This window comes from Embiotoca jacksoni, unplaced genomic scaffold (assembly GCF_022577435.1).
Source record: "Embiotoca jacksoni isolate LCO1_2020_lvr unplaced genomic scaffold, fEmbJac1.0.p SCAF_7, whole genome shotgun sequence".
Classification (NCBI taxonomy): domain Eukaryota; kingdom Metazoa; phylum Chordata; class Actinopteri; family Embiotocidae; genus Embiotoca; species Embiotoca jacksoni.
Window position 1 is genome coordinate 16,649,686 of NW_027185425.1, and position 278,511 is coordinate 16,928,196.

The 278,511-nt window shown below is 40.8% G+C and overlaps 6 protein-coding genes across 8 annotated transcripts; 2 read left to right on the forward strand and 4 right to left on the reverse strand.

The window, feature by feature from the left end:
- Window positions 1-22,373: 22,373 nt before the first annotated feature.
- On the reverse strand, window positions 22,374-97,761 carry ctdp1 (CTD (carboxy-terminal domain, RNA polymerase II, polypeptide A) phosphatase, subunit 1). The gene is given in 14 exon segments (XM_069176421.1): window positions 22,374-25,435; window positions 59,889-60,100; window positions 77,538-77,657; window positions 77,659-77,692; window positions 80,183-80,413; window positions 80,537-80,678; window positions 84,120-85,163; window positions 89,277-89,443; window positions 89,916-90,006; window positions 90,974-91,124; window positions 92,483-92,611; window positions 93,826-93,919; window positions 94,727-94,810; window positions 97,279-97,761. Coding segments are annotated over 14 exon segments (2,970 nt in total). The 5' UTR covers window positions 97,563-97,761; the 3' UTR covers window positions 22,374-25,248.
- A 1,324-nt stretch (window positions 97,762-99,085) lies between these two features.
- adck5 (aarF domain containing kinase 5) lies at window positions 99,086-109,419 on the forward strand. Of its 3 annotated transcripts, none has more exons than XM_069175797.1 (15): window positions 99,086-99,354; window positions 99,870-99,961; window positions 100,050-100,199; window positions 101,230-101,305; window positions 102,191-102,391; window positions 102,478-102,618; window positions 104,914-105,027; window positions 105,122-105,253; window positions 105,365-105,448; window positions 105,527-105,608; window positions 106,802-106,880; window positions 106,955-107,046; window positions 107,138-107,390; window positions 107,803-107,919; window positions 108,019-109,419. In XM_069175797.1, exons 1-15 carry the CDS (start codon window positions 99,340-99,342, stop codon window positions 108,119-108,121), a joined length of 1,731 nt encoding a protein of 576 aa, XP_069031898.1. In that variant the 5' UTR covers window positions 99,086-99,339; the 3' UTR covers window positions 108,122-109,419. The 3 variants fall into 3 exon arrangements, 2 of the variants coding, with proteins under 2 accessions (XP_069031898.1, XP_069031897.1); XM_069175796.1 differs by having other exon boundaries at window positions 99,086-99,215; XR_011179622.1 differs by lacking the exon at window positions 108,019-109,419 and having other exon boundaries at window positions 99,086-99,215; window positions 106,955-107,627; window positions 107,803-107,853.
- Window positions 109,420-109,474: 55 nt separating this feature from the next.
- On the reverse strand, window positions 109,475-127,572 carry cpsf1 (cleavage and polyadenylation specific factor 1). Its single transcript, XM_069175795.1, has 38 exons — window positions 127,432-127,572; window positions 127,103-127,247; window positions 126,979-127,006; window positions 126,759-126,892; window positions 126,581-126,661; window positions 126,334-126,485; window positions 126,068-126,214; window positions 125,805-125,944; window positions 125,580-125,690; window positions 124,733-124,826; window positions 124,562-124,649; window positions 124,089-124,238; window positions 122,903-122,954; window positions 122,743-122,816; window positions 122,563-122,637; window positions 122,394-122,474; window positions 122,007-122,102; window positions 121,724-121,906; window positions 120,982-121,123; window positions 119,978-120,156; window positions 119,697-119,836; window positions 119,421-119,601; window positions 118,377-118,583; window positions 118,168-118,257; window positions 117,948-118,088; window positions 117,694-117,846; window positions 115,991-116,107; window positions 115,558-115,648; window positions 115,174-115,258; window positions 113,320-113,461; window positions 113,039-113,191; window positions 111,793-111,969; window positions 111,452-111,518; window positions 111,313-111,360; window positions 111,065-111,220; window positions 110,017-110,146; window positions 109,757-109,895; window positions 109,475-109,680 (listed from the first exon to the last, which is right to left on the reverse strand). The coding sequence occupies exons 2-38, from the start codon at window positions 127,244-127,246 to the stop codon at window positions 109,633-109,635; spliced, it is 4,416 nt and encodes a 1,471-aa protein (XP_069031896.1). The 5' UTR covers window position 127,247; window positions 127,432-127,572; the 3' UTR covers window positions 109,475-109,632.
- A 921-nt stretch (window positions 127,573-128,493) lies between these two features.
- On the reverse strand, window positions 128,494-143,200 carry parp10 (poly(ADP-ribose) polymerase family member 10). Its single transcript, XM_069176375.1, has 11 exons — window positions 143,106-143,200; window positions 141,344-141,519; window positions 140,787-141,029; window positions 139,135-139,365; window positions 138,041-139,047; window positions 135,874-136,086; window positions 134,027-134,153; window positions 132,939-133,949; window positions 131,470-131,603; window positions 131,199-131,373; window positions 128,494-130,422 (listed from the first exon to the last, which is right to left on the reverse strand). Exons 2-11 carry the CDS (start codon window positions 141,516-141,518, stop codon window positions 130,124-130,126), a joined length of 3,615 nt encoding a protein of 1,204 aa, XP_069032476.1. The 5' UTR covers window position 141,519; window positions 143,106-143,200; the 3' UTR covers window positions 128,494-130,123.
- Window positions 143,201-146,311: 3,111 nt separating this feature from the next.
- Window positions 146,312-222,333, reverse strand: LOC138214678 (CMP-N-acetylneuraminate-beta-galactosamide-alpha-2,3-sialyltransferase 1-like). The gene is made up of 7 exons (XM_069176447.1): window positions 221,969-222,333; window positions 179,343-180,010; window positions 174,566-174,759; window positions 157,230-157,409; window positions 153,877-153,922; window positions 151,894-152,013; window positions 146,312-151,656 (listed from the first exon to the last, which is right to left on the reverse strand). Exons 2-7 carry the CDS (start codon window positions 179,631-179,633, stop codon window positions 151,483-151,485), a joined length of 1,005 nt encoding a protein of 334 aa, XP_069032548.1. The 5' UTR covers window positions 179,634-180,010; window positions 221,969-222,333; the 3' UTR covers window positions 146,312-151,482.
- Window positions 222,334-262,964: 40,631 nt separating this feature from the next.
- On the forward strand, window positions 262,965-271,511 carry LOC138215021 (CMP-N-acetylneuraminate-beta-galactosamide-alpha-2,3-sialyltransferase 1-like). Its single transcript, XM_069176949.1, has 7 exons — window positions 262,965-263,037; window positions 265,579-265,841; window positions 265,976-266,172; window positions 266,273-266,452; window positions 268,639-268,684; window positions 268,763-268,882; window positions 270,031-271,511. The coding sequence occupies exons 1-7, from the start codon at window positions 262,992-262,994 to the stop codon at window positions 270,196-270,198; spliced, it is 1,020 nt and encodes a 339-aa protein (XP_069033050.1). The 5' UTR covers window positions 262,965-262,991; the 3' UTR covers window positions 270,199-271,511.
- Window positions 271,512-278,511: the final 7,000 nt, after the last annotated feature.

Consider the following 278,511-nt stretch of genomic DNA (forward strand, 5'->3'; position numbering starts at 1 on the left):
GCAACTCGTTCTACCATCTGAGTCACTGTTTTAATAAGATAAGATAAGATTTGATTGATGCCCAAGCGAGGAAATTTGGATTTTACGGCAGCAGGTGACACTAATTAGAGGTATAAATACAATAAAATACTAAATATATAAATAGTAATTTGATAAGCAGTTAAAAAATGAACAAAGACGGGAAGTGGGATTTGGAGTCTGTGGTTGAAGGTGCGTCAGCTCATCATCATAGAGGATGGGACGGGTTGCCCAGGAAGGTCTTGTTTCTGTCGCTCGTTCTCGAAATCCAGCCAAGTATCACTGAAAAGCATGTACTACAAATGCCAATCCACTAGAGGGCAGCGTGTCTGTGTGACGCTTGACGCTTGTGTGATGCCTTGGCATGAGAAGAAGGTGCCTCCTGAAGAAGTAGAAAGGGAGTGAAGTCCTTGAGTGACAGCTGGAGGGGTGGCAGTTGGTGTTAGTCGAGGACTTTCATGTTAAAAGCTATCGTTTGCGTCTAGGAGAAGGTGATGTGTATTTCTTTAAACATTGTTTCGTATGTCACCCTAGCCACATGATTTTTTTTTTTTTCAAACCCTAATCGAGGGTTTTCACGTGGTTGTGGTGTCCTAAACCACAAGCGGGTATGTTGACACGCTGACCTCTGGTGGACTGGTGGGTGTATTACATGCCTTGGCATGATACCAGGTTGCAATTAAGATAATTCAGTCTAGTACAAAGTTGGTTCCTCACCAACTTCTTGAGTCTGTTAGACTCCCCGGCCTTGATGCCGCCTTTCCACCGCTCCACAACAAAGAACAATGTACTGGCTACCACAGACCGGTTGAACCTCTGCACTGTTCTGCTGCACGTCAAAAAACCTCAGCCTCCCAAGAAAGAACTGTCTACTCTGTTCCTTCTCACAGACGGGCTTGGTGTTGTCTGTCCAGTCCAGTTTATTGTTTATATGCTCTCCCGGGAACATGTACAAATCCTTCATCTCCATTTCCTTCCTCTGGACGGTAGTAAAGGTTAGTAGCTCCTTGGTGAGCTGGAGGTGACTCTCCCAACCCCATCTGATGAAGCTCCCAATCACCACTCCGTACTCCTCCTCTTCATCCTCACTGATGCAGCCCACGGTCACGGACTCATCAACGAGTCATCAGAGTGCTGCGCTCCCATTCATTTTGGGAGGCAAGTCCAGAAGAGAATTACCCATGATGCGATGCATTGCAACCCTATGCAACAGTGTGTATCCCTGTTGGGTTTAATCCACCTGTCGAGCAAAGCCAAAGTAAAAATCCGCACTTGCAGGGTTTGTATTTTTTCACAGGCTGCGTAGCGAACTGATACGTCTCTGTTAACTTCTGAACTCCACCAAACTCAGTCTGCCATCCATCTGAGCTCAGCTTTACTCCCATCCATGCTGTCGGGGTCATAGTTTGTATGCTCGGACACAATGATTCATGGAGTTGTTAGAAGTAGTCAAGTAAAGCACATACAGGACTGCATGTGGTGTGCGAGTCCGGTACTGGAAACAGGATAACTGCATTTCCCATTCGTTTACATCGATCATCCTTCAGACGTTTTGACGTTAAAGCGAGCCGTTGTGACTTTTGCTGAGCAGCAGTTACGGGTTGATGCTATTATAAAGCGTAACAGTGGAGTGAGTAAGGAAAGGTCATAAAGTCTACCAACACACTGGTGTCTGTTGTACGGTGGTATTTATCTGAAGTTTGCTGACGCTGCTCTAGGTAGCATTAGCACCGATTAGCTCCCAGTCAGAGGCTGCGGCAGCAAAACTCCTGAGTGTACTGAATCACACTAAGGTGCATTTCAATAGGAAGAGATCATCTGGAAGTATGGAACCAGGCTTATTAATATAAAGATGTCATGAGTTACTTCAACTATGGGAGATAAGGCAGGACCTCCGGAGTGTAGACGCTGGTGGTGATGGTGCAGCAGAAAAAGCGATTGGCCGATGGGACTTCGGTTGAGGTTCCTTAGACGACCAGATGATTGAGGCGGTTATAAGAAAGAGAGGAGGTTGCACATTAGGAGGTCTGAGAGGCAGAATGACCAAATTACGATTGGCCAATAAAAGCAGACGTAGGTTCTGGGTCTGAAAAGTGAGGCCAGTACAGAGGTGCCTTAAACTGCAATACCACCGACGGCCACTAGAGGTTGCCTCCAAAACAGCTGTGGTTCCATAGAATCCCATTTAACTTCTCTCATGAAATACAAAGTCAATCAATTTTTTCCATGAGTCATAACAGTGTCATTCGCGGACGTAGTGTCCTGGGCGATCAAGTCAGATCCACCACTCGCTCCTGCTCAGCTCATCCAAACACATCACAAATCAATGAAAACAGAACAGCCGGTTGCTGCTTGATGGTAACAGATTGTCCTTATTGAACTTATGCATAAGCTTCATTTAATTGCTCATGACTTCATCTTTTCATTTGCAAGAGGACAAATGTAACATTTCTTCTTTCAAAGATTGCTCTGACTAGCTTTGAAGATGACAGTCAACAAGCACCCATCACTAATTACGGGCACCCCTTACAAAAGAATGCAAAGTGTTGAACTGGTTTCATCTTTTGGCAGCTACCTTTATGTAACCCTGAGTGGAAAAGGTTCTTGTTCTAACTAAAAACCAGTGAAATGACTGGGGGAAAAAAGACAATCAAGATTTGATGGTAACAGATCCTTCTAATTTGAGCAAAGTAAATTGGACTTTTGAGTGGAGTGGGTAAACTCACACAGTCAGCTAAAAAAAGAATCCCCCTAATTTCCCCTCTATAAGTTATGAACCGTGCGAGTCCTTTCCTCTCTCTGTGCCTCTAACTTTAGCTGGTGTGTTTCATGAGTTAACTCCAGCTCCCATCTAGGAAAGACATCCTCCCGGGCGGATTTTGTCTGCCGGCAGACATTATTAATGTGCCACCCGCTCCTTTGCACTCATCTCTTTCTCTCAGCAGTCAGACTTTTTTCCTGTCCTAGTGCATGGAGTTATTATTCAAGGTGTTCTCAGTTCACATCACTTGATGAAATGGAATTGGAAGTTTGTTGTTGTGTAAAATCATATTTAATTTAAATGTTCTGAGTCAGGGAACTATTCTTGGTTTTCATCCATCACATGAAAAGCTCATGTACCCATGGAGGATTAAGAAAAAACAAAACAAAGAACAAATAAAAAAAACAGCACAGTGAGTTTCAAGCCTGAGCCATAAGTAACTATGAGTAACACAGCTATTAACCGCTCTCCACAAGCATCTGACATTGATGAATTACCATGCTCCAAATATGCTGCATCAGCCATGTGGGTACATAATAAACTTTGACTTCATCATCTCATCTTCCCCTCCTCTCCCTCCCTCCCTACCTCCATCCCTCCCTCTGCGGGAGGATGAAGTGACTGGGCCGTGAGTAATAAGCTGCTAAACCTGCGATTATGGTCACAACATGTTTCCAGCCTCGTGTCCTCCCAGGCTTCGAACGGTACCGGAGGAAGACACGGAAAGAGGAAAGAAAACACAGGGCCGAGAAGTGTTTACAGTCAGGTAGTGACGATTGTTCCCGCTAATGCGCACAGAGAGCTTTTCCTCGGTCTTTAAGGATCATTAGACGTGTTTTTATTTCAGGTTGTACTCATTAGACGGCCTCTGTGTCAGTGGTTCCCAACATTTTCTGTCAGACGTTCTCCCACAGCACTCTCAGGTGAACCAGCCCCACCTGTGATCTTCCAAATGTGATCACACATTTTTTAATTTAGTTACCTAAAAGCGGATTTTGTTACAATATTATCATATAACAAGCAGGATGGTAGAAGCTGCACATCTCAGGCATTTATCCATTGCTATCAGTTAGCTATATTTCCCCCATTTATCTCTTAATTGAGCTCAGTTTCACCAATTGGTCCATTGCTTTAATCAAACTATTTCCAATATAACTTTAAGCTTTTTCAGATATTCATCCGTTACCTTGAGAGAAATAATTTTTACTGTTAGCTCTCTATTTCAACTGTTTATCTGTTACTGTTTACTATAGATCAGACCGGCACATCTGGGCACTTTGGGGGAAAACAAGCCACACTCACCATAGACTTTAATGTAAAATAGTGGTACAAAACCAAACTTTTAGAAAACCACCAGAGTTATATGAGTTTGTAAATGACCCAAAAACACCATGTCAAGTAAATAAATGTCCACTTTTCTTGCCATAAAACATGTTATATAAATCAAAACATTTAATTTGATCCCTCTTCAGTCCCCTCAGGCCGGCATAAAGAGGTCAGGTGTCCTCCACAGACATCTTATTTTACCTTAATGGGTCTCCAAAAGTTGCTATCAATTAAGTATGTGGGATTGTTTTCTCCCAGAAAGAGTTGTGGTGATGAGAGCCGACTCTGGATGACGCAATGCCGGTCTGATCTATATGAAGTCCATAAGCTAAGCTAACGGAACTGTGTATTTGTGCTTTAGCGTAGCTCTGTCCCCGGCTGATACGTTTTCACTGTACTGCCCAGTATAACAGGGCATTTGGGCCGTCCAGTAGAGGACCCCACGTCGGTGTCTCGTTTCACCTCATCTAGGCGTAAAAAGTACATGTATGGCCGGGCTTGATAGAGGAAGTCATGTGACATAGGTCATGTGATGCAGGTCATGTGACAGAATATAAAGATGGAAAAATTCTAAGTAGAGAGGCAGGTTGGAGGTGGCTGGATGTAAAAAAAAACAAAACAGGACTTTCACCCAGGAAGGTTTGAGGCTGTGAAAGAGTGTCATGGGTTTATAATAAGTAACACAAGTCAGTTCCTTACATACCATAAGGGTTTTAACATACGTTAAGTAACTTATGTAATTACTTATCTTAACCTTAATCTTTTCCTATCTTTCACCAAGTAGTTTCGGTGTCGAGCCTTAGGTGAGTATTTTTTTCTTGAACCTAACGACATGGTTTTTGCCTCCTAAGTCGAAGACACCTTCCTGTTCCCACCTTGGCGAAGCAAAACCTGACAGATATTCTTTAAATACAATTGCTTTTCAAGCCACTGTACTATTGCTACATATCGTCCCCTATATGTACTTGAGTTTGGTCAACACTGGCCTACATGACCCGACATGCTCATAATGAAAACTTCAGAAAGTTTTGTTTTCTCATTTTACACTCTTTCCTCAAATGGGATTTTCTAAGGTGGAGTTTGTTTGTTGATATTTATGATCTCCTCATGGGATCGATTGAAGACATCTTTGCCTGTAAAGCTTTTCATTCAGCCCTGCCGGGGATATTGATCCATTTCTTCTGTACGACATGTGCTTTTTCAAGAACACAGCAGCTCTACCTGAGAGAACACGTGCAGTCTCCTCCCACCATGTAAATTTTGGATCAGCTAATATCAGGTTTGGCCTCATGATGATGATCTGCTGTGGTAATGAGATGCTCACCTTATGCACCATCTCGTCCTGATCCGAGGTCGGCAGAGTGGGCTTCAATATTAATGACACAAGCTGCTGGTGTGTACCTCCTCATCAGTCCGCTGCAGCTCAGCTCACAGGTTTGTTGATATGAGGCAGAACAGAGACCTCCTGGTGCAAGAAAAAGTAATGAGCTCATATTTGAAATATGGGGTCAATGATTATAAACCTGCATTGAATCATGATTTATTAATACTTTTTGTCTGTGCCAAATCTTTCAACCAAGTTTTAGGATCAATTCAAAACTTTTAGGTTAAAAAAAAGTTTGGTGATTCGCATTATCTTTTTTTTTTTTTTTTTTTTTTTACTGTCCGCAAATCCCTCGAAAAGACCAAAAAAAAAACCATCAGTGAAGACTACTAACATGTATTATCTGTCTATCCAAAGCCTGATTTATCTTATTCCTCTGTGTCATAAAATTCAAGTGAGACCATCTTTAGTTGTAAGATCAACTTGCAGTTGCAGTGATGTAGAAATGGGGTGAGTGAGTACACAGTGACATGGCCGTAAGGGGGCGGGTACTGTTGCAGCAGCACACACTTAGTCATTGAAAAATTCGATTTTCAGCCGGAGATTAATTCATGCTTTAAATGTGCAATGCAACCTATTTTAAACTAAAATCAGATTTTATTATTCTGTGCAAATTGTGACTAAACCACAATAACACTTTTGAGAAATACACATATTCACTTTCTTGAGTGTTGGATGAGAAGATCAAAACCCCTTTGTGTATATTTAAAAAAAATGTAAGAAAGAAGATGGTTTGTTTGGGTCAGTAAAGCTGAGTGTAATAACTTCTCACCATATGGTGACTGCAGGAAGTCAAGACAAAATCTGGCACCACTCTGTGTAAACCACAACTTGTTACCCATCAGGTCAGATTAAATAGAGATAAAAAAGAAAAGAAAAAAAGAAGATATAACATGGAAGTTATCTGTAGGTGATATCTGGTAAGAAAATATTGTTATCTTTGGTTAGACCCAGGCTAGCTGAGTACCATACGCCAAGTCTTTGTGCTAAGCTAACTGGCTGCTAACCTGCTTTTACAGATAAAAGAGCGGTATCTTTCCGACTTTTATCAAATGAGCAAACAAGTGTTTTGTCCAAAATGTGGAGCTATTGCTTTAAACTTAATTTCAGTTCACCTTTATTGGTGTGACCTGCCCTTAGTTGCAGTTTCAATGTCAGTCCAGTGTGGCACAGGTAAACAATATCACATTTAATTTCCTTGTTACTTTTGAGAAAGTTACTTTTGAAATGTGATGTTACAGATCACTGGTTACCCTGATTGTGGGAAACTCAACACTGATTACTGTTTTATTAAAAATCCTTCAATATAACTAGAATGAAGATGAAAAGGTTTTGATTTTAAAGCATAACCACCAAAACAAATCACAAGTATGTAGATCACAACTGACTGCAGTGAAGGAAAAATGTTCCCAGAGGCTCAAACCAAGTCTACATTCTGGTCGACTTCAGGTCTTTTAAATGACCTCTTTTTCTTATCCGATGACATGGCTGACCACTTTGATGTGGTCATGCACAAAGATAAAAGCTCAGAACATGAGCGCACACTGCCAAATAAATGGACAAGACATTTCTGTGTGGAGAAAAGATGAAAAACAAAAGTATTAATATCATAATCTACATTAAAGCTTTTTACTAAGAAGAATTGTCAGATGTAATCTCTTTGTAATCACCAACATTTTGAATAGTAACTTATTGCAGTTACATGTATTTTTCAACTTTTTTCTGTTCCTCTGTTACATGTAACTAGTTCATCTCCAACACTATTTACTGTTTGTGTTCCTTTGCAGTGTTGCCACATGAAAGGAGAAGCAGATTCATTGTGCTTATTTTCACTAAGTCACACAACAATGAACTCATTCAGACGGTACAATGCAGCAGAGCAAGAGACACGGAGATCCAAACACAAATAGACACGCAGCTATGATTTGTCAAACAGAATAGAACAGTCGTTGCTTTACATTTCCTTTTTGAGGACCGCGATGAGACATGTAATCACTGGGGCAACAGCTAATGGTGATCTTAGCAGAAATAAAGATGGTAAATAATTGCTTATACATTTAAGTGTGTGTATTTGTGGTGACGAAACAAATGCCACCTCTGAGTGGAATTTATTTCCACAGCAGCTTTAATGCAGCCTGCATTTCACTTTACGTGACAAACTCCCCGTTCTGCAGGAGCTTGAAAGGTCTGGCTCTCCCACACACAGTAATAATTATGAGCTATAATGAGCCATAATGGTCACATCCATTGAGATAAAGGGCACTTTAGAGTTGAATAAATTACTCTCAATGCATTTTATTGTGAGCACTTTCTCCCCTTTCATAGACTTTTCCTTAAATGTCACTCGGCTTTGTGCAAAAGGTAGATTCAGGAAGTATCAATCAAAGCCAGACCCTGTGGCTACAAAGCAGCACAGAGGGGAATGTGCTGGATCTTTTTCGGTGGCCATGTTGATATGGTCTAATTTATCCATATGCAACATTTAAAGCCGCAATAATAAATGTCTTTATTTTAACAACACTATTTTTAATGTGAAAAGTGAGCTTAAATCAAGTGAGTAACAATTGGACTCACATTCATCAGGTGGACAGAACTACCTCTTCAAAAAACATTATAATGTTGCTCCGTAAAGGTTGGATGAGCTTATAATTGCTTGCTTGCACATTTGCCATTTCCACCTAAAGGTGCCAGTTAATTAAATGCAAATTTAAAGATTCACTGATAAAAAAAACAAATTCCTAGTGATAAATGATTAAATAACCATATGTAACGTGAAGGGAGTTTTTATTATTGACAAAATCACAAATAGTGTTCAAATTCACCTCCACCAGCTGTATGAAGGGTTTTAGCCTCTTTTAGCTCATTGTTTTGGCTTTTGAGCACTGCGTCTTGTTGTGATTCAGTCAGCCTTGTTTGTTGTTTCCAGCAGCAGCACTCAGCTGATTTCAGCAAAAAAACCGCAGAAACCTACTGTACGCTACGAGTACCAACCTGAAAACATGTAACATTTGTGAGTATCCGCTGAGTTCTGGCTACAAGGTGCGATCAAAAGTTCAGAAACTGTTACTGTTGCATACTAATGGAGAATAGCACAGTGATTCCCACAAAGCAGCGGAAACAATAACTTTCATTAGTATTACAAGTTGCATCACTCGATCAACATCAGTACATGTGTTTGTGACCAATGTATGCACGTTTGCGATTTTACAATGGACCTAGCACTTCGAAAATGTTCTCGTACGCCACAACACAATTGTTGCTCCCCGCCACCTCTACACACCAGCTCTTGCTCTTGTCTTATTCTTCCCGTTCCCCATAAATTTGATGCAAAATTTGACACAGAGCGCACATACATTTTTGTGTAGTCTTGGCCTTCTTCGGTCTTGGACAGTGACATATTGCTCCTCAAAACACAAATTCCCCTCAAAACACCTCGCCCAGCTCATTGCTTCATTGCGTAGGCTTTCTGAAGCTTTTCAAGGGTTTCCGTTTCTGACTTCCCGAGTTTCACGTAAGATTTGATGTGCACACTTTGCTCAAGTTTCAGGTCCATGGCAAACTAGCCAGCGCTCACGTACCAGTGGTCAGTCTGAACATTTCCCTCAAGAATTGGAAAAGGTCAAAACAGACAAGGAGAGTGGATACTAGATGTACTGTATATTCATCAAAATCACTAACTGCTTGCTAACACATTTCCCAGCTTTAAAAGATGATAAAATGTAAAGTATGTTTTATTTTGAGTTTTCTGTCTCTAAATAGCCAAAAGCATGGAATGATACTGCTTTAATCCCTTGCTTTGAAAAAATGAAAACATTAAGTGTTGTCTCATTTTAAGTCCATGAAAATCTTTTGGAAAGCCCCTGAAACATCAGACAGCCAAAACTTCTGTAAAAGCAGAAGTCAGTTTTTTTTCAGACTGAATGTGATTGTAAATTCCAGGACTATTTGCTAAAATAAATACTTTTAACAGCTTGTAACTCTCCAGTCTCAAATGTCCAGTGATTTAATATTATTTAGGCTGACAGTGTGCACCGAGAAGGAGAAACGTAAAACACGTGGACTTCTGTGTAGCCCTTTGTGTGCGGAGGGAAACATGGGTTTGAAGGGGACTGAAGTTTGCAGTAACCTCGGAGAAGTATGTGGAGCTGCAGTCGAGATGAGGGTGTTAGAGACAGTGAATAATGTAGCACGTCCTAGTGAGCCTTCTTCGTGGTATCACATCCCATCAGAGAACAGGTCTTTCTCTCTCTTTATTGGTTCCATGAGGTTGACAAGAGCTCTGCTGCTGCTGCTGTGCAATATTAAAGAGAGGGGAGAGAAACAGAGGAAGGAAATTCCCACACCAACTGGCCTGCCAGGACACTGAGATCACATCTTCCTCACACGGAAAAGTCAAATCTTTACAAAGAGTAAAGTGAAGTAGAAGATTAAACGATATCTCCTTCCACCACAGACAGAGCGGCAGCAATGAAATGTCTCGAGGCCATATTGTGCACATGTGCGTTAATATGCACATGATTCAATTTACAGATTTAATTTGAGCATGTTTTGATTTAATTTGGAGAAAAACAGGGAGAAGAATATGTCAGAGTCCACCAGGAGACAAAAGTACATCTCTTTCCACACAGTTCACATCAGCTGTTCTACCAGCACCCTTTCCACTCGCAATAGTCCCACAAGTCAAGAGATGAAACAGGAACTGCTTGCAGACTCCGACATCCCATGTCAAACAATGCTCAAAGAGGAGCCCTGCCAGCATCAGAGAGCAGCCTCAGCAGCAGCCGGATCTCCGGATGAACATCTGACTGCTGCTTTGTTTTACAGACACGCTGGCTCACTTCCCTGACAGCAAAAAGACTAATAAAAGAGAGAGGAAGAAAGATATATAATGTTAAAACATCTGTCTTGTATTTGGGCTTCTGAAACGTATTCGTTTTGAGACAAAACTGCGCTGGCAGCAAGAGAAGGTACTACACCTTCTCTTGCTGTTAGCGCAGTTCTGTTTGTTCCAATAATTTTCTGGGAATGAGCACATGAATCTTGAAAGGAAATAGTGCAGATTGCTTCACTTTTAAGAGGAAAATGTCAGCTCCAGCAAGCTGAATCTCTTTGAAAACAGGTCGAATGATTCACCATATTAACAGATTACCTTTACTTTCCTGAGGAAACAACGATTTTGGGACTAATTGACTTCAGCAGAGATGATGGCAGAATAATGAAATGATGAAACCAGAAATGAAAAATGAAAAGCACTGAGCAGAAAAAAAAAAACTTTTATAACCACATAAGCCGCATGTCTCTACAAATGGCTACCTCCATTTGTCATTACCACTGATAAATATTTAATGCAAACGTTTTTGTATGTATATTTTTCATTCCCAGAGGATGAACCTGAAGGATTTTGGTAATCCTCTGACCGGCACCGAGACCGGTAGGTCAAAGGTTTCAATTATCCAATTAAATATCTACAATGATTGGATGGATTGGCCCAAAATTTGGTACAAAGATTTATGGTTCTCAGATGATGTTTCCTAATAACTTCAGTGATTCTTTCACTTTTCCTTTAGCGCCACCGTTGGGTCAAAATGTCAGTTTGTCAAATACTTTATTATCAAACACTTGCAAATCTAATCTTTTAAAGTTTGTGTTTAGTGCTAGTTAGCAAATGCTAGCACAAACACAAAACTAGGATGGCAACCATGGTTGGCATGTTAGTATGTTGACATTAGCATTTAGCTCAAAGCACCACTGTGTATAGATCTCACTTGGCAGAGCCGCTGGTGTGACTTTAGAATTCAATGAATAGCTTTATGTGTGAAACGATGAACATCAGATAAAAGATTAATAAAAACAGTTGAACAAATTATCCATGTTGTCTCTATTTATTCTATGACTCTACTTGGTGTTTTTTCAGAACATGCTTAGGGAAATCACTACATAGAAGAATGACGAGTGATTTCATAATTTCTCGTTAAAGTTCTGGAAATCCCAAAGTCACCTGTTTTATTTCCTCCGAGGCTGTCAGCGCATCTGTGTCCAAGGCCCTTGATCATCGGCACAGCTTCGCTGCCACACACAATCAGCACCCAGCCAGAGAGGCGTGTGGAGCGGATTCATGGGATGGCACTGCCTGCCACATTCGTTACTCCTGTCACCAGCTGCAGCGCACATTTCATAAATGGAGTGGGTTGTGGGTGTCAGAGGACGTCTGTCTTGTCGCACAGCGATATTTGGATTTGCCTCCGCAGACAACACCCCCCCCCCCCCCTTCCCCTCCCACACACACACACACACACACACACACACCTCCCCACTCCATCTGTCTCCACATTATATCCTTGACTGGCCATTGGTCCGGCATGACATTAAAAGAGGGTCAGAGCTGCACGAATATAGTACTGTGATTTACAAACCCAGACATTGTTGAAGCAAACCAATGTAACTTCCATCCTCTACAGTTTGTGAGGAAATTGCTGATGTTATAATGTTTCTCCCCAAAACATCAGTGATTTCATGCAAATGTATCAACTGGGTTCACCACTTTGGTGAGACAAAATGTGACGCTGACACGGGATCCTGTCGTGGACTCAAGGGTTTACAAACTTTGGCGTGATACCATGCTTACAGCTGTATGTGGACATTCATGGTGTCTAGTGGTTGAATCCTACTGACTTTGATGTACCTTAGTACAGCTGCACAGAACCACAAGCCAGACTGTACAATTTTAGTCCTGTTATTCAACAGATTTCTGATGCTGTGTGGACTGACCTTGAGCCTGCAGTGCTTTCAAGAAGATACCGAGCAATAACCGAAACAGAAAATAAATCATGTGCACAAACAGCCGAAATTCCTCTTCTCATTGTGTCCTCTTTTGTTCCTACTTCACTTGTGGAATCTTAAAAAGCTATAACCCGGATGTACAGATAAAGGACGCATACCTGCAAAGCAGCTTTTTCTATCCAGGTAATTGACAGCAAATTACGCAATGAACCTCTGGTAAACCAGGCATTTTATTACGAGTGCATTTGAGGGTCATAAAATGTTATTTTACAGCAATACCAATAACCTCTGCAGACATTAAGGCAATCAGGGTTGAGCACTGAGCTTGACATGAATTGCTGGAGTAATAATAACCTGGTAAAGTCCCGCTTCTACTGCAGCACAGACACTTCTTGATTAATTAACCTTGGTCTGCATGCCGTTCTATCTGTGGCTGAGACGTGAGAGGGCACACTGAGGCTCCATATGAAGCCCGAGGCCACCCACGTTATGAGGACTGTAAATCACAGCGGCACAGCTACAGTATGTGAAATCTGTGATTTTTGTTTTTGGTGAAGAGGAGCGAGGAAGAATCGTTCCGGTGGCGGCGGTGTACCTCCTGTTGTTCTTGGTGACAATACGATGAATAAAATATAAAGTTCCCTGTCTATCACAAACGGTGCCGATGATATAATTCCCCTTGTTAATCAGGTTGGCGTCCCAGCTGCTGTGTGTGAAATCATCATTAGCGATATATATTTTAACTCCAATTTGATTATCTCATTAAATATAAGCCATATAATCAAATCCTAATGATGGTTATATCATCAAGGCGGGATGTGGTGAACTCACAAACTGGAAGAATGAACTCCTGATAGAAACAAGAGCAAAGAAGAAGCTGCTGCCTTCAATGTTAAACTGCTGGATTTAGAAGGATTATGAATGTGTCTTTTTAACTTTGGGCGATGGGAACAGGAAAGTAAATCAACATCATGGGTGTGGACATGATTGGAAAACATGTGACTCGTGATATTGTTGATCTCCCAGAAAGAGATCCTGCATCTAAAGGTCATCTGAAGGCAGCTCATGAAAGGCTGTGAAAAAGGTGTGAGTCATGGATGTCGGGCTGATCCTCGCATCCTCCCGACGGAGAGGTAGCAGAAAAAACAATTGACTCGTCATAAAACTGTCAAGTGAACCACGTCGGTGAACGCAGCCACATTTCGCCGCCACAAATTACACGCTTGACATTAATAAAGCCATCCTGCTATGAACAGAAAGCTGTCTTTGAATAGTTGATAGGAAGCATTGTTTTTTTGTTTTTTTTCCCCATCTTTCCCTCCTACGTCCTGCTCCTTCAAATCTGTTTATTTGGTTATTAGGCATTGTGTTCGTCTCCATCTGTTGTAGAAGATGTCATCTTTTGAGAAATCTCGATGCAGAAACCTTCGAATTTAGACACTGAAACTAAGATGAATGAAGAAGAGCTTTGTCTCAGCAGTTTTCAGTGCAGTTCCACACACTTACTCGTGCACTGATGTCCCTGTTTGGCCTCATGGAGATAAAACAAAAAGGAAATCCTTTGAAAAAAGTAGATTTGCATTGTAAAAAGATGGAATAATCCAATCAATTATAAGCATCCTTCATGTGTTATGTGAAAAAAACAATTTCATGGCTCATTACTGGACAAATTAACATGCTAAAATGGATATTTTTGCACTGTAAGAAGCTCAGTGGAGCTTCTTTGCAAAGTTGTGGTGGTGACTTAAAAAACCCTGAAATACAGACAGTGGATAATGGCACACAAAGCCTTAAAGAAGTCTGTCGGTATAATGTACAGTTATAGTGTATAGAAGCCCTCTGATGTTTTCAGAAAAGAAGCTGGATGAAGCAACTACAGTACATGTCAATGGACAAAAATACCCGCGGTATTATTTCTGGAGGAACGGAAATTAGCTAAGGTGTGGGATTTTGATTAATATTCTCAGTCACTAATGACTCAGGACTCAGGGAGCCATTGGCTGATAAAAGCTTCATAACTCTTTGAGGGACTCTATCTGGATGAGAAATGTTCAGTCATAAAAATTTTACTCTTTAAAATTTAAGATTTCTTTACATAAAACAAATTAAAGCAAAGACACTCATCTGTGGGTGTTAATTCACTAAAGATCACTTGTAAGAAATCTCAGTGAGTATTGGCTTTGCTGAAGGTAAAGTAGTATTTTGCCAGCTGTCACTGATGTTCACCAAAGTCCAACACAAAATAACTGAGTTGTGTTGTTCTCTATCATTGGTGGTCTTAAATTTGATCAACACTAAAGTAACATCTTAAAGAAATTAGCTGAGTTTCTCTTATGCCAAGTGTTTAAAGAAAAGATCAATACCACTCCCAGAGCTTGAGCTGGGAGTTAAATCAGCTGGGTTCTGTCTGAAGATTAATAATAATACTAATAATAATAATATATTGTATCTTTTACAATGACAATAAACTGCCTTAGGCCCTTATGTCCTTTATAATTATAATAATAATAATAATAATAATGATAAAGCAGAAGATCAACTTGATGCTATTTAACACTTTGTATGGTGTTTGTTTGATCCGCACTAGTTAGTGACTTTGTGACATTTACACTGAGCCTGCATAGCTTCTCCAATTTTATGTTAACTGTAAGCTTAAATTTGAGCTTTCTGCTTATGTCTTATGCTTTAGAGTTATAAATTGATGTACTGAGAAACAGACTCGCTCACTTTTTTGCTAAGTTTGATGAGAAAATAAATGCTATTTGAATGCTAAATGTGAGGAGTAGGTCAGCTTATTTTAGCATAAAGATGAGCAATTTAGCAAGCTTGCAAGAAAAAAATTCTTCTAGGACTTCTAAAGCCAACTCATATATACATGTTTGGAAAAAAGATATGTTAACATTTAAATGTATAAATATAAAATATTTAATGTAAAGCTAAAACAAAAGATATGATGTTGCAATTAGTTTTTAATCTTAAATCTCTTTCCTTCGGTTAGCATCACGCATGATTAGTGAGAGTTGGCACATCATGTTGACCGGACCCAGTTTTTACCATCTCTACATTTATTAGCACATTTAGACATTGTATTAAAACAGCGTCCCTCAATTTACTTCTGGAACCTATTAAAAAACTAATTGTATTAGTAACTTATAATGACCTGTTTTAAAAGTGGGTTACTGTCAGTCACTACTGTGTCTTCAAGGTACTCTGAAAAGGAACATATCCCTTCATTCTCAACATGTCCTCAAGCGGTCAAATCACACGTCTGACTTGATTTATCACGTTTCATTATGCAGCTTGGAGCCCATGCTGTTATCTATCATGATACCTACACCAGGGATGATTGATTATCATGCTTGTGGAACTTTTTCCAGTAAACCATTCCAAAGATTCTGAAGGATTTCATGGCTGGAAACATGTGCATCATACGGGGTAGGCTATATACTACAGTAATAATGATAATGGAGTGACTTAGTGACTCACAGGCATAAAAGTGTCTGTTGTTATGCATTTTATCTGTTCTTATGCATCTCATTTCTTTTCTACATTTCTAAATGTTCCTTTATATCTGTTTTTATGTGACACACTGCATGTCATTTTATTGCTGTAAAGCACTGAGCTGCATTTCTTGTATGAAAGGTGCTTTACAAATAATAATAATAATAATAATTTATTATTCTAAAAGGAAAGATGAATTTTACTATGGTGTTGGAAATTTAAACTAAAATGAATGATGCTCAACAACCAACTGTATGTGTAATTATTTAACATATCGTAGCAATAGCTGGACGCTGGATTCTGTAATGGCTCACTAAAATCAGAATAATCAATCCTTCTCATTCACTCATTAATGGAGGATTTTATCGATTTACAACCCCCCCACCCACGCCTCCCACTAGTGCCCTACATACTCTACTCCAACAGCTGCTGCATGTCTGCACTCTGCTAATCACAGGTGGGAAAGGTTGAGACAACCTTTGATCTGAGCCCTGTTATTTCTCCTCACCCTGTTTTGCCTTTGGAGATGCACTCGCGTAACTCAAGATGCAGAAATACACAATGAATGCTCGACAGTCTGATGATAGGAAAATAGAGCATTATTCATATTTTCAAACAGACCTATTTACAGTATATGGAAAAACTGCCCATGTCTGTAGTTGCATATTCATCCACTCATTTATTGTATGTGCTAAGGCTGAACTTAAAAATGTTATGTTCATAACAACAAAATGCAAACAGGTCTAAACATTCAGTGAAGCTTGTGCTCCACCTGAAATGATGACATGAAGTAAACATATAAATGCCATATTGCCATCATGTTGTTTACATTGTTTAACAGAATTTGAGGTTTGAATGCTGCTCTTTTGATTATGTTATTTTGTTGCAACTTCACCTGCATTAGTTTTATGTCACTTGACTGGAGAAGTAGCGCCATCAGCTGTTTGTGTCAATATGACCAACTCACTAATATTCCTGTAACAAGATATAGATGCACATCAATTAAAGATTTTCTGCTAACTTAAATTATGCTCTATGTTTGGGTTGAAACTTGTGAAAGATGTAATTGTACTACTGAACTAAAGAAGCCTCGAATTTACCTAAACCAAAGACTGTATATAAAGATGGGCGTAGTGTGTGGATCTGAAAAATGAAGGGTGAATGGAGTGCAATAAAGTGCAATACTACTGAGGGCCACTAGGGACTGCTTGCAGAAAAACTCCGGCTCCAATAGACTCCCACCCAGACACCCAAAGGGGCTTCAGACGCACTCCTATTGGCTATAGAAACAGACAGGTTCAACGGTCTCGCTGAAAAGAATTTGGTTTTATTTGTTGGAAGAGGAGGAAGGAGAAATGAAAAATATACAGTATGAATGTGTAATGTTTTAGAGAAAATGCAATAGAATAAAGACCAGTGTCATTATAGTATTCCATCTCTTTATGAATTCTACCTTTTTCTTGCCTCATCGCACATATAGCTCATGAAGTTCCTACTGTTTTTCAATTCAAATGTTGCATGATGGAGGATTTTTCAGTTTTCAACCACCTAACTGTAACACCCTTACTTTTCTTTTCCAGCAATTGTTTTACCTCTGTATCACTGCCTTTGTGTGGATACTTGTAAATACATCAGCATATTGTAATTTTATTTTCTTCATACTATATTAAGTGTTATATGGGTTAGTTTTCTTTTGTTCCTGCTGAAGCCTCAGCCCTCAGGACCGTGAACAGAACATTCAGAGGAAAACTGCAGTCCAGCGAACACATTGTAGCTGACACCTCTGCTAAGGTGGGACCCGGCTGAAGGTCAATGGCAAACAGACCCGGAGGGTTCCTTCCTATTTCTGTTGTCAAAGAAAGAAAACATTCAACAGCACTGTAGCTCTCCTTCGAGCTCCTCACGGATCGATACCATCTCTGAAGCTATCAACCCCGAGCACAGCAACTCCCCGAGATGCTGACATCCGACCTCAAGTGTCAGTCAGACGGCTTTGTAGTTTATCAATCACATTAGAGATGTGACACCAAACGGGAAGAAAATCCGCCTCAGCAGAAGTGAGATCTGAGGTGTGTTTCCGTGGGATGGTACAAAAGACAGCAGCTGTCACTCAACAGCAAAGAGAGCGTTTTTACGGTAGGACGTCTGGAGGAGAGAGTGACTAAGGAGGGCAACATCTGCCGCCACATCTGCATGAACAGCAGGAGGCAGAGTGACCAGATTTCAACAAGCCAAATGTGGGGCAGAGAGAGTGTTTGTGTGGGACGATGTGAGACATGTTACCAATGCTGAGAGGAAGTCTGAAGTTTTGATAAATCAATCCAACTCATAAGATAAACACATAATAGACTTTGAAGGCGACGGGTTAGGCTGTTAGCACATGGAGAACTAAACGAATGTATTTCATTTGAATGCAACTTCCTAAACTCCGACACTAAGTAAACACAGTAAGCATAAAAAGAAGCTGAAGTTTCACAGTAAATGGTGATGCCAGTTTACGACCACAGTCTGCTGACCTGAAGGATTAGAAGAGCTGCACACTTATGGTAAACACGAGTTATTTCAGATACTGTTTCCTCATCTGAACCCTCTTTGGGTTTTCAGTGGGAATGTGTCCACAGTTTGGCACATCTCTTTCTGAGCCACACGACGTGACTTTGAGACATTACTCACCCTTTTCTAAGTCGTGTCCTAGTCACTACAATTCCTTTTCTTTTCTGGTAGTTTCCATCATATCCTACAGTTTAGCTTGTGGCTTTGTGATGACTCGCAATTTTCCCAAAAATGATGACAGGTTAACCTGCACTTGACACAGTTTGACTGACATCAAACACAACAACCTTCACTGCTTTCTTCACAGCCTTCAGACAAAAGCCAGATATTAGAAAAGCTTCTGTCCTGCAGTGTTTACGAGAAACTAACTAGAACCAAACAAAATGTGGGACATCGTCTCAACATTTGTGACATGGGATTAAGCTTGGACATAATGGACACTTATAACCATAGACTGCATATAAAAGTGGACGTAGTGTCCGGGTATAAAAAATGAGGCCGATGCGCATGTGTCTTAAACTGCAATAGCACAGCGATGCTTGAGGTTTGCTCCATACACTCCCATTTAACTAGTTTAATAAAAATTAAATAAAATGTCTCCACGAGTAATCTCAGTTTTGCTACCTAAAGTAACTCCTTTTTATTCGTTTTCTGGCGGTCCATCTGAAAATAATCCCGTCATTAATTATAAAATAAGGTTCAAAAAGACGTGTTTTTGGTAGCGTGTCTGTTTGATTGACAGGCCTGTGTTGCTGTCAGGTTACGGTTATCAGTGCGCGGGACGTAGTATCACCGGGTGTCCAATCAGATCAAGTCAGATCCATCGCTCCCCCGCCCCTCCGCCCTCCCCCCTCCCAGCTCATCCAAATATGGTCACTCGCTCGGGACCAGCAAGATGGCGCCGACCAAATTCCAAACTCAAGGCTTCATAACAGCCGTTCACAAACCAACGGGTGACGTCAGAGTGTAACTGTCACAACTGTTGCTAATAATCAGTGTAGACTTCTTCTCACCTGACACATTAACCTTGAGACGCTGTATGACGGCAGAACAGTTGTTTATGGTGCTGCTGGACATCTTGCGAACTCTGGTTACCTGCACTTGGAAAAGACACACAGGAGGCAGCGCGTGATGAGTGAGAAAAACACAACATATAGGAGGGTCAAACATTATTTCATGTTCAGTGGTGAAATTGTTGGAACTAAAAGGTCAAAATTCTTCAAATTAAAGGAAAGTGAAATAAGTTCTGAAGTCAATGTGACAGTCAACAGTTATAGATCACTACAGGTTACTTTTCTGACTTCACTTACATGTAAAGCAGCAGTGGTGGTCATCCCAGAGTTCTGTCCTGCAGAGCAAATCCACAAGCGTTCATGGTCAGCTTTCCTATGTTGAGCTTATTCTTTCAACATTGAACTGTGGCTTGGTACCAGTTCATCAACTTTTAGAATTGTATTTCTGTTTAGTCTTTATGCCTTTTTCATTTCAAATACTTCAATGAAAAACTAGCGATGTTGTGCAGCTTTATGCAGTACAATTACAATTTCAGCTGGGGTAAAACACACATCTCTTTATGACAAGGACACTTCGTCTTTACCATTGCCTGAGTAAGTGCCCAATCATTTTTGAAACCTTCATTTTTTGGGCATGTTGTTTTTAAATAGCTTTATCTCAATCTCTACAATATTAATATGAATGTCCCGAATTACAGCCGAGACCTGGCACTTTAAGCAATATCCATTATTTTATTTTGAATTGAAATAGCAGAAGAGCACAACCATAGGACTACATTTCATTCCTTTTTCATTCAGTATTTATTTACTGTTGCTATAGTACTCGTCAGCCTCGGGATTGGCCCCTAAAAGGTCGGTTCTGGTTGACTTGTGTCCTCTACTCCTTTGTGGCCAGTGACGCTGTTGATCCTGCGTCTGTTGAAATGATTTCTGGCTCTTTGTTGTGCCAAATGCACTTTAGTAGTCAGGAAGATGTCACCTGTGTTGGGTGTGAAAATGATCCCTGTGTGCCCAGTGTGGTGTTGTTCCTGCACCAGACCACTTTGTGTAGTGTCTGGGAGTCTTTGGCGAAGGCTGGCTCATAACTGGTATCTCAGTCTTCAGTTACCATGCTTTATTCATTCTGTATTATGGTCTGGATCCCAGTTCCTGTGCATCATTTTCATCACTTGTTCTCTGCACAGGCCTCCTTGTTTTAAAGTGGTCATCTCCGTGTTGGCTTGTGTCGGGTCTGCTTCTTCTTCTCTGGGCTCTGAACCAGAAAACAATGTTCAGCAATTTATATCCGTGATGTTTTTGTTCAGGAACACTTTTTGGGGCCTGCGTCTCTACGATGGAGAGCAATAATGACTTCCCTGCCCAACGCGTTCATCACAGCTGTCCAGATTGTTGTTCTGAATTGTCCCATTGTCGCCTTTTGCCACGGATCCATCATTGAGTCAGAGATTCGTCGGTAGCAGGAAAACAGTTGGTACCTGCAATGTATCAACTGCAAGGATCCCAGAGTAATCCTTGTTGGGGATTGAAACAGCGTTTCTATGTAGATTTTGACCACATCTCTCAGCCTTTAGCAACAGGTGTGACATCACCCGTTCAAAATCTTTTTCAAATATGGATAATTGAGTTAAGATTATTTTGCAGAGAACTGTAAAGCTCAACTGCGAGTCTTTTAAAAGGTTCCCCAATAACTATTAAATAAGATATCGTGCTCTCTCTGTATTAAGGTGCTTTTTAATCTCAGTGTGAGACCTAGTTATTCTAGTACAGATATAGTTTACCAGCTTTTTGACATATTTATGGTTTATGATTTATTAGGTACTAATCATGTCAACCAATCATAAAGACGTAGTGGGTTATGATTTAGTGCCTGAACTCCTGCTGTAATAATGACATTACTTTTCGTACTTGCAGATGCGTCACTCACAGTGGTGCATTTTACCATCATTTGATTATTCTACTGTTGAAGTTTGAGTTTTGTAGTTTATTTTGTTTTCAGCCGTTGTGTACAAGCCGCAGTTGCTGCATCCTCCAATGGCACCCATACAAATGTTTATTTAGCTATAAAACTGTGTTCAATGCATCATCATTTTGTGTGTGTGGGTTGTTAACTTCAGACTGAAACAAAGGCAACACTTGTCATATCTTAAGCCTCAATTGATTCTACAAAAGGTTGTGAAGTTGTAAATCAGTTTTGCTTTTGGCTTCACCTTCCTGTCTACAGCAGGTTCCAGGACCATCTGGTCGACACTGAAGCTGTAAAACAGACCTAATTTCCATCCAAATGTGGCCAACAAACCACTAATGATGACTGTGGCACCACCAGGAAAATATCAGCCTTCGCCACAGGATGAAAGGACCCCTCCATTTATTGCTGTTTGCTCTGGCTTTTTAAGGCAGCCGATCATCAGACGTTCCGGGAAAGAAACGCAATCGAGTGCTTTTTAATAGACTTTATGACCGCAATTTATCCCGCCGTGTCCTGTGTAATCAACATCTCACCTGAAGCCCCATTACTCTGACAGAACGACAAGACGGGAGAGTCATATCCCTGATGTCTTTTGTTTTTTCCGAGCAGAGCCCCCGGGGCATCGCCGTGCCGCTGCCAATTTACACCAAATCGGATGGAAAGACATCCGAGACTGAGATGTTGAGGTTTTAATGATTCTTCCCTCTTTATTTTCCTCCTGAATCTACAATTGCGAACTGATGACTCGTGCTGTCTGGACATTCCCGTAATGAGGCTGCTATGTTATTACTTTTCTGCGTAATATTAAGGAAAAACACAAGAGGTTCTTGAAAGTTTGCGACACATGTATCAACCCGAGCGGCGACGATGGAACGGGCCCTAATGGGTCGGAGTGTTTTAATGACGCTGAGCGGCATGTGTGGTACTTATGATGCCCATGTTTAAACCCAGCAAAGAGGAAGCTGCTAAAGGCTAATGGGCTTTTATCTGGCGTAGGATTGAGTGATCTTGTTCGGAGAATTGAAGACATTTCATCTTTAGAAAAAAATAAACCCCACTCCACTTCCGCTTTTACTTAGAAACATCTTTATTTAATCAAAGTATCTTTTCTCTGTGGGTCAAGTAGGAAATAGACTTTACAAATACTTTACATGTCAGTTGTTGGATTTAAATTTGTGATAAAACCACCACTAACACAAACAGACTAGCTGTAACTGTAAAAGGAAAATATTGTTCATGGGTTGGTTTTTTTTTGTGGGTTTAGCAGGTGAATGGAAGTTAATGGTAAAACATTGACTGGACAGAGATCCAAACAGACATCCTGCCTCAGGACAGTGATTATTAAAATGATTAAATTGTACAGCTGAAATGCAGAAGAAGGAAGATCATCACTGTTAAGAAGTTGAGAGGGTGAGAACAAAAAGCAGACTCGTGGGTTTGACTTGGTGAATGTGAGCCACCTCAGTGCAACACATGCTAACTTCGTCCGGCTCCCAAACTTTTTACAATGAAACCCTATAAATACAGGATTATTTACCAACCGGGCTGGTTTAAACCACCAAAGGGACATGATGCTGGTGAGTGCTGCTTTTACGGCTCTCTGCCAGGGGGCTTAGGTTTCAGTCTATCACTTCCTGTGGATAGACAAGTAACAAACGTCACTGGAAACACCGACTTTGAAACAGCAAGCATCGCATTCTTACATCGGACAAACTTCTTGCCAAAAAGCAAGTTTAAAAAGACGTGATCTCATGCTGCCATTATATATGTTTTTGTTTATCAGGGTTCGAAGACATTTCTGCCTCCTTTCCTATCAAAATGAACTGGTTTCTACCGAACAAAAATAATAGTCCCTAAAAAATCTGTTGACAGTCAAATTTTAATTATTCAACTAAACAACAACTGAGGACATTTCAGGGGAGATGAGTCAGCTGAATATTTTGAATGCACTTTTATGGCAGCTGAAAAAGCGCAACACGCTGCACCTGAAGAAAACATGAGCAAATAAACACAACATCAACAATCAGAAAACCTTTTTCAACACTTCGACAAATAGTGTTGCACACAGAAATGTGCTACAAATACAGACAACACAATCAAACAGAAAAACAGAGAGAGCCGTATACAAACAGCAGAACTAAGTTCTTAAGGAGGAGAAGACTGATATTGGTATAAAGCCAATAACAGCAGAACCAGAACGTTCAAACTGAAATGAGCTTCGTTATCTTTATTTCTAACATCACTGACGGGTTTTCAGGCTCTAAAGGAAATTTTGGTTCCTCCATTCGTTTGTGTCGTCTGTAATCGCAGAACATTTCTTGATGGCGTGCATGTGACCTTAAAATACTGACAAGCTTTCCTTTCCGTGTGTTTGATCTGTTCACGTCTCCTTAAAGGAACAGTACAAGGTTTTGGGAAAGACTCTGCCAGCGGCCGGCTAGCTTAGCTTAGCACAAAGACTGCAAACAGGGGGAAACGGTTAGCCTGGCTTTGCTTAAGAGTAGTAAATCCTTCTCACTATGTTACATCTTGTCATCCATAGAAAAAACAGTTATGGAAAATTACTGCCCCCAAACAAGAAACGGTAAGAAGAAACAAATAATCCCCTGAAAAAAAAAAAAAAAGGTTTTGTATGGTTTAAACAAACGATTATAACCTGGCAATTTATGGACTTTAGATGTGACAATAATAATTTCTATTCTCAAAATGCTCCAAAATTTTTCTAGATTTTCCAAGTTAATGCCTTGAAATGTTGTAGTCTGACTATGATGACCAGATGTTCAGTTTCCCACCGTATGACAAAGAAAAGCATAAAATTCCCACATTTGAGAGGCCAGAAAAAGCAAATTTTTTGCTTTTATCACATTTATAATTACTAAAATTAATATTTAATTATCAAAATAGTTGCAGATTAGCTGCCGACTGGCTGTTTCCTCTTTTGCCGCAATGCTTGTGCTCTGAGCAAGAAAGAATATTTTCCAAAATGACGGACTATTCCTTGAAGCTCCAGTGCTGAGCTGTCGGCCACGATACGCACAAAATCACGAGTCAAAAATCTCAGCAGGTAGACAGATAAAAATGAAAATGATCTGCAAGGCGAGAAACCACTGAAGTAGCCAGTAAAAACAAATTTGAGAAAAAACTAAAAAAAAAGATTTCTTGATGAACGGAGTGACATTTCACTTAAAGAAAGCAGGTCTAGCGAGCGATTCGCTCCTGTGTACACGACTAGTGAAAGTCTGTTCTTTCTAGCTGTGAGATCACTAATCGAAGTGGCTGACGACAGAGAAGTGAGCTGTACGAAAACAACATTAAGTCGGGTTCGGTTTACGGAGTCAGTGCACCGACGGCCCCTATATCAAAACAGCGAACCTCATCACTACGTTATCAAATGCACAAACACGATATGGAAGTGACTTTGAGGAAACACATTCAAACGTCTAGATCCGCTGGTGGTATGTGACCCTAAAACACTGACCAGGAGGCCAAAAGAAAACAAAAACTGGAAGTCAAGAGTAAAATGTTTAGCTGCACGCCTCTGCAATCCTTGTCCAAACTCTTTGGCATGTACAATCAGCAAAATTTACACTTTTATTATTTCAATCATCGTTTTCTCATCAATATAAAAATTGAAATAGAAAAACAACCAAAAAAAAAAGTATCAAATTTCACGTCTCCTACAGTTTGTTATCTTACAATAAAATGTTTTCCATCAAAGGGTGTGTGCCAAAAAGGCTATATATCAATACTACAAAAAAAAAACCTAAGCCTTTATTTACACAGCCATTTCTGTACAGGACATTCAGTTTTTATTACAACACACATTCATGGCTCATACATCCTAATTACACAATGATTTCAAAGCAGAAAAATAGGTTTTAGGTACCACTCGTGGGGCCGACTGGGGTTGGGTTTTTGTTGTCTCTTTCTCCTTCAGTTTTCCTGCTCACATAAAGTCATTGAGCTCCAACTCCAAGGCGGCGGCCATCTCGTCCGCCTCCGAGCTGCTGCCTTCCTCTTCCTCGTTGGAGTCTTTGGAAGATTCGTCAGTGGACTCGACGCCTTCCCGCTTGTCCCCCACGCCGTCGCCGTCGTCCTCCTCCTTGGCGTCATCGTGCTTCCGTTTGTGGCCTCTAGATGCACAACAGAAAAGATGGTTTAGAAAGAGAGCTGTTAACTGTTAAGTCCTCCGCTTCGAGGCTGCTGCCGAGAACAGGATTTTTGTACATCTCTACTATCCTGGAACAACGTAGCATGATGAAACCTTTTCACAATTTGGTGCTTTGCTTATTGTACTTTTGAAACATTTTGGATGAAGTAGCTGATAAGAAGATAGTTTACTAGCAAGCTAACCAAACAGCTTTTTTTTTTTTGTCTCGCCGGAAAATTCCTGTGAGTCACACAGTTCATTACGATCGCTAATTGGTTGGACTTTCTGCGTTTCCTTCTCACTGGACTCTATGCAGCCCCCTAATGGTCAAGATGGGGAATTATTATTTAACAGAAATCATTTTGAAGGTCGGGCAAAAATAGTTGCGAAAAAAAAAGTTCTCCACAACCTTTTGGAGGCTTTGTAGGTCTCAGAGATGAGCATCTGTAATGAAATTGAAATTTGGTGAATAATGAAATGAAGTTTAAATGTAAAGTTTTAGGACACTTGTGCTGCTTGCCCGGATATATGTGGAGTGTTTCCCAAACAAACGTATGGACATGGTGCGTTCAGTGTTAGTCGGGATGGAGATAATCAGGAGAATAAAACCAAGGCTGAAAAATAGCAAAATTGTCCTTTTAAGACGTGCGCGAACGTTTCCAACACCTGCTTGGATGACTCCAACTCCACTGGCTGTGATTGCATTCAATTCTCACACTAAGAAGACCAATTCGATGTTCTGGATATCAGTGTTTCAAAACAACTTACCAAAACCCCTCTCTAAATTTATAGAAGGCAAAAAAAAACAAAAAAAAAACAAACACCTAGTTACACAAGCTGTTGGGGAGTTTGTAGAAGTGTCTTCACACACACCTTTTCAGACTGATCTTGTACATCGCACATACGTATGTAGCAACACTGAGCTCTCAGCATGTAGTCAGCAAATTGGAGGTTTTGTGTTGCCGGAATGTAAAAGGAATATAAGTGTGCACGGTTTACTTCCGCTAAGAAAAGAAATCACATAAAAAGAAAAGAAATAATTTGCTGTACTGCGTGTTCAGCACAGCATGTTCCCTTGAGAGCCACAGTGCACTTAACAGGAGCTCGTTCTCCGTACATGTCACATGAGCTGAAGACACTCACAACCAAGTGAGAGGAGCTGCTGGGAGATGGAAAGGCGCTCCAACGTTAAAGAACAAAACGGTGATGTGGGGACGGGAGATTCACGACAATCAGCAAACCAGGGATCCGAAGATGGAGGATACGGAGATAGACAGAGGGAGAGGCTCAAACACTGTTAGCAAGAGAAAAAGAGAAAGGCGTGCGACGGGGAGCTTTTGGGTTCGGAGTTAAAAAAAAAAAAAAAATCTCATAAAATTTAAGTGTAAATGAGCCCAACAATGCTTCAGAGGATTGAAACCACGGTGGGGACGGTCCCATTATCATCAAAGTGATAAAGCTGTGCTTCCATTAACCACCTGAAGACAGAATAGTAGAACCTCGTAATAAAAAAGAGATCAAACTCGCTAAACAAGACTTGGATTGTAAAGTTTACAGCATGCAGGGCGGCTATTAGAGATCCGATCGCGCCGGTGGTGCTATGACATAAACCCAACATCATACTTTGAGGAATAGGAACATATTTTTCATTAACCCCCCCCCCCCCCCCCCCCCCCCAAAAAAAAAAACCCTCCTAAAAAGTTCTACATTTGTTTTCTGTGTGTGTGTGTGTGTGTGTGTGTGTGTGTGTGTGTGTGTGTGTGTTGAGACGAGCATGTGCTGACCTCAAATGAAAGTTGTAAGCATGTGTTTATGAGACAGGCAGTCGTGTGCACAGTGTGCTCGGCGGTCAAGTGGTTTAGTCGCAAGTACGTCGTTGCTAGTTGCTACTCGGTAAATACAACTCCATTAAAAGGCAGCAATATTTATCTTGGATTAGCAGAGATAAAAAATAAGTTATTTCTTCTTTGTTGCAGCTGAAACGCGCGTCAAAAAAAGAAGAAGAAATGTGGGTAATGTGCGTCAACTCTTTTGTCAGTTTTACAAAGTCCTGTTGACCCGGCGAAAGAGAAAGTTTCTGGCACTTGTATTTTTTCTAACTTTAAAAAGACGCAAGTCAGCAGCTTCTTATGATACAACAAACCCACATTCAGCATGCTAAGCTCGGCTGAACGTTTTCAAACTGAGACGAGCTTAACATGCAGACATGCGAGTGGGCTCAATCTCTTCATGTCACTCTCTGAATCAACGCAAACCACTCAAAAAACAAACAAAACAAAACGCCGCCTCAATAAAATACAGGCTAAAAATGTGCACAAATAAAGAATCAACTCCGAAACCGAGTGATTCAAGAAAATAAGCAAGAATCTGAGGAAGTGTTCGCTTTGTGTTACAGATGCATTTCTGTCAGCACTTAGTTTTACATTTACAACAAGGAATGGATGGAATTAATGAATGTCGTCCGTTGCTGTAAACAAGCCACTCAAGTGGATTCGGAGGAAACGTGTAAAACAAAAGAAAGAAAAAAAAATGAAGGAAAGCACTGAGTGGCTAAAGAATTCTTTGATACGCATGTAAACATGCCATCCCTCTTTCCACTCCTCTCCAGCTTCTCCATGACACCCTCAGCAGAGTGGCTTATTAGCATGATGCTAATGAGGTGTACGGGAGGGGTGGGGGGGGGGGGGGGGGGGGGGGGGGGGGGGGGGGGGGGGGGGGGGGGTTTGCGCGGTTATTGAGGAGGTCTGACACCGGCTCTGCCAAGAGGGGTCCGTCTCATTAGACCGCGCTGCTGTCAGACACCTCGCCAACATCCCACAACAGCGGGGCTCTCTGGCTGTGTGTTCATTAAAGGTCAGATGTCGGCTAATATCAGACGAGTGGCTCGGTGACATGACAGCGAGAGTGAACCCCTGCAGACCGCGTGGTGGGTGTGTGTGTGTGTGTGTGTGTGTGTGTGTGTGTGTGAGGGAAAGGGTTGTGTTTGTGTTACTACAGACCGCTGTATCTGAGTTTAATTTTCAGAGTCCCAGCGGTCAGAGGGTAACGTGAGGCTGAGCTGCAGCGAAATGAGCGATTCATTATTATTCATTTTGGCTACAATTCCCACAGTATCACCGTCAGTGTCACTGTTCCTGCTACCTGAGCTGGTTGTTGACACTCTATGAGTCACTACGGTTGAGTGTGTGCGAGTGTGCAGATAAATAAACACACACACACACACACACACACAAGAGAGTTTTCCACACAGATACCCCACCATCCTTCTCCCATTTCCAAACATTAACAGCAGAGACAGCAGGGGGGAGGGAGGGGGGGCGCGTTCCCCCCACTGCTTTCTGTTTTGCATCATTACATCCAATCTAAGTCCTCAGCTATTAATCCAAGTACCCACACCCACCTCCATTTCATCATTTGTATTCAAATCATTTGTGTGCACATGATCTAGTTCTGTGTTGTTCTAATTGGCTTCATGGTCCTGGAGTACAGTGCCATCTCATCCTGTACCTCACTAGCTGTATATGACTCTTGACTCCTGATGGACTTCTTTCATTCAAATTTCCTAATTTCTTGATCTCTTATTGGTCAGAAAATGTGAAGATGTAGCTGTTAAGGCCAATCTGCCATCACAGCTTCAGGACGTGGCTAACAATGAACTTTAAAGTGTTAGGGAGGAACTTCTGACTCTTATTATGTCAGTGACAGAAGTTCAACCATTACACAGAAATATTGGCTTGTCCAGTAGTTGTAAAATGTCGACAGCTAAAATTAACAGAGTGAAAGCCCTGAGAGAGCACTTTAAATCAAGCTGCTGTCGATGACACGAGGAGCACAACGGGGCCGACCTGTTGGGTAGAAATCCTCATGTGGAGTTGTTGTTATTTATGTAACTACAAAGAGGATAATTTGAGTGAAAACTGAAACCAAATCAAATGACTTGTTTTTGGGCAATCTCATTTTAAACTCTTCCCAGACGGGTTTTGGAGATTAAAATTTGGGCAAGAAACTACATTTTTTTTTTTTCAGTTTTGATGGTTTAGGAGGTAAAACGGTGCCAGGTAGTACAGGCACACGTGTTCAGGCCATTACTCAGATGTTTTTCTGTCTATGTACTATGGGAGCATGATTGCATTAAGGGAGTCAGGAGGCCATCCAACCTGCTGGTGAACAAACATCCTGCAGCTACACCCGCCCCAACACCTCATTAGAGACACTCAAGTGATACAAAATGATGATATAAGTCAGAAATAACGCTCCTGCCCCAGGAGGAAATACATTTTTACGAGGCCTTTTACGTGCTTCAATCCAGACAGCGCGAAATGGCACTCAGTGGAGCGTTTTAAAAGGACTTCCCGGGAAAGCCTTCACAGAAATGGGCACAGTAACTATCCCTGCTGATAAAGAAGTGAGCTTTTATTCAAGTGCAGGGCTGTGAACTCTACCCAAGGTATCCCAATTCGGCTGGTGAGGAAAGTCGCAGAGAAAAATGACTTCAAACACTTCTGACAGCTCCTTTTGCAACGAGAAGGAAAGAGCAGCGAGGGGAGAGAGAGAGAGCAAGAAGGCAAATGGATAAAATAAAGTGTGGGCACAGCAGACAGAGACGGGAGGTGATGAACTAAATAATGAACTAAACTTTAAGGCCTCACCAAATCTACTTGGCTTGAGTCTTTGGTAAAACTTCCCAGGAGAGCTCACTCAAACAAAGACCCGAACAACGGACCCCGACTGAGATTAATGTCGTATCCTTCCACAGTCTTTAATCGTTTTCCATCCATACACAGCAGGTCATTTAAAACAGCTACAGCCTATATTCAACCAACTTAAAATCAGTCAATGTAGTGGATCTTTATTGTGAGTTGTGAGTTTGAAGCCTACCGAGGGCAGAAGGGACACTACTCTGCAATGCTGGTATCATACTGCTCCATTTCTCCCTATAATCCCATATCATATACTGCGGATGCGTCAACTACAGATGCTTATATAGATACACGCCCGTCCCTCATGCATTCACTAGTTCCATATGCACAGAGCTGTTTTCATACAGACGTTTTCTTCTGGGTTTATGAGGGATTTGTCAGTTTCGATCAGACGTGTTGCGAGGAAATGAGAAACACAGCAGGACAGTGCGGCGTGGAAGAAAGCTTCGAGGCAGGATGGTCATCTTGGAGAAATTGAATATGTTTGGAGAAAGCTGCCAATCGACAAAGCGGATCCCCTTTCAGCATTAATCTCCTCATATCTAGTGGCAGAAAAACCTAAATAAATTTACAGTGCATGGAGTAGCAACTTTACCAGGTAGTCGGTTAGCTTTTTCCAAGTCTTACAAAACTTCTCTGAGCACTAAAACTGTTATGGTCACTGTAATTGATCCTTTTTTTGAAAGTGTGTGCTTCACAGTTGTGAAGATATCCTTTCCCCAACATGATTCTAGACAAAATCCACAGTCCTTCTTCTGCTGTAAAAATGCATTGTGAATGACAGCTGAAGCTCTTATGAGAATTCATCTGTCTGAGTTACACAATCGTACAAATTACAGTCTTTTTTAGTACATAATTCTCTCTTTGTTTTCTTTGTTTGTCTGCTGTCGCTCCGCAAACAAGCTCAATCTGTTGAAGTACAAAAGACAACTTTTGTACTTCAAAGACTAACTTTGAAAGATATCCAATAATTTATCAAATTCAAACTGCAGCTCGGGATTTTGGCCTTTATTATAATTATTACATGAGAGGTGCAATCAGAAGGGATCTGTTGGAGAATATGGACAAGAGGAACAATTACAGCACATAATGTACATATGGGAATGTTAGTATCTTGAGAGTCAGAATAAAGAATTAGAAAAATAATCCTTTTCATGGTGTTGATTTTAAAGGTACTAACAGAAAACTGATAAATTCATGGACTATAAGCAAGGCCAATATTCAGCCCCTTTTAGTTTTGTTTTGGTCTCCACCACCTTGTGGAAAAATGTGGGAAAGAGCTGCCAGCTGTGTTTGGAACAGTCTGAAAACTCGGCTCGTATTAGCATTTGTTCAGCCACTCTGAAGGGCGGACGAATCAGAAACTAGTGTCGCTGGTTAACTGAATTTGTCCCGCCCCTCCTTCACTGTGATTGGACGACTGGTGATGAGCGCAGCGTTAGTAGATTTTTTTAACTCTCGCTGACTTAAAAAAAAAAAAAAAAAAAAAAAAAAAAAAAACGTCGCACGATGAGCGTTCAGCACAGAATAAACGTTCAGTCCGTCGTCAAGCTCCTGCCATTCATTAAAACTATTTAAAAAAATATGCTGTACTCAGGAAAAAATGCTTTGGTGGACACGGTAGGTAGAAGCAGAGGTGGCAGGGTGTCGGCCGGTTTAGGTGCGCGCTGATTGGTTAAATCGAACCGGAGGTGTACGCCTAGTAGGATGTAACAACCGCAAACGATTCCCGATGGAGGGTCGCCAGACCCATATAATCACGGGGTAAAAATGGCTCATGGCTCGTGTGGCTCATAAAGGAATAATAGGGAAGGTACCATGGCCTTTTCACACAGCTTTTACCTTCCAGGCTTGTATTGGATTTAATTAGTGGTACTTTAATGGCTATCAATGGCTTTCTGTTTTACAGCACTGTGTGTGATTTGTACTGTGGCTGTCAAGCACTGCTGATACACTGGTCCCCAAACTAAAATTATTCATTGTATGTCCCTAGACTTTCGTTTTTTGTCTGCATTGTGGCCTAAACATAATTACTGATAAGAGTAAATTGGTCAATAGTACTAATAGTGGAAAAAATAGTAGCAATTGTGACATTAATAGTCAACGACTTTTCACATAAAATACCGGGAAATTATCATTATATTCTTTCAAAAAATTTCACGAGACAGTACACATATGTGACATCCCTCACTGTCAGTAATGTCTCAGAGCAACGAGTGTCACAAAGGTGTGACGCAGCGTGTCAACTGTGTAATTAACTGTCAGTGTCATTTATATCACCCCTGTCACCAATGTCTGCATCAAACCACCCCCTCTCTGACTCGGCTACAGGCAGCCGAATCAGATTGAAGCCCCCAGGCCTTCTTTCATATGAGTTACTTCTTTTCTCTGTCTACTTCTTGGCAACACCGGCTTTGACAAGGCTGCAAGGACCTTTTCACAGGAGCTCGACACACATTTGGACTCTGCTGCCTGACTTTGTTACTGGACGACAGGCTGGGGCATTAGTTTTAGACACATTCCTATAAAGCAGAGGCTGCAGGTTCAATTCTCTTGGGAGGCAATGCGCCAGAAAAATTACCCATAAAAACCCAAACTGTCCTTGAGAAAAGACCGAAAACTCTTTGTACCAGTTCCAACGGTGCTTAATTCATTTATAAACTCGGAGTGTCCCGGCTCATTAAATATTTGAGATGAATTTCTGCTTTGGGGATTTCCGTCTCTATACTCTACCAGAGCTATGCAAACATCACTGCTAGATCTCATATCTAACAAATATTAAAGCCTACTCAAGTGAGCTGACAATGACAGGTGAGAGCGAGGCTGAGGAATGACATTCAAAATAGCAGAGTGAAAAATGTAATGCATCTATCCAAAGCTCAGACGGATTTATAGAACTTTGCATAAGTGCTCTGGATGGCAAATAAACCTCTGACCCCGGCAGGGGAAATGACACAGAATAATCAATGGATACGAGCAAAACCAGCACGCTTCACTTGAGTCATGTGCAAAGTTAATAGTTAACCATTTTAAAGGGGAGGTGTCACGAGTCCAGTCGGCAAAATAACAGGAAGTGTGTCAGGTAGAAGAAAGATGGACATGTTAGGAGTTTGTGAACAAATTGAGAAAATAAAAATTAGTAATGTGTTCACAAACTTTTAAGCACCACTGTACTGCTTTAATGTTTAGCCTTTTGCTAATATATTTGTCTCCAAGCTTGATATTTTTTCAGGTTTTGGAAAGCTTCTCCAGAGGCAAAAGAAAATCAGAAATTGGTCGTGTGCCACTTTAAAAGAAAAGTATGACATTTTAAGATAAGCTGTTTTAAGCTGTTGTAGCAGTTTCAAAATATAAGTGAGTGGCTAGCTTGGCTTGCCCACATAAAATTCACCTAATGTCCTCTAATGAAAAAGTAATATATTTTCTCTATCTGTACAAAAACTGCAGTGAAAAGATGAAAAAAAAAAAAAAAAAAAAAAAAAAAAAAAATAGACTTAATGACCTGACGGAGGTAACTGGTGTCACGTTTGGATATATCCAGAGGCGCTTTTACCCCCTTTGTCTAGTCATTATTCTTTGCTGAGCTCACTGTTTTCTGGCTCCGGCTTCCCATATCGAGTGGGACAAACCTAATTATTGAACACTTGGGAATGATAGGACATCAGCTTATTTCTCAAAATGTCAAACTCTTCTTTTGAGATTGCTTGTAATCCCTCGATAGCGGACATTTGTTAAAAGGGGGGCTGATCAGGTAGGATCATTGATTATACTATACAACATCATAATCTTCTATTGCAGCTCATTCCCTAGTTGACATCAAAAAGAAAATCTGCCAAATGACAATGCAATGAAGTGTCTCTCTGACAAGTACAAGGAGCCTGACTCACTCTTTCTGTACATACTGTCTCTTTTGAGTTCATCCAGTGGCTTCCAGGTAATTATGTTGATTTATAGCTTTAATACCAAGATCTGCTCCACTCTGTCTGAAGCCAGATACCTCCTGAAGAATAAACCCCTGATGGATGTTGTTTGATTGGACATGAAACAGAATTTTAAGCCTCTCATCTTAGAGTTGAAATGAGAAAGGCTGTGAAGTAGAAAGAATAAAAGCACAGGTCCTGAGTGAGGTTTAGACTAATTAAAAAGAGGTATATTCTGTGCCAAGTACAAAGGTGGTGTTCAGAAGGAAATTACGGTTGGATTGCAATTATTGCAATTTGCACGTTAACATGAAGATTTCGAAATAAAGCTGCATTACAGCTTTAAAATCAGGACTACTTTTGATACTCCCACCTTCCCACCGTTGACGCGCTCCTCATCTCTCCAGGCAGTGGGTGGAGAGCACTGAGCAGATTCTGAGCTCAAAGCATTTCCTCCCTTGCGGACTAATTGCCCCAGAGTGAAGAGGTGACTCGTAATGAGGTGCTGCTCTTTTAACACCTCCATTGTTGGCAGCTGTCATAATTCGTAACACTGAGCCTTATGTGGAGACCATAATCTGATTCTTCAATCAGCTGTGATTACACCCGGGAAGTGTGTTGAGCATTGACTTTCATAATAACACTTTGATTGTTGTTAAATTGGGTTATTTTGTCTGGTCTTCACTTATAGAGCAAGTTTAAGACAAGATGTAATTAGCTTTTGGCATAAACAAAGGGTTAAAAGAATGAAACATTTTAGCTTAATTTGACTAATTACATTTTCTTCTTGTTTTGGAAAAGGCAAAGTAACGCTCATAACAACATTACCAGTGTCAAAAAAACAAAGCCTCCTCATTTGTTTAAATGAGACCACAGTGTGAACAGACTCATCAGGCAAAAAGAGCTGAAGATGAGTCAGGTTTTGCAGCAGTGTAATGCTTCATCATCTGACAATCCTCTGAACATTATGACTAAACCTTCAACAGAGAAATTGCTGAGATAGAGGATATAATAGTTTGCCACCAACATTATAAAAAAAACTTGGAGTATATCTGCAAAGTCTCCATGTCGTGGTTTATCTGAGCCTGGGGCGACTCATCAGCCAGTCAGAAACCTTTTGAGGTGAAAGGTGAAACGTCTTTCAGAACCTATTGCAAGATACGAATTCGGAGATCGTCTTTGGCTTTTTCTTGACTTTGAGAAAGAATAAATTGTGCTCCTGCCGTTACTCTCACTACTGCTCTTTCCATGGACCAACAGCTGAAGCTACATTCTTGGTTTAGTGTCAATCATAACCTAAAGTACAAGCATGTGAAAGAAACTGCATACACACACCTACACAGTCACAAAAATAACTTCAATACTTCATCATAAAGTAGCGCTTTATGTTCACCATAAAGCTGTATTAACCTGTTAAAATCTAACACTACAAATATATGTGAAGCAGTGGATAAAGTAAGAGAATGAAGATATATAGTCTATGTGAGGTCCTCAGAAGTATAGCAAAAACGCATTCTCCTCGCACAGAAACACACACTGTGCAAACTATCTCTGTGAGGAAAAACAGCTTATGCATGTGTGCATGGCCGATGACAAGCAATGGCTATTAACGGGCCAGCCTTCCCCCGAGATGCATCTCTGTGCTTCGTAGTGAGATCAATCCGAAGCAGGAGCATAAAGAGAAAAACTGCGTGCATCATCAGCCCGCAGGAACAAACTGGGTCACATCACTTGCAGTTTTGGTTTTCCTACTTTCTCCTTCCTCCTCTTTTTCATATTTGTGAAAAGCCTGACTAAGCACTCCTATTCCTCACAGTCTGCCGCCCCCTCTTGCACCGCTGAACTGAATTGTGTTTATAAGGGGGCATGGGGATCACAGTGCCGTTTCTCCCTGCTGCTCTGAAAAGAGAAGCTCACTGCTGGATTCAAGGGGCAGCCGAGCGAGGCGGACCACTGTCGACTTCTTTTAAACCTGTGTTTCAGTCGTAATCCTCCTTTCTTGCATCTGTCAAAGCAGTGTTAGGACTCAGGTGTCAGGATTCATTGGCAGACGAAAGGGAAGTGGGCCTGATTGATGGACTGATCTACTCTATGAGGCAAACTTGGCCTTCAACACTCTTTTGTTTACTCTCATACCTGAAAGGATTTTATGTTTGATGCTTCATGACACTGACAATATGTCGGGAGTCCAAGCGCTGCACTCAGTTAGAAAAATGCAAGGACATGGTGACAGGCAGATCTCACAGTGACCAGCTAGACAGCTTATATTAGAAGCTGAAAGCCAGATAGCCTCCTGGCTCATGGCTGAACTGTGTATTGAAGCACTGGTACGGTCGGCTATGTTAATGGCCTGCCACTAATGGTTATATGTGACGAACATCTTTGGTAGCTGCCAGGATAATACTATGGCAGGAAACAGCTGAGCAGCAGAAAGAAGTGGCACATGCGAAAAGGCTAAAGGTTGCTGAGCCCAAGCGATATATGGACCGTCTAATTCAATTGGTATCAGCATAATGCAGTGAAAGGGGCAATGTAGGAATAGTCAAAATTAATAAATTGATTAATCTCAAACAGAAAGAAAAGATGCCTGATACCAAATGTAGCTATCAGCCAAATATCCACTATCAGTTGGGCTCGGCCCAGGAATTAACATCATTGAAAATTGTACAGAATGACTTCACACCAATTCTCCTAACCTGGAGTGCACCTTTCGTAATGCTATGATATTCCAGGAAATGTATAATCATTGCTCTATTAATTTAATTTGATGGTTGGATATCTGGAATGTCGGATATTTTGGTCGTCATGTTGCAATTTGAGCTGACTTTGCATGATTTAACATGAAGATACATCAGTTCAGTGTACAAGACCAGGGGGTTGGGTTTTCTCTGTTGGCAACACAGCCATGTGTGTACAAGTTCAGCGCTCACACACGACGTCCGCGATTGATAAAAGATGCAGTCTGACTTAAAGGAGCAGTGTGTCGGCTTTAGTGGCGTCTACTGAGTTTGCGAACTGCAACCAACTGAACTGAACACCCCTCAGCTCGGACTCACCCTCCCCGTTTAAACATGTAGGAGAATCTACGGTGGTGATGGAACTCACAACGGGACCTCTCTAGATCCAGTGTGTTTGGTTTGTCCCTTCTGGGCTACCGTAAAAACATGGCGGAACCACGTGGTGCGCTCCTTGGAGGACCTGCTTCCTATGGAGATATGAAGGGCTCATTCGAAGGTAATACGAGTTTCAGGTTATTATACACTCGTGAAAACATATGAATAGTATATTGTGTGTATTATTACATTATGTGAATATTATATATGTGTGTATTTGTGAGTGACAAGCACCGCCTTCATGCAAACACTCAGCAGAACAGAGAGGGGCGAAGCAGACAGCTAAAAATCCTCACTCACAGCCGGGTTTCGAGTGGCATCCTCTGTCTGCAGCCCTGTGTTGCATTACTGGATGTAATTATTGAAATTCCATTATCAGAACAATCATTTAATTGTTTTACCTATCAGTCATTAATATTTGGTATGAATCCTCTAATAGGGGCAGGAAGGCTGAGCTGTATTGGCAAAGCACATGTGGGCAAAGGCTGCTGCAGCACAGAGTTACAGGTTTCACCTATTCTCGACCAAACATTCCTACACAACGCAGTTTTCAGGAAACACTGAGCACTCCACAAACACTCCACAACTAATCTGACAGCCGACATTATAGCAACTCCAACAGACTCTCACTCACCTTTCCAGCAGCAGTTTGTCTGAATACAAACTACGGACAACACAGCAGAAAAATAAATGGAAAGGCTTTGCTCACTGGAATAAAAGTGCGGCTGCCAAACAGTGTTTGTACCTGACAAATCACATAATCACTGCGCCTGGTTTAACAGAAGCAGCTCTGACTGCGTGTCAAAAAAAAGAAGAGTTGATGCAGTTAGATATGAAATCAGGAGCAGAGGAGAAACAGTTTTAAGAGACAAGCAGGATTCAATTAGGCTGTTTGTTTCACTCTGACTCTGAATGTCAGACACCTGCAGAAGCTCCAGCTGTGATGGTAGACGCTTAATTAATCTGCAGCGAGCATCGACGTGCCCCGCAGCAGAGGACACATATTAAAGCTTTGCCTTTACAGAGACAGAGAGAGAGAAAAAAAGAGCACATCTGGTACGACAACAAAGCACCGTCTATCTATTGGTTGATAAAAACAGCCTCGATTAATGCAAAATAATCTGAGCACGTAGTGAAGAGAGGGAGCGCCATTACAGCCTCGCTTCAGGGTATCAGGCAATCCTTAAAAACAATTACCAACAACGGGGCCCTCGGGGACGGACGTTCTAATTGGAAAGCTCATGGAGTTTAAATTACAACACACACATGGAGATAACGGCCTTATCTTCTCCAATGCACCCCCCATCATCTCCCCCCATTAAAATCAAGAGTGAGCTGTTTTCACAATGAACCGCTCATCAGTGTTTAATAGCAACTTCTGTACATTTAAATATGTTAAAAAGGTTTATGTGCTGAACTACAACACAGTATTTCTGCAAGAATTAGAAGTGTTCAGCAGACTGAGATCCTATTTGCCAAACTGAGCGGTAAAATAAAATAAAATTATAGGTTCTGTTTACACTGAAGCTGTTTTCCCACTCACATTTAAAGAGTAAAACTAAATCAGAGAAGCCAACATTTATATAAAAAACACTGACAGGTGAAACATAATGTATACTACAATAGGCCAGCAACCAATTCTTTCTTCATCAGGATCATAATGTTCAGTCTGACTGAGAGGTGTTGATTCATTCACTGACTATAAGTTGTGATGCTGTTGACCTGCTCTGGTTATACTCAGAGGTGTTCTTAATATTTCGCCCCTCTCATTTAAAAAATTTGGGTTAACAAAATATTAGAAACACCTGTCACTCTAACCCAGTGCAAGTCAACATCATCACAATTTATAGTCTCCAAAATGACCATTTAAACACCTCAATCAACCTGAATAACTGAACATGTTATGGCTGATGAGTGTAATGTTCAACTGAGACTCGATCTCGTCTTTGGTAACAGTACAAAAAAACAAAATACCATGTAATTCACAGAGGAGGATCATATTCCAATGTGTTATCAGGAGATTTGAAGGACACTTTGGAAAAAAACGTCAGTTCAGTCAAAGGCTAAAATTCACGACACAAGCCTTAACGGAAAAGATAAATGTTGATTCATATATAGTGCTTTGTAAAATAGCTATATATATATATATATATATATATATATATATATATATATATATATATATATATTTCTTTTAGCTATATATATGTCTATATATCTCTGTTCCTGTGCATGTACATTGAGAGCCAAATTCCTTGTATGTGTAAATATATCTGACCAATAAAGTCGATTCTGAATTATTGTGTCATTAATGCTGTTTGGTTTTCTCGATGCTTCAAGGCAGTCTGTGTAAAATGTGACCACTTGTAGTGCTAAAGATCTGTGTTATTCATGAGTGGATCCCTGTTTTATGTTTGCATAAGAAAGCGCACACATGCCAGGAGAAGATTGCACGTAAGGGAACGGAAATAATGCATGATTTAAAATGTAGAAAATAAGTTTACCTTAAGGATACACAAAATGCATTTTGGAGAGTAACACTGCATGTAAACCAAAACCTGTTTTGTTGACACGAAAAGTCCACAGAGCACCTTTAATGATGTCCTTTAAATGAATCTTACATGGTTGTTTAAATTTTTTTTTTTTTTAAACAAGACTATCTGCTATAAATGTAACCATAGACTGACAATTTTTTTTTTTTACCTCCAACAAAAAACATGCAAAATGGGTAGGTGTGCATTTTTGGCCCTTCGTAGTACCTGCAGGCTTCCACCGACAAGAGAGGGCAGCTTGTGTTTAGCCTGCCAGGAAAAAAACAGGGACAAAAAGGTCTTTTTGTCCCTGTTTTTTTACAATACAAAAGAAAAATTGTGAATTAAGACATTTGGTGCTGTCTTTGGGGTGACTAATTCACTAATTATTCCTTTTTTGTACAGAAACCAAAACGCACTCGGGCACAGAAGGCGAGGAAAAGATGTAGATCAGCTGCGTGTCTCAGCCCGAGTGCTTTCAGCTCCCTCGTTAACTGGCAGAAAATTTGACTATTTATCTGCATATAATTCAAACAGAGGACTGACTGACATTTTGACAAAGCATCTTTAGGGGTATACATTGTTTGCATAATAAGAATTATAAGACTATGACAGGCTGTATAGAGTTAGTAGTTGTTGTTCCACGTCTTTAAGTATAATGCCCACAAATAACCAGTGAAAGACAGGAATAATAATAACCAGCAATAATTACATAACGGCTCTGTGAAGGAATTGAGCTTTCACACTGAATGATTAAAAGCGGTGGAACAAGGACATTTGATGAGAACGTGTAGTCCATATGCAAGGCTTTCTGTTAATCCCCAGCATAAGGGCAGAGTGCCAGCGCAGATAGTTACTGTAGCTCTGCACAGAAACCATAGCCTGGAGAAGAAGGATGAAAAGAAGGTAGCGGGGTGGGAGAAAAAGAGCAAAGGCAAAGATGGAGAGTGAGAGGAAAGAAAAGCGAGACCAGCGAGTCCAATTCACAATGCGCCAAAGACGGGCTGTATTTTTACTTTTCACTTTCATCTAGGTCAAAGCACACACCGAACAAAAGGCAACAAATGCTGATGAAACCAACCAGACCCGACTGTGTTGTTTCTGCTCTGCTGTTTGGAAAGGAGGAAGATACTTTAAGCAGTTTGACATATTTATTTTATCCAAACACAGCAGCAGGACGTTTTAAGATCAAGCTTATTTTCCCATTTAATGAAATCAGAAATATGCTTTCCCTCAGATGCAGCTAAGAAGGTTTGCTTACTGTAGGAAAAACAAAACAAAAAATATAAATACTGCATATTATGTTACATAACCATGCCATTACTAACCAAGACCGAGGTGTTTTCACAAGCCCGGGCAGCTGTAAACAACATGAATGTATTACCAGCTTTCACAGTGCGTGTGTGCGTCTCGCTTGTCGAGCAAACAGCCTTTATTCAAATAAATTCCCAAAAGAATAAATCAATCTTGTGCTGCGAGTGTGGAGAGCCCATTTAATCTTATGTTTTAAGTGCTGCTTAAGTAGAGGCCACAACAAAATCTGCCAAAGTCGTACTGGCTAAAGTATGAGGGGGCAGCTCCATTGCAATTTGATGAGGTGATATGATGTCGAGTATGGTAATTTAGTGGAGCTGCACAAGCTGTTTATGGAGGAAAAAGTTGACACAGGAGGAACTTGTGCAGTGTGAAAGCATCTATTATTTAATTAGGGAAATGTGGGTTGTGGTGGGTGGTCAGAGTTCACTGCAAACAAACAAGCCATCTCTGACAGACAGATGTTGCCCAGATACTCAGCGGGTTTCAGAACTGCAGGTTTCCACAGTGTACTGATTTCTGAGCAGGTAAAAGTTACATAATTTTAAAAGCACTCATTTTCAGCTCTGTGAGCTGCAAAGACACATTTCCTCAAATATAGCCTACAGGTTCTTTTTAAATGTCCTGATTAACATTTAGTCCCACTTTGCATAAATCAATAGAAACCCAACAGAAGCACTGAAGAACAAAACTGTCCTGTAGGACTGATGGTACTACTTTAATAGCTCTGTGTCATTAATATAGTTTGAAAAAGGCTTTGAAGTTACCATTTTACCACAGCTCATTACACCATTATTACTCCTAATGAATATATATCAGCAGTCTCTGCATGAGTGACAAAAACTAATCCGAGTTCCTTTGCCACATTATAATGTGGTATATGTACAGTATACGCTTCACCAGCGCATCAAATGAAAGGGTGATTCATTCGTAACATCCAGTAGCGTTAACACTAACAATGATTTTCTTTATTGATTCATCTGGAGACCAAATTCTTGATTAATTGTTCAGTGTACAAGACTACACTTCTAAAAACAATCCAACACAACCTAAAGATATTCAGTTTATCACATCAACAAAAAAAGTACCAAAGCTTCACACGGGAGAGGTTACAACCAAAGAATTGTTAGTGTTATGCTCAAAAAATTATCTAAATGATTGTTGGATAATCTGATATTATATGATCATTTGAAATATACCTCCCTGGTAAATTTGTCTCTTCAGCCTAAATGCATAATGAATTGTTTCTTTCAAATATTGTTTCTGTGTCCAGCTGCTAACCAGAACTGTCCTCATCAACGACCGTCCTTCCTCATACTTTCAAATGTAGACGTAGCATTACTCACTTCTGTGTCTGGCTGCTGGCGCCGACTTCAATAGTCCAACAGAGCAAACTAACAACTTGGAAACATGACGCTAGACACCTACTCCTGCTTTTCATCAATAAACCTGCTTTCAGAGAGTGTGTTGACTCATTGCGCAAATAAAACACTACTGTTAACGAACCAAGCTACAAAATATCAGCTGCTAATGACCACCGAGCTACTTAGCTCCCTAACTGGCTTGGTCCATGTAGCCAAGTGTAGCTCTGATTTTGCCAAACCTTTTTGCCATTTAAAAAAAGCGATGCCATTAACACAGTGGGCCGCAAACCACTGCCCATTTTATATCTTCCCCGGGCTCGTGTGGACATCACACCCTTTAAACTTTAAGTATCTTTGTTGCCCGTCCGCCACGTTAACCTTTCAAGCATGGCTGCTGATGTTATCAGAGAAAAGGGGTTATATGATGACAAACTCCAACATTTGTGGCAATTACAAGCAAAACATTACTCAGTAAAGCTGCACAAGTCAAGATTTGTATGTAAAAATGTCCCTCCTTTTGGCCTAGATTACAGTTTACCAATCTTCTGTGTCACATTTCTTCGGATCCGCTGATAGACATCAGTCTCATTTACACAGAAATCCACTATTCCCGGAGGGAAACATAAACTGTCTCCAAAACTGAAAACAAGAGAGCGCGCTGTCCAGTTAGACTGTTGGATCTTTTGCCTCTCTTCTCCCTGTGGTTCTTTTGCATAAAGCATCACAGGCTGGCTGGGTTGGCAGACATGATCATGCTGCATCCAGTTTACTGACGTCACTTTGGATGATTTCTGGCACTGCAGCTGAACTTTTTTCAAAGATTACTTGGTGCATTATCTGTTGAAAAACTCATGGACTTTTGTGGATCCCTTAATTGCACTGACCAGACGAGACAATGGTGCAATCAGCCAGAATAGTTTCATGAGGTCGGGTCTGAAGCTTCACCACGCTGGAAGCGTGCAGTCTGAATATGGTAAACTGTCAGGGAACGTACAGGTAAAACATTTCCCCCTGGAGGAACGTGTACTTTATCAAAGAACAAAACAGGGATGTCAAGTGATGTCTGCAGAATGAATGGGGCTTGTACTGTAATGGGCTACATCTGAAAGCATTTTTGTATATTTACATATTTACACTGCGTTCATGTGAGTGTTTGTACTTCTCCTTAAGGGCAATTATAATGTGCACACCAGTAGAGGACTATGTAAGTGGGAGAGCCTTGGACTACACATGGACCTTAAAATATTGACTCATCTTTTACAACACTGACATGCTGAAATACAGCTTTTTAAATAAGTTATTGCAAAAATGTTTTTTTTAAACTTTTTTTTTTTTTTAAATCATTAAAGCACTTAAAAGACTTTTTGAAACGTTGAAAGTTTAAAAAAAAATATATATATAAGATATATTTTAACAGATGCACTGGTTATTCTACAGTTTTTTTTTTCTCACTCCGTGTATATGCGTGTGTGTCCCACACACTGATAGAGGTACCTTAACTGCACCACAGGCCAGTCAAGTTTTTTGATTCTTATTTTTTTTTATTATTAATGAGGGGATTATTATCAGATGGACGGGCAGAAAACTAGTAAGAAAGAGCGACTTTAGCAAACAACACGGAAATAACTCAGAGAAATATAATTGACTGAGAATTTTATGAGACTAGTTGAATGGGAGTCTATGGAGCCGGAGGCTTTTTGGAGCCAACCTCTAGTGGCATTTGCACATCAGTCCATTTTTCCAGTTTGCACCGATGCATTTTTAGGGGCATATGCGAGTGAAATAACGACTGTAGAGCCATGCACAAAGCCCAGGGATTGGTTTTGGGACTGCAAATGTAGGATTGTTGCATTCCTAGATTTATCTACCAACAAGTGCTTCTTTCAGAGGGCAACAGTGACTTACATGTAGTGCAAGAGAAAGAAGCAATTTGTGCAGGAGTCAATGAAATTTTCTTGATGCTCCTGACAAACTGCCCAAAGTTACAAGCAATTTTACTCGAATGAATCTAGGGTGCCAAGAACAACAGGCTGCACTCGCTGCTGCTGGAAATAAACCTTTCCCAAGAAATTTAGTAATGATGCCAGCATGGGAAGAGATGACAAATGAATCATGGGAATCAGAACTGGTGGGAGAGAATGGTTATTCTAGTTAGATACAGAACAGAAAAATTACTCTCACACCATGGACCCCATTAATCAAGGTGTGCTGCATTACTCAGCCTGTAATATATCCCGACCTTCCGTTTTACACCAGTTGCAAAGAGATACGGACTCTTATAAAACTTTGAGGCTTACAGGACTATTGAGTCGATGCGGTGATATATAAGAGTTGGATAATGACAGAGGTATTTACCTACGGTGCAGCAGGATTCATCATATTAAATTTGTGACTCTTTAAGTGCTTTTTAATACAGGATAGTTTTCTATTTCATACTTTGTTTTACAGTCATAACAGTCAAAGAGTGCAAGCAGGGACAACGAGGCCTAAAATGATTTGAAAATATCCATATTTAAAAAATTATGACATTTTTGACAGTGCTTTCCAGCTGTGTAAAATAACAAATCCTAGAAATATCATTCATCAATTAACATGACCAGGATCTAGATAAGTGGCAGAAAGTTTATGGATGCATTAACCAGTATTAAAATATGACTACATTTATTCAAGTTTTTGCTAAAATTCACACTTGGCCATTATACATCTATGATTTTCTGATGTAATGTGGCTGTAAATATGGATATAGTGTTTGCTACAAGTGGGTTGGTGCTGACTGACACAGCAAAAAAGGGTTAAACAGCATCCTGCTTGCACAATCCAGACATACACTAGTGACAATCATCAGTGACTGCTCACTACCACACACAATACACACACAAAAAAAATCATACTGCAACTGGCCTTTTGAATGAAATTGAAGAGTTTCTATAACTACATTGCAATGAAAAAAAAAAAAAAAAAAAAGGTTTCAAGTGTGCCATATCCATTATTGTGTACGTGCCGTGTTCCAATGGCTCTGCGGTGTCGTAATTAAAAAAAATTAAACTTGGATCTTGGACCTTTGTTGCCAAAGCCAATTGGTGTTGACTAATGCTTGAACTTAAAAAAAAAAAAAAATTCCATAACTTTGTAAAACAAAATTGGTCTCACACTGAGGCCTTAGCTAAATACCAGCATGGAGTTTCATGATTACAAAAGCACTGTTTGAGTCTACTGGTGGCAGCGTTAGCATTGCAGTTAGAATGGTGGCGTTAACAGGCGGGGAAAGACACTTGTTTTTCTGCTATAATGTGAACATGCCGTAAACAAGCAAAGAGAAAAAAGAACATCTGGAAACATTTTGATCTTTGTAAGACTTTTTTTTGGCAATGTTGATCAAATAAGATAAAATGTCCAAGCAGACGCCGCCTACCTCTGAGCCTGCTTCTGTAGTTTACTTCCTCTTAAAAGAAAGTTTTTCCTTTCCACTAATGGTGGCTCATGAGGGAATTGTTGAGTTTCTTATAATGTTGTAAAGTTCTGTCGTAAGGACCTTTCTACATTAGGTACCCTACAATGACTCGCGCCGTTTTACATAAATCAAATTGAATGGAAAATGAATTGAATTGAATGATGAGGCCCAAGTTTAAATCTTGACACAATATTACTTAAGAAAGCACTGCAATACACAAGCTCGTGGGGAAATGTGATGACACCTGAATGTAACCTTTCAACAGCAAGAGATTGGAAAGGATCCACATGCAAGTCATGAAATAAAAATAGAGAACAATTGCCACCAGTTCCAAACAGGTTAGTGTGTCTAAGGGTATTTGAATGGAAAAAATAGCACAGTGCCCTGAAGAAATTGACTGCCCAGCAATGACTACTTAGGAATGCATAACGCAACCCTTTATGTCGGAAAAAAAAAAAAGTGCAAATACTTTAGTAATTCATCTAAACCTACTGTATCATTAATACTGCTAAGTTAGCACAAACATTACATACAGTAATATACTGCTAATAATCAGTTTAAGCTCCCTGAGGCAGAATACATCCCATACTGTGCTTTATTCCCCTTAGTTTAACTACAGCAGCCCATTCGGTTAAACCTATTTCTAAAATGTGCCTCAGGTTTATTGGCACCAAAATCATTCACTGAGAAGAAGGTGGACATGCACCATTATGTGAAACATTTCCCAGGGTGCACGTTACTCACAAACAACATGTTATTTGAGAAAAGCTTCCACCTCTTCTTGCAGAGGTACAAGCTGATGAAAGCACCCAGAAAGACATTTACATGAGTGGCTGAAACACCGCCCGCTCCTTCAGAACCGTGGTCTCGGCAAAAACGTATTTTCTTAGCTATTTATTTTTACAAAGGAAAAACCTTTATGAGAATGAAATATTAACATTGGTGGGTTTTGAGAAATAGGCATTCAATTACAACCCACCAAGAGAAGAAAGAGGGCAGGTAAAACATAAGGAAGCCGGGCAGTTGTTAGCCGTGTCAACTTGGTGTTTAAATTCTTCATTCACCACTGAGTCATCGCTTATGGTGCCATGTCATGTAACAGTATTTTCAAACAAAATACTGAATGATGTTGACTATGCCACTGATGTTATATCTTGTGAAACAATAGAAAACTACCACGCGCAAAATAAAGCATCTGAAAATTAAGTTTGGGAAGTGTGTGTATTTTCTTATCTAAGCCATTCGTTGACATTGTGAAATACTCTTACATACAAATGCAAATCTTGCAATGCTAATTTCAAAATGTACTTCATATTATGTGGGCTGCGTTTAAAGTATTTTGAACTTGATATTTTGACAAAATGACAACCTTATTATGTAAAGTAATTGCATCACATTCAGGCCAAACGTGTTCACATAATGCTGATAAAACTTATGATAGCCACATAAATCTCTGTATTTTACAGTAGACGTAGTATTTAAACCTGGTGTCTGGTGAGACGGGTTAAACTAATTGTGCTGCTATTCTACATTTCCAAATATTATTGGACTGAATTGATCAAATTCTGATCATGAAAAGTCATTTCATGTTGTATTGCCACCATTATACTGCTGCCACACTAGTGTCAGAGTGGGCTTATGACACATGCACGTGTCAACTGTGTTTTTGTAATTGGAAGGCTGGAGACAAAAACGTTCTGCACTGCAGGTTTAATTCCTGGTGTGTGACTGTCAACAGTATCACAGGTCAAACTTGGGATCACACCGCTGATTAATTTTGGTATGAATTTATTGAGTTCATCGTTAGCTCACTCAAAGTACGAGAGTTGGAATTTTTTATTTATACAAGAGATATAAATAGAAAATGCAATATTGATCAGCAATACAATTTGATGTTTTTCCAGATCATTAAACTCTTTCTGTAGGCAAAACGGTATATTTGTTGTGAAAAAGAGCTGAAAAACTCAAGAGATTTCTGACATCGCATTCCCCAGTTCTCATAACCGCAGCTTATAAAACAAACATAACAAGGGATTGTTGTGTTCAGCACATTCTAAAACTTTTCATGATGGGCCAATTTAATACAGACGAATATGAGAGAATAATTCAGGCCAAATTAACGTTATTAATCCCGAATGGGAATATGGGCTTTACAGCAGCAAGAGATAAAGAATGAGAGAGACATTGCAACAAGCAGCAAATTGCACAGAGCCATCCTGCTTGTAGTAGAGAGAGGAAAGCTTGCTTCATTAAGAGTCGCCTTCAAAAAAAAGAAAAAGGCTTGTCGAACAGCCTAAAGGTCCGTCACTGTGCTGTTAATGATCTAAAGACGGACTAATCCAATATAATAAGCTCTTGTCAACATCTGGTGATTCATAGCTTCGCTCTCACAGAGACTACTCCCATATAGCCCTGCTAGTTTTACCCCAAAACTTTCAACTTTGCACGAGGAAGACGGCAAAAAGAAATGCGATGACACGTGGCAAGTGGAACAGTTAATCTTTTAAAATGGAGAAAAGTAGTGAATCATCAGCTTTTATCAATCACTGCAGTCAAAAGTCAATTCAAAGGGGTTATACAATGAAAAATGGTCGATGAGTGACAGGGCAGGGAGGCGGGAAAGTCACAGTGTGAGAGGAAAAATGAGCCTGAACTTCTTGGTGGGTCCGAGCAGATTTGCCGCGCTGTGTTTCATTCATGTCTAATCGGCTCTCAGACGGTGGCACCTCTTTGATATCGCACAGTGGGCGCAGTCAAAAGGAAGACAGGACTTCATGCTCTGCTGCCCCGCTGCACATCTTTCCTTTGATTAATGACAGGGCACCATTTAATCACTGGATTCTCTTCAGGGGATTTGAAAAGGCCGACGCTCAGACTCAGCTGAGGACCTCCTCTCTGTGGAGGAGCGCTGTCCTCCTCCATTATCTCGTTTTGATAGTTTCCACCAGAACAGACGTTTCAGCAGCCTTTGTTTGGTGTCTTTTCTCTCTCACTTCTTATTCAAAATTAAAGTGTTAACGTAAAAGATTTCTAACAGTGAGTTTGGAGTACGATCACCTCCTACCTTTGTGGTTCCTCTGCTGCTGAGGCGAGGCTCTGCTGAACAGATATGGTTGGTGGAGACGAGAAATAGCTTTATAGAAAAGCTTTAACGAAAAAGCTTTATATGCTAGAAGACGTATCATTAGCGAAGTAAGCAATCAAAGTCATGGCTGAGCTTGTATTTCCATTGTCTTGGTAGGGCCCCCCCCCTTGAAGTAGACCAACTATAAACGTATTCATAAAGCTGCAGTTACGTCCAGTAACTACTATTCACTCATTTAGTTCCTGTGCACCCGTTTCATTTCAGCTCTGTGTGAAAATCATTCATGCATTTTTCTGTCACTGAAAAACAGACAAATTAACGTTTCTCTGCTCTGCTGAGTGTCTGTGTTTCATGAAGGTGGAGCAGAGCCTCAGACCTGCAGCGCAGCAGAACAGAAGGTGGACAGAGGTTGGACTAAACCTTTGAATTAAATATTCTGCTCGCTCGTTCACAACAATTGCCGTATATTAGCAAAACGAGCCTATGGGTGGTTTAGTTATCAAAAGGGGACAGCGAGCTGACTACAGGTGAAGTGGTACAAGATACTGTATTTCTGTAAATTTATGATCTACTGGTTCAACAGGTGTCACTATAGGATGTTGCATGTGTTGCTAACGAGCATTGTGGTGTATTTCAACTTTGTCCATTTTATGAACTTATTTTAGCACCTTTTCCACGAACCCCTGAGGGCCACAACCCTCCCAGGTTAAAAACCCCAGATTTATAATGACCTGTCTTTTTTGCAGTTAAATAAATAATCTTGTTTTATATGAACAGCTACAGTAACTGCTCCTTGGCATACTAATGAAACACAGTCAGACACTCACAGTAAGAAATGTTTCAGACAGTTTAAATCCCACTATCAGTGCATATGATACAAGGACTGCACTTCTCTTGTTTCCCATCCTCTCTCTGAAGCTTTGAGCTCCATCAGAGAGTAAATACAGCACAGAGAGGTTTTACTGCACCATAAAGTCCACATATATACAGCCACAATCTAATCCGACCACCGAGGCAAACCAAGGTTCAAAAGACCAACAAAGAGCGTCCCAAAACACAAAGGACATTTTGCATTTCACACTCCTGCTATCTAACAACCTGAATGGAAAACTTTATAACCCATTTGCCTCGTCCATCACCTCCGTCCTGGCTGATGTTATAATAACATGCTCGCTCGAGCTGACAACATTCACACTTTCATTTTCACTTGGAAATAAATGTGCTCCAGAAACACGCAGGGAAAGAAAAGAAAGACGAGATGGCATCTGAATGCGTGCGTATCACCTCGAGAGACAGGAAATCAAAAGTGAGGAGAACTGATAACAGCAGATGTGTCTGCACAGTGGATGGGTCTAATTGCTGTAAAAAAATCCTGCCAGAAAGCGGTGTGATGTAATGAGTTCAGTAGTCAATAGAGAACGAGTTAACGAGGAGAGATTGAAAAACTAATTAATGGAGACTTTCTAAGTTTTCAAAAAGATACCTTGCAGACACGTCAGTTTACGCCTGACATCCAACACAAAGTTGTCGTCAATACTGTGGCAGACTACACTCCTATACACCATTAGTACTTGATTTGAATGTCATTTCAATTGTCAGCTACCTTAACTTTATTCAAAAAACAACAAGTGTGTGGCACCTAATCATCTCCAATGATTTCTGAAGAATCTCTGTCTGTCCGGTCCTTAGTGAAGTTCGGGACTGGATTTTAAATGTTGCAAAGCAAATAAAACGGCCATAAATCTACTTAAAAATCTGAAAAATAGACCAACAATTGTGAGATGTTCAGGTTTTCTTGAGCATCAAACTGGGAAATGTGATGAGAGCAAATAAAATGACTGAAAGCCCATCACATTGTCAATGTAAAAGTACGTCAACAAACACTGTACACAAATCTAAGATTTAAAAAAGATTTTTTTTTTTCATATCTATGATTCCCTTAAAAATAAAATGTTATTACATGTTTCAATAAGCCGTATGAACTGAAACAGTCATGAATTTATAACTAGAAAAAGACATCTCAACAATACGTTAGAGAGTTACATGTGCTTCAGTGTAAATCTGTTTCCAGCCGACTGGAAGAAACAGTTCCAGCTTCTTCAATTTTCACATGAGAGCTAGTTTTCACACCAAGCTGATAAAAAGCAGGAGAAAGAACAAGAAATCACATGGAAAAAAAACTTCAAAATATAAAGACAGAATTTTAAATTACAAGAAGAGCAGTAAGTTCGCTGAAAAACAGAAAGTAATTTCAGCGGAATTATTACTGGGGCGGGTGTGAAAAATTGCTGTCGTGCTGTGGATTGAATTCAAATTACTGACCAGGGCAGGTAGTAATAAAATCACCCCATCTCTCTTCTAGAGGAATAAATCTAGTCGGTATGTTGGTTCTGATGAAAAAAACTGGTAAAAATCACTCAGTCAACAGAATGTGTTAACCACAAATGTGCAATGGAAGAGACATTCAGCTATATTAATCATGGTAGTAAAACAGTAGCAGTAGTTTGGAGTAAATCCCTGAGCTGTGTATCACTTGGCACCAAAACGGCCACACTAATCCTCAACTGGAAGCTTCTGTTTGTTGTTTGGCTACAGCTCAACACATCGTATGCAGTCACACAACATCTTCCTAATAAACGGAGTCCAGTCATAACAGAAAACTACTTTTTATACAACTTATACAGAGATAAATGGGATGAGACGGAGCCAAATCTAATAAAAATAAATCTTAAAAACCTAACCGGTGACTTGTCCCCATCCTGAGTGAAAATATTTTCAGACATCATGAGCTGTGTTTGGGCCAGGATTGTCTGGGATGGGGCCAAATAGGGGCCACTTCTCCATCCAAAAAGGGACAATAAGCAGCACTGTGAAAAGTGTACACCCAGAAGAGTGCCACAAAATACTGCAGTGACCTAAATAGAAGACAAATTAGGTTTGAAAAAGTGGGCTTCGTCTTATATTTCAGGATGAGACAATTAGGGATTCTTTTTGATTGGATAGAGTACCGTCGGGACACAATCTTCTACAGAGAGTGTCGCAATATGGGTTGTTTGAAGCCTTAACGTTGCTCGGCTGGTGGGTCTGTTTATAGTGAGTCATTGACAGTGTTTGATTACCCCAGTTTAACCCGCAGGACTTTCTGAACCATACTGTAACATGCTTTACTGTGACAGAGGATATAAATACATGTGAACGGTAGGGCTGAAATCATATATAATAATCGTAAAAAAACATCACGAGCCTGATTCACACCTACATATGACCTCATTTTTAAATGACAATGATTCGGGCCATTTTTCATCCGGGACATCAGCTCGATCAAAACAAGTGCTCTCACTCTTTCTCGACCAATGACAACGCAGCGTTATACCATCTAATGTCGAAGATTTGATTGAGTGAGATACACAGACAAAAAGAATAAGCTGAGAAAAATACTGGTTCAAAGCTGAAAATACAGACGACAAGAGACTAATCTTGATTATTTTTATATTCTGTGATTCATTCTGTTTAAAACTTCTGTTGTCTCGAGTTGATATGCAGGTATCCTACCGAGTTCGGATTACATGCATCTGCAGCACTGCACACAGCTACAAGGAAAACTAGACATTGTAATGATCTGCCTGCTGTTTAAATACAGTGTAACCTTCTCTGTCATTGCGAGGAAATCGTGATTCTAATTTTATCTAAAATTTTGCGGCAGAAAACAAGTTGAGTATTTTCTGCATTCTTACTGCTATTAATAAAGCGGAAAGAAAATCTGTCAAACTGACAGCTGACACAGATGTTGAGCTTGTCTTATTATCAAAGGTAACCAATATTTGGACCAGTACGGTAAAATTCAAATCATGAATCATCCTAGTGTCCTGGAACTGTGACAGCACTGCCTGAACCAGGACGAGAGTTTGTTAGCTACTGAGAGATATTAAAATTCATCCACCTTTTAAGGCCACCCTCCAACCTTCCTGTTAAATCTGTTAGTCTTAGTCATTCACGTCAGTCCTGCTGAGCAGCAAATGACCACAAATACAACCACAAGAGGGCTGAAACACCAGCTTACCGGACGTCTTTTCCCCCTCATTTCTGCGTCATGAAAACCACACAATTCCATTAACGAAACTCAATACCAAGACGGAAAGACATTACAGTTGAGGTTAAGCCGGTCAAAGGCCGATTTAGTTTGAACGAGTTCAGTAAACTTTTCCCGTAGCTCTGCAGTTAATCAGAGGAGATAGTAATGGAAGCATTTATGATCAGAAGACATCACCAATGACTGTCCTGCCGCTAACTTGAGTCCCACATGCATTTACTGGTTTTATGACTCACTCAAGCAGCAGATAAAACAACCCCACATCCAGATCATTTAGAAGTCTTGTGGCAGCAACATCCTAAATCAATACTGAACATCACGTCAAAGCTGATCCTATTAAATACTTTCATTACAAGACATCTTTGAAAGGCTGTTCAACATTTAATAGTTCAAATTGTTTTTTTATTCTTCTAATTGTTTATGTGAGGGAATATAACATGTAATAGAAATATAACTATTTCTATACTTTGGTGTTTTTCAAAAGAAAATAAAACTGTTATTGGGCATACTGATATTTGTGAAAACCACATCTAAACTCAGCCTCATCTGTCATGGCAGCAGCCGACTGACCAGCCAACTGAAAGCCAATATTTCTAGAAGCAAAGGCCAGCATCCTTGGTGGTGACTGGCGTCATCACACAATATCCACACAGTTTGAGCAATCACCCATTGGCCATTTAACCCATCTATCAACAGTCAACATGTTTGAGCTCCTAAATTTGGGCCATTTGGAAAGTGGAAGCAAAAGTTAGCCAATTTGCAAATGTTAGCACTGATACATTTGCGAGGAAGATTGGTACCATTTCAGGCATTCATGGATCCAAAAATGTGTGTTTTCTTAATTAATCTTTCTTATAGACAATGACTGATCTTGAACAGATCTACAGCTTGGATTAAACTCTCTCGTTTAAAGATTAAAAACTGTGTTCGAAAAGTTTCCATTCTCTAATAAAAAAGTTTAATTTACAGACCAGTAAAAATAAAAACTGAGGTCGTCTGGTGTCTCCCAAGGTTCATTTCTCCCCCAGAAACATCAAATCTCAGAACAAAAAAAATATATTAGTTATGCAGCTAACATCAGCTGCAAGCTAAATGAGTTTGGGGTTGAGAAAAGAAAAAAGACTAAATCAGCAGTCTAAATTCCTTCATTTTTAATTTCTGGATCGGTTGAAGGTGAATTCAGCAGAAATGGTGCCGTGTTTGTTCTCAACTGTAATGATGCGTTTAAAACAGCATTACTCCGGCTCTGATTTGTGTCTGACTGGCCTCTTCTCTCTGACAATGCCAACTAAGGCTTATCGATATTCCATAAAGTGTGATTAAAACATTCTGACACTGCTCCTATGGTGTGTGAATGAGGCCCAGCACGGTGATGCGCACAGAGCAGGGGGAAGCATTGACTTTCGTGAATAAGTATGTTAAATTACGTCGCCTGATCAACATCAGCACCTGAATTACATGTGTTTTTTGGACCACTGGTACGTGTGCATTTGCAGTTTCCCCATGGACATGATCACAGAGAGCTTTTCAAAACAAAGGAGAGCTGATGGAACTTTCAATCAGCAAACAACCAAAAGCACAAGTGGAATTAACCCACTGCAGATTTTTACAAGGCAGTCCTACATTAGTGAATATTAAATACACTCATCATCTATTTAACTAACACAGTAACTATTATTTACAATTACAACATTAAAATGATTAAATACTGTCTGTGAATATGACTACAGCAGAGAACAATTGATCTTTGGATCACCTTCAGCTAAACTCTTTATTGATTATCCTAAAACTGTGGTTGCCAACGTTGGCAGGACACATGGTGCTGCTTCATTTCTACAAAACCAGACTGTTACTTGCTTTATCCTGGCACTGTGGGTGGACATTCCTCCCTGCTCAGTAGGACAGATCTCAAGTGGGAAAAAACAAGATAAAAAATAAGCAGGACATTGTTATTTGCCTGCAGTTGGTTGCCTAAATGTAGTGTTGCGGCGGTGATGTTTTGGTGGTCGTGGTTGAATGGATTATGGCAGAAAGGGACAGTCATAAGAGCAGCGCTGATTTGACTTTAGCTGGAAAGAAGAAAGACAGGCAAGAGCAGATCCTGAATGATGGTGAGAACAAAACACAGGCATTGACATCACTACAGTATCTTAGCAACAGATGTCTGCCTATTTCCTACCAAATATGGGGGAAGTGGTGAAGCCAAGGATGATGACTGACAGAATAGCAACTATTAGGCAGCTCCCAGAGGGACTGGAGGTCCCACAGAGTCCAGTTTAAAACAAGAAGCAGTCATACGACTGTTCCTAGAAATGTTAAGGTGTCTCTAATGGCCTACTGTGCAACAATACAGTCAATTTCAGTTCTCTGTCTGACGGCAGAACGACATTAACACCGACTGGCAGACAGAGGTGGATATTGGAGGTTTGTTTTCCCTTCAGTACTGCGTTTATAAAGTGTTTAAAGCCTTACAATACATACAGTATATTTGGATATATATATATGCAAATATATATATTTGTAGACATAAATCGAGTTGGGTTCGTTAGCCAAACTAAACCAAACATTTTAACACATTACATTGGGCTGTTGGAAAAATCTCCAAGGTCATTTTCATGTCCTATTTTTGGAAGATTTTCTGATGATTTATGGACAAAACAAGTGAAAATTAATCAAAGAAAAAAGTGGCACAATTATTTATATTGACAATAGCTCGTTTTTTAGTATTTCTTTTGGATAACCTCTTTGTGTGACGTAGACTGAATAATTCTACAAAATGTATTGTGTTTTCGCTGCTTTTAAATGTTTTATCTTTTGTAGTTATTTTAGTTGGAGCAGATTTTAATTTAACAATTTAAACTAAATTATTTTTCCTGGCAATAGATCTAAAGTTTGAAACCAAAAACTGAGGCAAAAGCCAACTTAAAAGTAAACTTCAGTAGTTTTTAACTTGCACCCTATTTTTCCATCAGTTCAGGTATAAGTGAATTATGGGGACAATGACGTTTGAAATCTGTGCTGTAATGAGCGAGAAATGCTTCAGCTGGCAGCGAGGAAACGGACTGCAATGTAATAGTTTGGGGCAATTGCAATCGTTCAACGTATGTTCGCTAAAGGTTGACAGGCTCAGAAGTCTGGCTCAATTCTCTGTCGATACAGTAACTTTAGCTAATACCATTAACTTCACTCTGTTATCTGTAGGTCTCTCTACTAGGTGTGTGCCATATTATATCGTTCACGATAATACTGGTATCATTTTTCATAGGATAGAAAAAGTTTTAAACGTGATAAAGGCACTATTGCAACCTGTTGGCGTAATGACTGTATGGCCTACGTTTGCAACTCGTGTTCTTGGCAGAGCAGCAGCTCTACTGCACCGCTGCACCCTCCCTCAGCACTGTCTACGCTACAGAATCTAAATCTCACTTTGAGTTACTGTTGTTTAGAAACTAAAGAACTGAGAGATCATTTTTGTTTAGTTTTTCTGAATATTTGAAGGCATACCGCTCCGCTGTCACAAGGACAGATACAGGACATCATTCCTACCCACTGCAATAAGACTGTACAATAACTCACCTCTGGCAAAATCCATCACAACAATAACACCGTTGTCTGTTGTCTGTTTTTCTTGGTTGTTTAAATATAAAAAACAAAACAAAAACTTTGCACTATTGTTTAGTTAGTTTTAATTTAATTTAATTATTCTATTTTATTTTATTGTATATACTGTGCATTTTTATATTTAATATTTTTTACTGTTATTTTATTTATTTTCCTGTATCTATAAATGCTGCTGTAGCGAAAGAATATCTATCTATCTATCTATCTATCTATCTATCTATCTATCTATCTATCTATCTATCTATCTATCTATCTATCTATCTATCTATCTATCTATCTATCTATCTATCTATCTATCTATCTATACTGTTACGTTTATGCTGTCATAAATCTATTACATTTGTTTTGTTGAAATTGTAAGTTATCAAAATTAATAAACAATTATTTTTCAGTATTTTGTTTTATCGTCAAAAATACCGTTATCGCAAAAACACCCAGCTATATTGTGATATTATTTAAGGACCATATCGCCCACCCTTACTCTCCACTTTCTTTCTGAAAAATGCTTTCTTATTGCAATTTTCCTCTTTGTTAGCATCAATTTGTACCAAACCTAGTTACAATTTATGTGTATATAAATATTTATATATATATGACATTCTATTGACATAATCTGGAAATTCGCAAAAAAAAAAAAGAAGTTCAAATCACACTTAACTATGCTCTGTTCTCCCAACACAACAGCACTCCTCCCTCCAGCCCCCAGTCCTGTTTCCACCATTGTCTTCATGCAACAACTCACCTCTTGCAGGATTTCAAGGAACCATTGCATAATGTTGTTAGACTATCGTATTAACAATACGATAGTCAATGGCGGGGGAAAAAAACACTTTTAGTCAAAGTATACACTGATGAGGTCCAACTGCCTGAAAGTATTACACACCGAGGTGAAGCACTCTCGCTCGATGTTGGACTGATTTCAAAAGTTGATGTTTCCATTAGTCGCTTACACTGAAAGTGATAGGAGGGTTGAAAAATACCTACGTTTCCCTTTCAGACATATCACAGTGGAAAAAAAAAAAGGAGTGGGAAGTACATGCCAGTGGGGCAAGGTTAATGCAAAGGAGTGCACAAACAAGAATTCAACACAGCTGAGTGCGATTTTAACCTCACAGAAACATATCCCTGTGAGCTGAACTGTCTTTACAACCAAAGAGAGTTGTCAGGACATCACAAGGGTAAGCACAAGGTGATATTATTGGACGATATCATTGCTATCTTTCTATAGAAAGACCCAAAGACCTGCCTGCCAATTTGAGTCCTTTCAGAATTTTTTTTCCCAGCCCTTCACCCTGTCTGTCAGGCTGTTTAATCATGTGCTGCTCCTCTGCACCGCTACACAGGCTGGAGGTGGACCAGATATTTCTCAACAGCAAGTAAACAACACTGTGTTCGGTGCATTTTAGGCCTGATTCATTATCAGCAACCAATGGTGTCAGACCAGGTGTCAGATGGACCAATATGTCAGGGTCGCCATGGATATTGAACCACAGTCAAAAGCATCCAGAGGAAAAAAAAAAAAGAGGTTCGTGATGGTCTGAATGTAGCTGTAGAGGAAACTGTCCTGAAACTGGCTGAACACCGACGTCCACGGAGGAAACTCAAGTCTGGAGAAAGAGGTGCAGAGTTCAGACAAGCGGCTGTGAATTCTGTTCAGCCGACCGAAGTGTGATGACTTGCAATCTCTGTTTATCTGGTGAAACAATGGTTCTTCTAGAGGAGATTAGTAAACTAAGTTTATGATTTAGTCTGTCAACATATAATCCTGTGATTGTGTGCAGTAGCTTTTCTATCTATACTTCGATTTGACTGGTGTATTTTTATATCAAATTTGATAGTGAGAATCGTGGTAACTACAGCATTGGTGAGGACTACCAGATTTCTCTGACATCCATAACGTCTTGTGTAGCATACTCTTTTGATTACAGTACATGTAGTGGGTGAAACTTTTGTCTTTTAAAGCACAGCAAGTTTGGACAAAATCTGACTTTCATTTTGTATTTGCCCACAATAAACTGACAAGAAAGAGACACATGTTTTATGTTACTTCAATAAATTTAAATTTGCCTCCTTGTATTAAAAGAGTAGTTCCTCTAGTGTTCGCACTGGTCGATATATTTACCAATAAACCTTAAAAAGTAAGAAGGGGTTTACTTCTTTTTGATGAACTCAAAATTGATTCCAATTCTCTTTAGAGAGCAACACATCTGCATTATTGTGTTTATCCAGACAGCATCTAACAATAAGCACTAATAAGATCTGTCCTCTACTGTCAGCGCAGGTGTCAGTGTGATATATATTTCTAACTATTAAATAGTGCTCCAAGTCCAAACACTGACAGAGGAGGATTTTTAAAAAACATCCCTGACCAAAACAATGGCAGTTTGAAATGATTTTGTAAAAATGATGAAATAATGTAGAAATACACATTGTGCTCATACGGACATTCAGGAATGTCTGTAGTTTTGGGAGTTATGTAAATGCAGTCAGACACAAGAGCTGTACTGTATTTTTTTCCTTGTCTAGATGTAGACCTTCTGGTTCTATTTTGTACTATTTACCACGTCGGTGCTGTTGACTCGGGGAGATTTTTGATATAAACTTGGAATTAAAACACATAAGACCGTCATATGTGAAAATAACTGACTTTTCAAGAGCTGCAGATACCCTGCAAACTGTCATACGATTTACTGGCAAATTATTTAGTTTAATTAATACATATTCAACATTGAAAATGTACCGTAGGCAGGAAAAATTATGTTGTCGTGAGAGACTTGAGTCCTGGCAGTCTGCGAGCTCGGCCTGTTCTTCAGCAATAAGAGACTCTCATATGTTCCGAACTCTTCGAATGCCTGCTGTCTGTTTGGAATTAAATCTCCATGGCAACGGCCCAGACCGTCTGGCTTCAGCATAGCAGTGCTGATGAAGTGGTGTGTTACGATAATAGTCATGAGGCCAGAAAATATACAGCACACTCTGCTAAGATGCTCAATGGACTTCGATCGTTGAAAAATGCAATTTCAGTTGAACATTCGTTCTGAGTCAGAGGTGTTTATGTAAGATGAGAAGAATCAACAGCGAGTGCCAACACAGTGACAGTCAGAAACTGATAATGGAAACATGTAATAGTAAATATTAGGGATAACGAGTGACAGAGAACCCTATAACACATTGTAGTGAAGAAGAGCTGTCGCAGTCGAGGCACAAAAACATTCAGTGAGGTGGGAGAGGAAGTTGTGTGCCTCACCTCGGGACACCGTGAGACAGACCGGCCTCACTGGATGGCGTCTGCAGCCTCTCCTCCCCGCTGTGTGCCTGTGGACCGAGCCCCCCTCGCGCTGTCTGTCCAGCTCCTGGCTGCTGCTGCTCCCCTTCCTCCTCCATCTCCTCGGTACCTGGCTTCTCCTTCCCTCGGCCCTCACTCTCGTTGTCGCTCTCCTCGCCTAACATGTCGTCCACCTAATTTTTTTTTTTAATAAAAACAGCTTCTGTGAGCTTTTCTTAAAATGTACATCTTAAAACCGACCACCAACAGCATAAATATCATCTGTCCATACCACAACCAACAAAAACACTTGTTTTACTCAAATACTTGTTTTGCATTTTGGACAACTCTGAAGTGTAGATGAGATTAATTACCTTCTCTCCTTCCAATAAATACAAATCAATCTGCTTTCATTATTTTGTATGGTAGATCCATTAAATCAGATATCATAGTTCATGTTTTGCACATTTAAACTTTTATCTTGTAGGTGATCATTAAATAGGAATAATGATATGTTCAATTAAAAGTAGTAACTTCAGCCCAAAGAGGAACCACATGCATTTGCCAGTTTCCCTGATGCACTGCAGAGTCCAATTATGCATCTAATTATATCTGGAAAGCAGTTTTTCATTTACCAATAATTAGGTTATCGAGTGTACTGTAATCTTGGGAGGTGATTAAACTTGGAATCAACAGTTAAGAGGCTGATAAGAGATTTTATGTGGCAGATACAGTGGTTCAAGGAGTTCAAGAATTAAACAAGAATCATAGCACACAGCCGGTGGTATCAATTTTCTTATCTAACTAAATAGTTGGAACACAAATATACATTTCTGTAGGATAAATATTAATTTATAGCTGACAGCTGGTCAGCTTAGCAAAAAAACAGAAACAGGGGGATACAACTATCATAAAGAGCAGACAAGTAGAAAAACAATCCAGCATTTAACCCCTTTAAAAACCCCAACATGTCATTTGTACACTCTTTTTTCATATAACACGATTTGATAACGAATAAAAAAACAAGACAGGATATGTCAACAAGTTTGTTTTACAGGTACTGGTAGAGTTTGTTATTTTTGGAAACAACCAGGAAAGCGTTTTTTTGGTCTCAGTTCTTGTGCTAAGCTAACCAGATGCCAACTATAGTTTTGTATTTACTGGACACAGTGGGATCAGTCTTTCCACAGAGCTGAAAATCAATCAGCATATTTCCCAAAAGATCCAACTATACCTTTGAATTTAGTTATTAAAGATTTTGGATGCTGATATAAAAAAAAAATATATATATATATATTTATTAGCCGATATCCTTTCTTTTACACAAAAACAAGGATCCCTTAAATTTGTCTTTATAAGAAGAAAGAGACTTTCCAAAAGAAAACAACCTTAAAAGTGCTCTCTGATGGAGAAAAGCAGTGTAGTTTCTCACTATCACTATTTAAGACGTAAGAAGAAGCATCAGATGTGGAGCGCAACCAGGTGTGTTTTCTTTGACATTTGCAGGGTTGTGCACTGTGAATAATGCAGAGTTAGACTGTCAACACCGAGTTCAACTGTGATGTTCTGAATGTCTGAGAAAATATTCGCCACAAATGACCTGAACTTTGGCCCGATGGGACTTGAGTTTTCTCACATGCCTGCTCACAGTGTGTTCTGAAAGCACCAGTGAGACAATTGTCGCTCCCCATCAGCCCGACTCATCTAATTCAGCTTCCTACGACTTATTTCTGTACCCTAAAAGTTTAACACAAAAATGTGATAATGTTAGTTCCACTTCCATTTCTGTTCCATGCACATTAATATGATGCACTCTGTTCATCCACAACAGGAACAGTCTCTGAACCTTTTGATTGCACCATGTATATAATTGCAAACTTGGCATTTCTTTATCGCAATTCCTTGTCAATTATTATAACCAACACATACCAAACATATGTGTATAACAATGCCTAAACAGTACCGTGCAGAAGTTTGGGCACTTTAGATGTTCAGCTTTTTATCCATTATAAAATATCCATTTTATCAGGGAGACATCCAATTGGTCCCAAATTTTGTCTGCAGAATGACAACAAGCTTGAGCCAGAAAAGGGATTTAAAAGACTCTAAAAGTGCAGTCTTTCCAATATCACTATGAAACACTGGCACAATATAATCCACTGCAATTCAAAAAGACCGCAGAGCACCAAAAAAACAGTTAAGACTCTCAGACGTTATTTGATTTAAGTCTAAAATAAAATTTAATATTGTCAGGAGGCACAAAGCTAGAATTTCTGTCTGTTGTGTTGGACAACAATATACTTAACAGGGTTTTTTTTTTTATCCATGCTGAACAGATGGAATTATATTTTAGGTGAGGAAACAAACTAATCACATCAAGTTTTTACTGTGAAGAAAAGTGTATCACCAAATACAACAAAGAAAATCAGTCCAGTGGGAAAATCCTGCTAAAACACTGGAGGCAACCTCACCAGCTCATCAATCTCATACTCTTTCAGCAGCTCATAATTTGAAATGCCAAAGGGTACTGGCCATTTAGAACAGATTAGTCAATTGACAGCCATCAGATCAATGGAAATCAATATATATTCACAGCAGATGTGCAACCTTTTGTCCACGGACTCATTAAACGCATATAACTGAGGGGAAAACTGGGAGTAATGCACAGGGATGTACTCTTGGGGCTAAAGCCAGGATCACTACTGGCATTGAGCTAGACTCATTAAAGCCTTGTTGTTGGTTATTTGGACAGCCAAAGAACACCTTGGTGAAGGTAGAAGGTAAAGGAGCCCGAGGTAAGGTGGATAAGGGGAAAAAAAAAAGGAAGGAAAAACTATGAAAATGTTAGGTCAGTCTAAACTCTACTCCAGCTCCATTTGCTGAATCAAATTTCAATGACATTAACCCCACGGGTCACTGACAAATTATAAGGCGAGAAACAAATAATACATCAAACAGAGTTTTGTTTGTTCCCGCAGTCAGCAACACCCAATTTAAGATGTCATCTTGATGCATATTGCTTTTTTTCCTGCATAAATGTTTGTCTTATTGCAATTTTTCTATCACTATTTCCACGAGTGTCAAAACTAACAATCTACTGGGCCTTAATTCTGTGACAGCTGAGGATTTAAAAGGAAAACTATTTGTATATTTAAAATATGATGATAACTTAAGAAAGACAAATGGAAGAGACATCGGTTGGCTTTCAGACATAAACCATGGACAACAAATATTTGTAAAAATGTGTTTAAGATGTTTCAAGTAAATAAAATCCATATAAGTTTGGATGATAAAAGGACATCTAAGCAGATACATGGTACATACCATCGAATCATTTTTTAATACTGTCATAATTTGAATCAAAGATTACGGATTGCTGAGACTACAGGACAACTTGTTGCCTTTGCCTTTCACAGTCTGGAAAATTGCCATCAACACACCCGGACCAATGAAAGAGGGAGCAGGAGTTGACGACAACTGGGACTCAGTGCTTAAATTTGCAAGCGAGACTAATGAACTTTCTCTTTCAAAGCCCACTTTCTTAGAGCGTTTTCCCCGAAAGTCAACAAGGTCCAAATCAAGGTTCTTGCTTTTGCAGTGTTTTAAAGCTTACATTTGGTTTTAGCTGTATTGTTGTTATCACTTACGTCGTGACTTTGTCTCCTCCCTTCCCAATGAGATACCGTGGCTGATTTTTACTTTCCATTTTACAATAGGTTTGATCAGACAAACGTTTGGTCCTTGGTTCCGTACCGTGGTCAGAGGCGCCTCTCACATCTGCTATCTTGGCCAAACAGAAAAGTTCGGAGGTCTGCACCGAACAAGACCGGTGTAAAAGCGCCCTAAGTGTGAGCTAGTTAGTTTAGCTTACTAATTTTACTTTCCAAGTTAAATTGGAATCGCACCGCACAAGCGGTGTGAAGGGTTACGCCTCATGGCGTGCCTCAGGCAGGTACCACGTCTCCACCATCAACTCTCAGATGTTAATCAAGTGATGCCATAGGGAAACTATCCAAAGGCTTGAAGGGTAAAAACTCCTTACAGTAAAATCCCCAAAATTATCTAAATTTTCATTCTTTTGTAAAAAAAAAAATGGTTAAAACTGTCCAGGAGCTGCAGGATCATGCGGCATGATTGCAGTAGTGTAGAGTCTGAAAAACGACTTTATCCAGACATTTTCACAGGCAAAATTTCCGAGCCAGAATATATAAATTTAAAGGCAAAACACCTCCACAAACTGTGCATGCATCAGTGCAGACAAATACTATGGAGGCAGTGTACAGTGAAGTATATGACCAGTGGAGCCTCGTCTGCTTCTGACCACTACCTTTTATGAAGCAATTTACAGTTCACTGACAGGAAGGATCTTACAACCTTGGCAGAAATGGATGCATTAACAATCCCCACAAACAGCGAGGCAAATTTCTCACAGCATCCTTTTTTCTTGGCAGTAATCAAAGGCCATGCAAAGAGCCCACCATGAAACTTTTCAAAGCACAGCAAGGCGCCCCCTCAAAGCGAGTGTAGTGGCAGGCTCTTGGTCCCATCACTGCGAGCTGTAAGTAGAGTTTAGTACAAATGTGATTCCTGGGCAAATGCTTCAGTTGCTTAGCTATTTTTTTTACGCACTATTTGCAACAACCCTGCGATCTGCTGTGATGATGTGTCTGTTTGGAGGGACTTGATGAAAATGTAGAGGGAAATCCATGTGAAACACGGGAAGGTGTTGATTATCATTCGACAGGATGCCAAGGTTTGACTCAGTTTTTAGTCATACAACTTTTGGTTGCTCCATAACTTTTCGATGCATGTTATTATTTATCTAATTATAACACCAAAGAAAACAATAATTCCGTTTTTTAAGTACTCTGACTGTGCTCCCGCAGTTTGCCAGCTTGCGAATTAGAAGATTTGGCACCATCACAAAACTATTCATGAGCTTCTAGGAATTTCAAACTTTTAAACTCGAAAGCTGTGTACTCAGTCCAAAAACTAAATAATTTACAATGATTAGATATGTGATTGGAGGGAGAGCATCAGAGTCTGTAATCCAGTCTTGAGCTGCCAAATCCTTTGGATCTATGTTGCTCATCGTTCCTTTTTTGGTCAATAATACAGTTGCTTCACATTGCGCTTCAATTTCTCTCAATAGGGTCCTTTTTTGTTGCCCGCTCCTCTCCATCTCTTTCCATCTCCATCACATTTCACCAACTTCACCTTTTAAAATTTCAGGGCTTTGGCACTGCAGGGCGACAAGAGCGTTTTCTTCATATTTTGAATATGCAAGGCGGAATGACAAACTTTCACTTTACCTATTGACGGAAGTCCGTCATGACAATGGAGAGTTTTAATCCCTGAATACATTGCAAACTTTGGCATGCAATGTTATGAGATAATCAACGTTATATGCTTCAGTGCGAGTGGTCATCTTTTATCTTATTCTGTATAAAGGGCCTGACATGAACCGATACATGAAGTCAAATCAGATTTATTTATATTTTGCACAATAAAACACAACAGAGGTCGACCAAAGTCGTTGACCATCGGTGGTCAAACATGACAGCAGATCAACAGCTCCTAAAATTCCCCTGTGACCTTTGGACGTAGATATTTCAACTTTAGACTTTAATTTTGGCTTAAGGTGATACTTACACCATGAAAGATCATTGTGCTGCAAAATAAATTATTAAAATTGATAAAATAAATTATTTTGATATGAAAGCCAGCAATTAGGTGAAGTAGTTACTGTGGGGGTAGTGAACGACTGTTGCTGGGAGGAATGACTTTTACCTGCGCTGAAGCCAATTTAAAGATGAAATTGGCCATTACAGAGGACTTTGATTAAGTTCCTGCCTAACCTCTTACTCTACTAAATATCTTTAAGACCTTGCCAGGTTTAAGTCCGACAGTCCAGTGATGGTTTTATTTTCATCCAGATATATTGCCACCTGTTAAAACTCAAATAACACTTAAAGGCTTTTCTATCCATCAATTTCTAGATGTTATGTGAATAATAACAAAACTGGACATACAGGTAGACATATTAAAGTCAAAATTTTCCCGAGAAGTAGTTTCTCGTAAAAGTATCCACCTCTTCTATTAATGGAACTGCCTCATGCCTCAGACTAGTTAAGTTTTATCAATGCCTTTAATAAAACAACTTTTTTTAGGTGGTTTAGACCCTCTTAAATCTTATCAGAATAAAGTAACTTTCAGTTGGCTATCTTTTGTGTAAATAATCTATTGGAAGAAGAGCGTGCAGGTACAAAGTAGGCTGTCAACCATTGAAGTCGTCCTCTTGGTGTTTGCTAATTTTGGGTGTTTTAGCTGCTTTTCTCAAGGTAAACTAAGACAGTTGACAAGTAAGTGAATAAAGCCTCTAAATTATCACATTGCTCTGAAGTGGAAAGAACAAACAGCGGCAATAACAATTGACCCAAACCAACACAAGCAACTAGAATTTGGAATTTAATCAATGAGTAAAATAAACCCGGACGCATTACATAATGTTTTAAGTTTTTGTTCGCAAAATGTAGAGTAAAACTAACAAAAATAAAATAACTAAATGCAACTAAAAATAATAAACTGATTTTCATCAAAAAAAATAAACTATTTCAGTTGTAGTACTTCTTTTCAGCTGACCTACCAATCATCTGTAAATACTTCAGAGTTTCACCTGCTACAAAGTCAGCCGAGAAAAGAACTTTCTAAAGTTGGAAAGTTTTCAAGAAAGTTTGCCTAAGTTCTGTCTTTAAAGGAAAAAAATATCTATGCCTCTGAGGAAACATAGTCATACATCTGCAGGAAATATTCAGCAGCATAAAGAGTGAGTTATAGACTCGGAGTGAGAGCTTGACACCTTTCCGTATTAGCACCCATTGTCCTGACAAATTTCTTGTTTGTGCAGGAACGAGCAGCTCATTTCTTTACCAGACTGAGGACTGCACAGGGATACATTTACATAGCAAAGTCCCACTGAAGGAGGGTTACATAAGCTTCATACTGTGCTAAAACTACTGACTTCATGTGTGACAGGTGGTACGAGGTGGTAGAAGGGCAGGAAGCCGATTACTAAATAGAGTAAGACCGTTGACAGGCCATTTAGTGTAGGCGACAAGGGCTTTGCTTCGGGATAAAATATCCTCACCTGAGGCCCCTGGGAAAAGGAAATGAATGCAAATGTGTACGAGAAGTCGATGTCAAGACGTAGTGCCTAATAGTAAATGAAATTCCAAAGGTAAAGTTAAGTAAGGACTGCCGAATCAGGGCCTCCAACACCACTCTCCTTCACCTGAGTTGTTCATTATCTTTGGGGTCAAACCAAAGGCCAAATCCATCTACTGAGTCAAAGGCATTCTGATGTGAACAATCAAAACACAAATTCACACCTTCACTCCGCCTCTGCCTGCTCCTCCTACATGAAGGGAAGCTGAAATGCTCAACTGCAGAGAATGAAACAATGATTTGAGAACAAGAATTCTTAAGCGGCTCTGCAAACAGGAAGAAGTTGGCTTCTTTCCACCGTCGTCTCGGAAAGACGTGGTACACCGCAGCGGAGGTGAGCTGAGGGGAGTTATGTAAAGCTGAACTGAAAACATTACCTCGGAGATTTCATTCAGAAACTTCAGATTTCAGAGAGCTTTTATATCTTTATATATTTTATTTTCTGAATCTGTGCAGCTCAGAAAATCTTCCGACCAAATTACTCCCGCTGAAATGAATGTTAATTTCTTTTCAAACTTGGACCAAAAGTGGACATCTTGACACAGTCGGAGAAGATACTTCTGTCAGGCTGCCAAGGACTGATGCAAATGGAAAGTAGAGCAGAAAAAATAATCAGAGTCTTCAGATTTAGAGACTGGTGATGCAGTGGCTTGACAAGGAGCATCTGGTTGTGTCTGCATAACGGTTGACCTCATAGCTCTGGTCAGGTCTGGCAAGTCTAATGTCTGGTAAGCCGCTGCTTTAAAAACTGTGGCAGTGAAACTCAAACTTCAGCACCGCGGACAGCACCAAACACTCATTGCCACAGATAGATGATTTCCCTCTTTGAGCAAAATGTATGGTTTGTGTGAACACCACATCGGACAGTTTGCTTTGGAAAACCCAAATGTGGGGCAAAGAGTATGTTTGTGTGGGACAATGTGGGACAAGTTACCATTGCTGAGATGCAGTCAAAAAAAAAAAAAGAATAACGTCCACTCAAGCTAAAACCTAAAGTTAGGTCTTTAGCATTTGAAAGACTAAACAAACATTTTGTTTTGATGCAACTTTCTGAACTCTCATGTAAAGTAAAGCATGCAGTTTTCACAAAGTTTCACAGTAAATGGTCTTATGAGGTCTGCTGACCTGGCAGCAAGTGATACAGTGATATAAATGTGAGTTATTGTAGCTGCTGTTGCCTTATTTGTGTGGCATTCATCTTTTGTTTCATTGGAAAAGTCTTTGTTGCTTTATTTCCAAATTTGAGAAAAAGCATCTGTCCTGCAGTGTTGACTTTTGACAACTTGAGCCAATCAGAATGTGGAACATTGTCTCAAAAGGCTTTTCTGTCCCACATGAAGTGGGGACACCTGGTCACACTACCTCAAATGTTTTCAACATTGGACAGCAGGTGTCTCTCGTCGGGCTGGGTATCGTTTAAACATTTTAATATTGGCATAAAAACACTGACTTCCATACTGGTTCCTAGACAATACTTTTTTAGACCAGAAAAAAATAATTGCATCAAATATTTCAGTGCCACAGTGCTGTTGCTCATCGTCTGGATTTGGCTGACATGAGTGTGCGATCAGCAAAAACAACTTTCTTTTCCTTTGTGTCAAAAATCTGTTGGTACCTTGAATTCCAGCTATAACTGTAGCAGCTAATAATGTAATGTTAGTTCCACCTAGGCTGGACAAGTCAAACTGTCTGCTGACAAATGTCTGTTCACCTTTAGTTTTGCTCCTTCTCATGTGAAACCACCATACAAAGGTTGTGTGCACCTCCACGGATAAATCTTAAATCAATCTCAATCATACAACCACGGTAGATAAGTCAGAAATTGAAAAGCAGCTTCCTTTTCAAACCTTCATTATTATGACCGATTGTAAGGACTCAAATTTATTACCAAACAACAAAAATACACATCTTTGCTATCTATCATAGCATAGAATAAAAAATATTCTGCAGACTCATTCAGAAACTTGTCCTCCCCAGTAATTCCCTTGGATTACATCTCACCAAGTATGTAAGAGATCAATAGCTGCAGGCGGAGGATAAACTGGGATCACAGTGACTGATGACTGTGCAAGATCTCTGATGATCCCGGGCTTAATGAGCAGTGTCTCCGAGGGCCCCTGTGGGATCACACGTCACACCACCACCGACCTGCTTCTAAATCCTCACCTGACTCCGGATAATAATCACTCGCTGGCTGTTTGTTTATGGAGCCAAAACATACCAGGATTTAATTTATTTCCATTTTCTGAGCCCAGTCAGTTTGATCATTAATGGACTACATTTTCCAGGAGTCTGACATTATATTTAACTCGAACGCTGCAAAAGGAAGGAATGTCGACTTAATTAGTGAAGAGCTAAACCAATGCAATAATTCTCAATTATCCTGTTCATTAAAACAAAGTTTGTTTATGTGGGATGAAAGGTTGTTTGTTTTAAAGCACGTCTCCTGGCATTGATTAAACTACAAAAAGTCACGGTTATCAAAATTACTTATAATTTTTTTTTCCAAGAAAAAAATCTGCTCATGTTTTAAAGGGATTTAGATTTAACAATTCACTTTTGCCTTCATTCAGTATGCACAGATCAATGAATGTGCATAGTCTCTACCTTTATCTCCACCCACCCCGCAGCCTACCATCCTGCTGCTCAATGTTATAGAAAGCCACACCCTGCAAGCGGATTGGTTCTTTTGCTACGTGACATAGGAAAACCTGGCTGTCTAAATCTGTGTCACTCCAATTTTAAAGTGGAAATACTCAGCCATGGTATTGACTGCTGATTTCATGATACATCTTATAGCATATAAAAAGTCCACGCGGACATTAAAAACTTGATTTTCACTGGAGGAGGTCTTGAAATGAACAGAAATGCACGAAAATAGTTTCATGACAGCAAAAATCCATCAATAAAATTGCAAATATATCATTGTTCTTTGGTGGTGATTAACCTGCACATAATATGAATATGAATATTACAGCCCAGTATTCTACACCTCTCGTACAGCTGACGGTGACAGTTTAGCTGAGCTGGGAGGAGACATACTGCTTTACATCTTACACGATTCTCATCTAAAGGAACCAATGTATTCTTAAAAGCTTCATTAAAGGTACAATACGCAATAATTTTAGTTTAAAACATTCGGAAATGATCTAAAATTATAAACAGAATGTGAAGAGCCAAAAGTTTTTACTTTATGTGAAAGAGGGTCATGTTTTGTGTTGGATAGATTTCTACTGCAGATCGCACGCTAACCTGGTAGCCACGGCCCATTCTGTGTTGTGATGCCACCTTGCGCCTCAATAGGCGATAGTGAGTCACTGTAGCGTCCACTCTGATTATGACAAAGAAAAGCTCATTGAAAACATGCGGTTAAGCAGATTTTGGCAATGATCAAGTATATATAAGTCCATCTGACCCATTGTGCGCAATGCTGTCCTGCCAGTAAACCGAGCTGTAATTGTTTTGTGCACTCGCGTTAAATAGAACAAAGTAGTTCTGATTGAATAACAATCTGAGTACTGCTAATGTCTGGAAGCTGTTTGGATTTGACACCACAGATGGGAACATCATCGATAAAGGCGAGACCGTTTACTCACTTTACACATTTCAAATGCCTTACTGTTGCATCAGCCTGTCACTGGACATACTGCAACTGAACAGCACTTCTATTTTACAATGTAGTTTAGGATAGGGCTACGTGTCTTGTACGGAAATGCGTTTGAATGAATTATGAATTATTGCCAATTTGTTCCAACTGGAGTTTTTGAAAAGTGACAATGCTCGAGCTGACAACCACATATGGCCTGAATAATAATGTCTAACAAAGCAATGTAACAGTCCACGTGGTGCACTAAGGTGTTACCAGCCAGTCCCAGTAATCACATAACCAACAACCAACAAGGGAAGAGCAATTTTAAAGAAAGGTCACGCAGTTGGTCCCCTGCCGATATTCTCTGCTGGGCGACTCTGCACATGTTGCACCAGGTAAACTGACACATACGACCATGTAACCGTTGGTGACATTTAAATACGAGGCTGACTTCCTGACTCAGAAGTGTGCCTTGCACCAGCCAATTAAGGATGGTTCTTTCCATCTGCCCCCGAAGATCTGGAGTGTTTAAGAATGTCAGAAACTGCCCTTTAGCTGAGGCAGTCACAGGAGGATGACATTTGAAATGCAGTATATCTTCAAAGGATCCTACCTTCAAGTGAATTTCTTTACTGTTCTAGCAGATGTTCAACAAGAAGTTAGTTGTGCTTACAAGGAGCAAACAGTCGTACATCCAAATCAGGACTGCCTGAGAGAAATTTCCAAGCCTTGGTGGTGGTAAGTCTCTAAAAAGCGCAAATTTGTGTTTAGCGGGCAGGTTGCTATAACAAACCCTTAACCCCATGAACCCTCAGCTATTTTCAGAGTGATTTCACTACCTTCACTTTTAAAGTCATATATTGGGCATTGTTGGGGCAAACCATTCATGCTATATCTTGTCTTTTTTTCAGGACAGTCTGGGCTATCCAGATTTGTAATCATTTATTTTGATAATACTTATAATATTTTATATATTAGCTAAAAGCTAAACAGAGATTTTACCTGGTGAGCTATTGGTCGGTACAGGTCAAAACAAAGTCAAACTACAGCCTTGGGTCTTTGTTTGAGTGTCTGAAAATATGCCTGACATTTCAATTTTGAATATATTACACACTTTTGAGCCCTCAAAATGAAACAGATAAGCTTGGCCTGAACCAATGCAGGAGTCAGTCCATTATTCCATTGCAAAAACAATAAGAAAAATAAAAAAAATCCTGCTCAATGATGAACTTCACTCAGCTTCATGGTAAAGCCTTCTAAATGTCACATTTACACAATAATTGCAGCTGGTGTTTTGGGAAAAATGCCCAGTGTGAGCACTGAATATCTCATTAACCAACTCGATCTTCAACCACAATACAGCTACATCAGCAAGAGGTTGGCCTTTAATTAAGACTGAAAATTAATGTCAGGTCCATGCTGCCATGACAGTTTTTTGTACAATAGTACTGAGAAATAAAAACATGCAGGTATCGTGCTGTTGTACTAAAAATGATGAGATGGGATCAATAAAAATGCATTATATCGACAGTAATTCTGACAACTTTACACTCTACTGAGACGAATGAGGGAAGGAAATAGGATCTTATTTCTGTAGTTCACACATGATAAGTTATTAGCATATTAGTGGCACCAATTATCAACTTGCTCATCATACAAGACAAGACCTCCATAATATGAGCACTGACAACTAATAAATGTGTGCACCAATTTATTTGAGATGCTTTATATTTAGTGAAAGACAACCAAACTTCTCGAGCCCCACTCAGATGAGAAACCCTGACATTTTGAATTTATCCATGGTGCCAACAATGAATCAAAGCCGTCTGTTCCAAAAGCTCATAACACATTGACAACATTTGCATTCATTCAGATAATCATTCAAATATGCTTTTCAAATAGCCTATTCAAAACAGCTCATATTTTCAAAGAGTAATGACAAAGAAAAACCTGTTTTTCAGTCTGACCACACAGACACAATCACACAAAAGCTCTGACCATATCGCTGACATAATGTACCATGAGCAGATTAATAATAGAAACACAATTTCCAGTTAGCTTCCTGCTACGGTCGTCCTGATGTCCACGCACACGCACACGCACGCGCGCACGCACACACACAGGTGAAATATGTCTGGATTTTGCCATAGCTGCAGCATAAGAAAGATAAATTGAGCGGTACCTTGAACAATTACATTTAGGATGACTGTTTCATCTCCCATCAATGAAGGGAGGATCATTACAGGTTCCAAACACATGGACTATTTTGTCATGTATCTGGAGGAAATACTGGTTAATCAAATTTTAGTCTCAAAACTTCTCTTTCAAATAGCAGCTGTCTAATCACACTGTACCTGAGCAACTGAAACTAGGCATGGACGGCCTGTGAAGCTTTGGATTTCTTACCATACTGAAGCAGTGTGTATAGGGCTGCAATACAAGCAAAACTCATTGATGAGAGAAGGAGTGTCTGTGACTTTAGTCTTTCCAAAAAATAAAACAAAAGAAAATTGTATGCAACAGACTTATCAGTACGATTATCTGCTTCAATGTAGGTCGGAAATGTTAGCACGCTTGGCTAAATGCCTAAGTAGTCATCTAGCAGTACATCCAAGGCCATAACACACAATACTATTTTGTAGAGTGAGGAGTTATGTTGAAGAAATGCCCTGGTTAGCTTAAATAGATAGCTAACGACAGGTAGCAACCCACCAGCAACCCACACATTGGTTTGTGAACTGCCATTTGAAGCCTCCAGTATGTCATTTTGGTCATCACCATCTTGGTTTGACAATATTTGGGTGAGCTGGAGAGGAGCAAGGGGTGGATATGATGCGCCCCCAAACATTTCTCTCTTTGAGGGCTAATATCCAATTAATCGTGGATTTAGTTCATAACACCATAATGACTTAAAAATGTATTTGTCTTTGTATTTTTGAGAGTGAAGAGAATTTTTGGATGGGATTCTGATGGAGCCAGATGTTTTCTGGAGCCAGCCCCTAGTGGCCCTCAGTGGGCACACTTTAAGGTACTTCTGCATTGGGTTCGGTTTTCAAACCTGATGAGTAAATCCATTTTGATGTACAGTCTATGGTAGCAACAGGTGTAACTAGAAATGACAATCCTGCCTCTATACACTTCTGATTTTTCAGTGGTATATTTCCCCCCCTCATTGCTGCAAACTGTAAAGGCTGTTCAAGATTAGAAAGGTTAACAAGCGAGGCAGCAGAAAAAGGTGATTCTCATATTTAAGTCACAATATGCAGAATATCAATATTTCCACCCTTAGTTTTGTTGTAGATACAAAAAAGACACTAGCAGACATTGTTAACGTGTTTGCAAAATCAGTAGATTATATCTGGCTGCATTCTCAAAAACGATTTATCATTCTGTAGATCGTCTTGGAAGCTTGAGGATGTGGATATAAAACGAAAAGATAAATTTTAAATAAGCTGTTGGCTTTGGAAGTATTCTAGGTCTGTGATATTCAGAGGATACATGATGCAGCTTTGCATTTTCTTTAAGCACATAAGTGCAGAAGAAGAAAAAAGAAGAAAGTCTATTTCCAGAAAGGCATGGCACAGCAGTTCTCAGATGGAGCTGTTGCCTGCAGCTACAGTCACTTAACCTAAGAATTCAGATGAGTTAATAACCAGGCAAACTGTTTCACATCCCAGCAACAGGAGTCAGTTTGTCATTTAAACAAGCATGACCAATCGCAGTGACATCTGCATCATTCAGTTCCAGTATATTTAACTTAAAGTCCAGTTTCCTCGCAGGATGTATGTGTTCAAGCTAAAGGTTTAAGAACAGAAATAAATGAAGCTACTTTGTCATAAAGAACAAAAACCTTTCAAATAAATGGATTCATCCTGAACCACTGGTATGGGTACGGAAAAAATTGCTACTATATAAAAAAAAAAAAAAAAAAAAAAAAAAAAAAAAAAAAAAAAAAGGTGGATGTACATTGGTCTTGTTAAAAAAAATATTTTTTTAAATTTTCTAGTTTTAAACCATTAACAAACAACACAATCATAACATCATATTGCATCTCAAAGCAAGGTTGATGAGAGCTGAAGGAGTCAACCAAAAAAAAAAAAGGTAGCGGGTTGAAAAATTCTAACAATGAGTTTAAAATAATCTAAAGTGACCTGTAAAACTAAGGATAAATCCAAGGATAAAATCATTATGCGTTTGTCACTACAAGAGACACCTTTCATATAACACGTTATAATTTTATTATTTTTGCAAAGTGTCGCTTGAAGGTGAATATAATATATAGCAAATCAGACTCAAAATGACATAAATTACCATTACACTAAGAAGAAATGAATCACCACCAACCGACACACGACCTCACTTCAAACAGTTTGTCACATGTCTCGCCCTATGTGGACTAGCTACAACTCTTTCTTCAGAATAATCACCGACTGAGAAGCTCTTGGCAGATCTCAAGGACCTGCTTTTCACATTTCCCCCACTAAGGCAGTAGCACAATTCAGACTCCATAAAATAATATTATCCACGCAGGAGGTGCAGCTCTCACATTAGTAATCACTTCACCTAGCTTGTAGGGCAAAAATACATAAAATGCGGAAACTAGACATACATGACAGCACATGAAAGGATTAAAGCCAGAAATGTGAGAAAAATACGGAGCATTTAAGGATGCTTTGCTCTGATTTTTTTTTCACTGCCAGAAGAAGGTTCATACTGTCTAGAAGCAGCCAACAAGGGCTGAATGGTGAATTGAAATTACAAGTTAATTTCGTAGATTTAAAGCATCTCATTCACAAATGACAATGAAAGAGGATCTGATCTGACAATGCAAGCTCTCTTAAATCCAAACAAAACACACTGCATCAGTTGACAGTTCAAGGCAAATACATTTTCAAGCAATTCTTTCCCACATCTACAGCACCACAGGAAAAAGGACAGGGACGGGCATTTCAAACAAAATACTGTTCAACATTTGCTGCTTAATCAAAGATGCCTGTCTTTAAGTAAAAGAGAAACAGGTCTTTAGCTCTCATCTATAAGATGGGGGCCACTGTTTGCTTGTCTAACATCAAAATGACTTCTACTAACCATTGATTGTTGATCTGTGGAGAGAGCTTGATGTTTTGCCCACAAATGACCGTACATAGCTGTGGTAGATTTATGATATGCTAGCTTTACCGAGCAGAGAACGAACTGCACCACATCTTTGTATGTTGTCTTTTTTTTTTTTTTTAAAGTTCCAGACAGAACTTTGTGCTGTTGTAGCAGTCTTTTCATGTTTCTGCTGTTTGTACTGGAGTATCTAATCTCACAATGCCAAACAGGTGTACCACAGCCTGGGGGGTAACATGTTCTTCTTTTCAGCTTTTGGGTGCATTACTGCCACCTTCTTGTAGTGACATCGTTTCATATCAGGTACCTGACAAGGCCAAAGCTACATTAACTATTTGATTTTTTTTTTTTCCTTGTTCATTTTTGAAAAACTATTCCAATATTCAAATATCATGACACATCCCTGCTTGACATTGAAACCAGAACTAGTTCTTTTCCATAAGTAAGAAAACCTCATTCAAAATGCTGCTGACCACCCTGCTAATAAATACAGCACGAGAAAAGTAGTGAGTTTAGATAAATACAGTAGTTATTGATATCATTGTTTATTTAATATGTATGTTTAGACCAGAGTTTAACATTATTTCCCACAAGCCCTACAGGTGGAGTAGCGCGGTGGTGCCGTTATACTGATGCAAATCTTATGAAAATGAAGCTGTTTACGAAGATATCAACAAAGCATGCTTGGTTATAGAGAACGGCACAGTTTGGCCCACCATTGCAGAGCAATAACATTGAATGTGGAAGCACTTATTCACTGCTGTAAAGTTGCAATAGAAGTGTTATCCTGGAAAACAAACCAGAGTCATTTGGGGCCAAAAGCGATACCAAGAGGGAGACAAAAGAAAAATTCCCATATTGATTTATCAGCCGATATTCTTTATGTACATACTGCAAATGTTTTGCAATGGTCTCTTAAATATGGTTATCAAAAGATATGTAATGGAGGCAGGATATTTTAAGTTTATTGTGCACACCGATGTCATTGTGCAGTGAACTTCAATTGGAATTTTTTATAATAATAAATAACTAGAAAAAAATCCTGAATACATTTTTTTATTGTGTCCATGTAGCTGCTGAAGTTTGACAGGTCTTGCTAAGAGTATAAATGGCCACCTTGTTGGGGCGGCCATGACAGATGTTGGACTGAGTCTATATGAAGTCCTCTGAAGTCATGTAAACATGAACTGTGTGTGTCTGTTTATGCCTCAAATTACAACAAATTCTTAAATTGTCCTCTGAAATTCTCTAAATCCGACTGCGTGTGTTTGCGTCAATTTACTACAAACCAATATAATGTCCTCTGACGTCATGCAAAAAAGACCGTGTGTGTGTGTGTGTGTGTGTGTGTGTGTGTGTGTGTGTGTGTGTGTGTGTGTGTGCGCCTGTGTCTCATTATTGGGTTTTCTCAAAACTGCAGGACGAGTTCGACGGAAGAATAAGAATAAGTACCAGCAATAGTTATACAATGTGGCTTTTGCACACAAAAAAAATTTCATCTACCCCAGGCATCTTTTTGTATTTAATACTTAAAAAAAAAAAAAAAAAAAAAAAAAAAAAAAAAAAAGTTTCATTATGGTGCATAATGGCTAACATATACGCCAAAGGCATAACCTCTAATTTCGGCTCCCTTTCTGGAGATCCCCAACTTTGTTCAAACTGCAGTAGCTTTAGAAGGTAGCAGCAGTGGTTTCCCCCATCCTCACCTCTTTGTCCATGCTTTCCAGATCCTCCTTGCAGAGTGTGTACAGAGGCATCGATTCTGACATGCTCGGCTCTCGTTTACGACGAGACGGACCCGGCTGCTCGTCGTCTTGGCTCGACCCCCGCCGCCTCATCTGGCTGATTCTGCGCTGTTGCCCTGAAGTACAGAAAGAGAATCATTATCATTTGTGTCTGCCGTTCTTAAAACCACACCATAATTGAATGATAATCTATGAGGGCCATTTTTTCCCAGTTAAATAGCTTTAGTTGAAAAAATGAATTTAATGAACTGACAAATCTGCTATTAACTGAGCCCGTAAAGAAATTTGCTTTCACATCTAAAATGAATACTTTCTTATGTTTCTTATTTTTCAGTCATAACTTTCTACTTCTGTTCTGCTGCAGTAATCTTTACAGGGCTTGCCAGGGAACAGAATTCATTTGCAGACACTGTACATAATCAGTTTTGATAGTTTGCAACAACAAAGCTTGAAGGTTAAGGCTGGAGAGCAGTGTTGAGGACAGCACAGGCTTTATTTCTGTAACGAGGGCCCAGTAGATGTATATGCAAATCGGGAGAGACCGTTCTTTCCTCTTGGCGGTGCTTAATTGAAGAGATCTTCTTTGATGATTCAATGCAACTCCCTGAAAAACTCCACCGTGCCTCTGAACCATGAATAAAATGTGATTTTCTGCTTGAGATGATTAATTATAGAATATCATCACAGTTATATTCAATTTAAAAACCTTTTAAGCTGCCGTTAAGAGTTACTTAGAGGTAAAATGTATGTTTTTGCTCCAGATTATAAACAAACAGAGGACAGACTCATTATTTGTGTTTGTGACTGACGGATGAAGGGCAAATAGAGAGGAAGACCACAGAGGTGAAGCCTTTCCTGCACCTACCACATCATCCTTGTCAAACTGTGGGTGGAAATGAAATGAGAACATGACTGGAAAACCGAATGACTGGATGGAGGAACGAATCGCTTTATAGTGGCCTCAATTCTATTAGGCTTTTTAAAATAGACCCAACACAGATGAAAAGCTGTGCAGCAACAAGCTCGGAGGCTCGTCTGGGACCTCGGTGGGTTTCCCCCGGCAATTGAACGCCATCATTCCAAACAATAAAGGGTCGTTGGAGGGGTCTATTGTCCCCCAGCTGTTAGCTGAAGAAGCTGGATGACTCCACTGGGGGTCATTCATACAGTAAACTACAGCAGCAGCTGTTTTAGTTTACAGAGAAGGTCTGGATGGAAATGAGGCCCGGCAGTCGAATCCATATGTTTAAGATCTGCTGTGAGCGATTCAGCGGTAGATATTAAACAGAAATATCAAAACCATAACTTTTGTACTTTTTACATGCCTGCTGTAGCTTTGCATCACCAGCCACCCCCACACAATATCAGCGCAGCAGGACTGTCAATGCAAAATACATTTTGATAAATGATAGTAATGTGATGGTAATAAAATATTGTTATAAGGGCCAATCATGGCCTTTTTCTAACTGATCTGTGTTATGGATGGCCATTTTAAGCAAAATTGCATATTACAAATTTTCTCTGAACTATTTGATTAATAATCGGTTAAAAACAAGGGAAATAAGTAAGAATGATTGTGGCACATAATAATAGATTTTTTTACATATTAACGATTATTCGAAAGTCATGTCCCATCCCTAACCTGTATTGGCTACACTGAGCTAAGTTTAGCACTGATCCTTTGTGTTGCAGAAGTGTAGTCTGACATATGACATATGAGCGGCTAAAATGTGTGCAAATATTTTAAAATCACAAACTAAAGCATCAGAAAAGCCACTTGTCATGTCGGCAATGCGTCATTTTGCGAGCCGGCTGCATTCAATACTTCTGATTTGATACGCCACCTCAACGATAAACACTCAATGGAATACAGGTGACTGTGACAAAGTGTAAATGTGATATTTATTTGTTCTGACTGTAAATATGAAGTCCAGTTCAGACCAAATATTGAAGACGAGACAAACTTGTTTTTAGAAAACTTAAGGAAAAGGTTGCAGCAGTGTCTCAGTCTCAGCTCAACTCAAACCAGTTGACTGTGTCGCCTGCGACCCAGCTTGTCAAGTTCCAACTGGGCAGTTCTAGAGCATGAAGCATGATAGTTAGTGTTTTTTCTGCTCATTAGAGGAGATACCAGCTCCTGTAAAAGAGGGAACTATTCTGGAAAAAGATGGAGAAACTGACAGAAGAGGGGAGATCTGCTGTCTCAAGTTCACAGCATAAATTTGCAGAAGCTGCTCTAAATTCTCCACCTTCACTGTTACCGTCCTCATTTATGTTTGAAGCTGCAACAAATTATATCCAGCGACAAAAAAAGCCTGAAATGTTTTAACTGACGTTAAAATGGAAGAACAGAGAGTGGTTACAGAGACTCGTCACTCTGGAGATGTCTGAATTTGGTTATTTATTTTTGTTAAAAAACAAACAAACATGGAAACTTGTGCTGCACTAAGTGGAAGTAAAATACAAATATTATTTTGTTTGTTTACTTTTGCTATTTTGTACAAAAATGTAACTACGAATTAAAGGAACAGTTTGGATATGTAGATCTAGTTTTATTTTATTGCATCAATATATTATCATTATATTAGACCTAACTCGTGCAGTACCTGAGACCAGACTGCTCCCTTGGATCAGAGAGAGACAAAGACCCGGATGCCTGAAGGTAGGATGGAAGCCGAGACACCTGAGGGCCCCTCCGGATCAGCTTCCCGGTAACGGGGTCATAAGTCCGCACCTCTGGAGCTGGAGGCGGAGGTCGGGGGAGGATGGGAGCTGGGTGGAAAATGTGCTTCTGCAGGGAGCTCTGATTGTCAGGAAAAGCCGCTGGACTGTTGCTCCTTCAAACAGGAAGGAAAGGAGATCTCAGAGGTGGAATTAACGGCATGAATCATTTCGACGTGATATGTTACCAGTTATCAGTTCACATCTACGAGGCTCGGTTAAGACCACGGCTCCCTTACCGTGGTGTCTTTGAGTGATCCTCCTTTAACGGGTATAGCAGCTCCTCCACCCTCTCCCAGCGCTCCAGACAGCTCCACAGCCAGTCGGGGTTGACAACATGGAGGAGCTTGCAGCCTTGCGCGTGCCGAACCTTCTCGGTGCCTAAGAGAATGAGAGCAAGTTTTGACCTCACAATCAAAAGCTATTAGCAAACACACACATTCAACTCTGTTGAATAATTCAGATCACCGACACAACTTTCTTTCCTGGAGGAGAGAGAAGAAAATAATTACCTGCTTATTATTATTATTATTATTATTATTATTAAAAGGATAACAAAGAAGATTTGTTTTGTCACCATCATCTCACTTTTCTGCCAACTCTGTGGTTTTCTTGGAATTTCCAAAAGGCCGTGTTTTGTTTGGTGAAGTCCACAAAGAGCAGCGTTTCTGCCTGAGCAACTCTATTGATGTTTAACACAAGGATAACAAATTGAATCTCTATGCGCAGAAGGTCATTAACCCGAGGTTGTTAAGACACGCAAGGCTAAAAATCAAATGCATTTTTGCTTATCGACCAGGACTGCATTAGTGTAGCTGCTGTTTGGTTGGTGCACACGTTTGTGCAGTTTGCCATAAACTGGTTATATCCAGGTCATTATACTAACTCTTCTTGATAACAGGAAAACTTGTGTATGTGTCACAACAAACTAATCTGATTATTCCACTATGAATTAAATGTGCTGAAACAAAATAAATATTCATTGAACTTTTAAGCGCCTGAGCAGCAAACTCAGTCTTCAGCCTGCAGCTAACGGCTCTGAGGCTGTACTTTGTGCTAAATGTTAATGCTAACATGCTTAAGGTCAGCAGTATAATCTTGTTTGCCATGTTTACATTCGCTAATAAACACTAAGTATAATGGAGTTTGGCAGAAATGCCATTAGTTTTGAAAGGATTTGATTAGACTACAAAATAACTAACAAATCAAATTTTCCAGTAATCAGGATTCATCGGATCATCCTTTGAGGACTATGAATATTTGGCCAAAACGTGACAGCAATCCAACAGATGGTGAGATGCTTCAGCCGCGACCAGAGGGGATTTTATATTTTGAATTGGTTTTGCAGAAAAATCTACAGACACTTACAAAAAGTATATGGGTAAGTGCAGATAGTTAAGTGTTGCTGGATGAGATCCCTAAAATGGCTGTTCCAGGTGGATCATTTCTGTGTTTACTTTTGTTAAGACTCAAAAATGTAAAATCCATCCACTATCCATTATCCATATCCCCTTTACCCTGAACAGGGTCACTGGAGGGGACTGGAGCCTGATCAAGCAGACTTTGGACGAAGGTAGGATACAACCTGGAAAGGTGGCTCGTCCATCACAGGTACAACTCACTAAGAGAGACAACCATTCACGCTCATACTCATAACTTTAAAATGGATTCAAGTAAAAGTCATGTTTTTCTAGGAAGCTCTACGCTGCTTTGTGCACCTCATTGTTTCACCATGTTTCTGCAGTGGAGGTGGAAAGTGCAAAGTTTGCCTGACCCACAGAGCATCTGACCAACATTTTCTGGATGGACTTTTGGACCACTTGGAGGAAATTAAGGCAGCATGTCGTCACTCGTGTAACAATAGAGGAGGAAAAAGAACTGGCCATATTAATGGGAAATGCGCCACATTAAAATAAATCGACATTATGCAGGAAACAAAAAAGTCTGGCGGACGAGTTAGATGAAGGAGAGTACAGGAGGATTGCCTGGCTTACAGCTGTCTCCATGGTGTGACGTGTTCATGGTTGTTAAAAGCAACAATTAAGGGATACATGTGATGAATGTTTTCCAGAATCGCTGTTCAGGTTAGGTTAGGTTAGGTAGTTACTTTATGAATCCCCGAGGGGAAATTTTTTCAGGCAACATAACAGGCATTTTTAGCAGTTATTTCTAGACAGACTGCACACATCGTCCTGATTCCATCTCTGGCTGATTTTTGTTGTCCTGCTGAAGTACGAGGTGAGTGATTGAAAAGTGCTGCTCTCAGCGGGGCAGACTTCCAAGGCAATTGTCCCACTTCCTGTGCTTGTTTTCACATGGTAAACTGGTTTGGGAGCAATAAAGACATAAATCCACTTTTGGTGCACTTCAGACAGACATTTCCAGTGTCTTGGAGAACAATCCAGTGTTGTCTGTCTCGGTCTTATGAGGGAAGATTACAGCTATTCCTTTTGAAGTCTACAATTACATTTTTTTTTTTTTTTTTTTAAATGTGCTCGTTGCGTTCAGACCATGGTTCAGTTCGTTTGCGATCTGAAAACACTTATGGACTTTCGGAACAAGTAAAGGAAATTGATGGCAGTGTATCATCATTACAATAATATAGTGGCAACAAAATAAATCAGTTCATTCATTTTTCTCTATTCAAACATGAAAAGCTGCCGGCCAACCAGGCAACATGCCGGCGTCAGACACACACCGAGTATAGAGACGAAGGCATGTCATGCAAAGCTCTTTAGTATGCTCGCAAAATTGCAACGTAAAACCAAAAAGAACTGGATGAAATGTTTCAAATGTAACAAAAACATGAACCTTGGTTGTGACTTTCAGGTGTGAAAACGCCATTAAAAGAACTCGGAGGAAATCAATTGTATTTTTTTTTTTTTTTTTTTTTTTTTAAGTAGAGCCTGACCAACACTGGATTTTCGGGGCCAATAACAATATTGATATCGAAAGGATTCTGATATCAATATATCAGCCTGTGTTCTTTATATATGTACTGTATATGCCGGACATATAAACACACGTTGGTCGATATGAAAGCTTTTTTTTTTTTAACTAACATAATGAGGGAATTTAGAAATTGTTCTTTTTTTAATTGTTATTTATAATTATTAAATTCCCAGTGAAATTCACTGTTTCAGTGCACTGATGCCATTTTTGCCAATAAACTGTAAAATATCTGATTCCACGAAATATCATTGTCACAAATGTCAAAAGTATTTGTTGACCACATTTTGAGAGATTATTGCAAAAAAAAGTATATATTTATATATATGTATTGTATATTCAGTTTATATATAAAGAATATCAGTATATATATCGCCATCGGAAAAAATGTTACTCCCTAAAATTGGTATCAGAATCAGCCCCAAACAATCCGTTATTAGTCGGGCTCGAGCAATTACCCATATATAGGGTCATTTCATTAATCCTCCTCGGAGGTACCACTGGCAGAATTTTAAGCACGGTTTTAACAACAGTGGTCAAATGTTAACCAAAGCTAATTACACCGAGCCACAGCTTCACTTGTATGGCTGACCCCTGAGATGCAGTCAGTGATGATTATATTCACTGACCTTTCTTGAATGCTAGCATCATTAGCAAACTGTGGTTTGCATCGACTACAAAAGGTCCCAACTAACTGCAATAAAAAAATACATGAACTATATTTAGCAAGAGGAACAAAAAAAACAAAAAAAGGTCAAAAGGTTATTTCACGCTTTCAGTCCTCAAAACCTGCTTTCAGTCAGCTTCAAGATGAACATAAAAAGCTCACAATGTTAAATGCTAATACTGCATTGTTACAGTATTTTTACATACCAGCTCTTGCTGCGATGAGATGCGTCGTCCGATTGGGATCCTCGGCGCTAAAAAGCAGATTCTTGCCGATCTTGGCCCCCAGTGCTTTGGCATGGTAGAACTCACGGGTCCTCTCCATGGGGTAGTTGGTGGGGTACAGACCACTGAACACTATCGTTGTGCCGTCCAGCGTCTTGCTCTTCAGCTCTGGGACGATCCTGCGAATGTCCGGCGTTTCGGAGGCCTCCTTCCTCAGGTAGGCCTCGTAGCGGGCGTAGTACTCACCGTGGATCCTTTCTAGCACTTCCTCCAGGTAGATGAGGTGGTCGTCCTGGTCGTTATCGACCTCTTCCTCATCCTCCTCCTCGTCTTCCATGCTCTGGTCCAGCAGCTCCTCGCCCATGGTGACCCCAGATTGTTCACTGTTCTGGGACTCGGTTTCTGGTTCTCTCCTATCCGAGCAGCCATTGCCGAGCTCGGGGTCGGGGAGAAGAACTCCTGAAGGTTCTGCTGCGTCAGAGCTTTTTTCGCCTTCACTTCGACCTTTACTGCCTTCTCTTGCCCCATCAATGTCAGTAGGCTCCTGCGGGACTCCTTCCTGCCCAGATTCCCTTGTCGGGCCAGACCTGCCCTCACTGTCGCTGTCCGACGAGGGAGGCTTTTCTGTAATGGAGTCATTGTCACTGTCACTGGAAAGGTCAAAGTCTAAGTTATTGGACTCGTGGCTCGGTGCTGATGAGTTCACACCTTCCTGTGCTTCTCGTGTCCGGTTGCTATCGTCCTCCTTGATATTTGTTTTGTCACCCACCTGAGTTTCCTTCGAACCCACCCCAGACTCTGTGTCGGTCTCCGACAGTTTGCTTTGACCCAACTCGTCCTCCACGACCTCTGTGGGGTGTGTTCGTTCATTGGTTGGTGCTCCCTGAGAAGATCGAGGTGTTGCAGACTCGTCCTTTCCGGAAACGTTGTGGTCTTTTGCCCTTTTCCTGAGGCCATTATTTTGCTCGTTAGCTGCAGGCGTTCCTGCTTGTTCCGTGCTTTCTGCTGGTCGACTGGAGGCGCCTCCTGCTAGAACAAGACATAGAAGTCATCTAATCTTCAAGGACGCGTGGCTCACAATCAAGAAGTGAGGCTACATTAAGATCAGCTACTGATTAACTAACTCAGAAGCACATCAGATTTCTCTTTTGATAATTGGAATAAAAAAAAAAACTAATTTAGAGACTGTGCTGGGGTCAGTCGTCCCCAAAGATTGTCATGTTGAATTAAGGCGATTACTTGTATTGAGTATTGAGACACTTTGCTTGCTTTGTTCGTGTTAACTTGCTAGCTAAACTGCTTTAGCTAGCTACAGTAATACGCAAATAAACTTGGAAAACTGGATTTTAGCCTTTTATAACTCTCATTGGAGGTTAAAAGTCGTCACATTTACATTCACACTACCACCATGAAGATTTTTTTTTTTGTTGTATCCACCTGCTTGGATCAGATTACATTAATTATTTGAAGCCACAGAAGCTCATTAGCGCTGATTGTTGTGGCCTAGTTCACGATGTACTTCACAATAATACATTGTGGAAGGTCTCTTGCTCTGGAATTAATAATCCTCCTGACATTTCACTCTTTTATTCTACACAGGGGATAGCCTGAATTTTAGCTGAGGGAGAGCTACTCTGGCTGACCCTGTTAGGAAACACTTCTCAGAGCAGAATCTTCCTCCAATACAATTCACAGTCTTGTGGGAACACCGAGTCTGTTTGAGTGTGAAATAAAATAGTCAAGCGATAACCTGTCAACAGTCTACAAGAAAACAAATAGTGGCACTGATACGGAGAGTCAAACTTGACGAAGAGTATGATGGCTCGGGGAGGCAGAAAAACAAATTTTTGAATGAGATATAAAGATGTATCCTCAGCCGTGAATAACAACAATAATACAACAAATTGGCTTGTTCAGACAAGTGTACTGTATCACCACAGGGCTGAATGGACAGGAGAGGGCAGCAACATAATCTGAAGAGGCAGATCATGCTAGAGTTAGTGTACATCAGCACATTCATAAATACAAAGAATCCTTCAGCCTCATATTTTGTTTTTCATCTCGAGCTAAGAACGGCTGATAATTGATGCATTGCGCTATCACTTTTCAAAAGTATAATTCATTTAAATGAATTCAAACACAACCCTTTTAATAACACAAAAGCTTTGATCACTACCATCCTCCAGTTTTATTTATTAGCTTCAGGTCACCGAGAGGTCAACAGAGCAGGCAATACATTAACTGTCTGCTCGACCACCAGCTAAACTACTTCAAACAGTCTGCTGAGCTGAGATATTTTTAATTGAAAGAGGTCATTAGAGTTCAAAGATGTAATTTTATCTTATTCGAATTTAAAAAATGACAGTTATAGTAGTTTAAAATATTTAACCTCCCATGATTAATCAGATCGGAAGACCAATATATCTGCAGTCATTAGTGTAATGGCACAAACTGTATCCACAAATGGTTTGAAGTGCACTTAAAGCTGCACTTATCAATATTTTAATATTACTAAAAGGTCAACTAATTATGTGTAGTGTGACAGGGCCGCTCGTAGTAACAAACCCACATTCAGTTATCACATGACTCGGCTTGATGAAGCATTTTAGCGCCTTTCATCTTGTTGTTTTGGTTTGTATTTCACTCTCATTGCTCACAAGGTTTTATTTCGACAACTGTTGTTTTTAGTTTCATTGTGGTGCTCTGAAGTGGGCAAAAATATAATATACAGTATACAAGTAAAGTTCAATTTAGAATCAAGTACCTTAACTGGTATCTTTATATCATAGTCTATTTTTCTTTTCTTTTTTCTTTTAACTTTTATTTGTAACAGAACTGAAACATTATCTTGTAAAACATGTTTAAATGATGTTTCCATTTAACAAGGGTGAAAAGGGAATAGAATAAAGTAAAAATAACTTAAAAGCACACACTTTGTAAATAATACATACAAGTTAAAAAAAACATATAAATAACTAAATAAATGAGAAAACATGAACATTGAACAGAGGAGTAGCTAAAGCCATTTTGGATTATGTAAAATCTGTTCGAAATGAGAATGCATGATCAGTCAGCTTTCAAACTATTCTTGTTCAAGTCTTAAAACAAAAGTAAGTTTCTCCATCACAAAAATATCTTTCTTACTTGCTATCGGCAAAATCCTAAACATGTATTTGTTTTCAGGACCCTGGACAGTGTCTGGTCTTTTACCTACGTACAATGTATGTCATAATCTATTCTTAAATGAAAAAACAACAACTAAGCAGCTACCTCAAAGAAAAGCTGATTTAGTAAAATCTTGTATGTAGATGTGTCATATACTTTATGTGATAGAAATTGAAGGAACATTTCAACTATTTGATTTGCCAAGCAGCAGGAAACTTGCCTCAAGAAAACTGTCTTGTAAATAAAGTTTGTGTCAACATTAAACTGAATGTGCTTCAGTTTGACTTGCAGCATTAAAATCAGTAAGATGTTGTCTCTGACTTATGACAGAGTGAGATGAAACAAATCCCAGCGGAAGCTCAGATAACAAACTCTCTGTGCTATCTTTGAATCGATGGACGGCGTTAAGGGCCTTTATTGAGCCTGGCTGCCATTGTAACAAGGGATCAGTACAACAAGGAGTTAGTCAGCTAATTGATGTTACAGCCTCAGTGTGGGTGTAAATGAGGATGAAGGGTCCCAGAGCAGAACCCAAGGAGACATGCTGGCTGGCTCCAAGCAGTTTGTTTCCTGCTTTGATCATCACAAGAGGAAGACTGTGTCATTGACAGGATTCCCTTTATGAGCGGCCACTACTCAGGAACTCAATACAGAAGGACGCGACAAAGGTGAAAGTATTGAAACCCTTGTAAAGACGCTCCATGCTGTTGATTCACAATGAGGTGGATAGAGATGTGGGGGATCATTATGTGAGCTAACTTTGGTCCGTCCAGAACCACTTTAGTATGTCTGGTGGACGTCAAAGATGGGTTCAGTCATCACAGAGCTAATCATCTGCAGGGTTGCAACACATCTTAAATTTAATACTTTCAAGATTAAATAAAATTATCAAACCAATGATGAATGCAATCAATTGTGTCCCTCTGTTAAATTGTACATCCTATGAAAGCATTTACATAAATTGCACAAATTTTGCCAACTTTGAAATACAATTTTATTTTTTGAGAAAAAAAACTAGTTTTACAGGTGATCAAACTTCAGGTATTGCTGCTGTTTAACCGGGAATTTCTAAGTCTAAGTTCTCATACCTGTTTGTAAAATCTATTTTACAAAAAAAAACATTTCAGTATTTGCATTTGTTAAATATTTGCAAAGATTATAATTTGATAATGTTTGCCATTGTCACCACGTTAGTTTAGCATGCTAGCATGCTAAGAAGTTATAATTAAAGAGCACAGCTGAGAGTGATGTGAATGTCATTAGTTTTGAAGGTATGAGATCATAAATAAAGTGAAATTTTGACCTTGTGGTGACACCAGATGAAAGGTTTTTACAGTTACTGTGGGGAGCATCAATGTCTGTTTAAAAGCAGTCCATCCAATGGTTACCCAGACATTTCACTCAAAGCCACTAATGTTCACCTCATGGTGGTGGTGGAAGCTTTGGACATATTTAAGTGGACCAAATGGACAGACCAGCCGGCAGACTGATACTGCTAACCCTTTCTAAATAAAAGCACAAAATATGTTATATATAAAGTTATGATATGACCAATATTTTAGATAATACGACAGGGCCTCTGATCATCACTGGAACTGGTCATTTACTCATAAAAGCACCGCCACAGAAGGTGTAACACAAAGTTTTTAAAAAGTGAAGGTGGCTCTTCCATTAGAACCGTTCTAATGACGAATTACAGGCGGCAGCAGCTCACAATGAATTTCTAATTAAACTTTTATAAGCATTAATAAACTGTAAGTACGGTACACTGTGTGTAATGGACTGCAGTTAGTCAGTGAATCATGCTGCTTGTTAACTTCAGCACAAAGTGCCTCTCACAGAGGAGTGGGTGCACAGTACTGGACAGACCTCTCTGATGCCGTGTGTTGCATAAACTGTGAGCAGCGTAACCACCTCAGCGTCCTTCTACGAACACTTCCATGTTATCAAAGATCTGTGGGGTCCACACGTTACCTTTCCTGGCCATCTGGGCCTCCCGTGACCCGGGGGGAGCGTTGATGTCTCCCGTGCCCTGGAAGTAGATGTATTTCTTCACAGTGATGAGGTTCGGTGCAAACTTCCACACGTCCTCTCGGTCGTCGATGATGCAGACCATCGAGTCCCCACAAGGGAAAAGGTTCCTGTCACGGGAAAGGGATGCACAGAGTGGTAAAACTTTGTGACAGATGCCCAAACCCGGACGCGCCGTTATTCAGCTGTCTCTGATCATCGGGTTGTTTCAGTGACAGATAAATAAGGACCACTTCAATCTTTTACATCAATCTTTTTCTTTTTTTTAATATATTTGTAAGTGACTGTTGATATGAATTGACACTCAGCAGGAATAATACATGTCTGCCATTTGTGATCAAGTATCACCAATTAAAGAGAAAAAAGACAGACTGTTCACCATACAAACGGTTGGAGAAACTAAGAAAGTATTGGGACAAATTCACTGCTGCTGACCGGTGGAGAAAACCCACACAATCTAAGTCCCTCTTTTTGCTTTAAAATAACACTGAGTACAATAAAAGAGGACAAGTGCAGCATCAGCACAGACTTAACTGTCAGTGATCGATTTAGTTGTCATGTTTAACTGAGGGCCATTCCCACCTAAGATTCCCCGTCTTGGAGAACGGATCGATGCATTCATCTCTAGAAAGGATTCGGTGAGAGAAAAGCTTCTTTTCAGGATCCAGAAAGCCTAAAAAAAAAAAAAGAAAAAAAAAAGGGAGGGGGGTGAGATGCATATTTGAATGTCAAGTCAGCTGTAGCTTCCCTTTCAAGGCTACAGTTGGTATTTTACTTGTATTGAAAGCTGACAAATAAAAAGCCTTTCATAAAGACGGTTTTATGACCTTTTCTTCAGCGTTTTCTAATGAAATCAATCTAACTTTCTCTGGCTTTCTTACCATGTTTGAAAAGACATATACAGCGTGTAAAGAAATCGTGGATGGAGATCCACCGTGGCTGAACGAGACAGTAACCGTAGAGGCTGCGATAACCACAGCAGAAGCTGTCAATAGCGGCAGCGCGGCACTGAAACATGCTGACCTCCCTGCATCACTGCCAGTAGTAAAATCCAATTGAAAATGCATTAAACATTCATCATACGGAGGCAGAACAGAACTGTACTGGAGCTGCCCCTACTATATATAGTATGATGAAAGATCGCAGCCTGCATACCAAAAGGATGCCGTAAAACAGACCACCAACACTTCAATATGACCCAACCTTGAGTCGTAAAATTGAAATATTCTCATTTACAAGCAGAGCAGCACCGATAGCTGCCAAAACTAAAGCTGGAAATAAAAGACTTGTTTACAGAAGCTGTACATGTTGCAGGTAAGCAGCCAAAATGTGAATTTAAAATACAGCTTTAACTAAGAATTTTAAAGTTTAGCACCCCCGCTGCTTGCAAACAACACAATTGATGCACAACACTGAACCAACAGATCAGCTGGAGCACAAAGTGTGAACAGACACTTCCCTCTTATGGACACAAACAGGAAGTGCACGTAGAAGAGCTTCAACATCTAAACACTTTACTTCCTGTTATAGTTTAAATACATTGATAAATGGCCTATAATGCTTCATTATACCTTCTAAAAGATGTAATTCCCTTCAACGAAGGGTAGGTGCTGTAAAATGTAAAACAACAAGTTCATTACCAGCTATGGTGTGTGCATAAAGACGGCTCCCGAATGTGAAGACGTGCAGCTCGTAGAGTTTGGCGATTTTCTCCAGAAATTCCTTGCAGTGAGGCCGCAGTCGTGTGTGGAGCATCGGCTCTCCTCGGCCGAGCTGGAAGTGGAAGATGCCCTGAAGGAAACAACAAGAGCGTTAACGATCAGACACACATAGAAAGCACAGACACAGGTCTCTGCATGTGCTCTTAATGTCAGACTGTGAATAAGAATTTCAGTGGATCAGTGGTGATGAACTTAAAGCTGTTGATGTGAAGTGCTTTCAAGAGACGACTGCAAGGTCTTACTTCGAACCAGTGAACCAACAGCATTTTTGCATGTAAAAAAAAACAATCATTTCATTTAATTTGAGGCTTCCATGTGACTTGACTAACATTAACAAAATTGAAATAATAAAATAAGAAGATAGTAAAATTTTTGAAGGAAGAAAAAAAGCTCCTTCTTCCTCTTACAAATAAAATAATGAACTCATAAGCAATGAAACACACCTGTAGTCAGTTCAAAACACTCAGTGGTTTTAGTACCTGACTTACTTGGTCTGGTATGACCAATATCTTACGGTGGCTACCGTTTATGTTTGTAGATGTAGATCCAGCTACAAAATAAGGATGGGTCATGTTTTAAAATTATTGAATCGTCATCAAAAACATTTTTTTAAATCAAATAGTTAATGTGAGTGTCATATTTCCTTTGTATTCACTGGTGCCTTCTACAACCCTGTTTCTTAAAAAAGTTTGGATGCTGTGTAAAATGTAAATAAGAATAGAAAGTGATGATTTACAAATCATGTAAACCCATAGTTAATAAAAAAAAAATATATACCAAAGACAACATATACAATGTTGAAACTGAGAAATTGTATTGTTTTATGAAAAATATGTGATTTTGAAAGTGTCTCGACTTTTATTTTGGAAACGAAGTCGTGGTAATGCATGACTACTATCAGAAGGTGGCAGTAATGTACCTAAAGGCAGTCGGCCAACTGTAATTAAACACAAAAAAAGAGAAGAAGAACATGGTCAAACCAGGCTCTGGTAAAACGTGTGTGGCTCTGTGAGATTAGAGAAAACTGTACAAACAGCAGAAACACACAAAGATGACCACAGATGTCAAAAAGTTCAGAAAAGTAAAACTTCTTCAAAAAAATAAATGAGATGAGTCTTTCGAAAGACAAATGTTTTTCTCGTTTGATGGCATTTGTTGAGCCAGAGTTTACGTTGTGTGTGTGTGTGTGTGTGTGTGTGTGTGTGTGTGTGTGTGTGTGTGTGTGCGCGCGCGTGTGTGTGTGTGCAACTCAGCTTCATTAAAGACTTTATTTTTAATTCTACTGGTGTTACAGAACAGTTTAGGAATGAATCATGACTGCATAGAACAAATGTTTCAGAATACAGTTGAGGGTAAAGCAGAGAAAATGAAAGAACATCTTAATTCCTTTTGTGTGTGTTTTACTGTAACGATATGAGGGAGCAGTACCTTGTTGGACATGCGCTGGCAGTGCTGTTCAGTGGTGTGGATCAGCGTCTGGTCCAGATCTACCATGAGGACCAGCTTTTTGTTGCGGTAAAGTCTCTGCTGGTCTTCTCTGCCCAGCTGTTCTGCTTGCTGTTTGAGTGAATGAAGATAATCAATGTAATATAAGAAACTCTGAACAACTACTGCTTCATGTTTTCATACAGCCTCTGTACTTTGTTTTTATGAAACCGTTCTTTACTTTACACTGCAGACGCAGAATTCAGCTTTGAGGAAACAACGATTGTTTATCACAATCCTTTAAAAAAAAAAAAAAAAAAGTGGTCTATCTTGTGTGTATTTGTTGTCCTGGGGTGAATGCTTCATATCAGAACTGCCCGTAAATAAACAGATTTGTATTCAACTGAGCTGAATAAGTCCAGAAATGCAGGTCAGTATTAAATGTCAAAAAGCTTCCTTTAAATAAATGTCTGTTCGGTCATTATGTGCTGCTGGATGAAGTAACGCAGTGATGCCTGAGCCTGTGGCCGACTGAGAAAAGCACCTCACAAACTGAACAAGCTGAAGGTCTGTGTCGACATTTCAGGGAAAAATCACAAGCCGAGTTAGCGACGTGTTTTCAATCACCCAGCAGTGGTTGCCGGAGCTAATGCAACCGACTGACTGACATCACACAGGAAACACTGGTTGGATCTCTGGGAAGTGAAGTCTAAAAACACTGTAATTAAACACAAGAAACGTCAAGACTAATTTCAAGCAAATAGACCAGAGTTTAGACCAAAACAAAAATAAAAGTAACAAAATATGAACCTCCGACATGATAAAATATTTTTCAATAATTAGATATTCAATACGTAACTTCCACTAGCTGACTATGGATCTAATCTCTTTTCCATTAAGCAGGACTATGTTATTATCATTTGTTTGTGTTAGAGTCATGTTCTCCTAATATTATGGAAGATTTTCACAGTTCTATCATAAAATTTGAAGACCAAACAGAAGATGACCATTTGAAGACAATTCAAACAGTCCATATATAATATATTGGAAAGATATTGCAAAGGTTGGGGGAGGGGGGGTCACTGGGCTTCCAGGAGCAATACACACACACTTCACAATCCCTATGGGGATTTTCATTGGCGTAATGTATTCCCTATCCCCTTACCTTAACATGAATCATCACAAGTAAACCTAATACACAAACACTCTCTCTCTCACTCACTCACTCACTCACTCACTCACTCACTCACTCACTCACTCACTCACTCACTCACTCTTCTACATGCGAGGTGTATGTGCCCTGCTCGCCCAGTCAGTCTTCCAGGTATCTCCATCACATGACTCACCTCAGAGCTGACCATCAGCTCGGGGACACTGTGCACCATGGAGACTGTTGCTGTGGAGATGGGAGTTTGCTGGTTTCCGTTTGTGCTCTGGAACCTGAAAAAGGAAAGAAAAAAAAAAAAAAAAGGAGAAAGTGGGAGTCATGCATTTTGTGTATCTCTCTGGTCCTTGAACATGTTGTGACTGAGAAGAAAAGGAGCTTCCACAAACATGCAAATTCAAATTTTCTTGACTTGGCAGCGGTTATGTTTGCAGCAAGTACAGAAAATACTTCAGTTACAAAGCGGCTTGGCTGATCGTTAGCCGCTCGACGCTCCAACAGACTCATCTCTTTTTGTTATGAAACATGTCATGAAAAAGTATGAACTATTTTTTTAACACTTCTGTGCCACATCGTATAACCTCACGATGCAAACTCTGAAGTTGAAAAACACACCTTTTAAGCAACACCTTTAAAACCAGCTCCACTTTTACACCACAGTAACAACACAACCGGCACGATGGTCAATAAAATCCGCTCTGAACTCATCACGTTTTGGAAACTGACAGCTACGAATTGTAGATCATTATCCAAGTGACAGGAGGCAAAGGGAGAGTGTGAACACTTGATTTATGGCCCGAGTTGATCTCAGCTTTCTGTCTGTGATCTCTGGCGCCACCTGATGGCATTAAATGAAACTGAATCTTCCACAAATACCAAACAGTCAGTCAGTGTTTTGATTTCAGGAATGTAATATCATAAAAAATAATGAGTTCTTCTCCAACGAACGGTGACACTGTGAGCATTAACTTCTGTGTTCTTACAGGAGGGATGTTTTGCAATCAGCTCAGTTTACGGCGAGAAGTCAACGAAAATGAAAACAGAGGTTTAAGTATAAAAAGTGTGCGTCTGCATGTCCTTACTGAGTCAGATCCTGGCCACATTCTGCACATAAACCCTTCATGACGATGGGATGGCTGCATTCTTCCACTCTGACGATGACACCCCTGAAAAAAACAGAAGACAAGAAACATTAGTGGAGGTTCAGGACATTCGCTTTGGACAGGATTCTCATTACAGGAAGCTGTGTTTTGCCTCTGCGAGCATGCAAGGCCTCGGTATAAAGGAAGAGGTTATTTAAATGTTGCGTGTTTTAACACTTGTACATCACGCGATGAGCCGTGTGTTGCAAATCCAATCAACTGAACATGTCTGCATTCACAGGGATGTGAAGCTTTACACACACTGTGGCTTTGCTTTGTATTTAGAACACCACAGCTGCTGTAAACAAACTAACTTGGATCAAGTCATGTGAAATAAATTAGATGGAGACACTTTTTAAACGTGGAAAATAGCGAACATCTTCACGTGCTGTGCAATTATCTTGTGTCCCACATGCAAATCTCCTCTGAATCCTCTGCAGCCCAAGTGTTGAGCGATCGGTTTACTGTCACAATGAGCAGCATGGATATTCAAAGTCCGGAGCTTCCAGGGAGCACCTGAAGGCAGCAGGAGACCTCTCTCTCTCACCTGTAGCTCTTTTCAGTGTCCTGAATCACTAGAATCAGTGTGCTTATTAAATGAATTCATGCAAAAGATTCGTTTGCTGAATTGATCGGTGCCTGAATGCAGCTCTGACTGCTTAGTTATGACCTGTGGCTTCTGAAAGTGCTGTTGCTTTGGCAAACACACCAAACTCAGTTTATAGTTCTTGATATTTCAGAAGTTCTTGCTGAACATCAGAGTTGAATGCTGGTTTTTTTAAGGACTTTGTTAATTACCTGCAGCTCAGCATTACTCTTGGACTAGTTGGGCCTGATTCCTGCAGTTTGAGCCGCTAACGATCACACGGCTCCTGTTCATTGTGTTGCACATTCAGTGGACGAATCACAGAATATGCAGCTTTTCTTTACAATGAAAGGATCTGAGACCGTCTGATCTGCAGCAGCACCGGTGAGTCACTACACTCTTCTCTCATGACGTTTAAAAATGTGTCTTTATCAGGGAAATCTGTTAAAACAACAGGACACTTGTTGGAATATGATGGCATCCCTGTGAATCAAACCCTTTAATCATTCATTTGCTCGCAGCTAACGAGGAGGTCAAAGTAAACTGAAAAATGCACCGATCGTTTCAGGAAGTGATTCAGTTAACTTCTTACGCCCCTAAAACATTTGTGAATGATACAACAACTCTCGCCGGTCCGCCCAGTATCATGTTGAAGTGTGTAATACACGCATCAGTCACCTAGAAGATACCGTGTCAATGTGATGTTTTTGCCTTGCCTCCGCCTGAAAAGAACCCCCCTGTGTGACCGAGGTGGAAGAAGGGGGTCATACGATGGAGGTCACTGACTCAGTGGAAAAAGTGCCAAAGTTCAAAAAGCAAAATAGGATGTTGGTTGATGGATGTCTCAAACCCTGTAACACTGGCACCACGAGACCAAGGTACAGGTCATTGAGAGAGCAGGACTGATTCCTCTAAATACATCATTTCCTAGCCAAGAAGCTTTGGTACCTGACCCTAAACACGTGGTTACAGTTAGGCACCACGTGGTTTTGTTTTCGTAAACCTAACCAAGTGTTGGGTTTTCACGCAGAGGTGGGTTAACGTGACACTGACACAGTATGGTTGCAGTGTACTGACGCGTGTATTACAGCTTGCTCGTCATCACATCACACCTGTGACGTTTTCAATCAGCACTGTAAATATTTACGAAAATCAAAAGGCGTCAAAACGAATGTTACTCATAGAAAGTTACCAAAAGGTAGGTTTCTTGTATTTATAAATATATCCCGTAGAAAAACGGGGTCGATTTTAAGACTAAATGCAAAAAAGATGAGCCAAACTTAGTGAAAAATGAAGCACGTGCAGCCTTGTTCCCGGTTATCTGGTTCCTGAGGCACATTGAAGCAGACATTTCAATTTAGGAGGAAACATCCACACCCTGCGACCACTCCTCTACCTGTCAACACACACCGAGCACACGCCGCCTCGCATGCGACGGTCGGCTGCGTCAAGACAAACAACAGACACCTCTTCCACGTGGTTTTGACTTCAAAATAAAGGTGTAAACTGTTTTACGGTGACGTACGACGGCGAGTTTATCAAAGCGACGATTCAAGAAATCCCGTAACGCTTGCTAAAATCCCGCCTTTAAGTGTATTTACTTTGTCCGTGTGAATATAAAAGACTTAAAACGCTCCAGAACACGCGATTTAAACGAACACGCTCTTATTTTGAAAGTGCGACTTCAGCGCCTGTTTGTTTGTTTTCACAGACTTGACTGTGTGTCGGCTAGCAAACAAGCTAACGTGAACTTAGCACGGTTAGCTTCGTTAGCTCGCTGACGCACACTTTCGGGTCAGTCGCTGCGGAAAACCCCCCCAAAAAAACGGGTCTGACGCGCGGCCGGTTCCCTCTCCGAGCAGGGGGGGGGGGGGGGGGGGGGGGGACCGGCCGGTGGGGGACTCACCCGGGAGGTATGACTTGTCCGGGTTGACAGCACAGCTCCTTCACGACTCCGGCACGGTCCGATTTCACCTTCTTCTCGGGCAGCCGGGCAGCCTCTGCCCCCCTGTCCCGGGGCACGGGGGCGCACAGGGCGAGCACGGAGTCCACGTTCACCAGAGTCCCGGGCTTCACCCTCCACTCCAGGAGCCGCAGAGGGAGAGCACCGCGCGGCCAGCATATATCCGCCACCTGCGCCGCCTGCGCCGCCGCCGCCGGGCCCTCCGCTGCTGCAGGAGGATCCTCCATCAGCCTGCTCTCTCCAACACACACACACACACACACACCAAATAAAAAATAAAAATCCCTTCAGGTTCCGGCAGCGGTCCACTTCAAACGTCGCCACTCGTCCTCCCGTGTGTCGTGGAGCAGCGGCGCCGAGGAGGATTAACACAACCCGCTGATTTGAACCCAGCAGCTCTCTCTCGGCTCCGTTCACTCTTCCCGCCCGTAAACAGGAAAGCGCAACACTGCAGCGACGCAGGTCGCTACAGCTTCCGGTGGACCAGCACCGGAAGACACAAAGCGGTCTCCTGAACTTTCAAAATAAAAGCCCCCCCCCTCCCGCCGTACGGCTCGCTAAAACGCTGCACAACAACGGTTTTACTACATTCATCATCTGTTGGTCCCGTTTGTTATTTTGAGTCCCTGTTATTATCGAGTTTTACGGGATATCTTTCCAGATTTGTGAGCGAGCACTTTTTTTTGCGACCTTTCTTTTGAAAGCCGAATAGTATTTACGTTGTCGTCCTCGCTAAATTGTCATTTCACAACCGTAAAGATGCATCATTTTACATTTATAATATTATTGTATCATACTATGAAAGTAAATGACATCAAAATATGGCTATTATGACAAAATCCACTCAAGCTATCTTTGTATTTTTTTTATTTTTTTATTTTTTTCCTGTTGAATAACTTTCCATAATACCTGACATGATGATCATCTAGGGAGCACACGAAGGCAACATTACCTGACGTAAGATGATGTAACACATGAATAATACTACAGCAGTGTCTCATGTGGTCCAGTGTGCAGTGTGCACCCTTACTTACTTACCTTTTTTGCAAACAGACACCCTGGTATGAAAGTATTCAGGAGGATTAGGTCAACTGTGTTGACATAAAAGAAGTTGCAAAAAAAAAAAAAAAAAAAAAAAAAACCACTCAGGTCACAGGGTAGACCACATGACTGACTCTCAAGGTCAAATAAAATGTTTAATTTGTCTCGCGCCACTCATTTAATCAATGACGTGTAATTTGGGCACCGCCTGCCAGAGAGTGCCCGGTCCAAGATGTCCATCCGCTGATACTTCACAGAAAATGGAGAGCACCTTTTTTCTTTTCTTTTTTTCTTCTCTCTCAACAATTACCTAGTCTGACTGAAAGAGAGTTTTGAGTGACCACAAAAGACAAATTAAAGAATATGAAAGCACGAGTAAGATGTGTTTTAATTACAAGAGATCAATGCGAAAATGTATTGATTTGTATAAGCGAGGCTACAACGTCGATGACCTTTTACAATTAAAATGAATAAATCAATGTAAAAACGATCCTCAGCAACAGCAACAACTGTTCAGGCTTTAACACGATTACAATGAAGCAGCCAAGACTTCGCATATTAGGACGTGCGGACTCCAAATAAAGCCCCTCGGAAACTATTTGTTTTCGACCGTCCAACTTTGAAGCGAAAGCGGAAGTGGACGGAAGTGAACCCTCTCGCGCTCCTCGTGGTTCACCAACTCTTCGGCTGAACGAACTCGTAGTAACCGTTCATGAAGGCGGCAGCGCACCGTGTCGGCGACTCTCCGAGCAGGAAGGACACTTTGGCCATTAACTCGTCGCCGTGGCCGCAGCTGTGTCACCGCCCCGGGGAACATGACAGGGGAGACCTCCGGAGTGGTAAACTAATCCTGTCTTTAAATCCGGATCGGCTCCGGTTCGATAGAAGCGCCGCAGCTGGGTGACTCCCAGCTAACTGCACTTAGCTGGTCTTTGCAGCCACCGGACGTCCCGGTCAGATAAAATGACCTTCACAAGAGTACGTTTGGGTATTTTTCATGGTTGCGCAGCTGTATTTCTAAACGTTGTGTTTGTCATTTTAACTTTGAGAGAAGCTCTGGGACTCGGTGTGTGTGTGTGTGTTTTATATGTCAGTGCTCGGGTCCCTGACATCACTGCTATCTGTAAATCAATTTATCAGCAGAGACATGAAGTCCCTCGGATGGAAACAGCACACACAAACAAAGTATGATCCCGGCAGGCCTTGATCTGAATCCCTCCTCCTTCCTTCACAACACACACTCACACATTCACACTCACAACGTGCTTTTACTCCAAACACACCGTCTGGTGAAGTCAGACTTGAGAGACATGTGGCCCGCCAGGGTCCACAGTTCACTTGAAGTCATGAGTCAGCCATCAGATAACGCCTGCTTTGGGAAAACAAAAGTGAAATATTAGATGGTATAATTTCCTTTTGTTGTAGTTTTTTTTAAAAAAATTTTAGATATAATACTGAAGGGGATTGTAATTCAGTGCTTTTGTTTTCTTTAGTTAAGACTATGCCTCCGTCACCTGGCTATGCTGCGCAGACATCCACACCCGACCTCGTCACTGCGAACAACCAGATCCTCCAGTTCACTCAGGTACCGACAGAAAGATCACATCAACAGCAGCCGGGCCACGATCGTACATCAACTGACTTCATGTCTTGACTGTTTCTGCTCCTTCCAGGGAAGGAAAGCGCAGAGGGCTGTTGTGGAAAACCTTCGTCGGCCTCTCTGTCGGTGTGCCTGCAGCAGTCGGTGTCCGGTACGCTGTGTCCGACCCCAGAGACAAGAGGAAGATGAGGATTGTAATTGAAGGATTTGGTCGCTTCTGCAGGTTTGTCTTTGTCGCTATCGCTCGATCGAACACGTCAACGTTGAACTCACTGGATTTGTTTCAGGAGCAGTTTGTCAGAGAACTTAATCTGAATTCTTGGGGCCTGATTTACACTGTGAGCATCTCCAAACCAACCCGCTGTTTGCTGATTTGTAAAGTGCAGAAGGGCTGAAAAGAAGGTTGCTGTAATGATCTGTCACAGTTATTACGTGAAATCTGACTGCAGTCATTTTACATCATCTTCAGCAACATTTCCATTTTTCTGTACAAAAATAGCTGAATGAAACAAACATAAATGTCATATTTCCAACGCTTTTTTAATGACATCATCTCGTGCCTTCTTTTTCTGCTACGGTATTAATAGCACTTATGGAGAATTAGCACCACAATAGTTTTTGTTTATTGGTCCTGTCACTGTCAGTAATTTATTTTTATACTACAGTAATAAGCTTTGAATATTTAAAGGTCCCATATTTTACATTTTTCTGTGTTTTATTTTCAGTCTTGATTTTTATAAGAAGATATTTCGGTGGTTTTAAGCAACAAAGAACATCTCAGTATAATTTTGGTCTTGCTGTTTGGTAGCTCTGCGATTTCTTCTTCATAAAAGTTTGGACAGCGAGCCGTGCTGAGGATGGATGTATGACGCGAGCAGAAGTTGCGAAAAAACGGGTTGTGTGCATTTCTCTGTTGACTGAGTGTTTTGACACGCTCACAGTATTTAGAAAGCACATAGACCTGGTTAATAAGCAAAAGAGAAACGGAAATCTGAATATGTACAATAAGGGACCTTTAAGTTGTTACTCATGTCACAAATGTGCATAAAAAAAGGCTGAAAGCAAACAAAAATATATATTTATGATTTAAATGTTAGTAAATGTCTCTTGTTCCTCATCAGGTTTAAACTCCGATAAGACTTCTACTAAAACAGTGGCATTAAAATAAACAGAAACAGAAAATTAAATCTGTGTTTAGTTCTGTTCATGCGCGAGTCGAACCTTTAAAGGTCCCGTCCTATGTGTATCCTCAGGTCTCTCTCTGTGGGAATCTTTATCTCCATGGATTACTGGTGGACCACCAACGTGGCTCTTCGGGGACTGGATGAGGTAAGTTCCATGCAACCGGAGTGGGTCAAGGTTGGTTTGGTTAAAACGGCTGTTACACTCCTCAAGGTGACAGCTGGACTGATGTTGACAAAATGTGGAGGAGCGGTACATCAGTTCACTTCACGATCACTTAAATTAACTACGGTGGCCATGAAACTCACAACAAGGCAAAAGCTCCTCTCTGGAGCCGGTGTTGGGTTTGTCCCTTCTGAGCTACTGTAGAAACATGGCGGTGCAACACGGCACACTTCTTAGAAGAAAACCCGCCCCTGATGTAGATATTGAGGGTTCATTCTAAAGGTAACAAAATCATATTCAGGTGATTACAAACTTATAAAAACAGTTCTTCTAAATCCTGAACACCAAACCTTTAGTGTGGCATTTTAATAAAGTTGTAAAAACACAAAAACTATTTTTTTTTTTAAATTTATTTAGTAAAACATTGGCCTTTGCATAAAAATGGACGCAGCCTCTGGGTCCAAAAAGTGAAGCTAACTCCAAAAACCACCGAGGGCTCCAAAAAGGCTCCGGCTCTATCACTATTAGTTTCCTGGCAATCCACAAAGAAATAGTCCCATCATTGATTAAATATCTGGCCTCAAAACATGTTACCTTTGGGGGGGAGGGTCTTGTTTGATTGACAGGCCTGTGGCGCAGTCACAAACCTATCAGTGGGCGGGGTTTAGTATGGTCAGGTTTCCAATCGGATGGAGTCAGCTCAAACGCCCGCTCCTCCCCAGCTCATCCAAATATGGTCACTTTAGTCCAAATGTCATCATTTCGTGGTTTCTGAGACACGTGGCTGTAACAACATCATCTTACCTGTCGGTTGACGGTGCTTTTTATTGTGGGCAATCCTGTCTCACTTCTGTCCTCCCCTGCTAGAGCAGCCCATCCTACTCGAGCAAGATGTCAGCCTGCCACCAGAGGGCAGCAGAGTGCATGGTGGAGGGAGCCATCAGCAACGGGGGAATATACATCAAACTCGGCCAAGGTCTGTGTTCCTTCAACCACCTGCTGCCCCCCGAGTACATCCGCACGCTGCCGATCCTGGAAGACAAGGCCTTGAACAGGAGGTACAGAGAGGTGAGAACCGCCACACGAACAAGGCGCGGCCCGGCGGGAGAGGACAGCTGGAAACTTGTCAGGACTGTTGTTTGTGTCTGGAACAGGTGGACGCTCTCTTCCAAGAAGACTTCGATAAGAGCCCCGAGCAGGTTTTTAAGACGTTCGACCGCGAGCCCATAGCCGCTGCCAGCCTGGCTCAGGTCCACAAAGCAGAGCTGTTCGACGGGACTCCTGTCGCTGTGAAGGTGAGGGCAGACTCCGACACCAAAGTCAGCATTTTAGCTCTTTTTTTTTTCTGCCTTTTTGAAATGATGTCACAGTCGTTAAAGACTGACGTATATTTAGCTTTGAAGGGGAGAACATTTTTACACGAGAGGCGGAACAAAAAGTTCCGAGACTGTTCGTGTTGCGTGAGCAGAGTTCAGCACCGTGACGTTCACGGAGCAGAAGGAAGCTACAACCTTCATCTGTACGTTTCCCAAGTTACGTCGCCCGATCAACGTCACAACCTGAGTTACATGAGCTTTTGGGAACACCGGTACGGCCACATTTGCAACTCGAACTCGGACCTGAAACTTGAGTAGAATTTTCTGTCGGACGTTTGGGGAACAGAGAGAAGTCCGAGGGAGCCAAACTTGGTGTGTTTGTGGGCAGGGAGCAACGATTGTGCCATCGCGCCACAGTTCAGGCTGCTCGTGAGTAATGTTTTTACAGTAGAACTCGTGTTGACAGTCTGAACCTGAGGAATGAATTCACAGTGAACAACCCTGTCGATGTCAAAGAGGTCCTGGTTGCATTTCCGATCTGACTTCTTTAGTTCTTTAGTCTTGGACGCTCTGCCTCGCCTGAAACACAAACGTCACTCAAAACACCTCTTTCTTCATTGCTGTACTTGTCTGAAACATTTCAAGGGTCTCCTCGCCAATTTCCTGAGTTGGTTTTGTAGTAATAATGATAATAAACTTTATTTGTATACCTTTCACACAATAAATGCAGCTCAAAGTGCTTTACAGCAAGAGAATTACATGAAAACAGATACAAAGGAACATTTAAAAATCGAGAGAGGAAATGAGATGCATAAGATAAAGTGCAGATAAAATAGATAAAAAATTTAAAACAAAATAAGCATTTTAAAGGTGTGGTAGTTGTAAGCAAGTGAATGGTCTGCACTTGTATAGCACTCTGAAAACCATGTGAAAGTGCTTTGAGACTGTAAGGTGATATTCACCCATACATATTACATTACATTTCATTTAGCTGACACTTTTATCCAAAGCGACTTACAATAAGTGCATTTCAACCATGAGGGTACAAAACCAGAACAACAAGAATGAAGAAAATACAATTTCTTCAAGAAAGCCAAACTACAAAGTTCTATCAGTAAGTTCTATTTTAAGTGCTACTAAAGTTCTACTGTTCAAGGTAAAGTCTGAAGAGGTGTGTTTTTAGTTTGCGGTGGAAGATGTTCAGAGTTTCCACTGTCCTGATGTCGGTGGGGAACTCATTCCACCATTTAGGAGCCAGGACAGAAAACAGTCGTGATTTTGTTGAGTGTTTAGCTCAGTGAGGGAGCAACAAGCTGATTGGTGGAAGCAGAGCGGAGGGAGCAGGCTGGGATGTAAGGTTGGACCATGTCCTGGATGTAGACTGGACCTGATCTGTTCGCAGCACGGTACGCAAGTACCAATGTTTTGAAACGGATGCAGGCAGCTACTGGTAACCAGTGAAGGGAGCGGAGGAGGAGGAAGAGGAAGAGGAGGAGGAGGAGGAGCGGAGTAGTTGGAGTGAATTTAGGAGGTTAAAGACCAGTCGAGCTGAGGCATTCTGGATGAGCTGCAGAGGTTGGATGGTACTAACAGGTAGACCTGCCAGGAGGGAGTTACAGTAGTCCAGACATGAGATGACCAGAGCCTGGACCAGAACCTGAACCAGAACCTGGACCAGAACCTGGACCAGAACCTGCGCCGCCTTCTGAGTGAGAAGAGGACGTGTTCTCCTGATGTTGTGCAGCATGTATCTACACATATACTTATGAAACTGAGCCGGCCGCCATCAGGAGTACATTGACACACCGATGGTACGCCATCAGAGGCAGTGTCTTGCCCAAGGACACTTAGGCACGTGAACCGGAGAAGCTGGGGATCGAATCAGCTTTCCTGACATCTAACAGCTGGTTTGTTCCACAGCTTTGGAGCAGAGCTGACAAAAGCTCCAATAAACCAGCAGCAGATGAGTTGGTGACATTAAATGTGATGTGCGCTCATAGAAACGCGTGTAACTCAGGGTCTGTTGTTGATGAAGGGATCCACCTTGGAGGACTTCCTCACAGAGGTTAGAGTTTCGTCCTCTTCGTGCCGTGCTGCGCTCTGTTTGTGCACCACAGGAAGCGTCTCAGATGTGTTTGATCGCACCATCGCATGAAAAACAGTCTCATCACGGATCAAACATGTTGCTGTGGTCGTTTTGTTGAGTTCACAGTCAAAAGTGTGCGGAGTGATCCTTTAAAACCTTTTTTTTTTGTCAACTGCTGGTCCCCACAGGTGCAGTACATCGACCTCAGGGATCGGTTCGACGGTGACATCAGAACACTGGAGATCCTGCTGGATATCGTGAAGTTCATGCACCCCAGCTTCGGATTCCGATGGGTCCTCAAGGTCAGGAGACGCGACTACTCCCCGGTTGACCTGCTGGATCCTGTGAGTCTGAGAAGAGCTCTTCCTCTCAGTACGTTTGTTGTGGTGTCTGCAGGACTTGAAGGGGACGCTGGCTCAGGAGCTGGACTTTGAGAACGAGGCCAGGAACTCTGAGCGCTGCGCAGAGGAGCTGAAACATTTTCAATTCGTCATCGTGCCCAAAGTCTACTGGGAGCAGACCAGCAAGGTGAGCTCGTATCTGTGGAGCAGAATAACTGCACTTTGAAACTGTCCTCCTTTTTCCATCCGTGTCATCATCGTCATCATCTTCTTCTTCTTCTTCTTCTCCGACACCAAGAGGGTTCTGACAGCCGAGTTCTGTGACGGCTGCAAAATCAACAACGTGGAGGAAATAAAGCGACAAGGATTAAACCTGAAGGATGTGAGTTGGACGATCGCTGCGTTACTATTAACGTAACAATCTATCGTCCGTCTGAAACATCCAACACTTGTTTTTCAGACGGCTGACAAACTGATCCGAACGTTTGCCGAGCAGATTTTCTACACTGGTTTCATCCACGCTGACCCTCATCCCGGAAACGGTTGGTACACCAGCACACAAACGCGTCACGGTCTGGGGGAGGACGTCCTTTAGCACGTTTAGCATCACTTAAAAGTATGTGCATGTTTGTCAGTCACCCCTGGCAACCAGCTTAACTACTTTATAATTAGTATTCGTATACATTTATTTTAGAGGCGTTTGTATCTGCAAATACATCACTTAAGTCCCAAGTAGCTGCAGAAATACCACGAGTACTGGACGGTACTTTGTTTATACTTCACCTGAGTATTTCTGCTTAAACTCCCCGTTTATTTTACAGATGTAGTATTAGGAGCTCAAAAAGGAAAATATGATCCAGTTGTTAGAGCCGGTGAATTCTATGTATTGACTGATGCAGTGGATGTTGTCACGAAAGTATTTTTGTAGCTTTAACTAAAACGAAGGTATATAAAGTTTATAAAATGAACTCTTCGACAGCCACGACAGTGAAACGCAACTTTTAGTAATAATGATAAAAAAAAAAAAAAAAATGCTCACAGGGCAACATTTTAAGCATCGAGTACTTTTGTACTTGAGTATTTTGATTTTCTAAAATAGATTTTGAATAGTAAAGTATTAGTACTCAAAGGCTGCTCCAATAGTTTTTAAATTGAAGTGGAGGTCTACGTTAATTAGGCGGCAACGACCGCAAACTATCATCAAAACTGTTTACGTTGTATGTGAAGAAGGAAATATGAGCTTTGTTTCAACTAACAAGTATTTAGAGGTTTAGTATCAGAAATCGAACAGAAGCTTCAAATGTTTCCGTCCAAAGTACTGAAACAAAAAAAAACTTGTGGGACATTTCCGTGTTTACGATATTTATTTTAGAAAGACGGATTTTTTAGCTTTTAGTATTTTCCAGGTTGTGGTTGCTCAGTTTTGAGATGAAGATAGATGTTCGACGGGAGACGTTAGTCTTCTGTGTTTGGTCACGACATCAGGCGGCTCCTCGTTTAGCTGAGTCAGCAGTTCAGCTCAATTTAAGTGAAACCTTCCTTTAACTGAACGTGGCAGTAAAATGGAATAATGATTCTTGGATGATGAATAAAACTAAACGGTTATAAGTTACTGCAGAGTTCCCCGATGGCGGCTCCTCATCGTGCATTCGGATTTTAGAAAGTCACCCGAGGTTCTTTGAAAATCGCAGTTACGATGACTCGGGTCGATTTCTCTCTGATTGCGTGTCGTCAGTTCTGGTGAGGCGAGGCCCCGACAACAAGGCGGAGCTGGTCCTGCTGGACCACGGCTTGTACGAGTTCCTCAGTCAACGGTAAGAGGAGCCGGCTGAATCAAAACCTCAGACGGTGTTTGGCTGTCAGCTGTAACGGTGACCTTTGACCCCAGTGACAGAGCGGCCCTCTGTAAGCTGTGGAGGTCTGTCGTCCTGAGGGACGAAGCGGCGATGGAGAAGTACGCCAACGTGCTGGGGGTCAAAGGTGAGAAACGTCTTGATGGTAGCGTCAGTGAACGGATCCGATTTCTTTCAGTGACACAAGAAGTCCGTTTGTCACGTGACTCGCCCCGCAGAGTACTTCCTGTTCTGCGAGATGCTGCTGCAGCGACCCATCAACATGCGCAAGCTGGGTCTGTCCAACATCCTGAGCCGGGAGGAGACGGCCTACATGCGGCAGATGGCCATCCACCGCTTCGAAAGCATCATGCAGGTGCTGAAGTCGATGCCGCGGCCGATGCTGCTCGTCTTCAGGAACATCAACACGGTCCGAAGCATCAACATCACGCTGGGGGCGCCGGTGGACCGCTACTTCGTCATGGCCAAGAGGTCAGCGCAGAACCCGCCGGTGCTACGGCCGCTGTGTGAGGAGTGACGTAGTTCATCAGAACCACATGACCCTCGCACACACAAAATCAGTTCAACTTAAGAAGCATTTAAAGGGGGAGAATATTATTGAGCTTTTTTCCGACAGCAGTCAAAAACGGCCTTTAATCGCTCCACCGAATCTGCGGCGTCTGAATGTACCTTCCTCTGAGGGTGGCGGCGGTGCGGCGCAGGACCTCGGTATTTCTAAAAAAAAAAATTTAAAAAAAAAAAATCCTGTTTCCTGGTTGGAACTATTTTTGCTCTGAAAGTTCTCATTCAGCCGAGTTTGTTCTGCCACTGTGACTTTGTGGAGAAAATAAGTTGCTGAACGTCAACAAAAATGTTTTCCACGTGTTGCGTGTTTTGTTGTCAGTGCGGTGCGAGGTTGGGGGAAGATCCAGGCAGACCGGACGGGGATGCTGCCCAGACTCTGGGTCTTCCGCTGGGGGAGGACGACGTGGGAGAGTCTCAAGTTTGAGGTTGCACTGAGGTGAGCGAGACGTTCTGTTCGTCCCGCGAGACGCCGAATTTGCGGTTGTGTTCCGTGTTTGTTCTGCGCCGCACGTTAACAACACGCCTCCCTCCGCAGGTCGGAGATGGCGGTGATGAGTCTGACGCGTGGCTTCCTGAGGCTGCTCGAGTACTTCGGCCTCGCGTCTCTGGATGCCGACATGTACGAGTACCTGAGATAGTGCCGCCGGGGAACCCAGAACAAGGAGCCATAGTTCAAGCACAAGTGACTGCGAGCAGCCTTTCACGACCGCAGCCGCTCTGCCGCCGCTCCACTGTGAGCAATGTTCCCTCGCCAACTCGCATCCGGAGTCGGCACGCACCGAACCGGGGACGTTGACGCACCGAACCGGGGACGTTGACGCACCGAACCGGGGACGTGAACCGAACAGCCAATTTGAATCATTTTAATTCATCCCGAGACCTTTAAAAATATATATTTTTGTTGTTTTAGTGTAATTTTAGCAGAACAAATCCATCACATTTCAAACTCAAGATCATTTAAGCTGCAGTTAGTTTGAAAGAATCAGGTGACATTCATCCGTTTATTCTGCCGGACAATACGAGGTGTCGTTCAAGGACGCTTCCTGTTGCGGAGCGACGCTGAAACCTTCACGGGGAGGTCCGAGCGATGTCGCTCGATCGACGAGCGGCGCCTGAGTTCTGCGCCTTTTTGTGTGGCTGTAAAACCGCCGGTACGTGTGCATTCGCAATTTCACCATCGCCCCTGAAACTCGAGCAGAGAGCGAATCGCGTGTCCGATGTTTGGTGGACCAGAAAGAAGTAGCGGAGAGGCAAATCCGGTGAGGAGAAACTCGTGGGCTGCCGTGTCGGACGACCAAAGTGCCGCCGCGCCGCAGTTCGGGCGGTTTACGCCAAACGTTTCCCCTCGTATGCCGCGGAACATCGGCGGCGGAGCCTGACAGTCTGACTCTGGGGCATAAAAACCCCGCCGCTCGTCCCCCGCCCCGAGGACACGCAGCGGCTCGTCTGGCTCCGTGAACTTCCAGGGTCTCTGTTGGCGACTTAAAGCTGAACGCGCGCGCTCTCTGCTCGACAGCGAACGCACCCGGTGGTCACAGACTCACAGCTGCTGATGTCGATCAAGCGACGTCACTCGGGACACTTTCTGCATCACGTTGTGCGCGTCGCTGCACCTCCATCCTTTCACAAGCGCGGCGGGGAACAGTCGGAACGTTTTGATCGCACTTTGTGGAAGCGGCATCGTCCTCCTAAACTACAGATCAAACCGAGTCGCTCCACGCGGGCGACCGTCTCCATCCCCCGCCGGAGGGAACCCCCCCCCCCCCCCCCCGAAATATATCAGTTAGTAAATGTTAAATCACCGTGAAGAGTCTTTTAGTTTGGTGGGTTTTTTCCCTGATGAAAGCTGCGCTGTTTGTGACAGAGCAGTCGGGTACCACCGAGCCAAATGTTTTTAAATTATTTTAACGTTTTAATAAAATACTCTACCTCCTGTCTTCTGGATGGCTTTCAGCTCAATGTGAACAAATCAAATCTCACAGCAGCCCCGAGGTTGTTGTTTTTTTTTTAATACAAAATATTCTAAGAAAAAACATGGCGGGCCTGTTCCTGTGTACGGAGTAAGAAAAAAAACAAAGATGGCCGGAACAAAACTCTTTTCTCCGTTCGGTATAAAACGGTATTCGGAGGAGATGCAGGAATGTGGCGTTTAGAAATGAGCCGTTACTCTGTCGATTTCCAGCAGGTCGTCCAGGATCTGACGAGAGAAGGAGGATCAAAATTAAAGGATGACAAACCCGCAGTGAGCGGTCGGGTCGGCTCGGTTCACTCACGATGTCCTGAGTGGTGCCGATCTTCTTGGCCAGCTCGCTGCGCTCCATGGTGCTCAGGTACAGGTACTTGTTGAGGAGCTCTCCGTCCAGGATGTTTCTCACGGCGTTCTGCAGACTGCGTCGGTCGCTGTGCAGCATCCTGCATATCACACACACACACACACACACACACACACACACACACACACGGATCAGTCACGTCAGGCAGCAGAACTCGGCCGCTGAAATCTTGTGTGAACTGAGTGCAGGAGGATTCGTACCTGAAGGCCTTCGGGTTCAGACCGGCGTGATGCGGCAGCATGGTGGTGAGAGCGTTCTGCAACATCAGCAGACGGCGGTACGTCTTCTCCTGCATGGGGAGCAGCAAACCGACTCCTCCGTCCAGCGTCGCTGTGGAAACACAATATTCCGTTCACATTTGATATTTGGAGGTTTGAAGCTTCCCGACACTTTCGTGGGATTTCGAAAAAGCGGAGCGCAGCAGCGCCGCTTGGTCGTGTACGGGTGTTGTAACGGCACCAAACGCACGAACCATGTTTGAGCAATCGTCACGAAAACGAGCACTGATGTCGCCCCGCGGTAGTCTGCTGCAGACAGACCTCTCTACTGAGAACTCCAATCTCATTCTGCTGGCTTGACGTCATTTCTTTCAACCAATCGCAACCATCTTGGTCGGTGCCTTCAGGCAGCTTGGACTTGGGAAAGTCACAAACATGCAACGCGGCTCTAACCCGAACCTCCAGGAAATGTGCTCCGTTCTCTGCTGTCAGATGCAGACAGCAGACAAACAACTACCTTGTCTTCTCGCATGTAACCCTGCGGATGGATGAAATTGTGTTCGTAGGGCAGGCTGGCTGTACGTTAAAATAGCTCAAATCCCCGCAAAACACGTAAAAGAACCAAGTGGCGCCGACTCGGCGCGATCTAAATCTGTATTTTCACTGTGCGGCTGTCTGTCCGGGGGTTTTGCTCGTTTCCTGCTGCCGGGGGGATTTTGGTAACACGCGGACAGCGGACGGGAGGAAACGTACCGACGGACAGCAGGTTTAAACCAACGGTCAGTTTACGTCCGTAGAAGAGGCTCCTCACAGCCTCGCTCTGAAGTCCTCTGGCTGATTACGAGCGTCAGAAGAAAGACGAGCAACCGGACCAACGAGAGCGAAGCACCTCCGACCTTCTCGTGTTCGAATCGAGAACACGGCGGTTAAATTCAGCCGGGCCGTTTGTATTTTCGCGTACTAATCCCGACTTTTTTCCTGATCGTCGGAGGACGACGACGACGACACGGACAGAAACGCCGCTTCTCACCGAACCACGTGATGTGCTTGTTGTCCCACGTCAGAGCCTTCTTGCTGCCGGCGTCCAGCGCTCCTCTGCACGGCATCCTCCAGAACGTGTTGATGTTCGCTCCGGCGTTGAAGTCTGCTCGCCGCAGCAGGCGCATTCCCCCGAAGCTCTCTTTAGCTGCGCGCACGCACACACACACACACACACACGTTACTGTACTGAATGTACCTTTAAATGCCGACTCGCATTGTGTCTGCGGTGTCACAAACCTTCAGGCAGATACATGTACACGTAGAGGTTCTTGTCTCGATCGGACACTGAACACAAAAGAAAGACAGGGCGGTTAACGAGGGCACAAAGTTGCGCTTTGAATTTGAAAACTCTTCCACAGGTCATTGGAAATGTTACCCAGAAATCCCAGCTGGTTGTTGTCCACCATGAACTCGATGCTGTAAACCTCTAAGGGTTTCGCATCCTGTTGACAAAACAATAAGAGAACAGTTGAATCCCGGCGGAGGGCTGATTTATCTCCTGCTGCCGGAGCTGCTCTCTTCAAGATGAACCCCACCGAATCCAAACGGCCTCCGAGGCGCACCGCCGATATTCACCCGTACCGGGTCAACACACTGTGTGGGCTGCAGGTTACAGGTCATCCTCCTCCACAGTCAAACACGGGCACTAAAGTCTGATAGTTCAGAACCTCCTCCGGCCCAAACGCTTATGAACTGCGGTGGTTTTGACTTCCTCACCCTGCTGACCAGAGACAGCGTCTTGCTCTCCTCCTGGTAGCGCAGCAGCGAGATGCTCTTCATCACGTCCGCGGCCAGGATGATGTTCTTGATGCTGAACATCTGGTGGATGTAGAGCTGCGTGTCGATGAAGGCCATGCCCGTCAGGTCGTTGTCCTTCAGGACCCACAGGAAGATCTGCGGCAACACGGACCACGTTACGCCCTTCGCTTCAGCTCGTTTACGGGAAATATCAATTATATCCATCAAATGTTGACATGAGATACAACGTTGGATCAATGAAGGTCGGACTCATTTTAAAGCTCCTGTCAAATCCAAAGACTCAATAATAACTGCTCACAAACAAACTAATCCTGCAGCTCATCTGCTTGTTCAGGCAACATTTCAAATTCAGCCACAATGAACTTTGAAAGGCCGCTTCATTGAAAGGTCTCATTTTACACTTGTCTCGTTTTTATTTGCCTCATTTGTCTTGATATCCACGAAAAGATATTTTTGATGCTTTAAGTACCAAAAAACATCTGAATATAGTTTGATATCTCAGGCTGCTTTGCATCTGTGTCTTTAAGAAACGTTGATATGAATGACACTCTTCTGATTGGCTGACTCTTTTCTAAGCGACGCGCATCCGGGCCAAGACCGCTCCGTGTTTTCTTCCACGGATGTTTTTGGACAGGGGGACGTTCTGAGGACGGACATGTGACTTGAGCGCGACTTTGTGACATCACAAACTTACAGAAATCCAAATAGCACAGTTTCTGAATACAGGCATGTGCATTTCTTCATAGACTGAGCGCATTTATAAAACAGCACGACCTGCTTCATAATCAACAAACACATGGAAATCTGAATTTCTACCATGTGGGACCTTTAAGATGATTTGTTTGATCAACTGAAATTTTTTTTCCGTTACGATATATTACAATAAATGAGTATCTTTCTATTTCCAGTTCATTCTACTATTACAAATTATTTCAGTCACACAGACTGATCACCCATCAACGAATCACTGTCATTCATTCATGAAACACCATGGCAACCATAGCAACAGGGCCCGCCCCCCGCTTCTCTCAGGTGTTCTCTTTGCGTCTCAGCAGCTTTGTGAAAAGCTCCGAGAAGAAAAGTGAGTGCAGTTTGGGACTCGTGCTGCCGGTCAGATAAAAGCGGCCCCAGTTCTACTAGTGTTTAATAACTAGACCAGAGATTAGGAGCTCCGCGAGGTGTGATGTGAGAGTGCGGTCGAGACCTTCTGTCCGATGGCTGACACCAGGTATCCATGGCAATGGCACAGAGCCGTCACCGGTCCCTTCTGCTCCTTCTCATACAGGACTTTGAACTTGTTCTTGGTGAGCGGCTGGCCCGGCTCGGGAACCACTTCGATCACATCCAGGATCACAATCTGGACGCAAGGAACGAAAATAGTGAAATGATGGAAGCAATAAAAAAAAAATAAATCAAAAAAAGTTCTCAGTTCATTTCTTCTTGTTTAGTGCGAGTGTGGTCTTGGAGCTGGAGCTGTGGTCTCACCCGGCCCCTGCAGGTGACCTCCTCCCCCTGCATCAGGCAGGTCCCTGCTGCGATGTAGCCCTTCAGTCCCGACACCGTCTCCTGACTCCTGAGGGCCACCGTCTTCATACAGGTCACATGTTCCCACTCCTCAAGGTCAATCCTGCAGGAGACACACGGGTCACAGTTCAGACAGAGTTCTCACTCTTTACTATCATACAGCGCTGTGTCCCATTAATGGGATTTAATCTGACATCACAAAAGGGAGGACTATAAACACGAGTGTCTGTCACTCGCTGACCGACTGACTGATGTTGCCATTTCCTGTTTCATCTGTTTCAAAATAAAAGCCCTCATTTTGAATAAAAAAAAGCCACACTGTGTTCCCTTGTCTTGTTTCTGAGGTGGAAGAACTAAAAAGAACACAAGTCACGTGGTTCAGTTGCTTCAGAAGGTATTCAGACACTTTCATGTTTCTCACTTTATTGTGCTGTAGGTTTTAATTTTAAACGAATAAAGTGGCATCAATCAACGCTCAGTAACTCCTGATGACGAAGTGAATGCGGCGTGTGAGATGTTTATGAAGCTGTTCAGAACACAACATTTATGTACTCTGATAAAAGGAAGTGAAAAATGGGTGTTTGTGTCACCGTGTTGCCCCGTACGAGCCAGACCATAACGCAGTCCTGGAATTTTCAAAACTAAATCTGGGTCAGCAGCGATTTTAAGTAACAGTTTTATGCCGGCATCAGACGACATAACTTCAGCCTGATTTTGACACGCTTTAATTCTAATAGTCGACAAATGTCAAGTGTCGGGCCTGAATATGAGCGTCGGGGAAACCAAACAGGACGAGTAGCGTGACGTAATTGAAGAACAGCGATGCGGCATCTTGGACTCTGCGCGGTACTCCGACCAAAAGCCCAGCGTGTCCCGATTTTGGTGTTTTTGTCTGCCTAGTTCGACATATCCTACGACGTGTTCCTTGACCAATAGTATGACAGCGTGTATCGCACAAAGTGCTTCTGTGTCCACGATTGACAACTTCTTGGTCCTCCTCCCCGCCGACACAGGAACTCACGCACCAACGTGAAAGGTGACTCTTCTACGTCATGATTGGAGTGCCGTCAGTCTCCCGACAAAGTCACGGCAAGAGTTTATAGTACTTTGATTGCCTAATCTGTATATTTATATATATATATATATATATTTACCATCGTGAAAGTGTGATCCTATAATTAATGGTTCTATAAAGCCTGAACTGTCTGTAGCTATAAATATAGCAAAAGTTATATGTCTTAAAACCAAAATGTTGCAGTGAGGATGAATCTTAAGTAGGTTTCTTAATCCTTAAAACCCGAGTGGACTCACATACATAACATACGTCAATCCAAAGCAGCACAAAGCTCTGCCTGCACTGAATCATGAATCATCCCTCCACATTACATCTAAATGCATTTTCACAGAAAAGATAGACACACACACACACACACACACACACACACACACACACACACACACAGTATCCCAACATATATGTAGAAGCACTTCCTGATGTATTTGGGCTCTTTAACTTAAAGCACTCCCAGCAGCAGGTAATGTTGGAGACTTGGATGAAGGACTCAGTATTTCCAGCCGACCCTGACTGAGATGAAGACAAGCAGCCGTGCGAGACGAAATGAATCGTCGACAACTTTGACAAATGACCCAATATTTCCAAATAAACCCCACAACCCTCTACAAACAGCGCCGAGCCCGCGGTGGGACGACCTGCTGCAGAGCGACCGTCCAACAGAACAAAACACTTCTATCGCCTGCACAAACAGCACTCGTGCTCTTGAAAGAGGTGCGATATGAGAAGAGAGGAGTTGTTACCGTGCGTTGGGGATGGCCTCCCAGCTCACTGGAGAGATGAGCTGGATGGAGAACTTCTCCTGCTGAGGATTGATGTAACGTTCATCTGCAGAGAGGAAGGAGGACAAACAGGAGTCATGAAATATACACACACGTTACGTTCAGGCAGAAAATAAACAAGCCAACAGGATTCCAAGTTCGTGGAAAGCTGATGTACTGATGCAAGAACCACTTCACTACGAGCTGAATGCGACTTCCCATGAATAATTGCAGAACGTGTCAGAGGGTGCTGATAAGAATATCTACATGTTGTGATCCAGTGATATAAACAACGAGTGTGTGTGCGTGTGTGTGTGTGCGTGTGTGTGTGTGCGCGTGTGTGTGTGTGCGTGTGTGTTGTCTGACCTCGTTCGATGGTTTCGAACTCCTTCTCCTCTCCAGTCATCCGAGGGATACGAGTGCAGAGCTCTTTCACGCTGGTGCACACGGCGTACACCTGAGAGGAGAAAGTCCAGAATCACAGAGAGAAACTCCACATCAAAGACGAATCCTTTCAAAGTCATCCTCATTGATTTTCTTTTTTTTTTTTTTTCCTTCTTTCGCAGAAAGAAAATCTTCAGGGCCAGACGGCTTTTCATCTCTAACTTCTTCAAAGCTCGATCGATATGCTTTTATTTTGCATTCGGGTTATGCAAGTGGAGGTGTGTGAGTCCGGGGAGTGTGAGTGTGAGTGTGTGTGTGTGTGTGTGTGTGTGTGTGTGTGTGTTTTCGGCTTGAATTGGCGTGACGTCTCTGCGTTGGCTCCGGTGCCGTGCGAGCTGACAGAGAGTTTCCTTGCCTTGGATTCGACGTGGTAGGAGACGTAGTGGACGGTGCAGCGTAGCGGGATCTTTCTGACCGGCCACGGGGCGTCGTAGGACAGGTAGGTGGGCAGGACACTGATCCTCAGCTCGCCCTGTGGGAGGAAAGACACACACACACACACACACACACACACACACACGCAAAGACTGCTCAAGGAACTGAAAAGTAGAAGACGGCAAAGGCATCTAACATCACTTCTTTCCTGCTTCAGTGGCTGAAAGAAGCTTTATATAACAGATATGAAGCTGCATAGCGGCTATTTTAGGGCATGTCTGTCTTTGGGATTAGAGTTCCCATCTATTTTCTCTGTCGACAGCTGAAGGTTAACTGACAGGTTGAGCTCTTTCATCTCGTGGATGGACATGAAATGAACTTCTTTGGTTGACTTGTTGTAGTGAAAGAAGAACACCTGAGTTAGAAAATACGTGGTTCTTTGATCAAAAAAGTCAAAAGGTTTTCAGAAGAGTTTTCTCTACTATTTCAACATAAATGAGGCACCCAAGTGTTTTATCACAGCTCCTACGTACAGCTGCTATAGCTTCACTAGAAGCTGTGTCTTACCAGTGTTTGGTGATTATTAGTTTTATGGCCGACGGAGCATTTTTGCCTAAATATTGTCATGATAATGGTCCAAAATGATGTGAAAATCACTGCCTACCACTCACCGACGCTACCACAGCATTTAAGCCCTCTAAAGCAGCGAAGATCTCGGAAAAGGTATCAGCCTGTGTATAAAGGTGAGGCGTGAATGACGGCTCTGCAGCGGCTTAAATGTTTTGCAGCTGTAGATGGAAGCAAAGACGTATTTCACTACCTGCAACTTAAACAAATTCATGTTCAGAAACTAGAACAAACTGGGATAAATTCACTGACTAAGGGTTTTTTTCCTCAACAAAGAGTCTCAAAAACTAAGTTAAGACAATTAAATCTGACGGTTGGAACCAAGCAGCAACCAACAGTGACGTCACCAACTGGTTTGTGAACGGCTGTTATGAAGCCTCGAGTTCAGATTTTGGCCGTCGCCATATTTGGACGAGCTGGGGGGGTGCGAGCGGTGGATCTGACTCCATCTGATTGGGAACCCGACGATAACGTCCCCGCCCACCGATAATCATAACAGACTGTCAATCAAACAGAGACGCCGCCCCTAAAACACAGCTTTTTGGTGATTATTTTCTTAAAATGTATTGACTTTGTATTTCATGAGAGAAGTTGAATGGGAGTCTATGGAGCACTTCAGCATCCAGCCACTTTTATATACAGTCTTTGGTTGAAGCACAAACCTATCGGATCATTTATATTATCCATGACACACATTTGTTTATGTTAAACAAGCCTGAGAACATCATCAAAAGTCAGGTTTGATGTAAGAATTCAGTGATTTACTTCCAAAACGAGTGGCTCGAGTGGAGACAAGTTCAAACATCATGCTTTTCTAAGGGTAATAAAATACCTGAACCTTTAAGTAGCCAATAGATACGATCAGAAAAAAGAATTTAGCAGTACAAATTTGTATTCCTGTAACAGACAGAAAAATCTCGACTGAAGGAAAAGAAAAACAATAATATCACTGCTGAGTCTTCATTTATCCATTCAATAATTAATCTAAGTTGGTTTCTGTTTCGACGAAGTCAACGCACGCATCACCACCAAAGTGAAAGTGTGTCGTCTGCGCACCTGTTTGTTGAAGTAGAGGAAACCTTTGGGGCAGTTGATGTTGTGGAAGGGAGAGAAAGACTCGATGGAGCCGTCGATGGTCATCGGGTGAAGCCTCAACGCTCCCCGAGAGGTGACCAACATCCAGTGAGGAGACGGACCGCAGATAAACACCTGCGGCGAAAAGGACACGGTCGTTATTTAAACTGTCAGAAGGACGCTGGTTTCAGAATATTAAAGTTCTAAAATTGTGTTTCTAAAAATGTCTGCCTTACCCCGGAGTATCCGGAGATGTCCTCGAAGTATCTGAACCTGGCGATCCGACTTTTCACGGTTTGATTCTCCTCGCTGCTCTCGGCCTTCTTATCTTTCTTCAGCTTGGATTTCTTCTCTCTAAAGTTAATGTTGTGGGGCACCTGTGCAGAGCAGAGAAGCAACGTTAGGAGTTTCTTCATCTGAAGCTGCCTCGACGTCTTCATCAGTCCCGACTCGTACTTTTTTAAAGCGGACTTTCAGGTTGTTTTGAGGCTGCTGTTGATCGTACGGGAACGCTTCGTACACCAGAAGCTCTTGTTCCACATGGACCTAGAAAAAAGAAAACATCATATTTGTAGTTTTTATTTCCATGAAGCACTTTCTCCATTTGAAACACAAATAAAGACTTCAATAATGTCCGCACGGCGGATTCCAGAGTAAAACCTCACCAATAAATACGGCCTGCTGTGATTGTTGCCCAGTGAAACCAGAGCAACCTCTTTGACTAACGGGATGTCTCCTTGACGGGTGACTTCCTCTTTTTTACCGTCCCCCTGCGTTGCTGATTGGCCGGACGAACTGTCCACCAGCACTCTTTGACCTACTGGAAAGTTCTTCACCAGGAAGACGAGTCGCCAGTCTGGTAGCTGGTAGATCTGCTCGGAGAGGACAGTGAAACAGCGCAACATTTTGTCAGTGATTATTTACTGGATGTATTCAGGTCAAGTTCGGGTTTATTGTAATGTCCATACATATGGACGTCAACATACAGAAAAATTCCTCATGGACCGGAGTGAGAGACAGGATTCACATTTAAGGACAATAACAGCAACAAAAAAGATAATTCAACTAAAATACAATATCATATTCCTTCATATATTGTTGGGGATTTTATTCCATTTTATTTGTATTATCTGTCTGATTTTATTTGCCTCATCCCTGTAATGTTCTTATCCATATAATTTCATAGATTGTCAGTTTTGAAAAGTACTATATAAATAAAGTTTATATATTAGCATTATTACTATTATAGGGCTAAACAATACAATCATATATTGATATGGTGATATGAGACTGGATATGGTCTTTGTGGTTTGACCTAATTGTTGCCTTTTCCTGGTTTTACAGGCTGCATCACAGTAAAGTGACGTCATTTTCTGAACTAATCAAGACTGTTCTAGCGGTTCTGTTATTTACCTTCACCCACTCACTCATTATATCTACATTGCTGACAATTATTTATAAAAATGTATTAAAGCATCAACAATCACCCCTACCATAATGCCACAATATCGATATTGAGGTATTTGGTATTGGATTTTTCCCATACTGCACAGCCCTAAAATGACATACATTTTAAAAGCACTTAAACCGGCTGTGTGCATTCACTGTTTCACTGTCTGGTGGTTGGTTTTATTTTACCAACCACAAATAAATCCACCTTCCCTTCTCTCGACCTCCCAGTGGACAACAACAACAAGTAAAGATTATACCTCCATGACTCCGTTCTCCCTGATGATCATGCACCAGTGGCTCGGCTCTGCTTTGCTGGAGCTGTTCTCACTACCAGGCTGCCCTGGTGCCGCTGAGCCGCGGCTCATTTCCTCTCTTGCATTTGCTGCGCTGGCGTTGGAGTCTCCGTACAGCATCTCCTCCTCATCATCCACGGTGTTGCTGCACAAATGTTCAACAACAATCGGCACCGGTCAGTTATGGGCGGCGTGGGAAGCGTCTGGAAGTGTCAGCGTGGAGGCGATGTAGGTTCTTACCTGAGGTCCTGGATGATGGTCTCCGTCTCAGACTGGCTCCTGATGACGGTGTCCTCTTTGATGGAGCAGCACACTTTGTTTTCTGTGGTGAACATCCCGCTCACGTCACGGTACGCACACAGTGTGATCACACGGGATTGCTGTCGAACGAGAGACCACGTCGAATAAAATAACAAGCCATAATTGACATTATTAAAGCAATGAACTGATATATACAACAAGCCAGATATATACAACGAGCCTGTCCAGCAGGGGGCGTGTTTGTCCAGCGTTTGACTCACAGTGGAGATCTGAGGTTTCTGCAGGGCCAGTCGGGGCGTCTTCCCCGTGTACGAGTCGCTCTTCAGCCCAAACATGGTGACCACTCCCTCGGCAGTCATGATAACCACGAACGGGTCCGCCACGGAGCAATGCACTATGGGAGAGCCCAGGTCCACTGGGACGAAGTGGAGCTGTTTTACTGGAAGGAGGACGGATTAAAACAAAGGAAACGTGTCAGTGAAACAAGAGAGAATTATACAAACAGAGTTCCCTCTCTCAGTTAAATGTCAAATTTCCTGACTATCACCGACTAAAAAGATTCCATGGCCTGTAATGAACAGAAAACATGCTGTCGTTGGGCTAAGCAGACAAGAAAAAGTGACATTTCTGTTTAAAAAAAAAAAAAAAAAAAAAAACGGTCTGACACATGCACATATTCCATAATATTCCCTGATATTCCTTGATATTCCCTGATATTCCCTGATATTCCCTGATATTCCTTGATATTCCCTGATATTCCTTGATATTCCCTGATATTCCCCGATATTCCTTGATATTCCCTGATATTCCTTGATATTCCCTGATATTCCCTGATATTCCTTGATATTCCCTGATATTCCTTGATATTCCCCGATATTCCTTGATATTCCCTGATATTCCTTGATATTCCTTGATATTCCCTGATATTCCTTGATATTCCCCGATATTCCTTGATATTCCCTGATATTCCTTGATATTCCTTGATATTCCCTGATATTCCTTGATATTCCCCGATATTCCTTGATATTCCCTGATATTCCTTGATATTCCCTGATATTCCTTGATATTCCCCGATATTCCTTGATATTCCCTGATATTCCTTGATATTCCCTGATATTCCCTGAGTTGTGGGAACCCTGTAAAAATAAATTTACCCCATGACAAAATGCTTTAAGTGAATTTTGTTTTGGATTTTGATCATTTCCAAAATATTGTACATATTTTCGTTTACTTCTAGTAGTTAGTAAAATCTCCCTTATTGTACCTCCTTCCAGGAGTCGCAGGCCCATAGGGGACACCTGGATGATGTACTTGTTGTCACCGATGTTTCCAGCGAACACCGTCGGCCCCTGAGTGGCAAAACCACTGGTGTCCAGCTCCATGATCTCCTGACCTGTCTGAAGGATCTACAGGAAAACACACAGGTGGGCGTTGCCATAGTAATTATATGGTGAAAGAAACTTCCTGACTGATGGGTTTATTTTTAGTAGTTCCTACCCAGCGATCTGATTGGTCAACAGAACATTTGGAACGTTCTCAAATCATCACGACATCACACCCTGCTCATCACTAGAAATATCTATCTTAAAAATACAAGAGTCCATCGATTTATTTTTTCTGCGGATATTTTTATTACAAGATTGAGTGAGCTAAGTAGCTTAGTGTTTCTATGTGCTGTATTTATTCAGTTTGAGAAACTATCTCAAAAAAACGTACTGGATCTCGTCTCTGTTGCTACGTCGTTACTAAGGGCCGGACTACTTCCTGGATTAGTAAACACTGCATACATTACATTAATTTCTACAGACGCGACAGACTGTTTTCCAGTTGTTAGTCTTACCCCGTGTGTTGCCGCGGAAACGCAGATTACACTAATAAAAAGTTTTATACTTCGAGAGCGATTTTCTCCACAATATATATGAATACATTTTCATTAAATTGGTAACTTGTTGTATGATCGCAATCCTAATATTGCTTAATTAAAGATGCTGTCCAGATGTTTTTACCATGGTTGAATCTTCTCTGCTCAGAATCAGAAAGCCGTGCTTCTTGGCATCATCCTCCAGCGGAGGCTCAGTCTTCTTCTCCTCCTCTTTCTCCGTCTCCTCCTTCTCCTTCTCCTTCTCTCCCTCTTCACCTTCACCGGTTTCACTCTCTGTTCCGTCCTCCGACTCGCTGCTTTTTGCAGCCTGGAAAACGAGCAAGAAACATTTTTACTGTAAGAAAAAAATTATAATAAAAGGCGCTGCCAAAAATGTTAAAAAACTGTTGAGGAGAAATATACGATACTTTTTTGTCTTCCTTGACTTCACTCGCAATGACGGTCCACATGTCGTGACAACCTGGCAACTCAAAAGTAGTGACTACTTGAGGTCGGATGCTCCTCTGAGAACAGAATGTGGACAAATGAAAGCATGAAAGACAGGAGGAAAAGACAAACACATTCGCTCTGTGCATTTAATAAGAGTGTAAGTTTGTGTCTGGGGTGTTTTCAGGCTACTCCGTCGACCTCTGAGGCAGCCCTGGTAGACCCAGACTTCACTTTAGCACCGTCACTGGACCTGAGGCAGACGGCCCTCGCCACCACAGGTTTTAGGACGGTGCGGTTAAGAGGAATCATGCACACAACAATCTATGCATAAAAACAACAGAGGACCACCGTGAGGAAGGATTTACCTGAAGTACCGACAGTGCACCGTTCTTGCCGTAACCAGAGCACAGCACAACCTCCAGGTCGGGCTCAGGGCTGCCCTGAAACTGTGGGTGGAAATAAAAATACAATTACTACAGATGATTCTGTACTTATAACAGAGAGCAGTAACGTGAAAATAAAGAATGCCTGTACCTCTTCAGACAAGAAAGCAGGTTCACCCATGGAAGCATTCGCACATGGTCCGATGTTGAGGATGCTGTCACACACCTGGAAGAAAACACAGTGAAGAGCCTCCATCATCTTCTGTGGACGCGTACACAATCCATTAAAAAAAAAAAAAGCAGTTCAGCTGTTTGTTTTTTGTTTTTTTACCTCAAAGGAGTAGGTGGCCAGCTGAGTGCCTGACTGGGCCTCACTTCCGTACACTTCTATCTCATCCACCTCATCTGATGAAACAAAGCAGGCAGGTGTAACACACCCTGGAAGATTCCACACAATAATCCGCCTCACATTAAACTGGTGGCGAACATACCGGTCCAGTTGGTGGAAGAGTCGACCCGCTTCTTCTTGCTGGGTGGTTCCTCCTGCAAGTCAGGAGCAAGGATTTAGTAAAAAGACTATTTTGAGGACAAGCTGTCGAAAACAACAGTGAGATTTGAAAGAGTGAACAGTGCCTTGTTTTGATATTTGCTGAAACTCGTAGCGTAAAATAAGGAGTATTTTAATATTTCATACCACAACAAGAAGATGCATTTAATCTGCAGTATATTACGCACAATTAATCAGGGTTCCTACTCTAATGCCGAGTTCCAAATAACCTACTTCCCGTAGTACACTAACAAATCGTGCTCTTACACATTTGGACTACTGTGTAGTACTTTGTGCTGTTTCAAATCGCACACTGACCGGAAATGACGTCAGCCTGTGAACACATCACCCACCAAAATGTCTGCAGCTCTAATTATTTTACCCACAAATCAACGTGTTTTTGTGTCCTCTTTTTAACACACTCAATAAACACACTGATTCTTCTGTCCAGCAGCAGCAGTGAAAAAGAAACAGTTTTGTGGCCCCGCCCCTTCCTCCTCTCCTTAGCCACGATGGCGACCGTTTAGGGTGGAAAGTGTCCAGAGTTTCACACTTCTTTCATCATCCTGGATGCATGTTTCTGGACTTGACCGTGTGAACGCACTTATGCACTAATAATGTTGTCAGTGCCGACAGTACACCGTTTGGAGCACAGCATATGTGAAAAGTCAAATTCTCTGACTTTCGCCGACTAAAAAGCTGAAATTCTATGACCTATAATGAACAGCTGCCGTTGTGCTGAGCAGACAAGAAACAGCAACATTTCTGTTAAAACCGGGCTGACACATGGCCCTCCATTTGCATCGATATTGAAACAAATTAAATAAATGTCTAAATACTGGTTGCACAGGCAAAGAATTGATCTAACAATAACAGTAATTAGCTCACAAACTAATAAGCTAAGTTTTTTTTTATTTCTGTCAGTGACCACTAATGCTACCAAACCTACACATTGACAATAACAAGCTAACTAATGTTATATCTACATACATGAAAAATATTACATTACAACGAAATTCCCTGATATTCCATTAATTGGCCCAAAAAGTGATACAAATTCCTGTCTGTAAAACAGTTTTTAAAATTCCCTGAAATTCCCTAACCCCTGATTTTTACACCCAGAAACTCGCCTGCTTCTCGTTTTCGTCCTCGTTTTCTTTGTCCTGCTTTTCTTTTCCTTCCTCCGCTGGCGTCTCCTGCAGCTTCTCCGTGTACTTCAGGAGCAGAGAGTTTCCGAGGCGGGAACCCAGGAAGAGGTAGCCGGGCTCCATGGTCACCATCTGGAGGAGGAAAGTGCAACGTAAGTCTTCAGTGAGAAAGACTTCCTGTTTCTAAATCCTCTAAAAGCTGGAAAATATCGTATTTATTCAATATTTAATTCATATCCTGAAAGGTCGGGCAAATATAAGAATCCCCTTAAGTGCTTTAGGAAGCATCTGAAGATCTTTTTCCCAGCATTCAGTAGCTTTAAACTTAAAGTACCGCTATTAGCTTTCAAACCTCATGTCAGTCAAAATCGAATCCCTCCTGCCGTCTCTGTTTGTCCACAGAAAACCAGAGAACGTGTGTGTTTAAGACAAACACACCTCTTGACAGAACTTACACAGGTGGTCAGGACGCTGGCAGCAGCTTTGTCGAAGTGAAAAGCCCTCACGCTCCTCATGCCGTCGGTTATGAGGGTCAACACGTAACTGCAAAGCAACAACAGCCGGTGAGGATTCGTAAACTGCCATCAGGGTTGGCGTTCGTTCAGGTGGTGACGACAACAACTCACATTTCTCCTCCTTTCAGGGAGATGACCATCTTGTCATAAGCGATAAAGTCAGACTGAGAGCAGTCCAGTGTGATCTTCACTTCATCTTGTACACCTGCAGAAACAAAACAGGTCATCCAGGGATGAGCATCACAAGACATCAAATGCTCTATAAAGTGACGAGGACAGTTATCAAAGATACGAGTACGAAGTGCGATGAAAATCTTCTGAGGTGGTTTCTGCTGCACGGGAATGGAGCGCAGCAAAGTGGTACAGACGGAGCCGGGGGAAGCAAGGACTTTAGTGAGTAAGCATCCTGAGCTACATCACTTGATCAACATCAGCACCAGTGTTAACGTGGGTTTTATTTTGGGTTGTTTTTTTTTTTTTAATCACTGGCACACGTGTACCTGCCAAAATGGAGTCACAGTTCAGGTGATTTCCTCAGAACATCACAGGAGAACTCGGTGTTGACGGTCTGACCCCGGGGGACGAATTCACGCTGCACAACTCTTCTTCGGTGTTGGACGGTGACGTTCTGCTTCCCTTGAAACGTAAATTTCGCTCAAAACACCTCAACTGGCTCGCTGCTTCACTTTCGTAGGCTTTCTGAAGTATTTCAAGGGTGTCTGTTGCCGAAGTCTGACTGAATGTAACGTGTTCTCTCTGATCAAGTCCACGGTGAAATTACAAACGCGTGAAACAGTTGGTGTTGATCCAACTTATAATACTTACTCACCGACTTTAAAGCTTCACCCTGCTGCTTGCACATCAGTGTGCCGCGCTCCCTTCATGCACAACAGGAACCATGTTGGAACCTTTTGGTCACAACACATACGGATGAGCGGTTTCGTATGATGATTCTTACGCAGAGGGAAGGCTGTGGTCCCAGTCGTCTGAGAGTTGAGAGAAACTCCGTACGGCGGAACACTCTGGTTCAGATACAGCAGGGAATTGACAGCGAACACCACCACACCACCTGTAAACAGATGTGATGGGTGATAATAAGCACTCTCGGCAGCTGCAACTCTTAAGCTACACAACACAACGAAGGACAACAAACAACGATAAAGAGAGAATTCTCCGGGCTCACCGATGGGTTTGGGAACAGCCATGACCTGAGTGCAGTCAAACGGCAGATTACTGAGAGACCAGATGACAGGATGGACCTTCTGCATGATGTTGAGGGAGATGGCGACGATGCTGCACGTGTCCTGACGCACAGCAACACGCCTGGAAGAGAGACCATCCAGTAGAAGTTCAAGTTTGAGTAAAAGCTGGACGAATCAAACAGGTGGTGGCTGCTCAGAACGTCAAATGAAGACAAAGAGTTGCTACTAAAGCCGATGGACCGACCCGGGCCATGTCTGGTTGGGCTCGAACAGGATGAGCAGCGTGGGCTCGTAGTAGCCGTGCAGGAACTTCATGTCAATGATGTTTAGCAGCTTCTCGTCGAGCTCCCGCACGTCAATGATGTAGCTGGGCAGGAAGCTGGACTTAGGTCTGAAGATGAGACACACGGTGTGAGTGTAAAATGAAATCGTTTCGTTTTTGGGACGCAGTTGTCCGCCAGATACCAGAAGACATTATTAAGGAGAATGTGTAGCGGACTCCGGCTGTACCCTTCTCCAACTCCACCCTCCTGTTCGTCGGTTAGCGTGTCCTTTCGGAACGGCAACACCACCAGCTGGGTGCCGTAGACGAGCATTACGGCGCAGCGATTCTCTGGATCTACTCGCACAATGGGAATATGTACATTCTGTACAAAACCATCCTGGAAAAGAAAAAAAAAAAAGAAGCAAGTCAGAAAAAACAACTCATTCACGAGTGGCTGTCAACACTTACAGCTTTTATTGTATTTCTACACACTCTGAGCTCCGGCTCCTCAAAGTAATGAAGGGACAGCGTCTTGAGGTCATGCGTCCCGGGGTCGTACTCCACTACAGACAGCTGGAGGGGGAAACAAACACACCCGCGCGGGTCACCGAAGAACACTTTAAATCGGTGAACAATTCAGTTCATCACGGTACAGCTTTAACAACGATACCTTCGCATCCTTGAAACTGAGGAGGAGCGCGTCTCTGCTGGCTCCGACCAGCTGCACGCTGGCCATTGACATGATGTTGCCGAAGAGAGAAAAGGAGGCGACCTGCTCCAGCTTCTCCTTACGAGCTTTGGACTCTGCACGGAAAAGTCAAGTCTCAGCAAATAAAGGGCGTTTGAGTAAAACACGCGTCTCAGTGAGATGAGATGCCTCAACAACGTACCTGACGACTTGTCGGCTTTTGATGTACTCTGGAAAAAAAAAAGAAGACATAAAACGTTTCACCGATCACAAAAAAAAAAACGCACCTGTACTTGTATTTTTAAAAAAGTTGACAACGAGTTTACCTCCACATCGTGTATGATCCTGTAGACGAACAGCTGGGACGTCCCGGCGACCACCAAGTTCTTCTCCTTACTGGATATGAAGTTGCAGTAGACGGAAAACTCCACGGCGGTGGGAGTGTGGGCCTGTCTGTACACGGCATACATCCTGGAGGGCGACAACACGCACGTCAAGACCCGCGGCGAGACCCTCGTCCTCCACCGGTTAGCATCGCGTCGAGAATGAATGGGGGACACGTTAGCGGCGTTAGCAGCTAGCGCGGTCACAGCTTTATTTATTTTATTTTTTTTGGCACGTTTCAACAAAATGAGAATTAAACCCGTCAACGTACCTATGTCCCCGCACGTTATATCTTGAGTTGTGTAGCTTTATTGTCTCTTCTTCTGCTCACATTTAGCGAGTCATGTTTTGCGGGACACTAATTTAGACACGCTACTAGCAGTTAGCTGTGTTGTGTTAGTGTCTGCTTCCGCTTCTCTTCTTCTTCGTCGGATTTGTTTTTTTTTTCCGGCAGATTAGCGGCTCCGAGGTGAAATACTGCCCCCCCACGGGTTAAAGTTGTGATAGACGCAGCGCCGCACAGTAAGATTTTGACTACGTTTTTAAGAAAATAGACAAATAAAATCTTCTTTAAACCCAATGTTTCACTTTGTCAGGGTTATTATTTCCTTTACTGAAAGCAAAGTAGCCCAGATGAATCGTTCTTCAATTTAAAGTTTTGAGAGGGAGTTTGTTGATCCACCGTATGTTACTACGGGGCCACCAGTAAAATGAGGGATAAGTTAGTCTCACATTATGTGTCGCAATTATATTAAGAACAAAATATACAGAGAGCACGATAAATAATCAATTTTACCATCCCATCCCTTCAGGGATTACTTGCAATTAAAAAAATAAAAATAAAATCAGTGTGAGGCATCTTAGTGAAGCATTTGGGTGTTATTTAAAGCAAAGATTTTTGCTTACCTTAATAGCAATGTTGTGCTCAGTTTGACTTAATATCTTTTATTTTTTAAAGAAAATTCATGACTGGGGAAGCTGGAGTTTATGTTGTAGCTTTTCGTTTAACCTCACATTATTTCAAATCAACAGCTTTTACAGCAGGCTGGTAGTTACAACTAAACTGTGATTTACTCATATCCTCTTTTGCAGCTTGCTTTGTGAGATAATTTTACCCAACAGTCTCCTAACAGAATATTCATCTAGAAACTTAGGTACATAAAAAAAAAAAATAGGTCAACAGGAAAATAGGTGATGACCCCTGGATAAAAATGCTGCTTACCAATTGCTCATCCAAAAAAAATAAAAATCCAAAGGAATTACTTATGATTTTTCATTTTAAGCTTTATTTTTCTTACAAATGATAATGATCTCTCACTTTTTGTAAAAAAAAAAAAAAAAAAAAAAAAAAAAAAAACTAATGCAAAGAAATAATAGTGTTTTGTAGTATTTGTGATGAAATCAAATCGGAGCACTTAAACAATGAAAATATGCACAGTGATTCAATCATAATGCTCACAAACCCTGCACCAATCCTCCTCGCTTCACTGGAAACCATTGCATGTTTTATGATACACAAAGCTTAAACTCAGATTATTTTATTTTACTAAACACATGAAAAGAAAAAGTGCACATCAGTTGTGATGGTTGTGCCAGACTGTAAGTGTAAAATTTAGCACAGATGATGCATCTTAAAACTTAAAAGAATACAATTAGCTGCATTGTGAATAAAGGATCATTTGGACTATTTTTGGGACTGCTGCTTTTCTTATTAGGTTAATTAAGTACATTTGGGAACCCTTCTTGCATGGCCGACAGAAAAATCTGCAGAATCTGGACACGGCAGAGTTACTTTAAAGGAAATCCAAATACCTGAACTAAAAAGTGAAAATAAATATATAGTGGTCATATCAGACCTGGTTTGTTTACATTACACTCCGACTGGTGAAAGCAGTTCGGACAGCAGTGTGTGAATGCAGCCATGTCAGCAGGCTGAATAATTACAAATAAAAACTGTATGGTAAGGTTACAATAATACAATCACTCATTTTAAAGAAAAGAAAGTACTTTTAAATGTGCGGTCTATTAATTCGGATGGATTTTTAAATCGTACATAAAACATAATTTTGTTTTGATGCTTGCAAATTTAGGCAAGAACAATAATTATTGGACCGTATGAGCAATGGCAACAAGTGTCAAAGTGACACAATATATGCTGAGCCACTCAAATATAAAGACAATGAGCTGTATTGTGCTGAAACAGCATGTTTATAGTTACTTAAAGTTACAGTGTGAGACTTTTACATATAAAGAATGTCTGTTACTCTCAAGTTCTTGCTAAACGAGTTCACACTATAATGATAAAACCTATCACTGCTGGATGAATCTCTGTGTATTTGACAGTAAACTAAGTTTTTAAACCCGGTGTCCGGTGGGATTTTCCCGCACTGGCCGGATAAATACACACTGGGCATGCTCAATGGGTGGAGCAAGCGAATCAAGAGACTTCCACCAACTGAGCCTGCTAATTTCCGATTTAGCTAACTTGGATATGGATCAAATAATTCAACTGAACGCTTTCCAAATTTTATCTGACCAAATGGATCTGATTCTGATTGAGGAACAAGTCCTTTCACGAAGGTCGTGACCCCTTTCAGTTGAACTATTCGCCATTTGAAAGCTGCAACAGGAGTGATGAAATAAGCCGTGGTTGAGGTGATGACTCGTCATGACGATATAACTCTGACTGACAGAAGAGACAAACTCACACTGTAGGTCTTAATCAAAGTTAACTTTATGGGTTCAGCTGTTTGATTTCATTTCAAACTGGACTAATCTGAAGAACTGAAAGTTCAGAAAGTCATCAGTAAGTAAACTGTACTTCGACATATCATGATTGATCACACTGTGCACTTTCACACTTTAGCCCTTTACAAATGAAACGCACTTTTAAAATCTAGATAGAAATATAAAAACATAAAAGTCTTTTCTTCAAATCTTAACTTATTGTATGATCTATTCCCTCAGCGGTAGATTCTCTGGCATGTGACCAGATACTCTGGAAAAGCTTGTGTGTCGTTGAAGATGACGAACATCGACGGCTTGGTGATGTCATCGGTCACGCTGTCGTATCTGAGGGGAATATCGCCGGTCTCCTTCAGCGGGGCCGTCTTCATTGAATGGCAGCCTTTGGTGTAGTCTCCCGTCAGGACCTTCGACACGATAACAAACTTGTATCCGTCTGCGTTCGGGGGCGAATATTGATCCTGGACGGACAGAGCAGAGTTGACAGCGAAATACACCCCCTGGCCGTAGACGGTGGCTGTGTGGAAAAAACAAAACATTAGAAACAGACCAGAAATAGAAATAGATGAGATGAATTCGGTAAAACCCATCCACACAGAGCGCTCTATTCTTGCTTGCTTGTGTTTCCCAGAGCTCCCAGTTTGCTTCCTCTCTGGCTTTAAGGTTCGACTCAAAACTTTCCTTTTTGATAAAGCTCATAGTTAGAGCTGCTCAGGTGGCCCTGAACCATCCTGCAGTTATGCTGTTACAGGCCCTGGCTGCCGGAGGACTTCCCATGATGCACTGAGCTCCTTTCTTCTCTATCGTTCACTCTCTATGCACTTAAATGGCACCATCACATCTCATGAACTTATTGTCTGTTGTCTCTCCATACAGTTCCCCTCGCTTGCGTAGTTTCTGTGCTTTATTTTGCCGATATTCCTGGAGCTGCATGTCTCTAGTCTGTGACTGTCGGCCCCAACAACAGTTCATGTTTTGGATCTTCATGCTGTTCTTTTCTCTCTCTGCTCTCCCCTCATCCCAACCGGTTGAGGAAGATCTCACCCCACCTCAGTCGTTTCTTCCTGTTAAAAGGGAGTTTTTCCTTCCTTCTCCCGGAGGTTTTTCTTCCTGTAAAAACTGAGTTTTTTTCCTCCGATCTGCTCACTTTGCAATAGTTGGGTTCCTCTATATAATGTTGTAAAGTTCTGTTGAAGGACCTTGATGTGTTAAGTGCCCTGGAATAAGCTGTTGTCTTGTGATTTGACACTATATAAATAAAACTGAATTGAAAAAGTGGGATTAAATACCTACCATTCTTTCCACAGAAGCTTCTGTTGAATCCGTGAACGCATATCTCTTTCACACTCGTCTCGCTCGTGCCGTGGTACAACGTCCGTTCCACTTCCGGGTACGTGGCGCGCTGCAGTACGCTCGCCTTCTTCAACTTGTACTGATTGTACAGCAGTCGATTCATCAGCTTCTCCACCTGAGAGAGAGAGAGAGAAAAAACAAAAGAAGAGATTATGTAGTTACAGAAACACCACAAGAATTTGATGATAAATACGTGTCTCATCTTTTTAACCTGGATGATTCGGATTTTGCTGTGATATTCCTTTATGGTCTCGTAGAAACTCTTCACCACGTCCTGAAATTCATCAGATTCCTCGTCCACTTTGGTTACTTCGGGAAGGTTTGACAGCAAAGAGTATTCCTCTTCTGTTAACAAATGATTTAGTTAGTAGCATTCAACTTTTTTTTTTTTTTTTTTAAATCAGTCATATCATTTATCAACATGAATATGGAGCCCCAAAACTGACAAAAGACATTCTGAGAGAAGGTCAAAAATATAACTGAATACATCAATCAGTTAAAATAATTCCTAAAACTAATTCCACCATATGTGGAGGAATATGTGGTCAAATGTGTTTACTGCACTGAACAAAGAAAAAGGAAACATAGCAGGTGCGATGTGCAACCTTTGAGTAGTTCACAGGAACGACAGATTTCCTGCCTGGATGATAAGCTGACATGTTTCGGCTGAAGGTTCCCGGAACCGTTCAGCAGTGTTGTTTTGAGTGAAGTCTTCCTCTTGTTTCATGCTATATTGGTCCAGACTGCAGCTTGAATGAGCAGTGTTAGGGAAGTTATGCATTTCTGTATTTCCTCTATATAAAGTCACAGTGTTGGATGATTATATCAAAACTGTCCAAAGTTTCAAATAATGTGGTAAATAAGTTTGAAAGTCAGTCCTCTGGCATCAGACTGCTCTAAATACTCACTTCCTGACGAGCTGACATCAGCTCATCAGAGATGTCTTAAGATGGCTGGAGGCACAGCATGCCCTGAAGTACAGACTGACGAAGCAGGGAGATACGATGACGTCGTTTAGCAACAGCAGAGAAACACCTTACTGGCAACGTTAGCACATTCCCCCACACATACCTGGTAATGAGCATAACAGATCCCGTTTGAGGTTTTTCTGTGACACACTGACAAATGCAACAACAAACGGATACTTGCATGGACAATGTTTTGGTGCCTTTGTTTTGATCTATTCCCATCTTTCCCTCAGCACATTTTTACCTCATCACGCCAACATGATAACAAGATGGCAAGTCCATCCATTTCCAGGACTGTGATTGGTCCACAGTGTGTGTCTGTAACATTAATGGAGTAATCAAGAGTAATGTGTAGCCGGCTAGCTAGTGAGTATAAACCCTCTCAACAATCAAACTACAGCAGACAGTGGTCGTCATGTTAATCATCCACAGACTGAACTGCTGTAGCATCCCTGTACACACTATATGTGACTAAGGTTATTTAGAAAAGTTTAATTCTGCGCGAGAAAAGACTAAATGAAACCAGGCACTTCAAAATAAAGATTATGTCATGAAAACCGAAGCACAGTTCCTGTTGGCTAGCTATCATTACCTTGTGAAATAGAATGCTGTCTTCAGTTATATTTTTGACTTCCAGTTTGTCAGTTCAATGGCTCCACATGCCGAAGCATCATTCTGCAGAAAACATCAAGCTCTACAAATTTCCCTTTACCTGGTACATCCTCATTCACATCCTGTAATTCAAGCGACGTCCTTTTGAACGTCACAGATTTCCCAGACGCTATGTTGTATTCTTGCATCTTCTCAAAGTTGAGAATGTGGGGCTGATTGTCCAGCAGGATATCCACCTTCTTCAGCCTCTTCCTCCAGGCGTTCTCAATGAATACCGTAGCGTCGGCACAGTACGGCCTCATGTCCGAGGAGACCGGGTCATGATAAAGCCACTGGACGGTCTTCAGGACTTCCCGGTCAGACACAGAATTGGGGATTTCCTCCATCAGCAGCTTCACATCGTGCATGCCTCCGTACACATAGTTCTTAAACCCAGACACGGTGATGATGGTGCCCTGAACCTGGATCTCCACCGCGTGCTTCCTCTTGATCATCTCCAGACACTGCCTGTGGTACTCGGACAAGTTCCTGATGCTCTTGTGCTCCAGTTTCTCCTCAGTCTGTCTCTGGCTGACCTTCTTACCGAAGGCGATGTCCACGCGAATCAGGTCGCAGCTATAACCGGCAAACACGACAATCTGGATGGTGTTGGCTGCCTTGATCGCGTCCTGTAAGGCAACAATGTCGTCCTTCTTTCCAGCCACCTGTGGACTCTTGTCAGATCCACTAGAAAAGCCTTCGGGTTGGATCATACTCTTGGACAACTCCAGAGCCTTCTGTAGCTGCTCCTCCTCCACCTCCTGGGACCAATGGCTCGACTCCATCGAGTACTGGATGGCTAAAGACAGCTGGGCCTCCTCTTCCAGATTGCTGGAAAGTCCCAGAGCTCCATCGTCGAGCTGCAGTGATCCGCTAGCAGTGTTTGCTTCAGCCGAGACCTGAGAGTCCTCAACGACCGGTACATCAGAGTTCTGGTCTGTCAGGCTCCTCGGTTCGTCTGCTGTGTACAGGTCCACGTCGGCCAAGTCGTCGGGCTGGTCTGAAGCGGAGACGCCCCCGTCCGCTTTCTCATCAACAGATGAGACGATTTTCTTTGCCTCTTCCAGAAGGCCTACAACGAGGTGAACAGGCGGTTTGAAACTGCACAGAAATAAGAGAAGCCAGTGCAGAAAGAAGATGCAACTGTACCTTTGTCTGAAGCTCCATTCTGATTGGTTTGCATTGAATCAGACTTCAGCTCCTGTGACGAACTGTCCATCGACACTTTTTGGAAGTTTTTGAGGGACATCATATTCCATGCAGTTTTAAAAACATCCTGGAAGAACAAAGACAGGTTTTAGGTTTCTGCTGTGTTAAAACATGAATTATTTCACATTTTTAAGTTAATAAGATGTTTCTAACTTCATGCGAAAACATTCTTCACTTTATTATAGATTCGTTGTGCATTGAAGGATTATATCAGCACTCCCAATAAGTGCCGTTTGAGAACGATTCTCATCACACATGCTCAGTTTATACTTGACAATTAGGAATTTAGGAAAAGCTAGTTTATTTGATTCCGTTTTTATTTTACAATTAAAATTTCTATTTGCAACAAAACAAACATATCTTGGAAAACATTTTTAGGTGTTCCCATTTTAGGGGTGAAAATGTAAGAATAAAGTAAAAAGATCTTAAAAGTACACGCTGTGTTAATAATACATTTAAAAAATAAAATTAAAAGAAAAAATATGAACATTGAACCGAGGAGTATCTAAAAGACCCATTTTAAATGTTAAAATGTTTTCTAAATGAGGACGCATGATCAATCCAAGATTTCCAACGGCTTTCAAACTAGTTTTGTTCAAGTCCAAGAACAAAAGTTAGTTCCTCCATCACAAAAATATCATGGATCACATTCACCGAGTCCTCAACTGTGGGAATTTCTGTTGCCATCCATTCTCTTGTAAGAGCTCTCTTACTTGCAATCAGCAAAATATTAAACGTATATCTATTTTCAGGACCCTGGACAGTGTCTGGTCGATTCTCATTTTAAGGAAAATAATATGAACAAATGCCAGAATTACATTGTTTTCCTGGTGTAGTATTAAAAGTTATTGCTGAAACGGAGGCAGAATTTGTTTTAACCCAAAGTGTCTCAACTGGCTTGAAACACTGTCAGAGAAAACTACTGGATGCCTTTCAGTCAGGATGAGAATCAACTGTGTGTGATGAGGCCTTTTTGACAAAGTAACATTATCAGTGTGTCCTAAAAGTGTCTTTTAAATCTCTAGCTTGTTAGTGAATGCAAGAGCGAAAATAAGCAAAAAATAACACGATGGAACATAATGGAAAAGTCATTTTTGTCATTTTTTGCATGAAAAAATTGCTGTTTTGTAACATTAGATGATTTTCAACCATAATTTGTATTCACCAACAGGGAAGCATTTCAACACTCCTCACTCCCCACGCTGTACATCAGTTATCACAGAAATGATCAATTTGACAAAAAAAAACTAACCATAGGTACATTTCAGATTTGATTATCATAACATAAATGCATTAACTGAAAAAGGTCAGAGAGTGAATTCATCAATCTTAATGTCTTGGTATGTTTTGGAAAATGGCCAGCCCTGATGTATGTAATGGTGTAAAACAGGAAAAACCATCATCACTTTTTGTGAAACTAATGCATGACATCTGTAACATTTGGGAATGTATTTGTGTGTGTGTATTTGTGTGTGTGTGTGTGTGTGTGGGGGGGGGGGGGGCAGCTGACTGACAACAAAGCAAGTAGAGAGAAAAGAAAAACACACTGAAGCTGAATCATTCAGCAGGCAACACCAGCGCTGGCTCCTGCTGGATGTAAACTCGACCTCGGGCTTTACTGTATAGGGCCTCAAGGTAGACAGCACATCAAGATGAATGACAACCGGTATAACTGGCCAGCAGAGAGAAAGCGTGAAGGAATGAAGTTGTATATCAGCGCTTCAAAAACACAGCAATACACAAAAGATAAAACAAAAAAAGTTGACTTTGTTCCATCATTAGGTTACCTGGTAAGCCAGCGGTTGCCACGGCGCCGTCTTCTGGCTGATGTAGACCTGAAACTTTGTCTCCATCTCGTTGAAGATGCTCTTGCACTCCTCTTCACCGAGAAAGCGGGACACGCCCGGAGCGTTCACCGTGATGGTTCTGGTGCAGATGGAGGACACAATGCCTTGTAGCACCTCCTCGGCCGTTTGGCAAGCAACGACGTGGCCGTGGATCTGGTGGGTTCATTCACAAATATATGACACATGTTGATGAAGCACTCTGATGAAACTTGGAATAAAATTTAAAAAATTAAAAAAAAAAAAAAAACACAATGAAAAGAGTCTGGACCAGCTTTTAAAACTCAATGAAGGAGGAAAAATGGAGTCGTTTGAGGGCCTGAAGAGTAAATACTCTTGACAACAGCCCCATTTCTTTCGCTACTGACAAATAAGACATCATATACCAAAAAATATATGCTGGTCCAAATATGTCCTTTTTGAAAGAAGTCCTCACACAGCCCATACCATCAAGATTTATTTATTATATTTATGAGCGCTTTGGTCTAAATCTTATTTATTCCACTGAACCACATCCATAAACAGTTGCAGACTGACATGGAGTGTCAGATACTGTAGATGAAAGCACCCGGGGGGCCTCGTATAAAACAGTGCGTAGGATCCATACTAAAAGTGTACATACGCACAAAAAAGCAAAACAGCGTACGCAAAAAAATTCCCGGATATATAAAACCATGTTTACGCCCACTTGCACGCAATGTTCCCTTCATAAATCACAATCCACGTGGAGACGTGCGCGCATAGGTCCTCCTCATATCCCCGCCTTCAACACGCCCACACGTGTTGGCGAGATAGCGCCGCTGAAATATTAGATTTGAAACTTAGATCTGCTTATATCATTTCCAAGTGAAAGTTACTTGAACAATCTTGGATCAGTAGCACAAATTACACTGCTGATTTGGAATGGAGATGACAAACTGGATCATTATAACATGCAATATAAAAATAAATGAATTGTGTGTAATGGATCTGGATCTGTGCGCCTTGCCTCCTATGCATCATGGATGCCCCGGTAACTGTACAGCCCATGATGTGCTCGAAAATCTCCAACAAAAGATATAAGCTGGCACAGTGAGTGAAGCTACTTTCATCTGTGGGAAATGAGGCACAATACGGCAATTTAGTGAGAGTGCCTATCGCCGGTCCATTACCTGTCTTGATTGGACGTTATTATGTTTTTTTCATAGATTACTTCACAGACATGTCCCGGAAACTGAGGTGGAAACTGTATTTTGAAGTATTTGGCGAGTTTTAGTGCTTTGCAGGATAAAATTGCCAAGTTATAGAGCCAGACAAGAGTTTGCGGTTCTCGCGTCACATTTATTTTTAGACATCCCAACGTGTGTGTCAAAACCAGCGTACGTAAAGTTTTAGTACGTACAGCCATCAGGGCTGGCGTTTATAAACGAGTCCCCTGGGCATCAGCAACAGAAAACACACTTCATAGTTTGACTCCATTGTAGACCACTGCTGAGGGCCATGCTTGGTCTAGGTTCTCCCACATGTACTAAATGTAACTCTGAAGTTAGTACATGCACACATATGTTCTTGGAGAGAAGTGAAGGAGGAGAGGGGTTTCCTTGACTGAATAGGACTTGGAGCTTTCACCTCTTCAATGTATTTTGGCAGCTAAAGTGAGCAGTGCAAGGAGCAGCCACAACGCTAAACTGATTGAAATACTATTATATATAGCAATAAACACTATTCTTAAATTCTGGATTTCTAAAGACACTCCTTCTCTGAACGACCGGTATAAGAGGGTTTTGGAAATCCTCCCTCTGAAAAAGCTGACCTATACCCTTCATGACAATGTGAAGGGATTTGTTAAGATATGGAAGCCGGTCTTAGACTTGGTGGATCCCGAACTGATGATGGCTCAACTTGATGTTGATGAGTTGAATGTAATTGTGTCAAGCTGGTGTGTGTGTGTGTGTGTTTTTCTTCTGTTTTGTATTCTTAAAGTTCTGAAGTTCTGTTTTGTTAATTTCTAAAATAAAAAAATTAAAATTAAAAACAAACAAACAAACCAACAACAACAACAACAAAAAACTAACCATTTAGCAGAAAGGAATAAAATAGGACATTTACACCCCAGATATTCTCTACTTACCTTTAACCCACAGACATCTTCAGCCTCCAGCGGGAAAATCGACACTTGGTCCATGTCGGCCAACAGCTGATGATAGTGGTTCTGGATGTACTTCAGCACGCCGGCCTCCATAGAGATGACCATCTCCCTCTCGATGGGGGAGGTGAGAAACGTCAGGATGGCAGCCTGCTTCTCATCCTCCATCCCTTTCAGAGTCACGACATCAATATTCCCTCCTTGTTCTGAAACCTTCGCCGAGGAGAAGCCCAGCGCCTGAAGGAAGTCAGACCACTCTCTGCAATACAGTATGGCCTCGAGTTCAAAGTCCACCGGTATGCTGAAGTGACTCACTTGGGATGTTAAAAAGCTACATGCCTCGGTGGTTGAGTGCGGAGATAGAGAGGTTACCGTAACAGTGGAGTCTGATACGGTGTAGACGGCGGACGAGCCGCTTTGATTCAGGGCTTGCAGTAGCCGCTCTTTTACATCTTTTCTAGCGAGGAACTGAGCCTTCTCCGGCTCCAGGGTGAAATGAGTCTCCGCCATGTTGTCGAAAAAGCCAGAGATGGTACGTTTTAGCTGCTCCACTTCTGTCCCGTCAGGTCCTGTAATGTGCACGCCGTCATATTTCATTTGGATGGTAAAATCTGGGTGAACCCTCTTTACGTCCTGTTGAAAGGTGCTGCTCTGGAACAAAGCCTGTTTTACTGGGTCAGTGACAGCAATGTGACTCAAGAGTGTTTGTGGTTCCTCAGGTTCATCGTCCATGACTTCTTCTGTCACTTCGTCAGCAGCAGGTGGCTCTGAAGCTGTCAGAGAGGAACGGGGTGTGCTGGAATTGTCCACTACAGAAGGACTGGTCGACATCTGAATATCATTCACATCCTCAGAGTCCCTCATATCTTGGCTCTTAATTTCAGAGTCTTGCGTTGTTGAACTTTCTGTAGGTTCAAGAAAGTCAAAGTAGGGCTTCACTACGAGGTTGGCACCGTCCAGTTTGTGTGGCTGATCCAGGACAAGGTCCACAGCTGTTAACACAAGTACGGACATTTTGTTCATTAAACGAGCTGTAAAGAGCAACAAGAGTTTTGAAAGGTTGCACGGTGCAAACTTACATTCATGGTTAGCGAAGGACACCTTCGCTGTGCCCTCTGACAGCATGGTGACCTCCTTCACTTCCTGACTGCCGCCTCGCTTGCTCTCAAAGTACAAAGTGAGCAGGTCTGGAGTGGTACCGGGGTGCACGTTCTCCACCAACACCGAGTCCGTCTGATCAATCTGTTCCACGGTTACCTTCGCCCCATCGAGTGTCCTCCTGGAGATATTTGTGCTGAGACTTTGGAAATCTGTAAAACCAAAACGTTTGTTAAAAACGCCATAGAAATAAATGCCAACCTGAGCAATGCAGAGTTCTGTGAAGCTGTATTTAAGCCCTGAACACACCTGGAATTAACATGCGTCCTGAGTGATGCGATCACAAGTGATTACCGAGAAGTACGATGTGCTCTGCTCAGATTATGTTCAGAGGTGGTCTGGGACACACATGGCGCCTGTTCTTTTGGCAGCGTTAACACGAATGGCTCCTGGACCACATTGAAGGACAACTCAACCGACGTCCTCTGAATTAATAGAAATATTGAATGCAGCTCTTTGTGCCACGATTACCGTGTTTGTGAACCGGAGCTTTTGCTTTTTACTGTCATATTCCAGCAGGTTTGTTAGTTTTGGATGTTTGTTTTTCCTCCACTCCAACGGTTTTTAGACCTGAAGATCTCTACCTGCTCTTTTTGTTGTTGTTTTTATCCTGCGTGATTCTGCCGAACTCTTACAAAAAGCAGAAAGGATTTCCCTGTAAACTGGTGGCAGTTAAGCAGTTGTTTAGTGATTAAAAACAACAGCTGTCTTTGCGACGCTACTGTGACCAAGAGCTCCTCTGGGTTTAATTTTTTGTTCTTTAGTTTGCCTGGTCTGTAATTTCTGACATACATTAGAGCCCCAGCTGTGGAAAAGCCCTTCACACAGTTCATGTATCTACCACAACAACACAGCCCAACTCTCTCAATCCGGTTTGAAGAATTAAAAAAGCTGAGGCGTGATTGGGTCGAGCCTGACAGTTCAGGTTGTGAATGACAAACTTGAGTACACAGACACTTACAAACATGAAGTACAACGTAGATTTCTGATCGACAGCAACGATGAAAATGAGGTTCCGGTGAGCAAAGACGTCTCGTTTTGTTAATGCCTGGTGCTTCCACTCCTCTCCTCGAGTTTCTGTGCGCGTTAACGGGCTTGTATATTCACCACTTTATTTGCATATAGAGTGGGGACCTCAGATTCGATCACAAGTGGTCACTTGAGATGCGCACGGAGTCGCGTGTTAAATCCAGGTGTGTCCAGTCGCTTAGACACAGTGGTGCTTTGATCTAAACGCTGGTATTAGCCTGCAAACGTCCACATAGGCTCAATGCTAACATTCAGGAGGTATACCGTTTACGGTGTTCACCAGCTTATATCAGCATGTTAAGGCGTCAACACATATTAATTAGCAGAAAACACCGAGGCTGATAAAGGGAATGATTTAGAATCTAGTTCCAATAATGTTGGCGTGACACAAAAAGCTCACCGAAGTTATTGCAATTCATGGTGGACATGTTTCTGTGTTTACCTAAAACATTGTGAAAAGTGTTATCTGTACACCTCATGCGGGACCGTGAATGAAACAGTTTAACTTCTTCTAAGGGAGAGAATTCATGTGCTTTTAGTTGACCTTCAGAGAGGGGCTGGCTGAGATGAATGAGGATGAAATCTCTCCCCAGTGAGGGATGGAGGGCGTAGTCAGTCACATTCAGCCCCATCGAGTTCTCCACGAACAGCTCTATCATCTCGGCGCCGGTGTTGGGTTTGATCCCGCGCAGCAGCAGTCTGCATGGGTCCTTTGAGGGAGGCTTTCTCACACTCAGCTCCACATTATGCAGAACGTGGTGCCCTTTAGACAGCACTCGGGCTGCAGCTGTCGACATGATGGGGGCAGAAACAGAAGAATTAGCATGCGGTATATTAATGGCAAATTACTGCTGTCGACGTTCATTGTCTTGAATTCGAATTTCTTTGTTTCTGCTTTGGTTCTTCTGGAGATAAAGAGGAGTTAAGTTTACAAGCGTTTAAAGTGACGGGGCATCTCGGGTCACTGCCGAGAGAATAGTTTTTAACTGAGAGTTTTCTTAAAAAGTCTTGATAAAGACCATGAAAGTTCAAATGATACAGTCACAATTATATTTGACCACACTTGCAAGAGACGCATACAGTATAATGTATAAAACTTGCCTTCCGACTCTTCAAACACCAGCAGGGCTCGGTCGTCCTTCTTCTCCACAGATATAAGCGGGCCTCCTCCAGAGCGCCGTTTATTCTCAAAGTACAGAAACAGCAGCTCTTCCTCCACGCCGTCAGGCAGTGCCAACACCTCCACCGTCCTCTCCTCCAGGCTTACAACAGGCATCCTAAAAACAAAGAACCACACAGGTTCAACCAAACTATTTCTGACCAAATGTGACGGCTGCAGCCTGAGACCAGAGGATGGAGCTGTGTTCTGCCTCTGGAGATGGTTAAAGCTGAACGGAGCGAAGACTGGACAATAAGTCTTCTTTAATTCTAATTATTTGAGACAAAGAGTGCCAACATTTGTTTGTTCCAGCTTGTTAAATACGAGGATTTGCTTACTATTTCTGTTTTGTGCAGCTATCAATTGACCAAAACAGACCAAACAAGCAATTTAAATGTCAACCGGGGATTTGGGAGATTACAGCGGGGTACTCTTTGCTTATTTCCTGACATTTTATAAATTAACATAAATTAATCAGATATTCTACTAAAAGGAAAACAGCACATTATTCCTTAATCAGTATCCCAACTAGCATAGTTAGCACCAACTAGCACCACCTCCTGTAAACTAAACCACTGTAGAGAACATCAAAACTAACTAAATTACTTTTCCCAGATCCAATGTTTGTATCCGTTCCCAGAAAAAAAAAAAAGAAGCTGACCTTTGTTTTTCCTTATGTCCCCTCCCAGTAATCATCTGACCACACCTCACAAGTATCTGCTGTCCCTGGATATAAAACTAGACATAAAGTGGTTCAAACTTGCTCCACCTGCAGCAGCTACAACAGTAACGTGCTGCCTACACACCAATGCTTTACTATGAATAATCCAGAGGACATAAGGCAGTTTATTGTCATTGTAAGAATACAACAAAATTAAGTTGGCAACTCAGGATCAGCAGCAATGAACAAGATAAAAACAGACAAAACGAAGACAACAATGGAAATCAACAATAGATGTATTGTAAGTACAAATACGTGTCACACACAAAAAAAAATAAAATAAAATAAAATCACAAGAACATATCAGTCTGAGGGACCAAAACAGTACTTATACTTTATTACTTGAGCTATAGTTTTGCTGATAATATATCTGTACTTTTACTTTGGTAGGAGTCATGCGGTACATGTACTCGTTTGTTGCTTTACTGGTACTTTTACTTCGTATGCGAGTACTTCCCCCTCCACTGAATTCGCCCCCCCCCCCCCGTGCCATAACAAATACGCCGTAAACAAAACCAGTTGAAAGTAAAGCAACTCGTTTCCACATGTGCTTATAGGACGTGAACGGGTTTCTTTACGTCGACTCAGCAGGTCGAGGAAGATCGTGTCACGTCAGGCCTTCCCAACAAGCCTCCAGCGCGCTCAGCTACCTGGCAGGAAGTCCGGCCTTTATATCACCTCCACTGTTTCAGGACCAAACTATCAGGCTGCTGTTTAAACGTGGCTCGTCCTGAGCAGTTCAACAAACACAGCCGCTTTTTTATTTTTTATTTTGACTGCGTAGTTTAGCTAAACTTCACGGACACTGTCTTGTTTGCGCTGTCATCTCGCCCGACTGGAAAGTGAAAGCAGCAGCAGCTCCCGCTGCCATGTCGAGTCAGAGGCGGAAGTTCGGTCGCCAAAAGCTTCTTTTTTTATATATATTTCGGCGACACAATAAGCGAATGATATGTTCACGACGGAGTTACAGGTTGTTAACTCACCTGCGCTAAGTGGAAACCATTTGGCTCGGAGAAGCGCTGCAGACGGGTTGAACTCGAAGGAGCACTTCCTTGTTGTGCTGCTTGTTGAACGTTGGGTGACGTCATCAGCAGCACGTGTTAAAGGGGCACAGCACCGATGAGCTCGAGCGCTTAAAGACGCGAAGAAGGACAAGAACTGGAGAAATCAATATGATAAAGGGATATGAATTAGGCCAGTCAGGCTAATTTAACTCGAGAGACTCCACTGTGCAGTCTGAGACTATTGTTGTAATTCTGTGATGTAAATAAAGCCGAAAAAAGAAAACGTGTTTAAAATCAACAGGGTGGCTTCAGCTGAAGTAATAGTGGCTTTATTTATTAAAAACATAACATAATATAATATAAAAAAAAATAATGTAACATAATATAGCAACGCTATATCATATTGTGCAACATCATTTTATATTTACCAACATAAAAGTCCGAATTTTAGTAAGCAAAAGTACAAAAGTATCAACATATATGTAAAGTACCAAAAGTATCCATTCTGCAAAATGGCCCTTTTCTGCATAATGTGTAAAATATATGTGGATTACTTATTATTATTATTATTATTATTTATGTTGTTTAAATTGGATAATTTATTGTTACAGCTGGTACTTTAACGGTGGGGCTATTTCTAATTGTTACTGCTGGGTAGCTGTGTGGTGAATTAACCCCCCAAGGTCCATAAAAACCTCATTGTGTCTGAGCCTGTAATAACCCATCACAATTTATTTGGGCAATATCTTTTGTATTGTTGATCAAAACCTGCAAAGTATAAACAAGAACCATATGTACATCTAAATGGGGTCTAAGGCAGCAGAAAATGGAAATACTCCAGTCCAAGAACCTCAGAATTTAGTGAAATTGCTTAGTAACGTCCCATCTATGATCTTCTGTAATGCAGAATTATATTAGTCAGGGAAACAATCTCACCCAAAGGTCCAAGTTGTCTTTTTTTTAGGATAATGTTCAATCTTGACTTCTGCTCAGCACACTCTGCACCTGACTCAAATTTTGAAGGTACTTTATTTGCATATTTTTATTTCATGCTTCTTTGTGTTGAAGTGAACTCCACCTGCTGGAACATTTGTTGCTTACATGCAAATACCTTACTTCTAATGATACATTCATTTACGATGCTTATGATAACTTCACACTTTGAAAGAGACATATCTGCATATTGAAACTTTACTTTTGTGACACCTAAAGTCCATTTTGTTGAGAATACCTGCCAGTGCATAAAATTCTGAACACAGACCTGTTAGTTGTACAGCAGTATATTAACATGATGGTATAATTGAGCATGGCTGGAATATGCATAAGTATATTTCAACCCCATATAATTATGAGGCCTGTGAAATGTGTATCAGTGCTGCATAATGGCCGGAAGCAATGAGACTCTTTGGCACTTACATGCCTTTTATGACTCATATAAAAGCGCTCATTTGATCAGGGGGGACACACCGAGCATTTTAAATAGCTTCTTGTTCAATCGTGATGGTTTACAGCGCGAGGACAATGGCAGGAGCAAGCTCTGATTTCAATACATTTACATTTAATCACATACAGTGGCTGCCAGCCTGCCAGTCTTATACGCACTGTAACCGACAACATAATTATAGCTTATACTGTTTATGGCTGATCAGTTCCATATTAAGTGCTACATTTTAATAGAGTTTGTCCTGTATATACAATGAGTATTATAAACAGTCAGATTGAATGAGATCTTAGTGGCTGTAGTCAAGTATTTTGAAATTTAGCTGCTTTAAATGTAAGCAATTTGGGTTAGTTCACAAATCACACAAAATATCAGCTCACTACCCTTTACTCTGAGTAAACACAGATTTCCTGACCAAACAAATGCTGAGCTTTTTGTTATTGAAAAGAAAGATGCCTCAGACATCTTTTGACCAGCAGCCAAAACTGTGTTTATCCGAAATAAATATCTTTATTGGCAGTCTGTTTTCTTTAATATCAAATAACCCAGGTCCTGAACAGAGCTGCACATCTTCTAACAAGCCTCAGATGGTTTCCTCAACCACATATTCCCCACAGGCTAATTCATAGTGCATATTGTGGCAAATGTAGAACATATTTCTAACTCTAGTGATGAGTATAAAAAAAGAGGTGGGACTGGTCGCGGAGGATTTTGAAATTTGACTGAAGTTTGTTGTTTCAGACTGGCCAAGCAAACATCTTAAAACCGTAAAAATAAAGTGAGCATGTTTTTTTTAGTAATGCCCTGAATAGTTACACTTGCACATAACTTTTCAAGCTCCTTAGCAGGATGGTTGAAGACAGGACATTTTAGGTCAGACAGGAAACAAGGGAAGATAAAGACAAATTACACGCAACACTCTTCCTCAGTTGGAATCAAATCTTGCAGTTATGTCGTATCGTGACACTCGTTCCAAGCGTGTTGGAGAATCAGTGCAATTCTGTGTATTTATTCCATCTCAGTGGCTTCTTGTAATCCCGGACTGACTCCATGATGTTGAGATCAGGGCTCTGTGATGGTCAAGCCATCTACTGCAGAACTCCTTGCTCTTCATGGTGCTGAGGTTGGCTCTTTGGCTGGATGTTTAGGCTCCTTGTAATACTGCAGAATAGATTAAAAACATCTAACATGCCTAAAACTTCTGCACAGCTCTGTCAGTGAAGTAGTTGCTAGGCAGACTGTACAGTTCAATACATTCTTAATGTCATTACCTTTCCATTATTATGAGCTTATACATTCATAATCAGCGGGCTAAACTGAGCATTTTGAAATTTTAATATAACATGCATAGTGCATAAAGGCTGATCTATTAATACAGTGGGAATAAAAAAGACTCTGTCACCTTTGATGGTCTCTATACAATCATAATAACACCAAACGACTGCAGTCAGTGTATCAGCATTTCTAGTTTTGATGTTTGAAGGAAGTTTGTGGTGTTTATGGTTAAGACACAGAAAGAATGGATGTCTAAAGTATTTAAAAAAATACAAAGTATGTAAGTTATCGATCAAAAGTTTGATTACTAATCAGCAATTTCACTAGTTTGTACTAATGATCCCAGAAAACAGCTGAACTGTTCTGTGAAATGTTGAGCTGCCTTGTATAAAAGAAAAGAACTTCCTAAATGTTTTACAGCACTCAGGGACACTTCTTTAGAATAACAACTTTGGCTTTGATTCAATCTCACTTTAAATTAAAGACACGCCTTCTGTTTACCATTCATTATTTATATCAGATTCTACATCCTGATGCTATCACATCATCTGTTTATGTCCTTCATACGGATTATTCCTTCAAAGCACTGATGGGAAAGCAGAGGATCCACAGTTTCCCTCCCTTACAGACAAAACACATTTTCAGTTTCCCATGTTTTCTAGGACATGATCATATGTATGACACATGTTTACCACATGTTGCCAAATATAAAAACATGGGAAAAAAATGTCCAAAAGTTTTTACAAGGGAATTTACACACAGTACACCATAAAAAAAAAAGTCCAAAACCACATTTCTATGTGCATAATACATGTTTCACACCTGTGTAGGTGGTCACATTTGATCAGGAGTTTTTCCACATGTAAAATAGCTGTTTTTTTTGTAAGGGCTGTGTATTAAGCAGGAATAAGGAACTATAGCCTCAGAAAACAGCTGGCATTCAAACATTTTCATCCCAAAACTGTTAGTAGTAGTTTGTATTGGTGGAAAAAACAAATGTATTACTAACAACAACACAGAGAAGAGCACTCTGCTGTATATCCCCTCAATAATTAAGGCTGATTAATAATCATGTCATTAAGAGGAGAAATAGATTTAAAGCTGTTGATACGAGGGATGAGTTATTATTCAGAATACTGTCCAAGAACACTGAAATGTTGCACATTTCTTTTCAAATCCCAAACTGGGAGGCGGTGAACTTGTCTCCACTATTGCAGAGACATGTAATTCAATGTGGTTGTGTATACAGCCATTTAAATCACACTCTGCCTACTCAACAATTTGCTAAATGTATTTTTTTTTTTTTTTTTTTTTTTTTTATAAATGATTAACCTCCTTGTCCTTTTCACACATTTCAAAACAAAAAACAAAGCATCATGTTTTACTGCACTGTGGGAGCCCACAGATATCTGAATAATTGAATAATTCAAGTTTTCATTATCCATCTCTCCCACACGAGTCAGAGTCAGTGACCTGAACTAGAACTTCTTCAGACTAGGAAAAAAAAATGACACAGTGTCTACCTTTTTTTTCATTATTATTATTTAATTTTTTTTTCCTGAAAGTGCTTCTCAATAGGTTTTACATGGTTACTCAACATGACCTCAGCTGGATGTAAACCAAAGACAGGTTTGTGACAGCCTTTTTTTTTTACTAGATTTCAACGCTGAACAATGAATACAGTTTTAAAAGTGTCAGATAATACTGAGTCATCACATACATTAAGTCCCGTAATGGATAAATCAAGTGGCGTTAATGCTGATACGTCTTCTTGTCCACTAGGTGACAGTATTCCCTGTAGAACAAAAGGAGCCCACTGTTGTCTTCTGTGGCAACTGGATGTATTCACTACTTAATGGTAGGCAGAAAAAAACTGAACAAATGTTATATATTGTTTTGACCTTATCGGCCTGCTCTCACATGGAGATGAGAATAGATCATGAGGACCAGTAAAATGTCCCCATAACGTTTCAAGGCACATACAGCAAATCATAGCCTATTACGTAAGCAAGCTTAACTCCTGACAAATCTGCAATACTACTCCTCAATATTTCAGACTTTGTAGGTGAAAATAAGAAACGTTAAGAGCCTCTGCGGTCCGTAAAGCATTCAGTGGTCACACATCAAGCTCAGCAAACTGCAGCTAATAATCTCAAGCCTGAACAAAACACAGCGGTGTCTCATCGAAACTGCAGAGCCGAGCATGGTGACATCTTACTGACAAAAACACATGGCTATAGTGTACGGATCATGCATCAAGAGTCTTTGAAATTTACACTGTATAACAACAATAACACAAAACTTGTAAATCCCATATTTACAATGATCATAATTACAATACAGTACAATTTGATGGTAAAATTAAGTCTTAAATTCTCCCATTAAAGGCACTTAACAACTTCTTTTCAATAAAATTGTACGTCACAAAGTATATTAAAAAACGTACATGACATTATTGATTTGAATGGTAAGGCACCCCTGTATAGGCTTGTATATGTCAAATGTCTATGATGAATGATAAAGGATGTGGCGTTTGGGTTACGCCTGTTGCAGTTTTTCATGACACTGAAGGGTTATCAATTGCTTCACTATGACACACCTTGCTACAGGTCTCCAGTAGACCCAGTAGTAATCCAGTAGTCCCTCAAAGGCACAAGGGATTTTTCAAATGAATCAACCTCCTAACAACAAAACTGTGAACAATGTGAATAAAAATGTGGTTATCTTTCTTTTACCTCAGCTGTGCAGTGATGCTAATGTTTAGACCAGGACATCTTTTTCTGGGAATTTGTAGATTTGAGCAATCTACGGGATCTCCATTTGATAAATACACCAGATACGATGGCGTTTACGGAAATAGTGGAGACCCTAGAAGTTTTGTTAGATGTTAAGTCAATACATTGTAATTCTACTCATGTAAAGTTTTGCTTCACAACTTGAAAAATGCATTTAAAGAAAATGTTGATGTCTCCCTCTGTCATTATCTCTTTGCATTTCCTGCGCTACAATACCCACCTGCTAATTTGCTAAATTGTTAGCCTCTTTGGCTTCTAGACGCTGTCCATGTTGCTGTTGCTTAGCAACACTGTTCTCACGACTTAAACACTTGACCAACAAGCACACGGCGAGCATGAGTTCCTATGTTGTAGCCATAGACATATTTACATAGACACTGCATTGGTCACTTCCACACGTTGCTGCGATATGTCAATGCGTCCGCCATATTGGTCCGGGCAAGACCGGGCTGTCATCACATACAAGTGAATGGAGGAGCTGAAGTTTTCAGGATAATAAAACATTGTAACGTTTCCAATTCCCAGACGCTTTCAATTAGTTGTATTTATATTACAATGTTTATTATCAAGATAAAGTTTTCCCTCCAGTTGGTTAGAATCTTGAGTTGTAATATAATCTCAAGCAGACACTCATGAGAGGAGTGTGTATTAACATTCGTCTCCGACGGAGACTCCGATAAATCGGTCTGACGTCACTTGACATGGTAACGTTTGTGGTGAAAGGAAGAGATACACTCAACGCAAAAATAAGTAATTTCATGGTTAATGTAGGTCGCACTAATTAGAGCAGGGTGTTGTGCCGTTAAACAATATTAATTACTCTATTGACAGACAACGTAAAGTGCTCACAGCCCTCCCACACGGCCATTCCTTTGTTGCCATTGGTTTGCTGGCCATTTTAAACATTATCTGCAAAAAAACAACTAGTAAAAATGTTGTGTACAAATAACAATGACTGTTTTGTCCCCATAACGGCCTAAATGAGTGACGAGGAGGTTGTTTCAGACAGCAAATAGAGACGGGTTTTTTTTTTAACGTTAGCTAATTGTGGCTAATTAGTTTGTTATAAACATAATGTTATCGTGGCCAAATACAACCACAAACACTTGTTCAGTCGTACCTGTGAAAGGTTATACCCCAACATCTAGTTTGAATAGTGCGGCGATTTGAACAATCCCGAGCAGCACACGACTGCGGCATCCTTACTCCAGTTGTGTCCACTGAGAGATGCGGCAAGTTGCCTGGACCAATATGGCCACCACGTTGACGTACGATCCAGAGGCCAATGCGGTGTCTATGCATACGTCTATGGTTGTAGCCACGAGCTCATGAGTTCCATTTGAACGCAGCAATAGTAAATGTTTAGCTACCGTGTTCACCATGTTAGTGGTATAACATTTATATGTTAGCACTAAACACAAGCACAGCTGAGGCTGATTGGAATCTCATTTGTTTTGGAGCTTTTTAGTCATAAAGCAAAATAATAGACAAACTCAATTTGAACCTGATGAAAAAAATAAGCAACTTACAAAGTTGTTACAATTTTCCAATGGGAACCATGATTGTCTGAAACAAATTTCGTGACAATGAAGCCAATACTTGTTGGTACATTGGATTTAAAACTACAGTACTATGAGAACCTATTGATGTTGCAAGAGGAATGCGATTCAAATTTTTTAGGGACCATTTCTCTGTACAAAAAAAGTAGTAGCAACCGACCATTCAACAGTCCCCAGAGCTATGCTATGCTGCATTTTTTACAGCCTAATTTCATTATTTTCAGACTTTCAGAATTGACTGATGTTCGATCAGCAAACTAAATTTTGTTTTTGGCATTATGGATTTTAAACACTGTTTTCATGGTGAGGAATAAAAATGACTACTATAAATCAATGGATAAATAAGGCAAAATAAATAATTATTGAATAAGGATGTTATTTTTACTACTATATAATATAGAATTTTTCTAAGTAATAATGACAATTTGTTGGTAGACTTGGGCTCATTACGGCAGTATTAAAAAAAAAAAAAAAAAAAAAAAAAACAGGCTGCGGCCTTGCGGGTATTCCAAAAATGTCACACTGTTGTAAAGTACGTTGCTTGGGGCTGATTTTGGGCTTCATTTGAAAAGTCCCTTCAGCCTCGTTGAACCACATTTTATAACTGCAATCAGACAAGCAAGAAGCGAATGGCTCTGGAGGGCGGGTAGTTTATGTCAAAATCGGTCAGTGTGATGAAAAAAACATGAGTCGATTTTTTTTTTCTCACATCTGCCATTATTGTAATGTAAGATTCACTGCCACATTGTGGAAATGCACGAATGATATTTACAGTGTTGTCAATAGGGTTTTGTTGTCAGTTTGGACTTCAACAGCTTCCTGTAGAGACTTCATGCACAAAATCCCCCTCTCTATGTTGATACAGTGTAATTTTAGCACTTTGTTTTTCAATGAACAATAACATAGAAAGCTTCAGATGGCCACACTGCTAGCCACTGTTGTATAGAACATCATGGAATATACACATACTATATGGTACTTAAGCTTTTTATGTACTTGTATAGCATCTCTTGTCCTCTTGTCTGTTCAGGCCCAGATGGCAGTGATGCTTTTGTCTTGCTGTCCCGGTCTGTGTATGGCCACACAGAGACAAAATCTCTGTTGGTTTGTCAATATGAATGACATCTGTTAAACAGCAGCTCAAGCCAACAGCAAAAACTGGGCCGACCGGAACAGTTCACAAGAAAATGTCTTTGGAAATCATAGAAAAAAGCTTTGATTTTTCTGGTGAGTAACAAACGTTAGGTTCATTTGGTGGTCATCCCACTTCCCATATGGGCTGGGTATTATCTGCCTTTAAATATCCGGATTTTGTGCTTGTCCGCCAGCAGGAGGGTGACATTATATTCGTAATCTCCATCATGGACTCCCGTGTGTCGGAAAGCTCCGGCCAAATGGTTTTCCTCCCAGTAGTGGTGCCAGTTTCCATACTGGTCGGCACCGAATCCAAACACATTGACCTGGAGCAGAGGAGGTTCACAAAAACATTGCATCACCACCATCAAAGGGAAACATCCAAGCTTGATACAACCTATTCATGTGTTTTTTTTTCAACTTTTACATCAGCTCCACATATCTTTGAATCATCACTATTCAAAACATATCACAGTGTTATTCTGAAATGACTGAGGAATCTGAGTAGCTCCTGTTTGTGAAGGACATGTATGTTATTTATTTATTAGAGCAGTTCAACCCACCTCATCGCATATGTGGATAGCGAACAGCAAGCTGAGGAAGCCGGTCGAAGGATACCGCCCATGACCCTCAAGCCAAGACTCGTAGACGTATTTGAAAAATGTTGGACTGTAAATCAGCACCTGCAAAAGAGTCAGAGGAATTACGACTCCTTTGTAATTTATTGAAGGAGCAGAAAATGAACTTCTTGTAGTTCCAAGGGTGTCAAATAGTCCCAGTTCATCATAGCTGTTGGTGTCAGAGAGATACACAGAAGGTGCCCTATGGTGTCTGAGGCCGGAGATATACTTGCCTTAAACTGTGTGTTTGCCTGCACATTGAATACATCCTCAGAAATTAAGGCAACGCAGATGCAAGATGCAATATACAAATGACCAGTAAGGGTGTGGTGTACGGGCGGTATGAAGACGTGACGGGGTCAATGACCCAAAAAACTAAATGGAAACAAGTCCGAGACTATTATGTCCACGCACGGCGGAAAATACCAGACCAGAGTGGACGGAGCTGACGATGTGTTTTTTTTTTCCCTTCATACAAGAATCACCGAAGTAGTGACCCCTTCAATTGTCACCATGTTTATTGTTTACAACAGACAGATCAGGATGTTCTAATGGTTTCCTCGTTTCACTGATGGACTGATGGACTCTGGTGGAGTCCTCCAGTAACACGCGTAGTACATAGTCAAGTATATGAACAAATACTTTCATGACACGAATGGGTATCAACGCGAATGCGTCAACAGCAGGTATATCTCGGGCCTAAGACATATATATGCAGCCCCTTCATTGAAATACGATGGAGAGATGTGGTGAAGGGTGGTCAATGAAACAAACATAGAACTTTAATGTGGGAGACCAGTGTTCAATTCTGTGCTCAATCACAAGTCAAATACAGGCTTTACACCTGGGAGACCGACGTTTGAGTCCATGTCAAAGCAAAAGTCATCGTCAATTTATTTTAAGTAACTCAAACTATGATCTTTTCTTTACCCTAATCAAGTAGTTTTTATGACTATGTCACATCGAATCCAAACCACAGTATTTTCCTAACCATAACCACCTTGTTTTTTTGGTGTGTAAACGTAAACCGTGTTCCGAGGGGACACGGCACCCGAGGAGTCTTGTGCTGTCTGCATCTATATGGGATGCCAACTGGCAGCTTTTGAGGCGATGTGAGACGACTTTAATAAAACATCAGTATTTGACGTACTGGGAATATGAATGTGTCAAGCTGCTTTTATAGTTAACAATTACATAAATAAATATCTCAACATATTGCTGTTTTAAAACACACTAGGAAGCTTTACTGTATACACAACAGTTTTATAAACAGTCAAATGTAAATAAGCATTCAGGGCACAGAGAATACTTCAGTGTTTTGTCAAGCCCCTTTCATGGACAATTAACTCTTTTAAACCCTTGTACTTTGTACAGTACAAAAGAAAATAAGATTGACTTTCCACCTTACCCTGATCACAGCTCACACAATGTCTTTTCCTCCTGAATCCGACTGAATCGACCGAGCCCAATGGCCACGGAAAGAATACCTGCTCTCAACTTTGTAATTAAAGAGCTTTTGGCTTCAAGATAAAAGAGATGTAACATTAGACTCCGGGCCAGACTTTAGTTTGATATGTCCTTAATTTGGTTTGGATATGTTGGAATTGGGGATTTACCCATTTATCCATCATGCATCCATCCATCCATCATGCATCCATCCATCCATCCATCATGCATCCATCTATCCATCATGCATCCATCCATCATCCATCCATCCATCCATCCATCATGCATCCATCTATCCATCATGCATCCATCCATCATCCATCCATCCATCCATCCATCCATCCATCCATCCATCCATCCATCCATCCATCCATCCATCCTCTATCTATCCATCCATCCATCATATAAGTGGTTCTGGTGTCCACATACCGTTACTTTATCCAAGTACTGCCATGTTTAATAAAAACAATATAAACTCACCTTATCTCTGTTTGCCTTTATCCTGGACACAACAGGTAAATATGTGCTGCAACACAAGAAAATAACAGCGGTTTAAATTGGCTTAAATCCTGAAATGTTTTTTTCTGAAAACAAATCTGTATCCAGCAACTCACAATTACATTAGCATTCATGATTTTACTCAAATGTAACTGAAGATGTCTGGAAATAAATGCCCAGAGTCTTTCCTCATTCCACCTGAAAGCTAATTAAACAGCATTAGCAGAAGACATCACAGTAAAAAAAAAGTGACAGTGACAGTGAGCGTCACTGTCACTTTTTAGTTTTTGTTTTGTATTTTGCACAATGCATCTTACGAGAGCACCTTGTGTGGAGCTGTTAGTGCAGAACATTTAAATAGAGGTGTGTGTAGCAGCCGCGAGGCAGCCACCTTTAGTTTGCATGTGAAAAGTGTCTTCAGAGGACTCCTCACACTGCAGCTGGAGTCACGCGTGGGAGCAGCATAACATGAAAACACTGTGTTATAAGAAGCAAAAAAAAACCCGATGAAATAAATCTATTTACAGTCTGTGTAAATTCTTCACTTTGCCTGCATAGACCTTGTTGAAAACATAAACGGGTGGCATGGCAATGACTGAAATGAAAAGTAATTACAAGATACAATACAAATGTGTTTAATTAAAGTAAGGTATATCAAGGCTCTGTAGAAATATGTCTCATTAAAATCCAAAGATTGTACAGACGAGTCTAACTCAGTAAATCAAGATAAAAAAAATGCCCGACAGTGTGTAAGGTGTTAGATTATTTAACATACACTTGCCACATTTGTACAAAGAAGCTACTTTAATTTCAAGGTTTTTACGACACCATCCATGAATGTGAATGTGTACCATCAATACTCAGTCCTGAGTCCATTCACACAGTTCTGTTCTTTTACAGAGCCTCACTTGATTTAACAAGACTAGAAAATGTTACAAAATAATTCACAGTTAAGAGGTAATGGCTTTTGGGCTAATGCGGACGTTACAGCCGGTAAAGTGAAATTTAATGATGCACAATGATTGCTTTGGCAGAGTTGGAAGACAACGGCACATTCATGGGCAACATTTGTTTGGATTTACTTCCACCATCCAACATGTTGGTGTGATTGAGTTATTGGCAGTGGCATTAATTGGCAGTGGCTTCATTTTTTTTGCTGGATGTCCAGTAATCAAGCTAATGATTACGGGTCAGTGAGAGGAAAGCAGCTGAAGGGGAAATTTACTGGAAGATTAAAACTGAGTGTGATTATCCTCGCTATGGCAATGTGACAAATAGAAAATACTGAGCGAGCGTGACTGTTATGACAATCTGGTATTTGAAGGGTGTGAGTGAATCTGGGAGTGAAACACAGCAATATAAGGCCATCGCAGCTTTTACATTTTGTAGAGCAGCAACAGTTTTAGTTCTCACACATGGAGTGGTTAATGAAACATATCTGCTCCTCACATCCAAGTGAGAATAAAAGCTCATCTTTCTTTTTTGTTTTTCCCAATTATGAAATTCTGGAGAGAACAATCATGGAAATGAATAAAAAAAAATAACAAAAGAGTCTCATGTTTTGGATATAAGTCAAAATATTTACTGAATGATTTCTTATCTGAAACTTCATACCAAATCATGGCAACAGAAGTCATGCCCACACATCCATGGATGGAAAAACATTTTTACATTCATGTTTAGCGTGAATTTATAATTACATGAAAAGAAGTGGCATAAGTGATTGCATTGGACAAACACATTTTATGTCTTGTCTGTTTTTTTTAAAGTGTATGTTATGATACTTATGTTTTCATAAAATTAAGATTTTGAGCTCCATGACATTGTTTTTGTTTTTTCAAAGTAATTGACCATTTTTAGCTCATGGGTTGCTCTTTCAAGATGGAAATAAAATGTATTTTTTTAAAAAACGTGTCAGCAAACAGTTGCTAGCTGCTGCTGACAAGCAGTTGCAGAGCAACATTAGCTTTCATTTGAAGTCATTTCTCTGAACACCTGATGGATAAAAGTCCAACATTGACCCCCCTCTTAGCTCTGTGTTAGCCTCGACCAATTTCTTAGGAAAAATATTGGACTCTTTAGCTGCCAAAAGCTAAATACGTTCACTGGCCTGGTTGCTGACGTCCTCATTTGACACCGGGCAGGCAGCAAAGAGTTGGTTTGTAAGAGCTTTTTTGCTGAGCACTGTCTGCTGGACAGCAGCAGTGTTGGGTAATAACTAGTTACATGTACTAGAAGAGTTAATTAAATTACAAAATAAATATAATTGTTATCCGTTACAGTTACTGAGAAAAAATATGGAATTTATGTGCAGTTACTATTTAAAATGTTGGTGATTACAAAGGAATTACATCTGGATATATTTGTTTTAGCAAATAGTATAGATATGTAGAATATAATATTCACTCTGCTGCTTTGCATGTTTTCACAACACAAGAATGTCTTCTGTCTAGGTGGAGACAGGCTCCATTCATTTGGTAGTATGTGCTAAAATTTGTTGTCTTATTTTTGATTGGTTCTCTTCTTTGAATCTGCACCTCCTCTCTTCTGCTATTCTAATGAAGTAAGGGTGGTTGGGAATGTGGTGGAATAAGACAAATAGGTATTTAAAAAGAGCCATTTAGGAACCTGTGTGAAAAACTGTGAACAGTAGCCAGCCCTGTTAATAGTCCTTTCACCACTCAGCATCCAGTCAACCTGAAAGTAGACTTGGTTTGAGGTTCTGGGAAAATGTTTCCCTTCACTGCAGTCAGCTGTGATCTACATACTTGCTATTTGTTTTGGTGTTTAAAATCAAAACATTTCAATCTTAATTCAAGTTATATTGAATAACTTCTTATTAAAGTATGACAGTAATCAGTGTTGAGTTCTGTTACACTTACTAGTTCATAATTAGGTTTTAGAACTTTTCAGCTTTATGTCAGTTTAAACCATTTATCAGAAATGTAATAAAAAAGTGCTGAAATGTAATAAGTTACATTACTTTGTTGAAGTAATTAGAATAATTACATGATTTATTACATTTTTAAACTAGGTAAATTGTAATCTGTAACCTCTTACATTTCAAAAGTATAACCTCCCCAAAACTGGAAACGAGGAACACGAGGGAGGTGAGCCTGAACCAAAATGTGCTATGGACCATAAAATTGGAGAGTCGGAGAGATAAAAGACACTAAAAAGCTCTGCACAGTTGAAGGAAAACTGCAGTCGGGTCATAATTCTCTGCGAGTTCATCACTGAGAGCAACGCCTTTCACATTATACATCATCATTTGATCCATTCTGCATATAAAAATATTGATTAGCGCAGCTTTGATGTTCATTGAGTACACTTACTGTTTAATCGTGCCAGTGGTCAGAGCGCTAATAATCCACTGCAGGTCCAGAGTCTTGAAAGGGATCAGCACCAGACTGGTGGTGTTCTCCAGGTCGATGGCACTTTCTGGATACATGACATGATGAGTTGTTCTGGTGCCCACGTCCTCCTCGAAGCCGCTGGTGGGGGCCTGGTTCATCCTGCCACGAGAGAAGAACAACACTTTTGTTTTCCACTTATTTTGTCATTTTTATATTTTCTTGGACAGTTCAAGAGTTTTATTTAACCCACATGTTACAAAGATGAAAAACATTTGGCTTTTGTTACACTAATCTCCATATATACAAAGGGGCTGTTGTAATGGGCCATGTGTTAAATTTTGAAGATTCCACAAAGTCAGCCTAACCACATGGCAGCGAGACATTCAAAGCCAACCATCTTCACTATACTGGCACAATAAATACATAAATAAATAAATATAAAGGAAGCAAAAAACAAAAAGGGACATTTTTCCTTTTTGACATCTAAACAGCAATTCAGAACAATCAAGTATCCATTCAGAGCTCAACAATCGCTGATTGGCAAGCTAGGCGAGGCCTCCCTATTATTATATCCGACAATACTCTCTCAAACCGGCGCAGGAATTGGCGGGAACACGGTTTGATGGGGGCATTTGGTTTCAGTCAGCGGAAGGAAGTGACACACAAAAGGAAAAATCATGAAACTGACTAACATCACCTTTTTGAGCGCTCCGGTCTGAGCAACATCATCTTCCTCATTACTGACTCTGGGATGACAGCTATATAACAACTTGACATTTTCAGCCCGAGCCTGTCGGGGCTCAAAACGGCACTCATGCAGTCGTAAATTTTTGTTGAGGGTAGTTATAGTTGATAACACTTTTTTGGGTATTTCATGTTTAAATTTTTTTACCAAGATCCTGTGCATTTTGAAATAACTCTAAACCAAAAAGACAGTCTTATGCAAATAAAACCAAAATAAATGAAACATAAAAAATATAGTATTTTGGAAATCAACTTAAAAAACCATGAACTCCAATAAAATTATTCTTGTGACACTGTTAGATGGTTGCTTTTCTGCTATATGCTAATGATACAAGGCTTAGCCATAAGGTCTTAGGGTGTGACACATCATTGATATTAATATAAGGGATGTCCTTGTAGAGTAGTTTCATTACTGAAGACAATTTAGTTTAAATGGAAAGACCAATTTGCCCCTGAACCTCAACTTACAACACCCTCTATTTGTAGACTGGATTTGGATAAGAAAAAAACGTGCTATATCATTAACATGATGTCCTTAAATTGGTGATTAAACCTGCATTAACTTATTTTTTGGCCCGATTTTTTGACCAAATTTTGGTCGGACCAAAAGAGTTGTTCTCGGTCCAGATAAAACTGTTTGGTTCATTTGCAATGTAAAAACTTTGTTGATATAGTTTGGACTTTTGGACCAATTACTAGAAGTTGAGACAGCATATCATCACTAATTACATAATAGAAGAAGAAAGAGTCATGGCATCACGCAGGAAAAGGAGGAGAGTTTAACTGTAATTTGGTTGATACATAAATCAAAACTCAGCATGAAAATTGCATAAAAACTTTAAAATATTTTCTGAGAGGAAAATGGGTGCCAGTTGTAAAGCCATAATAACAACAATAATATAGTGGCAATGAAATTAAACTGTTCATACATTTTTTTTCTATTCAAACTGAAAAGGCTAAAATCTGAATTGACAAAGGGCACACAAGGGAGGCTGAGGCTCAGACGGTAGAGTGGGTTGAACACTAATCGGAAGGTTGGTGGTTCGATCCCCAGCTCCTCCTGTCCACATGCCCAAGTGTCCTTGAGCAAGACACTGAACCCTAAGTTGCTCCCGATGGTGTACCATCAATGTGTGAATGTGCTCCTGATGGCAGCACCTTGCATGGTGATCTGTCTCATGAATGGGTGAATGGGAAAACCATGTTAAAGCGCTTTGAGACCAAAAGGTGATAAAGCGCTATACAAGTACAGACCATTTACAAATCGCCAGCATCATCATGAGACACACCATCTACAAAGCAAGCAGTGTTAAGTACAGGGACTTCAGTATTTCATGCAAAGTTCTTAACTGCTGGAAAAATTGTCAAGTGAAACCAAAATGAACCAGATCAAATGTTTACAATGTAATAAACACATAAACCTTGGTTTGGATATTGGTTCGGACTTTCAGCTGTGAAAACCTCAAAGTAGCTCAGACATAAACATAATGAATCATTAAGCGTGTTTTCAGTTGTCCATTTAGAAACATGTAATTGGTCTTCAGAACTTTCTCCTTCGACCTTTTGTAACATCAGTTGCAACACTAAGGGGAAAAAGAGACCTGTACTGCACAAGATAATGATGTGTCACTTTAAGTAAATCTAAAAAATGTCTGCTTTGGAAGTAAAACCAGGTTTCACCAGTTGTTGGTTCTTCCTTTGTTGCTTTTGCGGAGGTTCATCCAAACCAAACCAGACTCATAGCTCTGACTGACTGAGCTCAAACTGCAATGTATGGAAGAAGGGAAGCATTGGTGAAAGGTTTTATGGTGCAATAAGTCAATGGAAAAAATATTTTTTGTTACAGAACTACATTGGTAGATTTCCTCCTTAATGGTAACTACAGCATCTGGGAATTTTTAAATTGCTCCACAAATGGATGCTTACTGTCACGAGCAGATGAAAAAGTATAGCAATGGAAACCAGGGAATGAAATAGCACCAAAGAGTGTAATGTAAAGAATTTATCATATCCTGCAGCACATTCAGAGATGTTCTTCAGCTGCACCACATTACTTTGCGTTAGTACTTAAAAGGCAACATTAGCTTTTCTTAGCTCTTAATTTGCACCTATGCTATAATGTAGGTGTATGGGAGACAACGTGAATCAAAATTCGGCTTTAATAGAACTTGATATTGTTCTTTTCCACTGACACACAAGAGAAAGACCACAATAGGCCCTGCCTCATCTTCTTCTATTTCCCAGAGATTTCCTAAAAAAAACAAGCGATATCCCATTTAACACCCACACAACAGCTGATTAGGCACTGCGAGACACTTTTCTATCATTTTTTCCCCCTCTCTTTCTATCAACAGCACAAAAATTGCTATTCATTTTGAATAAAAAATGTACCTGTCCTTGAACATGTCTTGAATTTTTTTTCTTCCCCCTATTTCTCGACATCCTCTTGAGATCTGTTGAAGACAGCACACATCTTTGCCAATTCTCACTGCAGGGGTCAAAACTATGATAATGCAAATCTGTCAGGGCACTCAAGAAGTAGAAATTTAAGTGGATTCGGTGGGCTGCTTGTTCACTTAATCTCGTGGGGGCGTGCGGTGTCAACTGCTCTAAGGAGGCTAATATTTCAAATTGGTCTAATCAATATTCAACTTATGCCCCAACTCCCTCCAGGCACTGGAAATTTGTACCAGACGGACTGGAAATAAAAATAAAGTAGATGTGTCGAGACTTTAAAGAGACCATCGCACGCACAGGCAACTACATTGTTTTTTTTTTTAAACCTGGAAAACACAAACAGTTACGTACTGTTTTGTGCTGTAAACACACACACACACACACACACACACACACACACACACACACACACACACACACACACACACACACACACACACACACACACACACACACACACATACAGTATGTACACACACGTTTGCCCATCTATCCTTGTTAGGACCTTGCATTGACATCCCCTCACTGTGGACAGCCTAACCAAGACACTAACCAACATTAACTATAATCACTTAATACCAGACCTTAACCTTAAGGATTAAGCAAGATGTAACATGTCTGTTAAATATGAAATTCGAACCAGAAACGGTCATTATTTGCGTAAAGATCGGAGGCAGGGGAAAACTCGACACTGTCTCCGTCCTCAAGAAAGAAAACCCGCCTACCAGCACCCCTAAATGCTTTTTAGATGGGGTTGCATACTCGGCAAGCTGGGCATAGCATGAATTTGTACCGGCCGTCTATAGCTTCACATTTAGGCTACTAATAATTTGAAACTATATTTTTGTGCTTATCATGTAAATATTTTTATGTGGCTTTACAATAGATTTGAAGAATTATATAAAGCGTGTAAAGACCGTAGCACTCTTCCAGACAAAGCACAAAACCGGAACAGGTGACTCATTCTCAGTGGAGAGGTGACATTCAGAGTAGAGATCTTTTCTTACTGATATCTTGACCGTTGATTTATTGCAAAACAATATGGAGACTATATGAACGTATTAAGAGCCAGTACTTCCAGCTCCAATAAGCTTTACTCAACTCAAGTGACTCTTAAAAGCTCAAATATACAAGTCAGCGTGAAATGAATACGTCTCCAGAGCATTTTTTTAATTGGATTTTTTTTTCTCCTCCTTATTTTTGTCAAAATGTAATCTTTTCATGGCAAGCAGGAGCACTTTCAGGTCTGTATGTATTTCAAAGGCAGCCTGACCAAAGATTTACTTCAAATACCAAGTGTGTGAATTTCTACCAAGACTCTCTCTCATCAGGTCAGACGGAAAAACATCAAGGACTTTACGTCAGACAGAAAGAGAACATCCATCAATGAAAAATCACTACAGCAGTTTTAACATCGTTCTACTAACCTTCAAGAGAATAATGTGTCATTGTTTAGAGTTATTCTTGTGCAACAGGCTTCTGTGGGTCTGATATTGCAGCACACCCGTCAGTACCAATTACAGGCCTGTGGCAACCAACCATGACGTCACTCATTGATTTGTGAAATGTTGTTTTTAAAGCCTGGAATATACTGCAGCATTTCGGCCATCTTGATTGATCTGACTGAGAACCTGACGACACTACGCCCAACAACATGGACCACAAACCTGACTGCTTCCCAGGAATGTCAATCAAACCAGGCATGCTCCCAAACATACCAGTCTTTGAGGCCTAATATCTAATTAATTAAATAATTATTTTCAGAAAGACCACCAGAGCACTAATCAGAAGGAGGTAATTTAACTAAAAACACCATATTGACTTGAAAAAAAAGTATGTTGACGTATTTTAGGAGGAAATTTGACCCTTTTAGAATGAGAGTCTATTGAAGGTTTTTTGTAGCCAGCCCCTAGTGGCCCTCAGTGGTCTTGCACATCAAGGGACTTCAGCATTTGGTCAACATGGATTTATTCTAGGTAACGTAAGGAAGTTACTTATAAAACATAAGGTATAGATTACCAATTTTTAACCCAACACACAATTCCTAACCCTAATCAGGTAGTCGTGATGTCTAAACTGAACCAAACTGCTGCTGTGATCTTTTCCTAAATCTAACCACATGGTTTTCGGTAGCTTAATAATAAGGCACTTTAATTTTTAGGTCTAGGCGAGGCAAGAGGTGACAATGGCACCGTATCCTCCAGCAGACTGATGGGTGTATTACACGCTTTGGCATGATACTGGGTTGACAACTAAAAAGTTGGGTTATATTCCCGATGTTTCCTAACTGTAAAAGAGCAAGTTGGAGATTTGCAGGAGAGGCACAGCAGGATAAATGTGAGGCTACGATACCACGTGAGGTCAAAAAACATGTACGCACGTTCTAAAAACAAAGGGAAGTAGTTACTGGAGTCTGGACAAGCTGATTAACACGTTCAACAACTGCAGCAGTGGTAGTGACGTACGTCCCAGAGCAACAACTGGTCCATAAACAAAAACATGCAACAAGAAAACAGCTAATACAAACACAAAATGTCAAATTGGAAAATGGAAATTAAATACAAAGGCAGATTATCCTGCTATTGATTGACATCCAACTTTATCTTAACTATTTTCATTAGTAGCATTTACATTACTAGATTATGTCTTCGTATAAACAGTCAAAAGAAGTGGAAGTTTTGAGATTGAGATTAGATGGTGTTGGGATTTTCTCTTTTCCTTCTTTTTTTTTTAAAAGTGCGAAAAATGAGATGCTGATAAATGATTAATGACGGCTTTAATGTCAAGGCTGTTTGCTTTCCAGCAGCTTGTTGGACGTTATTTGTCTAATTATTATTCATTTGTACTGACTCAAAGTGCTCAAAGCCAAGAATCCCAGTTGTCTGTACTGTGGCTCCATCGTTTGAGGTGCAGCCAGATCACGCAGCATGTATTAACCAACTAACACCTTAAAGGTCAGTGGTATTTCAGTACTGTTTGAATTGTCCACATGCTCACCACTTTTACCACCATGTCTCCTTTGTGAGGCTGAGTGTGTGTACATTTTGAAAATGGCTGTGCGGTTCCACTTGACTAATAATCCTGATGAAGAGCGAACACTGTACATTTTTATCAGATGAGCGGGGCCAGAATGAGGTAACGTTCGAAATGAAGGAAAGGAGAGTCTCAGGTGTGGTTTGAAGGCTTCAGGCTTTGTAATTAACAGGATGAATACTGAAGTTTCCCTCCAGGCTGCTTTGAGAGCTGTGTGGGACTGCATTTTTGCTGCAGATGGCTTCCAGTTATCCTGGAAGCACAGCTGACATTATCCTGGTCTGACGAAATACCGGCGGTCCAGCTCATGAGACCACAAGCTTTGTTGGTAACGAGCAGCATGTTGCAATCGATTCTTCATCTAATAGCTGTCCAGAGAAGAGTTGGAAGAAAAAAAACCCACTTCAGGCTTATCACAAGTTAAATGTCTAGTTGTTTGCCAGATTGCCTCGTAGGAAAGCCAACAACACTGAATGTGATTTCCCATATTTAAACACATTTGTACAATCCTCACTCATTCCGCTTGGAAAAGGAGTCCTCATCTTGTAGAGTGTGCAAACACATAATGAGCACCCAGACTTGTAAAGGGAGCTCTGGTTCAGTGTGTAGGATTTAAGTGGATCTGTTGGCAGAAATGGATAAAATCCATAATCATGTTTTCATTAATGTGTAATAATCTGAAACTAAGAACCACTGTATTTTTCTTGCATTAGAATGAGCACTTCGTATCTGTACAGGGAGCGGGTCCTCTTACACGGACCCAGCAATGTTGCACCCATAGACTGTATATAAAAGTGGACGTAGCGTCCAGGTTTGAAAAATGAGGCTGATGTGCACGTGCCTTAAGCTGCAATACCACCGAGGGCCACTAGAGGTTGGCTTCCAAAAAGCCTGCGGCTCCATAGACTCCCATTCAACTTCACTCATGAAATTTGAAGTCAAGAAATATGTTCCACAATAAAAAAAGTTGTTATTAGCAAAGGTCCTTCTTAGTTTTCTGGCATAATGAATTTGATAATAACCCTCAAAAAGCGGTGTTTGGTCGGCGGGACATAGTTTTGTCGGATTTGCAATCAGATCGAGTCAGATACACCACTCGCTCCCCCCCAACTCGTCCAAATATGGTCACTTCTGGCTCCAAACTGCTCCGAACTAGCAAGATGATGCCGGACAAAATCCGAACTCGAGGCTTCATTAGGACGTTTCTACAGGAGCCCAGAAGGGACAAACCAAGCACTGACTCCAGAGAGGGTCTTTTGGATTTTTTACAAGTTTTGCAGCTACTGCAGATTCTCCTTCATACTTGTAAGGGTGAGGGGTATTCAGTTGGTTGCAATTGGCCACCTCACCACTAGATGCCACTAAATCTAAAATGTTGCTCCTTTAACACACGGTTTTTACTTTGGATTTTTCATGCAAAGCAGCCAGGATCATTGTGTACTCGGGGTTAACATCATAGCCTCAATGCCTAATCACATGAAAAGACAATCGAGTTTTATTAGTCAGTAGTACTTTGGAAGTGGATCATCGGTACAATGACGAGAACAACAGGACAGGTAGGCAATAAGAGCACATTAAAGAGAAAAATATATTTCTACATAAGTATGGATTTATGTGGAAAATTAAAGGTGACCAATGTAGGCACACAGTAGTGCACACTGGGTATGTAGCCATCCTGGGTCAATAGATGCAGTCATGGTTGATTTTTATGTAAACGGTGCTGTAAACAGTGCAGACAATCAAGTAGCCATTATAGCTACACAGCTGGGGAGTGAAGCTTCACAAAAGGGTTACAGTAGCGAAGGAGTTACCACACAGAGGCCGCAGGAACTGTTCCTGGCTCCTACAAGTTTCAAATGCTGTTTGAGTTGGTTGATAGAAAAGACTGGTGTGAGGGAGACTAAAGAAAAGATCGATTTACGTAGAGGAAAGCTGTTTCCACTGCTCACCCCGTGTACTGCCGCAGTGAATGAAGCAATGTAAACATGGCAACTGCACGCCAACACGCTCCTATTCAGTGATGACAAAAGAAACCTTTGCCATTGTTGTCTACAGTAGATCCCAAAATAAACAGAAGAATATAAACATGGTTAGTGTGGGGAATAATACTGCAGTGTGAGTCTAGGATACATCCATTGAGTGCTACGATCCATACGGGTTGAAACTGAAATGTCGACATGCTCCTTTTCTCACTACATCTTCACCTGAACAATCCTAAAACAAATTATATATTTGTGCTTTGTTTCTATGAACCACATGGGCTATGAACCACAGCGGGCTTGAAAAGCATGTTTTCATTTGAAAAAACGGATTTGAACAGATCGTGTCTAAAAATCAAAGCTTAAAATAATAATAATTCATTGAAATCCCTTGATTCTCTTTAAAAAAAAAAAAAAAAAAGACACAGTTTTACACTCCTCTGGGAAGCCTTGACTGAGATGGTTGAGACCAAGAGTCTGAACCTGAGGTTCATATAACAAAAATTCAGTGAATTTTCTTTTCTGACCCGCAGCCTGGAGTGCAGAGGAGATAAATATATGTAAATAGTTAGAAATGTCTAGCATATAGAGTCCATTGGTAACACTTCCGGGTACTTAGAAAAATGTTGTATAGTGTATATAGACTCCATCTTTTAAAGAATTTTTATAAAATTGATTATCAAAGAATTTCTGCCAGCGTTTTTTCTTCTTTTATGACTCATGATATTTCACCTGTTATGCTGCACAAAATAATTATTTTTTGATGATTCATTCTGATTCATGTCACAAAATGGTTTGATGTACTTGAGTTTCTTATGGTGCTTTATAAACACGTGTATGTAGCGTGGGTAAAGTCTCATCAGGCCCCTGACCGCCATTGTTTTCTGTATCACAGTAACAAAGGAGGTCCATGGGGCAGAGGACAGGACTGATTGCTGATTGGACTGGGCACCCAGGAAAATAAAAGTCGTAATTACAAATCTGAGTCATGATGAATCCTTGAAAAAATAATAACAAGAAAGGAGGAGGAGGAATAATATGAATACAAGCTTTCAATACTTCATCTCTCTTTGAGCCTCCGGGCGCTGATTACCAACACAAAGTGCAGCTCGTCTGTCCTCAGACTGAGGTTGTTGATGGGTGAGAGGGACTCGAGAGGAGCATTCTGGCCATTCGCCCCCAGGAACATGTCATTATGTTAATAACACTCTCACTGAGAAAAGGAACAAAAAACATTTTCCAGGTCTTTTTCTGAGTCTCAAGTTTAAAGAACATCATTACTAGTTGAGAGACAGCTAGAAAGCTGCACATCAGTTGTGTGAAAATCCCAGTTTAAAAGCCAATTTCAAATGGATTTTCAGTCCCAAATGCCATGTGCCTACCTATTACATCTGCTAGCTTTAAGATCCATCTTAATGAAGTCATTTGCTGGGGCTTACATCATCGTGTAGAATATAAGCTTGACTGATCCCCAATTCAGCCGAGTAAATATAAATGATGACACAATCATACATCCAAGACAGCCTACTTCTTTTCAAATGAAATATGCTAGTGTGCCCATAGAGCAGAAGCACAGAGAGAGTGGGGTGCAAATATTCTCTGTTCAAAAGTGATTATACTTTTTGAAAAATATCAATCCCTATGTGTGAAGAGACGAATCTTTTACACACTTTTCTGACAGAGCGATGTCCTTCAGCATGTTGTTCAGGTTTTTAAAAATATCTGCTCCAAGTCTTGGGATGTTAGGACCATTGACTTTATATAAAAGAGGACGTAGCTTCTGGGTCTGAGAAACGATGCCAATGCGGAAGTGTCATAAACTGCAATACCATCGAGTGCCACAAGAGGCTGGCTTCAAAAAATCTCCGGCTTAATAGACTCCCATTCAAATTCTCTTACCATACAAAGTCAATTTTTTTTCCAGAAGTTCTTTTCGGTGTTGTTAGCTAAAGTCACTCCTTCTTATTAGTTTTCTGGTGGTCCATCTAAAAATAATCTCATCATTAATAGAAAATAAGCGTAAAAAGATGTGTTTTGGGGAGCGTGCCTGTTTGATTGACAGGCCTGTTATGCAGTCAGGTTGGGCGGGCCCTTGTATCGTTGGGTTTCCAATCAGTCAGATCCGCTGCTGGAGCACTTCTTGGACCTCTAATCCAGTGATGGACGATACCAAACTCATTTGTGGAGCTAGAAAATCACAGAGAGCTGTTTGACCTACAGAATCTGTAATAAAATGTTTGTTCCGGTATAACTAAGGTGACCTTTAGTCTCAGCACAAGTACTCACATACTTATTTGCAATCATAATTCCTCAGCCTCATGTTACACTCTCCATTACATCTAATTGATCGAGATTTGAGACAGGCATTTACCAGGTCAGTTTTGTTTGTTGTTGGGTCCAAATTGTTCTCCCTTATCTCCGCTACGTGTCCGAGCTACAGGAGAGATGAAGTGCGATTCCACTATCTCTGTCTTCAGCTCCAAAAAAAGTTAGCTGTATTTTCACATTTACCAGATAAAAACATTGACTTTGTGTCTAAAATGTACTTCTTATCTACATTCAGATACAAACAGGAAGTGGGTATGGTATGGTTTCCAAAGATAAGATGTCCATAAAATGCGTTTTCAGCAATCTCATGTATTGGCTTATCAACTGGCTCAACAAAAGAAACACAATTTTAATTTAATTGAATAACATGTATATGTTTTTATAAAATGTCATTGTTGAAAAGCTATGGGGCTTACTATTGTCTGTCAAAGGCAGATGCAAAAGCCCCTTTTATGACTCAAATCTATTTTTCCAATGCAATTTGCTGAGCAAACAAGAGGCTTTAGCTGCGAGGCCAACGTCGTTCAATATTCATAATAGTCTGTAAAGGAGCTTTAGAGGATCTCTGTGAATTGTATTGTGGATATTTGAAACGCATTGTTTTCGAGACGTGCAATGTCTCCTCACACTCACGGAGTTCCCAACATTTCTGAGGAGATATCCTATCAGTGTCAGTGGTTTAAGACATTTAGTTCAAAAATGAGTGTCATCTGCCGTTGCTTTAAGTCAGTATATTCTACAACTATTTACTAATTACTATCTACAATTATTTACATCAGGGCTACCACTAGCTCGCCACCTCTTTCTGAGTAGCTCGCACAAGGTTTGTACAAATATGCAGTGTTTCCCATGCATAGACTTATTGCATGGATTTGGTGATCCATTTAAGCATTATTATTTTGTATTTATTTACTTTTTGTCCGAGAGAACGAAATCAAATTAAAAGAAAGAAAAGATTGAATGCATAACATATGCATGTGAAGTGCAGCTGGTACTGCAGGCATGTAGTGGTCATACAGGTGTGAAATAATCACGCCTACGCGAGGCAAAACGTAAAACTAATACGGTATTGTATAGTGGACCGGCGTGTCTATTTCACATTTTGCTGTGATACTGGGTTTGAATGTGACATAAATTATGTGATGTAGTAACTGATAGAAAATAAGGATGAGTGATGAAATTTTTGTTTGTTTTCTATGACAGATGTGAGTAGTGTGAGCTTCATCAATTCAAAACGTCAAGAAATACATAAAGAAAAAAACATGCACATGCTGTTGAATTTAAGCTATTGCGATAGAAAATGTTTGTCGAGTATCAATTATTTATTGTTCTCATTAAATAAGCTTATTCAGCTGGTTTTGGTGCAGCTCAGCTATGTGAATAAATGTCACTGAACATGAGGAGCTCTCGGACACTTTAATTTTGTCAAAGTAGCTTTCAGAGGAAAAAGATTGGAGACCCCTGGGTTACATTTGTATACATCTATATATATATCTATATATATATCTATAGATATATATATTCCTGTGCCAAAACAATCAGCAACAGATCGTAAAATTATTCCAAATTGTTATCTAAAATTACGAGAACAAATTGAGGGAATATCACTTCAGTCTTTAGTATTCCACCCCTGCAGCATTCAGCTGCATCAACACACCACTTCTCATTCTGATTCTTGTGTGTTCCACACCTTAGTGTTACGCTGCCTGTTCCCAAATAACTAGACTGACCTTTTGGCTCAGCTCCACGGCTTCCAACCAAGCATGACTCCAAATGTGCGGCTCTGGCTCAAGTAAACAAAAAGAAAGAACAGCATTTCCATAGCATGCTTCTGCAGCAAAACTCTTCTGCTAATAGCAAAGTAATAACTCTTGTCTTGGTGCTGTCCCTGTCATCCCATAATTGAATTGGCAGACAATGCCATGCTGCTGTCACAGCAGGGGCTGGCAAAGAAGATAAGTGCAGTAATGTGGCTTTATACCGAGGCAACATGTCACAGCAGGTTGACGAAGCCATGCTGTGATAAATTAAGAGCCATGCAGGAAAACCGCGTTGAATTTTCTTTTGGATGTGAAAGTGACGCTCCGGCTACTCTTCCAATGGAATTTTTGTGTCGGCCACATAATCATGAAACCGGTTTGCTATTGATCTTAACACAGTGCTCATATCAACCACAACATCAGCTATAGGTTAGTGGTCTCTGCTCCTGTTGAAGGATCTACAGGCTTATTTATTCTACAGACGCAAACTACTAAATGCAGTTTTTAAATGACATCACAACGTGTTTTTAGTCAGGTTGTGTCAAAAGTAACTACATTTCCTACATCATGGCTTGTATTTACCCTCCAATTTATTCAATTGACTGTGCGGTTTCTGATAGTAAAATTGATGCCCTACATAGTTCCCACAGGGGAATGAAAAAAGCACGACACTAATTTCAGCTAACTATCCCACAATGCCCTGTTCAGCATCTAACAGATGTGAAGGTTTCCACTGTGCAACACACAGCTGACACAAATTAAAATGACAATAATTAGTAGCAATTTGCAATTTCAAGACCATTTTTATATCGCCCTCCTGTTTAATTCTTTCTCCCATTAAACCCATGTAATGCGCTGGCCACCAAACTTTACTGTGAATAATTATCATACAGAGATCCATAACGTTTGTATTATTGTGTGATATTATTCAAGTCAGGAAACAAAATAAAATGATATAGTCCATAGACTGATTACGAAGTGTCCCATCGTTATTAGATTACCATACAGTACGGGACTTTCGCCAATAATTTATTGTACGTTGTAGACAGGGCGAAATTATCAGACAAATATGATTACTATCGTACGCCTGGCAGTGCTGGTGCAGTGAATCTGTGTGCCAGCAAGCCAGTTAAATGCTGGCTGAGTTAGGTAGCCAACTTAGCTTTTGTTAAATTGCAGGGCAGGATGGAGTTCCAGCTAAGAATCCAAATATACCTGCAAATTTAAGTAAAGTTGGACTGAACAGTTTCTAATTGTAATCGTCAGTCGCCAGGATAGTAACCATGCCTTTAGCAAAGTACCAGCAGGTGGAGTCTCATGTACCACCGCTGGTATGCGTACCACAGTTTTGGAATCACTGTCCTGACGGAGCAAAAAAAATTAATTTTAATGACTCGCATGATTTAATAGCATTTCAGAAAACATCCATTTCATCAGTCAGAAGCCACAGATGTTACTGTTGTCTGTCAAAGGCAGATGTAAAAGCTCCTTTTATGAGTCACTCGAATCTATTTTTCCACTGCAATCTGCTGAGAAAACAAGAGGCTTTAGCTGATAGGCCAACGTCATTCAATATTCATAATAATCCATAGAGGACGCTTTAGAAGATCTGGGTTCATGCAATGCATTGTGGATATTTGAAACGCATAGTTTTTTGAGTCTCCTCACACTCACTGTGGTCCCATTGTCGTCATTGTTTCAAAACATTTAGCAGAAAAAAAAATATTTTCTGCTGTTGCTCACAGTAAGACTACTATTTAATATCTACAACTATTTAATCTATAGGGCAGTCATTTCAGTACAGAAACAATTTTAGGATACTGGGAGGGTTTTTATTTTGTAGCAGATGGTGAGAGTATTCATGACTGTTAACATTGTGACCTTGAGGTCATTTTTTATGCAGACTGTTATGTTTTAGCTTTCCCTGTCCTTCCTTGAGTGTCTGTGTGTGTGCGTGGGTGTACTTTGCTCAGGAGGAGCTTTCCAGGTTGGCCGCTTTCAATCTAATTGGTTAGCAGCAATTGGAGGAGCTCAGTGGAGTGATGCTGTCTGATTAGACCAGCATGCTGCTTGGAGCCTTTTCAACCCCAGCTGACAGCCTTTGGCCCCTCCCCTTCCATGGACTCTTCTGCTCCCAAACAGGAGCCGGCCTTAGCTTTGAATTATGAGAAAGTGTGAGAACTTGTGAATAGATTAACTTCAGACTGAGACCACCTTGTTGTAAATAGCGCCTGTTGTCCACACTCTAATATATATACACCTGTAAATATGGAGCACCACTCAACCACACACTTTGCAAAATAAAGAAACGCCCCACAGGACAATGTGGCCATCGTGGGCAGCCAGAGAGAGTTCAGCTCGTGTTGCATTGAATATGATAATGAAAGAAAAAAAACTGATCTTAGCTCTAAAAGCAGCAGAAGTAGCGGTTACCCAAGAAAATATTCTTCTCTTCTATAAACATGTTATGGAATTTAACAATGAAACCGGTTTAATTAAAATAAACATTTTTTTGTTTGTTTTGCTTAGTTTTTTCCTTACGATCTTTTGCTTCACACTCCGATCCAGCAGGTGGCGATAATGCACCTTTAAGTTAGTCTGCCAACTGCCAAAAAACTCCAATAGAAGAAGAAGAAGAAGAAGAAGAAGAAGAAGAAGAAGAAGAAGAAGAAGAAGAAGAAGAAGAAGAAGAAGAAGAAGAAGAAGAAAAAGAAGAAGAAGAAGAAGAAGAAGAAGAAGATCCTTTTTATTTGTGCACCTTTTTGCCTGTTCTGAGTTTAGGAACATAAGTTATATGCGTCCTTTGTTTGCATTTTGTTTTATTTCAGTGGTAGATAAGTTTTAGAGCTAAACAGATTTCTGGGTTTGCTTTTTTGAGCACTGCTCTTTATTGAAGGAAAATAAACTGCTTAAGTTTGACTGTCTTTTTGTGTGCTGCTGGCCCTTCTTGGGAATAGGAGAGTGAGGAGGCTTTTAGGCATGTTTTGTCTCCGCTTCCTCTAGAAAAGTAACAATAATACTCTCAGAACAATCCAAGGGAGAAGAACTCCTCTCTTTAGGAACATGCATATTCTGCCCCTGCTGCCTTCACCTTCAGCTTCACATCAGTTCCCAGCCGGAGTCTTAAGTTATCCTGCCAACGCAGCCAAGACTCAGATCTGTGACTTCTCCAGCTTGGAGATACTGCAGCACAAAAGTCTGAGCGAGCGCGTCTGTTTACCCACTGACGTCCAAATTAGCTTCATTTTATCATAAAGCTGGCAGTTTTGCAGCAGAGAACACACCCACAATCCCTCGGAGAAAATCTCCTTGTTGTGTTTTCCATCTTTCCCCGATTCATTCTCTGCCGAGCCGCAACTGGTGTTACAGATTACAAAGAGCGACAAACTCTCGCTCTTGTTTCACCACCGCCCTGAAGCACGAGATAAACATTTGAATATTCAAACTCGATTGTTTTCATCTGCTGCTTTGTTAAGATAAGTTTCTCAAATGTTTAACGAGTGCGGCGCGAGGATGTGGGAAGTGGAATCTCCATGTACACCTCTCGGCTGAGTGCAGTCCAGGACGCAGCAGAAAATAACAGTGATAGACAGAACTAATGAGTGCCTCAGCGGGTAGATAGAATAAAGGCACACACAATTACTGAGGGCCTAGAACTACCAACCTAAAGTTGGAGTGAATTGAAATAAAATAAAAACCCAATTTCAGCGGGTCCAGTCCAATAAGAGCTAAATATATGGACCTTCGAGCTCACTGAGACGCATAATGCAGAAACCCAGGTTTGATTCAAGCCATGTCCTCATTCCCTGAAGCCTCTCTATGTACAACTTATTGAATAAAGTAAAAAAGAATACTCCCCAAGGTTTGTATTTAGAAATGTCATGACATGATCAGTGCAGTGTGATAAAATGCAAATTTTAGAGACCCCTTTTGATGAAAATGGTATTTTTAACCTTGTTTAAATGTGCGTTTGGGATTTTGTAATACGCCAGCAGAAATATCATGAGCAAAATAAACGGTGAACGCTTGCAGGGTGGATATTTACGAATGCCTGAACTGCAGCTGAGCAGCAGAGAAGTGGGTGGAGACAATTATCTAAATATAAACGTGTACTGAATAAATACAGAGGTGTTATATCAAAGCCACTTTAAAGCATGGGAGAGGAGAGGGTTGACTCTTCAAATATGAATATCTGCAGCTCTTCTCATTCCTCTGTCATTGATGATCAAATATGAACCAGTACTTTGAAGACAAGCAGTCAGACCATTCAAATAAAGTTAATTGAACATGGGAGAAAGAACAAATGTGAAGGGTAAAATGATCACCTAAAACATTCAACACATTTGACTGACTCCCTGGTCCAGCTTTGACCTATCATACCTGGCATCGGCTAACCTGGCTCCATCTGTCTAATGCTCACAGCTTCAATCTGTTAAAGTCTGGAAACACTGTTTGCATGTAGGTTTGCGCAGCCATATTGGGGTGGACCAGTCAGCGACCAGAGGGGGTTCGAAATGCAAATGACACTGAACCAGTTCCGACAAGGGAAGTGGTGGTAGAGTTTTGGTGCACAACATATAAGGTGATAAATCGTGATTGGTTAAAGGTTACTCTAAAAGTTTAAAATTAAGCCAAGTACAATGCAACCATCAGAACCAAGCCTCAATTCAGGCAGAACAAGCAGTCAATTTTTGTTTTGTAATACCATGCTAGCGATAGGCCATAGTGGCAAGTAAAATGATGGCAGGGTCATAGCCAGGATTATAGAGATATTATCAAGTTCATGATTTTCTAGAAATTAGAAATCCTTCCATGTACTGCATTTGATATCTTACATCTATAATACCATCTCTAGATTTTTGGTAGCGATGTCACTGTGTTTCCAAAATCTTAGAATTAAGCGAGAACAATGTCTTCGTATCAAATATGAAAATAAGACTCAAGGTGAAATAAGATAGATCTAAGAAAAGTAAAAGTAGTAAACGAGGTACCACAAACTAAAGTGTCAGCTGACCTTATGATGAAGTGGCTGGAGTCGATGAGGCCGCCGTAATGCGACCCCTTCAGGTTCCCGGAGTTCCCCACCACGGCGCAGGTCCTGCAGCGCTCGGGGCTGGAGTCCACGTAGAGCACCTCATCGGGGATGACTTGGAACAGCTCCTCCACCACTTCACTGAAGTTGGCCGGCTGCCGCTCTGACTGCAACCACTGGTGACACAGCACAGACAGGCCTCAGAGAGAGCCGCAGCTCCAGGGCCACTTTAAGTGGGAGTGATTGAACAAGGGCAGCGTAGCTCGAGACACCGAGCACATTTGTGAAATAACCCCGGAGCCGGGGCCAGCTCCGTCTGCGGGGGCTCTTTTTGGCCTGCTCTTCTTCTGGTGGCTTTGAACTCGGAGAGACAGCAAATAAATGCAGGCATGAGTACACTGTACACTCTTACATGTTGTGCTGCAAACACAGCATAGTTACACAATGTTCAGCAACAATTTCACGAGGTTGCATCCAGAGTTTTAGTTACTCAAATATTAAATATGACATGTCCATATGTCTATGATATTATAATAAAGACTTTTACACAATATCAAAATAAATGGACCATAACATATCACTTACAGAGTATGTATTTGTAAAATATTATAGTTATATTTAACCTCAACCTTTAAAAAAAACGTATTACTCAACCTGTACTAGACATCTAATGAGAACCTCTCCTTTATAGAAATTACATTTAGCCATGTAACATGTAAACTTTGACAGCTCATTGGAAGAGAGAGCCCAGGTACACCTGGAGGTCACGCCTTTGCCTTGTAGCACCGTGGGCCCAACCATCTGGCCTGGCTACCGCTGACATGTGACACTTGCCTCATCAAGCTCTCAGTGAGAAGCATTCCCTGAAATAAGTCGTGACAGGAGGCAACCTTGCAGTAATTTTTCTATTCTTGCCTCTAATTGGACACGGTGTGATGTGAATGCGGGAATACCGACGGCACTGGATGCCTTCCAGACAAAGGGAGGATAATTGTGTGACATAAATTTTGTGAATCGGCTTTTCTAATTTAGAGAGCTGTACTGTAATAATGGGGTGTACGGAAAGTAAAGTATACATGGCTTGATAGAATTAAATTAAGGCTGGTGTGTAATTACCTATAAAGCTGATGTGAATTTTAATTGCCAAGAAAGTGGATTTAAACAAGAAATCATCCATAAAACATTTTAACAGCTATAAAATCTGGCAACACTGGGTCCATTTTTACACAGCACATTTCTAGGGTGGAATATCCAGGAGTCAAATAAAACAGAGAGAAAGAGATTTTGGGAGTTTAATTTTCAAGACTACAGCTTATGTTCAAGGATACTCTTTGGCGGAATAATATTTGGGTGTGCATAATTGTTGGGTGTTGAGAAAAATTATTCATCACTGGTGTTTACTGTGCAGTGTTTTTGTGCGTATTAGCATTTCCCAGCATGCCATCTTTATTTCTTCATAACTTTTGAGAGTAAAGCGACCAAAGATGGGCAAAAATGATATTTCATTTTGGAACATTTCAATAAAGACATAATGACACATAAAATGGAGCTATGACTTAAAACCATAAGTGTAGAAGGTAGGAAAGTGATATATATTTATGTATGTATATATTTATATATATATATACACACACACACACACACACACACACACACACACACACACACACACACACACACACACACACACACACACACATTTCAGGGTCACACTTAATTGTTGGTTTACTTGTAACTTTCAAAGTATTCATGCAGCACGAATTGTTGTGCACACTGCATATATTTGTGAAATATAAATTTGTGACAAATACATTGTCATTTTCCAGTAATTTCTATTTAAAACCTTTTTAAATTGTAACTCTAAAGTGTCAAATAATACATGCTTTTAAGTGTTGACTTAACACTTAGAAAGAGTTCACATCAAAACAACTCAAGGTAAAAGTTTAATTTTACTCTTTATGGGATTCATGTTTTAAATAACAAAGAGTTCAAGTTAACTCCTGAAAAATGTTAAAAGATCGACTCGTAGAAAAGAGTTACTGTGACTGCTTAAAGAGTGTATTCGATGGCTTCAAATAGAGAGTTCTTTATTTCAAAGACCTGAATTTGCTGCGTATGTTTGGTGTGTTTTACGATCGCTGTGGATAACTGGCCAAATGCAGCTGGCATTACATCCATTAAGATATGTCCAGTGGAGCTCAAATTGGGTTTATAGATGAGGAAATGTTACAATATACCAGTAAAAATCAGGCTGTGCTGTCACTCTGGATCCAAGGGTTTCTCTCCCCTGCAATCATTTAACAGCGACACTCACCAATCACACAGGTGACAAAATCCAGCTGGGAAAAGGCCGAGATAAGAGTTTCTCCACTGACTGCTCTGTCAGGTTGTGGTGCTACAACACAAACTACAGTCAGGATAGTTTGGCACCAGATATTTGCCAGATGTAGACGTCACTAACATGCAAAGACTAGAAATTCATTCACATAGTTTGTTACCTCTGATTGAAAATAATTTATAGTGTTTTTATTATGACATCAATACGGTGGATGTTAATGAAGCTCTCCGGTAAATTGGTACACACGACTACTGAGAAACATTAAAAAAATGTCAGGGAGAAATCTCTGTTCAAACATAAAACAGCAGCAGCGCCACTTACTAATTAAGTTGTATCTCGTTTGTTCAATCTGTACATTCCTGGAGTCTTGTCCTCATCATGAAGCTACAAAACAGCAGAGACTCCATGAAGTTAAATTAGGCTGCAGTTAGGGTGGGGAATGTGGCCTGAAAAGAATATCACCATATAGCAGGGTATTTCTGCAGTAACTATATTCTTGATGACATAAAAAAACAACAGCAACAAAATAAGTGTTATAGTTTTATCTGTCAGGAGAAACAGATCAGGTTGCCGTCAAATATTCCAACTGAGTTTCACAGCAAAAAAAACAACAACACCTGTCCGCGTGACTTCTGGTATCATCTAGATGTTTTGATTGTCTCTATTTTATAAGAGTCAACACTGCAGGTAATATGTGGCTATTGTCCAAAGGCTGTAAAGAAAGCAGGGAGGGCAACCACGCAGGTCAGCAGACTGTGGCGGTAGGCAGGCACCGCAGAAGTCCATTTACTGTGAAACTTTAGCTTACTTTTGAACTTTCTTCATTTACTTTACTCACCTGCAGGTTGCGTGTGTTTATTTTCTAAGCTGGATAGACATATAAAAAGTTTTGGTCACCTGTCAGCATTAGCAATGTGTCCCAAAATTGGCTTTCATAAACCAACTAATTACCCCACATTTGGCTTATTTGGATCTGATCACCCATTTAGACGTGACAAGAAGGTGGACATAAAAAGAGGCAGGTCATGTGACGATGGTTGTGTAAAGGAGGTGACAAAGTTTTCCTAATCATGGGCTTTCTACCAAACCAACATTTTTTTGTTGTAACCCTAAACACGTGGGTTTTCCCGAACCAAAGTTATTTTCCTAACCTGACCTACGTAGGTTTTCACATGCTTTCGGTTTCCTAAATCACGTAACGCTGATATCTCACGAAGCAAAGACGCCACATTGATACGCTTCCCTCTAGTGGATGGGCAGGTGTATTACATGCTTTGTTATCATACTGGGTTGAATATTCTATAAAAATAAACATATTAACAGTGGTCAAAGAGGTATTAAAATCCTTTTTTCTAAAGTATGAGTAGAAATACTACTGTGTAAAAATACTTCATTACACGTGACAAGTGTCTTGTATTCAAAATCCTACTGAAGTAAAAGTACAAAAGTATCAGCATCAAAATGTACTTAAGTACCTAAAGTAAAATTACTCATTGTGCAAAATGGCCCATTTCAGAATCAGATGTATTATATTATTGGAATAAAATGATTGATTCATTAGTGTGTACATCACTTTAATACCAATTACTTTATATACTGCTGGGTAACTTAAACTATAGTAATACAAAAATAATTCATTCATTATTTTATATTTTACATTAATAATCTAAATCTGCAAAATAACCTCTAACTAAAGCTCTAAAATAAATATAGTGGATTACAAAGTACAAGTACATGTTTCATAAATGAGCTTCAAATGTTACTGGCTGCCATTTTTGTGACCTTTGAACAGCACCAGGTTAAACGTTTGGAGTTTTTGTGCTAAACTAAGCTAACGGCCTGCTGGACCTGGCTTAATGCTAACCATACAGACATAAGAGTGGTCTTAATCTCCTCAGTAACTATCAGCAAGAGAGCCAGAAAGTACATTTATTTTATTCCTTGAATAACTTCTTGTTTACTAAACGAGTCACCATGATTGTTACACATCAGCAAACCTGCCAGTCGTACGGTATGACAGAGACATATTTCAGGAAAAGAAGGGTTATGGGCATCACTTATTCATTCAGGTGCTGATGGAAAATATCTCTGCATCTACAGATTTAGGAGAGACGGTGGGAAAACACAACCATTTCCATATCCTCCATCTCACTTGTTAAATGTGAACAAACTGTGCGTGGGAGTTTGCTTCACAACTTGATCCTGGTAAAGATCCCTCAGATTTGAAACAATCAATGTGGCCAAAACAAACACGTCTTAGGAGCATTACAGCAGCGTGTGATCTCTGTTCTTTATTCAGGATCTTTTTCTTTTCGCCACCTCGGCTGCTCTCAGAAGCTCAACGTGCATGCTTGTTTTTTTCTCAGTCCTCTGTGGGATAGCAATGCAAATCCAATACACAACACATAATCGGAGCCTCACCTGCCACCACTTGAAGGTGTCATCGGAGAGGACGCTGTTCTCCCTGGTCATCAGAGGGTGGATGGACAGGTTGAAGCGCTCGGCGAACCACGGGTCGTCCTCCAGCTCGGCGACGCACTGTCGACAGGCGCACGGCCCTTTGGAGAAGAAGTTGTCCGAGAGGCGAAAGGCGTACTTGAAGAAGTAAAGCGAGGGGTCGCGGAAGGTGTAGCTGAACAGGAACGTTGTAAATGTGATGACACAAAAGAGGAGAGCAAAGGTCCGTACTTTCCTCCGCTTCGGCAGAGACATAATGTCACAGTCAAAATCAGTTGGTAGGAAACTTTGGGGGTGCAAAGGACAACAATACCATCATTATAAATCCAGAGTCCTGAAGGAGTGAGGAAAACGCAGCCTCAATGACCACAAGGTGCAAGTGTATCGCTGCTATTGAATAAGCAAACCTTATTTTTCAGACAATTCGGGATTTGGTTAACAAATGTCCTTAAAGAAACCCATCAGCGTGGTGTTTTTGCAGATTCATTAAAATCAGAGGAAGCTAAATCCGCTGTGTTCTTCTGTCAGCTCGGTGTCTCCTGGTTAATCAGATTTTGTCCGTTTTACTGACAGACCCATGTTGACTCTGAGGGGTCAGTGACCGACGTGTCATCCATTCCTTAATGATCCACCTAGAAGGCAAATAAAAGGACATTTTTGTGACACACATGCGGGTAAGAAATGTGGAAAACTGAATGTGAAGCTCTAATACTGTTTAACTCTATGGGAATGTAAATTCTCAACATCTCTGTGTTCCTGTAATTTCACACAACTAATAGTTCTAAGACGAGTTCATAACACGACATGACAGAGAAAAGTGTTTCATGTCCAGCATTTTGTTCAACGCTGTTTTTTGTTTTTAAGACTGCCAAATTACCCAGGATGCATCACAATGTCCTAGCTTGTAAACACAGACCATCAAACACCAGAAATGTCTACACTGAAAATTATTGCAATCCACCAGGAAAAAAACAGGAAACAATCGTAACCACCCTTTAAACTGCACTGTTAAGAAATAAGTCAATAACTGGAAGCAGCTTTTGTTAACTAAGATGAAATTCAAAAAGTCCAAATTCGACAACCTTGAAAATTTCCAAAAGAAATGACTGATTCTGTGTCTTACACACAAATTCACACTCAGGAGGTGCACATTAAGGATATCATTCATGGTCTTGCCCAATATTCTAGTTGAAATGCATCCAATTAAAATGTCCAATTACATTTTTTTGATGAATTATATAAGTTAAACCAGTGATTCTATACCAGGAGGTATTATTGCAGAATGTGGAAGGACTGTGGATCTGCTTGGTCAATTTATTAAAAAAACACTACAATTACAATTGAAAATATACTGTATGCGTCTATGTATTAAATCTGCTTTAACAAGTGGCAACCCACCATGACTTCACTCAGTTGTTTGTGAACTGCTGTTTTGAAGTCTCTAGTTCTGCATTCTGGCTGTCACCATCTTGTTTTTTTTTATAACCAGAAGTGACCATATTTGAACGATTTACTCAGAGGTTCTCCTCCACTCCAGCCCTCTCTGGCATCTCAGTCAATGAGCTTGTAGATAACTTAAATTCTAAAGTTAAAAATGTTATTGATGCTATTGCACCCACTAAAGTGAAGGTTGTTGCTGGTAAGCAAAGATCTCCTTGGAGAAATGCCACGCTAGTCAGAATAGAGAAAAGAGAGTGTCGAAAAGCTGAGCGCAGGTGGCGAAAAACAAATCTCCAGGTTCACTATGAGATCTATAAAGAAAGACTTTGCAATTATAATTTGGAACTGAGAAATGTAAGGCAGTCCTTCTTCTCTGACATCATAACCAAAAACAATAACAATACACGCGCCTTATTTGCTACCGTCGACACGCTAACGAACCCTCCAGTGTCAGTAGCTGCTGAGCTCCAGTCCACTTGGGCATGCAATCAATTTGCCTCATTTTTTACTGACAAAATACAGAAAATTAGACAAGCAGTAAGTGCCTCCACACCAACCACAGGATATGTGTTGTCCCCGTCTCTAAATAATATCCATTCAAATATCATGGCACAATTTCATTCAATCAACCATGGAAGTCTGGAAGACATTATACAACATCTGAAGTCCTCCTCCTGCAGCTTGGATATTATACCAACACACTTTTTCAAAAATATTTCTTACTGCATGACCACTGATCTTCTACGAATTGTAAAGTCATCCCTTCTCTCAGGTGTCTTCCCACAGGCCCTAAAAACTGCAGTTATCAAACCACTCCTAAAAAAGGCTCATTTAGATTCTGCAACAATGAAAAATTACAGGCCAATATCAAACCTCCCATTTTTAAGTAAAATAATTGAAAAGGCGGTTTTTCAACAGCTGAACAACTTCTTGGCCGTAAATAAGTGTTTTGATATCTTCCAGTCAGGCTTTCGACAGCACCACAGTACTGAAACTGCTCTTGTGAAGGTTTTCAGCGACATCCACTTAAACACAGACGGTGGCAGAATTTCAGTCTTAGTATTATTGGATCTCAGTGCTGCATTCGACACGGTCGACCACGACATACTACTAGACAGACTAATAATGCATAAACTGTTTAAAGCCATATCTAATCACTCAGTTAGAAGACACAGCGAAAAGAACTGGAAAAAAGCTAAAGCTAATGGATACAGTACATGGATGAGAACCGTTGAGCTTCAAACTGTGGCAGTGTGCATGCCAACATGCAAACACACTTTTATATAATTGATAGTGCTAAATATGATGGGTAAACAGTTGAAACACCAATTATTTAGCTACAGCAGCTAAAAGAGAGGAATACATGGTTGAAAGACATAGTTAAATGTCTGATCGAGGCTTGAAGTAGCTATAAGTAATAATAATAATATATGGGTAAATGGGTTTAAGGTAAAGTAAAGTAGTAGTACAAATGCAACACATTTTAACGAACAGTTTGAAATCTGTTCAAACAAACACATCTGGAACACAACAGGTGTTTTCGGTGAAGGTGGAGCTGAACTCATCTCTCACTGCTGTGAAGGTTTGTCAGATAAAAGGAGTCGGGAAACGCAACTATAAACGATGTCTGAGCTTTCAGGGAACCTATAGAGTCAGTCAGAAACACGTAGGTGACAAGATTCCCAGAATAAAATAAGGTTAGAGAGTGTTTTTTTTTTTCAGACCATGGCTTTTCACAACTGACAAAGCTGGCAGATCTCCTGGGGTTTCATTTGCAACATGAAAAGGCCACCTCTGCCTTTGTACAGGGTTTCAGTCTCATGTGCAGCTGTGTTTGGGATTCTACAAATGCTTCTATATTTAGGTAACAGCAGATCCATACTAGAGATAAAATGTTATCATCACCGCACAGGGCGAGAAATACATCTGAAAAATGTAACCCTAGAAAACACGCCACCTGCCCTTTGCTCTTTGCAATTTGTGAGTGAGCCCTCCATATAGAAGATTTGTGGGGAACTCCATTACGACGAAAGAAAGGCTGCAGGTCTTTTCCTGATTAGAAATTGATCAGGTCATTCAAATTCCCCCCTGGAGGGAAGCAAAGAGGATTGGGTTTAAGACTGGCAAGACTACAGCTTGCAGCGACACAGCTTGCCTGTTGATTTCGTTTCTTGCTATCGGAGCAGAAAAACAAACTATACAGCCATTTATCAGCAGCACTGACATAGGCTGGTGCACAGGAAGGCTTAGAAGTGATCCCGTCTGCTGTTCAGGATTCTGTAACTCACAGCGGACTGCAGATTTGCATACAGCCCAAGGTTGGTTATTGTCTAAGGCGGTGCATTTGACAAGGATACCTGGGGACACTTATATAATAGACACATCAATGAAAAGGCCTACGCCTGTAAAACAGGCTGTTGACTCCACTCAGTTTGAAGACCTTTGCCGTTAAGGGTCCGGGTAGATCGGAGAGCGAGCCGAATATATTGGCAAACAGGTGGCGGCTCACCTGCTTTTGACAACACACCGACCATCATCCCCGTTCCCCTGACCTTGTCCGACTGAAGGCTGGCAACCTTGCGCTGATCAAAGATTGCCAAGCTGAGACAGCAAAGCGTCTGTTCACACTTCAGAGACTCGGAGGCGAAGGGAAGGGGGGGTTAGGAAGACGACGACGGGGGGAGTGCAAGCAGAAAAGGAAGGGGGGCGGGGGGGAGTGAGCGAGCTGTGATTTCCACCCTAATCTTCAGTTTTGAGAAGTCATCAAGTTTGCAGGCTGTAGTTACAGTAAAGTGTTTTCAGTTTGTGTTCCCTGGAAATTGTTTTTCTCCTCAGCTTACCTCTGCTACTTGTGAGCAATTTAAGACATCAAAATTCTGCAGTTTTGTAGACTCCAATGTATTATATGCTCGGAGAAAGGCGTCTCAGCTGAGCTGAGAGAATGTGCTCTCCCTCAGCTGAACCGAGTCGCTCGGTGGGCGTCAACTCTCAGAAGTAAATGTGACGGCAATTTAACGTGTCAGCGTCGCGTCTGGATGAGCATGAGAGTTATTTTTACATAAAATTCGCAAAGGTAATCTCAGTAGGTCAGACCCAGTAATAATACGGCAACACTTCCAATGCAGCACAAATCTGATCTGAAGGTTGTCATATGACAGCAGCACAAGGTATAAAACATGCAGACATAAAAAATTAAATGAGCTTGTTGTTTGACCCATTAAAAGTACTTCATGAAGTTTGCACAAAAGACATTTCAAGACATTGTTGAATCAGTCTATAAAAATGATTTTTTTTTTTTCAAGGGTTACAAAGGTTTTCTCGTCTTGCACAGTTTTTTGTTTTTTTTTTAATTATTTTTTTTTTATAGTAATCAACATTTTCTCTCTTTATAAAATGAAAAAGATTAAAATTATGAGAATAAGTGTTTGGGGTGGAAAATGGCCACTGATTAAAATGTCTGTACACACAGGGGCACGATGAATAAATGACGTGACCTGGCTGTGAATATTTCACATCAAAACTATTCATACAGGCAGTGATGAGAATTTGCGACAGTTGTTCCAAAAGAGTTAGAACAGATTTGCATCGGCTAATTTTTCATAAGAATGGTGGTTTCAACATCATCTAGGGATGAAGATCTCGTCCTTCTCCTCCTCATGAGAAAAAATAAGAAGAGATTTTTGTACGTTAGCCAAACCTGCTGTGATACTGTTGCCTGCTTACTGCCAGCTCTCCTACATCCAAAAATAAACTACATAAACCTCTTACTGTGCTGATAGACTCGTCCTTGGGATTGTTGTCTTTGTTATTTTTGTGCCCTTTGTCAACTAACACCGGCTTTGGGGCTAGAGATACAAACAATCACAGTTGTGATGTGAGGTTCAGTACACTGCCATATGAAGGGATGGATTGATGTGATATATTGTATATTAAAGTGGACATAGCTTCAAATTGAGTCAGATTCACCACAAGCTCTTCCCGAGCTCGTCCAAATATGGTCACTTCTGGCTCCAAAATAGCAAGATGGTGACGGCTGAAATACAGAACTCAAGGCTTCTGAATGGAAGTTCACAAACCAGTGAGTGACATTATGGTTGCCTGCCGCTGCTTGACTGATGCTTTTATTCACGGTGGGAGAGCACAGAAGAATCAATATCCTTCTAAAAAACAAAAAAAGTTGCATTTTCGCCACTTAATATTTATGTTTCGTGCTAAAGTACTCGCGACAAAAACGACGGTTGGAAAAAAATACATCAAAATACAAATTAATCACACAAAAAGAAAAAAAAAAAACATCCCTGCGGTGCGTAAAGGTCTTAAGGCTTAAACAGCATATTACGTTTTGAAATCACTAATGCAGCTTGTCAAAGAAAAGACAACACGCCTCCTCATTGATATCATTATCTTACAACACTTTGTTTCTGTAAGGGTTCCTGTGTTACATTAAACAGTGTTTAGGCCTGTGGTGTTGGCGGCATGTATTCTGATAACCCTCCAGGAAACCCAGTTTGAGTCGTGAATTTTAGGCTCGTCTCTACACAGCGGTTAACGATAATAATAATAATAATAATAATAATAATAATAATAATAATAATAATAACAATAATAATAATAATAATAACTGTCAGGAAGTTATCATGCTGTTAGTTATTTTACTGTATCTTTAGTCAGATTTGATTCTGTTTTTGTAAACACAATGTTCATGTTAGAAACACAGCACATTGCCAGATGACAGCTGAGGCACGTTGAGCCTTTCTGCTGACTGGCGCTGCATCCTGCGTCAGGCAGTGTTAGTGTCCCCGCTGTTTAACCAGAGTGGCCTCTTTTGCAAATGAATGATGGGGCTGCTGTTCTTTTTTATTTTCCATGCGGGGCTAAAGCCGGTCTAAACCTAAAGAGGGAAATTTACATAATACAAATCTCTGTCTGAATGACAAAAAGCCATTACTCTCACAGACAGATAAAGCCGGCAAAGTTACATATTCCATGTCTGAAAAGGGGCTTTATAGAAACACCTAAAGTAAAAATAAAGTAGCCTAACAGCAAAAATTCCTTCATATAAACAATATCAAGTCAAATCTAGAAGTAAGAAAACCTCAAAGTGTGCAATCATCAACATCCAATATCTGAAATGGCACCAGACGGGGATGAATAAGAAGAGATGTTAAAGGCAATCGAGAAGAAACCCAGAGGGATTTTCTGTGAAATTTCTGCTCCATAACTAATAATATCACTCAGAGAATAAAAAATTAAAAAGCTCCAGATTTTTACATTTGATGGTATCACATCTATGAGTCTTCATACTTCTAGTCTCTGCCTTTGGTAGAGAGTATTTCATTTTCACAGATATTGACTTTCAGCTCAGTGCTTTGTTTTAATAAAAAGAGAGGCCTGGTTATGTTTCCTGCTCGAGCACATAAAGGGGATTCGAGGGGGCGCTGAGGGATTGAAAGGTGCGAGCAAAATCATCTGACAAGATCTGAATAAATGGAGGAATATTTCAGAGGTCAGCTCACAGCCATTCACTGGATTCATTCATTAAATGAAGGTAGTTTCTTTGAAAAAAGATCCAATATGAACACATTTTGTGCTTTTTAAAGTCAGACACTATGTTGACTGTACAGCTGGACTTTTTGATTTTTATGCTTAACAAAGTCTCTAAACGATTCTCAGAGGGCTGGAAAAAATTGTGTAACCCCTGGCTTCATGACACCTTTTCAAAATTCAGTGAATAAAAGGGGAGATGCAAAGTGGTCACATTTAAACTGCGTCTGTTTATTGAGCTCCTGACATTTTGAAGGTGAGAATATTCTTAGCCCAGCAGCTATGTGTTATTTTAAAACATTTTAAAAACTGGACTGGACTTTGTGCTTTTCTCGCTCATGATGTTTACATGTCCTGACTGGCGTATGTGACATATTAACACAGGTCATTAAAAAAAGTACTTTGTCATCAGAAGTAAATCTGATGTGACCATTTGCCCTTCTATCAACATTAAAGGGTCATTTGTAAGTTTTGGCAAATCTCATTAACAGACCAGAACCAACAAGCAGCTAATTCTACTAGAAGTTCCAAAGCCTGACATATTTTATTCCTGTGCCATGGAGCTCTTTTTTTAAATTTCAAAACATGGATGACAAGTTGTTGTTGTTTTTTATTACGATGAACATGGGTTTGTAGTTTTGTCGATTTTGTTCGATTTCTCACCAACACCGTGCTGCTGCTGAAAATACCCACTAGAGCACCAAATGTCTATTAATAAAAGGGCAAATGGCATGTGATGTCACACATTCGTTTATGAACTGCAGCTTTAAAGCCGCACTATCTTGGGTTTTTGCACCCAGAAGTGACCATATTTTTATGAGCACTATGCCCCGCCCACCTACACTGGAAACCTGATAGCACCCCAGGCACGTCCCTAAATATACATTTCTCTGAGTCCAAGTATCTAAATAATTGTGAAATTATTTTCAAAAGGACCACCACTTAATGACACCATAATGACTCGTGGAAAAAAAAAATCTATTGACTTTATATTTTGTGAGAGAAGTTGACACTTTTTGAATGGGAGTCTATTGGAGCCAGAGGTTTTTTGGAGCCAGCCCCAAGTGGTTTTCTGTAGTATTACACTTTTAGTAACTTCAGCACTGAAAATGTTTTAATCCGCAGCTGGAAATAGTTCTCGACAAATATACTTTGGATTCCTTCTTGAGTGACATTTTCTAAAGACTGCAATGGCCAGCTATTTCTGTGAAAGCAGAAAAAGAAATAAAAAAAAGAAAAGAAAAAACAGTTTTAGGAATCATACTTTAATTACTTGTATGAACAGTAAGGAGCAGCTGCTTAGCTTAGCTTAGTTTAGCACAACTCTCTCCAATTGTAGAAAAACCCACGTGCACATTTAAAGGTCACTTTTTAACACTCACGATTTCTTGCTTGTTTATTTCATACAAAATCCAAGGATAAAGACCATTTTCAGTTTTTGTACAGAATATTGATGGTACATTTTAACCTAGACCTAGAGTCTGCAGGTATATATAATGCTTATAGAAACAGAGACCCAGGTAGCAGTGTGCCTCCACTGAGTCAGTCTAACGAGCTGTGTGCTCTTCACCGCATGAGTCAAAGCCCTTTTTTCTTTGATTTTGTTGAAAACTCCTGCTTGAGGACATTCTCAAATTTATATGACTCCGCCCGCCTCATCAATCGACCGCATGTATGCGTGTTCGACATGCTAACTTATGGTATCTCTGCTATATGGATTCGGAATAAATAATGCATATCATGACTGGCACGACGTGGCAGCATAAGTGGAGAGAAATGCTTTCTGTGACTTTGGTCCTCTGTAGAATTTGTTTTGTAAATGAATGCGATGATTACTTCACTGCGCCAAAGCAGCACATATTCCTTCCATTCACATCACCGCCTACCTCTTTTATGCCCTTGTTGATGTTCGGTCTACTGTTATTAACTTAACTCTCATAAACCTTAACTCATTTGACCCGGCTCAGCAGCTGATCCTGCATCTAATTTTATGATTGCAAAATTATATTAGCCACTCACTTAGGCATTCCATCATTGCGTTTCCACTGATTACTGCAGGCCCTTTTTTGTCACGTCCTTCACACCCATCCATGTACCTGCAGCTGCCTGAAGCAATAAAGTTTCTCTGGTGTGTTAACTCCCCGTGAGGCTGCCTTATTCACTCCAGGCTGGTGTCAGTGAGTACGAGCTCAGAGCCCTGCAGTTTGAGATGAACCTTCACACTATGTTTCCAATTCCCTCAGCTCAGGCTCACCATTTTAAACGCCTGAACATGCGTTTTCCTCCTTAAGTAGCTCTAGTTTTGGATAAACCACCTCAAGCCTCACTGTCTGACTGTATCATATATATTCTGCATCACCTTGTTTCAGCTCCGGCGATATGATGTGTACACTCTGAAATATTCAAAACCAAGACTCAGTGTTTTTTCTGTGACTGTATGCTTCCATCAAGAGAAAAGATGTCTTGTACATTCTCCCAAAATACCCTCAAGTTCTTTGGATGCTTCAGCATCTCCACTAGAATCCAAAATACAATTCTGTCGGTTTCAAATATGAACAGCAGTTGTAGTGACTGACCTACTGGCTGGCCAATGAGATTTAAAGATGTTTTAAATATTTGCATTAATATCAAGGCTACAATATTAGCTGATACATAAATAATGATCTAAACCATGGTTTAAATGTTAAATTCATCTTCTACAAGTCTGCAAACACGTTGTAGAAAGACATTTACAAACATGACGTCTCAAAGAAATAAAGTTGTTAAAGCTGACCTATTTAAGATTTTTGTATCAAGGTAGAAAAAATGCCAATAGTCAAATGAGCAAAAGTAATATGGAATATAAGTATTTTCCTTGTTTTATTTTACAGCTGCCTCATCCTTCTACACAGATTCATAGGAGTTATGTCATAATTTATTTGTCAAGTTGGTTTCTAATACTATTATACTTCCATAGAAATGCCTACTTTTCCACCTCAGCCAAATGTAAAAGCGACTGAAAAATATTTTTGGTTGACCTGATAGTTGAGTGGTTCGGCTGCGTTCCACAGGGGGTGAATTACCGTCAGAAATGAGTCACCAGTTTGATTCCAGACAGAAATTTACTGCATGTCATCCCCTGGCTCTATTTCCTGTCTGTCTCTACTGCTCCTACCTAAAAATGGCAGAAATAAATGCCCCTCTCAAACAATAAAATCTTTAAAAAATATATATATTTTAGTATTATTCTATTTAGTTCCAGGCATTATGTGCACATTGAAGATGTGCATAAAAAGAGTAAAACTTCAACATATTTTCATTTCAAGCTGATGACCAAATCTGAGATCTGAGATCTGAATCTGGACCTCTAAAAGGTGCCATATTTTATACTTTATGTCTTTTGTTGGCAATCTTGGTCCATTAGATTTTCTTTTTTTATTTGGAATACCAAAAACCATCTCAATAGATTAACATCTCTCTTAAGCATCTCTCTGGAGGTCGACTAAGAACAGGCAGTGTCTGTAAGTGACCCATTGGTTTGTGAACGGCTGTTATGAAGCCTCGAGTTCGTATATTGGTCAGTGCCCTCTTGCTAGATTGGAGCAGTTTGGAGCCAGAAGTGACCATATTTGGATGAGCTGGGGGAGGGGGGGGGGGGGGGGGGGGGGAAGTGAGCGATGGATGTGACTTGATCTGATTAGAAATCCAATGATACTACGTCCCGCCCACCTATAGCCGTAACCTGACTGCACCACTGGCCTGTCAATCAAACAGACACGTCCCCAAAAACACAGCTTTTTGGAGCTTATTTTTTTTTTTTTATTAAAGATGGGATTATTTTCAGATGGACCGCCAGAAAACTAATAAGAAGGAGTGACTTTATCTAGCAACACCAAAATAACGTGAACAAAATTTATTGACTTTCAATTACATGAGAGAAATTGAATTGGAGTCTATGGAGTTGGAGGCTTTTTGTAGCCAACCTCTAGTGGCACCTGGTGGTATTGCAGCTTTAGGCACTTTCACATTTCCCTTATTTCTCCCCAGAAGCGACATCAACTTTTATATGCAGTCTATGTTTCTTCCACATAAAAGGTTGGACGGTGGGCCGTGCTAATATGACATAAGTGTGAGTTTGTCACAAGCTTACAGAAGTCCAAATGGCACAGATGCTGAACACAGGCTGTGTGCATTTCTGCGTGTACTGAGCATTTAGACACTTTGGCAGTATTTATACAGCACCAAGACCTGATTTATAATCAACAAATGGAAATCTGAATTTATACAATACCTTTAAGATGCAAAAGTGTAGCAGCCAGATATCAAAACATTTTCAGAAATCAACAGTTTGTCTTTATTTAAACTGAACAAATATGTAGTTTTTCTTCATAAATAACACCATATATACTTCATATTATATTATATATAGGTCCACTGTTCTACTAATGTAATATCGTAATAAATGCGAACTAAATGGGTCAGTTTTGAGATGAAAAAAGCAAGTTTGCTTTTAAGTTTTGTCAATATGTGATTCTGTTGGTAGAATTACATAGAGTTTGTTGTTTACTATTAATGCACCACAAATAACCTCCTTAATTTAAAAAAATAATGGCAGTTTGAATTGAAAATTTGTCTGAAAAGCCACAATATTTTCTGGATATCAATCAGCCCTGTTCGGTGCTCGACATTCACGACACAGGAAGAAAAATACACATTAACACGGTAATGAAATGAAACAAGTATTTAACACACACAGACTCAGTTTGTGCAAACCAATTTCTCTTGCCAACTCGCTATAAGCCATGTGATGGTTGTGAGATTGGAACAGCCCCTGGTATAGTAAACCTGTACTCAGGTATAGAGGTAGCTGCAGCTCCAGCCTCCTCTGAAAATTGGTTTTGATGTTTACTCACGAATGGAAACTCTCCAACCATTTTGCATGCAGTAAAGTGTTTTTTTTTCCCCCTGCACTTCGACTGATAGCAAGGTGGACTTAGAATGTAAAGCAGCTCTGATTATTGATGTGTGCTGTCAAGCACGTTCTGTGTCCAAAATGAGACGTCTGTCTCATTAATCATTAACAAAGCGGAAGACGTGGGAAGCCTCCGATGGAATGAAATGGGTAGTCATGTGCATGTTTGCCAACACAGATTTACAAGTTCTCATGATACCGGGGAAATATTCTTCCCTATGTTTTTATCACTCTTTTGATCAGGGCCATTTTGCATGCAGACAAATGTTATGCCCGTACTTCCACGGATAGGTAGATGCAGCCAGAAAGAGAATGTAAAATAGGTCTAAGTATTAATGCGTTTTGTCAAAGAAGTTCTCCATCCAACAGGTGATGTGTTTCCCATTAATCACACGCATTGGTGGAAGGAGTGGGAAGCCTTGAATGAAATAAACCATCGAATTTGCATTTTTGTCGACATAAAAACGTCTAACCGTGATGCTGCTGATTCTTTACGTTCAGTGTTTTTGATCATGCGCATTTTTTTACAGCAGTTTTACAAGAGAGGGGTGCTTTTTTTTTCTCTCTATGTAGAAATTGAAGCCACAAAAGGAGATCAAAGGGGCAGGGCAACATGTTTACAGAAGACTGACTACACATGGTGAAATAGCTTACAGTGTGGAGGAATCCTCTGAGGATTTCACACTTTTGGCAAACAACTACGAAGCATGATTCCAAGTACAGGCGATCCTATTCAACTGTACAGCACATGTGCAATTTCTTTGTTTAATTTCTGAGAATGGTTATTCAGATATTAGTCAGGGATAGTAGATCTGTCACCAGTGTATCAACAGAGCTGAGTTTTTATAATTTTGTTTATATTATAGGATTTCTACATCAGCATGCCAGTCAGATCCAGGGAGGAGTTCAGACTATCTGATCTTGTTCCAAATTCGCTTCGGCTTTTGGAAAATAATCCACTTCTGTCGAGAACATGAAAAGCAGACTGTTCTCTCTGGAGACATAAAACATTGGTAGTTTGTTCGAATTTTAAAGAACTTAAGTTCATCTTCAGAACACGGACAAAGCAGGAAATCCTTATAGCAGAATAAACGCTCAGTGCGCTCAGGTGTTTGTGGATGGCGCAAAGTGTTTGACTCAGAAGATAATGATTTTCCTCACATCGACACTCAATAAAAGTTTCCATGACCATATTTTTACCCTACAAAGCTGCGGAAAGTTTTGCGCTGCTCGTTCCGCCGTTGTATTTACTGCTCTGAAACACTGTAATCTCAGCACCTTAACAATGCGCTATTTTTTAGTAGGTAGTGACATTATAGAGACTCATGCCGCAAGAGACCACAACACACTATACAAGAGAATAGGCTACCTGTTTTTTCTGCTCTCGATATTAGAATCATTTGTCACTGCACAGGTATGGAAATTCAGACACACAATAGGCTAATTGTTTTTGGTTTTTTTGTCAATTAAAGTTGTCATCAACAGTGACTGACTGCACCCGACAAATCTGAACTTCTGGTCCACCCTGCACTGTAGAGCCGTATAACAATAATCAGGAGCTACGTGTAATATTATGAAGAAGCCTTACCTCTTGTTGCCTGGACATACCTAAAGCCAGCCTGGTATCACATCAAAGTTTGTAATTCACCCGTCAGTCCACAGGAGCATAACGTGTCAGTGTCACGTTTTACCTTGATTAGGCGTGAAAAGTAAGCTACTCGCAACATTTGCATAGCTTGTTCTCATTCCTCGGGGCACAAGGGTACAAAGGGGTAATTTATGAGCACCCATTTCTTTTCGCCTCAGTATGAGAGTCTCTGCTGCGTTTTGCAGGCAGCTGCAGGTAGCAGTTTCTATCCTCTGATCTCCGTGTTTCATGAAGGGTGAAGCTCAACCTCTGCTGCACTGACACGGTCGGAGTGGACAGGTGAAAGAGAGCAAGGGGAGGTTGTCCACTCATTAATCCATAAGGTTGATAGCGTTTTTCTCTCAGACATGTTAAAAAAATGTATAAATAAAAATGCTGAGATGGATTGCCAAACTTGGCCATACTGTACTTGGGCGACCGTCAATATACCTGTGCGGCCCGCCCAAAGAAACACTGTGTATTGGTCGAACCTTCAGTAAGCTACTCAGAAACGGATAATGAGCAACAGGTAGGAGAGCCCGGCCCTAATAGCAGATTTAAAAAAAAAAAAAGCCCATGGAGTGAATAGGTGTGTTTCGATGTTGACGTATAGACACCTGTAAGAAAGCTGACTTAAACCCTCCACTGACAGGTATAGAGTCAATCAGCCCGGTGACCATAAAACGGTACATGCACAGAGAATTCATACAGTTGTTAATCAATACCAATAGCGCAACGATTACATGTCTGACTGGTGACATTTCTAGCTTTCACAGCTCACTTTCTCGCCTGAGCTCTGCTACTGAACAAAGACTCCCCGTCTTCTCTCCGAACCTATTAGCAGCTCCACAGGCACATCAAGAACAGATGGCTAGTGTGTTCGTATGTTCTGCAAGTACTTCTTGGTGTTTGAACATGACCAATTATATTCACTCTGAATCCAACATGCTATAAATTTCATCTTCTTCATGTCTGTTATTTAACAACAGATTAAAAATCAGCCTACGTTTGTAGGTGCACCTGCACCAACAAACGAAGCACACCAAGGTGAATTGTGTGGCACATTTAGCTCTGAAAAACTGTGCAACAAGAGTCGGTTAAGTTTACAGTGTGTTGGCATCGGGAACATAAAACTCACTCTTTGGTGGTCTTTACATGCAGATATATACAAGTGAAAATGAATGATCTCCTCTCGTCGTAGGATTTGTCGGAGTACTTTATGCTTGCAAAAGCTGCTCAGCCAAAAATGCAAATGTCAAAACAGTTGGCGCACTCTGCATGCTGTTCCCTGGAACCTGTGGTCGGGTCTCTGCTGTTGACGAGCTTCCACGTCTCTCTGTTCTAAATAATTTGACATATTATGTGTGCCAGTGACAGAGGAGGGAAGCAGCGCGGAGGCTTGTGTAGGAGGAGATAATTTCTATCAGCGTTGTTACAAATTTTATTGGTTCCCATGAGAACCTGAAAGCATACAATGGTGAAATATCCAGTATGCTGCCTGTATGTTTCCACATTCAAAAGGATTGATGTCAAGAGGAAACACAGAAAATCATTTTGAAAGTTCTCTTAGTGTTTTTATTATTATCCTCTCTTTCAAAACTTTTTAATACATGGACAACTTTATACATTGGAGGCGCCTATATGCAGTGAACAGATGGACTTTTTTTTGGGCAGACCTTTCAGTTACAGTGTGTGGGATTAAGACAGGCCGCATTAAAAAAAAAACTTGAACCTCCTCAGGAAGAACAGCCAGCTCTGCCCTGTCTAATCTATTGCCACTGCGTTATCGGACCACTGCAGGTTGTTAATAATGTGAACCCCCCCCCCCCCCCCCCCCCCCTCCCTCACCACTCCCCCAACGGGTAGTCAGGACGGGTGCTGCCATGTGGAGTGTTGGATGGACTCGGAGCCTTCTGGCGGTGTCAGGAATCCACCGACACCTTGTTTGTTTCAGTCCCAGTGTGATGACGGTGCTGAGTCTGTCAGTGTCAGTCAGTTAATTAGAGACTAATGATCAGTACACCAGCATCTAGTATGATGTTTATCGATCATTATAGACCAGTGCATGGGTTTCTTTCATGATATACTGGGTTAATTGTATTGATGCCATGACATGCAAATGTTATGGAATATAGAACTGCAATATTCTGCATGTTTATTATGTGGCTGGCCATGTTGGAGCTCATTTTAACTGCTGTAAATACTGTTTTCAATTATAACAATCAAACCAAGTGTGTAATATTTCATCAAATGAAGATGAAGAGGAAGAAATGTCTGTTAATGGATATGTCAATTGACAGAAAATTAACACAATCCAATTTGCAATTTTTTAATGTACAACCCTGTTTCAAAAAAAGTTGTGACGTTGTGTAAAATGGAAATAAAAACAGAATGCAGTGAATTTCAAATCATATAAAACGGAAATAGACCACATAACAAATGTTGAAACTGAGAAACGTTATTGTTTCATGAAGAATATACGTTTATTTTGAATTTGATGCAGGCAATACGTCAAAGTTGGGACCAGCTTTTTTGGAAATCAGGTTGTAATAATTTGAACAAAAATGGCCAAAAAATTTTGGAAATGGATTTTCTTGTTTTCTTCAGCATCTTTGACAGGAATCGGATTATCTTTGGGATTTTACTGTTGCTTGAAAAAAAGGAGGAAATATAAATAAGTCATTTTGGGGCTCTGAGAAATTGTGATGGGAGTTTTTGGGGGGTATTTTGGCCTTTATTTGACAGTTGCAGTGGATTGACAGGAAACATGAGGAAATAAATCAGAAGAATGGTTTCCATTAAAAGGTCCAGCTGGCAAGGAGTCAAACCAGGTCAAACCAGGTTATACAGTATGTGCCCTAACCACTTGATCGTTGGGTCACCACATGATGGGATTTTTTTAAAAAGATTTTCTGATATGTTACTGTCAAAATGACTGATTAATCAAGAAAAGATTAAGGAGTTTTTAAAATGTTCTTGGTGCAAAAAACACAAAACATGGTAAACAGTTGATAGAAACAAGAAGGACTGCATTCAACCAAAAAAAACAAACAAAACAAAACAACAACAACAACCAATCAAGTAGGGCCCTTGGAAAGGAGGCTTTGGGGTCTTTCAAAATGATAGAAAAACAAAAGAATTGGACCCAACCAAACAAAATCTAAGTTGGGAGTCGCTGGAAAGGGAAACAGAATATGAATGAGGCGGGCTGAAGGTAGCAAACTTCTACCTAGCTGGAATAAAAAATTAAACTTCAACACTTCAAACACACAATACACTCCCAAATACATAAACACAGCAAACCACAGAGTCCACTAAAGGTGTTGATCTTCTGGACACAAGCACCAAACCAGCCTCTCTATAAAACCTCCCGGTCAGGCTGATTCCCACCAGGTGAGGGAGAACATCACGGATGCAATCGATGACTCCTGATGAGGAGGATTGAGCCTCCAGCCTCGATGTAATGTTGCGTTAAAATGGAACTTGTGTTTACAACATGGGAAGTTGTGTGCACCGCGTGCCCCCCCCCTCCCTTGGGGATTAATAAAGTAACTACCTAACCTTCCCGTTCAAGGGGTTAAGTCATAAAAAACATGTTGCTAGGCAATGGCAACATGGACGGTGTCTAGAAGCCACAGAAACTAACAATTTTGCAAGCTAACAAAAACAAACTTTTTGAAAATAATCATTAGATTAACACAGTAGAATAAAAGGTGTAATATTTTCCTTTGACATGTTGTGTACTTAACGAGGAATGTATCATACAATGAAATAATGACATTATTTTTCACATTGACTTTGCATTTTTTTTTTTATATGATGTATTTGAGTCATTCAAAATTCACAAAATTGTAAATTGGAAGTTTGTTGATTTATAGTCAGGTAATTAAAAAGAAAGCAAAAAAACAGTCCAATGTTTTTTCTTTTTGCATTTCCTTTGGTGTTAATCATCTCAATACCCCTAACAAGCCAGACTGTTGGGTCTATGTGTCATCTTTAACTATTACTATATAGCAGCTATACAACAACACTGCTAACAACACTGTCTGAGGATGCGAGTGCATCACCTCTTTTCAGGATTGTAGTTGTTCCACAATTTGCTGCACGATCAATAATGAAGAGGTGACAACAAACCAACCAACTCACTACAGTACATACACATTTAGACACTTTGGAATAAACTTAATTGATGCAAAATACGCAATGTTTCTGTAACTTACACAAATTCACACTTCAAACTCAAACTACAGATACAAATGGACCCAAAATGAGTTTCTGCCTCATGAGTCATTCACTGTGAGAGTAACCTTTTTAAACGTGTAATTAGTGATCATTATGAAGCTGTATGCATTTTGGAAAATTGCACGACTAAAAGATCATGGTCACTAATGAGCCTGATTACTGAGGGCTGTAATCTGTTCCTTTAGGGGGTTCAATTTTCAACCACTGAATGCATGTTTAAAATATAATTAGGTTAAACATTTTTTTTCTTGTGACTCATCCACAAGAGAAAATGACGGCTTGTTTAAAATCTCCTGGTCCATGTTTGTTGCTTGAGCTCCGATTCAAGAGTAGATAGTAGATATACATCTAATAATAATTTACATTCAATTTTCATCTTCTTTTTATCTTGTCTTGCAGAAATAATGTGCTGGATGTCGCAATATTATTTTATTTTTTTTACCTAGACAAACAACAACAACAAAAAATATTCTCTTTTTGGCCCCTAAAAGTCCCTCCTTGTTTTCTGGAAACATCTTTAATCCATGACTACAAATCTCAAACCTGCAGCCAGAGACCTTGGTGTAATATTCGACTTTGATATTTCACTTGAGAAACAATTTCCAGATGCTTTTCAATCATGTTTTTATTAATTCAGGAGCATCTCAGAAAACAGGTCTTTTGTCTCTCGGCCTGATCTCAAGATGGCCATCCATGCTTTTATTTAATTTATTTTTACAGTGTGTCGGTGAGTTTAATTTGTGAGTGGATGCAGCTAAAATAAGATGGGATCTGCTGCTGTCACAATTTTATTTTGAAGATGTTAAAAAACAAAATCATTAAATTACGTATGTAAGATGGCATCAGCCCTGTTTTAGACCTCTCTTCGCTGGTGACCAGGAAGTTTGACTTTCAGAATTCGCTGATCACATTTAAAGCACATCATAGCCCTGTCCCAGCTGTATTGCTGAGCCGCTGCCCCCCTCTGAGCCCGAGCAGCCTCAGCTCCTCGGGCAGGGTTCTGCTGGCTGCGCCTAAGTCCCGGCTCAAGACTGAGGGTGACTGGGCGTTTTGCACTCGGTGCCCCTGAGCTCTGGAGTGCGAGAGCTCCCTGCTGAAGCCAGAATCCTGACGCTTGCAGCATCGGTGACATCTTCTAAATCACGTTTTAAGAAAATAACTTTTAATCAAAATTCTAGCAAATGGTTTTTATTTCTAACATATAATTTTCTTTTTAAGTTTTTGCCTTTGTTGTACAGATAGAGTGAGAGAGGGACAGGAAATGTGGGATGATAAGCAGGCGAATAACAGACAGTAAATGTTTTAAGTGGCTGGGATTCAACCAGCAACTCTCTGCTCAAAGCACTAGTGCCCATGTGGTTTGTGCGCTAACCACTCGCTTGCAGATTTGACTCGATCATATTTTTGTATTATCGTAATTGTTTGATGTTATTTACATCAGTGCTGAATTTTTTTGTAAGTTTTGGTTCCTTCATAAAAAGAAGTTTGTAACCCTTTTTTGAAAAGTGCTGTATGAATTTAATTTATCGTTAATATATTCTGAAATATTGTGTGGCCATGTGATCTGGTCAAGGTTGAAAAAAAAATCCTTAATTTGAGGGTTAAGATGGAGCTGTGACATCAGTTGCTTGTGTAGCGACTTCTTCCTCAAACATCCTCATTCATCAGGAGGCCTGACAGCAGACTACCAGAGGTCAGTCACCGGCATGTCTTCAGCTGTTTGACACCCGAGTACCTGGATGACTTAAATGAATATATAGACAGGTACCACCTAACATTGTCCTTCTCATCAAGGCTAAATCCTGTAACTGGGGTTTTGTCCGGGTCCTTCAGGTCGCAGAGACATGCAGCTCAAATCAGAGATAATACTTCGATGCCTTGGGGGGTGGCCCCTGGAATCATACCAGCTGCAGCCTCTTGGCAAGATAGTGTGTAATCCAGAAAACCGCAGGAGAACCCACCATCATCGCCCACAGATAATCCCCCTTCATGGCAGCAGTTTGCTGGTCAAGTCAGAGGGCAAAAGAAATGATGCACGTGGTGCTATCGGTCATCTGAATAAAAGGAAGAACTGTGGAGCAGCAATGGTATCATCTACCAGGGGATGAATCCTAAAGGGATGTGGGGAGGGGGGGGGATATAACTACTGCTGTACAGGCACTGAGTTGATTTACATACACTAAAATAATCAATATTAACCTGATAGAGACTCTGATGGAATGTTATTATTTTGATTTCTTTATCTAATTAGCTTAATTGTAGTAAGCAGTCCATTACAGACACAATTCGATTTCTCTTTATCTTAAAATATAGAAAAATACAAGAGCATTTTTTTTTCTTTTCTTCATGTATTTTTTATCGTTCAAGTGCTAAGAAACACAAAGACAAGAAAAAACGAAGCTGAGCCGATCCTGGGAAAGCTGGTGTGAGTGTTTATGTTCTCTCAGCCCAGTGGATCGATGGCATGGACCAATTAGAAAACCAAGTCAATGGATTAGAAATCGCATCGATCACACTGATTCCCACTAATCCAATTGTGTGTTTGTATAAGAGTACTTAAGCACTCAATACAGCGACAGTAGCCGCCACACTGGAAACGTTTGATATCTCTGTTTACAGAGCTGTCAGTCTACATGACGAGCTTGCAGTACGTTTTGTTTTTGGTTTTACATTTTGACGTGGGAATTCTTCCAAGTTTCTCAGTAAAACTTTACAATGGAATCAATTTTAAGAAAAACTTTTGAGACCAGTACCCTCCGTATTTCATATCAATTTTATTAATGATAACTTAAGGTTAGGCTCACATATTTCTGTTATGGATCTAGTTTCTGACTGGGAACCTGAGGACACTATACCCGCCCACTTATAGCAGAAAACTGACTGCACCCAAGGTCTGTCAATCGAACCAAACAGACCTCTAAATGTAATGCTTTCAGAGGCATAATATCAAATTAATGATGGGATTATTTTTAAATCCACCAGAAAAATAATGAGAAGGAGTGACTTAATCGAATAACACTATAATGCTTGAGGAAAAAGATTATTGACTTTGTATTTCATGAGAGAAGTTGAATGGGAGTCTATGAAGCCAGCCCCTAGTGGCCCTCAGTGGTAATGCACTTTAAAGCACTTCCACAGTGACTTTATCTGCTGTTTCAGAACTGTTTATACACATGTAAATATATATATAGATGTTAATATTGGTTGATAATGGGGTGGAAATGTATATACAATGTTTCAATTGTTGTTGTTGACTTGTCATAGAATGCAAACTACTTTTCTTCACTATTTTTTGGCCCCTTGTCTTTCAAACTGTGAAGAAGAAGAAGAAGAAGGGCGATGATTTGGCTGCTTTGGCTTCTACACTACTTACAATGGACAGATGAGCCATGACAAAGATGTGACATGCGATGACACAGCAATGTGTCAGCTTCGCAGCCATTACAAGCCAGTCTTAGTATAAGAAAGGGCACACGATTCCAGCGGCACATTACTTTCTAGTAGCTAACATGAATGAAAAGGCCAATTTAAACTCAGCAAATTTCTATTTGTTCTCGCTATTTGTGATCAGGCACAGATTATTTTAATGGGAAACAACACCAATCCTCAATGTCATTGGGTGTTTTCAGGCATTTTAAGACAAACAGTGGTGAGTCTTGTCTCGTGAAACAATGTTAGTGATCACATCAACTACCAATTGCGACTACCAGTTATATTCATTGTTATTTAATGTATAAAGGCACTTTATAATTTCCCAAAGCCCAAGGCAGAGTCTTCTGATGTTTTGTGCAGCACCTGTAATTTCCAGGTCAATCAAGTCAGTCATTTAAAAGCGTCCTTCAAACCAGATTTGACCAGTGGCCTACGGGTGCCGTAAAGTGCTCTGCTCTACCAAGTCCGCCAAAACCAGGGAACAATCGTCTGTAAAAGAACGTGAAGAAGCAGAAAAAAGTGGAAGAGAGAGGAAAGGATGCGGGAGTTGATTCCCGTCCAAAGCTAATTTCAAGTTGAAGGCACATGTTTTTAGCTTGGTTTTTATGAGCTAAAATGTAAGTTTCATTCAATAAAACACAATTACTTTGCAGCAAATATTTAGAATTTGTGTTTATGTGTTAAAATCCAAGTTCAATTCTTGTTCTTCTACTTGGTTTTTAGCGGCGCTTGGCATCCACAATGTTGCAGTACTGCTATCTACTGGATTTAAATGAAAATCTCCAATGACTATATAAAATTATTAACAGCCCCTTCCCAATCATAGTCCATTAATCATAAAGGCAGGCCAGTTGTTTTCATGGCTGTAAAGTACCTTAAGTAAAGTCACACCCTGTCATATGGAGTCAGATATTTCATGAGCTGTCATCATTTTATGTTCCATGATTTGCACGCTCGTACATTCAGCTGTAACACTTTTGTATGGAGTTATGGCTGAACATAATTTACCATGCTGTATATACATATTTCAAATCATTATGTTACGGTTAATTCAGTAATTACTATTTAACTCAGTATGTGGCTTTAATTTAGTGAAGTCTGAAATATCACAATACCAGACTTTTAGTACTACGTATCAATATAGTATAATTCCACAAACCTACACCCTCACACACATCAGCTGTAGCTGGGATGACAGAAAACCCAAACACAGAAAATTATATATAATTATATATTATAAATTGATATAAACTTAGGAATTGAAATTGAACTAACTTAAACTTTTCTGAAGGTCCGTCATGATCATCATTCGTTGACAATTAATTGTCATACACAAATTGCGATTAATGATTTAACGTGCTAAATGTGCATTTGAGCCATTGAATCGCAGCTGTGAAAACCACTAGGGAGAACAGGGCAGCTTAACTCTTGATTATGTGGCGATTCTTCTCCTTTCGGCACGTAAACTTCGGATTTGAACCAGCAACCTAAGGATACCTGGTATTCTCTATCCACAGTCCTCTACAGCTGGACCAACAAAGCCATTAAAGGTAGGTCTTTGTATACACACCAACAAGTTTCTCAAAGAAGCCACTTCTTCAATCCAGATTTTAACCAGAAAATAGACAGCATTGTTATTGCAAAGCAGAGGGCTGAACCGCTCCCGGTACAATTCTGACATGCACCTCAGCGTGTTTGGTAGATTCATCAAGTATTATCTGAAATGACAGCGATGAGCTCGTGGGGCGTGTCGGAGAGCTGGAACACAACCCAGCCAGTTCTAGTGAAATCCACTGGAAATTAAGGATGCAAAACCCACTACGCTCCTCCGCTCACCAAGGACTGAGATAGAACAAGCAGCTCTGGCAGGGAGGACAGGGCAGGACAGTGTCTCCTCCTTTTGGTACGTAAAAGCCTGTCCTTCAAGTCAGATTCCAACCAGTGACCTAAGAATGTCTGGTATTCTCCAAGGAATCTAACATGAACATTCATTTTGTGAAATAAAACCAACTACTTACTAAGACAGTGTGGCGAGACTCGGACACACACAGACACTCGGACTGAGACAGAGGAGCGATACAGAGAGGGAGGCAGAGAGCAGTAAAGAAAACCCCGCCCTTTACCTTGTGAAGTGTCGTCATGATATAGTTAGCGCATACACTGTGTTTTTGCTGTGATTATACAGTACAAATATGATCACCGATCCTTTCCCTGTATTTTATCTGGGAACCGCACGTGAAAAACAGGGATTGGTTCTATTTTATAAATGATGCACCACATACGCTAGTCGTGAGACGCACGTCTCAGCAGGAAGGGTGGCTGAACTCATCCGTTAGTATGGACGCCGAAATGAAATGACGCCACGCAGGAAGTGTGTTCCGGGCCTTAAAATTGTTTCCACCTTCACATTAGCAGCATAAATATTGCTCTGAGGAACATGCCAGTGTTCAGTTTGTCCTTTCATGGTGAATGTGGAAACATGATGGCGCAACATGGTGTGCTCCGTGGAAGAGGACCCACTCCCTACGTAGATATGAAGGGCTCGTTCTACACTAACGAATAGACAACAGTTCTTAGTTTTAGGAGATTCCACACTAATGAAAACATATTTAAGAATATTATACTCAATAGATCCATTTATATGTTACTGAGTCGATGCCAGTTGAGAAGCAGACAGGAAACGAGGGAGAGAGGGGTATGCCATGCATTACAAGTATATATTATGTTATGTTTACATTGTTACAAAACCAGTTTATTGGCAGCGGATTAAAAATAATTCAAGATTGATAACTGCACTCCATCCTGGATTCGAATTCAATAAAATGCTGCAGAATATTCCCCATTTGTCATCTGGGGCTGAAAACAGAAACACATCTAAAGCGAGCTGGTGTGAAGGTCAGAGCGATTTTGTAAAGGTGCTCAGAACATTTTGTTTTTAACTAAAGATGACGAATGACCAAGTGGTAAAAAGTGATTTGCAGGCGAGCCACTTGTGTGTGCAGGTGGAGGGGATTGCTGCCTACACGTTTCTCCTTTCACCCAAATTTTCTTGAATCCCCGACTCAGCTCAGGCGGCGCACTTTGCATAAATGTCAAACCTAAAGTCAAATAAAATGTATGTCATTCGGAGGCACAAGAAAATGTGCATACAGACCACTTTTTATGGCTGACTTATGGGGACTGTAAACCGAGGTTACAGGATACATTTTGGCAGATACGTCTCATAAAAAGGGGCGATCAGGACACGGCTGAAACCTCAAAGTGCACACATCTAAATGTTGCATGTGTTGAAGTCCAGGATGCTTCTTGCTCATTTCTGTCCTACGCACTCCTTTTTGATATTACGCAAATCTCCCACTGCTCTGGCTTACAAAATTATTCATGACGAACAGCGGGTACATTTGTGTTACTTGACTTGAGTAAATCTTTAAATGTCTGTTTTCATAAATGTACTGGATTCAACTTTAAACTTTCAGAAAGTGTCAGGGCTTCAAAACAATACTGCGCTTTTTTTTCCTTTTTTTTTTTTTTTTTTTTATGCCCAGAAAATCTCCAAATTCTTTTATGTGTCTTTTGGTTTTTGCATCAAAACCCTCCTTCCAGCTGTCAGGCTCTTCTGCACTGTCTGCTGATTAAAGCTGACAAAGCTGATGGCATCAATAATTCTGAAGTATGATGATTCGCATGAATATTATAAAGTGTGTTAGTGGTAACGGAGAATTCTGCTGTCAGGAATTATAATGATAAAATCTCCAAATAGCTACAGATGCTTGAAATTGCGACTGGCTTCAAAAAACATTAATCTGTACAAACAGGCAGAGACACATTTCAAATCACCGCTTTCCAAATATGATAATAAATCCAATAAACAAACAAACAGGAAAACAAATAAATAACTTACTGGTGTCTTTTCTTTCAAATAATTATAATATTGCTTTTTCAACCATTTTTATGTCTTATCAAACAGACAAATAAGCACATTTCCAGAGTATTAGCTCGCCTCTAATCCCTCCGGATAATTACCTTGTGCACAAAATTCTGTGGCGGTGCAGTCCTCATCACACACCTTGAATCAGCTGAAATTTACCAGCATAATTAATACTCTGAGGAGCATCCAGCATGTGGTCACAGCTCTACCTCCGCCAGTCAGCCTTATAGATGTGCAACTTGAAACACACCATCCTCTGAAGTTCAACAATAAAGGATGTCTTGTATCTTTATCATGACATTATTAGCACAAATTGAGCACAGACAGTTTTATTATGCTTTTCCTTCAGCTCCAGAGATCAAACGTCAACTCCTATGATCACCTAGTTTGCTGTGCATAAGTTAGTCGTTTTGATTGCAACACACTCGTGTAAGAACTGCCGCATGTGAACATAATATCGAGTGAAATATTCAAGGTTTTCAAACAAGAACTGTGACCGAGAAATGCTCTGAGTGGGCTGGCGGGTCCGTGAAGCTGAGCTGAATGCTGACGTCAGCTTGCTGACGTGCTTACAATGAAAGTGCTGACGAGTGTTCACAAGTTTAGTTCAGCAGGTTAGCATGCTAACGTTATGCTAAACTACAAAGATACCAATATGTCTGCAATAGGCCAATAACAGCTGTAGGGCTAGGTATCGCTCCCAAACCTTCGAAACCGGTACCGATACCTCGCCTTTGAATAGAAAACTAGGCTACATTAAACATTGTGGTACAACTCTTTAGTTTTCATACAGTTTAGAGGGGGAGAGTGTAACCCAGGCTATTTTCTCCAGCTACAATTTACTGATCTCCTCTAACTGCTCCACATGCAAGGTATGTGTAGACGCTACAATTTAATCTTCTCTCACCACTTTACGCGCAGGTTATTGGAAGACGCTTGCCAGAAACCTCTATTCCACACAGCTACTGCAGCAGACGCAACTCAGACATGTTTGTGGCCACAACTTTGACTGAACAGAGTGAAATAAGGCGTTCAGATGTACAATTTAGCCAGAAACCCAATCACTTGATCTACATTGACTCGCCAGGCTAATGAAGTTTACAATAAACCCCTCACTCGTAAGATTTATTCCTTAGGTATCCAAGTTTTGTACAGAACAAGGTATTTGATACTTGATAGTATATCCAAGATTGTATACTACTCTAGGTTAGGTAAGAGGACTGGTGGTTGATAGATACAATGAAAGGCCGGCGAACATCTGACACGTGTCGCTACAGTTACAGTGGCAGAATAAAGATATTCATGCTGGAGCTTGAGCTTCGTGTTAGTGTCGCCACTGTTATGCTAGCTGTGTCTATGTTCAGCAGACTAATACGTTGGGAGATTCAAGGCTTAAGACTTGAGTTTGGGATATATTTACTCTGCGCCCTGTCCTCTAGATAAATGTTGAGCACAGAGTGGGAGGCAGTCTTTGTTTTGATTTTTCACTATTTGCTGTGCCTGCAGGGGGTGCTATTTTTCATAAACCTTACATAATCTACCCTTGAGTTATTTCTAGGGATTTCTTTGACCAACAAAATACCAGCTCGAAGGGCAGGTTTTATCCTCTGGAGAAGTCAGTTTTCAATATTTAGCAGGGAATGCTTTTTTTTCTGTCAGCAGTCTCTGTTTGGCATGCCGTACCATCTTGGAGCTCATATCCTGAGCGTACTGTAAATAAGTAGGGTGCTTTTAGGGTACTTCAAAGATTTTAAGGGCGGCTGTGAAGGTTCCGATGGGAACCCTCTAAAACTGCTCCCTAGTTGTTTGAAGAATAGCTTGCCTTCCTGCTTACCTTTCCTCTCACATTAGCTTTTAATACAGGTCCAAAAGGCATCGGAAAGTCTTTATAAATCTACAGTTTCTTTGGGTGTTCAGCACCGAGCAGCCCCCAGTTTCACTGTGATGCATGATGGTGTATGACAGTGTCCAATAAAATCTGTATGTCTTCTGTGTTTCAGGCATTTGTCGAGGGGTTCTTGTCCTCATAACATATTAATCGCATTGACTTGTACTGTGATTTTATATTGTGAATCGGCCTGAAAAGGTTCTGTACATAAACCTCTGGGCTGATTTGGATTTACAGCACATCCCTGCCACCAGCACATAACAACATTGCTTAATTTTATGCGTCCGCAGACAAAACTGTAAACCACTCAGACGTGCGGTCATATACATCCCATATTTCTGATCAATATGTAGTCAAGGGCAACAACAACCCTTTGACAGCCTTTGATCATGGTACATTATTTGTGATCATGCCTCGTCTGTGAAGACAGGAGTGTGACTCTGTTCACTTGTCTTGTAGCCAACGGTAAGAGGAATATTTTAGATTCTGATGGATAGAAACACTCTTCATTAGTTACACAGTTTGTATTAATGAGCACAAGTAGAGGCAATTTACTTTTTGGTCATGTAAATTCATCAATTAGTATCAGCTGGTTTTTTTAGTGTCTCTATGCTGAGCTTCATCGGAAATCAAGAATGAAGAGATTTAATCTTGATTATGATTACAGTAAATTATGATTAGAGTTCTTGCTCTTGCTTCAATATCGGCCTCTTAGTGTTGATTAGACTAATTAGCTATACTCAATATGTATACTTTTAATTATGCCACAATGTATGTGGAAAATAAAATGGGTCAAGACTGCTTATCATGCACAGGATTTAGCAGGACTTCAATTCCAAAGCTACAGTTCAATCGACTGTTGCAATGTGTTTGCAAATTCCCATCAAGTTTTAATTCCAATTTTTTTTTTGCATTTTTAAAAAGACTGTGGCAGCAATATTTTGTGGAAAGAAGAATATGTATATACTGATGGTTGGGAAGAAGGAGACAACACCGTCTGTCTATTTGGCAGCAAGCATAAGGCAACAAATTTATAATTAAAATCAGATATAATTCGTAAAGTATCAGCCCACCATTGTGCGAACACCAACGTTTTTTGTTTATTGAGCCATCCCAACGAATTGACAAAATAGGTTGTCATAATCTCAGAAAAAGACCCATTAGTGTGTTGATTTAGGCATTTAGCAATGACAATTTAGCCTGGTAGTACCAGACCCAAATTCATTGTGCGGATATATGGGTCTTGTCATGCTCTGTTGGGTTTGTTTCCATTTGTTGCATTGTAATGGGAGAAGACCTTGGGTAAGTGATAAAACTACTGAAGCGGCCTTTAGCCAATTGGCATTGACCACCATGTACCATATGTTTTGCCCTAAAACTCTTCTCATGCCATTTCGACTTTAATGTGCCCGTAGTTAGCTACCAACATTGGTCACAGATTGGTTTACCCTTCAGAGTAGCAGAGCAGACCTAAATGAGAACACGGTTTCTACACTATAAACTCAGCAGACTGAAGCTGTGAGCAAAAGTCGGGCAGAGACAGGCTCAACAATCACAGGATGGATTGTCATGAAATTGTGTTATTGAGTTTTGTGACTTAAAACTTTTTCCTCTAACTCCACTATCACATCAGAATTTGCCCAATACTTTTATTTATTATGAATAATTACCTGCAAGACTAATGACGTTCTCATCCGCCTCACTGGTACTTTTATGGTAATAAACAAATGTTAGAATGAAAACATACTAAACTGATGGTCAGCATCTTAAACCTGCTAAAAATCAACATCTTAACATTGTGATAGTGAACCTTATAGCATGCTGAATTTGGTATTTAGTGCAAAAAAAACAACTGGGCCGAATGGTATGTTCCATTTGAACTGGGAAGTCAGAATTTCTGAGTTTCAATTGGATGCTCTCTGACATTGGATTTCCGACACAGAAAGTCAGAAGATGCTCACCAACCTCGACCACAAAACCCAAGAAGTGTTTTCACAGAAGTGAAAGTTGTAGCAATGCTGTTTATCAGCACTTCTGTCAACACACAGTACCGTCCAACTCAAATGAACTACTAACAAAACCTTCACGACTTATTGTACAGGAACGCAGTCAACTCTGGTTTTTCATCATTCCCGTCTCCGACCTCAGACGTAAGTGGAATGCAGCATGAGCACGCTGCTAAAGTGGCTGTAGTCTTGATTGGTCTGGTGCTCCTGTTGGAGCTCAGCATCACTGGTCAGCAATTTTCTGAAGGTCAAATAACAACGTTGACTATTGGTAGAAGACAAGATGAGAAACACAGTCTCTTGTCAAAGTCAGGTGTTTTCTTTATCCATCTATCAAACCAACACACTAGTCACAATTTACACACCCACAAGAAGTCGTGGTCAGGTGCCCGTAAATATACTGAGGGACGTTAGACAAAAATAAAATAAAATAAATAAATAACACCTCTTACTTGCTTGTTGAAAAGCTTTCAACCATATTACAGGGTTTTTATGAACAGCAAGCATTTGTCGTCATGGAGATGGGTGCACTGACATAAGAGCCCAGTTGTTATCGTGATTCAATAGAGAGCGGTTTTAGAGCTTTTAGGGACTCTATCCATTCATGAAGACCATGTGATGTGATCAAAATCTCTAGACAGAGCTAATAAGTGGACCTTGAGTTGGGACTGTCTGAAAAAACTGGTATTTGTTTTAAGCTGAAGAAAGAACCTGGTTCTGCATTTACTGTCAGTGTGGTAAGTGAAGTCTTATCTGTGTTTTGATTGTAGAGATTACGGTGACATTCCCATCAACAACAAAGAGTCAATAACAGAAAAGGAATTAATCAAATGTTGGGATTTCAAGATTTGAAGGCGGAGAAACACTTCAGGCGCAGAAGGTACTGACAGATAAGCCCACGTAGGCTTTTTTTTTTTTTTATCTACAATATTTATGCAAGTCAAACATGTCACCCTTTTGAGAGTCTATGTCAGCAGGAATACATGAGCGGCATACCTCCTCTGCATGCCAATGCAGGCCTGATTCCATCAATATCAATGTATTAATTGTCACACTTATTACTACATATCATAGAACGGTAACTCACCCTCGGGTCGTGTTTAAATGGGAAAACATCTTTCATGAGGGGGAGGTGAGAATATCGGAGCTGCGCAGTCAGGAAAAATCTGGACCGCCTGACTGACTGGTGATTATGATTTTGCCTTCTTCTATCACATTTATTCTGCTGGACAAAATATTAAGTCTCCGCAAAGTCGTTTGATGCACTCGGGAGGTAATGGGAGCAATACAATACGTTCATTCAAATTTTTCTCGACAGCAAACTGGGAAACTGTCGGTTGTGAACACAGGAGATTGCTCCCCACCACAGATAAGGAAAAACTCAATAATGGTGGTATTATCCTTTAAACTGATTACTAGCCCCTATGAGATGGATAGACCTAATCTGACAAAGAGATTGTGTGTGTTTACTTGGATGATGAGAAAGTTATATGTGGGATTCACATCTTTTTTTCCTGGATCCAACTGGGACGAAAAAACTTTTTTTTCCCCCTTAGGACTCTGGTCATTTGATTAACTGGAGGTGAGGATCTGTCCGTTTCATTTCCGTCACCCTGTGTTCTTTTTCCTGCGGCTCGGCTTTGACTCAGACATCTGTGACTTCACAGAAGATGTTAGCTTGTTTGATCAATGAAAATGAAAACTACACAGTTTCAAAGCCACACGGGCGCTCGTTTGTGCCTCCGATTGTAAGAAACAAGATGGAGTCTGTCCTGCTGTGAAGCCCAGTGGTTCAGTCTGGGACAATACTGAATAACAGGTAACACCAGCAGCAGCAAAGTCGTGTCTTCACTCACTTCAAGAGTTTAACAGTGAAATCCTGAGTTGTCCAACAAGCCTGTCTCACAATGACCTTTCTATATGACCAAATTGTTTTCCAATTATGTTTGAGTGCAACAGAAGGCAACAATTTCTTTGGATGAAGTTACTGCCTGCATCACAGTCAATGTGGACGTGGTCAGGGTGGATGTGCTTCTATCAGTGTTCAGGGTTAGGTAACAAAAGCACTTTCACGTAGGTCTCAATTGACCGTGGACTTTTTCTGTTTCAAGGTAGAGCACAATCTTTCCCTCAGTTTAACCTAAGAAATACTTTCAACATTTTAACAATACTCCAAATGGACATTATACTCTAAGATTATATATTTTAGTGGAAAAAAAGGTTGGCAGTGAACATTTTACTGATATGTTTAGAAACAACATAGTGCTATTTGTTGAAGTACCGGAGCACGCATGTGACGTGCGTGCATGTATATTTCTATCGCTTTAATAGATTCAACAGTATAATCCTGTTATATTCAACAGTTGTTCTGGATCACGCATCTAAAGTGTGATTGTCCAACTGCGGTTACATCACGTTCCTACAAATGTTTCACAATAAAAGCCTTTTTAAGCAATGAGGGGTTTCTATCTAATAAAACCCTGGGCTTTTAATTTGAAATCCTACAGGAAGTGTTGAGTTTGTATTACCACTTAATGCAGTAAGTGTTTATCATCACAAGGCTTTAAGTCGATGTTGTGAATCAATAAATATATTTTAAATATAACTTTGACCATTCCATTTGTTTTTATTGGCTCTCTTGCGTGACATAGCTACGCTTTGGATCGTTAAAACACTTGAAACATGTATATAAATTTAAACTGGATCAAGAAAACTGGAAAAAAAAAATGTCCTTACTTGAAGAAAAAACACCCCTACACCCCTTCTTGTGACTTGCCAGATAGATTAATTATTGTTTACTCATTATGTTGACCAAAGACATAATTACTACATTTTCCAATCAGTTATTCAACAGATTGTTTTAACTCTTCATTAAATATTAGTCCAGTGAAAGAGTACTGATTTAGCTGGACTAACACGTACATGTTGGCATTCAGGTGTGTATCTGTGAGTGTGTGTGTGTTTGTGTGTGGGGTGTCACTGGGAGCCCATGATCAGACATATGCCCCAGGGACTTCTAAATGTCTCATCCAGCTGTGTATACAGCGTCAATGAGTTTTGATAGAAATCCTTTTTCCACATACTAATTAATTGCTATCACTTTTACCTGTACTAATGGAATTGGTGCTGTTGAAACGTAAAGTATCCTGAATTTATCAAAACTACAAGCAAAGAGAAAGTGTTAAGGAGCTCTTCAGAAAACAACATGAACATACGTACAGCCTACTTACTTATAAATACAGGAAGTTTGATAAATAAAGGAACAGGCTGCACTACTTCCTGAGCATCACCCTCAGAATTACATTACTGCACTGCAGCCTCTTTGGTATTAAATAATTTCATTAACATACCGGAAATGTTTTTATTTACATTGCCTAATATCCCATGATACTCCCCAATTTACACTGTAATTTGCTGGCAGTGACATAAAAGCAATACTAGCAGTCCTAAATACTCTATTTAAAACTATGACCTCACACATTTTTAATATATTTATTTTAAACAGCCCGAGATTAAAAGAAGGTAATTATTACAAGTTTCCCGTTAATTCAGCCACAATATAAAGTGTAATCAGTGACTGGAGGTAAAAGCGCAGCAGGATCTCACCGAGATCAGGACGTTCCTCTGAGATGAATGACTGTGCAGAAAGGAAAAGCACACCAGGAAGGCAAAGAGGCCGGCAGCGATATTAACAACTGCAGAATGCATTGTGTGCTGGAAGCACGCTCCATGTAGACAGCAGCTCATTTGCATGTTTGCAAGGTTTCTGGGCTGTGCGGTCATGTGGCGAGGCAGACACTACTTTCCCCTAAAAATAACATCCAGTTCATCTTAATTATGCAGGAAGATGCACCCTGTTTCTCCAAATGGAAGAAACTGGAGTTTTAACTTGTTGGTTTTAATTCTGAAAGATTTCACGGCATGGAAGCCAATGTTGGCCTCGCCTAAAGAACGCTACTTGTAAGCAAATAAAAACAGTATTATTTTTTTACGCTTATGTCTAATGGCAACACCTGCATACATACACAGCTGCAGGTAATCAGGGCTGATAAGAGAAAACTATTTGAGATCTAATAAATATTTTCCTAAATAGTTTTTCGAGAAAAACAGACAAACCTGGCTCACATTTATCAAAAGATATTAAGTAAAGTTATTTTTTTTATACAAATTGTTTTCTAATTTAGTTTATTTTTATACTACATTATTTATGACCAAAGTGCTGCACAACATTAGAAAGAATAAAAACAGATTAAGCCAATAAAACCAAATTAACGACAAATTAAAATAATTACAAACAATATCAAGCCAAAACAACACTGGGAGGTATTCATGAGCAGTTATTAATTTTGTCCAAGTAACATTAAAATTGTCTAATATGGAAATGCCATCGAGAACAAATATGCTTACAAAAGAGATTTGAACTCTGGTTGTGAAGTTGACGACCTGATGGAGGAGGAAGGCTGTTTTGGACAGATTTGGAGTTGCCACTGGGAAAACATGGTAAATGCCAGTGTGGATTTAGGAACCATTAAAAGCTGCTGGCTCAATGACATCGGGTAGAGGATTGGAGCAGGGCTGCTTCGTTTTAAGCACTTATAAACAAACATTGAAATTTTAAAATTAATCCTTCCTGAAGAGGCAGCCAATGTAAGATGCCAAGAGAGGTGAAATACACTCACACTTACACATACAAGTCAGGAGCTGTAACCAGGATATTAGCGCCTGGCCCATTCCAACATACAGAAAACTGTAACAGTCCAGCCTGAAGGTAATGACAGCACCAGTGACCTTTTCAAGGTCTTTAAGAGAAAGGAAGAGATTGACCCGAGTTAAAATGCTCTGATGAAAGAATCTGGCTTTGACAACACATTTAATCTGAAGGTCTAATTTAAAAGAGGAATCAAAAATAGCATCCATGGTCTTCAAAGAAGGTTTATAGGATGGTGCAACAGAACTGAGACAAGATGAAGTATAATCAAATGAAACAAGTACTGGTGGGCGAGATGGATTGAGCACCAAAGTCTGTTTTACTTTCACTGAAACTCAGAACATTCATTCAACATCAGCCAAGTGACTTAGCAAAGAAGAGGCAGTGTCAGGTTTCAGTAGTTGAGTATTATTGGTATTAAACTGATACACAATATTGTATGTTTTAAAAGTAGGCCCAAAGACACAGTGTATATGATGAAAATAGAATGGGACCCAAACTGGAACCTTGAGGTACCCCACAGATCAGAGAAGACACTCCTCTAACAAAAACACAGAGGTTTTGCATGTTTTCCACATGGGACACATGTGATTACATGTATGACACATATTTACCACATGTTGCAACATGTGATAATATTTGGAAAATATGTGGAGGGTTTTCACATGTCCATGGGCTTTGCACATTACAATGTGAACATTTTCCAAAACCACGTTTCCATTGGACAAAATACATGTTTCACGTGCACAATCACATGTGATCAAATGAGGTTTTGCACATGTGAAATTCATGGGGTTTTTCTTCAAGGGTCAGCTCGTCTATTACCTTAATGTTAAGGAAAAGCGTCTATCAGTCAGATGAGATTTGAACCAGGTTAGTTTAGCAGCATGGAAACCGACGCATTGCTCAAGACAGATAAAAATGTCATGGTCCACTGTAAATCGAATTGGTGGTAGAAAGGGAACATAATAATATGACGCTAACAAAAGCTTTAATACAGCTGACAGCTCTGAACCTTAGCCACCTCCGTTACCTTCACAGCTCTGCTTCTTGGTGGTCTCGATTCCACTTGAAATGTGATGAACCTAAAGACATATGATGTGCTCATAGCAACATTCTGGCCGTCTTGAAAATACACTTATTTGCCTTCTGGCAGAGAGTTGGATGAAAAATCAATATTAATCCCATACGTATCCATTAAGGACATCAGCTGGCTAGCTATGCTTGAATAAAGGCTGGGAAAAGATGGGCACATCTCGACTGGTTCTTTCCAAAGGTAACAAAAACCTCCAACCAGCACCTGTAAATTTCAGTATTCAACACATTACACCTCATTTGTTAAAACAAAAAAAAGGTGTAAAATCCCAAGTGTAAAACTGGTAGGTTACTGAGATCTTTTCCAGACAAGACAATTCCTTTGTTGTTTTACCTTCTTGCAAAATTAAGATTAATTACAGATGGGTGTACTTACAGGCAACAGTCGTCATTATAGCAGTGAAATCAACAGTTGCCATTTCAAATTTCCATTTGCTATAGTTTGCAGAGACACATTTGGCTTGTTAATTAAGTCCCAACTAAAACTGTGACAACTGGACTCATTCAAATCCAGGTTTTGCTATACATACAATGAACTCTCTTCCCTGAAGAAACAGTGTTCACTACTCTACGAAAAAATTAAGAAATGCACACGTCAGAGACACCAATCACTATAAATAGTTCTGCAGTGCTGCAAAGAGATGCTGAGTGACTGTGCCTGGTTCAGTGTGTCTTCACTGGACATTATAATGCTCCATAATGACCCCTGGGAAAGTCATGGAAAAGTAACTGAATAAATGAGAGGGCGAATAAATTATTACACAAAGAGGTACTCATAGAATAGACTCAACATACATTGCTGAATAACTGGAGGGAAGCAAACACCAGTCAACAGTAACCAATCTTTAAAAATAAATGACACCATGTTCTTCTTTGAGAGCTGCATCACGCCACGAGGCTGCACGCCGACTCTGGTCAGGGAAGAGGGGACGATGAATGGCTCCAAATACCAAGATATATATGTATTTTTTGGGGACAAATCTGCTGCCCCCTGAAACAAAAAAACGCTGCTCATATAAAAGAAAAATTTCATCTTTTAACCTGACAACAAACCAAAGCTCACAGCCAAGACAGAAGAATGGTCTCCATCCCGGACCTTTACATTCGTACTGAGGATTGATTTCAAAGAGGAGGAGTGCATAGAGAAACTCCTTCAAGCCTAAAGAGAAAAAAAGAGAAAATGATTCCTATTCACTTACTCGATGGTAGAAACTTATCCAAACAGGTCACGGGTGGTAGCAAAGTAAAAAGTGGAGGGTGCACACTATTACATAACTGTGTAGTTTTCCAACCCCGTTTTTGAATACATTGTCAGAAATGAGGCGCTTCTCAATTTTTACCTTTTGCTCGTTACTTCAGCATATCCAAATGGAAATGGAAAAATCAAGTTTGATTTAATAGGTTTTCATTTCAGCCCTTCAAGGCAGTAAGAGCTGGAAAATTAGAAAGAGCCTGTACTCTTCTGATATCCATGGTATAGCCACGCAGAAGCCAGCCAGATGTACGTCCAATAGTCATTACTGAATGGAATTGAAGACAGTAATTATTCATAACCATTACAGAAGCCAGCTAGCATGTGTGTAGCGCTCTGATGAAGACCTGCGCCCAGTCTGATGTGTTTCAAGGACTTTCTTTGTCAAGAAATAATAACCAACTCCTCTTTGCAAAGGAACAGGGTTCAGAAAAATAAAAGTTACACAGTTATAGGGCTGTTATGAGCAGTTTGAAGCGATGATAAACTCTCAATCACTGCCCCAAAGTGAAGGAGTATTTAGGCTTCATAAGGAGGTGTATCTTTTAGAATTTCACGCAAAAATACTAATCGACAATTACTCGTAACTATTCGACTATTATTCAACTATTAATACCCCCCCCACTCACCTACTTACGTACACACACACACACACACACACACACACACACACACACACACACACACACACACACACACACACACACACACACACACACACAGAGAGAGAGAGACTTGCACTGTAAACTTATGCTCAACAAATGCTTTCCAACTTCTAAAACCGTTGCCTTGGACAAACATGTCTTTACTTTCATCTTTCAGATGAGGGTTGTTATTTGCGCCACATGTCAACATCAAAGTCACTTCATCCGGACATTGATTATTGATCATTAGATTTACCGTCTGCCCCGTGCTTCACTCTAATGTCTGTGCAGAACTGTGGTACACTGATGATCTGCTAGCTTTACCTGCAGAGTTTGACTGCACCTTATCTTCATTTACTTTTTAAAGGAGTTCCACGCCAAACTTTTTGTTGGCTGTAGACGTCTTTGCAGGTTTCTGCTGCAAACACTAATGGTGCTTTGTAGCTGCTGGTTTCTAACAAACTTGCAAAATCGTATAAAGGCTATAGTTCCACTGGCTGCGTCATGTTCTGGCTCCGACGCTGCCATGAGAGCTGATGGCTGCCATTCTCCATAATGCTTGTGATTCCAACAGACCTGCAGCGGCAATGCGTGTCAGCAGCGTCCAAAACTTAGTCAAGCTGTACAGAGCAGATCGGTCAGGCAGGAAGTCCGACAGGAAAGCATAGAACATTCGGTAAATTTTCAAAATAAAACACTCTGGATCACATCTCTTTCAAGTAGGTATTTTAAGTAGGACATTCTCCTGCTGCTGCAGACTGAATGGGAAATAGTTACGAAATAATTATGAAGATGAAATGTTTTTCTTTACCTCCAAAGCCCAGCAAACAATATGAACTTTGTCTGTAAACAACAGCAAAAGTAGGAAATATCAATAAACACAAACGTAGTCTACTGCTGCCAAAACCTCTGGCTTTAAGTACAGAGTTAGTTAGTCTTTATAACAAAGTACGCTAACGTTATCGTAGCTCCCATTCTACACTGAGCTCACAGATATGAAGTTGATCTTTATTTTCTCAATTCACGCCAAAGAAATAAGCAGGTTTAAATGTCTAAAATTTGTCTTCCATTTTCTCCCAAAACTGCAAAGTTAAAATATATTCATCAACACCTCGCTCTGATAATATACATATTTTCTTGGCATAGCTTCAAGGTCTCGTTTCCACTCCACTAGTCCGGTTTGTATTAAAATAAGCTGCTCATTATCAAATTTGGCTTCTCTCAGGTTTCCTAACTGCTCTGGCAGTTAAGCAAAGATGAGTATTTACATTTCTCCCGCTCATTATTCCTGAAATGACCTCCAGAGCCAAATGAAGCTCCGCTCTGCAACTGTGTGGATCCAGTCAAGGAGAAGTCCTTCTCACCGAGCACTGCTGCTGTTTTTCATAGTATGTTTAATTAATGAACTCATATTAATGATGGCTGCAGTGGAGCATTATGGGCAGTAATGATTTTACTGTCAGTAATTATGGCAGTGATAGGCCAGTTTATTATGATTAGTCTGCAGAAGGCAGAGTTTTGCTATTTTTTTTATTTAATTCATCATTGCCTGTCTCTTTTTTTTAGTTTTACTTTTTTTATTTGCCACTTAGTTATTGCTTATTGTTGTTGGAAATTCTTTATTTTCTCTCGTGCTGTACTGTGAATATACAGTGTATGCAGAATACTGACATCATAGGACACATGCTGCTAAAGCTCTGGGCCCAAACACAACCATTCCTGGAAAAATAAGGAGAACAAATCACACACATCCACATCTTCCTCTGTTCCGCTGTACAACGTTAACACACTCTGCCCAAGGCTGCTGACACAACACACTCACTGAGTATGTTTATAGCACTCCTCTCCGCTCTATCCTTCAAGACATACCACATTGTTTTCTACGTCTTCCCATTGTGATCAAAGAACAATGAGACGACACATTTGGGAATTAGCGTGAACTTTAGACACCGGTGCGGCAAGACAAAACAAAGCCATTGACTTTGCAGTGCGAAAAAAGACAAAAGTCTTTTGTTCATCTGGAGCACAGCGATGGAAGGCACATTTATATCAGAGGTTCGGTTTGTGTGGTGCACAGGTCACACCTTTCTGTCCTTTTTAAAGGACAACACATTATGATTCCCCTGGTCCTGGACCAGTTACGCAAGATTTATGAGGGTCATGGGTGAATTTTCTCTCACAGCGGGGACACAACACGACTCTCAATCACTTGTGCGGGAATCTCACACTCTTCAGCTCACTGCGCGACTTCCTGGTGTGAGTTTCCAATTTGTCGTGAGAAGCAGCTGCGCTATCTCTTGATTAAATCGCTGCCTTTTCACCACACTTTTCCAGCTCAGTGTTGTAAAAAGACTTCATGCAGATTCTGATTTTAACTTCCTGCACAAACTGTAAAATAGACATCATTTTTTTTTACCCATACAATCCAGATAAACAAACCTGCCCAGGCTGTGTGGTGTGTTGATGTGCTGCCACCTTGGAAATCTGAAACAAAGAGGTGCGATTTGTGACGACGTGTGTATCCGAAGATTAAAGTAATTTCTCTCAACCTTTTTGTGTTCTTTTTCTTTCAAGGCTTGTTTAGCAACGTAGCATGAAATAACCATTTTCTGCTGTTTTTGAAGCTCCACCATTTTAGCATTGTCCGGCATGTTGCCGCATGGGCACACTTCCACCATGTTTTCCTTCTCTCTTTCCGACCTCTCTGTCTCTCTTCAGTCTCCGCTGTCTGTCTTCTTTTAGGAGGCCGTAGCCACATAATGCCACGGCCGCCGGCTTTGCTGCAAGCACCTGGTGAGTTAAAAGCTAGGCCAGGTGGTAGACAGCTTTGACTGCCAATTAGAGCGGTGACCATGTGAGAGCAGCCCGAGATAACTCCTAATTAACAATGGACCTCCAAGGCATAACAATTAGCCTTTCCTTCAAATAAACCCACCAAAAACAATGCACGTCAAGCCCACTGACAAAATAATTTTTGCCCTTTCAGCTGACAAATGAATCCCTGCTGAAGACAAGCAAGCAACTGCAGAAAAGCTGCACTAATAATGAGCTACGCCTCATGGATGTATCCTGCACTGTGCATATGGTATAGGTGAGTCTCTATTGAGAAAGGAAGGCATCTTTCCTGACAAGGTCGTAGATGCTGCAGGCCTGTCAACATGGCGGTAGGGAGAATAAAAGGTGGAGAGGATGCTTTACATTGATGATGACACTGAAGGAGAGACTCTCAGGCTAACTGATCGGGACATCGAGGGGACAATTTGCCGGCGAATTGCTCAGGTTAATGACGAAAGTCAAGGACGGCGCACGTGTCCATCCAAATCAAGAAAGAACCTCCGGACAGAGGATGTTGGGATATGGAGATGTATAGTTATGCAGCCGGGAAACAACATCTGCCGCACAGTACAGGACGGTTTTACATAATGCATCAGCTGTGTGGATTCCCCCCTCACCCCCCCCCCCCCCCAATGCCCCCTCGCTCCTCCAAAAGGCATCTGCCAATAAGCATTATCAAACAAGCAGCCGCAGATAAGAGCCGCTCCGTAATTTGACAAGCCTAATTGCGGGACTGATGTGTAGCCTCGACGTCAGCTGATTGCGCCGGGGAAAAGATTACGACGGCAATCACAGGATGGCTTGCTTTGTCACCGAGGCAGCTGTGTTTAAATTGTCATTTTGTAATCATCCGTGATAACCTCCCGAGTGGGGAGCGTGAGATGCCGTTCCGTCGGCGCCCTGCGTACAGGAAAGGCCATGCATTCTCCCACATGTGCCCCAAGTATAAGAAGTCTGCTCATGCTTAAGGGGAGGGAAATGGGAGACGCGGGGAGGGGATTGGTGCTGAGGTGTTTCTTGGAAAACAGCCAGGACTGTTAAGTGGAAACAGAGGGCAAATCAAAAAGCCAGTGAGAAGTCCAAGGGGAGTACTTCGAAGGAAAAAGACAGTGTGTGACAGAGCCGAGAGGCCGAACAAAAGACACTAACTATTAGTGAAATATACTTGTATGCTGTGGACGCTTGCAGATCACCGTCCCCGGGGGACTGGAACCATTTTTCCTTGCGCTGCTGCAGTCTTGGTCCCAGACCTTGTTGTAAAGCCGCATACTTAAAGGGTCTGATTGGGTCTGCGGTGAGCCACGGGAATTCCTCCTGTCTGGAGAGAAGAGTCTGAATGCCGGAGCTGAATAACTGATCACAGTAAAGCCCGCGCTGACTTAACTCAAGCCCTTCATGCCATAGCAAGCTAAAGACTAGAGGAAATACCTCGCAGGAAGGATCTTAAAAGTGGAAGTTGGATCGTTATGGAGAAATTCACGCAAACTTCGAATGAGCTTTCGGGCGCCCTCGTGGAACGCCGTACATTTTCTGTCTGTTGGAGCTTTGAAGTGAAGGCAGCAGCACAAAGTGCGAGTGCGGTTTCATCAGACTATTCCTTGCAGCATAGCTTCATCTGGCTGGCAGCTGGTGAGAGTTGCCATGATTCACAGTGACTCATTGCTTCTGCCGTGCACCATTGTTAAAGAGGAGTCCCACAAAGGACTTTTGGGGTTCAGAGGAATCACACTCTTTTAAATTAAAATGTACGTACCAATGAGACAGCGTGCACTGAAGAACACATTATCAGGATAACACATTCCTCTTAGGATAACACACATTCCTCTTAAAATAACTCCCCTATCTTATACAGTGTAACAAATGGCAATAGCTTATGGCCACTACATTTTCCAGTTGTAATTGGGTTCCTTGATAATGGATGCCACCAAAGCACCCCATCTCCATTTCTGCCACCCTCCCCTTCTAAATACTGCAGCGCGGTCCCCCAAGGTCACGCCATCCAATCTGATTGAAGGCATGATGGGGAACAGGCTCAGCTAATGCTTATTATTTATAATGGCGAGGGGAGGTTTCAGTGGAAAATTAACCAGCATGCAGCGGACTCCTTTATTACTAAATGAGGTGACAGCTCATATAAAATACACAACAGAGGGGAATCATTACAAAACTCATAGCCCATAAAAGCAGGAGTTTACCAACACTGAGATATTGCAGACAAGGAAACCAGAGTGATTCATGTTTACAACAAAATGAAAGGCATTTCTGTCAAGAGGAAATTGTTGTTTTACTTAATGAGGCTGCTTCCAGGACACCAGACTGTGTGCAGCGCGGAGATATCTCCCTCCTGCACGTCTGCTGTGTATTCAACAGTTGCTCGAGCTCCGGTCCAGTGCTGCATACAGTGGATGGTGTAGTTTTTTTTTATTTTTTTGGAAGTCAGACAGATAAGCACTGCATGAGTTAGCCAGCACCCCCCCCCCCCCCCCCCCGGCACGCACGCACACACACACACACACACACACACACACACACACACACACACACCAACTCCCCCCCCACACACACCCTTCCAAAGAATCTAAAGCCAAGAAATCCAAAGCAGTCTTCAAAGAGAAGTTGCTTTTTCTCAACATGACTCTACTACAGTACAAAAAAATGGAGAGATACACACAAGCATGCTCATATTGAGAAATAAACAGCACTGGCATGAATTCTGAAGTATAAACACTAATAACCATGAACATAAATACACAAGGCTGACTTAAACAAAGGCAAAAAAAAATAAAAATCACAAGATAACAAATTAAGGCATCAAAGTCTTATTTTTGCAGCAGAAAGTTACAGTGCAACACCTGGTCAGCGCCACTTTAAGACTTTAAGGCTGCACGCGCGCTGCTCACTTCAAAGCACTGAGATTAAGAGTCATGATTAGACCATCAGGTGAAACTAGTGCATTGTATGGACTTAAATAAAACAGCGTTTGTGTTGCGACTCTCACCTAAAGCGAAGTGAAGTCCCGGTGTGTGCGCGCGGTGAGGCGGCAGCAGCGGCAGCTCCACGGAGAGCGAAGAGGCGAGCAGAGGAGCCGAGCCACAGTTTGAAGGGTCCAAATTAAGGGGAGGGGGGGGGGGGTGGAAAACAAGATCCTAACTGGCAACCTCGCACCGCTGCCTGCTTGAATATGAAACCACCGGGAGGAGGAAGGAGGAGGTTTGGTTTTGCGCTCCTGCAACAAGCACATCCATGCGTTCTTTCTTCTTTTTTTTCTTTTCTCTTTTGTCCGCGAAGGAGGATGGCTGGGAACAGTTTCCTTGCGTACAGGCTGCTGTTACTCGCTCCCAGGCAATGAGAGGCATGCATGTTAATTCCTGAGCGCTGACCATGAGGGGCACAACACCGCTACGCCCCTCAGCATCCTCTCACACGCACACACGCGTGCGCGCATACACACACAGCAGATTTTTTTGGGGGGGTTTTTTTGTTCTTTTTTTTTTTTGCGCGCCTGACCAGGACCTACATCTTAATGCTGCAGGAATGAGCAATAAGCTCCTATACAGTAATTTATCTCATCCATCTGTGGAACCACTTTAATATCTTTCATGTTTTTCTTTTATTGTAATTGTGCTGGGATTATATTATTAAACACATATTGGGTATAAGTGTCAAGCTTTGATTGACAATATCTAATATCCTGCAATTATATTTCTATTGTATCCTGAAGGGGAACAAAAACTTGTGTTTGATTGATCCATCAGATGTCTATCTTTAAATTAAAGTCTTTCTAAATTTGTACACCGGCTCACTACAGCTGGTTTAAAAAGAAAAGTGCTGCTGCCTAATAGGATAATGGAGGTGACTGTTAGCTTAACTGCACCGAGTCTAAGCAGGGTGAACTCACCCAGGCTAAAGCTCACTTAGCTGTAATAGCCCGAGGCTTGCGGAGACCTGTCGGTCAGATTTATGCCCCCGGCCAGGTGACTGCTTACCCTTACACCCCGAGGCCACTGAAAAGCATTTACAGCGCCGTTGCCCCACAGCAATGAGGGGTTTCATTAAAATGTCTGTAACTGATGATTTCTGTCGGCCTTCATTTTAAGAGAAATAAAATGTATTTCCAAAGCCTCTGAATCGCTGAAATATAAACTCTTTTGTTTCCTACAAATTGAGTGTAATGATAAAAAAATATGTAAAAGGAAGTACATGGTTTGCTTAAACGAGGCTATCGTCTCTCAGCTTTCCTTTTTGCCTGCCCTTCTGCAGCATGGCCTGGGGTCTGGGACCCCAGAGGCCCCTGGAAAGCTGCTGTTTGCATCCAAATAAGTCAGTTCATTTCATCAAACATTTCCCTCTCTGGTTTTCAGATTTGCATGCTTTGGCATGGCTCAACAGATGGGTGGGCACTGGGCTGGATGGGAACTTGACAGGCCAGCTGAACATACACGGTGGAATGACGGCTGCTGGCAGGGAGTGTGTGTAGAGGGCTGGTGGGAACGGAGTGTGTGAGGAGAGTGGGGAGGTGCAGACAACATGGTTAAACTGGAAGCAGGGCAGTCGGAATAAAGCTTCATTTACAGGGAAGTGCTGTAAAATCGAGGTTTTTTTGTGTGCTTTTGGCAGCATCTGTGGCTGATGATGAAGCTGGTGTCAGTTGTTGCCATGGTGTTTTGCAACACACTGGGTCATGATATTGTGTTTTAAATATTAAAGGCACTCCAAATTGGCCCTTGTGTGTGTTTCAATTCCTGTATTTCTGAAATAAATCAAATAAAAATAGGGACTCCAGCTTTCTGGAGTTTTTAGGACACCACAAAGCTTGACTACAATTTAAGTCACTATTGTACAGTATCAACTGGCAAGTGACAGCTCGCTAAGCTCCTTCCATTTGTCACGCCTCATACAGCACACATGCCATTAAAAGTGAAAACTGACAAAAGCAGGCTTCTCACTTCTAACTGGTCACAATTTCTCTGGCTGGAATGAGAACTGTTTCTAGCAGGAGAAAGACTAAGGGCACTTCCACATTAAGTGCGATTAATCTCTTCCATGCCCGAGTACATTTGCCCTACGCCCAACTCCCCCTCCAGGCCAGCGTTCATGTCACATTGATGGTCCGTTCCCAAGTATACCTAAATCATCATCCACATAACACTTAGAAAAAATGTGAGCTAAATCAAATAAATATAGTTCCTACAGCTAACTTCACAATGTATATCTTCACGATGCAGCTGCTTTTGTTTTGAATGCAGACAAGGAGACACTCTGACCTGTCTTCAAACCTCATCTATCATGCAAGGAGCATCGAGATCTGAACGCATACGCAGATTTCTGAGGACACAGGCGATGCAGACAATTGCTTTTTTATATTTGAACAACACTGGAGTAATGCTGATGCTGTATTGTCATCATTGGTAGGGTTCCTGATTTACAGTTAGCTTTTACACTTGATGCGTACTGCACCCGAGTACACCTGATCTAGACCCATGTCAGCCTTTTCCCAGCAGACCTGCAGACGGATCTTCATACAAAGCATTGGATATGCAACATTCACACTTACCAAACATACTGGACTTTGAGTTTAAATGCACCCATGTACGATACAGAACAATACATGTAAAAGCACCATAAGTACTTTTGCAGGGCCTGTATATGCTGTAAACTTTACGCTTGGTTGTTTCCCTTACTTATCTCTAACCCCAAGTCTAACCCTAACCCTATCCCTCCCACAACAACCAGGCCCAACAAGGGCATTTCCCTACTTCTCAAGCGGATTGTTTTCTGCTGTGGCTAGATAGCTAACGAGGCTAACGTTAGCTCCATAAGTTGGTGAAAAAACACTGGTACTGGCTGCCTTTCTAATGTTGTCCATCATAATGATATACAGCTGAGTTGTTTTAAAATGAGAATCTTTTAAAAGGGATTTTAAATGTGCTGTAGAAACTACATGCCAAATCTATAGCCAATGTCAAATGTAAGAATAGATTCTTATTTAACCCTCACAAAAAAATGACAGTGTTTGAAGGTTGAACGTACACACGGAAGTGACCATATTTGGACGAGCTGGGGGCGACCGAACGGGGGATCTGACTCCATCTTATTGGAAACCTGGCGATACTACGTCCCTCCCACCAGTAGCCGTAACCTGACTGCACCACAGGCCTGTCAATCAAACAGACACGTTCCCCAAAAACTCCACTTTTGAAGCTTATTTTCTAGTTAATGACAGGATTATTTTCAGATATATCACCACAAAACTATTAAGGAGTTATTTTGGCGAGCAACACCGAAATAACTTTTGGAGAAATTGTATTGAATTTATGAGACTAGTTGAATGGGAGTCTATGGAGCCGAGGCTTTTTGGAGCAAATTTTTAGTGGCACTCGGTGATAATACAGATTAAGGCACATCCACATCGGCCTCATTTTTCTGACCTGGAATATACGTCCACTTTTATATGCAGTACATTTCCTCTGTTTATTATGGGAAGGCAAAAAAATCTCCACCTGCCAAACTCATTAAAAATGTAATCGTACTTTCTACACTGGACACTGACTTTTCAGAGGGGGGGTTTAAAGAACTGAAACTTTTTGTAGGCCAAAACTCAGGCAAACCTGCTCTGAAGGCTATTTTTCCAAAGGTTTTGGGGAATTAGATTGACTGTTTCACTCTTCGATTGACACCCTCGGCTGATCTACTTTTCACTGGTGTGCCTTTGTCCCCAGGTCATGAAATTTTAATGTAGGGAATAATGTTAGCTCGTAATTATAAAAAAAAAGGAGGATGGGGGCAAGATTGGATTTGTGCACTTTCTGCAGCGCTGCCAATGTTACTCTGAAGGCACTGCTACAGGCCAATCAATATCGTGACCATTAACAATTCCCCTCAAATACTAGCATGGAGTTGTTTAATTAACAATGAATGATAGATAGAGTTTTTTTGGTCACAAACTTTGTTGGGATTTTTACCTTCAAATGAACTTTATTTTCTTTTACATCAATCATTGGAAGGGTGTTTGCCAGAGAATAAGTAGTGTGCAGTCAGCATTTTATTTTGTCATTAAAAATCATAGATCAGAAGCCAGGACAATATTTTTTTTCCTCTCATCCCAAGTCAGTAATACAGTCCAAAGTATCTCAAGAAGGACATCAAATCTGCAGTGTATTCGTACGGCAGTGAGCCCAGTGTACGGACACCTTGTGTGCTGGATATGAATTATTATACATGCAGGAAAACGTTATAGGGTATTGAATTAATTTTATCTTCCCTGCGATTTTTCCATGTCTGAACTTGGTATGGTGTCTGGCAGGTTAAATAAAGCAGAAGTTAATTCTAATACGTTCAATCCTCACACTGTATTCTGGTCTGTTTTCACTATGAGAGAAACATAGCAGATGGAAAATATTTATTTCCACTGACATAACATGAAATATAAAAATATGCTCTATATTATATACCACATGGAAGAGAATAATGAAAGACTCCCAAGAATGTGTTTATTTTTCTGTTTTTTTTAACACAGTGCGATGCATGCTGGGCTTCAGCTGCAGTGTCTGTACGCCAAATAGCAATATCTCCCAGCATGAGGCATACAGCCCTCTGGCAATATCCTTCTCACAGAGAGCCAAGGTCACTTGGCTAACTACAGTATCTCATCTCACAATGCAAAAGGATTACCAGTTTCTTTGGCTATACTCTCCGGTGGGCAAGCTTCCTGACATTATCCCTCTTCTTCAACAGACCCTCCATCATCAAGTGCTGTTGAGAGCTTGTGCCCTTTGTCATTCAGTGCAGGAAACGTGTTGCATTTATCCCCACTGTTTTCCAGATACCCACCTAATTACACCTGTGGAAAAATGGACCTTTTGTGCATTTTGGCTCTTTTCCAAGGAATACTCTTTCACCTCCTCCCACTCGTCCCTGTTTTCTTTCACCTCTCCAACAGTGGGCATTCAACTGTAAGGTACTGAATTTATATTTATTGCTTCCTCCAATAGTTTATGCTCAAGAGTCTCAGTCAAATAACATCATCAGTCTTGGAGATGGGATGATAAAAACGGTCTCTAAGGAGAGAAATGCAACCTTTTTTCCAGAGATGATCGGTTAAGTCATGACAGCGCCACATTACATCAGTAAGAAAAAAACTTTCCAATTCAGCTGCAAACTACTCAAGATTTGTGGATATGGTAACAAATGAATTAGAGTTTGTGTCATGTAATTAATTGCATTATTGGCATGTTGCTGTTTTGTGGCTCTGCAGCCATGGGCAATTAGGATTAAACGATGTGAGATATGGAGAATTGAGTGCTGCGGCCCTGAATGCCACCTCTACCAATTCAACAGCAGCTCCACATGAGAGTGAGGACCCCAGGAGTATTTTACAGAACGGAATATCAAATTACTGCTGCCAGGAGAAAAACTATCTCTCCGTTGGGAGATGCTGTTATTTCAAATCTTTGTCCAATTATATTATGCTTGCAGGGGCAGCGTGTGCATGCGTGTGTGTGTGTGTGTGTGTGTGTGTGTGTGTGTGTGTGTGTGTGTGTGTGTGTGTGTGTGTGTGTGTGTGTGTGTGTGTGTGTGTGTGTGTGTGTGTGTGCGCGTGTGTAAGACAGTTTGATTGAGCAGGCTTGAGAGGAAGACGCTATGTAGTGGGGATATAATCAAAAGTAGTAATCGTTTGCAGTCGGTTGAAATAGTTGGAGAAGGGCACGGTTTCTAAGACGAGACAAGAAGCAAGGTCTCCGAGGAGGAGGTGGTGCTGGAATCTGTTTTTGTTGATAGAAAGTAATAATCAAAAGACTCATGAGCTCCAGGGGTGAAAACAAAAAATGTAGCCCGTGGAGTCCATTTGACACAGCAGTGGTGTCTTGGTGTCGTCTTGTGAAAAGTTGATTCGGCAATGCCCTCCCTTTTAATCTGGGAGTATAGTTTTTGCTCCTGGAGTCCTCTGTTGTCGATCGGTGAAAGTGCCTCAGCGTTGGTTCACAGCGTGGGCCTAAGATGGATTATTGACATTGGGTGACACTTGCCATGTCGTGGCCTCTCTCAGTCCACATTGGTGCAGCATGGTTGTTTAATATAGCAGAGAGCAAGGTTCATGGAAACTTTGCAGAGTCTTCTGTTCAAATAGAGCGAATTGAAAAAGTCCTCCCTTTGCAGCTTCACGAGTAGTTAGGCTAAAATGTGTTACAGTATTTGTTCTTCAGGTGGGAGCTAAAGTAAAAAGGGAGTCTGTTTTGACTGATGGTGGTGCTACAGAGTCCAAAGTGGAAAGGGCTGATCTCAGAGGAGCGTCTGATGCTCAACAGAGAGAAAAAAAACAAAGACAACAAGAAGAGGATGCAGCCATTCTCGGCTGTACGTAGGCACAGTGGAAACAACTTGTTAAGACAATCAAACACAGTATGGATAGACTCATATTTAGCAGGCATGATGCTTGCAAGGTCACCATCAGATGACGCTAATTAGCATGAAACACAAAGTAGGCCTACAGCTGAGGCTGATGGGAATGTCATTAGTTGTGCGGGGATTCGGCGCGATCAAAAAGTTCAGTGACTGTTCCTGTTGCACAGAAAGTTAGCGCAACCATTGAATGAGTATAACATGCCTTAAAGAACAATACCACTGAGGACCACTCGTGACTCGTTCCAAAAGACACCTCTGGCTTCATAGACTCCTATTCAAAAAGCACAAGTTTCTCTCTTTTCTCACAAGTTATTATTTTTTATTTTTAAGTTACTAAATTCCTTTAGTGTGGTCAGTGTTCCAGTGGTCCTTCTAAAATTATTCCATAGATAATTAGCTATTTAGCCTTAAAGAGCAGTATGATTGGGGACATGTCTGGTTTGATTGACATGCCCAGGGTGCAGTCAGGTTTCCGTTATAGGTGGGCAGACATGGTGTCCTCAGGTTCCCAGTCAGATTGTTCCTCCCCAACTCATCCATATATGGTCAATTCTGGCTCCAGAAAACCAAGATGGTGACGTCCAAATGTTGAACTCGAGGCCCCTAAATTGTAGTGAACAAACAAATGATGTCATGGCAGGTTCCTCTGAGCACAACACATTGATGCACATGGAATAAGGGGAAAGCTATAACTTTCATACATTTTCCAAGTCGCTTCCATCAGCACCCTGTGTTAGACGCGTTTTAGTGACCCCTCGGTGTGCTTGTGATTTCGCAATGGGCTTGAGCAAAGAACACACATCAAATTTTGTATAGAACTTGGGTAATTTGCAATGGAGACCCTTAAAATGTTTCAGGGAGTCGATGGCATGAAGCACTGAGCTGGGTGAGGTGTTTTCAGTGGCATTAGTGTTTGAAGAGGGGCAGAACTGTCCAAGACCAAAGAAAGGGTGTCTGGTCAGGCGTGCAGCCAAAGGGTTTTTCTTCGACAATCGCGGGGGTTGTGAACTGTGACTTCATCCCCCAGGGTCAGACGGTCAACACCAAGTTCTACTGTGACGTTCTCAGACGTCTGAGGGAAAACATTTGGTGCAAATGACCTGAACTGTGTTGCGATGGCACTTGAGTTCTACAACATGACAAAACGTCCACCAGTATTTTACCCACAACAACACAGTCGTCTCTCCCTGCCCACAGGATTTGATTTCCCACAACTTCTTTCAGTTAAATTTCGGGTTTCTACTTTCTACCGTATTTCAGGGCCCTCAGACTTTATCATGAATAATCGTAATTCACGCGTTTTGTACAAGCAGCAACCTCTGGGCCAAACAAATTAAGCTGGCGGAAGTGCTAAAAACTTCACTTGCTTGAATTGTCACTTGAGGCTGGCTACAAAAGCTTCCCATAGACCTCCATGTTAAAATGCAAAAAATTGACAGCAGAAAAAAACATGATTTCAGCCTGGTACAAAAGCGGTTTCGGTCACTATAGCTAATATACTGTGGTTAATGACAACTCCACAGAGGTTAATTTCTACAAATCTCACCTGTTTAAATGGTATCAGGGCTTAAAGTTAGACACAACTAAGGGCAGAGGCACTTTGAGTGACAATGTGTTCTAGAATCCAAAGTTAACATAAATAATTTCCAGGGTAAAATTAGGGATTGAGCTTCAGGGATGTCCAGTTTTTATTTTATCACAAACTGGCCGGCTGTTTTGCCACACTAACAAATAAATAGGAGCAGGAAATTCAGGCAACCGTGGTATGCGAGAGTGATAAACAAGCTTATGAAAACCCTGTGATTCACTAAAACAAGTCGTGTTTTGAAGTCACAGACAGTGTGATTGCCAATTACCGGATACCAGATTGTGTTTTTTGTGAAAAAGAATGTTTTTAAGATTGAAAAAGAGAAAAAACAAGCAAACATCAAGCTGTTTCCAGGGTCAGGAATGAAATTTGTTTCTCAATTTTAAACCGGCAGGGAGCGGTGTCAAATACAACGTATGGCATAAAACAGACAACAGCTCTGATCGCGCCGCATTGATTTTTATACTAAACTAGTATTTATTTTACAAGTACAAGGGTTTTAATAATGTTAGTTTGACTGACACTGATACAGGTGTTATTTAAAGTAACCTCCAAAAATGTGATAAAAACTAAATAAATAGAGATTCAAATTGTTTATGTAAAATGTTAAGATCAGTTTGGCTCATCAGAAATGCAATTTTTGTGGCTAAGGTTCAGTTGACTTATCATAAAAACCTGACCTGTGTACTTTAAGTGGAACATTTCAGCTGATGATGGCCTATGTCAAAAACAGGGGGCAACCAAAAAGATTATGATCTAGATTCTGTTAACAGCAACTGTATTTGTAGAGACTACAACCCAAAATTAAAGTAAGATTGCTGCATTTGTAGTTTGGGACTTACAATTTGGTGATGTGTATTTAAATCTCAGTCGGTATCTCCAGATTCACACCAGAAATAGAAAACACAATAATGAAATTCAGTGAATCTGGTCATGTTTGTCAGTAAACTGGGCCGAGAGATGCGAGAATATTTCCAAAACAAAGATTAAGCAAACTGACATTTGTTGATTATTCCCATTTTTTTTTTTAATGTTGGTGTCATTGTTTTCCGTTTTTGATCTTAGGTGATATGAACAATAAACATAGCATCATCTCATTAACACTGCTGCCTCCCTGGAAGTTCACCCAACTGTTATCTTGACAGAGTGTACACACACACACACACACACACACACACACACACACACACACACACACACACACACACACACACACACCTCCTACACCCCCATACCTGAGGATCAAAACAACTTTGTGGGGATTCTGGGACACATGTGCCCCCACACTCTCCCACCCCCTCCCCCTCTCCCCTCTTCCTCCTGGTTATTTTTTGTGTTTTCTTTCATTTTTTTCCCCTTCTTCTTCTTCCCCAGCCTGTTTTCTCTTCACACTCTCTTCTGAGCAGCAGGAGTGCAGCGGTGTTACCGAGGTACTAACAGGCACTTTTGCCAGATTGCTAAGAAACTTCAAAGTGTGTTTGACATGTCCACTTGGGAGACCCGCACCAGGAGCGAGAGTGTCTCATGCTGAGACCTTAGGATGGGCCTTAAAAGCACCGTGTGTATCTACACTATTAACATGGAATGGAGCTTCCACTTTGCCGAGTCCTACACAACTCCTTTGAATTAAATATATGTAATCTCTGTCACAGCCGCTCCAGCTATATACTGTAGGTTGCACTGCAGCGTGTGACTGATGAGGAGTGTTGAGACAAAAGTTTCACGGCCCACGTTTCAATTAAAGACTTCATTCTGGCATTTTGTTTGACATTTGACACACCAGGCACCTTTTTGTTCCGGCTGCCATGTTTGCGTCTGTCCTTTTCAATTTAAAGTGCCTTTCCTTTTGGGAGAGGCTGCAAGAGAGCGAGCTTTAATTTTTCCCGACAGCGAATGTTTTAAGGGGGGAATGCCTTCTCAGTATTTAATTTAGCACTTCTTCCACAGAACATGACGAGCCGGCGGAGAAAAAAAGCTTTCAATCCTCTCAGTGCACTTGAGATCTTTTCATTTCGTCATGATGCGCCAGGAGTTTTCTTGCCTTGTCTTTTTATCTTTGCGGCCCCCACACTGACTAGTCGCAACACTCAATTTACGACAATTCTCAAGTGGGCTTGAAAATATGAAAAGTGCAGCGAAACGGATTAAAAGAGAGGTAGCATGAATGAGTAATGAATTCACTAAACATGCAGATATTACTTGAGTAAAAATTTATTGAGACATCGTTCCTCGCATCAAAATTTTGTTCATACGCCATGAAAGGGGAAAAGATGAAGAAAGGGAAACATTGATGGGCTAATATCCTGAATTTTTCATGCCATTAATGATCCTGAGGGTGAGTTTATATGTCAAGGAAAATAGAGTTTTTATACCATGAAACTAGAGTAATCAGTGTTGTGGTGAGCTCGAAGATGGAACAAATTCAAACTGTTTGTTTTTTAAACTCTATTTCCTCATCAAATTAAACATTTACCCTTCACAATACGACGGAAATTTAAAAATATGTATTTAATTACATGATGACAGTTTGTGATTTTGACTTCCTCACCTTGTTTTGACCATTTTCACCACTCAGAATTACTGTTAGTGCCAATTCTCAAATTGTTAGTGAAGCGTGATATAAGGGTGTGGAGGATGGGGTGATGGATGGGCAAGTTGTATTTGTGACATTTATAAAGGACTCTGAAGTTTATGTGATATTACCGACCAACAAAAAGGTTTTCAGTCAGATCCAAATATGGTTACTTCTGGCTCCAAAAAAACCCCAAGATGGTGACGGCCAATATGCCAAACTCAAGATTTCAGAACAGCAGTTCACAATCCAATTGGTGATTGATTGTTTTGGCTAACGGGCCTTTATAGCCACTTGATGAATAAACATCTAACTATATTTTGGTTTCAACCAAATCCTGAAAAATATCCACTTATTTAGCAAAATGCTTCATTATATTCTGCAGCTGGTTGCACCGTTGTTCGTCCACACTTTGGTAGTGGGCAGACAATGTACAGAGCTCCTTTTTGCATTTGGGCAAAAGGTTGATGAAAACACTAAGAATGAACCAAAACAAAAAACCAGCGGACTTCAAAACCAAAACAATGTACTGAAAGACACTAAAACGCCACCAAGAGTTGAAGAGAACAGCAGTGTTATGGGGTCATTTTCGATGGGTTTATCTCCACAAGCAATACTTTCATATTCCATCTATTCATTTTATTCACTGTTGATATACATTTTTTTTATTAGTGGAACAGCGTTACTAATCCGTTAATCATCAAGCACAAATAAGATATTTTAAAATCTTAGCATTAAATCTTAAAAACAGTTTTAGCATCCAACAAAATCCAGGGTTTTAAAGAAAATTATGACATGCTTTTTCTGGCAAAGGGATTAAATGTCTCATATCACAATAGTCTTAAGAATTCATGTCTTATACATCACCCAACCCATCTGATGCTATCGGAGAGAACCGGTCAATGTGAAACACTATCCATCATGCGTACAAGTGAAGGCTGAGTGTCATAGTTTTACAAATGCTACATGTAAAAAATTAAATAAGCGAAGAGAAACACGGGGCTTTTATGAATGGGTTTTGTGAGCATGTCCCTGATAGCAGAGCAGTCCGGTTGAGCTCTTCTGTGCCTTATCTGCTAGTGATTATTATTCATGTTGAACCACAGACTCTGGACGACAAACACTTCAGTAAAAATGGTCAATACACAATTATGCCTGAAAAACAAGAAGGTTTTTAATAGCGGCATTACAGCATCGGCAGTCAATGGTCACCTTTTGTTTGGATATGAGGAAATGTCAAACATAAGTGTACTTTATCAGGATTCAAATCCTTCACTCACATGAAAACTGCATTTTTACTTTTGGTTTTGATATATGCAGTATTTTACTCAAAGCTTCACACTATTGTTGAAACATGCTGTTGAAGCTTTAAAATCGACCGAATGTTTGCAATCTGGAAAGGTTTCCAGCACCCGAACAGATTGAGATGTCCGAGTGAGGAAACATCATCTGTATGAAACTGTTGCAGGGTCGGTGAGGAACGCCTGCCTGCTCTCTGCTCACCTTCCTGCAGGATGAGATCTGCATAGAAGCTGATGATGTCCGCACCCTCTGTGTCTCATGCTGTCCTAATAGCATTACTGAGGGGATTGGACTCCCTGACGGCTGCGGGCCATAACGTGTTTGGGCCATTGTTAACACGATCACCTCAGTTAACAAGATTTGAAAATCCAGCTGGAGGAAATGCACAGGGTTAGTCATTATGTGAGGAGTTTACATAGAAATATTCTATGTTAGATATATATTTTTTATTAACCTTTGGATAACACTTAGAAATACCATGAACTGGTGACTGAGAACTGAGACTGAGACTGTAGCGCTATTTACAGGAGAAGGCTGGCAACGATTTTTCACATTCTTATCATAAAAACAACGAGGCAAACAATGAAGGCAGAAGGCAGTAACCAAAGCCTGATATTTCCCTCTGTGCCACAGAGCTGGAGCCTGGCAACGCCGGACTTTTGCTCTTAGCTTCAGTCTTCACTAAGGCCGGAGATATACTTGCTCTAAACTACGCGATTGTGTGCGCATGACTCGCGTATGCTGCGTCTGTATGGAGCGTTGGTTGTGCACGTCTTTAGAAATTAACACAACGTGTCTGCGAGATGCAATGTGCACATGCCCAGTAAGGGCGGTGTCGGGGCAGTATGGAGATGTGACAGGATCACAGACGTGCGAAACTAAATGGAAACACGTCCAATAACGTTATGTCCATCAACAGCGGGAAATGCTGAAAATACGGAGTGTGGACGGTGCCGACGGCGTGTTTTGTCAGCCAGTGATTTAGGAATCAGAAGAGTAGTGATCCCCTCGATTGTCGCCATGTTTATATCGGGCCAATCAGGACGTTCAAATGGTATCATCGTTTCTCTGGTGTGCGCTCTGGTGGAGTCTCCCAGTAACACGCAGAGTACAGAGGTAAGAATGTGAGCAATAATGTTGTAAACACAAATGTTGTAAACACAAATGCATGGTTCAAAAGCAAGTATATCTCCGGCCTTATTGTCTGGGAACCCGGTTCACATTAAGGTTTGCTCAGTCAATCTGAACAGCCGACCAATCAGCAACCAGTGAGGCTAAGTACAATAACATTGACGTAGTTCCAACAATGGCGTTCTTGGTAGAGTTTTGGCACACAACAGACAGTATATGGTGGTCAATGCCGATTGGTTAAAGGCTCCTCTGATAGTTTGAAAACCTGAGGTTGACACCCAGTAGAATCAAACAATCATCAATGCAGAGTGGCCAGAGCCATATATTCACGCAGTGAATTTCTTTCTGGTAATACCAGGCCAACAGAGCTCCATTGTTGTCAAAATACTTGTAAAACCATATCAACGAGCCACAATGTTGTGTTGACTGACATGTTGCTTCATTACCATGAGTACACACAGTGGAGTCCTGCTGCCACAGATACTTATTAGGGCAGTGACTGTGGGGGCCATTTTCATTTGTGAAAACAGAAATACATTTACACAATTTACTCCTGTTTGACTGTGAAGGTTATCAGTCATCCAGGTAGTGGTCAAATACGTTTTTATCCAAAGGTAACTGGACCTCTTGTAGTTTCTTGAAGACGTTTCGTTCTCATTCTTCCGTTCCGAAACTGACAAGAGGCGAAAGAGCTTCCAGAAACTTTTACTCCTGTTTGAGTATTTTACATCATGTTTAGCCACTAGGAGGCCTAAACAGCTGGTAATATCTGTCACAATCTGTCAAAATATAATATTTTTGCGGACCTGAATTTGAGTGAATTTGGTCATGCCACGAGTTTTCCACTAGTAGCTCAAAGAGGTTCACATTTGTGGTTTTACACAAATCCCTAACTTTTCATTTATTGAGCCAGTATAAGGCCAAAAGTTTAATTTTTCTAAATTTAGATTTATGACCTGCTAAACGAATGATATTTGACCTCGTTCGACTACACTGTACTTTGTGTTTAGGTGCTAAATTAGAAAATACTAGCATGCCAACATGCTATACTAGCATAGAAAGCATTGGTAATATTATACCTGTTAAACAAGAGCATACATTTATACGCTAAGCGCAACCTCAAAGACTTTTATAAGTACAAATTAATGAAGCAACTAAAGTTAATTCAGGTTTACATAAAATTTTCACATACAAGGTCCGTGACTTATGCCACAAACCACTCTTCTTACCTTCTTAACCAGACTTCAGTGTCTTTTGTCCTTCGTCTGATAACCCTCATTGATGCACATTTATCACATGACTTGCCTCCTTTTACATGGGTGTTTTTGACACGCATGCTAGGCACGACTAAGACATGCCGGTGTATTACACGCTTTGCCGTGATCCTGGGCTGGATAATATTATTTGATTAAATTTCTCACCTCAGTTGCTCCACTTAAGAGCTGCTTTCTTGCATGTTGCTAATTTTTTGTATCCTTTGCTTTATTACTCACCTTGGATGCGTCTTCTTGTAAACACAGCTACAGCACTACAGTAATTAGAGCAGGCTTTGGGAGGATTCAAGGCACTTCCTCCTCCGATACTTCCATCGTGGGCATGCCCATTAGAGCTAATTGGATTATTTCTACTCTGTTTATCTCTTAATTCCCCACATCTGTAGTTGGGGGGAAGGAAGGGGGTCTCACTGAGGGTTTGTGGGAGTACTCCCACATCCCTGGCCGTCAGGTCTCCAGGGGACAAGGCCTAAACATGTGAGACTAGAACCAAGACGACAGAAGACAAGAGCTTATCCATCCTCAAGCGGGGATAACTTCACGCTTTAAGGTGACTATTTGATCCTTTTGACATGACACGAACGATATCAGACATCATTACTCACCACAGAAATTATAATTTCTAGATCTCAGACATGAGGCAACAGATCAAAGTGTACAGTATATTGTGAGAGCACGCAATCCAAAGACATTGATTTTTCTCAGAATAACATCGATCTGGCAGGCTAAAAATAGTTTCATCTTAAGCATCTCACAGCAAAAATCAATCATTATTTTCTTTTTAGTTAAACATTCATTTTAGTGGCATTCCTAAAGGGAGGGAGAAACTGTTTTCTTCTATTTTCTTTTGACTGGATTTTTTTTTTTGTGTACCTGCATATTTAAGCTTCAGGTTCAGAAGTGTGAAAAGTAATCTTCTCGAACCATGTAATCTTGTCACGCTACTTGACTTTCTTTTTTTCCCTGCAGAGAAGACTACGAAGCAAGACCGTGGGCTTGCAAATAAATTGTGACTGCGAAAGTCCCTGAAAAAAATAAATGCACTCTCTGCGGGTGTGATGTTCACCTTACTCCTCTTCATCACTTCTTCACTGTTTGATTTCAATACTGTTTAGACATTCTTTGTCTCTCATTAGTTGAAATTTCCTCCAGTGCTTCAATGCCACAGATTAATTATGCATTTCGACACAACTGCAAAAGCAGCCTCTACACAACAATAATGAATTAATGATCTGCATTTGCAAGATTGTCATGTGTGACCTAAATTTTTTTTCCCTGTGATTGTTTCTCTCTATTTGAGGCTTGCGAGAATAATTAGGCTCTAAAATCTGTTCTTACATTAAAATCGATCCTCGGTGTGATGCGACGAGAGACTGCAGCAGCAGCAGAGGCAGCATCGCTGAAAACTGTGCTTCAGGGCTTGTTGCAAAAATCCTTTACGCAACTTGAACACAACAATCCTTTTACCGTGACATAAACAGTAGTCAATCTGCCCCCCCCCCTCATCCCCACCCACCGCGTCCTCCTTCCATCCATTTCATTACCGACCTTGATGTCATTGTCACTTATAATAAAGATCCAGATCTGTGCACATTGCATCCCGCGCCGGTGACCTTTTCTCAAAGTGTGCGACAAATTCAGTGCTGCGCAATTTCTGAATGCGGCGCCGATCTGCCCATTTGTAATAGTGAAATAAAGGAGATTGCAAGGTTATGCACATTGTCAAGAGCGACAACGAAGCTCAGGAGAGGCTTCTTACATCTGCTACATATTTTGCTTTCAACCTTGGCAGACCTTGAAGTACTATCCCTGTATGACTGGCAGCAAGAAAATAGTCTTTGGTTTGGGATGACAGTCTCAAAGAGATGTGAAAGTGGGTGGTATTTCTTCTCCCAGTTCTTTTTTTTGCTTAGCGATGCAAAGCCGTGTGAGCACCTATTGAAAGCTTGACATGCAATGCTCCTTGAAGTTTTGCTGCGGTTTTCTATTTCCAAGCACGCAAACAAAAGGGATATTTTTTTTTGTATATATGACGGCATGAAGTTGAAACAGTCGAGTGCCACATTGTGCACCTCAGAGAAAGCACAACTCGCAGAGAGAACACCGTACTGCCATTCTCACCTATTATAAATATCATCTTCATTGGTTCACCAGTCAACTGATTGCATGAATTACGTTCCCCAGAGTAATAAAGTAATTTGCATCGCCCTGGTTTACACAGCCGTGAAGAGGGACATCCATTTTTTCCTCTTTATGTTGCAGCATTGAACAGCCTCAGTGCTTCCCATCAGTCCTCAGCCCAGTCTCACATTAACTGTGTAATAGTTACGGTGGTCAGCAGCGACAAATCTTTCACTTTCAAAATAACAGGTTTAAAATTGTGAGATGCCTTTGTTTGAGTTAGGGGCTGTCTAAGAAGGAATTTATGTGGTGGAGTAAAAAGATTGATATTGTGCACATATGGAGGAGTTCAGGTTTGGCTGAGTGGATCCAAACACACAGGCGGTTCCCACAGGAGATCAGTGTTCATGTCCATGAGACAGCAAAAAGTCATAACAGATGTATTTTAAGAACTAACGTATGTGAGTAAAGTTACGTACTGTATTTACCTTATGTACATACTGTAACTTACATACGTAACGTTATTCATGTAAGTAAACTACTTATTTTAAGCCAAACCATGACCAAACCATGTGGTTTTGGTATCTAAACCTAAATCACCCCGAGCTGTCAAGGGACATGAACAACAGCCAAATGAAAAGGATAGCCCCCCCCCCCAGCTTTCCCTCTCGACCTGAAGAAATCGCATTAGCTTTCAAAACACTTGATAAACAACCTGAGAGTTAATCCAATGTGTAGCTTTGGCTGTGTCTGTCTATTTGCTCTCGAAATAGGTTTCACCAATGGGGAGCTCCGAGGTGCATCACCGGCCGTCTTTGAGTTTTAACTCGGCGGTGATTCAGTGTCGGCAGCAGACTAAATGTATGACTGGAGGCACAGGTGAGCCAGACAACGAAATCTGTCACCATATCCAGTTTGATATATAGTGCTTGTGGGTGAGAATGAAATATATAATTCACGATTCATACTGTATGAAGATGGACAGTCTCCCTTTCTCTCTCTTGTGGGTATATATTTATCTACATTTTAGAGTGTATATCTGCATTTAGAAATCTTAATGAAAAGACCCTTTCTCAAAATTGCATCCAGATGTCAGGAAAAAAATTGCTCTGCTTCATGTTTATTAATTGCAGGGAGTATGTCCTCGAGCTGGAAGGAAAAAGGGGGTGGGGGATGGGAATACAATTTGCTGCACCACAGGACAAGAAACTCACCCTTTGGGTGCTGTGTGTTCAGTCTTGTTTGTGGATTCAACGAGTGTCTTTCATTTTTACTGCGAGAAAAAACAGGGAGGGAGGAGGATCTGAGATTCAATTTACAGGCAAGATGGAAAGCCAACACAGATGTCAGGAGTGAAAAATAGTTTCAATTGACAAGTGAGACAAGTTTGCAGTGTTTGGCTGGGATGGTTCTGGCAGATGGGTTTCTGTCCTTGACGCCGTGTTACAGCTGACGTGCGAGGCTGACGGCTGGTGAAACCCTGCATCTCAAGAATGTTTACCGTGAGATGTTTTTCCGGGGTGCTTCAAAAATCCTTTCAGTACAACAGGTTGGAGGGACAAGGGGAATAATTGATGTGTAGCATGTGCACAATTTATTTTCATGGTGATCAAAAGCAGTCAATGCCGCCATGTTTCCGCCTTGTGCACAAGTGTCCTACCTGAAAACTGATATTCAAGGATATTGCATAATCAGCGCTTGTTTCAGCAGAAAATGAATAGTGGGAGTTTTTCATTCAAAAAGAACCAAATGGGCCTTGAATGATTTCCATAAATGAAACAAACATTCCTAAGCATGCAACCCTCACCTCCTTTCCTCCTCCTTGCAGATATTATACTCCCCCCCTCCCCCTTCAATGTTTGTTTATTTTTAATCTCCTTTGTTATCCATCATTTTTTAAATCTCCCCTTTTCTGGGTGGAGGCGCTGCATGTTTACCAGACTTAATAACTCATTCGCTCACCTGAGAATAGCGTGCCAGGAAGCGTCGGCCGCCAGCTGCAGGTAATACATAAAGATGAAGTATAAGGAGGGGCCCCCCTTTTTGAAGACAAAACCAATTACCGCAGCAATTTCCGAGTCAGGCTGTGGACACAGGTCATTTCATATCATTTCACGCCAATTCTCCTGGAAATATACTTTAAAATATAGTATATAAGCACTTTGGAGTGAAGGTACTTGCCAAACAGTGGGAGCTTAAAGGAGACACAAAGTCAGACAGAGCACAAAGCATGCACCAACATGAGCCAGGTCTTAATGGATTCTTTTACATAAGTGACTGCAGCACATCGTGGCAGGACCTCCAGTAATTTTTTTTGTCAAGGTTGACAACTTTACACATCTCTAGGGAAACATTACTATAAATGACAGATGGGCCTGGAGCCTAAATGTTGTTGCAATTTGCGCTAGAAACATAGACTGCCTATAAAGGTAGACGAAGCTAGCAGGTCTGAACTAAACTGCCATACCAGCGTGGGCCACCATGGGTTGGCTACCAAAAGGCTCTGGCTACATATTCAACATCTCATGAAATACTAAGTCAATATATTTTTTTCTACAAGTCACTATGGTGTCATTTGCCTTCTTATTAGTTTTCTGGCGGTCCATCTGAAAATAATCCCGTCATTAATTGGATATTAGGTCTCAAAAAGTGGTATGTGTGGGGGCGTGTCTGTTTGACTGACAGGCCAGTGGTAAGATCAGGTTTCCACAGTAGGTGGAAGAGTGTAGTGTCCTTGGGTTACCACAGACGCTAATATTTATTTTTGTTTGTTTATCTGGTGACCCTAATAATGTACTCCTTGTTGCCTCCCTGAAAAAGTTCAGACTGTTCCTGTCGCACATGAATTGAGCAGAACACAGTAATGTTCGTGGAGCAGGGGGAAGCATTAACTTCTGTGAGTTAAGCATTCCAAGTTGCATTACTTGATCAACATCACCAACTGTGTTCAATTTGTGTGACCACTGGTACGTGCACATTTGCAATTTCACCATAAACCATAGACCAAAGAGGGCATGTCAGGTCAGGAGCATCATGAATTCGTCCCCCAGGGTCAGACTGCCAATACCGAGTTCTACTTTGACGTTTTCAGGCGTCTGAGGGAAAACATTCAGTACAAATGGCCTGTACTGTGGCGCGATGGCTCTTTGGTTCGTCAACATCTCAACAAGCTTGCTCACAGCGTGTTGAAAACTCACAAGTCTCTCGCCCATGATGACACAATTGTTACTCCTCACCACACCTGCTCACTGAATTTGGCCCTCTGTGACTTCCTTCTGTTCTCCTTGGTATGAATCATGTTGCATTGATACTATAATCTATGTTCTTGGGCTTTGCCCTTTACTGTCTTAAATGATAAGGTCACAATGCAGATGGCCCCATTCTGGCAAAGAAAGTCAGTGGATCATTAGTCATCTATTAGAGGAGACTTGGCTGGTATATAAGGTTATATAAAAAAAAAAACCAGTCAAAGCCAATGCAATATTGGATGGCTAAAGGGTGAAACAAACCATTTTATCCCATCAGAAAACACAATCTTCTAAAGAACACACTGCAGAAGAAACACTAGAACTGAGCATAGTTGTATTTGTTGACTATAATGTGATCATGACGCTGTCTGGTGGTCTTATGCTCTGACATGCTGTGCAGCTGTAATGCTCTTTATAATCTCCAATGAACGTGACAAATGCTCTCATTGAAAAAATAAAAAAAGGTTTGCTGCTTACCTCAGAAGGAGCAAATGTTCAATTAAACACTTCACAGTCTGGAGGCTTACACAATTTATTGTTTGAGAATTTACCATAAGGACTATAATTTGCAACAGAGATTGCTGAATATTCCCTTCAGCCATCATTGAGCGTTGTTAAAATGACAGTACTCCGTTGCACTTTGAAACAAATGTCAATTTGTAGAATACTTGTACATATTTGGCCATAAAATACAAAGCCTGCAGGCTTTTTTTCTTCTTTTTTTAAAAAATATATGACTGCTGTAGAATCAGAAGAAAAAAAGCTGACCACATGGAGACGAATCCCTTCCTCAGAGAAAACAAGTTCACGTCATGTCAGGGTGAGCTCAATGAAAAATGAAGATCCACAACTAAAGCGGAAAGTCACCCTTGAAACTGATATATAACGTGGATGATATGTGACTGTTAATTCTAAGAGTACAGTTATAAATAATAGGCGGCAGTAAGGCTTTTAGAGTCCCTTGAGCCTGGAATTAAACTTGCTCTCTTAATAAGCTGATGATTAACACATTCATAAGGCCTGACTGCGGGCTCCTTGCCGCTACACGGCACGTTCATAAATACTGATTTATGACTCGACCCGGCCTCATCACAAATGAAATGATCGTTTGTGACGGTGCATGGAACAACATGTCAAAAGTGTTTGCGAGAGAGTAAAGGTCCTCCTGTCACATCACGTCTCCAGCAGAGAAACACGGCCAGAATATGAGACTGGTTTTAATTGGAGTAATTCTCCCCGTCTGTTTCACCTACTTTTTCCTCTAATCCTCCTCTCAGGTTTTTGTCTGATCAAAGACCTGCTTCATCTTTGCAACTGTGCATACACGTGCATTGTTCAGGCAAAAGAGAGACATTAATGTGTCCTGACGGTGAATTTAATTAACACTGTGTTCTGTATTGGTTTTCAGTTTTTATTTTCCTTTGGAAGTTGATCAATTATGAAAGAAAAGTAAACTATTTTGAAACCAGATTGCAGGTATATAAAAAAAAAAAAACATTACGAAACTGACATTTTTTATTTAGTCACTTTAACAGCCAATGCGACACGTTTGATTTGTGTCAATGTGCCCCCTTCATGAATCATCTGCCCCACTCTTCTAAACAAAGACACTTAAAGCTGGGGGAGGTGGTTTTCTATCAATAGCCTCTTCCACCAGATGAGTTTAGGCTATGTTTAGACTGCTAGCACGAATTAGATTTTTGTCAAATCCAGATTATAACCAGGTTGATTTTTGCAAGTCTGAACAGAAAAAAGACAACATTTTGCAATCTGGATACAAACCACATTTGGAGGTGATTTGAAATGTAATTCCAAACGGTTTTCTGCAGATGTGTCTCAGTCTGGACGCTTCGCTGGCTCAGATTGGATTTCACTTGCAACATGACACACGGTGACAACGTCATTTTCAGAGCGACAGAGTGAGCAAAATCTATTCTGCCACGAGCAGAGTGCAATCAGAAAGTGTCGATTTTGGCGCTGTGGAGGAACAGTCAATGGATAGATGCAGAAATAAACTGTCCGCTGCCACTTCTGTGCCAGCAACTTCCGTGTTACCATCGTAGCTGCGCGTAAATCGTTACCACAGCAACCCATGCAGATAGGTTGCTGATGTCTGGATCAGTCTGGAACCTCCAAATCCGATCTGTTCACTTGCAAGTAACAGTGCGAACAGTCAGTCCTAAAGATCTGATTTGAGAATAAAGTCTGATTTGCCTGTAGTCTGAACAAAGCCATACAGTACACGAACACCACACAATGGTTGCCTGCTTGCCCGCGTCTGAGCAAACAGGTGTGCTTACCTTTGTCTCCAGATCACCGAGGGTCTATCGCCAGGTCTACTTTCAGTGGTGCACATTGCAGATGTTGGTCGGTCATCAGCCTCCTTTGGGTCTTGGTGGAGACTCGGCCTTCGCCCTCTGTCATTCTCCCCATGGCCTCTGTGTTGGTCTCCCACGGCGTGTCCCTGTCCACGCCCATAGACCTCTTCTGGTAAAGACTTTGGCCAGCAGGTACTGGCGGTTGCCCTTGTGAGACTGGCGTCACACTCACAAACACACCCCAACTATGGGCCTAGCTCCTGACCGGACAACTCTGTCCTCCACCACCTCCACTTAAGTGATGCACTCTTGGTGGTCTGCTCTGAGGGATGGCGGACTTGACATCTGGATGCATGCAAAGGCTGGAGAGGGGATCTCTGTTCCCTGAAGCCTGGCTTCCCATCTGTGGGTGGTGCAGTGGTTAGCACTGTCACCTCACAGTAAAAAGGTTCGGGGTTCGAATCCGGTCCTGGGCCTTTCTGTGCGGACTTTGCATGTTCTCCCTGTGCTTGCGTGGGTTCTCTCCGGGTTCTCCGGCTTCCTCCCATCATCTAAAAACATGCACCTCAGGTCAGGTTACCTGGCGCCGTGCTAGTGGCAGCCTGCTGCAGCAGCTCCCCCCTGAGAGCCCCCTGCTGTAGTGAAGAAATTTCCCCTCGGGGATTAATAAAGTGAATAAAATTAAAAAAAAAAAAAAAAAAAAAAAAATCTGGAACCTCAGCATGACACAGCAGCTTCGTCCGGGTCGCCTTCTGTGCACTTTGGTGGAAGGATAAAGGAAAAGGGGATGTTCAGCATTTCCAGCATTACCAGTGCTGTAGTAAAATCTTTTTTCCTGAATTTTCTGCCACTGATTGAGACTTCATATCTGAAGGGACATGCACCCGCATGTACATTTGTAGAACAGCCAATAGGAAAACCCTCTCTCTGAAATGGTGGCACAAAGTCTCTTCACAAGCTAGATTTTCTAAAGCCTGAATACAGAGCCAAGACAAGGTGTATAAATCTAGTGCTCTCGAAGACCACTTCAAATGCAATATGCTAAAAGCCCATTGTGGAAGTTTTGCCCTACGATGCAAAGACAAAAGAGAAACTGCCCACCCCAAGTTTAAAAGTAGCTCTTGACATGCTGAAACTTTGAATTAATTCTGATCCTGTAAAAAGCCAGTGATGCAACGGTCACATCGCTGCTGGCTCTGACCTTGCATCAAGTGTCTCTCAGCTGCACAGCTCCACAGTTATTAAAATCTTGGCTCTCCTTTGTCTTTTCAGCCTCAATCACCTTCTTGTGAGCAGGTGGTACAGACCACACAGCATGCAGCAGCATTAGTCAAAGCTGACTCATTATCATTTGCTTACATATGCATGGTCTTTGCTGCTGTTCTGTACAATGTGGGTCACTTCAGGAGCTTAGATGGACTGGATATGTCAGTTACATTCAAAAATAACAACAGTAATGAGTCATGAGATGACAAGCTCACGGCAAACCCACAAACGAACCTGTACCTACGTAATATTATGCTTTCCCTGGTTTGCTGTGTACATGTTTGTTTGTGGTAATGTAATTTGACACCTTGCCAGCATGTTATTTTCTTGATGATGCATGCTTAAAAAAACAGTATTATACCGTGCAATCGACTTAAGACCAGGTTTTGGTTGGTCAATTGCACAAACACGTTCTGCTGCCTCAGGAAATTCCCCAACAATGCGCCTGATGGCATCTCATTGCACCAACACTCCCATGGGTGTTCAGATGGGTGCCAAAGTATATTTGCTATTAAAAAACATGTGGAAGCTGGATGTGAAAATGCAACTTGGTATCACGGCAAAACGCGAAATAGACACGATGGTTCATTAGAGCAAAATGCAAGACAAGTCCACTTGATGTAAATGAAACTTTTTAGCAAAAACACATGGATGGGGTTAGGAAAAACTTTGGCACCTCCCGGATTAAAACCTCATCGTCCCACATTGCAGTCTGTTACCAATGCCACCACACCACCCTTCCTGCCTCCTGGCTCCTTATAACACCAAAAAGTGTCCTTTGTACTTGGTTGGAAAGTGACAATTAAGTTGGTCTGAAACAAGCAAAGACACTTGTGTTGTGCTTGCCACAGAGTGTAAGACTTCCTGGTGTTTGGTCACTAGCAAAACTCTTGGAGAATTGGAATTAGCACCAAATGAAAGATGCTGGAGGAAAGGTCAGAGGGTCACTGGAGTCATTAAGAACCCCCTCCTCATGGCAGTAAAGATATTTTTGTGCCAGTTTGTCCAATAGTAAATATGTGAGTCTGGACTAAAACGGTGAATGAACCAACACACCATCACTGCCATCTCCAGAGCAATTGGCCAGAAAAAGCAGAGCCCATAGCTGAAGGCTCTTATCATTTCAGCTGATGTTGCGCTTTAGTGATGCACATTCGCTGAGAAATTGTCAATTAATCAAATTATCACATACTAATTGCCATCTGCAGAACCTGGGGACTTGAGGGCCCATGTGGCAGTCGCCTGCTTTACCTGATTGATAATCCAGCCTTGTCAGCAATACGTAGCAGCAAAGAGAAATATATCCTCATCTGGATACTGTATGTTTAGGATGCTTAGGTTTGTTTTCTGGTGACAGAAATCCTTTCAGCTCATTTTCAGTTAGTTCATCATGAGTGCACTATTTGGCAAGTCTGAGCCCCGAAAGAATAGGAAATGTCCGCCGCATAAAAAGCCCCCCACTGCTACAGCATATGGGGTGTCCATCATGGATGTATCCACAAAGTGCTGAGCTAGAAACATCTCACTTTTTAATGAATATGATTAGCCTCACAAGCAACTCTATGTGAAATGAGATTTAATGAGACAAGTGTTCAATCAGAGCGATGAAATCAGGCCCGGCAAACACTCACTTCAGCGCCGCCTGAATTAAACGGACACCTACGTACATCACAAGTTCCCCTGATTGTTCGCTTGATTGTTTCTTAATAAAACAGGAAGGAGGAGGCAGGAAAGGCCTGTCTAATCATTTGCATGTATTCCCCTCTCCCCCACCCCCCTTTCTGCTTGTCATCAACTTAACTATGAAAAACGAAAAAAAATTAAACATTAGTGTGATGACTTCCTGACTGCTATTTAATTAAACACATCCAGGGTTTAACCGCAGACTTGCACTTTAAATGGCAATAGTAAAAGTTCCAGTGCTTTGTAATACTCAGACAACACTATCAGCTCTGCCTCAAACTACTTTAATTAGAAATTTAACTCTCAATGTGCCACAGAGGAGGCGCCAGCCTATGCAGACATCAAGCTGCTTCTCCCTAAATGAGCACTGCCTGCCTAGAATAGACAACAACAAAGCAGCAGAAGACAATAATGTCGGCTTCATTAGTGGTGTTCATTATGTATTGTGACAAATGTGCATGTTGTGAAGCCATTTGTCTGTGACAATAGTGTTACAGGCTACAAAAGATGAGAAAATGAGGGCAGGAGAGGTGACGAGAGGAAAATGTGAACAAATCTATTCAGATGTTTGGAAAGAGACAACTGTGCTGCATGTTTTTCTTTTAATCACACAAAGTCCAATTTCCGTGCTATTATTCTACCTCCTAAAGTAAAGCATTATGAGCACAGTAATAACAAGGTATCCAGACATAGATTGTTTTAAACTAGTTATAAACGAGGGTTTGAGTGCTGCTTAAAACGTCTCCAGGAGTCTCTTTTGGTCAACGATGCTGAAGTGCATGCATCCACTCCAGACAGTAAACTGCATGTTTGAGTGACATTAGATACCCTGTTAGATGTCCTAAATCTTGCATGTGCATCCAAGCTCATCAGTGAAAAGCCACAGACTAATAAAGATGCAAGAATAAACTGATGGAAAATGCAAAATAGAAATCATTGGAAATATTTTTACAATTCGCCGTTTTTACCTAAAACACGGTTGCAGTTTAGTCTAAAAATATCTATACAAATCTGGGTGAGTCTCTAACAAAGCCGACTCCGCTGGCTCCTAGTTGTTGTGTGTGCAAACCACCACCAGAGGGCACTGCAAGCCATGACTGCCAGCAAATGTTCCACCATGTGCCTTTCATTCAAAATGGGAAACAAGCAATACATATATAAAAATATTCGTATATATGTACATATACATATATACATACATATAATAATAATAATAATAATAATAATAATAATAATAATAAACTTTATTTGTATAGCACCTTTCATACAAGAAATGCAGCTCAAAGTGCTTCACAGCAAAATAATTACATGCAGTGTTTCACGTAAAAACAGATATAAAGGAACTATCAAAAATATTGAAAAGAAATTAGATAAAACAGATAAAATGCATAAGAAACAGATGAAACGCATAAAAAGGAATACAAGTGTGGCAGTTCAAGAGCATGGCAGGTGTAAAAGAGCATCAAGAGCATCTAGTTAAAGGCTGATGTAAAAAGATATGTTTAGAGCTTTCTTTTAAAAGTATTAACTGAGCAGCTTCCCTGATATCTAACAGGTAGTTTGTTCCACAGCTTTGGAGCGTAGCTGACAAAAGCTGAATCCCCAAATTTATTTCAGCTGTTGCTGGGAACCTCCAATAAACCAGCAGCAGATGATCTCATGGAAGGCTCATAAGTAACCAGAGAGTCAGAGATGTAACTCGGTCCGAGCCCTTTAAGAGCTTTATATGAGGAGGAGGAGCTTAAAGTCAATCCTGTGTCTTACAGGCAGCCGGTGCAGAGCAGCCAGAACTGGACTGATATGTTCTCTCCTCTTGGTTCTGGTTAATACTCGAACTGAAGATGAGCTGAAGTCTCTGTTGTTTTCTTTGGTAGGCCAGTAAAAAGTGCATCACAGTAGTCCAGTCGGCTGGAAATGAAGGCATGAGTCAACTTTTCAGCATCTGTCTGATTTATAAACGGCTGAACCGTGGCTTTGTTTCTGAAGTGGAAAAAATAAGTTTTGGTCACCTTGTTAATGTGGGCCTTGAAACTTAGATCTTAGTCTAAGATTACACCCAGACTAGTTACCTCTGATCGTACCCATGGAGTTAATTGCTGCAGATCTTTTTCTACGATTTCTCTTTTTTGGGGGGCGGGGCCAACGAGGAGGATTTCTGTTTTATCCTCGTTTCATTTTAGGAAATTATTGCTCATCCATTTATTTATTGCTAAAATATATTTAGTGATGGATCGCATAGCTGCATCATCATTTGGTTCCATATCTATGGAAACAGACTTTGTGCTCTCTAATGATGTTCCCCAGTGGCAGCATGTAGAGTGAGAACAGTAGAGGACCGAGGCAGCTGCCCTGTTGAACCCCGCAGCAGCTTCATGTTTCTCTGACACTTGATCTCCAACACTGACGTAAAACTTCCTCCCTTTGATGTATGTTTTGAACCAGATGAAGACTGTCGGACAGACCAACCAACTTCTCAAGACGATTGATCTGGATATCACGGTCAATCGTATCAAAGGCTGCGCTCAGGTCCAACAGGATCAGAACTGAGACCTTATTTTCATCAGAGTTTAGTTGGAGGTCGCTGATTATTTTAGTAAGTGCTGTTTCAGTGCTGGGATGTTCTCTAAAGCCTGTAACTCCTCCAGGATGTGGTTTTCTCTAAGAAAGGAGTTTATTTGCACTGAAACTATCTTTTCAATTATCTTACTAATAAATGGAATGTGGCCCTGTGATGGACTGGTGATCTGTCCAGGGTGAACCCTGCCTTCGCCCTAAGTGAGCTGGGATAGGCTCCAGCCCCCCGTGACCCTGTTCAGGATAAAGCGGGTATAGATAATGGATGGATGGATGGATGGAAGGTTGGATATTTGGCCTGTAGCTGGTCAATGCATTGACATCGAGGTTGGGTTTCTTTAGTAACAGTTTTACAACAGCTGTTTTGAAGGCATCTGGGAAAATGCCTGTTTGAAGGGATGTGTTTATAATCTGGAGGACATGACTTGAAATGCTGTTGAATACCTGCTTGAAAAACGCTGTTGGTACCGGATCAATACAGGAAGTGGAGTAGTTACACCCAGTGACAGTCTTAAAAAGCTCAGTTAATGTGATGGAGGTGAATTTTGCCATGGTTGCATCAATGTTACACACATTTTTGGAGTTCATCTGTGTTAACATGAGCAGTAACATTGGCTCTGATTGAAGTGGTTTTGTCTCTGAAGAACCAGTTCTTCACATTGTGATGCCGAGACCTGCAGGGGGGCGGGGCTGGTGTTGAGCAGTTGCTCTAATATTCTAACCTATCCAAAAATATATGAAACAGAAACAGTCATTTGCATACACTCACAACTGCCGCAACTGTCATTCATATCAAAACAAAGAAAATACACATGCACAAAAACAACCCTATGACTTCATCTAATGAAATGGCCAACCACCTTGGCACGGTTGCTGACAGGAAAACATATTGATTTGCTTCATAGACGACAGGTGGTACAAACTCAAATATGTGAACCATTTAGAAACAAGACTGAAAATAACATACTGCCAAATGATTAAAGCCTGTCTGAATGTAACCAGAGGACGTTCCTCTGCAGCGGAAAGTTCCAAATCAATTAATCAGAATAAATATTATATTCTACATAAGGTTTTTACTGAAAAGAATATATTCAGATTTAACCACCAACATTTTGAAAAGTAACTGTAATTTCATGGCATAGATTTTCTCAGTAACTGTAGCAGATTAGACTCCCATTCATTTTGTATTTTATTTATGTAACTCATAACTAGTTACTCTTCTATACTGTATTGAACAGACAGAACATAACATCAAACAGGGTGGAAGCCAGGAGTGAGAGGACTGGTTGACTGCCACCATCTTTAAAAAGAGCTACTCACCTCTGAGTGTCATTAACCAACCAAATCAGTTATCTGTAATGACATTTCTATGCAAACAAACAAAATAAAATTCAAAAAGTCCCTATAAACATTCAGCTTCCTCTGCAGCAATCTACTTTAGCTTTACCTAGCATGTGGATATGTTTTTGGTGTTTTATCTAAGCTTTGTAAATACATTAGTGCCACTTTAACGTAAACTTTTGTAATAGTGAACATGCTTTCGAACTAACTCAGAGCTGCTACTCTTACTGTATTATTATTATCATTTTAAACAGCTTTTGACTCATATTTCTACAGGAAATAGTTTGTCTCCAGGCTGTTTGTAGCATTACCTTTCATTAGCATATGCTGTATTTATTAGTATAGCTTGTGTTCAATTTTAGCTATCATAAATATTAAAGTGCTATTCATTTTCTAATACTAACAGGGGCTAAAAAAAAAAAAGAAAAAAAAAAGCGCACCACCTTAAATCACATGCTGTCGTCTTTTGTTTCTCCACAACCAGCTGGAACAGGATGTGCCCGAGGAGTTCTGCACATACCAAGCTTGTTCCCAAACCAACTAGTAGTTCAGTTCCTTAGAAATTCCTCCGGATGCACTCTGTGAAAGTCAATGAGGCTGACTGGGAATGACACACTTCTGTTTTACTTCAGACTCATCCTTTCTGCTGCATCACAGCAGGAACACACAGCTGCACATTCATTAAACATAATAACTGACAATAATACAATCAACAGATATTTTTTTATGATGAATAAACACAATTATTACATACCTGAAGACAAATAGAAAAGGTGACAAAAGGTGTAACGCTGGTTAGTTTTGCTGTTTAACTCGGTGGAGATTTGATTCTTCACCTCAATGGCATGACGCAATCTATCCAAACGGTTGATCTGCCACTATTAACGAAGGTCACGTAACACAGGAGTCATTATGTCACGAACTCATTCATGACTAACAACTTTATATAGTATATTTAGGAAAAGACACACTGTAGAACAACTAAATTTGCTGTGGAAACTGTCAAGACACATGGCAACACGTACCGAGATCAAAATGTTCGATTTCAATTAAATCATTTTGAGTGATTGTATTCACACAGGTTTTTTTTTTTTTTTTACAAAATGCAGACAAACCAAACAAACAAACCAAACAAAAATCACAAAAAATGTAACATTCATTTGACATGCTAAACATGAGATTCACTCTGGATCAAACATATTTTTGACATTTTTTTTTTGAAACAGAGACTTCAGAACTTTGCTTCTATTTGTCAGATACTTTATACATAGAACATTTACTGAATGATATGGTTGATTAAGAAGCATTGTTTTCAAACCTTTAACTTCTTACCCAAGTTCAGAAGTTCGGTCAAGCTTTAAACTACACACTAAAAGAGACGGTCACTTAACACAAAAATGAAGTGATTATAAAATTAACATGAGAATAACGATAACCATTAGCTTACTACTAAGTTTACTTTTGCAGACTCAATGCAGTTTTAGGGATATAGCCATCTTTGTGTTATATTTAGTCGTTGACATGGGTTACTCATTACATTGTTTGTTTTTTCACAAGAGTAGAAACGGCACTGTGTATGCACAAACTTCTTGCACAGGGTGTGAGAAAGAAAAGGGCCGGCCAAAACGTCCTCACTCTGACATTTTCAAAATTGGTCCTCACCAGATAGTTGTACACACACACACACACACACACACACACACACACACACACACACACACACACACACACACACACACACACACACACACACGACTTTCATTACTTCCGAAGGAACTTCATTGAATATAAGCTATTGTAAGACATCTTCATGTCTCAGAACACGGGGAAAGAGGCTTTAACCCACACAAAGCTCACACCAAGTAAAACATTGTTGACCACTGTTAATGAATTATAAATAAAATCAATGTACAACTACGTTAGAAACTCCAACAATTCCTGAGCTTCACTAACTTCTACCGTCGCTTCATCAGAGACTATAATAAGACTGCTGTGCCTCTCGTTGCTAGTGACTGTTGTTGGTTTCCAGCCATTCTGGAATTGCCTCTGTACTTGCACATTATCCCATGGACTATTCTCTTGTTCTGTGTGGAAAATAAACCTGCGTTACATCAAGTCCTCTGCTGTGTATGTGCATTTGGATCCAGTCAACCACCCCCTAACACATTTTGTCAGTTTATTTTGTCTCATCATATCCTCCTCATTTGTCCTAGGCACCTGCAATGGCAGCTGATGTAGAAAGGACACTCACACTACCTACAACTCCTTAACTGATAATCCTCGGTATGTATACAAGTATACATACTTTCTCTAATTATGATTTTATGAGCGAACCGGGTGTTTTTTGGATATCGACAAAAGTGTTACGTGCTTCTTTGTGAGTTCGTCCAGATAAATACATGATAAACACTTTTCACAGTGTCAAATTAATAAATTTTTATGCTCACGTCGAAATGTGGTTTCATTTGTATAATTTCAGGGGAAACGACAGGCGGCTCGATTCACCACAGGATGATCAGCCATAAGGGGCACATCATATGTGAGGGAATCCAACCAACTTCCTGTCTGTCTTCCTAAACCTTTGGTCTTCAACATCGAGATGATGTTGCCTGCATACTGAACAGTAATTCCAAGGTTAGATGCTTACTGTAGATGCTTACATCTTTCAGCTGTTAGTGTATGATGTGACAATTTAAGGACCTTGTGTAGCCCACCTTTGATCTAGCATCCAAAAGATGTGACTGTTGAAGTTTGTTAAGAAAGCTCTCCTGACTGAGGGCAGAGCAAACTACCACTTTCTCTGAAACATATTTATGTATGATAGAAGATGCTAAAAGGTAATATGAAATACACCTATGCAGTAAAGAGCAGTGTTCCTGACACAAGAATAGACTTTCCTATATTTATATTATCTCAATGAGTAATTCTTTCCCTGCTAACACTCGTGTTTTTCAAGCAGTTCATTGGGATAAATCCTAAAAGAGGCACCAAGGCTGGAAGAGGCAAAGTCCTATCAAAGCCAATTGGGAAGGTTGTGCAGAAGAAGATGACATCAGTTCGCCCTTGTGTCTCAAGTCAGCTACAGAAATGAAGGGACTTTCAGTCTGACCTCATAAGTCGGTGAACCCAGTCATTCACACACACACACACACACACACACACACACACACACACACACAGTGTTTTTTTAGTTAAGTTTTTGGACAGACTGAAGACCTCTCAAAGTTTTGTACATATTATTTATATGCCTGGAAATTTAAGTTCATCTGACTGTCCTTAATTATAATGAAATATTGTGACGGCCCAGGCTGTCAGCCTTCCTTCCTGTCTTGCTCTTTGTGCTTTCTGTTATAGGTAATGTCCCTGCTCACTTGCTGTGCTGAAGTGGTCTGCTTGGCACTGTCATTCTGCTTTGCTGGCATGGTTTCCTGACTGGTTGTGGAGCTCCGACTGCCCTTGATTGGTGACCAGCTGCACCTGAGAGAAAGAGCATAAAGCCAGGCTTCCTCATTGTTTGCACTCTCTCTCTCCATGGACAGCAGGCTCCTGGTAGCCTTTGATTTTGGTTGATTTGTGTTTTCCTCTGTTTTTTAAATTTTTTAATACACTTTATTAATCCCCGAGGGGAAATTTCTTCACTACAGCAGGGGGGCTCTCAGGGGGGAGATGCTGCAGCAGGCTGCCACCAGCGCAGCGCCAGGTAACCTGACCTGAGGTGCATGTTTTTAGATGATGGGAGGAAGCCGGAGAACCCGGAGAGAACCCACGCAAGCACAGGGAGAACATGCAAACTCCGCACAGAAAGGCCCAGGACCGGATTCGAACCCGGAACCTTTTTGCTGTGAGGTGACAGTGCTAACCACTGCACCACCGTGCCACCCTAGTTTTGGACACTTAAAGACTACAAAGTGAAGATTGTTGTCAATTCAGTTAATCCAAAATCACAATGACAACACTACCACGCAGGCACAGTTTTGGGGGAGTTGTGCATTAAACCATTACCTAAATCCAGTTTACTATGTGGACCTCCCATCATTTGTTATGGCCTGAACGAGCTGGTCGTAACAATATTTTGTAATCTCATTAAGTCATTCACATGGTTTCTCAGCAAGTGATTTTGATCATCAACACATTTTGTTAAATTACATTTTTGTAAATGACTGAAAGCAAGGTACTGTAAATTTTACAGAAATCGACTTTACTGTTTTTTGATTGAAAAATACAGTGCATGTATATTTTTCATTATTTCAAACAATGGATTTGTGCTCAGCTCAGCTGGTACTTTAAGTACTGTAAAGAAAACTAAAAAAAACATACTGTGGGCATTGCGATGCAGAGGCTTAAATAAACCTAATCTCAAATACACCCTTCATTCTGCAGCCAGGAGGGAGGTGTTTGGGTGGAGATGTGACACCAAAGCAAAGTATTTGGATTAAAATAAACAAGACAGCTGGTTAAATGTTTTTTTTTTTTTAACAGTTTGAAAGAGTTGAAAGAAAGATAATGAAAACATTGAAATGTACAAATCAAGCTCGGGATGTATTTAAGATCTAGATCCTCAACCATACAGATGATGATGTTTTGGCCTAATGCTTTAGCACATATTCAGTGACTGCTGCGAATAAATTCTTTGTCTCTGATTGACGAGTGGCTTTAAAGGAGGCTTGGTCTCTCTGAAAACATCTGCATTTGTGTTTCATTTAAACTCCCCTTAAACAGCCAATGAGGTTAGTCCGTGTTTCACACAATACATCGTTTTGCTGGTTTTCAATCTTCTTTCAAGTTTTCCGCCCTCTCCGAGTTTGTAGTCTACGTCTCGCTGCCACCTGACTTTCTGCTTGTCCTGCCTTATCACATCAACATAAATACGAGTGAACGCTGCCAACATGGACATAATGTTCAATATAAAAGCAAAATTTAGACACTTAGAGACTACAAAGTGAAGATTGTTGTCAATTCAGTTAATCCAAAATCACAATGACAACACTACCACGCAGGCCCTATGGGCACCACCTTAGTTTAGCACACAAGCAATTCATCTGCTCAGTTTATAAAACAATCCACCAACGCTAGGCTGCAGGGCCTGATGGCATCAGCCCCGGGGTCCTGAAGACCTGCGCCGTCCAGCTGGCTGAGGTCCTACAACACCTCTTCAACCTGAGCCTGAAGCAGGAGGAGGTCCCGGTGCTGTGGAAGACGTCCTGCCTGGTTCCAGTCCCTAAGAAGACAACTCCATCTGGCCTCAATGACTACCGACCGGTTGCCCTCACATCTCATGTGATGAAGGTGCTGGAGAGGCTGGTCTTGGCCCACCTCAGGCCGCTGGTGAAATCTTCTCTGGACCCTCTGCAATTTGCGTACCAGCCTCATGTGGGAGTGGATGACGCCATCATCTACCTGCTGCAACGAGCTCAGTCTCACCTGGATGGAACCGGTGACTCTGAGAGAATCACTTTCTTTGATTTCTCCAGTGCATTCAACACCATCCAACCACTGCTACTGAGTGAGAAGCTGCGGGCGGTGGGGGTGGACGCGTCCACCGTCTCCTGGATCAAGTTTGTCCGTCTGGGCAGTGTGCTGTCTGATACGGTGGTCAGTGGTATTGGAGCTCCACAGGGGACTGTTCTGTCTCCCTTTCTGTTCACCTTATACACAACTGACTTCCAGTACAACTCAGAGTCCTGCCATCTGCAGAAGTTCTCTGATGACTCTGCAGTGGTAGGATGTATAAGGGATGGACGGGAGGACGAGTACAGGGCAGTAGTGGAGGACTTTGTGGAGTGGGCGGGAAGAAATCACCTGCTCCTGAACGTGGCCAAGACCAGAGAGATGGTGGTCGACTTCAGGAGGAAGACGACGGCTCCACAACCGCTGAGAGTTCTGGGAGAGGTGGTGGACATGGTTGAGGAGTACAAGTACCTGGGTGTGTCCATCGACAACAGACTGAACTGGAAGACCAACATCAACGCTGTCTACAAGAAGGGGATGAGTCGACTCTTTTTCTTGAGGAAACTTTGATCCTTCAATGTGTGCAGCAAGATGTTGGAGATGTTCTACCAGTCTGTTGTGGTCATAAGGGAGTAGTGTAATAAAAGTGACTAAGCTAAGAGGACAGATGGGTCGCTGCAGTTTAAGGATCGTACGTACTCAGTGTTGCCCAGCGTCCCTTTTTATGATGTATTTTGAAGCGGTTGGACAAAACGTACTTTTAAGTGTGAATATACAGACACAGTGAATGCTTCGCTGTGGTCTGCTGGGGGAGCAGCATTGGAGCCGGAGACACCAACAGACTTAACAAACTGGTTAAGAAGGCCGGCTCCATCATTGGCTGCAAACTGGACAGCCTGGAAAAGGCGGTGGAGAGGAGGACGCTGAACAAACTATTATCCATATTGGATAATCCTGACCACCCTCTCCACCACCTGCTGCAGGGACAGCGGAGCACTTTCTCCAAAAGATTCCTCCAGCTCCGCTGTCACAAGGACAGATACAGGAGATCATTCCTGATACAGGAGATCATTCCAGATACAGGACATCATTCCTGATACAGGAGATCATTCCTGCCGACCGCAATAAGACTGTACAATAACTCACCTCCAGCAAAATCCATCACACAACAATAACACTGTTGTCTGTGTTTCTTGGTTGTTTGCATATAATATATATATAGATATATACTGTACTGTATATACTGTGCATTTTATATTTTATATTTTTACTGCTATTTTACTGCTATTTTATTGCTTTCTATTATTCTATTATTATCTATTGCTTCCTGTATGCCGCTGTAGTGACAAAATTTCCCCTCGGGGATCAATAAAGTAACTACCTAACCTAACCTGCCCTAACCTAACCTAACCTAACCTAACCTGATGTGTCTGAAAATATCATGTGAGACACTTTTTGGGGTCTTTCTTTTTCTTGCAGTTGTTTTCGGATGTATTTGTAGCAGAATGGATAACTCTACTTGGCTCTCACCTGTCAGAAGATCATTTGTATATCAAACATTAACTTCACCTTTAATCTGGCAGTCAGTTATGGGACTAAAATAGTGATAATGACTTCTGATGGGCCAGCATCCCAATAACTACACAGTCTGTGAGAAATTCTAATGATATTGTGAGCAGCTTTGTGAGTTGAGAGGGTACAAAGACAGTCACAGAGCAATTATTGCCACAAATGGACTTCTCTGGGATTTGAAAGTAATTAGCCAGGACTTCCCTGAATCAAACCCTAGCTGTCTAATTTCCTCATCCCCAGTGAGAAAAACTGGTGAGGCAGCTGAATCCTAAAAGCAATCTCCCACTCCCACTCCCATCACGAGCCAGAGGTTTTCATTAGCATCTCGTTACTGCTCAGCAGCACTGCAATTACTTCTTAATTGGATCTCATTTGAACTTATTTATGGACTAATAATCACGATCACATGCCACTGAGCCAAAAGACAGGTAAAAATGGGAAAATATTTAAATGCCAATGATTGACCGAGCCTGAAATAAACCTTTGAAACAGTAGGTTTGCTGTCAGCTTTTGAATAAATGTCAAAAATGACACTAAAGTAGATAATATAGAGAAAAACAAGATAGAGAGAGTCCACATCCATGTTCGAGGCTCTGTGACGCTGTACTTGTCGGGCTCATGATGACAATGCTATTACGTTGATACGGGTAGTTACCATCTTAGTGTGTTAGAGTTCTAACCTTTGCTATTTACAGTAAATTAAACCTTTGACCAAATTATGGGGTTGATTAAAAACTGAAGGGATCACCAAAGTGGTTAAAATTCATGCTGTGGGAGGTTATTACAATCAATACTAAATTTTGTGCCAGTGTATTATAGGAGACAGCAGGTAATCAAAAGGTTTCACTTGGGAAGTGAAACCATGAATCGGCTGGTTAAAATGAAAGGTCAGAGGATCACCAAAATTCTCTGCACAGCGTAATGTTTAAAATGTTTTATATTGTGAAATTTTATAAAATTGCATGAGAATCCATTAAGTATTCCAATAAGTAATTGTTGATGTTCAGCCTGAGGTGGTGGACCAACTGACCAATAAGCAGACCCCACTAGCATGGCTATGAACTTTTAAAGCACTGTATCTGTTGCATATCAAGTTCTTTACAGACACTGTGATGAGTGATACAGTGCCAGTGGCCTTGACACAACCAAGTCAACCAGTTCTTCCCAACCACACCCAACAGAGACGATTATTAGCTGCATCTGCTCAGCTCTGATTGTGTTTAACGTTAGATAACACATTTACTGCATTCCGATTGTGGGCAGGCTGCTTACAGAAGATTTTCCCAACCTTTCAAACACAATACATAACTCTAAAAAATAATAAGGCAGTCATACTGACGCACCTGGTATGGCAGAAAGAAATGACTCGGACTTCGTTGGGCTCTTTTCTAAATGCGTCCCATAGATTCTTTTATGGTGTGGTGTGTAAACGAACCCAAACACAGATACAGGACAGCAGAGTTCTTTCTCAAACCAGGATTCTTTATTTTTCCCAGGCAGGAATAAACAGGGAGCTACAGAATGTTCAAGTCTTGGGGCGGCCAGGCGCCAATAGTCAGAAAATAGTCCCTTCTCTCTCTCTCTCTCTCCCGAATCCGAGAGAGAGTACCGCCACCCCTCTGAGTGGCAGAAAAGCCGGCAGGATTCAGTCACGTGAGACAGAGGCGCGTCCTCGCGCTCCGCTCGGGTCCGAGCCGGAAAGGGGCTCTGCCGCGTACGTGGCTGACAGGCAGGCAGGCAGGCAGAGAAGGCGTAGCTTTGCTGTGGGGAATCTCGAGGTCCTCTATAGCGAGCGGCAGGCTGACGTAGCTCGTGGGGAATCCCGAGGTCTGACACAAGAGCAGCAGACAGGCTGGGTCGCTGTGTGGGTCTCTGTGGTCCTACACAGGAACAGCAGGGCAGGGTCGACTGTGTGACACCCAAGGCTCGACACAGGATTGCCAGCTGATCTCCGAGGAACTGGAAGACTTCTTCGCACAGGTGAAACCCGAAGCTCAACACTGGACGGCAGATACGTTTGAAGACAAACAGGGAGTCAGAACCGGAGCTTCACTGAGTGAAACACGAACAAACTTATGGGGACATAATACCAGGTAGGTAAACGGACGGACTGACGGTGAGCTGACAGGAGATCGGGGTATTTAATCCAGCTGGATGTGATCAGCGGAATGAACTCCAGCTGGATCTGCGGAGGGGTGCGTCAGTGGGCGGAGCTTGGAGGAGGGTACTGCAGGAAGGGAGGAAAACAAAACAGAAGCACATGGCAAAACAATAACAAACAGACGGGAATGACAGCACACATGAGGAGAGGCGATCGGGGGTAAAACAGAGGAAAATACATGAGGGACAGACATAAATCCTCACAGATTAGGTAGACAGAGCTAGAGCCAGAACTAATTGAGCACGGCTGCTTCTCCTGCTGGACTTAAGCGAGTCTCCTTCTGATGGATGTGTCTCAGAGGAAGACCTGGAGTGTCTGCTGCTATCATACTGCCCAATAATACCTGTTGGATCAATGACCAGAAAGTTCAAATCTGAAAACCAATATTTGATGCACGTGATCTCCGGGCCCTCAGGTGATTAATAATGACAATAATCTGCGGTGGAAATCACTACATGGGCTCAGGAACTCTTCCGAAAACCATTGTCTGTGAACACAGTTCATTGCTGCATCCACAAATGCAGGTTAAAACTCTACCATGCAAATAAGAAACCAGATATACAAACAACCCACCTTCTCTGGGCCCGAGCTCATTTAAGATGGACTGAGGCGAAATAGGAAACTGTGCTGTGGTTTAAAAAAAATCTAAATGTGAAATTATTTTTGGGAAATCATGGATGCCGCATCCTTTGGGTGAAAAAGAGGAAAGGGACCATCCAGCTTGTTACCAGCACACAGTTCAAAAGCCATCAGTCTTGATAGAATGGGTCCGCATTAGTACACGTCATGGGTACGGGAGAGGTTTATGCATCTATATATAACCTGGTGTAACAATTTTTTTTTAATATCAGCAGTCATTGTTCAACTGATCTGGAATTTTTGATAATCAGTTCTATCAAGCTAAAAACACAGGTCGCGAAGCCATGGCATGTCATGTGTCACACCCCTAAAGCAACAAAAGGGCACGGCGCGCAGCATCTCGTGAAAGAAACAAATGCGCAGCAAAACCAATATGATGTATACAATTTCCATTGTCCTGGTAATATCTGCATTGTGGGTGTACGGTCAGGGATATTTGAGCTGTTAGTGAAAAAATTCCCCCCTGCAGGTCTAAACATCAAAGCACAACACATCGAAATGAAAACACAAGCGACATCTTTAATGTCAATGCCCGGGGAACATTTTTGACATCTCTTTGGCATCTTCTGTTTATCTGCCTTGACAGAGCTGATGTTTGGCTCTCTACACACTTGAGGCTACTGGAGGAGGAAAACTGCTTCAACTGATTTTAAAATCCTTATAAGGCCTCCTGAACTCATTGTCGATGTTAATTTTTCTGCTCTCTTTGAAAGTATGATAACATACTTTACTTAAGTACTTTACTTATATATTTACTTGACCATTTTTTTTCTCATCCCTGCGGCACCTTATGTTTTATACTGTTTATATTATTTTTATTCCTTGCACTACTTTTCACTCCATGCACCCTCGGATTGGATGCCAAACTGGGTTTCATTGTCTGAGTACTTGCCCCCATGACAGGTTGAATCCAATCTAATCAAATAACAAGACAGATCCCAATTCCTACAGATGTCTGAATTAGATTGGGATGTTTTCAAATGAATATTGAATCGGTTAGGCCCTACAGTAAGTTTTCCCCTTCAAAATAAAGTCATTAACAGCTCCACGACTGTGATTAAGAGATATTTGGGAGTTTTTAAATGCAATAAATCTCTTTGTCCCAATCCCATGAGAGCTGAAATTTATATAATAATAATTAAATGATTATTATGCAGATTAAAGAGTCATGCTTTAATTATTGTGAAATTTCATTTTAGAGTTAGAATGTGAATTTTCTGTAAAATAGATTACATTTTAATGAACTGTAATTTCACATAACACAAACTGTCAAGTTGAAACTCAGATAAAGAGGATTAAAAGGTAGTTTAAATGATACACAGGAACAAAAAAGGTGGAATTAAAGTTTCCCTAAGTCTCTGGTGGAGCCATTAATTCAGTGCATAGCTGAGGAGTGGAGAAAAAAAACAACTAAGGCCAAATCCCAATGTTGACCGTAAAGCCTAAGCCCTCCCGACCTAACTGACGCACACCTGTAGTGTTTGAGTTCATGAGGGCTGAAATGGTATATAAGGCTAAATGAACCACTCCTTCGTGACATCACACAGGCGGGTCGTTTACATCTCCGAGGAACCCCCACGGTAGCTCAGACCTGCTACAGTCTGTGTCCTCTGGCTGCGGTCCTGATCAGCCTGCACAGCTGCGACAATCCAGCTGATTGCCACCTGCCAGTATATCAACCCTGGTCCTGCTGTCCTGGGTTGTTGGTCCATACTATCTGCTACGTCCACTCACCCGCGACTCTTTGGAGCTGCACGCCCGCTACGTCTTTGTGTGATTGGCTGCATCATCTGTTTGATGGTATTCGTGACAAGGACTGACCACATCTATTCTTTCAAGTTTGTTGATTACAAGCATTATTTTGTGAAGTTTAAAAGCTGGCAGTGAAGCCAGCAACTTGAACCAACGGAGAGAATGAGTGTTATAAACTTGTGGATCCGTATTAAACATCTCACTGCATTTATAGTGTACACCTGCTGGAGTTATTAACAGCCTCTGCAATGATTGATTTTGAATTGTTTTGGAGGAGCGGAAGACTCCGCAAGCACTTGATTTGTTTTCACCTTGCTTTACGCAAATTGACTACAATCTCCTTCCTCTCTTTTTTCTTTACAGGCTAATCATACAGACTGGATAGAATTTGCATGCTTTGTTTGTGTATTGAATTATTTACTTCACAGCTTTTAACATTATATAATGATACAAAAGGTTAAGAAACTCAAACATTGGTGCAGTAAATAAAAAGCTCTTTTTGACCAGATCAGACCACACCCTCAACACATAGGTAATCATCCTCTCCTGAAAACCTCCTCCGACCTGTTCTACAAGACTATTCATCGGGAGACGGTCACAATTACGTCCTGCCTTTTCACCACTCGTGCATGTTGATTAAATCATTTGGCAGAAGCGGACTTACACTTGGATCAGGTAAGAAATACATTTAATTAACATTTATATATTTTAATTAAGGGAATTTCTTTATTTCGTTTTATTATGGTAACATACATTTTTGTATTTATTTGGTTTATATGAAAACTACAACTAATAAAGTTGTATTATTCATTTTATTGTTGTTATTATGTATCATTACAGGACAGGTGAAGTGTCTGTTTAAGCTTGCTTTTATTAGTTTGCGCAGTATAAAAGGGTGAACAGTATGCTCTAAACCAGGGGTGTCAAACTCAAAGCAAACTTCAGGTTGCGGGCCGAACAGGATAAACATTTATTGAACACACTGAAACTACATGTTTGAACATAAATATGAATAAAACAGACAGGAATATTATTTCAGAATAAATCAACTTAAACTTTAAATAAAATAAAGTATTTTGCTCTCCATAAAAATATATCCTGTCAAAATTATACAAGTTAGAAATATGAACATGCTGCAAAAAAACCCTGAAAAAGATAAATAAAAATAGTGCTTTTAAGTAAAATAAATCAAAACATTTTTTCTTTGCTGTTATGCCATTTTGTGAGAGCAGGATGTTTGGCATCTTATTTTTGGCAATAAGATGGTTTAGGTTTGGTGTGAGTTCCTGTGTTGTGGAGATCCTCAGGATGGACTGCAGGTGTTCGTCGGTGAGACGACTCCTGTGTGCTGTTTTGTTCATCTTCATCACTGAGAACAGCTTCTCACACAGATATGTGCTACCAAACATGCACAAGGTTTGAGCAGCATGCAGACGGAGCTGGGGCATTGTTTCAGGAATGGAGCGAATATACTGTGCGGGCCCTGCGGTGTCGTACTTTGTTTTGGTGTCTCATTACACTGCAGCTCAATCAGCTCCATCTGAATCTGTACAGGAGCAGTTTCCACGTCGACGGCAAACGGGTTGTGAAGCAGCTCGAACTTCTTTTTTCGTGCTTCAAAGTCACCAAAGCGCCGTGCGAATTCAGTGCGTAGTGCGCTCAGTTTGTCAGCAAAGTGCGTATTTGGGAACACCGTTGCGCCGACTTGGTTCAACGTTACTTGGCAACAGGGGAAGTGAGGCAAGTTGGACTGGTGCATTTGTGTCTCCCATAAGAGCAGCTTCACTTTAAATGCCTTCACTGCATCGTACATGTCAGTGATTATGCGGTCTCGTCCCTTTCGGTACTTTCATCAACAGCAAGAGAAAATGCAGTAAAGTCTTTGCTTCTCTCACTCAACTGTGTTTTTAAATCAGTGGCCATCTCACAAATCCGATCAGCAACCGTATTTCTACTCAGGCTTACATTTACAAACATCTGCTTTTTTTCTGGACACAAGACATCGCACACCTTCATCATGCATCCCTTCAGAAACTCTCCCTCGGTCAATGGACGGGCTGATTTGGCAGATCTCCTCTGCCACAATAAAACTTGCTTTCACAGCAGCTTCACTTTGGGATTTTGCTCTGGTGAAAAACGTCTGCTGAAATCTCAGAGTCTTCTTTAGCTCTTCTACTCTCTGTATCTTCTCTGCATTCAGGTTTTGCAGCTCCTGATGTTTTGTCTCGTAGTGCCGTCGTAGATTAAATTCCTTAATTACAGCCACATTAGCTCCACAAATGAGACACACAGGTTTACCGGCAATGTCAGTAAACATGTATTCAGCCTCCCATCGGTTTTGAAAAGCTCTGTTTTCAGAATCAACTTTTCTCTTCTCCATTGTGAGGGGCATCGCAATAACTTTTCAACAGGGTTGTAGCCAGTTGTAGCGCAACAGAAGCTGACTTGATTGACGTGGGAAAGTTCCCGGGTATCCGAGCGTCCGTAAAGGCAACTGAAGCACTGCATTATGGGATCTGTAGTTTGTGTATTATCAGCGCTTCATATCGCCGGGCCATAATAATAGATCTATATAAAATTATCTGGCGGCCCTGATATAATTGCACGCTGGGCCGGATCTGGCCCGCGGGCCTTGAGCTTGACATACATGCTCTAAACAAAGAACCTCAGTGCACATACAGAATTTGCATGAAAGAATGTTTGCTTCCATTTTCTTTAATATCATCATCATGATTCGGTTGTTCTTGACCAAGATATTTTACCTTATTATAAACACGAAGATATAATTAGACAATTTGAAGACAACACATCATGACAACACTCTTACTGTCATTGTATTTGATATCATGTTCCATAATAAACATCGAACATAATATTGAGAAGCTGCTGGAGACCAACACTATATGGACTAAGAACCACGATATCCAATCAAGCATCAAGTATTACAGGTTTTCCCTTGCTGGGACAGACACTATTTTCTTTTGTTGATTTAAAGATGTAAATAAATAATATAATCTAAAAAAAATAAAAAAAAATCTAAATGTACAAGTTTGACTTGCTAAATAGAAATATTATGTTAAAGTTGGTTAAATGTATGCCATGTTTATATTACATCATTAACACATGATTAAATTGCATTTTGTGAATTATTTCTATTACAGTTCTTTCCTCATTTATAAACTCCCTTGTGTATTTCACCACACTCTTTGTCCACAGATAGGAAAATGTTTCCCATTCACAAGTGTCATCAATCCAAGATGATGTCAAAACGGAAGATGTTCCTTTTCTTGCTGTTTGTCATCGCTGTGTTCATAAGAACATATCCCCGTTTATCTGACGGGTTCCAGCTTCAGGATGTGTGTGCTTGTGAGAAATGTTTAACAGAGGATAACCTACTACTGCATCATGGAAATACATCTGTACAGCCATTTTTGTCCATGCAATACAATCTCCCCGAAGATGTTTTCAACTGGTGGAAGGTAAGTTGTCACCAGGCAGAAAGAAAAGAGTCCCTCCTACAGATGCGGACCAGGAACTTTGTCCATGCAAATTGTCTTGTGTAACATTTAAAACACACCTGGGAGATGGTTTAACTTTTTGATATGTCTGCCAGCGCTTACAGGCGGAAGTTCGCAACTTCAACACCTATAAAACAGCAGTGGCCAGGATGTTTCAGATGTTCCCACCCAGTCCGGATCTCATAGAACAGAGCCCTGAGCTCTGCAGGAGCTGTGCTGTAGTGGGGAACTCTGGTAATCTCAGGAGATCACACTATGGGCATCTGATAGATACCCATGATGTCGTCATAAGGTACATTGTCAGCTAAAGGAAGTGTACTTTAATAAAGGTCACCTCTCTAAAACCAAAACCAAACAGTGTCATAAGAAATATATTCATATGTGCTTTTAAGAATGAACGGTGGTCGTGTCGAAGGCTTCGAAAAAGACGTCGGGACCAAAACGACTCATCGTGTCATGTATCCAGAGAGTGCCATAGACTTAGACGACACCAGTCATCTGGTGCTGTTTCCATTCAAGATACTGGACATCGAGTGGCTCACTGGGGCCTTCACAACAGGCTTTACAGGAAAGTGAGTACAATTTTACATTTGTGTGCATATGTGTTCAATGTAGTGTAATGAAGAGGATGTCATTACACAAATACTCAAATGAATACTTTTTTCAATCTCTAAAATAGATATGACCTATGAATCAACTGCAGCAATTAAAATGACTTCTTTTCAGTGTGACCCGAGGTGTCGGGGGAAGCCTGTGGTCATAGAGTTATGATGTGAAACTTCAATCCCACTTCAACAGACTACCCACTTTGAAAGGTTCTGTAGGCTTACGAGGGTGGATCAATAATTCCAAGACTGCTCCTGTCACACGTGAATAGTGCACAGCATTGTGACATGCACAGAGACGCTATAACCTTTGTGTGTAAGTACTCCAAGTTTCAGGGGTTGATCAAAATCAACACCAGCAAATCGAGGTGGGGTGGGCAAGCAACTTGTTCATTTTCATGGCGCTGTGAGCGGGTGCACTGTCATGTGGAGAAGTGCCACTCCAGCACAGTTCAGGTCCTTTGCACTGAATGTTTCCCTTCAGACACTTTAGAAAATCACAGTAGAGCTTAGCATTAAGAGTCTAACCCTGGATGAAAACCATGTTTTTTGGACAGTTCTGCCCCTCGGAAACACGAAAGTCACTCAAAACACGTCGCCCGGCTCATTGCTTCATTGCTGTAGGCTTCCTAAAATAGTTTCAAGGTATCCGTTGCTAATATACATTTACTCCCCAGTGCATGAAGCAGTGAGCCCTTAAATGTGAGCAAAGTAAAAAGTAATGACTGACTGCCATGCCAGGGACTGGACTTCATGACTTTTCCCTCCTTTTCAAGACATGTACAGTAGATCTACAGTCTGATGGAGACAGGATTCCCTGCTGATTTAAGTCCATCGGGAGTAGCAGAGGTTAGGATAAGCAGAGGAGGAGGTGGCTCAATCATGAATCAACTGAAGCGTCATTCCCTACATTAAATGTTGACAATACACTTGTCCGACTGTATCACATCAAAGCTTATAATGCACTTTTCAGTCCACTAAAGGATAGCGTGTCAGGGTTGTTTTGCCTCACCTAAACTTGGAAAGAAAGGAGTAGGAAAAAAAACGACTTGGCGAGGTTTAGAAAGAGATCATGGTTTGGATTAAATTAAGTAATTTTACTTTACGTATATCACGCAATATGTTACGTTATATAAATGACTTATGATACTTTAAAGAAACTTACTTTATCTTCTCACGGACTTGAACCCTGCTCCACTGGATATAAGTCCTTGGTTTGATGCTTCCACCACCCCTAACCAGCCCCACTGCCTCAACTGTATCACTCTTTGGACAATGCCCAAAAAGGTTGGGACACTGTGTAAAATGTAAATCAAAACAGATTGTGGTGAATTACAAATCATTTACACGCTTAATTAATTGAAAATAGAACAAAGACAACATGTTAAATGTTGAAATAAAGAAATGTCATTGTTTTTTGAAAAATAGATGCTCATTTTGAATTTCATGCCAGCAACACGCCTCAAAAAAGTTGGGACGGGGGCATGTTTACCACTGTTTTGAATCAACTCTTCTTTTAACAACACTGTAAGACCAGTTGCTGGAGTTTTGAAAGTGAAATGTCATCCCATAATTCAGCTTTTTTGATACCCAATCATGTTACTGATCTTTTGCCAATTAAAATAATTTGTTGTGAGATGTTCCACTGGGTGTTTTTAATTTGACATTTTTTCCTTTACACAACTTTACCAGTCTTTTGTTGGCCCTGTCCCACCTTTTTTGAAATATGTTGCTGCCATCAAATTCAAAATGAGCATATATTTTTCAATAAAACAATAACATATCTCATTATTAACATATGTTGTCTTTGTTCCACTTTGAATTAAATATGGTCCTAAATGATTCGCAAATCATTGCGTTATGTTTTATTAACATGTTAGACAGCATCCCAACTTAATTAGAAACAGGGTTATACTTCGTCACGTGACCTTCCTCTTCGACCCTACTCAGACATACATGTACTTTTACGACTAAACAGGACAAAACGTGACACAGACACAGTGTCCTCTGATATGTCTGTGCTACACAGTCTAGCATAGACTATGTGAAATAATACCATTTTAGTTGGCATTCTGAGAGAAAACTAAAACAACGTCATATTTTCAAGTAATTCATTTGATTTTGGATTTGTCATTTCATGCCGTTTCCAACAGATCATACATGCCGGTAAAAACAAAGATAAAAGCTAACAAGGATTTGGTAAGCATTATTTTTTAAATGTATTCAGCGACAAACTTCATAAAAATAAGGTTAAAGGCTAATTCTGATTCCGAACAGGTGATGGTGGTGAATCCAGCTTTCATGAAGTATGTTCATGACCAGTGGCTGGACAATAAGGGAAAGTATCCATCCACTGGCTTCATGACATTTGTTCTCGCACTGCACATTTGTGATGAGGTAAGTTCATTTTTAAAGTTGAGTTTCTATTTAAAGTTTGCTCCAAAGTAAAAAGCAAAATGTTTGTGATAGACCTCCAAAATGATCTACGGTACTCAGATTTTTCTTTTTGTTTAAACAAATATAAATCTGTCCTGTTTTTATTTGTTGCCTTCAATAACAAGTATGACCAAAAGTATCTCTTTGAACTATCACCTTTGTAAGATTACATTATATTGGATAATTTCAAGTCTAGTTTTATTCACACACCATTTTCTATTATAAGAGTTGCAATTATTCCTCCTGCACATACTGGCCATGAAACAACCCCTTCTTAATGCGACCACACTGAAAGAAAGAGGACAAAATAATCAGTCCTTCTACAACAGAAAAATGCAAAGATCCACCCTAACCTCCTCCATAAGAGGTTTTGTGGAGCTATGAATACATACATGCTACTCCAGGAAGTAGTCCGACTTGAACCGACTTAGCAACAATGTAGCAACAGAGACGAGATGTAGTCCGTTTTATTACTTTATAGAGATCGTTTATGAATAACTACAGCACATAGAAACACTAAACTGCTTAGCTCGCTCAATCTTGTTGTAATATAGACATCTGCTGAAATAATAAATCGATGTACTCATGTATTTTTAAGATTTTAGCACCGTGTCGTGTTAAAACATAACCGGTCAAGCCAGCCGCTGCCAAGATTTTAAGTGCGTGACTGTCTGTGGTGTTATGGTAACGGTGCTCAGCGACAAATAAGGACCAAAAGAGACCCAATTTCACCAAATAGGTCACATTTAATTAGACCTACAACAAATAAAAACAACATTATATTGCATATTGTATGACATTCGTTTCCAATCATATATTCCCACTGAGGAGTCAGAGTGATATTTCTGGTGATGAGCAGGGTGTGATGTCATGCTGATTTGAGCACTTTCCAAATGTTCAGTTGACCAGTTTACATGTCTAGTTTCCATTCAATTTTTAGGACTTCTCAGGATATTGCCCAGTTTAAAACATTTGTTAGAAAATAAAATCAAAATGTTATAAAATGTAATAAGTTCCATTACTTTAATGAAATAGTTAAAATGGTTATATTACTTTTCAACAGGGTAACTATATATCTAACCTATTACATCATTTTTCTCTTCCTATAGGTCCATGTGTTCGGTTATGGAGCAGACACCGATGGAAACTGGAGCCACTACTGGGAAAAACTCAAAAACAAAATGTTGAAAACTGGACCGCATCCAGGATACCATGAGTATGACATCATCAAGCAGTTAGCCGAGAAGGGAAAAATTCAGTTTTTTACAGGCATTTGACATTTCTTTCATCATGTAAAGTTTTCAGCAAAACAAGACTATAGCTGAAGCCTGAAGATGTGAATGTGATCTAATTTATTCAGTTTCTGCTCACCCATAATCTATAGACAGTACAGAACTGAAACAACATGTATACAGATACAGCTGATCCTACTGAGACGATTTAAGATGATTTAATGAGATTAACTGAGAACTGTAACTGTGAATCCCATCCAAGGGAAAGTATACTGGGTTTTATTTACCCATTTTTTTTCTTTAAAAAAAGAAAGAAAAAAAAGATGAGTGATTATGTATTTTCAGATCTGTGAATAGTTGGCTTAATAAGATCTGTAATGTATCAATACTTTTCTTTCATTGTTGTAAGAAATCTATGAAAATGAAATATTCTTTCAGGGTTTGGACAAGATCATCTAATTTGTAGGTTTTTCATTTGAAAATCACCTGCTGCTGACTGGAAGACAAATAGTTAATGATATTGAAGGCAAATGTGGACACACAGATACATACTATATAAGTCATCAGCTGTGGAGTGTCAATGCACACAATAATATTGCATCGACTGAAGTGGTCTGCCTTAGACAAAAAAATAGCATCTCCTTCTTATTTTCTGAGTGTATTTTTTAAAAGAGGTTTAAGTTTAAGAGGAAGAAAACGTGATGATGAAGTGTATAACTGTATTGGTTTTGCATTTAACTCGTGATATGGTCTCTGGGGTGTTTTTCTTTTCATTCAAACAAAAACAGCATATCTATAAAACCGAAGCCCAAATACACATTATATCTCTCTGACCATGATGCTTTTTTATTTTTATATATTTTTTAAGCAGCATGAAAGACAAAAAAAAAGCAAACGTCTCAAGAATAATTCAATTTATACTTTTCCTATTTTATCTTTTTTATTTTGCACACTGTGGGACTGTCAGAAACAATATTTAGATCTCCCTGTATGTCTTGTACATATGGTGAATTGACAATAAATTTGAAGAATAAGGTTTTTAAGTAAAATTATAAAAACTGCAGTGCTAGAAAATTGCTCTCAGCTATTTTTTATACTTGATTGAAAAAAGACAAATACTACCTCCATATCTGACGAGCTACATTTTAAAATTGTTTAAATGGAAATGAATGCTCTCAATTTTGGTATGGAAGTAAAAAAGAAATTGTTGTTGCTGTCTTTTCTTCTCAATATGGGTTCCAATATATTGTTTTATTCTCTTTTGCGTGTCTTATTGCTGACTATACTTTTACTGTATGTAAAGGTCACTGAAAGTACCTGTAACATCAACACAAAATGTAATGAATTTATTATGATCCAACCACATAAATGAACTGCTTTTAATATTTTAAAATGTGTTCAGTATTCAGTAAAAGTTCATACAGGTATTTTGCTCTGAAGAGCTCAAAGGATCAGCCAAGTCACCGACATTGTAACATCATACATCAGTTTTTGTGAGGATATGTGTGTGCCGACCAAAACATTCTGCACATACAACAACAACAACAACAAACACTGGTTTACAGTAACACTCAGGCAGCACCGCCAGGCCAAGGAGGAGACCTATAGGAGTGGGGACAGAGTCTTGTACAACAAGTCCAGGAACACACTGACAAAAGAGATCAAGGCAGAAAAGAAAAGCTACGCTGAAAGGCTTGAAAACAGCTTTTCAGTCAATGACCCAGCGTCAGTGTGGAAAACCCTGAAAAACCTGACGAACTACAAGACCCCATCTCCCCACACTGTAGAAAATCCCCGACTGGCTGACGACCTAAACCTGTTTTACTGTAGGATAAGACACTTTCACACCCCTCACCCACTTTCCTGGCAGTGGATTACAAACTTCCTGACTGACAGGACGCAGCAGGTGAGGCTGGGAAACATCACATCCAGCACCCGGACAATCAGCAATAGCGCCCCCTAGGGGTGTGTGCTCTCCCCACTGCTCTTCTCCCTCTGCAGTCTCCACCAATGACTGCACCGCAGGAGACTCATCTGTCAAACTCCTGAAATTTGCAGACGACACAACGGTCATCAGCCTCCTCAGGGACGGTGATGAGTCTGCATACAGACCGGAGGTTGAACAGCTGGTTCTCTGGTGCAGTCAGAACAACCTGGAGCTGAACCTGCTCAAGACTGTGGAGATGATTGCACGGACACCCTGTTTCAGCTCCTCCCCTCTGGGAGGCGCTACAGAGCACTGTGTGCCAAAACAACCAGAAACAAGACCAGTTTCTACCCGCAGGCCGTCACTCTGCTCAACACTTAATATGTTCAATATAACTGAACTGGATTTGGCCCTGTGATGGACTGGCGACCTGTCCAGGGTGAACCCTGCCTTCGCCCAAAGTGAGCTGCGATAGGCTCCAGCCCCCCGTGACCCTGTTCAGGACAAAGCGGGTATAGATAATGGACGGATGGATAACTGGACTTTTTGCACTCCACCCATCTGCACCATTGTTTTAGGTGTATATATGTATATATTTGTTTCTTTCTTTCTTAGCTGTATATATGTCTATTTATGTTTATATGTCTATTTATGTCGGACTGTTTTGTTTTTTTGCACACTGAGAGCTCAAGTTACAAATGTCAAATGTCTTGTGTGTGTCAACGTACCTGGCTAATAAAGCTGATTCTGATTAAACAGCCTGAATAAGCAGCTGCTGGAGACAAAAGGGACAACGTGAACAAATGTTTCTCAAACAAAGCTATTCTTTGTTTTCAGTTATCTTTATCAGTTTCCTCATGCTTATCAGGGGATACATATTTAAAATTAGGCCAGGCACCCTGTCATCACACATAGTGATACATAGAGGGTGCTCTTTTACTTCTTACTGTTATATTTGGATGTGTGCAGTGGAGTCATACTTAATAAATGCACCTCAGGCAGCTTCTTCCATCCTCCATGACTGAATATAGCTTCTTGAGTATAAAGCCAAACTCTGAGTGACACTGAGCACTATTAAACTCTTTGCATTAATTGGGTTAAGGCCATTATTGCAAAAACAAATGGACATGTTAACAGACACAAGTCACATGGAAAATGTTGTACATGAATACATGTGTACATACATTTGGACATAAACAGGGGTTTATAAGGGAATTAGTTGAGAGCCAGTCTGTCTGACATGATGGCAATTCAGTTTAATTCATCCATCCATCATCTGCACCTGCTTCATCCCCAGCACGGTCACAGGAGGGCTGGAGCCAATGCCAGCAGACTTTTGGTTATACACTGGACAGGTCACCAATCCATCATACGGCCCGATTCAACTGAAATATTATTGTAAATGTAAAATTAAAAAAAAAGGAAAAAATACGGTTCCAAAGCCTTTTCAGCCTGGCTTTTGATTTCAATGGTTTACAGACATTTTGCCTTTAATTTTTTTTCAATTTACATTTATATATTTGATTAGAATCTTTAATTATGTTTACATACATTTTTATTACATTTATCTCTAATCTTCTATCCTAGCTCTTATTCAACTTTGTTCAGTGTTGTGTAGGACAGTCCTGTGGCTGCAGTTCTTTTCCCCACTAAGCGCTCCGTCTGACATCCAACCTCTCGGTGACTTCATGCATGATGTCACACTGGTACTCTGTCTCTCTGGTGGATGGAGCAGCCTGCTTTACGAAAACACAATAGAATCAGAATTTATTTGTCCAATGAGTGAAACATACAGATGCATGTCAATGAAGCTTGTCCCACCTGAGCTGTAACAGGAGTAAAACTGGACACCAGAGACAGCAGACAGTGAGTCTCCAACTACTTTTAACCACCTGCATTACAATAGTGGAGATAATAAGAGAGGAGGAGTTGATTTAGTTCTGTAACGACTGCAATATGAACAACGCTGCATTACATCACATGTTAATTCATGATATCACGTTAATTCATTATATCACATGTCAATTCATTATATCACGTCAATTCATTACATCACCTGTCAATTCATTATATCACATGTCAATTCATTATAGCACGTCGATTCATTATATCACGTCAATTTATTGTATCACATGTCAATTCATTATATCACGTCAATTCATTATATCACGTCAATTCATGATATCACATGTCAATTCATTACATCACGTCAATTCATTACATCACATCAATTCATTACATCACTTGTCAATTAATTATATCATATGTCAATACATCATATCACATGTCAATTCATTACATCACCAGTCAATTCATTATATCACGTCAATTCATTATAGCACATGTTAATTCATTATATCAAATGTCAATTCATTACATCACGTCAATTCATTACATCACATCAATTCATTATAGCACATGTCAATTCATTATATCAAATGTCAATTCATTACATCACGTCAATTCATTACATCACGTGTCAATTCATTATATCACATCAATTCATTACATCACATGTCAATTCATTATATCACGTCAATTCATTACATCACCTGTCAATTCATTATATCACATGTCAATTCATTATAGCACGTCGATTCATTATATCACGTCAATTTATTGTATCACATGTCAATTCATTACATCACGTCAATTCAATACATCACATCAATTCATTATAGCACATGTTAATTCATTATATCAAATGTCAATTCATTACATCACGTCAATTCATTATATCACGTCAATTCATTATATCACGTCAATTCATTACATCACGTCAATTCATTACATCACATCAATTCATTATAGCACATGTTAATTCATTATATCACATGTCAATTCATTATATCACGTCAATGCATTACATCACCTGTCAATTCATTATATCACATGTCAATTCATTATAGCACGTCGATTCATTATATCACGTCAATTTATTGTATCACATGTCAATTCATTATATCACGTCAATTCATTATATCACATGTCAATTCATGATATCACATGTCAATTCATTATATCATGTCAATTCATTACATCACATGTCAATTCATGATATCAAATGTCAATTCATTACATCACGTCAATTCATCACATCACATCAATTCATTACATCACTTGTCAATTAATTATATCATATGTCAATACATCATATCACATGTTAATTCATTATATCACATGTCCATTCATTATATCACATGTTAATTCATTATATCACATGTCCATTCATTATATCACGTCAATTCATTGTATCACACTTCAATTCATTATATCACATGTCAATTCATTATATCACATGTCAATTCATTATATTACGTCAATTCATTATATCACGTCAATTCATGATATCACATGTCAATTCATTACATCACGTCAATTCATTACATCACATCAATTCATTACATCACTTGTCAATTAATTATATCATATGTCAATTCAACATATCACATGTCAATTAATTATATCACGTCAATTGATTATATCACATGTCAATTCATTATATCACGTCAATTCATTATATCACATGTCAATTCATTATATCACGTGTCAATTCATTATATCACATGTCAATTCATTATATCACGTCAATTCATTATATCACATGTCAATTCATTATATCACATATCAATTCATTACATCACATCAATTCATTACATCACGTGTCAATTCATTATATCACATCAATTCATTACATCACGTGTCAATTCATTATATCACATCAATTCATTACATCACGTGTCAATTCATTATATCACGTCAATTCATTATATCACATGTCAATTCATTATATCACGTGTCAATTCATTATATCACATGTCAATTCATTATATCACGTCAATTCATTATATCACATGTCAATTCATTATATCACATATCAATTCATTACATCACATCAATTAATTACATCACATGTTAATTCATTATGTCACATGTCAATTCATTATATCACATATCAATTCATTACATCACATCAATTCATTACATCACGTGTCAATTCATTATATCACATCAATTCATTACATCACATGTCAATTCATTATATCACGCGTCAATTCATGATATCAAACAATTCATTATATCACATGTCAATTCATTATATCACGTGTCAATTCATTATATCACATGTCAATTAATTACATCACATGTTAATTCATTATGTCACATGTCAATTCATTATATCACATGTTAATTCATTACATCACGTCAATTAATTACATCACATGTCAATTCATTATATCACATGTTAATTCATTACATCACGTCAATTCAAACTTTGAACCTGCTCAGGTACAGCTGAAGTATTTCTCTTCCACTGATGTCCCTCCTCTTCCACCACTTCCTCCTCCTCCACCTCTTCCTCCTCCACCACCACCTCCTCCTCCACTTCCTCTTCCACCACCTCCTCCTCCACCACCTCCTCCACCTCCTCCTGCTCTCTGCAGCCTCCTGCACATGTAGTCGGGCTTGTTTATCCGGACCGGTACCGGTACATGTAACCGAGAGGGTCGCTGATTGTAACGTTACACCGGAGTACAAAAACAACAACCCTCATTAATCGTGAGGACCAGATCTCCTCTGGTCCATGTTTACCATCACCCCAACATGTAAAATACAGAGTTATATATATTATAGTTCCTTATCGGAGCTATATTGACACGCATAAAACAATCCGCGGTTATCTGATCATTTTCCTCTGAACTCTGCTACGAGCTCATAGAAGCTAATTAGCACATTAGCTCCCATTTCACCAAAATAAAGTTATTCTACAACGAGCAAAATCACGTTAGGGATTTGCACCGCGGATTAAATATAGCAGAATTACCTCTGGAAAAGTTATCTAGTGTAATTATAACAAGCACACAGAACTTACGCTGAGTGGTGAACTGCTGGCGGTGGTGGGCGGTGAGACCGGGAGATGAACGGCCGGGAGGGCGATGGTCGGCTCGGCTCCGCTGCAGGAGGAGCGGTGCGTCCGTGAACTCCGTCCGTCTCCGGTCCAAGTTGGTGAAACTATCCACCGTGAAATGGTGCCTGCAGAGGCGGCTGTTGGTGTTAATCCTAAACTCTCCATCAGCGAGGCTCTTCATGAAATCAATCCTCCTCTTTTTCCTTTCTTCATCAGTTGGACATTTAAATAGTGATGCAGCGCTGCTTTGGAGGTTCTTGCTTCCAGGAAAGATGAACTTCCAGGTGGAGGGAGACGTCCTGTAGCAGCTAGATGATGTACGATAACTATCTGACTACTGCAGGAGTAGAACTGAAGTCCAGTGGGATGACCTCTTGTGCAAATGAGCTCCAGGCTTTTATACCGTTTCACCGTGTGAGAGGAGGAGCCATGCAGAAGGTCATATAAACCGGCTCTGCGTTAGCCCTGTGACGTAGATAGGTTGTTGTGACGTAGATAGGCTAGCTTTTAGCCCCGCCTAAAAAAAACCTGAGCTGAAGACAGATGAGAAACTGTTTAACGGTCTAACTCCACATTTCAGTGCGGCAAAGTTTTCTAACTTTGCACATGCTTTCAGCAACTCATTTCACATGTATATAATGTATTGAGAAGCAAATCATGGAATTTGCTTTACAGCATCTTTAACTGGGACAATTACCACAGCGCTCTCTGTCTCTCTTATTTTTTGTTATTTGCATTAGCCCAAAGGTTGGATCATTACTATCTTAGAGTGTCTCACTGTACCTAAATAATGTAGATTTTTGTTGTTGTGGAAAAACAACACAAGGCTAAAAAGAAAAATATAGGTCCAGTAAACCCTTTAGGTACAGTGTGTACATTTCTGACTTTGCCTTTAAATGTCTCAAGCTATGTTGTGGTCCAGTTTTTTTTCAAATACTTTTAGATGCCAAACCCTGAGCTGTAATTGCAGGCAATTCCCCCTCCTTATCAGCTGGTATTACATGGGAACCAAACACGTGTTGCAGTGGTGATAGGCTTCTTACCTCACCAACCCGTTTCTCAAAACGATTTAATCTCTGATCAGGTAAGAGACATTTTAACACTTTTAAATTAATGGTGGGATTTTGGAACGTTTAATCTGAGACAGACTTCAGAATGACATGATTCTTATACTATATGTATAATGGAAAAGACATGCTATATATTTTTACTTAAGTCAGTGTGAAAAGTTCATATGAGCTACTTCTATGCTGCTCAGTGGCTTAATAATATGATGAAATTATATGCTATAGTGCAAAACTACATGTTTTGTAAGTGGAAAAGCTCCACATAAAACTATCAACCAAAATACTTTGCATTTTCAGGTTCATTGAATATGTTTTATTTGCTCACTTTTACAGGACACAAGTTTATCAGTTAGCCTAAATCATTGGTCCTCATTTACACTCAGTTCTGTAGATTTTATTTTGTCATATCGATAATTAACTCGAATATTAATGTAGTACAATCTGTATAAGATTTG

What these genes read in the sequence shown, in the direction of transcription:
- adck5 (XM_069175796.1), top strand. Translation starts at nt 99,192, where the DNA reads ATGACAGGGGAGACCTCCGGAGTG. An exon ending in AAGGATTAAACCTGAAGGAT is followed by an intron (nt 105,449 to 105,526) that starts GTGAGTTGGACG and finishes CTTGTTTTTCAG; the next exon opens with ACGGCTGACAAACTGATCCG. An exon ending in TGACCCTCATCCCGGAAACG is followed by an intron (nt 105,609 to 106,801) that starts GTTGGTACACCA and finishes GCGTGTCGTCAG; the next exon opens with TTCTGGTGAGGCGAGGCCCC.
- LOC138215021 (XM_069176949.1), top strand. Translation starts at nt 262,992, where the DNA reads ATGTTGATTAAATCATTTGGCAGAAGCGGACTTACACTTGGATCAG. An exon ending in ATGTTTTCAACTGGTGGAAG is followed by an intron (nt 265,842 to 265,975) that starts GTAAGTTGTCAC and finishes TATGTCTGCCAG; the next exon opens with CGCTTACAGGCGGAAGTTCG. An exon ending in ACAACAGGCTTTACAGGAAA is followed by an intron (nt 266,453 to 268,638) that starts GTGAGTACAATT and finishes CGTTTCCAACAG; the next exon opens with ATCATACATGCCGGTAAAAA.
- parp10 (XM_069176375.1), bottom strand. Translation starts at nt 141,518, where the DNA reads ATGCCTGTTGTAAGCCTGGAGGAGAGGACGGTGGAGGTGTTGGCACTG. An exon ending in CAGCCAGCCCCTCTCTGAAG is followed by an intron (nt 139,366 to 140,786) that starts GTCAACTAAAAG and finishes TTGGTTTTACAG; the next exon opens with ATTTCCAAAGTCTCAGCACA. An exon ending in GCAAAATCCGAATCATCCAG is followed by an intron (nt 131,374 to 131,469) that starts GTTAAAAAGATG and finishes TCTCTCTCTCAG; the next exon opens with GTGGAGAAGCTGATGAATCG.
- LOC138214678 (XM_069176447.1), bottom strand. Translation starts at nt 179,633, where the DNA reads ATGTCTCTGCCGAAGCGGAGGAAAGTACGGACCTTTGCTCTCCTCTTT. An exon ending in ACACCTTCAAGTGGTGGCAG is followed by an intron (nt 174,760 to 179,342) that starts GTGAGGCTCCGA and finishes CTGTGTCACCAG; the next exon opens with TGGTTGCAGTCAGAGCGGCA. An exon ending in ACCACTGGCACGATTAAACA is followed by an intron (nt 153,923 to 157,229) that starts GTAAGTGTACTC and finishes CTTGTGTTGCAG; the next exon opens with CACATATTTACCTGTTGTGT.
- cpsf1 (XM_069175795.1), bottom strand. Translation starts at nt 127,246, where the DNA reads ATGTATGCCGTGTACAGACAGGCCCACACTCCCACCGCCGTGGAGTTT. An exon ending in AAAAGCCGACAAGTCGTCAG is followed by an intron (nt 126,893 to 126,978) that starts GTACGTTGTTGA and finishes TTTTCCGTGCAG; the next exon opens with AGTCCAAAGCTCGTAAGGAG. An exon ending in TGGCCACCTACTCCTTTGAG is followed by an intron (nt 122,638 to 122,742) that starts GTAAAAAAACAA and finishes GTTTTCTTCCAG; the next exon opens with GTGTGTGACAGCATCCTCAA.